At 38.7% G+C, this 254,432-nt stretch overlaps 1 protein-coding gene and 1 long non-coding RNA gene across 8 annotated transcripts; one reads left to right on the top strand and one right to left on the bottom strand.

Moving 5' to 3' along the window:
• The first annotated feature begins 23,497 nt into the window (after nt 1-23,497).
• Nucleotides 23,498-89,197, top strand: SLC26A7 (solute carrier family 26 member 7). Its single transcript, XM_065831997.2, has 18 exons — nt 23,498-24,009; nt 40,570-40,680; nt 44,748-44,920; nt 50,781-50,945; nt 57,819-57,971; nt 58,673-58,755; nt 59,696-59,843; nt 61,909-62,022; nt 65,112-65,189; nt 66,589-66,684; nt 73,756-73,862; nt 75,059-75,125; nt 78,366-78,503; nt 80,250-80,298; nt 83,000-83,100; nt 84,840-84,894; nt 84,984-85,087; nt 87,175-89,197. Exons 1-18 carry the CDS (start codon nt 23,817-23,819, stop codon nt 87,208-87,210), a joined length of 1,971 nt encoding a protein of 656 aa, XP_065688069.2. The 5' UTR covers nt 23,498-23,816; the 3' UTR covers nt 87,211-89,197.
• A 16,049-nt stretch (nt 89,198-105,246) lies between these two features.
• On the bottom strand, nt 105,247-234,119 carry LOC139827136 (uncharacterized). 7 transcript variants are annotated; one of them, XR_011737374.1, is made up of 8 exons: nt 233,996-234,119; nt 233,710-233,884; nt 232,418-232,898; nt 178,654-178,755; nt 130,801-130,956; nt 129,725-129,895; nt 128,858-128,912; nt 105,247-106,674 (listed from the first exon to the last, which is right to left on the bottom strand). It is a non-coding gene; the product is annotated as an uncharacterized lncRNA (long non-coding RNA). The 7 variants fall into 7 exon arrangements; XR_011737369.1 differs by having other exon boundaries at nt 128,858-128,931; nt 233,996-234,118; XR_011737373.1 differs by lacking the exon at nt 105,247-106,674 and adding an exon at nt 110,925-111,401.
• Between the last annotated feature and the right edge of the window lie 20,313 nt (nt 234,120-254,432).

Below are 254,432 nucleotides of genomic sequence, written 5' to 3'. Positions count from 1 at the left end.
TGGAATTGTGTCAAGTAAAACTTATTTTCAGTCCTCAAGACACTACCTGCCCTCCTCCATCTTTCAATTGATCTCCCGGGATGTATTCAGAAATGACAAGCAGCCCGTCTTGATTCATTAATCTATGTAAGTAGTTGAGCAGATTTAAAAATAGGATCTGAAGGCACAGAAGGCATTTTCTGTGCTTTCGTTGTCTCCAATGAGAACACTAACCCACCAATTCCTTTGTTTTGAGAGACTAATAAAAGCAGCAGGTGGGTTATGACTAATCACTAGAGTCATATATACATACTTTTGAATACAACTAAAATCCTTAGCAATTGCCTCTGTGTGTTATAAACAGGTATATCATAAATATAACTGCTCACACACACAAGTTTGGCAAAATTAAAAATAAACTGATGTAGTCTCTATGTTCAAGATTCAATAAATACATCAAGGTGTCAATTGAAAAGCTTTATCCTCTTCAAAAACTAGAAAAATTTGAGTGTATGAGCTTAAATAGTAAGAAGGTAAAAAATATTTCTGGGGAGCTACATTTTCTAGAAAGGCTCCCTGATCCTCCTCAGTCCTGCAAATATTTTGTCATATCTGAAGTGATTAGATACACAAAGAGTCTGAAAATGTTGTGTTTGTCCAGGAACAAACTTAACACCTCCCAGAGGTAATCCTGGTCTATTTTTTTAAAGATTTTTAAAATTTTCTTTTTCCTTTTGAAGACTAATGCTCTCTTATGAAAATATTTTAGTAAGATATCTTTTTAAAAAAAAGTTATTACGTAGGCCATGAAGATGCACTTTAATAATTGCACTCTGGAATGTATTTGAATACTCTTTTAAGGAAGCTAAGGACGTGGAAACTTAAATAGTTCTTCCTACATATGTATCCTATAAAACTCAAAATATGAATAAAACCTCAGCAGTATAAATAGGTAATAGTTCATTGTTAAATCCTAATAAGGCTCCGTTGAGCTGGGAAAGAGCAAGGAACAAAAGATGGCATATCTAATGATGAACAATTTAGTGTTGGAACACTAAAATCCAAAAGCAAAATAGGGAACATTGTTGCTAACTGGGGATACCTGAATAAAATGCACTAAAATATCCAGGCTAAGAACAGTGAGTCGAGAGAGAATACAAGTGTGAGGGCTGGAATAGCTATAGCAGCAGCCAAGCAGAGAGATGGCAAACTAAGCTAATAGCCTGTTTTCCAGAGACAAAACACAGCTGGGTTGTGTGTGACTCCCTGGGGTCTGTTGTGATGCTAAAATATGTTTCTGAAAGGGGAAAGAAAGGAAGGCAGGTATTTGCTACTTTTTCTAGCTCAGAATTTACTTAGCAATATGAAAAATATCCATATATGCATCTTTGTCTTATTTCTGTGTGTCTTTACACCTCATGTGCTTTTGAAGTATTATGCTGTATAACAAACAGCCTCAAATGTCTGGGGTTTGGTGAGCTCCTGGGAAGAGAGAGACACTTTGTAGTTTCACTGGCAGCCTTCGTTGCACCTTCATCACTCATTGGTAGAACTGCAGATTGCATCAATGGATTTTAAAAGCTTTTTTAACTCTCTGATACATTTATCAGTATTTGACACTGTGTTTTATGCTACTGGTTTAGTTACAGTATTTGCTGTCTACTTGATCTGCTGCTTGAGTAGGTCATCCATCTACTTCTGAACATTTTACCACAATTTTTGCAGGCAACTGCAGACTGGAAGTCAACATGGGGATCTCTGAGAAACCTTACATGGGACAAGAAGCTAGAGAACATAATGAAAGAATACTTTAAATCCAACTTAAACTGTGTAAAAAAAAATGATGAAATTATTCTTAAGGAAAATTACTGCGCTGATATTCCAAACCTTTATATTTTAGTTTTTATGTTTTAGTTATGACAATCACGTAAACATTTCACTTATTTGTTTGTTTCTAGTAGAGAAGAAACTGGATTTCACATTTCTGATAGTTCACTCAGGTTTTGCAGATTCTGTTATTTCTAAAAGAACAGTAGCTTTCCCCCACATAACAAGTGATATTCCCCTCTAGTGCAAGGACACACTACAAAAATTAGGATAAAGGTATTTTTCTAGTTTTATCATTCTGGGTTTCTAATATACTTTGTGAAATATCCTTGATGCTGTGTGTAGTAGTAGAGCTGTTCAGTTTATTTAATTTTTAAAAGTGCCTTTAATGATTGGGCTCTTGAGGGAGGATAGGAAGCATACAGATTGCTTTCCTGAATTAGATAAAAATTGAACTGAGATATCTGGGCACTATGTGGGCATATTCAAAAAACCTGTGGGTTTAAAATCTGTATATGAATATGCCTTCTGTGTTGTAGGGTATGTGCTGATTTGACCCTCATGATAGCCCATTTGAAAAAAAACTACTTAGCTACAGAGTTTCTGAACTGGAGCTGAAAGTCTATGGAGTGTTGCAGATCTAAGACATCACTGGACATAAAAAGAAATGTGGAACAGCTTGTGTCACTGGAGCAATGCACTGGTTGGATAGAGGCTCTTTAAGAAGGACAGGCTGGGAGGGTGAGGAGGAGAGGTTTAGCTTGGCTGTGGTACAGGTGACAGAGCTGTCACCTGTGGGTCACACTTGATGGGTCAGGATCAAAGGGGTGGGCTATGTGGGGCACACTGTGGTGGGTGCCTGCCCCACCAACCGACATATTTTTACTGATTTTGATCATAGTTGAGTTTTTGCATAGTTTGAGTTCCATGGCCAACTCCAGAGACTTAATCTAAAAGTAAGACAAATCAGGCTAAATTTGAAAACTGTTTCTTAGTTAGCACATTTGATTATGTAGTCTCCATTAAAACCTATGTATTGAACTTAGCATCTTTTCCATGTAAGGTTTGTTTATGTATTTTAAGGACACACGAGGTAGACTATTTGTACAACATGTTTACTGGAGAGCTAGAAATTGTCAAACTCAGCCCATTTAAGACCCAAAAGACAATCAGAATATCTGAGGTTAACATGCATCACCGTGATATGTATCATATCACAAAGCAAAGATGTTTAATGCTTTATTTGCCTCTGTCTTCAACACTGGAGATGGGCTCTGGGACCTTCACAGCCCTGGGTTGGAGAACCACGGCTGTCAGAATGATAAAATCCCAATCAACCCTGAACTTGTGTGGGATTTGCTAATCCAGCTAGATCCCAATAAACTGATGTGGCCTGATGGGATTTATTGAAGGGTACTGTCTGATGTCATAGCAAGACCACTTTCTGTGATTTTTCAATGCTCTTGAGAATCTGGAGAGGTCCCAGTTGATTCGAAGCTGGTAAATGTTGTCCCAATCTTCAAGAAGAGCAACAGGGATGACCCTGATAACAACAGGCCTGTCAACCTCACTTCTGTGCCTGGCAAAATTATGGAGAAGATTATTCTGGGAGTTATTGAAAAACACCTGAATGACAATGCTGTCATTGGTCCCAGCCAGCTCGAGTTCATGAGGGGAAAGTCCTGCTTAACAAACTTAACTTTTTTCTATGACAAGGTTCCCCACCTAGCTGACCAAGGGAAGCCTGTTGATGTGATCTTTTTGGATTTCAGTAAAGCTTTTGAGACTGTCTCCCACAGTATCCTCCTGGACAAGATGTCCAGCACATAGCTGAGTAAACACACAGTGCAGTGGGTGAGCAAACGGCTGACGGGCCAGGCTCAAAGGGTTCTAGTAAAAGGGCGAATGTTGGACTGGCGACCAGGCACTAGTGGGTTCTACAGGGATCTATCTTAGGGCCAGCGCTCTTCAATGTCTTCATTGGACACAGAACTTGAGGTAATACTAAATAAGTTCGCCAATGACACAAAACTGGGGGGAGCTGTCGACACTCTTGAGGGCAGAGAGGCCCTGCAGAGGGATCTGGACAAATTGGAGAACTGAACAATCACCAACCTCATGAAGTCCAACAAGGGCAAGTGCCGGATTTTGCACCTGGAACACAGCAACACTGGCTGTACATACAGACTGTGGAAAGAGATGCTAGAAAGCAGTTCTGCGGAGAGGGATCTGGAGGTTCTGGTTGACGGCAAGTTGCACATGAGCCAACAGTGTGTCCTGGCAGCCAAGAGGGCAACCATGTCCTGGGTGCATCCAGCACAACAATGCCAGCCGGGCAGGGAGGTGATTGTCCCGCTCTGCTCTGCACTGGTGCAGCCTCACCTGGAGCACTGGGTGCAGTTTTGGCTTCCACAGGATAAAAAAGATATAAAGGTACTGGAGAGTGTCCAGAAGAGGGCTATGAAGTTGGTGAAGGGTTTAGAGGAGAAGCCGTATGAGGAGTGGCTAAAGTCACTTTGTTCAGCCTGGAGGAGACTGAGAGGAGACCTCATCATGGTCTACAGCTTCCTCACAAGGGGAGGAGCGGGGGCAGGCGCTGAACTCTTCAGTGACCAATGACTGAACCCGAGAAAATGGCAGGAAGATGTGCCAGGGGAGGTTCAGGTTGGACTTTAGGAAAAGGTTCTTCACCCAGAGGGTGGTGGAGCACTGGAGGTGTCACGGCCCCAAGCCTGACAGTGTTCAAGAAGAGACTGGATGACGCCCTCAGACGCATGGTGTGAACTGTGGGGTTGTCACATGCAGGGACAGGAGTTGGACTTGATGTTCCTTGTGGGTCCCTTCCAACTCAGGGCATTCTATGGTTCCTATGAAACTATGATTCTGTATGTCACTCATCTGCTCAGGGGTATATTAAAAAAATATATGTATTCCACATATTTTGTACTTCTTTTTTTTTTTTTTTTCCAGTTTATTTTCTAAAATAAAACAGTAGTTAATAAAATTTCTGGAGTCAGTGCTGAACATACTGCTAGCACACAAAGCACATGACATTCTGTTTGTTCAATTAATGGCTTCAAAGGTAGTTTAACCAAGTGTTTGAAGTACAGTATATTGTACACCAAGATTAGATATATGTATTAAATATACTTTACTTTTTATCTCTTAAGTATAATAACCTGTTTTTAAAATAGCACAAGGTGGTGTAATGTGGGGTTGGAATGTGAGTCTGCAAGTTGGGCAAAAAATCTTGACAAGGTTATCAGTGGCCTTAAAAACATGCATTATTATAAAACTGACCAGGTACCTTCCAACAGTTGGTTTGCAAAATGTCAAAATTTGATCACACTTTTCTAAAATTCAGTGCAAAACAGATGAGTAAATACAAAGCATCTTTTTCTTAAAATATTTTAGTTTTGAAGTTATCTCTGATGGTCTTCATGACTGACATCCAGCTCAAAGTGGCATTAACTTCAGATCAGATTATTTCGTCTTTCACTTTACGTGTATTGTCCTTCTTTATCTGAAAAACAGGAGAAAAGGCTACAGAGAACTCTGTAGATGTGGACAAGAGAGAAATGCTTGTTGTGTCTGTTTACTTCCAGCTGCAGTTCCCTTGTTCCTGTGACCTGACTGATCAAAGGGGCCACACTTCTCAAAAGTCCTTTAGCTGAGGATTTCCTCAAGTTGAGCTGGGTTTTGCAGCTTCTTCAGATTCAGCCTCCTAGGTCATAGCGACAGAGATGTTTGTTTGGGGTATTTTGCCAGCTGACAGATGAGAACAGTGTTAAAAGTGTTGCTGGTTATTCAGCCTATTTACAGTTCTGGTGTGTTGTATTCAATATGATTAACTTACTTTATGTTTATTCCATTAGATAAGTCTTCCATTCTTATCCTTAGCTATGCATTTCTCATATGAGCTATCATACTTAGAGCTTTTCAGACAGATTGTCTTATTGGAAAATAGTTCAGTATTGCTGTGCTCAACTGCAGTCTCTTTCTGCTGAGGCTGGGAACTGTTGGAGTTGTCACTGAAGAACTTCACCTGTTTGTCCTGAGTTCTTGCTGGAGAGTCCTGGAGCTCTCACCTGTATACCACAGAAGTTCTGAACACAGCCCATGCAAAGAGATCTTCTTAACATATTTGGGCAGATGGTGAGCCAGACACGTTTTGTTTTCCACTTGAAGTTCAGTTTGTTATTTTTTGTTTGTGTTTCCAATGATCTTTTTATGACTGCACCTTCCTCCAATTTAGCAGCAACCACACATCTCATTAAAGCATTTTTTTACTTCTTGCACCTCATTGAATGAATGTTGTATAAGACTGGCCTGGACAGCAGTAATGGGCTGTGTCACACAGCATTAGCTGTCTCACTCAGCAGATGCCTTGTCCTTTTGTAATTCACCCTGAGTCCATCTATGCCACGGAACACCAGTCCCAACAAGTATGGAGCGTTTCTGGTGGACTGTGTTACATGGCGTCAAATACTTTGTTGATTAGACATAAACTACCCCAATTATTACACAGAAGTAAATAATTTCATAAAGACTTTCACCTCTTTCAAAAGTACTTTTCCATCTCAGAGTAGGTAATGTTTTCTCTGCATGTGCAGTTCTTACTGCCCCTGCTGTGACTGCCAGTAAGAGTCCCAAGCATGTGATGATTTCTTTCAAAATCTGGAATCCATCCATGAGTATCTGGACTCAGGCCAGGGAGCTAATGTCAAATGGTTTGCAGTAACAACTCTCAATTATTACTCACAGAATACATAATGAAAAGAGTGACTTGGAAATGGAAGGTCCTAAATTCCGTTGCCATCTCTCTCAGCCATCCAGTCGTCAAGCCACACTTTTCATTTATATTTGCTTTCTGTAGTGCTGATAATCCTAGCTTTTCCCTAGATCCTCTTAAAGTTATAGAGTTTTGGGAGTAAACGATTCGTGTGTTGGATAATGAACTTTCAACCCTATATTAAATGATGTAATGCAGTTAAAAATTGCTCTTGAAAGGGACTGCAGTGGATATGCCTCATTCCAAATGTGTGTGACTTAAAGGATCCCATTATGAAAAAATAAATGCAGCTTCATAGCCATAATTACTTTAGCTGACGTGTTTAGCTGAGCGGCAATAAAACGTACATCATCTTAATATGTATTGTTAATCTTGACGATGATTTATACCATGCAAGCTAAAATTACCTCACCAGGTTAGATAGAATGAAGTCAGTGAAAAGCAGCTAAGCTTGATAATTAAGCAAAACAAAGTGGCAAGTAGGTTTTTTACTGCTTAATATATGTTACTGTGATTTTTTAAGTACTAAAAGACAACATGAAATTCCTTTCTTTTAGCTATTATTTGTCCTCATCCTGCAGATGTGTTCAAAAAACACAGATATTTCAGATATTTCATAACAGTAAATATACAAGGTTTTATTTCATTTGTAAAGCTGCATTGGAATGTACTAAGATTTTAGGTTAAGAAATACTTCCAGCCTTGAAATTATTCTGATAGCTCATGGAAGCAAAGCAGCAAACAAGAGAACTTCACTGTTTGTCAGGAGGATTTTTTAATACGTTTCTATCTGTACTGCTTGGAAGATGACATTTTTGTTTAGGCGTATTTCTTGCTACCTTTTCTCATCTGAGGAAAGTCAGTGTGATGGTGACAGGAACTATGGATCTTTGTAACAACAGAAAAATAAAATTGTGTGTTCATCTATCTTTTCTATTTGAAAATTATTATTTAGATAAAACGTACAGCACTTGTACTTATATATTTTCAGTCACTTTAACATAAAATGAGATAATTATATTTCATTAGCCAACAATAGCTTTCTTTACAATTTGGCTTTCAAGATATTTTTTGTAGCATCATTGTGCAAGATGGGCTTGTCAGTTAGTTAATTTTTTTAAAGCATTCCATAATGGAAATCAGATGAGCAATTTAATTTAAAAAACAGCAGCAGCAATTCAAATCTAAAATTTGGAGAAAAAATAAATCTACATGCTTTTAAATTTTTTGTCATTGTTGTTTGACTTTCTGTAGCAACTTGGAGCAATATCTTAGTCCAAGATTCCGAACAGAACACTGATTTTTAGTCATGGCTATGCATTCACTTAAGGGCACTAGCACATAAGTTTGGTATGCCAGTGAATACAGGAAAAGACAAATGTCTTCAAAATAAAGGCCTGATTTGATAATCTATTTGAAATTACTCTTGATTTTTGTTTATGACTGAGTTGTAAAGGATGTGCTCTTATGCAAGCCCAATTTTTATGAGGTGTTGTGAATTAGTGGTTGCTCTTTCTATGCTGTTAGTTGAACACAGGTGCACCTTTGTGTTATACAGGCCACTGATTTGCTACAGTAGATGAGGTCATAGAGGTTAAATGTTTTGCCTGTAATACTATAAATCCTACAACAGAAAAGAGGATTGTGTTACATGTGGATGTGGGATGAGAAATTGAGTGGAACTGTAAATCTCCAGGAAGCATTTGGATGTGCAATACCGAGAAACAGCAAATCCTGGACACGTACTGTTCAGCATGAATGTACATTTCTATGGAAGTAAATGACTTTTAAAGTGGCCAAAGTGGACTTAAGCTCTTTTATTCTTCTAGTTCTGGATGATCCTAGATAAGAGCACTTACAGTACTTTTTATTGAAGAACTTAATATTTGGTTGCTTTCTTACACAGTTGCCTAATCAAAGGCCTTGTTCTGGTTTATAACTCATACATTCATAAAGCATTTTAAAGACACTAGATATGATTTAAGTCTCAATGTAGGTGATGGAAATGAATGCTGGACATGGTCAACACTTTGGAAAACCAAATCTCTTAAGAGGAATTTGAAGTGGAACCGTTCCCAGCCAACAGTCATAGTTGGATTTCGCAACAGCTTAAACAAAGTCCCAGCTGGATGTTGCTTCTGCTCCTATTTCTGTAGGCACAGTTAACATTACAAACAAAGAGTGAGAAACTTGAGGATCAGTTTACTTCACCTCTATAGTGCTTACCTCATTGTTGCCTGCAAGTAATCAATTTCATGGAGCTGGAGAATCACAGGATCAGCTCGGTTGGGAGTGATGTCCTATGATGATCCAGTGTGACCCCCTCCACAGGCAATTGAAATCTCTTGATATGTTAGCTATAGATAGAAATCGAATTAGGTTTTTAAAGATGTCAAACTGAATGCTGAATTGGGAGTAGTACTGAATTTTGAAGTGAGGAGTTACTAGTCTGCTGGATGCATTGCACAGCTGGACCTTGGTGAGGAAAGTAGGCTGCCCACTGCCAGGAGTCAGGGTCATCTTTTTCTGTTCCCACTCCATCTGTTTCTCTGTCTGTCCTGTCTCTACAGCCTTAGACTGTTCAGGACTGAAACTGCATCTAGTTATGGGGGCAGTCAGCCCCTGACCGCGAGGCTGGCTGGTGTCTGTGTTGCTTTTCACAGCAGCCTGTCTGACATGGTGTGGCACAGAGTTGGCTTTGGCTCTTTGCTGGACCCTGCATGGTGTGCCCAAGGCTCTAAGAAGCAGCCATTATTTTTCATGTACACCTCCCTTTTTAAAGCCTCTGAAATAAACTGAGGGCAGTTTGTCCAGCTCAGTAGGGCAACGTTTTTATAGAATGGAAGTGAGGGTATGTATGCACGTTAGAGGGCAGCATGAGGATTTTTAGGGGTTTGTGAAGATGGAATATGGTATTGAAGGACTAGGTATGCAGAAAAAGACAGAACTGATGTAATCTTACCCATAATGCATTTTGGATGTGTGTTTTTTTGAGCAAACCCTCCTCTGAACTTTGCTCAGTTACTTGGAGCAACCCAAAAGATCCAAGGAGGATGCAAAAAATGAAACAGAGTGGACACTGAAGAGTCCAATGCATATGTTGGGTTTCTGTCCCTCAGTTACTTATTGGTGTGGATGTCTTCAGTGAAGTCCAATCTTAGTACTCTAGTGCTGTACTAATAATAAACGAATTCTTTCTTCCTAAATTGAAAATAATGTAAGTTGCTTTTGTTGTCTCAGAAAACGTCTGTTTTCTGCAACAGTATTACTGTCTTCTCTCTATGTTTTGCATATGACACAGAAGATAACAGTGGTGCCCTTTAAATCTAAATCTTATTCTTGAAGACAAAATTGGAGTTTGAATTGTGCCCTTGGAAGCCTTTGTGCCTTTTAAACCAGGTCTTTACAAGATGTCTGACAAAAGAGGAGTTCACCAGTATTTGTGGTACAGATTTGTGGAAAGTGATTTTGAAATATTTGTGTTACAGCTTCAATAAAGTATGTACGAGAAGTATGCACAGCATCTCTTATTTTCAGAAGAAAATGAAAATAATGTACATTTGCTGCCTGTAGGGATGTTGCTGAGCTGCTGTGCAGGGTAGTGATGGACTGGTTGCTGTTGCTGTGCCATAGAGCGAGCAAGGAATGCACTCGGTAGATCAATCAGATTGCTCTCTTTGGTATTGTTTACAATAATTGTTAACTAGTTTCCTAGCATAGTACCTCATTTGTGGTCAAAATAAAATGTACACCAGATGGAGAGAAAATTAATTCCAAAGTAGTAATCTGTTCATATGCATATTCCTAGTAACTCTGTAATGGTGGTGTTTTTGGCTGTTTAAACTCCAGCAAGACATAGACCAAGCAGATGACATCGCTTAAACATTATTCATGCTTTTATTGGGTAAACCATAAACAACTGATATTGTGATTAATTTTTGAATGGCTTCTTCCACGTGTTGTAATTTGATATTGTGACTAACATTTTTTTTTTGTTTAGAGACTTTGAGTTCAAATTTTAAAGTTGCGGAAAATATTTGGATGTGCATAAACTGTTACTTCTAATATGTTTCAGCATTTTCATTCTAAGTCCTATTTTTCCTCAGTTTTGAAATTGGCTTTTAATATTTGGTGTATAGATATTGTAATATAGAAATATAAATATCTTAAAAATGAAAATATCAGATTTGAAGTGTTTGGAGTTATGGTTTGTTGTTGTTGTTTTCTTAGAACAACTTTAAACTTAAAGATGTTCTTATACCTCATGGAAAGCATTGAGAAAGCATGACTTTATCTTTAGAAATTCTGTATTTATACTCTGCCTTTGTTTTTATTCCTATGGATGATTTCATGTGGAAGCAAGATTATTGTTACTTTATTTTATGCTAAGAACCTGATTATTCATGTCATTCCTCTCTCTCCTGAAATTACAGCTGTTTGTTATTTCTCACCTTTTTGAAATGATCATGATGTTACAAAGACAAAGCTGATTCAGGAAACATATTCCTAAGCATAAGTACAGTATTAGTCAGTAATTTCGGTGGGATTCTCGATGTGCTTAGTAAGATTCTTCCAGTGATCCGAAGTTACTTGTTTTGAAATAATTCTATGAAATCTGCTACTCCTATAGTAGCTACTTGTAAAGCTTAAGAATAAGTAAATAAAAGCTCCTCAAAGAGGTGCACATTTTTTCTCCAGGTTTTCTGTTTAGAATAAAGAATCATTGGAATGCAGATATTTCTGGAGACTTCCAGCTTTGTGACGGAGTCGATGGTGACTTTTGGCATGATCTTTTCACTTTGGAAAATTAAAATGGCTGAGATGATGAACAACTTCTATGGTGCTGTGCAAAATGTGAGGGGTATTTCGGTGGTAGTCCAAATATTCTGACACCTTCCTGAATTGAACGTTTCTGCAAGAGGATGGTTTAAAAGCACTTTGTTCTTTTCTGATTTTGAGGTAGAATAAAAGTGTACACAGGGCATACTAAATTAATAGCCTTATTACATTAAAAGGATGTTAAGAAGGCTATGGGAGATGAGTAAAGGTATGGAAATGGCAGAACCAAAGTGGGTCATGGGACACCTTAGTTGTGCTTTCCCCTCAAGGTTTTTAGAGAGCAATGTTTTATGCGCAATCAGATCACATTTCCAAAAACAAGAAGACCACAGTCAGACTATTTTGATATCTTACTAGTCTAAGAGAAAACTTTATCCATTATATAAAAATAAATTATTTCAAAAGTTTAAAGAAAAACTACAGAGTTTTTTTTTGTTGTTTTTGTTTTTGTTTTCCAACTACATTATAGAATGTATGCAGTGCCTTTTCTTTGGGTAGGGAATAAATCAAAATCCAGTTATGATGAGGAGAAAAATATATTACTGAAGTTTACACAAGTGCTGTCACAGAGCAAATGTCTGTGTGGGCACTTGCACAATGTGTCTTCATTTAGGAAGACATCCATACACACAGAAACCTTGGGAAAAAATATATATACATAGAGACTTTTGTAGAACTTTTAGAATTCTGTGTTGTTTTTATAAAAAAAAAAAAAAAAGTCCTATCTTGTACAGGTTTTATTGTTAAATGTAGATTTCTAATTCACACAGAAATGTTTGTCCCATTTTCTTTTCCAAAACCAGCTTCGTGATAGCATCAAGTTTCACCTGTGTAAAGGAAGGTTGTTGGATTTCTCTCTGCTTTCCCTTCTCAGCAGCTTCTCTGTACCTGGTAACTAGGTTTTCTGTAGAAATTTTCCCTAAATGTGTTTTAAAGAGAGATATTTTTTATAATCATTATGTCTTGAAGAAAGCTTCCCCTCTCTTCCCCTCTCTTCCCCTCTCTTCCCCTCTCTTCCCCTATTCCAATTTCAGCTTTGGCAAAATTAACTCAAAGTCATTACAGCTTGAAAAAAACAAATCTGTGCCGTATATGCCTTATTTTATACACTGTTCTGCCTAACATCTAACTTACAAATATAGCAAATTATTGAATGAAAACTTCATTTGAGGGAAGTAATTCTAAACTAGGAAAGTGCAAAACTGATCTGTGATAGAAAAAAATCAGTAAATAATCGCATCAATGCATTTAAGCACACGGGACAAATTTTAATGGGATAAAAGTAAAATGCCTGCATGGAATATGAGAGTCAGAACATAAAAATCTTGCATCTGAGGAGGAAAATGAATTGTAAACAAGGGGAAAGAAGGCAAAATCAACACTAAAAACTCCAAATTTCAAAAGTAACAAGAGAAAAGGAATTATGAGTGGAAAAGGCAAAAGAAAACAGTTTGTGTCATTTGCAAAAATAAGGAACTAAACAAAAGCAACTGCTAAACACCTGAATCAGCAAACTATTCAGCCATATGCTCAAGTGCATTTTTATTTAACAAAGCACTCCACAGTCAATTAAGCAATCAGTGGGGTCAGGAGAAATCCATAACTGCTGTGAGAATTAAATTAATCTCTTAGACTTAAAAAAAAAAAAAATTCAGTGAAACATAGGTTTTGTGTTTCCATTGTTTATGGGATTACAGAAAAAGATAAAAAAGTATGTTTATATGCAAAATTTTAAATGCATATACAATGAAAAGCACAGTTCGAACAATTTGCATATAAAAATCAATGGTTTATTGTTTTGGCAATACATCTTAAAAATACAGGTTTAAAATTATTTGGGAGGGAGAACTGGCACGGGACGATCTCTATCGTCTGTGCTCCCTCAGCATGACAAAGGAGAGTGACCATTTCGTTTGAGCTGCAGCTGTCTAGGGCAGATAGTGATTATTTTGGAAAACAACTGAAGTTCTGCAATGGTTGTCCAGAAACAGTGATGTATTTCTCTTACCCTGATAAGCATGTTTCAAACAAACTTTTCAACCGTCTTCAAAGCGTGATTTAATTAAAGTTTGCACAATTCAGTCATGATAATGAAATAACCATTTATTTTTAGTGGAGTATGGCTGAAGGTCTTCTCCTTTCTCCTGACTCACTCAAGCAGGACAGAACCTTGTACACCTCAGCAATGCCGAGCACATTTTCTCATCTTTATCAGTAGTTCTCCACCCTCTGGTTGGTGCCATTATCATATTCCTAGGAAAAATGACAGATACTGTTTTATGTGATGTAGGTAATTTCCCTAGAATTCCGGAAAGGAATCATATTTCAAAGCCATTATGCGTTAGTGAAGACTACCTAATTTACTACTATCTAATTTTAAATTTTCTAATCTGAGTAATAGACAATACTTAAGAAAGTATCAAAACTACAACCTTTTCTTAACCAATGAGGTCAATAGCAATCACATCGGAAGAGAACATGAGTATATCTCAATAAGCATGTGAAGCAGATATACAAAGACAAAATGCATTGTTCAAGACCACTTAAACCAGATTTTTCTGCAGTAATTATTGGTGCAAAAATGTCCAGATGATGGATTTCAGGCCATGAAAGTCTCATTATACATGGAATTACTTTCCTACATAATCTGCTGTATAAAAAGTATATGGTTGCATAAAATGCGCAAGTAGCTGCATTTGGCTGGGTTGTTACCTCACTTATTCTGCATTTTTAATGCAAATTAAAAAGGACTGTGCCTTGGGAATCAGGGAACATGCACCTGTGTAGTGGGAGCTTCGAATAAAATATATGGACTTGACTGGCTGGTGCGTCTAAACGACCAATCTCTTTTTTTAAAAAAAATACATATTGTCATGGCTACTTAAGGACCTGGCATGCTGCGTCACTGTGTTCTGAGTTACTGTACACAGACTGGATTGGTTTTGTTCCTGACACTTTGGAAGAAAGTGCTGTAGAGGTAACAGCAAGGTTCCTGATTTCAGAGCAGTTGGCAAGTATACCCAGAAGTTTAGCTTGACTAATTTCTAAACTGTTAGAATTTGTATTTATTTTTTTTTTTTTTTTTAATAAGCTGTGGATGCATGTGTGGGGTAGTTTAAAACACTTTCTTTCAAACTTAAGTATTTTGTGTGTGTCTATTTCACTAAGTCCTAAGGAAGGCTGAGATTTTTAATTGTAGTAAGCAAGATAGTTCAGTACAACTCTTCGTTGTGTTGGATTTCTGAGGTTACTGTACTTTTTTGGTGGTAAAGTTGCTTAGAAAAGTAATGTTCTTGTACCTCTATAGACCTTTCAGGCTTATTTCTGGAACCAGTAAAAATCGATGTTACAATTCAGACAACTATACACACAGAAGCTTTTGTCTTCTCTCTAGCTTCTTAGCTAGGAGGGTAGCATTGTGTGCGATACATTGGATTTTCATGGTTACTTTCCGATGATTACTGAGTCAGTTTGGCAAACAACTATTTTGGGGAGGGCAAGTATTTAAGTCTTTTTGGACTCATGTTTGAAAAGTAACTCCTTTCATTTAGTACGCAGTGTACATTCTTCATGCAAAACTTTCTGTAAAGTATGCGCACAACAAGGTAGTAGTCTCGTGAAATATCTTTTCAGATATTTTAAATTAAAATGAAGGAACAAAGGACCATGTGAATTTGTTAATGTGTTTAGGTGGGATTTTTTCAAGAACTGTTTCAGCTCTCCCACAGACTTCATGGAATTTGCTTGGCTATGGCCCTGGAATTCCATTGATTAGCTGTCTCTGAGGGCAGCAAGATACTAACTATTTAAATACTAAATTGTAATTACTACTTTTCGTAGCCTTTCCTTTTTGAATGACCGTATTTTCTGTCATGTGTAATAAAATCTGTTACCCCTGTAATTTATATTATGACAGCCTACAGATCTGGATAAATTTGTTGGCTTATAAATACACTGTTAACTTAGTTTCCTCAGTAAGGTGATTAAGTATCTGTTTCAGCTGTTTGAAATTAAGCCGATGAGTAAAGTACACAGACACTCTAAAATTGTAGGTTTTTCTAACCAACACTTGTGCTGAATGATGTGTGTCTATAAAAGAGCAGCAGCACAGTGCACAGTAAGAGTGGGTAGAAACAAGAAGCGAGAGGCTTTCACACAGAGCAAAAGGAGTGTGATTACATTATCAAGGGATTTTATCTGCTGAAGGATCTGGAGGCAAGGTTTTGCTGATTATTCAGATAGCGGTATCTTTTCTCTGTAAGAGTGTCAGAGCAGAAAGTTATTATTGAAGGAAGACTATGTAAATTTGGATAATCTTCAATTTAGCATACATTCTTCTGCCATAAGATGATGTAACACTCAAGACATAGAATGTGAAAAACTTTCTGCATTGCACACAGTGTCTAATGTAGTATATATTTTGGAAAGAAATGGTAACCCAGAAGATGCTGCAAGAATGTGATTCTTTCTGCACCACTTTCAAAGCAAAATAATAGTGATATCACACTTCAGCATCCTCTTCCTCCTACTTGAAATTTGTTTTATTGATCTATTATATGACTATTAAAACTATTCTTTTTCATGATCCTGATGGTAGCTAAAGTTTTCCTGTTTTCAACATACAGGCAGTAGAGTTACTGAGGCACAGGGGTGGCTTTCTTTTTCATTACACATTGCTACTGCTCTAATAAATTGAAGTTTGTTTCACTTACCTTTAATATACATTCTGTGCCTGAAGGCTTGGAATCAATTTATGTTGTCTATCAAGAAAATTTTCGAATAAGACTGCCTTATTTTATCAGTCCACTTGAAAGTGCAGTTAACTGAAGCATGGGACACTTGTGGCTGCGGAAGAATAGGAAGGAAGGTAATAGAGAAAACTGAACCAGCCTGTTGTCAGAGCTGTGTAGAAGAATGAGGCAATGCTCACGAGCAGTAGAAGGGACATTCTAATTGAATACATAGCGGGGGGAAAACGCAATGAGGGGAAGTAAGCACAAGAAAGTTTGTCCCCAGGGCTTGTGGGATCTCCATCCTTGGAGATTTGCAAAATGTCCCTGTGCAAGGTCCTGAGCAACATGATCTGGCTTTGAAGTTATCCCTTCTTTGAGGAACTGTTTGGATGAGCTGACCTTTAGAGATTCCTCCACTCTTAAATTATTCTATGATTCTAAGGTTATCTGGAGATAAAATTACACAGGAATGCTTGTTTCATGACAGTTGTTCCAAAATATTTCTCTCATTAGATAAACTGTAATCAGTGAGCACCTAAATGTTCTGTAGTCAATGAGAACATTGTGTTTATTCAGGTAAAAAGTAACTTGACGTATGAACACTTTGGTGGCTTGGGAACAGCGGGTTGCACTTTTTAAACATAGTTACGTTTTAGACCTATCTGCTGTTTGTCTCACTTGCCAAACAGTTGCACCCAAATTCCAGAAAAAATGAGGCTCTGTCATGGGAGCTGAGGTTTGGTCTTTGTAGCTGCATCAAGGCCTCAGTGTCCCACAGCCTTTGGTGGGCCAGGTCTCAGCACCATCGTTCACAGATTAGGTCTCAGATGCAAGGATGAATGCTTATTCCAGGTGTGTTTAAAAGCTCAGCGCCCACTGATTTGAAATGATGGAGATTTGGAGTGAGCAGATGCTCTGAACCTCATTCTCTGGTGGTCAAGGCTAGAATCAAAACTAGTCTACAGTTGCTTCTGCTGTGCAGCTGCTCCACATGTGCTGAACGCCCACCAGCCCACAGGAATGCAAGAGAAGGGGGTCACTTGAGCTTGGGTCTGTTGGTTTCTGAAGTTAAAATGGTCTCCTTTCATTGAATGGCTTATAGGCTGGTTTGCGCACTCAGTAGTCAGAAAATCTGGTTTATGCACTCTGCCCTAACATTTGGATAACCAAAATAATAAAAAGAAACAGATGCTTATTGTTTAGGTTTAGATGCTTTTTCAACATGTGTTTTTGATGTTGGGACCTTAAACAGCATCTCTCTTGAACAGATGAATCTGTGTCAAGGCTAAGGTTTATCATGAAATATTTCTGCATTTAATGTCAGTGTATATGCATTTATGTATTTTGTCTATGAAGATGTGTTCTGAAGTGTACAAATTCATTAATCTGAGTTTCCAGCCCATTCTGTGACACATATCTCTGGTTTATTAAAAAAAAAAAAAACAACATTTTTTTTACTAATTTGAAGGTAAACTGACCTTCAAACAGCTGTTAGAAACAATCTTAAAAGAGAATGAAAATACGAGATTTTCATTACACATTTTCCCTAAGAAATAGACACTGTTAGGTTTCTTATGGTCATTTTTGGTGTGTTGAAATAGTATTATATGATTTCCCAATAATTTTAACTTTTTTTGGTGTTTATTAATTACCAACTGCATGATGATTTATTAGCAGGCACCTGTAAGTATCATAACAGGAACGGAATTTGAGAGGATAGTTGCATGATCAGATATTTTTGTCTGTTCTGCACTTCTATTTCGTATTCATCAGATGAACTGAAAGCACACTGTACTGGAGTGTTAGCCTCCTATGGTTTAGTACATTGTTAATCTATCAATCAATCTCCTGTCTTGACTTTCTGATCTCTAAATACATTTGAAATGTAGCAAATAAACCTTTTCTCTGATTTTTTAACATACTGTGTTATTAAACGATGTAGTTAACATTACCCAGTTCAAAACCCATCATGTCATTGGGCAGTGGCAGACCCAGAAAGTGCTCTCGGACCCTGCAACAGCAGAAGAAAAATACCAAGCGAAGCCACTGGATGCCAGTGTTGCCTCACACAGTTTGGTGCAGCTCAGCATCAGCGACGGTGCTGAAACCCCCATTTGAGGAGAAGATGTTAAAGATGAGCCCAAGCAATTTGAGTCAGGGTCCCACTTCTGTGTTGCCTGGATTTTCACCTTTATCTTGTGATAATTCTGGTTACTCTGTGGTAAAAGAGGTATTAGTATCAAGCCATAGTGGCTTCTGAACATCCTGTATGATGAGTAGATTGAGATTTTAGCTTAATCTGTTTTGTGAAGTGCAAGAATCACATATTTTTCAATTTAGATCCACATTTAAGTATTTTATGACTGAAATTGGGAACACTTTTGAAGTTAGGTGTTACTGAAAATAAATACATTGCATCCAGTTTTGAAAGATGTATTGGGAAGCTTCAGAGTTTGAGAGTTATATTTGGTTGTGATGTACCAGAATTTCAGAGGTGAAAGTTCCTTCAATTTCAGTAATAAATATTTTGCATACATAAATGTATGTGGCTTCCGTGGCCTAGTTTAATATTTTATGTAAGATATGTGATAAATAACTTAGTTTTATACAAATTCTCAAAATCCAGTAATGTTTTGTGGAGAGTGTGGATTTCTGTCACTGTTTTTGTGTTGTTCTATTTTTAGTCACCCTCTTATCAATTCAGTACCTTGTACAATATTCTCATGTGCTGTGATGTGTGAACCACACAGATTGGTCTGTTTCTAGTAGTACCTTTCAATCTGACTTTTATTCCCATCCAACTGCATTTTGTCAAACATACATGGAATTTTTCTTATGATTTCTCTTGGAACTTTAACCATCTTTATAAAGACACAATCTTTGTGTGACCAAGGTTTTTGCCTGTCTTTTTTCTCAGGTCTTTCATCTAGTATCCTCTGAATCCTTTAGCCATTTTTATCTGCATTTGGAAGAAAAATAGCAGTAACAAAACTGAGTTCATAGAAATCATTGGTCAGGACAGCGGACAAGGATGAATGGAAATTTGTTGCACCAACAGAGAAAGGCTTAGGAGAGCTCAGTCATTATAATACATTCAGTTGGACAGCCACCAGCCAGCCAGGAATATTCATGTAACTTTGAATTAGTAACAGCATGTACTTTCATTTGCCCCATCAGGGTTTATGAGGGAACATGAAGAAGTGACTTGGATGAACTGGATGTTCTTCTGGAACAAATGATATAAATCTGTAGGAATACAGCAGCATGACGCCAAGCTGTGTGGTGCAGTCATCGCACTGGAGGGAAGAGATACCATTCAGAGGGACATTGACAGGCTTGAGACATGGGCCTATGTGAACATCATGAAGTTCAACAAGGCCAAGTGCAATGTCCTGCACACGAGTCGGGGCAATCCCAAACATTGATACAGGCTGAGCGATGATTGGATTGAGAGCAGCCCTGAGGAGAGGGACTTGGGGGCACTGGTGGATGAAAATCTGGGCATGAGCTGGCAATGTGCTCTTGCAACCCAGATAGCCAACCATATCCTGGACTACATCAAAAGAAGCATGACCAGCAGGCTAAGGGAGATTATTCTCCTGCTCTGTTCTGTGTTGCTGAGGCCCTACTGGGAGTACTGCATCCAGCTCTGGAGCCCTCAGTACAGGGAAGACATGGACCTGTTGGAGAGGGTCCAGAGGAGGCCATAAAATGATCAGGGGCTGTAGCAACTCTCCTATGAGGAAAGCATGAAGGAGGTTGTGGTGTTTAGCTAAGAGAGGAGAAAGATCTGGCGAGACCTTATAGTGGCCTTCCAGTACCTAAAATGGGCCTACAAGAAAGCTGGAGAGGGGCTTTTTACAAGGGCATGCAGTGACAGGAGAAGGGGTAACAGCTTTAAATTGAAAGAGGGTAGATTTAGATTACATATAAGGAAAATATTTTTCACCATGAGGGTAGTGAGACACTGGAAGAACCTGCCCAGAGATGTGGATATTCCATCCCTGGAAGAGTTCCAAATCAGGCTGAATGGGGCTTTGGGCAATCTGGTCTAATGAAAGGTGTTCCTGCCCATGGCAGAGGGGTTGGAACTAGATGACCTTCCAACCCAAACTATTCTGTGGCTGTATGGTTCTATAAATGCAGATTTAGTTAGTCCAAATTGGTTTAGTATTGGATGTTTGCAGATATTTAATAAGTGATCCGTTTTCCTGAGAAAAATTGCAAAGAAAATGTTATATTACTTCCATCATGGCATCTATGTCTGCCTAAGGTATGAATAACTTGAATTAACTGTAACTGTGAACATATGTAAACATAATTATTGTTCTTGAAGTCTAGTGAAGTAGGCATTAGGACTTCTATCACAGAGTTTGCCAGAAATTTTTCTTTTTGAGGACTAGGTTGGATTAATGTTTTTGTTTTGTTTTGTTTTGTTTAAAATTTTAATCCTTTGAGGCTAGAGAAGACAATCAAACCTCCTAACTCTATGTAACCTCCATGTATACAAATATTCAATGTATGTAAATATTAGAGGAGCTGAAGAGGTTACCTCATTTTTCGGTGAACATATTATAAACCAAGTCTGAAAAGCGCACCAGATCTGATCTATGGTGCAATAATTCTTTCCTTTGATGTACTTTCTGTATTCTAAATTTTGACTTATGGCAGTTACCTTTTTAGCATCGTACTTATGTACACTTTTAGAGCCATACTATTGCGTAATTTCCAGGAAAAAGAAACAACACATAGGCTGTACTTATATAAGTGCATCAAAAGAGCTAATTGTAAACTATCTACCTTACAACTGTTTGTGTGTGAATACACTGACTTAAATGCATAAAACCAGAGGTTCCTCATGCTTATCCCATGCTGTTCCAGAAAGTTAAGTTTCATACACCTGTTTCATAAACCTGCACATCATGATACAGTTTGAAGTGTGACAAGCTTGCATAGTTTAGGGAGTTTATAAATTATAGGTTTATAGGTTAATTAAAACCACCTGATGGGAGAGTGTTTAAACATCCTGTGTATGATATGGTACATGTTTCAGTTAGGATACTGTGTTTTAGGAAAGTGTTTTCTGATTTATTTTTAAGATTCAAATTGTTGGACTACTATGTATTGAGATGTAGGTTTCCCTTAAAAATGTTTATTTCTTTGTCTGGAGGATTGTAAATGATATGGTGTTTGTGTCATTGTTAACTAAGAGTACTTTATTATTTTCAAAGTTACAACAAGCAACAATGTTTTTCAAGACTAGTAACGATGTTTATCAACTCCAGATTTAAGGATGATGCAATTTTTTTACTCATCAAAGGAACTGTTGGAGCAAAACAAAATTTCCACGCAAATCCCACATCAGCACAGACATCTCAAACACTCTGCATGTGTAGTTCTGTCTGTGTCTAACTAGTAGGGCTTATTTTCAAGTATTAGTTGTAGGTTGGTTGCACTCATGCATGCACACACCCATAGAGAGAAACCATCTGTTGTTACTGGTGATAGACAAAAGTATGTTGATATTGCTAATCCTAGGAGTTCAGATACTAATCTAGGATTGATGAACACTGTCCAAATCTACTGACTCTGCAAATATAAGGTAGGAAAATCTCAATTACAGACTATTTCAAACAGCTCCAGCATTTCTATGTGAGAAGTTTGAAGAATCCAGAGTATGTCCTTGTGTGTTTACTGGTGGTTCTTTGGTTTCATAGTTTTTTGACTGTTTCAGAATATCCAGAGCTTCTAGTGAATTGGATTAGTCTCTATTACACATGTACCTGAATTTGGGTACATTTATACATACATATTTATGTGTAGAAATGTATTTTGACTTTTTCCCCCCGTAAATGCTATTTAAGTTAGATGCACTTAACATTTTTATCAAAACTAAGCAACCCCTAAGAGCTGAGTAGTTCTCACTGTAGCTTGAAGGATTCCTGTCCACTTCTGACCACTGGAAGTCGGGAAAGGTCTGTGTTGTGAAGCACTTGGCAGCCTTAAAAGCCTTGATGATGAAGTCCTTGAACTGTACTTTCAAGCTAAAAGCAGGGACACATACACAAAAAAAACCCAAACACAAAAATAAAAACCAAATCAAACCAACCAACCAACCAGAAAAATCGTTGCTAGAAGGTTTATTCTTGTGAACAGAAATAAGGTAAACATGCCTTGTGCATTTTCTCTGTTCTTTAAAAGTTGTACATGGTTAAAGGATGGGCAGGACAAAGAATACGAATGCTTGGAATAGTTAAAAATGAAGATCTGTTTGAAGCAGTCTTTTCCTGCTATTTCTTTTTTTTTTTTTTTCTTTTTTCCCTTTGTACTTCTAAGGGACACAGCAGTAGACACCACCTGAATGTCACTCACTAGAATGAACTGTGGTGCATTTGCCCTTGTGCTTTTCTTCCTATTGCATTTGGAAAGAAAGTTTCATTTTCCTAAAGCTGTTTTGAGAGGACAATGCTTCAGTTTTATTCATCTTAATCTAAACAATAAAATGCAAATTGATTTATATAAATGAAATTGAAATATTTTAAAATACGTTTATTTTTATTGCCTACTGCATAGTGATTGGGAATACTCTTCACCCATGTGATGGATCTCACACTTTAACTTCAATTTCTTTGCCATCCAGGGATATAAAAAACTTAAAGAAGTCCCATCATGTCCTTTTTCCATATTGGGCAACGCATTTAAATATTTCCTCTTCTATGGTCTTGTCACTATTCTATCTGAGTACTTTGCATCATGCACAAGGTGCATGAAGTTATTGCAAGATCAGAAGTTACTTGGTGAACTGTTTTCACGGAGAGAGCCTTTGCTGGGCAGACTACGAAGAGCAGAAAGGGGTAGCTTTGGAGAAGAATAATCATCACAAGCATTTTCAGCACATCCCACATGGATCCGATAGCTTGCAGTCCTTCACTGCACTTTGAGCTTTCAACACTTTAGTCTGAGACTTCAGCCTCCAGAGAGAAGCTGTACATATTTTCAGCAGGACTTATTGCTACCTGATGTTCTGAACTTTCTACATAAATTAGCTTTTTAGTGTCATTTAGAAGACAAAACAGTGATGCAGCAAAAACTAGTTCGCTGGCACCAAGGTTACTGAGGACTTCATGCCCTGTGACCGCAGCCAGCAAAGCTCCCCCGGCAGAGCCAAGGTTGCTCTCCAGGGCTTGGCAGGGAGATGTCGGCTCTGCCGGGCACGTCCTGCTCAGATTAGCATAGCCCAGCCCGAGTCACTCACACACCCACTAATACCTCATTTTGCCATGGGACTGAGGCCAAAAGCACAAGCATTACAGGGAATATAAAGCAGGAGCTTACTGGAAAGAATCACAAACTAATGTGAGCCTAGACCAAATTTTTGCTAAGAGTAGAAAATGTAATCATTGGTATAAACAGTTCTTGCATTTCGTGTAGCTGTTTATATAATTGAAGCATTTAATAAGTGGTTTTATTTAGTATCGTTAGAGACCAGCTGCAGAAATCTTAATTGCTTCTGTTCATTTTCTTTTTTTTCTGTCTGTTATTTTGGAACTGCAAAATCTCAGAAGAAAACTGGAGACTGACACAGACCAGGGTGATTCCTCAACTGTTCGCTTTTCTGAAAGAGGAACTGCTTTTGGGAAGTGGGAATGATGACAGGAGCAAAAAGGAAAAGAAGTGCAGTCTGGAGGAAGATCCAGGCTGTTCGCTCTGAAGATATCAAAATCTGGTGTATGAGAAGGCTACCCATCTTGAAATGGGCACCCGTCTACAACTGGAAGGAGAATTTGATTCCTGACACAGTTTCTGGGATGATGCTAGCCATTCAACAGGTGACTCAAGGTACAGTTAACTCATTTCAGATTCATATTTTGAAACCTAGTTGTGCTGAATTGGTCTATTGGTCTTCCCTCCCCCCCCCCCCCCCCCCTTTTTTTTAGTGTTATCTTAACGCTTTGCTAAAAAATATACATCCTTATATATCTCGTGTTGATTTAATCTAAATAAAAATATAAGGAAAAAGTGTATAGTCTTAACTCATATATATATATAGTTAGTCTTACCTCATATGTATATAGTGGATGTGCAAATGTGGATAGAAATGTAGCTAATTTCTGTGAGCTGGAAATTTACTATATACTCCATGCCTTTGACAATTTTTCAAAGGTTTAGTATATAAGATAAGAAAGCAGTAGCCCTATTCACACTGCATTTCATTATATGCAATGTTTTCTTAGTTGAATGACCACTTTTTCTTGTTTCACAAGGAAAACAATATATATCTACGTGATAATTGTATTGTAAGACATATTGTTCTGGAATAAACATTGGCATTATACTGTTACCTGTGGAAGTCCAGAGTGCAGCAGGAAGAATTAAAACTTTTTGTACTTAAAGGGTGCTTCTGCCAGAGACATTACCCATGGAGAGTATCTGCCTGCGTCCATGGCTTGCGTACTCCAGCTTCTGTGCTGATTTAACGCTGTGTTAAATTACCTACCATGTCTCTTTTCAAGCAGTAATACATAGAAGGGTGCAGCTGGACTCTGTTTGGCAGCTTAAAAAAAAAAAAAAAAAAAAGGAGAAAAACAAGGAGAAAAAGAAAAAGTAAAAATTGTCAAAACCAAAAGCCTTCACAATGATGTGAGGAAACCTGAAGTCACAGTAATCCAGGTTTATAGCATGATTGCTACTGAGAAATAAATGCTTTTGTCAGTTTTTGATGTGTCTTTGATAGTACCACCTTCTTTTGGCAATATTTTATATTTGTCTCAGGCAAATCACAGCTTCTTATCTGCCTCAGATGGACTTTAACTCCTTCCCTTCTGTGAATTATATATACTCCTCAACAATTTTCCATATTAGCTATGCTTAACTATCATTCATGTTGTTAAATTATAAGCACTCCTTTAACTGAATTATGCTGGAGCTGGAAACTACCAGTTCATATAAGTATTTGTTTTTTTAAAGTAATTAGGAACATCTGCATTGGCATGATTTAACTTTAAGAACCTTAATACCATAACACTGTAAAGTATCTAATTTCATTGGTATGTGTGTATACAACAATCGTAATTAAAATGCTGCTAGCAACACTATGTTGAAATTCATCAGAAATATTAAGGTAAACAGCAGGTCAGCACTGCTGCAAGTTTTAGCCAGGACTTTCTTATTTTCTTGTTTGAGTCTTGCAGCAAGAAGTAATTTAATGAAACAGATAAATCTAAGAAGAACCAATAAAGACAGAAAATATTTCTTTGTGTGTTTGTTTTTTCACAGGTTATTTTTATGTAATTTAGAAATCATTTTTTCATTATTTTATGCTGTTTAAAAACTGATCACTGTTTTTCCTTTCACTCTCTTCACTGCTTCTCAAAATTTCAAAATGATTTTAGGGGATGGAAAAGGAGGAAAGTTAGATACCAAAGCATTTAATCCCATTTGTGGTGCTTTAAGTTGAACACAATGCATTTCTTTAGACCCTGCTTGCATTAGCTCTTTTCCTAGTGTTGTAAGCCTTTCAGTTATCTGGACTATCCTTCAAACTTTTTTAGAGAGGGTGATGTAAGAAAATTTGAAGTCCTATTTGTTATGTGGCATGGAGAAAAAGACCCAAAATTTTGAGAGGTCTTACTGTGTCTGTTGCCTTCTACCCACAAAATAAAACAAGAAGTTTTTTAATAAAATGAAAGACAGAATCACATAATAACAAAATGTTAGGGATTGGAAGGGACCTCAAAAGATCATCTAGTCCAATCCCCCTGACAGAGCAGGAACGCCTAGGTGAGGTTACACAGGAAGGCGTACAGGCGGGTTTTGAATGTCTTCAGAGAAGGAGACTACACAACCTCTGTTCTGTTACCCTCACTGAGAAGAAGTTTCTTCTCAAATTTAAGTGGAACCTCTTGTGTTCCACTTTGAACCTATTACCCCTTGTCCTATCACTGGCTGTCACCGAGAAGAGCCTGGCTCCATCTTTGTGACACTCACCCTTCATATATTTGTAAACATTAATGAGGTCACCCCTCAGTCTCCTCTGCCACCATCCATCCATCTTGTTATGTCCCCATAAAAGCCAACGAGGTTGGTCAAGCATGACTTCCCCTTGGTGAAGCCATGCTGACTGTGCCTAATGACCCTCTTATCCTTGATATGGCTTGAGATGGCACCAAGTATAAGTCGTTCCATCAGTTTCCCAGGGATGGAGGTGAGACTGACCGGTCTATAGTTACCCGGGTCCTCCTTCTTGCCCCTTTTGAAGACTGGAGGGACATTTGCTTTCTGCCAGTCCTCAGGCACCTCTCCAGTTTCCCAAGACTTGCAAAGATGATGGAGAGCGGTCCAGTAATGATCTCAGCCAGCTCCCTCAGCACCTGTGGGTGCATCCCATCCGGACCCATGGATTTATGGATGTCCAGATTGCCTAACTGCTCCCTAACCCAGTCCTCATCAACCGATGCAAGCTCCTCCATTGTCCTGCCTTCCTCTGGGGCCTCAGCGGTACGGGGCTCCTCAGGACAGCCTCCGGCAGAGTAGACAAAGAAGGCGCTCAGTAACTCTGCCTTCTCTGTATCTTCTGTCACCAGCGCACCCACCTCATTCATCAGTGGGTCCTTTGTGTTGGGATGCTCTGATCTTGTGCCCAGTAGAAACAGTCCCTGGACACTAACCAACTATCTTGGGCCACTTGGCCTTCAAGCAGCCTTGCCCATGGGATTTCCCCTAGCGATTGCCTGAAAAGCCCAAAGTTTGCCCTGCTGAAGTCCAGGGTTGCAATTCTGCTTGCTATCCTGTTCCTGCCACATGAGATCCTGAACTCCACCATCTCATGGTTGCTGCAACCAAGGCAGCCCTTAACCTTTACCACTTCAACCAGAACCTTCTTGTTAGTGAGGATGAGGTCCAGCAGTGCACCTCTTCTAGTTGGCTGCTCCACCCTTTGCATCAGAAAGTTATCGTCAAGGCACTGGAGGAACCTCCTAGATTGTGGCTGGCTTGCTGAATAGTCCTTCCAGCAAACACCAGGGAAGCTAAAATCCCCCACCACAACCAGAGCCTGTGATTGTGATGGCAGGAAAAAACTAGTAACCAGTGATAAGTGATGTGCATTTGGTGTTACAGTGTCATCTGGTGTTACAGCAACATGTTTAGGTAAATTCAAGCATATGGAAATAAACTTGAGTTGTTAAAGTATATGGGAAAATATGAAGTTGTATTTGTGTGCAACAGTTTTTTGAGTGATGAAAGCGGTGTACTCCAGGGTAGAGTGCAGTCCAGTAGCTTCAGAATAATTAAGAAGGACGTTTCAACTGAGCTGTGTTTTTTTATAATTTCCTACTGTGGGATTTCTCCCTCATCGGGCATTGGCCATATTCAAACTATTCAGGTTGGCAGATGCTCTGATCTGGGAAAATGTGTCCATGTTCCAACTTCTAACCTAAATTTTAGATGATACAGCTGGTTTTCCTTTGTAAAGGAAGGAAGGAAAGAGGAAAGTCTCTGTCAGTGTGTCATAGTGAATGCAACAAAGATAATGCTCATAACTGCTCCTCGCAGAATTTTCAGAATTTTTTTCTGGAGAATTCCTATGGAATACCAGGTTTTGGTGTTTGCCTCGTAAGTAAGAAAAAAAAAAAGAGCAAATTATTAGAAATGTCAGCAATTAATAGGTAATGTTTGCTCCCATAAGGTCTTTTATAAAGGTATAGGATATTTCAGAATAGCTGTTCTTATGCCATGTTTTATTTTGGATAAAGTTTTAAAGCGCTACTATTCTTCATCTTCTGATTTTCAGGGTCCAAATTATTAGTTACTAAATGTGACTCATGCCTTCAAACTCCTGTAAGATACCTTCAACTCAGCTACTGGAAAACTGGAACACATGAGCTCATCTATCTGTTTAGGTTTAAATTTCTTCCCCCATGACACTCGTAAACTAGAAGCTATGTCCTGTGGTGGCAGAGTCCAGAAATGATGTATAAGAAAGGCATGCTACCTGAGTATTTAATAGTCTTTACTTGTATGTACAATGTGGATGAAATGGATCTTTAGAAGGTAATGTGTCACCTTGCCCAACACTGAGCTAAGGTAAAACCATATGCCACTGTGCCCAAGGTGTTATCCTTACTTTCTCATAGTGTTAATCAATAAAGCATATAATAATTATAAAATAATCCATAAGAAATTATGTAATAATTTCCTGCAGAAAGTATATCTTCTGACATTGATTTTCAAATACTTTTGAAATCTGTTTAAAACATGCCCAAGTCATATTTGACTATTCAGAGGGAACCCATTGATCAGTAGTATTCAGTACAATTAACGGATCCAATACTGGGGTGGGGGAGAGGACACTGAGGAGTGCAGGGAGATGGGAAGGAGAGGCCGGGGATTATCATGGTGTGCTGCTTGGCGTTTATGATGAAAAGAGTCATTGCTGAAACCAAGCAGGTATTCTCAAAGTGTTTCTATAGTTGTTTCATTGTCTGCTTAAAACCAGCAAGTTAATCTGAATGGGTGCCAAGATTCCCTGCTGAACTCTTCTGTCCTATTTACCTATTGAGACAACACGTGGATGGTGTCTGTGTATGTCCTGTAATTTTAGAGTCCATTAGCTAATTCTACAGAAGATGGAAAAAGAAGTGTCAAAGATAATTATATTTCTGCAAATCTTATGAGAATAGCCAGTGGAAACAGATCCTACAGGTTCTAAAATGTGATAATAGAAGCTCATACCTTGTTAGGCACTAGATTATGTATTTAAAAAAAACAAACCCAAAACATCACTTTCAAATGCACCAATTGCTGGAAAGATTCACTTGGAGCTTGCACTGTCTCAGACTGCAAACTCAGTCAACCATGAGCCAAAACCAGTAAAAGAAACTAGACTTCATTAGTTCCAGCTATCATTTAATATTAGTTCCAGCTATCATTTAGTATTAGTTCCAACTATCATTTAATAATACAAAGGCCAACACCTTATTTTTCAGACACAGAATCCTTATTCTTACTCTGATGCCTAAGGTCAATAAATAACTTTGGAGTCTAAAATGAACTTCGTCATCCAGTCTTGAAGTTTGCTGTATGCTTGCACAGACAGTTAAGAAATTTGAGCTTTCATCTTTCAGTAAATGCTACCTAATTTGTCCATGTTTCTCAAAAACATTTGTTATTGATAGACTAGAGCAAGATGTCTGTAATTTAACAAATAAATCCTTAATTTGCTTCTTGGACTAGGACTTCATTGTTCTCTTCTCTTTTCCTTTCCCTTTCAAACTTCTTAATACTCCATCAGCAGTCTTCATATGAAGATATTTCTTTCTGTTTCATTCTCTGTTACTTACCCATACACACAAATTTAATTACTGGGTCCATGTAGATGTTTCGTAAGTGCCTAATCTGTTTTTTTCTCTCTACATTGAAACAGTACTATTAAAACAAAGGTATCTATTGTACTTCTCAGCAAGCCACTCTTGCATTCTTTACTAGTCAATGGAGATCTATTATAGTTGATGAGAGTTAGTGAAATTTATGGTGTTCATTCTGCTTGTGGGGGGTGGTGAATGACTACCTTTACATCATTTTTTTTCATTTTCTTTTGTTCACTTACTGAACTGTCTCTACCTTGACCCATGAGTTTTCTCACTTTTGGTTTTCTGATTCTGTCCCACATCCTTTCAGGGGGAGTGAGGGAGTGACTGGGTGGGTTCTTAGCTGCTGGCCAGGATCAACTTATCACAGGTGTGATTCATCTGAATAAACCTAATCATCTACGTTTTTAAAGTTGATTGATTATATTGGTAATATTTCCACTGAGTGTAACAGGAGACTGGCTCAGGTGTAAACACTGATGATGTAGACATCAAAATGTAGGTGAGATGTATCTCAGCCATTCTATCTGTGGCACTGTGGGTAATAAATGTCTCATGTGCAATATGGTTAAAGGTAGATCTTACTGTCTTTCCTGTAACTCATCCATTTACCTGTCCATAATACCAGAATTTTTTTTATGTCGGTTTCATGTGACCCGAACACCACATACTTGTATGAAAAGCATACTTCGATCAAGCTGCATCTGACTTTTTCTGTTTCCTTGCATGATACTATTAAGATGCATTATGATGTAATATTTCTGTGTAGCTATATCTCATAAAGCTGTCATAATGCTTTGTTTGTTTGCTTGTTTTTTTTTTTTTTTTTCTCTGTAGCCTGCTGAACATGTGTTATAGCACCTTCATTTCTCTTCAGAATGTAGCTCCTTAGCTCATTTTTACAGTCTGTGGTAACTTTTTACTGCACCAAGTGTATTGTTCATCTTTACTTTCAAGGCCTTTCATAGTTGATCTTTCCTGGCAGCATTTATCCATTACCTCTCATTAATTGATTTTGGTAACCTTCTTCATCCAATCTTGTCTTTTCAAACAAATAGCTTTGTGCTTTCTCTCAGGATTTAAATTACACAACATATACTGGTCAGTACACCATGTCTCAGTATTTGCTTTTTGATTGTTATTTAGAATGTGTTTCTTTGTTGTTTGTTTGTTTTGGTGTTTTTTTCTGGGTAGAACTGTGCATACTGCCCACAAAGACTAGCATCTAGAAGCCAGCTAGTTAATTCTGCAACCCATCAGTAAGCTTCTTTGATTGACTGTAAAAAAAGTAAGTCTCACTTTGTTTGAAAAAGTCTATAGAAATATACACTCTGTTGTGCCGCTGAGTTCTTCTCCAAAGAAATTATCCATAAAGTTGGTCTGCTTGAATGTGTATGTTACTGTACCTAGTTTATTTATGTACATCAGTTCTCTATATAGTTATGTAACACAGATGTACCTGAAATATTTTAGTTAGGGCATTCTATAATGGGAAAATTAAGTGCTCTGCTTAACATCCGAAGTTGCTTTACTCTTTCTGGATGTAAATTCCTAATGTAGGTACCTAACTTTAGACAATGTCAACCCTCCCATTCAAGCTTCTTCTAAGACCTTGCTTAAAGTTTTGATAGTTATAATCCTCTTCTGCAACCCGTTAATGACCAGAGAGGCTACTTCTTAGACAAATACATGATTTAATTTCTGTTTTGTGATTCACTAAGTAACAATAATACTTGCACCATGCACTTTTCATTATAGCATCTTAGAGCTATTTACACTGTCCAGTAACAGGAAAGTATATGGGGATGGAAATCAGAAACAAGGAAGTGGTTTTGCTTGAAGCACAGAAACGACTCATGAAATACTGTATTGACAGTTTATGGTGCAAAGAATACAGGTTTCAATTGTTTGAGACTAATATGAATGTCCAACATCACAATTGAGTTAGACCCTTCAAAAAAACCCAAACCTACATGGTTTTTTTCAGCCTTAGAAAAAAACGACAAAACAAAAGACATGGTACTTCCTGCCTGAGTATTTGATCTAAACTGAAACCTCAGGACAAAATTAGTACTTTGTTTCAGTTTTCCTGAAGGATAATGACTCTGCCCGTGTGGGAAATGGTCAAGTGCATGGTTATGTAACTGACATTAAAGGCAAAAAATAAAACAGTCTCAGATCAAGGTCTGAGATGGGTAATCACCATCTCAGAAGTGTGAAAGAATAGGTAAGTGATGTTGAAGATCCAATAACAAGTACCTTTGATGTTTCTCTCAAATTTGGAATGATATTCTATGATGGGAGCATAGTGAGTGTAGTGTTGTATCCAAGATACAAGTCTGCATTGCAGGCGAAAGACTGGACCAGATGTAAGCAATGGAAGTGTATTTTGCTTTAATGATAATAAAATAATATTTGCATGTATAGCAATAAAGGATACCAGGAAGACTGATTCTGAAGCAAGGCTCTAGGTCAGCTAGTAGGTTTTGCTTCAGGGTTATATATGCATTCTAAAGATAAATCTGCTGATGCTCTCAGTTAGGGGTAGTTTTAATGGTCTACTGAAAAATAATTAGCTAATTTGAAAAAAATGGATTGTTAGGTGAGTCAGGAGCGGCAATGAAGCTGACGATCACAGGTAATGCTGACTGTTGATGCGTTGTCTGGAATATAGTGTGTCATCTTGGTTGCCTCAGTTCATGGAAGATTATTTCAAACTTCAGTAGGAGAAGAAAAGGCTAGGAGAAGGATCAGAAAAACAAAGATTCTATTTGGGAGAAGACTTAAATGGCTTGGACAGGTTAATTAAAACCTGAGAAGGTTTTTCCTTCTCAGGAAAGACATTAAGTAAAAGACAGTTGCAGCACATGAACAAATTAGTATAGAGTAGCATGATTCTGTTTAGACTTAAAATTGGAAGTAGTTCTAAAAATATTCCATTAAAATATTGGGCTGAAAAGATGTAACTCCTCACATAATTCCATTCATGGATATACTAAATTACATGTTTGCCTGTCATAAGAGGGAACGGAATACAGGGCACAAGTGGTTTCCTTCACAAGTTGAGGTTTCCTTTCAATATCTGCTGCTGCTCAAAAGAAAATGGGAAGTTTTGAGCTAAGGTGTATCTGTTAATAAGTTAAGACAAATACATGGGTTTTTTAAAAACTAAAATACTGTCATTGTATTTCTGGATTCAATCTTTATCTTGCAAAGTTCCTGATATTTGGCTGGATTCATTAACATTATGCTGTTTGTTTTGAAATAAATATCTGTTCCTGTGCTATACTGCATATACTCCGAAGTTGCCCATCGTGGTATAAGATTTGGACTTTCAAATTTGTCAGATTTGGGACTATGGTAGTGTTTTTTTTTTTTTTTGTTCTAATATTTTTTTTTTTGTAGTCAGCTAGCACATGGATATACTTCATGTAGAATTTATATGTAGTGTTATATATTTGGTGCCTTTCCTATGACCTATCATGAACAAGAAATGTTTTGGCTAAAGCAGGTTTTGGTGGGCTGATTTTTGGGGGGTGGAGGGCCCTTGAAATGTAGATGGCATCTGATGAAATCAGTATTGTTATTCCTGCCAACTTCTTTTTCATTCTGCAAGTCAAATAATAACTCATTGAGAATTGGTCTGTTTTGTATGTTTTAATTAAAGTTAATTTAATATTGAGCTGGATTTATTATTGAACAACTAATTCCTTAATACTGACTGGAGACCTTACTATTAAAAAAATGAACTATACTGCCTTTATGCATTCCAGAACTGGTGCCCAGTGTTTCAGAAGGCATGATGCCAAGAACGTATATATATATGTATATATATTTAGCTTTTCATGGAGGAACTCCAGCTGTATCTTCTCAAGAGTGATGGTTGCCAGGGATTTTTTTCGGGCTCTGACCATAAATGTAGACATAAATATACTCTCAGCAGTCTTACCGGAGCTAATAATTTTATTAAGGGGTAGAGCTGTCTTGTAAATATACATCTGGCATACAAATAGCATGTGTAGATGAAATTGAATAAGCATATTCAGAAACAGAGCCAGAAAAATCTCTTAGAGAATGCATTGGAGAATCCATGTAATTCATAAATGGTTTGTAGAAGAGTGTGTCCAGCTGAGCTCTGTTATAGTTCTCCCATATAAGAATAATGACGTAAGCTGATTATGAAAGGTAACATGTTAGTGAGTAAATGTAGGGCAATATTTAATATTTATACAGCTTTGCATCAGAGGAGAAAGGCACTGATGCTGCTGTGCATGCAATATTTCATTTCTAATATCTATTGAAATTCTTCCAAGTTGCACATATTCTAATACAGACCTGTCTGACAGACTGCTAGAAATGTGAATTCAGCTTCTGGACCACCTCTGGATCCTTTGGAGCCTCATGTCTGGGTACGCTTGTCTTAGCGTGACCAGATGAGCTTCACAGATGTGTGACCCCGTGCCTGGGGCTACCTGAGCACCATGGACAGAGACCAGCAAGCCTGGGAAATCTGGATTCCCTCAAGATGAAGAAATGATTTCACCGATAGTCTTACAGGTTCAGAGAGATCAGCAAAACTCTCAGTGCTGAGATTCTTAGCCAGTGGTCTGTCAAAATGGGTGCCCTTTTCATGGATTTCAAAAAGTCTATTTCATCTTGGTTGAGGGCTGTCATCAGTGCATCCAGTTCTGGGCTCCCCAGTTCAAGGAAGACAAGAAACTATTGGAGAGTTCAGCAGAGGGCTACAAAGAAGATGAGGGGACCGGAGCATCTTTCTTATGAGGCTGAGAGACCTGAGTCTGTTTTGCCTCGAGAAGAGAAGATTGAGAGGGGGTATTATCAATGTTTACAAATATCTTAAGGATGGGTGTCAGCAAGGATGTGGTCAGACTCTTTTCGGTGGTGCCCAATGACAGGACAAGGGTAAAAGGGCACAAACTGAACACAAGAAGTTCCATCTGAATATGAGGAGAAACTTATTCACTTTGAGGGTGACAGAGCAATGGAACAGGCTGCACAGAGAGATTGTGGAGTCTCCTTCCCCGGAGATATTAAAAACTGATCTGGATGTGCTCCTCTGCAACCTGTTCTAGGTGAATCTGCTTTACCAAAGGGGCTGGACTAGATGATCTCCAGAAGTGCCTTCCAACCCCAATCATTTCGTGATTCTGAGATTCTGTGATCAGTCATGACTGGTCTTTGTTTCTCCACAGAGCTGGTGCTTCTCAAAAGACTATCTCACAATTACCTGCTTGCCAGAGACCATTATGGCTTTCATTCTCTGTTCATTCTTACTGACATGCAGAGGAATTTCCCTATAATCCACTTTCTAAATGCCTCTTTAATTTTATTGTGAAGACGGTCAGATTCTTCATAGAATTCTCTGTATAATATTTTATAAAATTTCAGTTGTGTTCAGAAATGGTGTAAAATTCATCCTAAAGAGATCTAAATATTTAATCTCTAATTGTCTGTCAGGAGTCATAGCTTTTTTTGAAGGAGCTCCATTAAAAGAAAAGAAAGTACCAATTTTGTGGGGTTTTTTTGTCTGTTTTTGCGTGCATCTAAGTTTGTTTTTATATACGGATGGCACACTGGAAGAGCTGCATTTCAGATACTGTGAAATACTGTGAATTCAGGTACTATGACTGGTACAGCTGAGGTGCTTAATTCTCACCAAACTGAAGGAGACAGTTGCATGGGAAAGAACTGTACAGAAGCATCCTTCAAAAAAGAGAGAATGGTTGCTAACTCAACATCGTGTGGGATCTGAAAGATTTATGGTACATTTTTCAGAATCTCCCATCTTGCATTTACATTCTTTGTTTCTCTCAGGCTTTGAATGACAGAAGAATTAAGGTCTTGGTGCTTTGTCTTTAAATAAGTCAGAAAGTACAATCCAAATGTGTAGCCCCAGCAAATGGTGCCATTAGGAAAGAGAAATCTTGCAAGCATAAGGTGTATGTGTGTACCATTGAGAGAAACTGTACTGTGCTTTCCAGTTTTTGGAGGTGAATGACAATATTTCCAAAGGATCTTTTTGTGTTAATAGTTTTTAACAAATTGGTGTCAAAGAATCTGACAGAACTGTAGGTTTGTATAGGAAAATTGTTATGATATATAACATTAAAAATGTTTTCCATGTTTTTTTTTTTTTTTTCCTTCAGTAAAATTTACCTATCCTGAAGTTAGAAATTAAAACCTGCGAAATGAATCATTTAGTGTTTGATTTGTTGTTTTTCCAAGGGGGATTGATATGTGTTAACTCTATATTTTAGGGCATCTACAGGGAACATCTTCCTACATAATTCCATTTGTGAACAAAGGGTGAAATTGTCTTACTGAAGCATCAGAGAGTGACCACAACTGCAGGTAGCATTTTGAGTGAGATAAGATATATTAGTGTCAGTTTGAGTTCCCTAAACTTGAGGTCTCACCATCTTAATATAGTCACATTTAAGACTAAAAGGTTAAAATAACAAAAAGTTATTTGAATACATGCACTACCAGAAAAACTTTGAAATGTATAGCTTTTCACTAAGTAGTAAATGATACAAATTTTGAAACTCCTCAGATTAATTATAGTCTTACTACTTTTCCTGCTTCTTCAAATAAATTTTTGATTTTCATGTCATATTTCCAAAAGACATTGCGTAGCTTTCCTCAGAACATGTGTATGCATCATGAGAATATTTCCAGATGCAGAAAGCTGTTAACTAGATGACCACACTCTGACAATTCATAGCTCTTTCTATGGAAAATATTTTTTTATTGCCATAGTTTTGGTACTAACCTAATTAGCAGAAACTATAAATTTAAACTAAGACCTTTCTCCTGTGGTAGGACATGGGCTTGTTTCTATTAGTATCAAGCCTGTTATTTTGTACGTATCTGCATTTGACATTTACCAACAGTGGTGCAACATCTCTTTCTTTTCAATGTGGTGTGCAAGAGGGTTGTTATGCATCTGGTGCTAGTCAGGGAGCAGAGTTTTCAGTGAAACTGTGTCGCACAATGTTGTCTTATGATAAGGAGTTAGTTAAAACAAATAACAATATTAATGTACTGTATCTGAACTTACTGTTCATTCTTTGTTTGCATTTCTTTCCATGGAATTTTTATTCTCATTTGAAAACTTTAATGTCACTGCCACGGAGGCTTCTGTGTATTACTAGTGAAGATAACGGGGGATCTTTGTTTTATGATGTATTTGAGCAGTATTACTGTTTGGAATTAAAAAAAAAAAAAAAAATCCTGCCTTATGACTAGTTCTTGGGCATATGGAATGCATTGTAGTAAAGTTTAATATGAAAATTAATGAAGTGAGCTGAGACCTATTACTGTTTGTGTCTTTAAAAGTCTTGGGATCTTTGAACACTGTATGCCTAATCAGAAAGCCTGAAGCCCTTACTCGTTCTGTTTTATAATACCCCTCTGCTCTTGCACACAATTGACACGCTTCAGTCATGGGGGCAAAAAGCTAACAAACAGAGCCAGGACTAGACTCCAACGCTGGTAATTTTAGTTCTGTCCTAACTGCCGTGACCTCATCATGAAAATAATGAGACACTGCTTCCAGAAACTTAATGAAGAAAGATTTTGAAAGGGGAAAAAAAAACAAGGGCTGGATTCACATTTAGATTATCTGCCCGTAAACAACAGATATTTCTCAGTGACAAGTCTGTAAGTAAAGCAAAATTTGTGTTTGATGCTGGGGGTTTGCTAGGCAAGGTAGCACCTTTTCCACAGTTTAACAAGACTCATACCAGATTTCTGTCAGCCAATTCTTTCAACCATAAAGGTTCACTCAGGTTGTGCCTCTCTGTTCCCCTCAGTCCTGCTCAGAGCGCTGAATTGAAATCTTGACACGGTTTCTGTTTGTGTGATCTAGGGACTGGGTTGAGCTTTTTGTGCTGTGCCCACAACATGTACAGTTTATGCTGGATCAAACAGAGTTTTGCCATAATTGTTAAATGTTTCAGATTGGGAAGGTTTTAGGAAACATAATAAACGAAAGTAAACACATGTGGAGACTAGAGAACTGGCTTTTACAGCTAGATGGTGACAGATTATTTTGCGGTAGCTAAACCATTGTTTTCCTTGTAAATGCTGAGAAGAAAGAACAACGTATACTGTTCTTAATCCTGGATTTATTGGACATATTGAATAGTAAAAGAGTTAGTAGCCTCTCTTCTGGAAACATTTTAGCTTATCCTGCAGTGTATTACTGTACTCTTAAGATTTGTTTTGTTCAACTTCTAAACTACCCTCCTCTTGAACTAAGTGATAAAGTTGCTCAGGGTGAAAAACCTATTCAAAGTGAACCATGTAGATTTTAGTAGGAAAACATCCAGATCCAAAATCAACACTATTGAAGCACAGACTTAAAAATTATATTAACATAATCTGTTTTCTGCAAAATGAGCTTGATATTTCAAAATATATCTTTCAAGTTTGTTAGCCTTTCCTAGCAAAAAGGGAGTTTTTGTATTTCCCATGTTATAACTAATGGAGTCCAGATATTTGGAAAAAAAATGAGAGAGAGAGAGCATGCAAAGGAACTCACTGAGGCGAGTTCTCTATGCATAATGAAGCTGTTCTGCAGTGTTTGAATATGAATTTTTTGAAATAAGAATGTTTTCAGGTGAAAATGTTCTTTATTTGTAATTCTTTGTTTCAACATTAAAGAATTCCTTTCATTTAATGAGTGAGTGACTTAAACATAGAGTATTTTGTATATCATATGAAGCAGGATTTATAGACCTCTTCCTAAGAGTACTTGTGAAGTACATACCTGGCTCAGCATTCAGTATAAAGTGTTGTGTATTTCTCTTATGGTTGTCTACACAGAGAGGTCACTTCATGTCAGTTATGTTGCTATAATTGAAGTGTGGCTCAAGTTATGCTGATTTTTCTGATTCCTTTACTTTTTTGGAGAGTAAAATAAATTAGCCTTGCATAATGCTTTTTTTTGCAAACTTGGAATATCTGTGTGAGTGGTATTCTACTAGCAAGTTAGTTCAAAAATTTTTGGTTTTGTTCGTAAAATGGTTATAATGGAAGAGTTTTCCAGTGTCAAACAACCATTTAAAATATCTTTCTCCTTTTCTCTATTTTTTTCCCTCATGCTCCCTTTTATCTGTAATAGGGTCATGCAGTTCTGCCTTGTAGTGTTGCTATTCTGCCCGGGCACACCCTTCTGTGTTGCTCTGGGCCAGAATCTTCTTCCCCATCTATTGATCATGTGAACATGGATGTAGAACTATAATTTCAATGATCTTTCTGGTTCATGATTATGGTGTCCTAAGAGAAAAAAGCAGAAGTGATGACTGGTAGATATGCTAATTAAAAGGCAAAAGAGCTATGAAATCCTTTTCTGTTTAAAAGGCGGCATGAAAATTTTACAACAGGCATGTTTTAACATATCTCCAAGTTTTAACTGATAGTGCTACTTGGCTGAGCACAGTGTGTATGAAGGTGATCCCTGTAAGATCCATCTTAGCAAAATCTTCACCATGATGTTTTTCTAAGAACAGGTGAACTGCTAGGCTGCATGTGCTTCATGAGAAACTTGACACTTCTGGTATTTTGGCATTTTATAGTCTCCCCACACTGTGTGTTCTTTGTTACAGACTCAAATGCAAATTCAAGAAGGGAGCTCTTGATTCAAAATATTATGAATTCCCACTGAAAGCCTGTAAACAAAGGTACTCTTTGGTACTCTCTATGTTATTTAAAAAAGCTACAACAATGTTTCAGGTAAAAATGCTTTCTGGAAGAGCCAGGAAAGCTAGGTGAGAACAATTAAGCCTAAACATTTAATTTTCTTTGGAGTTTTCAAAAGTACACAGAAGGCAACCCTATTTCATAGGTCTGAATCACCTCTGTCACAGATCATGCACGGTCATTCTGGCAATACGAACACATATACACAAGCTTAGACTGGTCACTCATGTCAAAAGTGGACTTCAGAAAGGCACCTTGTGTTTTACACAAGCCATTCCCATCTTCCCTACTGCACAACAAGGTATTCACCAAGATTTACAGAGTAACTCTGCCAGGCAATTTCTCCTATTCTTAGTTTCTAGGAGTAAAAACTGTGAAATGGCGGTAGAGGCTGATGATCAGAAGCATCATCTGGGGAGTCTCTCTTTTTGCTGACTTGCAAGAAGTCAATGCAGAGTTGCTTGCTCTCTTAGGTATCTAAAGACGAACATCAACCAAGGCTGCTGCCTTGCAGGAATATCTGTTAAGAGATGATTTCTTGATATATTCTGAGTCTTTCTAAGAAAAAGATGGATGCTATCCTCTATAGCTAAGCAAATAAGTTAACTAGTAATCCTGTAAAGTTAAATCCTAACCAATTCAGTTCATTCTCCACCTCAACATAAAAGTCCAACACTTTCTGTTTCTGGACTGACAGATTTATATAATGAAAAATAAGTGTTTACATCTAAATGACTAAAATACCCAGGCACCCAAAGACAATGAACTCTGGAATATATATATATATATTTAAAGAAATTAGAAGAAAGCAGACTGAAGGGGCTCTATCCAAACCAAAATTACAGGTTTTGAGCTGTTTCTAAGAAATAATCATCTGACTGCCTCGAGCCTTGGCAGTCTCAAACCCACATTTATGAGGCTGGGGGTGAGACAGTACTGCCTCCTCCTGAGAGGATTGTCTATTAAAAAAATGTTTGGAGCCACTGATGGAGATAACCTGGAAAGATGGTAGCTGGGGCCATAGATTGTATCTGTAAGCCATTTGTTTCTGCTGGTGACCAAGACTCAGAAGAAAGTGTGAGGATTCTGATGACAGGCAATAGATGAAAGACCTTCCACAGTTCTTCGTGATTCTCATTGTGCCCTGACTGGCTTATGGTCTAGGTTTTTGTAAATGAAAGTGTGTTTTTTCCTGCTCTTAATAAAAACGTAGATGTTTCCTCATTAAAAAAAAAAAAATTAAAAAAAAAAATTGCAGAACGGTTTTATCTTCATATAGTGAAGTAATTCCTTTTAACTTTTATAGGTTTGGCCTTTGCAGTTCTGTCTTCAGTCCATCCAGTTTTTGGTTTATATGGCTCTTTCTTCCCTGTCATTATTTATGCCATATTTGGAATGGGACGTCATGTTGTGACAGGTAAGTGTCTATTTGTAAAAACATTTTCAGAAATAGAGAATTGGAAACTGAACTTTGTTGTTGTTGTTGTAAGATCAATGGAAGAAAAATTATCCAAGACTAAACAGAAAAAAGATGTTTTTGTGCTTCTTTTTACAACTATTTTTTTTTCCAGATTGAGTACTTTTAAGAGCCTCATTAAGAATATATTTGAGTTACTCCTGCCATTATAATTTAATATTGTATTGACACTTCCTTTATAAATGTAGTTTAGGGCTTTTGTAATTTAACTCTACTTTAGAAATCTGCTTCAGGCTAAGATTTTAGCAAACGGTTCAGCTAATAAGATATATGTAAACAGGAATGAAAAAGGCTCTACTGCTTCTTAAATGATGGAAAGCACACATTACTTCCCACCTCTCTAAAACATAAACCCTGCATTTCTCGGAAAAAAAAAAAACTTTCTGTGCCTATTACCTGATATTGTATCAAAGCTAGAGATTCTCTGAATAAGTTCAGTATGACTCCTGTCCATTTGCAGAGTAATTAGGTAGGCAGCAAAAGGTGCTCCCTGGCTACTCTGCTAGTAGTTATGAGTTACTTGTTTACCCTCAGCAGAGCCAACAACGGCTGCAGGAATTGAAGGTCTTTAATCTCCTAATAGGTTGGTGAATACTCTGTTTCTAACTCCAAAGATACCAAATTATGGTTTCTGGAAATACTACTCATGAGATTGAACCACAAATTCTTTGGTGTGCAGAAGTGGGAAGTTGGTGGCCTCTGAAGTTTGCAGGAAGGATGAGACAGGTGCATTGGTAAAGCACAGTAGGGCTGAGTAGAGGGAAGCAGCCTCTGTGGTTGTCAGAGATTTTAAGCAGGGAGGAATATGTTTTCCTTGTAGAGGAGAAAAACTCCTGAAAGGAGGAAAGATGGTTCTGGACAATCACACAGAAAATGAACTCTGAAGAATCTAATTGTGCACATATATCTACTCGAGCGTGTGCAATCTTTTAGTTAGAAGTTAGCTACGTATTTTAAGCACCTTTTTTTTGTTCAAAAATAGTCAGTTAAATTATTAAAAATTGCTGAAGAGTTGCAAATTATATTAGAACTAAAGCAAAGCTGAAAGAAGGATCTGGGATGCTGTTAGTGACCTTATGCCGTAATAAGTGATAGAATGTAATCAGCTCACATTAAAACACAGAAGATTTGAAAAACGCGAAAATTTAGAATTAAGAAAATAATTTTGAATCTTAAGTATAGATAGATACTTATTAAAACATTAATCTATATTAAAAAGTTGTTTCAAAATGGAGTAATTTAGCAGTGTATTGTCAGCAGTTTATTGATGTAAGATTATTATAAAGACAAGAATCTATCATATGATCATGTGTAGGAAAGTAGATAAATAAGTATCTGCCTGACATAAATTCCAGTAAGGAAAACAGATGATAAAATAAGTAAGTATAAGCTGTTAAATCTGATGTTATATCCTTGGTAGGTATACTGTATGATTTACTGGTTTATTGAATGATTTACTGAGTCTCACAGCTCCATGGCTGTAGCTTCAAGCACAGTCCTTGGCACGGAAACCTATTCCTTTCACAGGTGTCTGTTCCAGAACTTAATCTTGAGAAAAAAAGGCAACAAAGCAGTGCTTTTGCAGTCATGAAGATTTTTGTTTCAATAAATGTGTGTGACATATGTTGTTGATCCTTTCAGTAGAAATGTCTCATGTACTCATCCCACCAGCCTGGGTTAAGACATTATGGCGTGCAGCCTGAACTGGAGCTGTACTGCCTGCCTCGTGTCCCCAAATGCTCTGTAATTCCTCACGTACGTTAGTGACAACCTCTTCACCTACCAGCATATTCTGTAAGGTCAGCAGGGCTCTCCATACATATACGGGTTATAGAAGTGTCCTTTGTTAGTGATGTCAGTCATGTCATCATTAAATGGAAAATTCATCAATGGCCAGTTCTGTCAACTTTTACTCATTTTAAAATGTCTCTTCCGTGAGACAGTTGATTTACTTTAAAAGATTACTCACCTGATCAACTAAATGCTATACTTTTTCTTGTCTGTTTTTGGTATATTTTACCTTGGAGAATCCCCTGAGACAGCTTCATCTGTCATAATACCACATATAAATCTTTCATTTCAGATAAAATTTTACATAAACTGTTTTCAAATTCAATTTTATGTGGTTTTTTTTGGTTTTGTTTTGTTTTTATTTTGATTTTTAAACAAAAATGAGAGAACAGATTTGAAAGAAAAAAGAACAACTTGAAAAGCAAAATGCCTACAACTATCCTGAGCATTGCTTGAAAAAAAAGGTATTACAGGCCCAGATAAAAGGAGTACCATGTTTCAAAAAACAAAATGTGATTAAAAAAACCCTTCATGACTCAACAGGACAATGGACTGTCATAGGTAAGAGTTTGCACTTGTAAAATAGGAAACTTGACAAAATAAGGTGAGCAGGAATGCTATGAAGTGTGGCAGGTCAAACGTGCAGAAAGTTTAGAAGGGTAAAAGAAGGAATTTGAAGAATGCCATGGAGAGGATAATCAATCTGGTAGTTAAAGGTTCTTTAAACACATCAAAATCAGGATGCTAGGAAGGAAACTGGTGGGACACCGTTCTGACAAAGATGTAACAGGACATTTTGTGACAAGGCCACAGGATTGTCAAGTTACTAATGTGAGCAATTTCACTGTCAGAAAGGCTCTGGAGGGAATCCTAGGAAATGCAGACCTGTCTATAATAAAAATAAGGATACTGAAAAATATGTATAATCAGAGTTTGTTGGACAGGAATTAATATGACTCCTGCAAAGGAAAATCCTACCTCACTAACCTCCTAGAGTACTGTGTGTTAGTAAGCACATGGAAAAAGGAAACTCTTTGAATATGAGATATCAGAGTGGTCAAACAGCTACTGATAAGGTTCCACACCGAAGAGTACTAAAGAAACTAGGTTGCCCTTGTGATAGAAGAAAAGGCCTTCTATTAATTATTAGCAGGTTAAAGGATAAGAAGCAAAAGGTAGGACTTAGTGGCCATTTTTCAAGGTAGAAGTGTCCCTGGTAAGTTCCTAAAGAATTGAAGTTGCGAGGTTTAATTTATGAAGGCCAAGATGAAGGTAGAACTGTGTTCACCAGGTCCTACAACAGTAGAAATAAAGAGACATCAGTGAAACTGGTGAGAGATCAATTTACAATAAATAAAAAATATCGATTAAAGAAAATACTACAGCAAATGGCGAAGTTCTGGAACCTGCTCCCAGAGGATATTGTGGAGGCAGAAAATACAAACAGGTACAAACAAAACTTTGACAAATTCATCAATAGTAGTCCATAAACAAAATCTAGAAGGGCCAGATGAAAATGTACTTCCCTAACACAACAGGTATGGATGTTGGCAGATTGTGAGAGGAATGGCCTGCAGAAAATGGCCAGGCTTGTGTGCTTTCCCTGGGTAACACTGTAAATTGCCACAGCTGGAAAGAAAGTACTATGCAAGATTAGAGCATCTCTTATGCTCTTAGAGCTCTGCATGAATGTGCATGTGGATTTAAAACTGGATTATCATCCTTATTTGTGTGTCATTAAAATTGTTTTACTTCTCAGCAAATAAATATTTATCTCTTAATCTGCCTGCGTTTATTAGAGCATAAATTCTTGAGTTTTTGCATCTACACATCTGGTAACTGCAACGGGCTAGGAACTGTATACATAGCTTGAATTAATTGCCCTAGGAATTCAAATGGTGAACATTTGGGATTCCCAAATGAAAAGTTGTTTCATCACATCTAGGGTGACTTAAAAGCATTTTTGATAACTTGAAATCATTGTGAATTGTTGTGTTTGAACCTCTTTTGTTAACATGTCTAAATGTATTCACACAAAAATTACATTTAATCTGTCTGTACAAATGGTATTTTACTTAAAAATTGTTCTTATCATGACAGGAATGCACAGAATGGCATTTTTACTCCTAATGGATGAATTTTGAAAAAGAGACTATGAGTGATGAGTACAGTCAGATATAGAATTATTGGTGACTAATATGTGGCTCTTCTTCTAGGAACTTTTGCCTTAACTTCTTTAATATCTGCCAATGCAGTCGAGCGTCTTGTTCCTTCAGCCAGTGCTAATTTCACTACAAACAATAATTCTGGAATTTTGAGCCTGTCAGAATTTGAAATGCAGCGGATTGGAGTTGCAGCAGCAGTTTCATTTCTAGGTGGAATCATTCAGGTCAGTGGTGAACACATATTCTGTATGCTACTAATGCATTGCATTTGCGATAGCTATGACTTTTGTAATACATTTTTTTTTTCACTTCTCTGAAAAAAACTGACCATGTGTCTGATCTGATGTTCATGAATGATGAAATTTATGTGTTTTAAGAATTTGCTGCTCCTTTGCTGAGATGTAATAATTGTCTACACATGCTCCTAGGGTCTTGAAATATGAAAACCACATTCAGTCAACTCTAATGTAATATTCAGCTGCTGCTGGTGCTCTCTTTCCTTCTCTTTCAGAAAAAACAAACAAACAAAACCAAAACTAATGAAAACACCCCCCCCAAAACAAAAACAAAACCCCAAACAAACAAAGTTGTATTTTCTTCAGAACCACAGTACTACAGGCTTTAGCTGTGCTGCTCTTCTCTAAATGAGAAATGACTGTTTATTGCATTCCACTCTTCTACATTTTTACTGATAAGTTTTTCAGCTACTATATTTTAAATACTTATATGTAAGTAGCTGTTGATGTATAGTATTGGAAAGAAAAAATGTTTCTCATTATCTGGAGAACAAATTTACATGGTCTATTATTAGTTTGCTTAATAATGAAGGAGCACATTTGAATACAAAGTGTATTTTTGTAAGGTTAGTACTCTTGTCCAAAGCTTTGTTTCCCTGTGGGGAAAATTGTGGTGCATTATTCTATGCTATACATAGCTATTAACGAAGTATAAACATGAGTCTTTATTACACAGTGACAATTGGGAAAATAGTTCTTTTTTCTTTCGCAGTAGAAATAACTTCTGCAGGATCATGTTCTACATCTTGAAAAGGAAAACTAGGCTGGGTGGGAGTCCTGGTTCCCACATTTACAGTACAGCATGCTATATGTTAGTCCAGAAGGATCCCAGAAAGATGTATTTCGCAGGTCCTGGAGTGAGTAAAGCTCACTCCACACACCATCAGAAGCTACAAAACACTCTCAAAACACCCACTATGAACTTAAGAGCTGTAATTCAGAGGACCAAAATCTACCCATTATAATGTCCATTGAAATAGGCCAAGAAGAATTTTGAGTTGGTGACTCAGTCAGTCTGAACTGTCCGTGTCTGTTTTCTCCAGATGGTCCATAGATGCCTTCACTTTTGCAGCCTCTGATTTTGAGATAACCAACACAACATACTAAACGAGAGGCTCACAGTCCGTACTGTTTCCTTCCAAGAGATATTTCCTGTGGCTGACCTTGTCTTCTTAGCTCATGCCACAAATGATCAGAAAGAGCATCACCACTTCTTGTTTGGTTTAATGGTGAAAAAAAACTGCACTTTCCAGAACATGGAGTTTTGAGTGGTTTAAAATTCGTTCTCAGAAACTGAATTCATGCAGCAGGTAACATGATTTTGATTACTGTGGAGAGAAATATTGAGAGTAATGATTTCCAAAGTTCTCGTTACGTGATAAAAATTTTTACTGGCCATAAAGTTAGATTGACTACACAGTGAGAGTGGAATTTTGACAATAATACACTGAGCACATTGTCATGGGAAGAAAGTATTGAAAGTGGACAAGAACCAAAAAGGCTTGAATTAATGAAATTGAGAGCTTTGCTTTTTGCAGTTACGCATTTCTCTTCTTTTGGCTAAATCCCCATTCTCCTGTACTACATGTCAGGGTAAAACTGTGGAGCAGTAAAGACAGCTGCAAGGTAAGGTTCCCTTTGCATTATCATTCTTGTATCCTCAATTTTAGTTTTTTTCTATATTTTTTTTTCAGAAGTCCCACCTTCCATATCTTCCATCTCATCACTTGTTTTTATATTTTGTTTCTGTGATCTCTTCTCCTTTACTGTGCATTAGCTCAGTAAAGCAGCCGCTTTCCCCCACTTTCCCCTGTGTTTTTTTTTCCTTTCTCTGACAGCTCCTGGTTTCATTCACATGAATTTAACCAAGACTGTATAACTGGTGAAAGCAAAATTTATTTCAAGAAAGTTACTCCTTAATGAACCTTTTAACATAGTATGGTGTACTGAAAAAGCTGCACAAAGTAACTATAGTCATGTACCTCTTAAACCACTTTTTCTAGTGTGATTGTTCTCTCTCTAAAATATTCTTCAAGCCCTAAAATACGTGAAAATTCTGTTGCTTTTACAGTGTAGGAAAAACCTGGTATTAGTACAAATAATCAAAAGTTATTTACCTTTGGCATTTTTTTGTACTTTATGTTTTTTGCTGTTCTGACTTCAGTTTTCCCTGCAGTTTTTCTGCATCAAGAAGGAAGAAAAATACTACAATATACCAAAAAATAATATAAGAAATCTATATCATGACCACAGCAAGAATAAAATAGATGGTAGAAATTTCTTTAAGAATATTGAACTTTCTACAGGTTATTGCTTAGCGGGTAAAAGGTTTTATGATGTAATACAATGTGATGCAATCGTGCTGTCAGCTCAGCTTACTTTCAAATGGTGTTTATGCTGAAAAGCAGTGGCTGCCAAGCTGTGAACTGTGTGTCTGTTCCCAAGCATGGTGGATTTAATTGGAGAGTTGACCTGGGCCTGTATAAATGCTGCAAATATTAAATATATCTGTCAAAGAAACTCACACACTAATAGATTTGGGAAGCTTACTTCAAAGCAACTTTTTGCCCCATTTTTATCTAAGCAGTTTATGTACATTGCTCATGTTGCAAGGACAGCAGGAATTTCCCATACCAGCTTATGCTGAAAATTACACCCGCCTTCCTGATGTTTTCTGTTCTGGTTACTTCATTGTTAGAACTTCACCATGGAAGACATATAGATGCACATTATATTTATTTAACTACAATGTCAATAAAGAGTAGGATGTACATGCTGATGTAGCATTGCCATTGTTTCTGGAAGTCCTGAGCTCCCTTCTGCAGCGACAGATGGGGGACCAGCACAGGCTGCTGCTTGTTTACCTGAGTGACTGCAGAAGTTGTCTACCCCAAACCATACTCATGGTTTGGATATATTTTACATAAGCAGTAAAAAGTATGTTTGAAATGTGACCTTTTAGTTACTACCTGTGGAGCAAGGTCACGACCTCCACAAACACTGAAGATTTAAAGTAAAAAATTACAGTTAAAAAAAAAGCAAATATGAGAGTGATGCTGAAGTTGCTAAGTTCTGTAGTCATGACACCATCTCCCCCTAATTCACCGTAATAACTTTCTTTGAAATGCTAATATTAACTGGTGTTTCTCTGTGATATTATGTACTTCAAAGTATTGTCTCTGTGGTTTTGAATCCACAGCTAAATAAACGCTCATCTCATTCTCTGGAAACTCAGCCGTTACACAGTTAGAAATGTCATATCCATACAATAGAAACTGATCTTAGAAGACAAACCAGAATTCTCCAGGGAATGGAGAATTTGTTTCCTATTGAACTTCACTACCATGAACATTGTTTAAGTACATGAATAGGCACACTGTTAGAACAAACAGCTAAACAAAATATCTGAAGTTAGTAATTATTGATTTTAGGCCTGACTAAATAAATTACTGCTCACTGAGGGTATAATGGTAATTATCATTACTGGGGTCTAATATTGAATGGCAATCAATATGCTGATTGTAGTGCAGAGCCATTCACATGCTATTAGTGGGAAATTGAGAAAAAAATCTCAGATTTAATCTCTCAAATGGAAGAGGGAATTGCTCACTAGAGGTTTCTGTGGTAAATTAAAAGCCACTCACTTGGGTATTTTTGTTTCTTTTGTGCTATTGAACCTGTAGCTTGCTGAATACAGGTCAGATTTATGCTGAAAAAGTAAATGGCGTTTAGGCATAAACGTTGATAGCGTTTGAAAATTATTCTTTTAGCCTCAGAACAAAACAAAATAAAGCAAAAGAGACTGTGAGATATTCAGGATGGATGATATTCAGTATGGTAAACACAAAATAGTCCTCTTAGAAAGCATTGTAACAAACAACACCGTGCCAAGAGCATGTAACTTTTTCAGGCAGGAGAATAGTAAATGCAAGAGATTATAGAAGTAAGAAACTGCTTTTTTATCTATTGAATCTTCAGAACTCATCGTAATGGGATATGATTTAAATGTAACTTAATATCTTAATACGGATCAGAAAAGAATTAAGTGTTATGCTAACCACAATAGTATCTACAGGTGCATAACAACCTTGCTCAAAGAACTAAAGGCTGTCAAATCTCTTTCTTCAGAGGAAAAGTGTGATTGCAGTCTGGCATAAGGGGAGAAAGCACAGTAGTACAGAATAATACTTTGGATACTTGTCCTATATTCCTATAATGTATCTACAGTATTGGTAGATTCAGATGTAGTCTAGATTCCTTAATTAGAGAGAAATATTATTTTTTCATTATATGTCCATAGACTGAAATAAGTTCTGTAAAAGTTGCAAAAATGCTGAAATAGTCTTCAAGGTCAAATATAGCTGAGCCAAAGTCTACTTTTTCTTCTAACAGAGAAATCCAGTTTGTATATGGAATTGTGTTTATGAAATTGGGTGTTGAATTTCTCTTCCTGTGTTAGAATTTCTGATTATATACTCATATTCTACTTTAAGTTAGTTCAAGTATTTCTCAGATATACAGAATGCAGATTTTAAATGTCTTTAAAAGAGTTTCCTTTTAATATAAGTTTATAAATTTTGTTCAAACAGAACACATAACTGCAGAAACATCCTTGTTTCTCTGTAAAGAACATCAGTATTTTTATATCCTCCATCATCTGAGGCAACCTCTGGAGCTCCCTTACTGGAATACCTGCAAACCAGAGACCTCAGTGTATGAAGCTGATGTACTATAACTAGAGGTAGTGGACTGGCAATACTCGATGAATTTGCTGTTACAATAATGTAGCATGAAAGCACCAAGTGTCATGGTATATTTAAACATATGCATGGGGTCACTGAGATATCAGGAGGCAAAGGGTCCACGGGAGGAGCAAAGCAGTTGTGTGACTGGGTGGGAAGGGAAAACTGATGGCACAGAAACCTGGGGCAGGACAGGGCTGAGCTCCACAGGAGGATGGGGCTTTCACCATGAGACTCATATCCTTGTAGCTTAGCACCTAATAAATTTGGTAACTGTTGAAATCACTAAGGTTGGAATCCTGATATAATCAAATTGGCAATCGGTAAACTGGACCAAGATACAGCCCTTTTACTCAGGGCAAATATCAGTGGAATAGGAAGGAGTATGGTGTTTATTGTGCTCATGTATTTGAACAGGAGAGAATAATAAGCATTGCATGCAGACAGTTTCCCTGAGCCTGCTTCAGGGCTTCAGTGGGTTCCACTTTCAGCTAGACGCATCCTTCATAGAATCATAGAATCATTTCAGTTGGAAGAGACCCTCAGGATCATCAAGTCCAACGATAACCTAACCTAAATCTAGCACCAAACCATGTCCCTAAGAACCTCATCTAAATGCCTTTTAAACACATCCAGGGATGGTGACTCCACCACTGCCCTGGGCAGCCTGTTCCAATGCCTGACAACCCTTTCCGTGAAAAATTTCTTCTTAATATCCAATCTAAACCTCCCCTGGCACAACTTAAAGCAATTTCTTCTTGACCTATCACTTGCTACTTGGAATAAGAGACCAACACCCTCCATCCTACAACCTCCTTTCAGGTAGTTGTAGACAGCGATAAGGTCTCCTCTCAGACTCCTTTTCTCCAGGCTAAACAACCCCAGCTCCCTCAGCCGCTCCTCATCAGACTTGTGCTCCAGGCCCAAAGGACTTCTGCTTTTCATCTTTATCTCACTTATCTTACAGTTTATTAAAAGGACCCTCACTCATTGTCCTGTCACCAGGAACCTGCATAATTGCTGATACACATACCTTTGTCTTTTAGGTAGCGATGTTTATGCTGCAATTGGGTAGTGCCACCTTCTTGTTAACAGAACCAGTGATAAGCGCGATGACAACAGGAGCAGCTACACACGTTGTGACTTCCCAAGTGAAGTATCTGCTGGGAATGAAAATGCCATATATATCGGGACCACTGGGCTTTTTTCATGTGAGTTCAGTAAAAGAGATGATTTATTCCATTACCCAACATTTTCTTAAATAATTGCACTATTTGGCTATATATAAGTGTAAGAAATTTCTTATGGATGTGTGTAAGTGAACCAAAGATGTACTACCAAAATCTTCATCTCACTCTGTCTGTTTGTAAGAAGAGGCTAGGAAAACCTGATGAAGATTCAGCAGGAATGGGTCTTATTTTGAAAGGATACAGTAATCAATTTAAGATATGTGCATTACACCATCAGTAATTCCATTCCTTAACCTAAGCAATTACACACTTGTACAGGGAGGGTTAACTCTTTCTGTACCAGCATGTGAGAAGGATATAGCATTATATATTCCAAATCTCATTCTCAACATATTTTCTTCATATTTTGCTGAACAAAACCTGATGATCATTGTGGTAAAAGGAACATGACCCATGGTTTGTGGATCTGCCGTGTCAAAACTACCCTACTGCTTTATGATGTGGTCTTACTTTGCTATAAACACAGCAAGTATATAGCTTTAAGGTAATTTTTATAAAATTCACACAGCTTTTTCATATAGCGTCGTGGTCGCTCCCTTTGGAAAGTAGATATTGTTGGCTGAAACCTTAAAGGGCAAAGTTGTATAATCTTATTGCATATAAGAGAGAACATATTCTTTAAGGTAACTTATTCCAGCAAACCCTTAGTTTAGGTGCTTTGAGCATAATCTCTTGGCAGAAGCATTAGTAGTATTACAACAGTATCTGTCAAAATGATATTTTGCTCAAAATAAAGCTTAATTTACTTGCTGAGGTGATATTTACATTGCACTGATAGCAATTAATGATGAAGTTAGGCTTCATCTGGTTAGCCACTGTATTTTCTTGCACTGCTCTGCTCTCTATTTTTTCTTATTATTTTGGGAAATGTGTTATTGTGAACTTTGTGATAAGATGATGTCGCTTTAGAATGTTATTTTATGTTATTTTATAAATTTGACCGAATTTCATATGGATAATCCATTGGTAAGTTTTTTTACAGGACCAATTTATTAATGAGAATTAGGGGCATGTAATAAACATGAGTAGTTTGCCTTGTAAATATGTAACTAAAAGTGTCATAGACAGTTGTGAGACTGTTACAAATGATTCATCATATATTAAAATATTTTTTAATTCTTTAAAAATCTTTTCATAAATACCACTTAATATAAAATGTGACTAGCCTCTTTTCCATGGTGTTTCCATGGAGACTATACTTACACATAGGAATACTGTCAACTTGTAGAGACGACTGGTCTTAAATACCAGAGCCAAGACATAATCAGAACATACATTATGAGCAATAATAAAGAACAGCAGTGACACGAAGAAGTGTTTCCATGGTGGTGTGCTGATGATATCATAAATGAGGTCATTCAAATGCTTTGAAAGAAATCTATTCCCTTATCCCTTGTATTTTTTAATGTATCTGAAATAAGTTCCTTGCCCTTCATTTCACTTTTGAAATCAACTCCCTTTGAACATCTTCCAAATGAAATTTTTTTTTTTGAGGTTCAGAATTGCTCTGTAGAATTGTGTGAAAACAAATGAACAAACAAAAAAATTCTCTGTACAACTTAATAGAAAAATAAAATGTCTTTATATTTAGAATGGACAATTTTACAATACAAGTAAGTTTCTGATAGCTGACCAGACTTATGGATTACTTTAAGAAGGTCCAGTATCTCAGTCATGATCACAAATTTTAACTTCTTTTTTTTTTTTAATGTGGTGGTAGTTTTATAGGAAAATTATACTAATCAGATACATGTTAGTGTGCACAGGTAACCAGAGAGTGAAAGGCAAATTTGTCATGTGTCTCCGAACGTGTGCTCTTTATTGCAAATGCTTGAGACCTAACAACTGGTATATTTGCTTTTATTCTTTTTCCACTCCAAAACACCTCCCACTCACAAAGCCAATTGCTTTGCTTCAGGCAGCCTTTGGGTTGGCAAAACAAGAATAAGAATGTTTAATAAAGTGTGATAGGAGGATTGAAAGTATAGAAGGCCAATGAAATGGATTCTTTATAGCAAGTGAGATCATGATTAAATGTGTAAAAATAAAGTTTGCATATGGAGAACAAATCTGCTACAGTGGTGTTGAGCCTATGGGAGTTTTGTGTTTACACATAGTTTATGTAATTTATTAAATTTCATTTTCCCTGTACATGGTTTGTAACACTTCGCTTGAGCTGCACATTGGAACATTGATCAGAATTGTATAAATGGAAATGGTAAGATGAAAGTGAAGAAGAACAACAGTGAGGAAGGACTACCTGTAAAGAACTAATTTTTACAAGGGACAAAGAAAGTGTCATCAAGTTTTATGTAGTATCTGAAAACATAAAAACATATATATATATTTGCCCTTTATCCATATGTAGATATATTTATCCATATGTAGATATATTTATCCTTCCACAAGTTTCTGAGAAAATGCAGCACTACAAAAGATACTCCTGCGACAGAACAATACCACTTTGCAAAATGGGGTCTTTTGTGGTTGTGTTGCAAGTCTGTTGCAAAATCCTTGCAGTGCTGCTGCACCTAGCTGAAGAAAACATACATGTTCCCACTATCAGACCTTTATTTCTTTCCCCCAGTTTGTTCCCTATACCATCCATGATAGTTGCCTGTACGTTTTTCCTACAATGTATTGTATTTGTCTAGCAAAAATCAGAATGAAACATTTTTGAAAATGTAATGAGGTCATCTATTGTTAAGCTGTATTAAGTGTTATAACTAATAAGGTCTTTTAAATGTTTTGTTTGCTTCAGCCTCTATACTAATTTTATAATGAATCTTTGGGGTTTTCATACGTACCTTAAAAAAAAAAAAAGAGAACTCAGAGGATTTCATTATTATATCAGAATACAAATTCTTTCTAGAAGATAAACCATTACAATGTTCATTATTACTCTATGGAAGTATGTGAAAATATAGTGGAAATCAAAGCCATTCATTTCCCATGAGAACAGGGACATTCAGTGTCTATTTATATGTATGTGAAACGTTAGAATATCGTTTTTTCACTTATGTGCAAATTTACATTGCCAAAATATTCATTGATTCCTCATAATATTATCAGATCATTTACATTAAAAATATTTATACAAAACAATAAAAATAAAAAACAAGAGACAAACAGCTCAATTAATATATTATTGCTGTATTTAAAAATTTTGTTAAATATATACCAACACAAAAAATTTCTTCATACGCTCCAATATCAATCTAAATTGTGCTACAGAATTTTAAAATTATTTCAGTAAGCGTAGCATCAAACTACGTAAAATACTGGATTCATAATTATGTTTGTGATGAAAATATTTATGAATATTTCTTTTGAATCAAACGTCAGTGTTATTACAAGCTTGAGCTTTAGGTGCTTACACTTAGGATTTACACTTTCACCTCAGATGAGTACAGTGACTGACTGGACAGTATAACTTGTGTACTATATAGTGTAGAGAGATAGTTATAGTATATGTTAAGCACATTTTTGTTAGGAGCCACATGCTCTTTTTTTTTCTCTGAAGAGCCTGTGAGTGCTTTGTGAAACGGTCTCCTGGCTTTGTTAGTCTATGAAATGGGTGTTTTTAGGTTTTCAGAGAAAGAATGAGTATCCGGGAACAGACTGGTCAATGGAAGCTCTTTAGTTTGATGTAGTAATTGATTTAATATTTATGTATTACTGTGTAGTTATTTCAGTGTATTACAGACACTTTTAACACAAGACTGTCAGTGCTATCGAACCACTACAAATTATGAAGCATTTGTAATCCTTTTCTTTTTCATTTATTGGCTGATATAGACAACATACTGAAGGCTACAATTTGAAGAAAAACAGCAAAGAATACACTGAGTGGTTCATACAAACTGTTTGTTGCAAAATCTGAAAAAGTTGTGACAAAGGTCTACAAGATTTGGCTATGTATTTTAAAGATTAAATGAAAGCTTCTTTTTTAGCCAATTTGTAAAGACAGAAAATCTAAAAGCTTATGTATATTTATTTGTAATCCTTCATTAAAATTATATTTATTCACCCAATCTTACGTCTCACTTTGCCTAGGGAAATGAAATTAAACACCATTAACACAAGTAGCTAATGCCGACTCTTCAATAGACACTTCAGAACAATCCCATACCTCTTTGCCTTTGACAGTTAGGAATCAATCAATTTCTTCCCTTCTCAGCCTTTGCTGAGTTTGTGGGCACAGTTTGCAAGAGAGTTTTCCAGATTGCCTCCTTTTGTCCTAATTAATCACAGGTTGTGCTTAGGCACTGAACCAAGTCCAGTGCTCTCTTGAAAACACGTTCTAGGAAAATTCTGGGTACAGAGACTAGTCCCAAGCCACACAAGACACAATCCACATATTGTCTGATTACTGTGGGGCAATAAGTGGTTAAAAACTGTGGTTTGATTAACATTCTTTAGATTTATGACATATATAGATCATATTATTTAACAAGTTGATTTTAAAATGTTTTCCTGACTTCTGACAAACACTTGTGTTGAGTTATGCTGTGCATCCTTAACCAAAAGACCAAGGGCTAAATTTCAAAGGACTGGACTAATTTTTCCTCTTTGTGAGGAAAATTACATTTTGTCTCTTTTTCTGTAACTATTTTTTTCCCCTTATAGATTATGAAAATATTATTAGAAAAGATGAGAGAGGAAAAATTGGGAAGTTATTTTAATTTACTCATTCTTCAAAATGAGTATCATCTCTTCAAGGAGTGACAGAATCAGAACAGTGGCAAAAAATGTTATCATCCTCTTGACCACCTTTCTGCTGGAACAGGGTTCTTTCCTAAGATAATTTTTTCTAGTACTTTTTCCTGTCCAATATAAATATATGTATTTAAGCTCCAAATTGTCAAACCTTGTTAGCATTATACATGTATTTGAGAATAGGTTCTCTGAGGCAGAAAATTCTTAATCTTTTTTTGATAAAACTACAAAACTACAAGTGTAACTTTTCATTTATTTTAGTGGTCTTCTTAGATGTTGCCAGAGAAAGTTATTTACTTACTTTGCTTGATTTTATTATTCTTAATGTTATGGTTTAAAAAGAAGTTGTGATGCAGTCTAAATCTGCATCCTGGATTTTAACTTTTTGTTCTCTCTGTGGTTTACATGTCAGCTACACAATAGTTCACAGAATATAAATGCAGAATTCGAGGGACTGAACCAAACCTGTTTTTCTGCCCCTCCCTGCAGCTGTAATAAGCATGTGTATTATATTCATTTGCATTCATCTTGTTGATCCAGGCAATAGACTATTGCTTTTATTTATGAGGCCTGAAAATAACTTGCGATAAGGATCGGATTATTTCTTTGTTCATTGGGACAGAAGTTCCCTCTAACTTTCTGAAGCCCTTCTAACCATTCCAGTAAACTTGTAAAATTTTTCACTACTTTCTGTTAATCTGTTATCATGCTGTTTTATGTCTCATTTTCTGGACCCTTAAATTCAGAGTGGAACTGACATTACAGTTCACTGTGCCATCTGTGCTGTATGAAGTCAAGAGCGTTCACCTGAGTCTGTTACTTACAACATTGTATTCATCATCAGAGATCCCTGCTGCTCATCACCACTGGTCATTCTATGCCTATTCCATATTTCTGTTCTATTTGTTCCTTATATTTAGCACCATATTGCCTTTCTTCATCATAGTCCCAACTATAATTTTCTAACCATGTTTTACAGCATGTTGCACACCTTAACTTTTGAAAAGTCGAGTGCCTCCCATTTGCAGCTCCATAGCACTGCTCTGGTCTTCTTTTTAACACTGCAGTCTGACTCTCACTTGCAGTGATATAGCCAGAGTCTGCCACAGCAGGACTTTGAACCTTGTGGTCCAGTGCGCCCATCCCTTACAGCCTTGCACCAGCAATTTCTGTACCTAGCCATGCAGAGTTTTCCCTGGAAAACACTTGACACTGATGTGTGAATCACCTGTCTTGCCCTTCACTCTTTTTACATCTTGCTTTGCAGCTTTTAACTTGTAAGTTTATGCTAGGGAAAGAAACAGGACTTAGGAGGTTATTTAAATAGCCAATAACACGTGTACATGAAGCCTGACAGCTAATGAGTGTTTGCAGTGTTTGGGCCTGATCAAATCGTGTTCCATGAAGCACTCTGTAATGGGAAAGAGCAACCAACAGCAAGACTGAGTGCGCCCTGCTGGGGAGATGCAGTTACTCTGGAAAAAATATTTGGATGGGTCACCTTGTGCACTGGAGAGGATGCCCTGAAGAACATGTGCAGCTAGGAAGATTCCTGTTGCTTCTCTTCTCATCCAGCCACTACTGCATTTTCTTTCCCTTTTTGTTCTTCCTCTGTCTCCTTCTCCTTCCCCCTTTCTGATTTTTAAAATTCTTCCTCAGAAATAACTTTTACTATTAGAATTGATGGATGTTATGTACTGAGGACACTGAAGATAAATCTTTGTACATGTAAGCATCTCTCAACATTTTTGTGCAACACTCATTTATCTCACTGAATTTAATGAGACTGAATATGAAAAACATACACATTGTATTTACTGGAATTTTCTTGTTTGCTTCTAAAAAAAGAAATGTGTGAATACATCTATATAAATATTTTCCACATATTTTTGAGTTTTCAAATGCCCATTATGTTTTAGCAATCATAAATTGATGATTTTCTTCCTTGCAAAAGCTTAAATTAAGGCCAGCTTGTCAGGTGGCTCATCTCCTGCAGTATTGATTCAGCTCTCATGGATACTTTGAATCGTTTGAAGCTGCAGAGAATATGTCACAGACTGTGACCCAGAATGACATATTTTTTAATCTGTGATTTTTATTTGTTGCTCACTGTAGATTTATGCCTACATATTTGAGAATATTGGATCAGTTCAGCTGGAGACTTTACTCCTCTCCTTGCTGAGCATTGTGGTGCTTGTTCTTGTTAAAGAACTGAATGAGAAATTTCAGAGAAACATTAAAGTTGTTCTTCCCATTGATCTACTTTTGGTAAGTACAAAATCAGACTTTTTGCTTCACAAAGCTTTCAGTGGTACAACTAATCTGTTACAGTTTACTGTGTTGTCTATAGTTACCCACAGCCACACCTGCCACCTATTATATGAATAGCTACTTTTCATGGCTGTATGTTAAATGTAAGAACAGGAAACAGTTTGGCTAAACAATTAAGAAAGAAGTGGCATATGCTCCCAATTTGTATAGTATTTTTCATGTGTTTACAAGTTTTTACACAATAACAAGAAAATGAACTCTAGAATGTTAAAGTGTAAGAAGTTTGATATGGAAAATGAAAAGTAGCTCGCACATTGAAACTCCGAGCAAGGCTTATGCTACTGAGTTGTGGCTCAGATGTTGCTTGTTATTTATGTGCTACGAAGTTAAATATCTATGCTATTGCTTTCTGTGATTTTCCTTACAGTTTTCCTTTCACATGGCACGGACTAAATTGCAATTAGCTATTCATTGTAAATCCCTACTTTAAGGATTAAGCAAATAAGCAGATCTTAGTTTATTTTGTCGGTACTTCACATTTGCAAAAATTTGTGGAATATACTTCCCTGTCTTAATGGATTGACGTAAGAAGAAATTGTATGAACACTGTCATGTGTTTATGTATGGCAATAATAGAGACCATGTGAGAAGCTAAAAGCAATAGAAATATAACATTTTATTCTGTATTGAATCAACAGATAATTGCTACATCCGTTGCCTGCTACTATGCTGACATGGAATACGTCTATGGGCTAGAAGTTGTGGGACATATTCCTGATGGGTAATGTGTTTTTTATTAGCTTGTGGCTTTTAAATATGTTTACTTCTGAGAACAGTCTCTGAAGAGGTCAAAGTAGTTTTCTGAAATAAGAAATGGCAAAAATCTATTATGTTAATTTCCAGCCTCCTCAAATACTCTCTCATAATTCAGCCCCATGTTCACAAGGTATACCTGTATGCAGATTTTCTTGTACATTTTCATAGCTTTTTTTTACTTTATGGAATAAAAAGCAGGTACTAAGTACGTGATGATGGCTCATGGATGTATAGCAGGAGGGCAGAGAATTCTCTACAAGATTGTTGCAACCTGCTTTTTGAGGGTTGCCAGGGGTTATTGTAGCAGAAAGGACTTGCCATGAGATAAGGTTTGTAGATTACTACACTTCGTTCTTCTCCACTCACTTATGTAGTAATTTTAGAAAGTGTGATTTCTGAGGAAAAGTGAAGGATTTAGATATGCTTACTCTAGAACAGAACACACTGACTGCAGATAGAGATACCTTTTCTCCATGACCTTGGAGACAAGGAAAAAAATGTATTCACTATAATAGGATGGAAAGAGAAATTAGATTAGATATTGGAAGGTATGTTGAAACTCTAAGGGTTGGTAAGGAATATCATGTATAAGAAAATTAGAGAATGCTTGCTAATTTTATCTTTCAGTGGGAGAGTTATTTTGCAAGGATCCCTTCATAATTTCTCAAATCAAAGTTTTCAAATGGAAGGCTCCATGTGAATTAGTTTTATATTCCCATACAAATTCTCCCCTGCACACAAACTGAGATTTTATTAATCTAAATTATTGAAAAAATGTCACTTCACAAGTATTTAAAAAATTACGAGTACTCGGAAATATTGTTTCTCTATTATTTTCATAAATCGAAGGTATATCAAGGCTATGTACCAGGCTTTGCAAAAAGGACTGTCTTTATTTTTTGTAGGTTACCGTCACCAAAAGCACCACCCATGAATGTCCTGCCTGAAGTAGTCACTGAAGCTTTTGGAGTAGCACTGGTGGGTTATGTAGCGTCACTAGCTCTAGCCCAAGGCTCTGCTAAAAAGTTCAAATACACTGTGGATGACAACCAGGTAAAATTCTTTCTCCTTAGCCTCAGTAATCCTTGAAATTGCTTCGCCATTCTGGAAATATATTATAGATGGATATCCAGTAGGAAAGGGTAAGTTCCATATGCATCCTGAGACCTTCCAGTGATTACAGTAAAACCCGAATCTAGTTCGCATCAGCTCTGCAGAATGCCCTACTTGGTTGAGCTGCTCCTTTTGGGGAAGCACGTCCTTCAGGATAATCTTATACTTTGGTGCACTTGGGTGTTAATGTGTTTTCCAGTGCTCTAAGATGGGACAGCTTCTCCTCTGGCAGCTGAGCTCTTAGAGACCAGTTAAGATGTTAAATCAACCATTGACTAAAGAAACAAAGTAGTTCTAAAAATAAGCCAGATACTTATAGCATCAGGACATACCTGATTTTATAAAATGAAGTTATGCAAAGTAGAAATCTCATTTGAAATAAAGGTTTATTTGTATAAAAGGAGCAGGGTGAGTTCAGAAAGTGCTGCCAAATTTGCAGCCATAGGAGAGTACAGAGTTCCACATTACAGTGGCCACGCTGAAACAAAAGTGGTACGTTACTTTCTGTACTACCCCACCACTGGTCGTGGTGGGTGGGTAACACCAAGCTAACTGGAAATCTATTGAGTCAATAATTCAAGCACTGTTGTAAGGAATGCTCAATTTTAGATAACTGGCAATAGTGCTGTGTGATGAAAATGCTGCCCCCGCCTTTGTCTTAAGTGATTTGGGATAAATGATGTAAGGTTGAAAGAAGAACAGTTAGTTTTGCAGCTGGAGGTCTCTGAACACCCTAGCTAGACAGGTCAGTCTTGCTACATCAGTTTACAACTCTTATGTCATTGGAAAATATGGTGGTAATGTTCTTGTCTACTCATGTTTCTCAGATACTTTTCAGACTGAATATATTTGGTCATGAATTTCTGTTGATGCTTCAGAGTCATGTTTTCTATGTAGTAGAGGGAAAATGTTTTGAGCTTAATACAGACCAGGCTTTGGGGCAAAATGTTGCATTGTCTCAAGGGTGCTAAATGCAGTACTGCGATCTGCATGTCTTTCTGCACCTTTGGAAAACTTATAGCCTGCACAGCTTAATTACCAAGGTGTTGGAAACTACATGTATACCTGCATCAAATAATGGAGCAAAAGAGCAAAACCTCCATGAGAACAGAGATTACTAATGGCAGCGGGCTGGTGCAGCTGTGTTGCATTCAGGGGCCAGGCACGGGAGTCTGCCTGGTGGCATGTGGATGTGCAGGGATATCTGGGGAACTTTAAGGTGCTCTCCTGTGCTCTGAAGCCAATGTTATGATGAGGTGTTGCCCTGGCTGGATACAATACCATTTGTGTCCTAAGCACTTCTAGCAGTACTGACGTCTTGTCTTGGACATTGACCTCAGGAGATGAATGAGCTGCTTATATTCTGGGCAACCAGGCTAGGGCCCTTGCTTAGAAAACGTTGTTCAGCTCAGGTTGCAGATACAAGGTGGCTTCCCCACTTTTTCTTTTTTTTTCTTTCTGTTCAGATGTGTCTGCGTTTTGACTCTGAATAAACACCAAATATATTTGTAAAGAAAGACAGCATACGGATAGTATTGCCACCATACTTCACTTTCACTAAAGCATGCTCAAAAGAAAAAAAAAAATCACTGGCTGTCTTCTTCGAATAGAGTTATAAGCCAGAAACAACCTGGGCACAGTCCAGATCCCACTATTTGAGACTCTGGCCTGTTAAAAAGCAGATGTGGATCAAGATGTAAATATTTTGGCTGAATTTCATCTTCCAAACTTAGCAATACCATTTATTCTTTGAACAAAATGTGCCTCTTCCTTTTGATGAATCTGGTTCAGCAGCTCTATCATTCAACTTGGTTCCGATATGTTAGAAGATATATTATGTTAGGACATCTTTTATCATGTATATATGTGATTTTTTTTTCCCTGAAAACTATGGCCATCCATTGTCATTGTTAATATTTACATTGGGGACTCCTTTGTTGGCAAGAAGGGTTGAAATGACCGAACAATAGGAAAAAAACCCATATTTTATTTAAAAACTTTGCAGGAATTTTTGGCTCATGGCCTCAGCAACGTGATTCCTTCATTTTTCTTTTGCATACCAAGTGCTGCAGCGATGGGACGGACGGCACTTTTATACAGTACTGGTGCCAAAACACAGGTAATGGGTTAGAGTGAAGTATGTAGGGGAATTAAGGCTAACATACTGTTCACTGGAACTTCTACTGACTTATCCATTGTATTTTCCTATTCTCCCTTTTTCTCTGTCCTGGGAAACGACTCTGACCTGTCATTTTTAACAATCTGCGTGGAATTGCATTTGACAAGCAACTGCCTTACGAGAACAGCTAATGGTTCCACTTGTTCATTTTTGCCTGTTTAATACAATATAAACTCTAAAGTCTGTGGCAGTTAGGAGATTAGGAATTGTGTTTTCAGCCTGCAGGAAACTACACATATGACCCTTCAGATTTATGTGAATTTGTCAGCACTGTAACAAAACTGCCATCTAATGGTGTTTAATAGATTTAATGGTACAGGCGAAATGGAAGTTTTAGCAAAACTCAGATTTAATTTAGTGCTTCTATCTGATTTTCAAAGTAAAGTGAAAGTAACCTTAAGAGCTGCTTTTCAGGAAAACAAACAAAAAAAGCAAAACAAAATTGAAAACAGTCTCCCAACTTCTGCCTTGTGACATGGCGTACTTGTCCTGTCCCTCAGTATACCTTGAGCCCATAGAGATGACACTGTGTTTTTTTAAGGAGTTTTTGGGCTGTTTCCTACTTTTGGAAATCAAACCCACAAGTTCTGCTTGCAGTAGGTCAGAAAAGAGAGAACTGCAATTGATGAAAATGATAATTGGGACCTTGTGACTCTGTTACTTGTCAAAATCATGCCCATGAACAAGAGATGTAGCAAACTGCTCTTCTGTGACCCTTGTGGCACCTCATGGGATCATGGAAACAGGGACATTAGTGGGGTACCCCCTAAGCACTGCATCTCCCTCCTTCCTCTGAAACTCATGTGTCCATTGGTGGCATCCTGCCATATAAATGTTATGTCCTTTGGAGTTTGTTGTTTGTTTGTCTTTTTATAACTGTTGCTCTTGCCTCTATAAAGGTCATTAATTATGAGGAAAAGTGTAATGAGGTACAACTGACATGCCTAAGAACAGCTAAGAGGTGCTGTTTCTTCTTGACCATGTCCTGCAATTATTTCTCATGAGGACACCACGATAATTAGAAATGATACAGGGCTTTGTTTCAAAACTTCACATATTAATTACCTGCTAATTAGCCAACACAGTACTCTGAACTTGATTAATCATACTGAATAATTTATCCAATAATAATCTTTAAAAAACATTTATATGCAAATATCTTAGCTACCAGTTTGCTATTAGCTATTTCGTATCTTTGACTTGGATTCAATGTCATACCAGGTGTCCTCATCCTCACAGACATCCTCTTCTGTTGCCTGTTTACATATTGTCTGTACAATTGGCAGTTATACTGCATCATGGCTTTTCCAAGGAAGATTTAAAGTAACCTCAAGACCTATACTTGAAGGCCTATAACCTGAAGGCATGTAGGATATCTGAGCACTTTGGCTCTGGCACATGTAGGTAAAGGCCCCAGTAGAAGGTTATTAAATACATGAAATGAAAAAAGAAACCACCATAGTTTGATTTCAAGTTAGGAAGTACGTGTTAGAAATAACAAGGCTCTGCTTGATTTTATCCATTGGTTTTACAGTGTAGCAGAACCTTAATTCGAAAGAATGTATCCACATGTTATCACTATGAGAGTATTTTAATAAACATAAAACGCTCTCTCCTACCTTTTTGTGGAAAGTAACTCATACACTCAATCATATACTTTTGGGGCTGTCTGGGCAGATGAGATGAGAAGAGATGAGAAGAACACCACTAATAAATGTTGGTCAGACCGTAGACAAGAAGAAGAGCAAGGGGTTGCTTTGACTACGTAAAGAGAAGTCAGTTTACTCTGGCACATGTAATGAAAGAAATGTAAGGAGCCTTTCAGGGGCTCAGAGCAGCCCCTTTTTCTCCAACAGCCATACCTGGGGTTCAGTGATGTCATTTATTCTTCAGTGTTATCTTGTCCTGGGAGAAAACAGAAGTGAGGGACTGTATCAGGAGCTAGAAGTGTCCCTGTGTCCTTCAAGTATAATCAACAACTTTTTCACCCCCCCCTTTTTTTTTTTTTTTCCTTTTTGGGAAGGCAGAAAGAGGGAAAAGTTCCCTGTGGCTTTACCAGCAGATTTTGTGTCTCTTTTCCTGTAAACACTCTGTCTATCCTTCTTCATGGTATTTTTAAGTACACCATGGCTTTAATTTTCTAGTGTTTTAACAACTTGTCTGGTTTTGTTTTTAACAACTTGTCTCTTAAAATGATACCGCATTATTTTAGAAACATATTATCAATATAAAAATAAAGTGAGCATCTGTCTACTTATTGTCAAAAACCTTCAGTGAATCTGGACTGTATCTTAATGAGAGCAGAAGTACTGTGTTTTTTGAGCAGCCAGAGTAGAGTAGGAGGCTGCAATTTTATTGTAGTTTTCCATCAGATTAATACTATCTAATACTAATTTTTAGACCATATATTTGTCTGGATTCATGTCACCTGCATTAATTATAATTTTTAATATACTAAAAAAAATGTTCCTACATTTTCTAAAGTAAAACTCACTGATATTAACATTAAATAATTGGTGGTTTCTGACTTAACATAATAATTTCCTTTTAGTGTTGATACCAATAAAAGAAGTTAGAAATCTTCTCTTGCACAAAAATGGTGACACAGTTCTCTGTATGTAATTTTGGTCAGTGCTATGGCAGATCTGTTATTTAGTACAACATAGGGTGCATGACTATAAATATGTCACAGAATGACAGTGGGTGCTGTGAAACTTCTGGGATGAGATATTGCACACACGCTCCATTGAACAGCCGAGTGTGTAAGCGATGCTGTGGTCGGTGTCTGTGTGTGTCAGCAGGGTCCAACATGGGTGTTGAGATCTCTTACTGTGTTTCCACTGCAGTTGACCAAAGGTAATCACCAGAGTTTAAAACTGAAATTATATGCATCTGTAATACATAGATATATTAACAGCTAACAATCTCATCTTCTTGATTTTTGTCTACAATATTTGATGAGTAAGCCTTTCCATAGGTTTTAATATTGTTTTATTGTTATTGAATGATCTGCTTTTTTATTGTTTTAGGTGGCTTGCCTTATCTCTTGTGTATTAATTCTTGTGGTGATCTATGCAATTGGACCTATGCTGTACTGGCTGCCTATGGTACGGTACTTATCTTATTTTTTAAAGATTACATGAAACATTTTCTAATTACTTAATTTTTTTTCAGTGAGAAACAGTTCTACTTCTAAATGAGTTCTGTTTGATTTCAATGGGAGAAAGAATAGTAAGGGCATAGCAAGTCTCAAAATCATAAAATACAGAGGTGACAATATAATATATGTAGATTTTACACATATGTAGTTGCATATATAGGCTATCACATAAGTATATGAGAAAGCATTTCTCTTCTACCTGATTTTGGCATGTAGTCTATGAAAAGAATACATGTAGATTGCTGTGGATTTGTAAATTGACAAAATGCAGTAGAAATTAACAAAGATCCACAATTTATCTCTAGTTATGTGTATGATGTATGACTTTGTTTTTCAAATAATTTGACACAAATTTTTGTAGATAGTGATCTAAACTGAATTGCAGAAAGATTATGAGATATTCTTTTATCTCTCTCATGGAATACATCTTCTATACTAAGACTCTGTAAAGCAACATGATGTGTTATCACTTAAGCTATATCTAGCTTTTGGTATTACAAATTAATATTTAATTTTAATTAGAGGTGTGCCAAAGTTATCCATAATTCTTCCATGTTTGTATATGAAATTTTTGCTCAGCTGTATTTTACATTTACTTTGTGCTATTGTTTACAATATCAAATGAAGTTTTTCACTTTTCAAACACAGATCCTTTTATAGCTCATTTTAACCATGCAAAGTAAGGGCACTTGAAGAGTGATGAACGATATGTCATATTTTTCATTATACTGCTTTCTTCCCTTCATTTTTTTTTATATGGATTATATGTAAATTTTGACTGGTTTCCTATAGACTTTTTTGCTTACATAAAAAAAAAAATCGTATGTTTCTTGATATTTTATTTCTTTTCTATGACTTTTTTTCAGCCTCCCTTGCCACCTGTGCACTGCAAGTCCTTCGCTTTGTACTCCATCCTTTTTGGCTTCAAATGATTTCTTCAACCATTTCCTCCCGCTTTCTGATTTAGAGAACAATAAATTATTTTGTTTGCCTCAAAGTTAATGGATTTTTTGCTCTAGAGACCTTGTCTAGGTGATGAAGAAAGGGAATTGAAATTCTTTACTATGTAGAAGTTGAGTACTGATTTGCTTCCGAGTTCTCCAGACTCATTGGTCTGGTGACACATAGAGAGTCTAGGGACATCCTGAAGTCAGGTGGCCTATAGATTGCCTGCAGGACAGAAAAAACAGGTTTGATACTGTTAGATTTGTGCTTATCCTGTTTTTGAAACACAAACTTCATTTTTTTTTATAATTTGGTAATGATATTGACTGCTAAAATGAAGAACGAACATTTGTTTTCATTACGAATTCTGCAAAAGTCTTCTGTTTTTTATTTCATTGCAGTGTGTACTAGCAAGCATTATTGTTGTGGGCTTGAAGGGGATGCTAGTGCAGTTCCGTGACTTAAAAAAATATTGGAATGTCGATAAAATAGACTGGGTAAGTGAAACAATCTAAGTAGGTTCTCCTGAGAACCTTTAACAAATACCTAACCAAACTTTAATAGTTCTGTTACCCTAGAAGAGACAAGTGCATGCTATTATTATTAGGGTTTTTGTGTGCTGTTGGTGTATTTTCTATCTCAGAATCACAGTATCTGTAACGGTAATTGTATTTAAAAAAATCAGAATTTTACTAAATGATAAAGAATCATACCTAATTTAATGCTAAAGATTAGTATACAGACAGATCAGGTTAATCTGAGCAGAAGCATGTCTAATTTTCTGTGCCCTCTCAAGCTGGTTACCTTGCTTTTGTTATTGTAGTATTATCAAAGAGATCCCAGTATCTTTGTCCTCCGAGGGTATGAAATGACTGTACAGGACAAACAGAACAGGAAACACTAGAGATGCAGAAAGATATATGTCCTAGTGTTCTGTAGGTAAATTGCCTTAACTCTTTCAGATTTTGCAAAGAGGATATCTATTGTTTGATCATAATGAAAGACTCAGAAACACATTATAAAAAGCAGATAGATGGAAAGAGACATAGTATGAAAATCCAGTTTAATGTGAAGTCTGAATAGTCTGACTTATATTTGCACAGAATTCCTAACAAATACTAATTATGAGTCCCTGTTTAGGAAGACTCCTGGTTTTCTCTTCTGTGGAAATTTTTGAATGTATTGGGCAATTAGTGGAACCAAGACCACCAACCACATATTGACATCCCATAGAGCTTTTGGAACTTCTGTTTATGCAGTTTCAGTTAACAAATATTCAGAAAGGTATTTTGGTCATATCGTCCTCTGCTGTGGTGGGAGATATAGGTTACTGGAGGTAATATCTGATTTAATATTCTATAGCAGTAATGGTAAGTCTAGACTGAATAAAATGTATTTTATAGAATACTAGGTTTCAGTATGGAAAGCAGAACTGAGTAAATAACATCAAGTTTGGCTATGTGAGATTCTTCACATTTTGCCACAAAAGTCTTGGATTTTGATTTTATTTAATCATTCAAAAGAAGAACTCTATCTTTCATGACATCTTATGTTCCTCAAGTAGCTAAATTCTGAAAATATTTTCTACCACCTGTAGTGTATATGGTTTTCATCATAACCTAGATTTCCAGGGTCCCAAGGGGTAGATGATGTGAATCAAGAATTATTTTGGAGACAGCCAGCTTAAGAAAATTTGTAGTTATGGGAGAGAGATATGGCTTCTCTATCAGTGCATTGAGGTAGAAAGTAGTTAAGTTTTCCAGTAGGATATTCTGGAAGCTCTTTAAAGTTGATGAATTTTGATAGATAGACTAGCCTGACTGATTTTTGCTTTAGTGATTTTGGCAGAAAGGATGGGTAAGTAGTTGGTTATTATACCTCTGACATCTGTCATTATTTCTAAGGATGGTTATAGAGAAGAAGAAAGGTTGTAGAGAGAGAGAGCTTGCTGGGCTTATCTGTTTAACTGGACGTACTTGAATGATGATTTATTTTAAAATAGCTGTACCATCAGTCCTTAGCCTGACAGGATAAATCATCTTGCTTTAAATGCCACAATCTGAAGTAAGGCTATAAACGTTCATCTTACATTGCTGCCTGGTCTGAGGAGCCTCACCAAGCCCAGTGATTTGAATAAACACAATAGTGTTGATTTTGACCTGAAAAGATTCACCCCAGCAACTGACGACACATTAGAAATGAATCAGTCCCATTACCCAGGTTATCCAAAGTGTTTTGAAGATAGAAACTCTTAAAAAAAAAACATTTGGAAATAACTAGCAGCTGTCCTTTCTGGAACTGATTCTTTGAAGGGCGTGTGTCATGTAACATAGAAGTCAGGTTTGTTATGCTCACAGGTCTGGCAAAACTTTTTGTGCATAGAAACAGGATATTATGGCTTTTGTTACCTTGTTCCTTTGCATTTCTTTAAGATTCTCATTGAACACAAATAAGAAGAGTAATATTTATCTGTTGATTAGTTCTTTATAAAACATAATTCTGTTAAATGTAAAAGGTACAGCTTGAAAGGTACAGCTCAGGAGTTTAACTCCTCATGGGTCCCTTCCAACTGAAGGTATTCTATGAGTCCATGAAATCTCTAGTTTCAGCCATGGATTGCTTTTTCTTGAAGATTTAATGTTTAGGAACAGCTGTGTCCAAAGGAACAGCTAGGCTGACAGACCTAAGTAGCTAATACTCAATATTATTAGCTGAATATTATTATGTATATTTGTTTCCATTTTCTTTCAACTTGTTCTTTAGCAGCCCTCAGGAATATCTTGTTTTTACATCCCACCTCTCAAATTTCTTTCCAGCAAGAACATCACTGCCCTTGCTCCAAAGAGCCCTCTCCTGCCATTCACAATACTTGCATGAAATTCAAAGGTCTCTTGCTTCAGTCAAGGTCTTCTGACAGTCCCTGTACCTTCTTGCATGATTTCAATAATTTCAGATTAATAATTGCTCTTTTCCACTAGATATGTTAAATACGTAACTGTATAAATAACAGTATTTGTCCTCTCTTTGCTGTCTTCATCTTTTGGCTGTTTCTAGGGTGTTGATTCCTGTGTTATCTGTGTTTTGTACATTAATTTGAGAATGACTTGTCTTGAATGTTTGCCTGTTTTGGGGAACTACGACAAAGATGGTCTGGAATTCTTCTGTGAGTGTGTATCACTTTTCAGGTCCTCAGATGAAAAGCTGATTTCCATATCTTTCCTGCAAGTGTTATGCCAGCCTACTTCTTGACTAACTTCCCTTTTTATTCTACTGCTTGACAGTGCATTTTCCTAGTGTCAACAAAAAGGCCCGTGAAGTTCTTGTTAACTCTTGTATTTAAGGCTGAGCATCCCAGATGAGCTGCAGCCATTTAAAGTAGGCAAAGGCTACTGCCTGGTAATGGACTGCTGAAGAAAAATGTTTTGTTTGCTGTTAACAGTTGGACTTGAAAGTGACCAAAGATGGAGAAAAAATATTTGAGAATGTGACCCTCTAAGTGAAAAATGACAATAGAGTAAGAATTATTTTTCATACATGAATTATACAACGGGGATTTAATGTGTTCAACACAAAAACACTATGGTATTTAAAGAGAAAATAATGTTAAAAAACATATAAATGACTTAAACAGGAGGTGACTACAGCTGAAGCAGAGCTAAGTTGTACGCCTGACTTGTAAAATAGAAAGAATGGCAACAATTTATAGTAAAAAATGCACATTCCCTGCATGGTGCCATGATGGGAGAGGTAGTTATGGATGAATTAATTGTAAGTAATATAAGAATTTAAAGAATGCTACCAATCCAGCAAGTAGATCCAACCAGGAGGGTCTCACTTTAGACAAGTGTCCTCCAAGATCTTGCCAGTGTGAGTTTCTAAGTCATCGAACCATCAGCCTGTCAATCCATTTTGTCAAAATAAGCTGGCGTAGGGGGCCCAGAGAGGGCCTTCCATGGAATTTTGGAGCTCACTGGTGCAATTTAATCTATTTTTAGAACTTCTTAACATACTATCATCAGGAGGGAGATAAACTTCTAGATTTGTTCGGGTATTCATCAAATAGGTGCCCTGATTCATGAAAGAGCACTGAGGGCTTTGCTATATAAAACATTTTCCAAAAAGTAGCAAGCTGTCTCTTCTAATTATTATCTAATTTTACACAAATGGTTCCAGCTTATGACATCCTAGGGAGATTTTCTATCCTTCCCACATTAGTGAATGTGCTACCCTGATTTATATTAGTTTTGCTGTAGTTAGTCCCAGTGGGGTGGGAAGGAATTTGCAAATGCTTAATCTGTTGAAAGTGTGATTGTCATATAAACTCTTTATAAAGAATAATATTTATATCAGTCCATCTGTCTCCAGAGAAGTCTGTGCAAACAAACACCTTCTCAAGCATTGGGTGTGGAACGCTTGTGAAAAATTATATTAAAGAACTACCATACCACTTTACTGTTAAACAGTTCCTGATTTATGGCCATAGTGGTTTTCACTTCAGTATTTGAATTGTAAAGTTTGATGAAGAGTGGTGCCATGAGGACACAGGCATGCATCAGTAGTGTCGGCAGAAGGATGTGGGTGAATGGGCATGCTGTGCAGCCTCCCCAGAGCCAGAGCTTCCTCCTGGGCTCCACATTCTTCTCTGCCAAGGCATCCCCTGAACAAACAGGATTTTTATAGGATTCTCCCTCTGGCTATGTGCTGGTGACTGCAGCAAGGGCTCTTCATCTGAACAAGTCATCACAGCCTTGCATTATAGACAGTACAGAGCTGATCAGTCAAGTCCAGTGGGCATGATTTATTTCTTCCTGAAGTACACGGCAGTGTAATCAGGCAGGAGTCAGGTGAAATACCTCCTAAACTCCCCCCACTCTGATAACCAGATCTCCATTGATTATGGTGGGAATCTTGACAGCTCCTCCAGGTGTAGACATCTGTGCAGTACGTAGTAAATGCCAAGTGAAATGAACTCTAACAACACAGGCAATAGCTGATCATCTCAGTTTGCAACAGAAAGGATTATTTATAATCCGGTTCCAAAGTGGTACAGAAACATTTAGTATCACAGTATGTTAGTATTTAATTGTTTAGTCATTGCCTCAAAGAGTATGCTGTCACTTCTCTTACTTATATGCTCTTTATTCCCACCAAGTTTCCATTTCACACTCCCCTCAGTGGTGGACGAGTAGACCTCATGAAATTAAAAGGTCTACATGGAAACGCTGTCCACAGAGTTTCAGAGGCAGCTTCTGCATATGCAGTCACAGTACCTCTCAGTGCTTCCGATACCTTCTGATATATGCAGAATTCAACAGAAATCCATATTCCTGATTATTTTCTCACTCTTTAGGATTTTTTTTTTTTTGTAATTAATACAGTACAAGCATGTTTTGAAGTTGGATTTTGTTTTGACTTTTAAGAAAAATGTGCCTACAAAACATTATGGCTAAGATTTGAAGAATGATTAGATCCTATCTGTCCTGGAATATACTATAACCATGTTGCATAAGTGGCCAAAGAAAACTTTGATGTTTTTATGACTTCTTTGTTGAACCCTGTGACAACCCATTAATTAAAAAAAGTCTATCAGATCAACATAACTTCTTTCTACAAGTTCGATACTACCCTACGTAAAAATAACTGACTCCAGGCCAATAAAAAGCACTGAAAGGGTGATTGACAAATGAGAATATGATTGTTTTGGCTCATTCTCTCAAAAATAGCAGTCTCTGGTTACAGTTCAGATGTAAGATAGTAGGCTGCTAAAGAGGCACTCAACTAGCTTTCTCAGTGCTCAGCAGCACTTGAACATTTTACTTTCATTCTACCTATGTAGAGTTCGTGTTGGGTTTTCACGCTTACTGTTTTCTTCTGAGAGAAAATAATTTTGCAAGCCTTGAAGCAGTGATTTGATTAGATGACTCTGGTCTGCAGCTGAGGTGGATTACTTGATCTCAGGTGTTGTCAAGGGTTCAGCCTTATGAGGATGGGCCAATTCTTGATCCTCCCTGACTTTCACGTGTGTACTACTTCTGTTAGTCCATTCACATCCAGCAACCTTCTTTATAAATTCATGTTGGATTTGTAAATGTTACAATTACTTTCTCTCTGATTAATCAGAACTAAATATTTGTTGCTCATAAAGGTATTCTTTGCAAATATATACACAACAATTTGTATAAGATCCAATTTTAAAGTATAACTGGAGACTGAGCATGATTTCAGTGAATGAACTACCTCTTTACCTAGCAGCTGCACCACTGAAGAGACTGCAAAACCTTCTGCAGTCATTTAGAACTTTGAAGATGAGGGAGGAAAAGGTTTCTCTGTAGAGTCACAGAACACTCTGTCCTCTGTGAAGTATAAATCATTATGGCATGACTTACATTTTATAATTCATAAAATAACAGCTCTGAAATCTACTCAAGGAAAACTCCTGTGGTTAGTCTGAAAGTATTCTGTTGTCTCTGGCTTTCCTGAGCTAAGTGAAAGCATCAGAAAGAATAATTTTAACACTGATTGTGACATTGTAATGTGATCTGTTCCTCTGCAAACATTGACAAGAACCGCTATAATTGTTGAAACAGGCACATGTGAAGATCAATACATTCAGAGGACTGAAAATACTTTCCATTTTTCTTTAACATTTTTTATACAAAGATTAGGTGGCAGTCTTTGCTTAAGGCTCCCTCCAGTAAAGAAATATGTGCTGATATTAGGTTGCTGTGAGAAATCAAGTAATTTGTACTTGTGCCCTTTTAATTGTGAAATCTGAATATCTCTCTGTGGTATAAATTGTTGTAGTATGGAAATATGAAGGATCATTCCTGTTCAGAAAATAATCAAAGAAAAAAATTGAAACATAAAAATCTTTTGGGTTTTTAATATTTTTAGTTCATTTTCAAAATGACTTTTTTATTTTTCCGATATGCTTTTATTTTTTTCCTTTTTAATTTGTATTTAAATTGCATCCAAAGTTTTATTAATCAGATATTGACAGATGGGGAAGTAATCTGAAATCTCACCATTCCCATGTGAAGAAATTAATTCCCCAACAATTTTTTTGTTATAGAGTTGGTTTAGTCAGTCGTACTCTGATAAATGCCACTTTTAATTAAACTCTTCACAAATTATAATTCCCACATATTAGTGGGAGGAGAGCTCCCTGTATGTGACCTTTAGGGTACCTTGTTGTGTAAAAGGAAAGGAGGATTTTAAATGTGTACAGTGAAGGAGGTGACAAAAACTTGCAATGTGAAAAATAAGTTACAGGTTTTGCAAAACAACTGAGTTAATTCTGAATTATGCTGTTAGCATAACTACATGTGCTATTTCAAGTAAGTCTGTAAGGAACCTCTGTGAGCATTGAGATAAGTAGTGCTATGTCATACGAGTTCTCCCATGGGTAGACATTATTTTAATCACTAACAGAGACTTCAATATCCCATTCAAAGTACCAAATGTTTACTCCTGAGAAAGTATCTTAATTTTAAAAATCTTTGAGTCATAGAAGCCACATTGTTACAAAAACTTAAATTAACAATCTCTTTCTGTTTCCCTCCTTAAAGAGCATATGGATTAGTACCTACATGTTTACAATATGCTTTGCTGCTAATGTGGGACTGTTGTATGGCGTTGTCTGCACTATAGTGATTGTGATTTTCCGCTTTCCCAGGTGAGAAATAAGCTATCGAAATTTTCTGGTAGCACATCTTTATGTGTTCTTTCTGGCACATTTCTCTACTGTCAGTGCTGACATACAGTACACTAAATTTCACAATGAAACTTCAGTTTTCTACTTGCAGAAATTTACAAGATAAGACGATGCAAAAGTCAGACCTGTGCATTTACTGTAGGCTAAGGATCTCTAAACCATTTCACGCTATGGCAGTATTTTATAATTTCTGTTAGTATTGTACATCTCAATGGCTCATTAGGTGAAGGTAGCGCAAGATCAACAGAAAAATCAATAAAAAGTTCTTTGACAGTATTGCACATGATACATGTTATGTATCAGAGTGTATTAAAACCAACAGCAGCTACAGCTCAATTTATACCAACAGGAGAGAACAGCTGACTTTTGCAAGCCTCATTTAGCTAACACCAGTACCTGCAAACACTCCCTGTACACTGATGCATCTATTAAATGTTGTATTCTGGGAATATTTCCATTGCCTATCTTTAGGCACAGAGCTCAGATGACAGCTAGTTTCATAGTCTTCTTGTTCTGCAGGTAAAGGCATTTCTGCAAGTGAAGTGTTGAAGCAAAAGGTTGTGCACTGAGCTGCCTTGTCAAGGAAACTTTATCCTCCCAATGACCATGTAGAGAGCACAGGGATTCTGGCTTTTCCAGTTAAGTTTCCCACTTTGATAGCGGGAGTGCAGCATTCTGCTTCATCATACAGAGATACATCAAATTTGATAAATAAAACATCCTTAGTTTCCATGACCCATAGCTATTCAGTATATTTTTTTTTTTTCCTTTCCTTACACTATAATTTTGCAGGTAAAAAATACTAATTAAATCTCTGTACTTTTGAAGTTGTAGATTCTATATTAACTGCCTTTGCTTGAGAATAGCTCTCTGGCCAGCTATAAAACAGTAACGAAACTTAAAATTAATAATTTATTTACCAGAAATTTCCATTATACTTATTGGAATAAAAAATAATTATATCAATTTTTCAAAGTGATATACTATAATTTTAATACATACTTTTTACTCTTTTAACTGGATCTTTATCACAAAAAATAAGACTTATTTGCATAAAGATATGTATGGATTTAAACTTCTACGCTGCAGTTTTGGGGTATGCCTCTTCCTGTTTCTGATGCCATGCCTTACAGATTTTCCCTGTGTATTGATTACAGAACAAAGACACTGAATTTGAAAAATGTGAAAGAAGAGGAATATAAATACAAAGCAGAAGATAATTGTGTAAGTAAATTATCTTCCGTGAGCGTGTGTGTTCCACCAATTCAGATTTGTTTATTTTCTCTAGTTGGTTACCAGATTGTAATCAGTGAGTCAAGAGAACATTTTTATAAAATGACATCTTGAAATCTAAAACCAGTATGACATAGTAAATTAAAAAAATAGTCTAGGCATCGGAAATTGGAATATGTTCTTGGTTCTGCTGCTGGTCTGCAAGGTTAGGCAAGTCCTGTTAGATTAATCTGTCTTAGCTTATTTGTTACTTTTAAGTTTGCTCTTTGTAAAATTTTCCTAATTCTTAAGTCTAAGGAAACATCTTGGCAGCAAGGGCAGGGGCCATCTGAGCAGACAAGAGCTGTCTCTGTATTTCTATCAGATTTCCTCATTTCCCGAAAGTCCTTTGATAACTCTCATCCTCCGCAATCTCTTTTCTCTCCCCATTTCTGTCACCAGCACTTTGTGACTGGACTGTCCCAGAGGACACCGAGTGTCGCTGGGGAAGGAGGGACAACAGCATGAAGTTGTCACAGACTAGGGTACCCTTGCATGAAAAATGGATGGAAGAGCCTCTGAAAGACTGTGTTTTTAAATTTTGGCTTCTTACAAACTTAAAGCTACCAGTCAGAGATTTAAAATGCTTTTGTTTATTTTCACTGCAATTATAATCAAAGTTGTTTGTAGTCAGGCCTGTGGTAAGAAGAGAGGGGTAATGGCCCAGAGAGGTGAGCTCCTTTCTCTGAGATGAAATGGTAGGTCAGCAGCCAAGAAAGAAGTAGAATCGTGTGTCCTTTCAGCACAGAGTTCCATCACTAGGACATCCTGCCTTCTTCCACTGTGGCAGTTTCTACCACACCTTCTTTCCTTATGCTTTTGAAAGGTCTTAAGCACCAGTAAGCAACATGCTCAGCAGGTATTACCTCAGCATTGAGAAGCTCTCCCCTAAAGCATTTGTCTTTTCAGACAAATATTTTCCATTATAGCTATCTTGGGCTCAAAATTTGAGCTTGGCTCAGGGGGATTTACTGTTTTGGCATGCTGAACAATGCTGGAATGTGAAAGGTACATGAGAATAGGGAGGACTCTGAAGTGTAAATTAAAAACACTGTTGTTGAGCCCAGCTGTCAATTATTATATCAGTTTTCATTCTTAATAAAAATGTTGGTGTAAACTTTGTCAGAGATGGGTAACCAGAATTTGATTTGCCTACTATTTTTTTGTATCAATTCATAAGACATTTTGTACAAATCCCTATGAGTCTTTATTTATTTTTTTTAAAGTTAACTGCTCCCCTGCTTTTTTCCTTAATCATTAAGATTAATGCCATCAACCAAGTAATAACAAACTAGTGTCTGCAGACAGTGTGGAAAACAACATTTTGTTAAGAAAGCAAATTGCTCAAGAGTTTATTGCACAAAACACAGAAGGAAAATATTTTTAAGATTTAGAAAATGCCCTTAACTGAATTAGAGTCACTGGGTTACAGCAGGCATTTAGGGCAATTTTTAATGTATGAATGTTAGGCTGATCCAAGTTCCCCTGGTAAATAACAGCTTAGACATAAACAACAGGACTTTTAAACATAAAAATATGCAAGCTTAATTATCTACCCTGCCATTAAGGTCTGTGGATTTATAGGGGTTAGTTCATCAACAAGAGAAAAAACATTCTAATGTGGAAAAAATCAACAGGGTATTTAGAACCTTATGTGAAACACTTTGCATCACCGGCATTCACTGAACTGAACTCTTATCCAGTCATAGACATGACTATGCAGAGAACACAGGGCAATTGATGGTATCTGACAGCAGGAATAGGCCACCTGAGATAATTTTCCTTCTTTCTTAGCAAGGTCATGATAACAGGAAGTCCATTTTTCTCAGAACAGTTCGCATTAAGAAAGCAGATAGAACAAAACAGAGCCAGGAATAACTAAGCCAAGTTTGGCACAGTTGTCCTCACCCATCCTAGACGAAAGACTATACCTAAGTCTGCCATCTGCTTGGTTCTGCCTTAGGGTTTGAACCTTTTGAGTTTTCTACCTTGTATTTTTGAAAGCTAATTAGCTTCTTGATATCACAGGCTTTGATTTTTGCACATCAGTCTTCCTTTTTTCTCGGTTTTCATCTTCCACTTTGCCAGTTCTGGTATGGCACCACACTCCCCACTTATCTCCCCACCAAGCTGTCTATAGCACCTTTTTTTTATGGGAATTTGTTTGCTGTTGGAGTATTCATCCATTCAAGCATATATTGCCCTCTGTTTTGCCCTTGTTTTAGAGCTTTCTTTCATAAGATCTTAGCCATTTTAACTTCCAGTTAGGCTTTGCCACTTGATTGACCGAGGCATGTTGGTGATGTGATATGTACCACAATCACATTCGTTAGGTAAATTGCGCAAAGTCCCTATACATAATCTGGGGTTCATTGCCTCTATTTTGTGTGTTTGAAATGTTTCCCTAGTCAGTACAATGGTCGCTGTGGTGGTGTCTGAGAGATTGTCTGGTTCCCAGAAGTCTGAACAGCAGTCTAGAATAAGGAGGTAGTTTCTGTGGTTTGTGGTGAAGATTTCCATTCCTGTTTTACTAGAAGTCTGTTGGTAAAATTGTGTATCTTAAATTCAATCCTACATTTTTTTGAACTACTTAAAAAGTGGTCTGTCAGCTCCTCTTGTCTTCGAGTGTGACCTTGTTGCATCTCTGAGTTTTGTTAGTAAGAACAGAGGCTTTTTGAACGTGTATTGTGAGTTCTTGGGTTTTGCTTCCTGTTACCCATTGCCATAAGTAATTCAATTCTGAGAGCTGATATTCACATAAATCAAGTATTTGGTTTCAGTAGTAAATGGAAATTTTCGGTATCCAGACCCCTTTTTACACTTAGTTATAGTATATTTTATTGTGTATAGCACTCTTGTGGACTGAAGTCCTTTTGGAGAACTTCTTGGAATCAGATCTGTTCGTGATCTGCTGCTGACCTGCTGAGGTGTTGTCAGCAGCAGTGTTTGTACATTAGAATCAGCAGAACGGTGTCTCTCATCCTGTTCTCATTCTTCCAAAGTGGGCAAAGTTTTTTATGAGTTGTGCATGAAGACTGACCAAGACAGTTATCTGTTAAGTCATTCTCACAATCCAAAGCTGCTTTTAGATTGATTTAGTAGAATCTTCAGTATTTTAAAAGAAATTAGATTGGTTTTCAGTCTCCAAACCCAAGATAATCTTTTCAGCATTATTTTTATTTCATTCCACAGGAATCATTAAACCAGGTAAAGATAGTTTCAGTCAACAACCCATTAGTCTTTCTGAATGCCAGGAAATTTCATGCTGACCTGATAAAGATAATCCAAAAGGACAGCACAAACAGCCAGGCATATGAAGATGCAAACAAGGTAGGATGTGCTATACACTTCAGTAAACACAATGACAGTGTTGAAGATCATGACTGCTTTCCTTGCATTTCTTAGGGAATGTAATCAGATACTGAAATAGTTATAAAAAGGTAATATTACAAATGGTTTATTTAGAACAGAATAAAATTAATCCTTATCTTAACCAGATTCAGTAAGGATTACTTCCTTATTATTGCTTGAAAAGAATATCTACTATTTCTATATATGATCCTGTAAGAGAAATTAAAGCATTGATCCAAAGCTCTTCAAAATTTCTGGCAGAACTTACGTAACCTCAGGTAATATAAGGTTGTGATTATATACAGACAACAAGTAGCTACAAATCTACTTGAACAAAGTGCAATTTTTTTTTCTGGAGGTGAGTCCAGGAGAGATAGACACTTTATTTCTGTTTCTAACTGTAAATAATTCCAGGAGAATTAGGAAGAAGGTACAAATTTGCTAAAGTTTTTCTTGAAGGTAGTGTTTCTTTTTGGTTTTCTGCACTGATTGTCTTGGAAAAATAAACAGTATACAAATTATGTATAACTCGGTTTTGCAGAAGATCTTAATAAGTATTGTATTTTTCAAGTTTATATGTACATAACTACTGCAAATTCCTATAAAAGACCCTAAAAGGGAATAAAACCCCATTTATTTTTCTGTCATTGCAATTAAGATATTCTAATACCATACTGTAAGAAATTTCATCTAGTTTGGAAAAATGGGCTGAGCAAATCACAGTCATTTCTTAGATAGGTCGTTAAGACAGTGTTCAGCAATGTGTATCTACCACCTCTTCTGTCTTATGCCAAAGAGTTGCGCTACCCATACTTATTTTGATGGTTGGCTTTTCCTCGTTGTTCAGAAATTCAACTCAGAAATTATGCTGCTTTTTCCCTTGGTTCTGCTAGGCTGACTGAAATTAGTATGATAACAACCCCCAAACAAGAAACATATTACTTAGGATTTGCATGGCATTAATTGATGAGTTAATTTAATAAGTGCAACAAGTTAATAAGTTAATTTAATAAATTAATTCATAAGTTACTTAGGAGGGAGATTTTATCCTGCGTCTCTTCTGTAAGGTACTTGGCAGAACAGCTGCCTGAAATATTGTGCATTTTTTTTTTTATGGAATAACCATATTTCTGTAGCACATAATACACATGAAAAAAATTGCACTTTGGATTTTGTTTCTGTGCTGTATTTTGGGGTTTAACTCATATTTCTACCGAGATATTAGCATTCATATTGAAATAGTTGTAATTTTTTTTTCTCAAGATAAAAATAATTATTTAATAAATTTACATATCAAAAATGTTCTCACTAAAATATTAACATAGCAGGTGAGATTGCAGCAAGTCAAAAACTGATCTTATAAAATCACTGACTAGAATTGATCTTTTCAAGAACATCTTCCCCATATTTTGACCTCTTCTTAGCCAACCCCTGCTTCCTCAAAAGCATCATGATCATAATATGCTTCCTAGTGGATCCAAACATGTTGTTTGAGTCATCTAAGAAGAAAAGCAAAATATCAGTTTGGTATAACTTTAGAGGAATACAGAAAGACATAGTAAGTATTATCTATCCAATAGGCTGTTGCATACATGATTTTGGAGAGAAGGAGTTAGCTTCAATACTGGGAAGCACAATTCTTATGTATTGCATTGATTTTCTCTGGTTACTATGCATTGGACTAGTTTTCTTTGGTATGTTAATGGTTTATTGCTTTTATTTCAGTGTGAGCAGAACACATTGCTCTGTTCATTTTCCAATGGAAGCTGTCGTGGTGAGTTTATTATCAGTAAATGATATTAAAACCAAGATGGATATGTATGCAAAATGGCTCCTAAATTTTCTATTTATTTCTAGGTAAACTCAAAGTGCCTGGAGACTCATATTTGTAGTCAGATCAATCATTCAATTAAGCATGAGTGCTAAACAATATTAAAATCTGTTAGCCTTTGCCTAACAGGTCTTATTTTTCTTCTGTTCTTGGCTGATTGTTTAAGATTTCAAAAGCAGGGATCTGATGAAAATACTGGTTCTGCAGGAGTTCCTGCTTATTTCACAGGCATTGCTGTGTTCATATGGAGACAAGGATGCAGTGTAGGCAACCACTTCCCACGTTGTAGCCTGGATGTGTTTTCAGGCAAAGGCCTAAGAGGCTGTTTTGCTGTGTTCTGGTCTTGTTTTTTTTTTTTTTTTTTTTGGTATTCACAGTGGGACTTAAATATTAGTATGCAAAAGTAAAAAAAAGGAAAAAATTAGAGCCATGTTAAACCTTTGTGATCTTTAAAGCCACATAGGCGAAAATCTCAGAAAACCTCAACTGAATCACAATTAACACTCTGGCCACCAATATTGTTCTGTATATCAACAGAGGACAGAATAAAGAAAAAAACCTAAGGGTTTGCTTTCAGTTAAGGATTAAGCTGGATAATTCCACTCTTCCCACATTTTATAGCACTTAAATCAAACCAGAGCACATGCATTCCCATGGGAGAGCTACAGCAATCTTTTGCAGAAGATACTTTATACAGATGACTTCATTGTGGATGGAATTAAAATACTGTGTTTATTTAAAACACTTAGAAGCATTAAGGCCACAGCAAATAATCCGATTTGGGGGCTGTTGTCTGAATGTTTACATTTATTAACTAGACTCATGACATTTTATGATATCACAGTGTTCAGTTTACTTGGGAGTGATAGAGTGCTTTGCTCTAAGACAGTGATGCAATTATAATGGCTACTGAAGATTATACAGGGTTATATTGTAAAATACTCCAAGAGTGCAAAGTACTTCATATGTTGGAAGGTCTTGGCAGTACATATTTTAATCTTCTTCTGGATGAGCTGGTTTCTCATGTTACTGAAGTGATGGAGAGCACAAGACTTCTTTTCTGATTGCTTAAATCCTGCCTTGAAAACTTCAATGCTCTGTTGTTCCTTTTACCAACCAGTCTATGATGATTTTTCATGGGAGCTTTGAAATAAAAGACAGAGAGAAAAAAAAAATAAAAACCCTTATAAAAAGGAAAACAAAATGTGGGGCTTAAATTTTTAGGAAGGAGGAGAACAGGAAGACATAATCCTCAACCCTTATGGCAGTTGTCCTGGAAGGCACAGTGATGTACATCTTTGTCAAAATCTTTATCTTCTCTCTCTTGGGGATCCCAATTTGCCATTGGTCTGTATCAGCATCAAATTAAACAACTGCTTTTAGTGTTGACACTGATTCAGAGAGGGCACAGGTCTGCACCTACCCCCAGTTCAGAAGCCAGGCAGCATCTATTGCAGCTGGGGGAAAGATAACATGAGTCAGTAACAGGGAGAAAGACTAAGTTCTTTTGTTTCAGAGACAGAGGAGGTGCATAGAAAAGATTACAGCGAGCAGCCTATCAGATCTCATAAATCCTTCCTGGGTTTCTACCACTGTAATGTCAGACAGGAGGTTTCCTTTGAAATTTTGTATTTTTGTTTGAAATGTATCTGTTAATGTACATTGGATAGTACAAGACAGTAAATCTCTGGAGGTTCAAGTCCAAAAGGCTCTGGCTCTCAGACTACTGTCAGAAGTGAATTAGCACCAATACAAATTTACACCATGGAGAAATTCTAAGTCCTCTCGAGTTTAAAATCTTTTCTTCTGCTCTGTCACAACCATTTAGCTTAACCCATCTTACATTCAGAATTGTTTTCCTTCATATTTTTTTTTGAGTTTTGTGCATTATGGTAACTGACATTTGTTCACAGAGCACCGTTAAGTAAGATGGGCATTATTTTCTAGTTTTCCCTTGGTCAAAGCCAGGAATCATTATCTATGTGCTAGTTCAGGATGCGTTTAATACAGATTGTGCTTAGTTTAAGCACAAGATGACCTGAGGTTGAAGAATGACTGTAAGACCTGTGTAAATCTTACCAAAATATCTTTTTTTTTTTTTTTTTTTTTCCGCCAGCATCAATACAAGATAGTATATGAAAAATTAACCAAAGAAAAACAACATAGTAAACCCTTAGGAAAATGAAACACTGCACTTTACATGCTTTTATTCCTTATGGGATGATACTAGTTAAGCCATAAACAGGTATTTAGGTACTACAAAAGGGAGCATCTTATCAGAACTTAAAAGAGAGATATATTCTCATTGTAACCCATGCAAAATCTTCCACACAAGTCGAGAATTATCCTGACTAATTCAGAAGTTCAAATCTGAAGAAGCAATTCTTTAATTCTTGAGATGATTCCTGTCTAAAATGTCTTACTAATAATATGTTCTGCCTGTCATCACTTCACCCCATTGCTCTGAAGGTCCTTCATTTGTGCTTCGATAATATGCCATTTGCTTAACTGATGTCCCAGTACACAATAGTAAAATATCTATTGTGATATTTTGGACTTATTTTGTTGAACTATCATAATTCTTATATTAATTTCTTGACCATTCTCATTTTTAATTAAAGTTTTTCATTTTCCAAATGTGCAGGTGAGTCGTTGCAGTCATGTAACAGCGAGCGACATGTTTTGATATTAGACTGCAGTGGACTGAATTTGTTTGACTACACTGGAGTCTCGGTGCTGCTTCAGGTATTCGTGACATCACACAAATCCTGTACATAGAAATAGAATTACACAGTTCATCAGGACCCACTACTCATAACCTCATCTTTATAAGTATATAAACATGTCACTTGTGGAAAAGATAAACACAGATTTGATATTCAACTGTGTTTTGTTTATATATAAAATTATATAAAAAATAATTCTAAAGATGAATGACATTCAGTGCAAATGTAAGTATCTGTATGAAATGGCGATGAGTTTCTGAACTTTTTTTTTTTTAAGTTGTTTTAGGTCATATTGGACCCTGTCATAGCAGTTGTGTCAGTTGCAGTGGAACTATGTGTGGATTTGCTCCTTTAAAATTTCAGCTTTTAGTTCTGCGACTTTATCTGTATGCCCTGCTTTCCACTAAACCAGAGGTCTTAATGATCTCCCTTTTTTCTCCTGTGGGTTACATGCCTGACAGGCTGGGTTCCTCAGGCATTGCAGGAGCTCCAGAAAGCTCCCAGGAGACCAAAACCAGTAACCACAAAATAAGCAGTTCTGTATGGTGGATGAAAAGTTATATTCAAAAGCTATTTCTTATGTTTGATTTGGTCTGGCATTTAATAGCTGTGTAGTGGGTACAGATTTAAATGAGTATCCAAGGTTTGGTTCATATAAGTTTTCTGAGTAAGACAGAAGACCAAATTTGAACTTGGGTCTCAGCCCAGGCCTTTTCTTATCCAAATCGTTTTCTCCATTTACTATAAGGATTAAGCAGTGAAGTGTTGCCTTAAAAATGTTAAATTAAAACTATCTACAGGTGGGGATATAGTAAAAAATAAAACCAGAAAAATTAAATGAGGGGAGTAGGAGTTATTCTTTATTACGTCTCACCTCAAAATGTAGAATATTTAATAAAATTAGTAGATAAAGCATTAATTAAAAAAAAAAAAAAGGTGAAACTGATGTTCTGAAGTTTTTAAAGACCTCAGAACCTCAGAACTGCAAATTATATCAAAGAAGTGTTAGACAAATTTGGGAGAGGTAAGTCCATCATGGGTTGTAAAATGTGCAGGTTGGGAGTGCAACCTCTGACTGAATGACCAGTCCATACCTGGGTTACCCCAAGGATGAGCACACTCAAAGTGTCTGCTTCATTACACTCCCTCCCAAAATACCCTCACAGCTGTTTGAGTTAGAGGGGTTTTTAGTCGAGTCAGGTTTCTGGTTTATTTTTAAAAATGGGATGTTCTGATGTTGTGGTTATTAATGAATCTCTTCGCTTGGAATTGTTCCACTTTACACGAGTTATTTAAACATTTTTTGAAGCAAGGACTGCTTTGGATCCTCATCTGCCAGAAAAGGCCCTACTCTGGTTCTAGAGCCATTTTTGCCTTTTTTTTTTTTTTTTTTTTTTTTTTTGACTTTTTAGCTAATTCAATAATTAGTCTCTGTGAATCTGAATGTGGAGAAGAGACAGGGAAACTTGCTAAAAAAGGAGAACTGGAAAAAAACAAAACTACAAAATACAATAAAAAACTGTTAATCAAATTCGCGTTTAATTCTCAGCAAAGCCGCAGAGTACTTCGAAGGAAGCAAATTAGTGTGGTTTTGTGGTGTTTACGTTATAGAAGGGCTCACCCTGGTGGCTGCTGGCAGCGTAGCCTCAATAGCAGCATTCCTGCTCCATGCTTGCTTTGAATACGTTCTTTTCATGTATTTTATTATCTGTTGGTATTTTAAATATTTTTTTAAATTTCATGTTTTCACACATATAGATTTACATGGACTGTAAAAACAGACACATCGATGTGTTGCTAGCACACTGCAAAGGCAAGTATCAGCTTACAGCAAAACTTCTAACACGATGGTGTATACACCCACACTACCTTATCAGTGCTAATGTGTTTGTTTCATTACAGATTCCTTGATAAAAGCAATGCAGTACGGTGGAAATCTTGAGTCTGAAAACCCTGTCTTCTTTGAATCTATTTCTTCAGCAATTGATGCCATTCAAATTCACAGGGTGAGACTTGCAGAAGGGGTGGGTGAAGTCTGTAGGGTTTCTTGGATGCTCACAGCAATTTGTTGAAGTCTGAGGAAATCTTATTTACTCAGTGAAACTTTTGTACAGAAATCTTTTATCTACCTATTCTCTGCAACTAGTCCTCAGCCTCTGGACTGCAGTCATGATGTTTTTCCTGCTAGCATTCTTGGTCTTCTATGCTAGATCCAGAGTTGCTATGCTGTGGTTCATTGATCTGGGTGCATTCTCCATGGGAAAGCATAACGTCATTTACAAACACCTAACGTAGCTTCTCGGTGAGGCAAATTAACTCACACCCTGTCCTGTTTTACTGAACATACACACCCCCAATCCTCAACCTGGATTGCTTGAAGTTACTTCACACAGCACTGCTCTGTTCTGACCAAAATGCTTCTGGATCCTTAGCAGGCTTGTTTCGCGCTAATAAACTTGACTCTCCCCTGCACTGTGATGTCCGTGTTGGCTCGCTGGGTGGGCAGAGGGGAGAGGAATTGAACAAGTTAGAAGAGAGAGATAGAGGGAGAGTGAAGAAAAAGGATTGGCTCAGAAATTGAGGTTTGAGGCTTCAATATGCATCTGCTTGAACATGTATTTACTTGCTCAATAACGATTCTTACATTCCTTGTTAAGAGACTGTAAACCTGAGCTTTCCTCATAAACCCTGTGAGCATTTTCCAGTGTAATCCCAGCGTAAATGAGCTTCCATTACAAGTAGCATGCTTTCCCATGGTTTTAGTTATGATTCCAAAGATGGCTTGAGCTTGGCTCAGAGCCTTCTCCAAGAGACATTAAACTCATTGTGGTCTGTGGTTTGATTTTTTTTCCTTCACTTTGTATTTTACTAATTAAATCAGAGTTGCCTATGGACAAAATCACCTTCCATTGATTTATTCAGATAAGGTGGGTTGGCACTGTTGATCTAGTGGATTGACCAGAAAAATATGTTCTCTTCAGAGCTTTACTATATTTTGATCTTGCTGCAAAAAATATTTTACTGAAATGGTAACTGCAGGGCAAAAATAATGGGGATGAGTACTGTATATATCTTGTCTGGATCTGATTAGATGAATTCAAATTATTGTTCTGATATAAAATATCTGCATTCTTTATAGAAATTAATTAATCTTCGTAACATTCTTTTAAGATAGTTATGTACTAGCATTCCCATTTTATGGAAATGGGACATGGAAAAACCAGGACAAATGTCCGAAGTCACCAGGATAAGTTAGAGCTCAGAAGCCCACTTTCCTAGGAACTAATCCCATGTTTCCACCAGAGCTGCTAGACAAATCAAAACTCTGAATAGTGGCTTAGCAGATTAGTCTGAAAGGCTTACACACAGCCCTAAATTTTAAATGTAATTATGAACGGTGTATATATGTTGCTGGTGCCACTTCAGAGTACTCCAAGTATGTGACTTGGTGGTTTTTATGTGTTCACTGCGTTTAACATCTGAAGATAAGAGAAGATGAACAGGAGTAAAAAGGCAGTGTGACAGCAATAGCAGCAGCACACTGTAAACAACACAGTCCATGTTCTCTCACTGTGCCTTTTTAAAATGCTAGATCAGGAAGAATTTTAAGTGTTTACATGAAGGAAAAATTATGGGATGGGATGGGATGGGATGGGATGGGATGGGATGGGATGGGATGGGATGGGATGGGATAGAAAAGAATAGGAGGAAGTAGCTGGAGACTTATGGAGAGTGATTTGTTCCGATTTACATTTCCGCTTCCCCCTCAGCAAGTGGTAGTCATTCACTGACAGAAAGGTAAAGGCAAGAGGGCATCATGGTTTCTTTTCCTCTCCACTGCTGTTTGGAAAGGCAAAGGTGCTCTTACCTAAATCCTCCAAGGATAATGCATTGTAATTCTAATTTTATGTTAATAACTTGATGAGAGACTCACTTGTTGCTTTATGAAGCTCATTCTCATCATAAATAACTTTTTGATTTATTAGTCTTTATAATGAGGGTATTTTCAAGCTGGCATTGCTTCATCTGCTAATTTTACATTATATTCTAGGAAATCATTATAATACATTTTTTTCTGCTTCTCACAATTCAGAATTACAGCAAGTTCAGTGACCAGAGTGAAGTGTGATGTCAACCCACTGAATATGGCTAGTCTGGTCTGCCCATATGCAGAAAGAGAGCTCCACCACAGTTTCTCCTTAGTGTTCTCCAGGGAATCTCACAGATGATCTTTTGTATGCCATATATATTTACTACATTTAGTAATGACAAATCTGCCATTCATTAAAAAAAATTTTCAGCTGCCATTATTCAGAGAATGATCATACAATTGTTCTGTACTGGTTTTATATAATATTTTTATACACATTTAGACACAAATTATTAGAAAGCAGACATGAGGTATGTTTACCAGTAAGTTATATTCTTGTAGATATCTTCTATTGTAACGTTAGTTGTAATACACATCTGTAATTTTGTGCATGGAATAATGAGACATTATGAATTCTTAAAACCAGTTTGTTATAATTGATACTGTATATGCAGGAAGCCATACAGCAGTGCATATTCTGTTTCTAATGGCTTTATTTTCTTTCTTCTGCTCAAAACAACCATTTGCAATAACAGCATCGTATCACAGCAAATGTATTCTTCCATTTCTTGTAGATGGTTTTGTATGCTTTTTAAGGTCTGCCAAGGTCAGTGGGGGCAGTATATATTCAGACAAGGCAGATGTTATGTTGACTAAGTGCACTGGATTTTCTCCCCTCTAGTAATTGCCACGAGTTATTATTATGGTTTGTTACATTTTCAAAGTCACAGGTATTCTTTATCTCATATCAAAGAGGAAAAACTGGTAGTAATTTTCCAAAACCTGTTCTTGTTTCCAGCATAGAGTAGTCAACATTGCCAGGTTGAACTGTGATTTTTTTGGTGCTGGAAATTTCAGCTTGTGGCAGCTGAGAGATGACAGTGGGGAGACACTTAAGGTGCGTACCACAATTCAGCCCTGATTCTGATGTGTAGTACTGTGTGCAAGCACACAAATGGGATGGAGGAATTAATGGGTTGATTATTTGGCTTGTAGTTATGGATTCCCTTCAATCATATCAGATTATGCTGTCATATCAGTATCATGTTATGTGGCAACATGTATTCCTTTTTTCCTCTTGTCTTTGTTGCCATACATGAACACTAGCGGGAAAATGTGAGGTGAGTAAAAAGCAATCAAAAAAAGATGAAGACAAGCAAGTAACTCAACAACTTAAAAAAAAATACGAAAGCTAGAAGGTGAATTAATATGGCATAACCATAATGGCCATTGTAGTACTCCAGAGAGGAATATTAAAACAAGGCTGCTTTGTGCAGCCCTAGTGTATAGACAAAACCTAATGCTAAGCATCCTCTTTCCAGCATTGGTTACATACATATTTTTGTCTGGACTCTTTTTGCTCTCTGTGCCCAAAGCAGCTGCCTGCAGTTGATGAGGTGCCTCATGAGGTGGTTTTCATGTCTCTGCATACTTATGTTAACACATCGATAGGTTTTTCTTCTGGTCTTGGTGATTCTGCACTACTAAAAGACGATAGGAGAGAGTCATGGGGTTTTTTACCCTTTCAGTTATAGGTGACTCCTGAAGTTATTCCCCGTTTTGTCCCACAAATGACGAGAAGTGTTCTGTACATGTTTTTCTGAGACTGCTTTCATAAATACTTTGTAAAGGGTTGATTAGTAACTGTGAGAAGCTTGTTATACACAGGAGAAATAAGTTCTGTACATTGTCCCAAGCGCATTCATTTCAGATGCTGTAATTGAATGCAAATGACTCATTACACCCTTGGACTCAATAACAGGCTATAACATTTGACTAATAATTTCCTCAAACACCTTTAGTAATTTATGAACAGTTTAGAAACTATTTACATTGTACTTTAAATGTAGAAGTATCAATTTTATGTCACAGCTGAATGGAAATCTCTACTTAACTGTAAACTTAATAAATGAATAAATCTTATCTTTTCCACTAAGTTCAGTATTTATTCTTTGATTGATAAATTCTTTTTCTGAAAATTTACAGGTAAGTTCACTAATGAAATTGTCAAAAATAGGGTCTTTAGCAAAGATAGCATCTAACGGGAGATGTTCGGTTTTGTTCTGAATGATCTTGTAAATGGAACAACTCAGATGGTTTTAAAGTTGTTTATAGTGTTAACCCTTGTGAAATCCTCTGCATCTCTGCACCAAATTAACCATTTGTAGTGCTAATTAAAATGGTTTCCAATTTCCACTGCTTTCAATGGGAATAATTTTTCCACAGCTACATGGCTGATTTGACATGGACATTTATCTCTTGTTAGCTCAAAGACCTTCAGTGTCATATTTAAAAGTGCTTTATCAGTGTAAGACTTCAAATTCAAAATGCCTTAATGCTGTGATTGCTGTTTGATTGTCTCTTGGGTCAGAATCAGGGATGAAATACATTTCTTCCCTTAAATATTTAACCATAACTCTAAATTTCCTAACCTTCTGACACTGGACTTTGGGATACTTGTAATACTCCTGTAATGTATTTTACCTTATAAAATTCACCTAAATTTCTTCCTCTTTCTGAGAATATACATTGTTAATTAGATTCCCATTCTGGTAAGTGGTACCACTGAGGATAGTTTTTCCTCAGCAGAATGGAGTGTTCAAAGGACTCATGAGAACAGCTGCCCTTTCAACCGCTTCTAAAACACCTGTACTGAGTTTAAGCTGTGTCAGGCCAGAACTGCTTTACAGAACCACGGTGAGTGGGAGAGGGAAGGTAATTTCTTTCTTACTATTGGCCTAGAAGGGCAAAATCCTCCATTGCCAGTGTAATTTCTGTTTCTGCACCACCACCCCTGTGAGCTATTGAATGTTTACTTAAACTAGTGATTGCATGTTGTGTATCTTCAAGTGACCAGGATGACATGCCATCAGATTTCATCCGCCACTTTTGGACCACCAGGATATCACTGGTTGCTCTGCTGGTGGGCTGTGAATTGCTTAACATCTTGCCTGAGTTGGTCTCTACAATTCTCTGGTGGGGGTGGGTTTGCTTCTCTTGCAGAGACAACTGACAAACAACTGTTCGCTTATTTGGTTAAGATTGAATGAAATATCCTAAACCTTCTAGATTGAGTTTTGAAGTTTACTATTAATTTCAACCCTTTACTCAGTGATTCTTCGTATAGACTGTCCACTGACTTCCCTCTGGCTCTCAGGAAGAATTCCTATGTAAATATATACATTCCAATTAGCTTCACCAGAATTAATAGAATAGAATAGAATAGAATAGAATAGAATAAACTTAGTTCAGTTGAAAGGGACTGACAATGATAATCTTGTTCAACTACAATTATTATAAATTAATAGACTGTTATAGAATAGAATAAACAATATTTATTCTTCTGATTCAGAAGGACAATGTGAGCCAAACACCCTGTAGCAAAGAGACTGCACAAAATCTGTGTCTCCTTACAAGGGCGCAGGCTCTGGTCTCACTATCTAACAGAGGTGAATTACAGCCAGTAAGAAAAAGTGTTTTAGTTATGGTGCCTCCTGGGACAGACATTCATCTCAATACCTTCCTGCCTTATTTACCTGAGCGTCCCTAGGGAGTTTTCAGCATAATGCAAAGTTTTATTAACTGTGCCTGCATAGGTCAGCAACAAGGACAGAGTCCTGCAAAATGCTGAGGCCTCTCCGTTCCTATTGATGTTCAAGGGTGTGAGAAAAAGACTGCACCCTCCTGCAGAGGCTTGAGGAAGTGTCTCGTTTACTAATAGTTTTCAGCTAATGAAACCAAGGAGCCACCAATCTAGCCACTCACTTTGATTCCAATGCGTACACTTAGATGCTCAGATTTTACATTCCTAAATTCAAATCATCTACCATATGAAAACCAAAGCTTCAATTTTGTACACTTTGGTGTATTCTGCACTTCACAGGAAAACAATACAAGGCTGTTTTCAAGAGATGGCCCAATATTTTCAGAGATGTTGCATTTGCCTGATGGGTTTAGGAATTTTTAGCTATTCCTAGGAATTTATTCTAAATGTCAGATAATACATTATGTTAGAATTTTCTGAAAAATTTAAGATGTTCTAATCACAGTATGTTGAAATGGGGATCTGATCATATGCTCCCTAGAGAATTTGTGTTTCACACATTTCAAAACAAAGTGAGCAATAAGAAAAAAGATGGATTGCAAACTGGTGTTAAGAAATGAATATAGTGACAATTATAAATTAGGCATAAAATATGTAATAAGGAAAAGACTGTTAACATTATATTTATGCAAATTAAATGTTTCTAATTCTCATCATATGTCTTTCATTTTAAAGGTTATTTGCCCTGATTCTATGATTCAAGTGTCACAAGGTCTGACTTTAGCTGCTTTGACATAATTTATTTGACAGCTCTGTGTGTCATAAATATATAATGTAACAAGGAAAGGTATCTTCACTGTTGAATGAACACATTAATGCATCAGTATTGTGTATGAATACTGCTTGACATTTACTAGTTACAAAAATAAAGTATACAATATGCCTTGAAAATATGGCACTCCTATTTTTGGAAAATTCTTTCTTTGTCTACAGAAAGTAGTGTCTCATAAATAAATGAAGGAGTGCAGTTCCAGAGCGGGTGCTAAATGGTACTTTCATCATTAAGATGGATTTTTAGTAAAGATCACATAATCTGTGTGTTTCCATATGTTTTGCAATGCATTTAATAATTTTTTCTTGTTTCAATTCTGTATATTAGCATATGTAACGATAAATTTATATGAAAATAAATTGGAATATAAGACAATTTACATGTTGAAGGAGGAAAATGCCCTCATTATTTCAATACTTAGCGGCTTTTTTTTTTTTCACATTCTGTGCTACCCAGTTTGTAATAAGATATGTTGCCTTCTTCAACCTCAAAATGTATTAAATCTTAATAATGAAAGACGAGAAATTGCTTTACATTCAGATATTTGACTTCCCCACAGTTCTTAGGGGAGTGTGGCATCTAACAGATGTTTTTACCTTTGTGAGAGTTATAGAAATCTTGGGCAAGTTTTTCCAATGTTACCTCTATGGACTCACAGTCATATGAAAATATCTTTTTAAATTTTCGTTTGCATCTACAGGTGCCGCACCTCACACCCAATATTGCTGGTCTGCTTATATAAAGTCTGTGGCTTACCCCAATAGAAAGAAAATAATGGGTAAAGCTTCCCACTAACCCAATAACTGTGATGGCATTAATGGAAAACAGATTGACATATCTTTAAAAACTTGGCCTTGAAAGCAGCAGCTTAATTTTTCAAGCTCAATAGTTTATGAAAGCATTTGCCTCTACCAAAATTAATGCAATCCCTACACTTTTTATTTTAAACTGTTTTGCAAAAGTATAAACAGCTTGCAGTGCCATAAACACCCAGTTGCCATGCAGCTAAATATTCTTAATGATTAAGGCTAAGTTTAAAGCTATGCTTCTCAATTTTACTCACACAATGCCAAGGAAAGGACTTTGGAGTGAGATGGCTGAGCAACCTCATTCTTTTCATTCCCAGAAGTGGAGCATAGAAGTCCAATATCAGCTTTCACCAGGGACTTGAAAGGTAGCTTGGGGTGCAAATTCTTCACTAAGGGGAATGCCTCGACTTCACAGCACTTCAGGAGAGCATGACATGCAGAAGCAGAGAAATGGTTGTTCAGTTAACTTTCTTCTTATGTGCTTTCCCATGATAAAGAGATATTTTGTGCTGAATAAATTCAGGTGATCAAGGATTGAGAAGAACTGAGGGAGTGGCTCATAGTGCTGCACAGGCTGTCATAAATGTTCTTTATCCCCAGTGTGTCTTGAGTGTGTTGCTGTCACAGTTTAAAAATATAGTCAAATCTTGGGTATTCTTAAATCCCCTCTAATTGGATACACTGTTGTATTCCATTTGAGAGACAAAATTATTTTATCGCTTAACTGTTACTTACAATTAATAGATGTAAGCTTTTGATCAAGGTATGTTTTGCACATTTTTTGCTTTGTTGAGTAAATCGCGGACTTTTATACAAACAAATCAATCAGCAAATATGAAACTTTAGGCTGTCATTTGTAGACCCAGGTAGTATAGTTAAAAGTGATTGCTGCTTGTCAGTTCAGGAAAAAAGGTCTCTGTTAGTCCACAGCCAAAGTGGCAGAGCATCACAGAGTGATACATAACATCCTTTAGATGGCTTCATATTTGTACAACTTGCAGCTTCTATGGTGACTCAACCAGTAAACTGATAGAAAAAGTATATGATTTTAGAAACAGAGGACTGGAAAGGACCTGTTCCATCATGAATTGTATTTTCTATGTGATCTGGTAATCATGTTTTATAATCTCAAAGAATGATCTTTAAACCAAACTCATGATTGTTTGGGACTTGACTTGCTATTTCAAACTTTGAAAGCCTGAACAGGCTATAGTAATCATAGAAACAATTCACTTGTGGTAGTTTGCAGATAGAGAGCATTTTCAGAAATGGAAAGTGGTGTTACCCAAGGTGCAATTGTACAGCCCACCCTGACGTACTTCACACAACTCCACTGGTGATTACCTACCCTATTCCTGACTGACTTTCATACATGGTGGTTCTTTACGCAGCCTTGTCAGTCTCTAAACTGCTGGTATAGACTGTTCTACCTATGATCTGGGAGAACAAGATCCCTGTCCTTTGTTCTCCTGAATAGATGCAGGAAGGAGCAGACAATATTTGCTAATTCAGTCTTGAGAACAAGGTCGTTAACAGATAATACCGATCCTGCATGCTCTCTTTGAAAAAGAGAGAAGTGAAGTGTTGTTAGTCCTCTGGTTTTGAGGAGGACTGTCTGTTTCTATACATCACGCATCTGACACTGAGCATCACAACTGCCTTTGGATCCAGCTCATCTGTGCTGTCAGTGGTATTAGAGTGTTTTGCTGGTAATGTCAATAGCTGATTTTCCATTCTGCCTCTGTGGACTTGCTGTGTTTACATCTCTATTAGTAAAGTCCTTCTAAAATATATTTTAAAATAACATCATGGCATTTTCTGTCTAAGAGAATTTAGTAATCACAGAATTGGGATTGTCAGTTGATACCCCAGTACAAATGAATAATTTCAAACACTCTTTACTTCAAGTTCCTTTTTCTCTTTGCTCCCTCTGTGATTGGTTTTAAATCTCTGGAACTCCATTCCTTTCTGTTTTAGCTTGGTTCCTATAGCCAAGTTCTTTATTCAGAGTACCTCCATAAAGGCAGACATGTTTTGAAAGAATGAGAGCAATCGTAACTGATAAGAAAAAAAAAGTACTTTTTTGGTCTTGAAGTGTTTCCAGATTTGAAGCAGGTTTTAGAATACTACATTTGCAATCTGCAATTTGTGATCATCTTCATTTTATTTTCAGTAGTAAAATTGTGTTAAAATCTGCCAGTCACAGCTCAGGTTCAGTGCTGGCCTGGCTCCACTGTTGCCCCTGTTTCACATATCCCCAGTGTGTCTCTTCAGTTCCCATCCCTGTGAAACAGAGATGGTGACCTGTAGGGGACCTGTGATGCTCTGCAGATCAGGCGATGATTGCTTGCTTTGCTCCTTCCTGTCTCTCCTATTAGGAGACAGTCTGCTCCACAGTCTGCATAACACAGGTGCTCATGGGTGCAGTAAGTAACTCAACTACATGTCAAATGGTGCAGGTGTGAAGCTGGAGACCACTGTTAAGATGCTGGTGGGCTGTGAGGCTGTGGTGCATAGGACTGGGAGCAGAAAGGCACTGGGGTGGGCAGTGGAGTGTGAGAAGAGAGTGTATGCGGGGAAGAAATCTCAAGAGAATGAGACTATGTGATATTGTGCATGGATGAAAAAGCTGAAGAGCACAGGGTGCAGCCAGGATCTGAGGCTGCATAGGGGTGCTGGATGGAGGAGAGGTAGACCACGAAAACTTGAAACAATAGCTATTGTCAGGCCCTTGATCAGCATGTGAGGTCATTTTCTTCAGAAGTGCGGTTTGCCTTATACAAGGATATTTTTCCCACACTGCCATTGATTCTGCTAATATGGTTTCAACAGCATTTCAATTACTTCAGAGCAATAAAAAGAAGTGTGGTTTTTTTTTTTTTCCTAGATTAAGACTTTATTGGACAAAATGGAGCATTTATAGGTGTTCCATCCATATAAGCATGAATTACATGTATAAGCAAATTCACATCTGCCTCTTTTCAGCCTCACAGACTACACCTTTTCAGAGAGACAGGTGGTCCATAAGGAGGAACAGGTGTATCCTGAGCATTACCACCTTCATGTTATGGACAGTCATTGCAAACAGTAGGCTCAAAGCACTTCAATCATTTCTCCATCAATGTCACCACTTAGATACATCAACAGGAACCAGCAGGGGTAGTGGCAGCTCTGTTCATGACATGCATCCAAGAAAATTTAGGATAAGCCTGGAAGTGTGTTAACCAAAAGAGAGAAAGAAAAAGAGGAAGTACTTTCAGTCAAAAGATTCATTCAAAGCTAGGATAATAGTTTTAGAATAGCCAGTCAGTTAGGACTAGTCAACAGTTAGCTATGAATGATGTTTCTTGGGGATATGGCACCCAGTCCTTGAAGTGTGCTGCCACGCGGCCCACACAGGGTAGCGCTGAACCAGGCAGTGCAGTAGAGAGATGTCTTGATTACCCTCCCTGCACCCTCACAGCTGTGCTGCGGTACCCCCAGAGATATACAGGCACTACACAGAGGACTAGTGTGATCCACTTAGCACAGGGCAACCAAGCGTTCATGTAGCCAGAGGCATTATTGCACCGTTTATCGGGAGATATCTGTGTGGGTTTGGACAGCTGCTGAACCTGCCTTCTACGTGATCTTCAGCTTAGAAAGGCAACATCCTGCCTGCTTGGGCTGTGTGAACCAAGATGTGGTCTGAGAACTTAAGTGGACCAATGCCAGATCAAAGAAATCTACTGTGGCCAAGTCTGAGCTTCCCAGTAGAAGATATATGGCCATACTAAAGTGAGTCCAGCAAAAGACATGAAGCTTGAGATAGGAGGAGGACTGATAGAGCTGGGGCAGTTCAACCCAGAGAACAAAAGGCACAGGATGATCTTATCCATGTGTATAAACACCTGATGGCAGGAGTAAAGGAAACAGAATCAGATCCTTCTCAGTGGTGCCCAGGAACAGGACAAGAAATAATAGGAACAAACTGAAGTACAGGAAATTCCACTCAAACTTACTTTTACTGTGAGGCTGGTCAAATACTGGAGCAGGTTGCTCAGAGACTGTGGAATCTCCAGCCTTGGAGATATTCAAAACCCAGTGGAACATGGCCCTGAACAACCTGCTTAGCAAGCTTGGACTAGAGATCTCCAGAGGTACCTTCCAATCCCAGCAACTCTCTGACTCTGTGTGCTTGGGGGACCACAACAAATATGGCCAATTAAAGTGCACCTTTTTGCTACGTGTGCTGACCTTTCTGATATGTGTGCTGGCCTTTCTGCTCTGTGTGCTGGCTGCCACCCTGTCTCTCACGAGCTCTCATACATGGACCTGCATGGCAACGCTCTCCCTCTCCAGAGAAGCACCAGAGGCTGATGCATCTGATACTGCTGGTCTTAAACATTGGCTTCTAGCCAGAATGGAAACAAGCACATAGGCATATGGGGTCTGGACAGTCTTACACGAATATTGCTCCGTTATAAAACACATCCTGGGTTGCAGAAACCACAGTGGAGTAGCTCCCATCTCCCAGCCCCAACTTCATGAAGGTAGGTATTGAGGACTTTTCTTCTAATAGAGTAAAAAGGCCTCTCTCTTTCCTTTTTCAAAGGACAGGTGGAGAAAGGTTTAGGTTTTCTGTGCCCCTTTACACGTTATCATGGTTCAAACAACCTCCTGAGAGCTGAGGTGTCCAGATTTAATCAGTGTTTCTGGCTGCATATTCTTAGCCATACATTTCATGTTCCTCCCTCAGAAAGATGCCTTAACTTTTCTGTGATCTCTCCTTCCTATAAATGTTACCCTACTGCACAGAAAAGAAGGCAACAAGATTCATTGGAGCCAAGGGCAAATGCAACAGAGGGCATAAGACTATGATCTAAGGTAAGTTCCTGAGATCTGGTCTTCATAATGGTGCTTTGACATTAACTACATAAATTGTGCTGGGAAGAGGGATCAGTGCCCAGGATCTCCACACTCATTTGACATTCCCAGACACTAAAACTGAGTTGATCTTTTGCCCAGACTGCCCATTTTGGGCTCGAACTCTTTGTAGTATAGCTTCAATGGAAGATACCCTCACCCATTGGTGGGCAGAGTCTTTCCCTGATGGTAAAACGTTAGATTTGAATCTTAGCTGCCTGAGAAGCAGGTAGTTTCTAGATTTCCCATCTTGTATGGTGAAACTGGACTATTGTAATGAAGGAACTGCCCTACCTTATGTCTGAAATGAGTGTCACAACTATGTTGTGTTAGCTCTATACTGTCAAAATGGTAGAAACACTGAATGATTGAGAGGGAGCATCTTCACATTTCTGCAAGGAGCAAGGGAAGTGCTTGGCCACTTGGCCTGGTCAGTGATGTGACAACTATGGTGACACCAAAGCCAGCTGAAAACACATAAAGTGTTCTAATACTGCAGCACCATCCAAAGTCAGGAGCAGCTGCCAAAACCTTTACCAGGCATCAGAGGTGCTACCTCTGTCTGTGCAGTTGTCAAAAAGGATCTTTCCATAGAAATACTATTTCCTTTAGCAAGTACCGGGGGAAAAAAAAAAAAAAAGGAAAAAAAAGTCATGTTTAATTCTGTGGTATGTAAGGCATGTCTGCATCAGTGGTCTCTTCCCCATGGAAAACAGCAGGTAAGTTTTGTTGGGAGTCAAGCTTAGGTTTGTTGTTTTGGTTTTTTTTGTTTTATTCCACTCCATTTTCCTGGCATTTGTAAATTTAAAATAGGTCCTTAATGTTATATTAACATAGATTTTTATGTGTCAATTAACAGATAAATTCATTATGAAAACTCATTTAGGAAAGGGCTGACACCAGACAAAGCCTTAAGGCAGCTGTGGAGTGCTGGGATGCAACATCTGCTCCATCAAATTGCACTCAGATGCTTCCATTCCTCAGCTGTTCGCCGCTGTTCTGCTGCATCTCAAGCAGATACTTCCGCAGGACATACAAGTTTGAACACAGACTCACAAAGGCCAAATGTCTCCATTAATTCTCTCAGGCGTGACCAGCTAAAGCAAGTTGTCAAGATACACAACACTCTGACATGGTGAAAGAAAGAAGACTTTACAAGCTGCATGCTATGTTTATTTGTCATGTGAGATTTACTTTTGTTGATTTATTTATTCAATATTGAATTTGATATCCATCTGAAATATTGAATCCATCTTTGGAGCCCACCTATTTGCTATGTTATGAACCTCATTTGGTAATCTAGCTAATGTAAAAATGTCTTCCATTACTAGCAGTGGTGCTTCTCATGACATAACAGATACTGACTCAGAAAGCAGCATATGCTGTTATCACCCATAATAGACCAGCCACATCGCAAAGATTGGAAGCCAAAATTACCATTTGGCATGTCTGTAAATTCAAATATACCATCTGTCCCAAGTTGAAAATTAAAGAAATTTTATCTATTTTATATATATATCAAAGGCTTTGCTTTCACTACTGCCATAAAAGATTTTTCATTTAGTATTTGTATTATAGTATCTCTCCATGGGTGTTTAATGTTGTTGCAGAGCTCATCAGGCTGCCATTTGTAAAACACATCCCCTTCTGCTTCTCTGCAGATTGTCTCCTCTGCATCAAGGTTCAGTGCTTCCAGAAACACAGAGCTGGGAGAAGGACCCTGAGAGACTGTTTGATCATCTCTCTGTCTCGAGGCAGGACCCTCTAAACCATTCCCAAGGGGTACTTGCTAGCAAAGTCAGAATCATAAAATGGTTTGGGTCGGAAAGGACCTTAGAGATCATATAGTCCCATCCCCCCTGCCATGGGCAGGGACACCTTCTACTAGATAAGGTTCCTCAAAGCCCCATCCAATCTGGTCTTAAACACTTCCAGGAATGGTCATCCACAACTTTCCTGGGCAGCCTGTTCCAGTGCCTCACCACCCTTCTGGTGAAGACTTTCTTCCTTATATCTAGTCTAGATCTATCCTCTTTCACTTTAAAGCCATTACCCCTGTCCTATCACTACATGGCCTTGTCAAAAGTCCCTCTCCAGCTTTCTTGTAGACACCCTTCAGGCACTTGAAGGTTGCTAAAAGGTCTTCCCAGAGTCTTCTTTTCTCCAGGATGAACAATTCCAGCTTTCTCAGATGTCGTCATAGGAGAGGTGCTCTGGCTGATTGAACGTCTTCATGGCCTTCCTCTGGACTTGTTCCAACTGGTCCATGCCCTTCTTATGTTGAGGGCCCTAGAGCTGAATGAAGTACTCCAGGTGGTGTCTCATCAGAGCAGAGTAGAGGGGAAGAATCACCTCCTGCAACCTACTGGCCACGTTCCTCTTGACGCAGGCTTGGATTCAGTTGGCTTTCTGGGCTGCAAGTGAACATTGCTGGGTTGTGTTGAACTTCTCAGCAACCACCACCCCCAAGTCCTTCTTCTCAGGGCTGCTCTCAATGCATTCTCTGCCCAGCTTGTATTTTTGCTTGACCTTGCCCCAGCCCATGTGCAAGACCTTGCACTTGGCCTTGTTCAACTTCATCAGATTCGCACAGGCCCGTCTCTCAAGCCTGTCAACGTCCCTCTGGATGGCATCCCTTCCCTTTAGTGTGTTGATTGCGCCACACAGCTTGGTGTTATTGGCAAACTTTCTGAGGGTGCACTCAGTCCTACTGTTGCTGACAAAGGCATTAAACAGTGCTGATCCCAATGCCAAATCCTAAGGAATGTCACTTTCTCTGGTCTCCAATTTAGAGACAAGGATTTTGTGTGGGACAGTGTCAAATACTTTGCATAAGTCCAGGTAGATGATATCAGTTGTTCTTCCCTTATCCACCAGTGGTGTAACACCATCCTGGAAGGACGCCAAATTTGTCAGGCATGTTTCCCTCTTAGTGAAGCCATATTGGCTGTCACCACTAACTTCCTTATTTTCCATGTGCCTTAGCATCGTTTCCAGGAGGAAATGAAAGGAAATATAAAACATTATACAGATATACGTGTACACATCTCTCCATACATGTGTAATGTATGTCAAAAATTTCTCCACTTGGTCTGGCATTATTTACCTTTTGCTTTGAAGAACCTATAATTCAGAAATGGAGAATTACTGAGGAGAAACCTTATCTGTACACTCTCTGAACAGAAAACTCCTTGAGAGCAGGCAGTTTTCCATGCATACACATGGCAGGTTCAGATCTTTCATGGGTAGCTCATTTCTATACCTGTAGTTGTGGTTCATTTTCAGCCAGCACACAAACTCCTTTTGAGGGTATATGATGGGTGTTTTTGCCCAATTGAATTCACAGACATTTTTCAGGCAGCCTCTGCCACTCAAATGTTTTTGATGAAGGCTTCTTTTCGACAGCTACAGTTTCTGAAAGGGACAAATTATGCGTCCAGTCCTGCAAGCCTGCCTGCGATGTACGCCTTTAGAAATCAGTGGAGCTTTCACATGGCAGATGGCTCCCTAGGATTGAGCTCTACATAATTTTGTGATATTTTAGCTGGGGATATTTTAGTGGCTTTTTCCCTATGCATGACAGCATGATTTGCTGGCTGCTATAAAATGTCATCAGACCCTTTTGCATTCTGCAGTCAAACCTTTGAATTTTCTTTGAACAAGCAAAAATGTTTTCTTTTCCTCTTGTCTGGGACACTCCTATCTGATGAAACATATTTCCAGATAAAAACAGGGACAATAGAAGGACTGAAGGGCAAAATAACCATGTTGTGATTCAAAACAGATGTAAAGCCAAAAGAAGGAGGGAAAGGTTTTTCTAAAAACCTTTAATCAGATGTCCTACTATTGAAAATACTTCTGTCCCTTAAAATACTTGTGGAGGAGTGTCTCATGTTTGTATTTGTGATGTCATCTGATTTCTGCTACAATGTAATAAATGCAAAAATGTGATAAATTCACTGGGTTGAGGTGTTTTGCATTCCCTCTAAATAAGTAGTTGCTTAAGTTAAATTCAATGGTTACTTCAGATCAGCCCACAGCCAGCCTGCTGCCTACAAAAACACAGCAAAAGAAAAAGAATCAGTGCAAATCTCTCTCTGTTTTGCCAGTATTTGTCTCAGTCCTGGAAAGAATTAGTTCATTATCCCTGGTCAGACCTATATCTGCATGTAGAGGTTGGAACAGATTACTTTGCACTGTTTTTGCCGATAGACTTCTCAGTGCAGATATTTCTCCTTGAAGTCGGTCACACAACTGGTTAGTCGTAACAAGACATATTCTGACCAATTACTCTGGTGCTTCAAATGGACTTGCATGACCATCAGGTGTTCAAGTTCAAGACACCTGTCAGTGAGCGAAGCAAAGGCTGTCTGGCTCGTTGGGCAATCTATAGAATGACGTAGGAGCCCTATTCAGACAGTTTACATTTCCCAATGTGTCATTACTGTAGAATGTATGTAGAACTATGACTTAGCATCTCTGCCTTGCGAGATTGATTCTGTCACCAGTTTTCTTGAAGGCAGGTATAATTCTAAGCGTCTATGTCTGTACTATAGACCAGAATAGGTAGTCTGAATACATTTCACTCCTCCCTAGTCTTAGTAGTCTGTAATATCACTTGCAGCACACACAGATACATAATCCCTTTTGTAATTCTTTTTTCATTTTGATCTTGTGAATATTTTTCCTTTCCAATGTTTCCATTTGCATTCATTCTTCTTTGACCCTTCTCTATGATGGGTATTAGACAAAACTAAAACTAATGTGACTTCCTAATTTCCTTCTTTGTACAACAACGTAATGAGTAACATCAATTAGTCTCTGGAGACAGGAACTGCTAGTCAACCTTCCTTGCCATCTACAAAAAAGTAGTAACTATCCTTAAAAATATGGTCCTACAACAGTGATTTTAACAGCAGGATGTTTTGATTCATTGTTCACATTGATTGTTCACAGAATAAACTCTTCAGGATTTGTGTCTGGGCTAATGAAGAGGATTTTTTTGTTTAAAATACTTCTTAACAATTGGACCCATGATACTCTGAGACAGACACTAGATCACAGAAAGGTCTGGAGGCTTAAGGGAGTATTCAGAATTCTACCTGAGATCTCCATGAAAATGTACTGCCATGCTTGAGCCTGGAAATACAGATGGGAAAAAAACTCCTGAAAAATACAGTACTAGGCATGATATGGGATCAGTCTTTCCTTTGCAGGGTGATACTGTATCAAACAAACAAGAGAATGTTATAAGAAAGGAGAGTGCATTACCATGTTTGGGTTGTTTTTTTTTTTTTTTTGTGTCTGGTAACAACACAGCCAGGGAGGGAGAGTGCTCATTACTGCACCAGTGGCAAGAAATCAGCATGAGAAGAGTTAGCAAGCCCACATTTAGAAAATTAGGGAAATGGGACCTTGAGGAAGCACTCTAAGGCATAACATGCAAAGCCATTTTTGCTAATCAAAGAGGCATTGCAAACTTGGCTGACTTGGCTTTAATGAAAGACTTTCACTGCTGTCCAGCTCCTCCACAGAGTTCAAAACTATGTAGCTGAACTCTGAATTGTCTAATATTTTGTGTTGAAGGACTGGACTTATTTGCCAACAGAGAAATCAATGGATTATGAGCTTCCATTTTTCAGACTCTGTCCAGCCAGTGTGAGTGACTTCTTGCTTACATTTGTGGACTTGTAGATCTAACTTAGTTCATGAGGATGAAAAGTGAATTTATTTTGTTATAGGATTAATACATCAGAATTAGCATTCTTTGCACAAACTTACTGAACTGGACTAGTAAGTTCCTGAATACATTTCAGTTCAAAATGCCCACCATTTCCTAAATACACAAGCACTACCCTCAATATTTTGGAAGAGGCTGTTTTTTGACATCTTAACATGTTGTTGTCTAAATAGTAACTTTCACATACACATGTGCTAAGCAATTCTCCAGAAAACAGGCAGTCTCTTAATCTCTTTTTATATTCCAAAAACTGAGTTCCATATTGGATCATAACACCAAAACTGAAATAACCAGTAAAGATACTCTCTGCCAGGGGTCCTTAAAAAGTTTAACTCTGGAATAAAGGCAGTGGTACTGTCTTTTCCAGTCTGGGATTTGAGGGGAATGAGTCCTTGCAGTGGTAGAAAAGACAGAGCATCCCTGAGACACGAGGAATCAGTTTGTTGGCCATCAAAAATATAGTAGAAGAAGCGCCAGATTCATGGATTGACCCTTGAAGGAGAGTTGATGCGCCTGAGATATTCCCTGCCCTGACCAGAGGGTGAATTCTGACACTATCCAGAAGCATTATAAAACAGAGATGGTTAAAGAGAGCATAAGTATGCCAGAATAAGTTAATTCTTATATTTTATTCTGAAAACAATGTTTTCATTCTTTTAGGATGATTTGGGGAGGGGAAATAAGATGTTTTGGTGAAACAAAACAAAACAAAACAAAACAAAACAAAACAAAACAAAACAGAACAGAACAAAACAAAAGCCAGCTTCTTCCACCAGTTATATTGATTTGGTGACTAAAACATGAAAGTAGAATGCTTTCTGTACACCTGTAGGCAGAAAATATATTTAGATTTTCCGTCTGAATTTTTGTAATATTAATTAAAAATATGAACATTTCTGAAGTATTTTAGTAAAATTTTGATGTTAATTGCAAAATCATTTTTCATGGGGGAAAACATTTTGAAAGAAAATTGTCAGTTTACCCTGATGTAAATGAGAATGACATCCTTCCATTTTGGCAGAGAATAACAATGATGTAAATGAAATTACAATCCACTGGGGAAAAGCACGTTTAATTTATGGGAGGCAAGAGCCTCGGTGGCTGTTCAGCTGAAAATCTTTAACTTCCTTCCAAAGGCTCAGTCTTAGTTGCATCTGACGTTTTAGCTGCTTACAAGATCCAGACTTTAATTCAGAAGGCTGAGCTGTTTTGACCAAAACTTTTGAGGTGTCATGTTTCCAAGTTGTTACCCATTCCAGGAGATGGTAACACAGGCAGACTGCGAAGGGTTAATATCTTCCAATACTTTGGTGATGCTCCAGGAACTTTAACTGAGCTGGGATGAACATTTATTTTTTCATCTTCTAACCACGATAAACAGAAAACCCAGTTAATCAGTCTATGTATTTCATGGATTGTCAGTATTTAAAAAAGATGAGTTTTGGTCAATATTTTGTATCTAATTCTTGCTAACATTTGAACAACAGACCTCTACAGATGCTCTGCTTCATTCCTAGTGAGTTTGAGGTACGCACAGCTGTGCTTGCACACTATTTCTAAGAATTAAATTAAAAATACTCAATCTAAGCACAGAAACAGATTCTTATAACAATAACATTGATTATACAATTCATGTATTATTATACTGTTGTAGTTAATATTATTGATTCAATTAATTTGTTGGTATTAAGTAGACTTCTGCTGAAAACTATTTGCACTTGATTTGTGTTTGAAAATGTTTAAAAAAACTGAACTAGAACTGAATAACAAACTCTCTTGGAATTTCACTGACTAACCAGTTTTGTGACTTGCTATCTAAGAGTAACACTGCCTGAAAACAATTTTACAGAACAGCCTCCTGATAAAAGTACAGTTTCATTATTTTAAAAATATTTGATCTATTGACTTTGAGAAAATGTACCATTAAAAAAGTTAAAACAAGATTTATTGCTTCTTTAATTGGTTTAATTTACTATCCTATTCACATGTCTTGAATATTGTATTACATCTAATCAACATTTTATTATAAAGTCTAAACAAAACCTCAAAAAATGATAACTGGAAACTCAAAATTCTTACAATTTTAAGTTAAAGGATTTTTATGTTGTTAGAATGATGCTATTGCGGTCAGAATAAAATAATACTAGATAGATTGCTGAAATAGATTGCTTCAATGAATGTGTCCTAAAATTTTCTGGAATTTTTATTCCATGAGAAACCTTGGAATTTCAGCACAAAATTTCATTTAATTCAGAGAAGAGAAAAAGGAAAAAAATACTTAAAATTGAATGGCGCTTCACAATAAATGAAATTAAAAACTATAAAAAAAGAAGATGGAAAATCTTGGTCTGTGAGGTTGCACTTATATGTATAAGGACTAACATTAGTTAATATAATAACTAATATGCATATGACAAAATATTCAGAGGTTCATCCTCTGTATTGCCTTCCTTGTACAGTATACTTATCACTTTTATGAGGACACATAATTTCTTCTTACTCTTCGCTTGACCCAAGCCACTGAAGTAAATGGATTATTGTCAGTTCATGTCAGTTTATACAAAGACTCCTTTCACTGACAATGCTCTGCTCCAGCACAATAACCTAACAAAGGCCCCACATAAAAGACTTTGTAGTGTATTTTTAGGATATTTTGTATAATTTTGATCCACTTCAGTATACTTTGCATACCTTCTCTGGGTTTATATTGTTTGAGTTTTAACTACAATGGACTTTGTATGAAACTACAGAGGAACCAAAGAGGGAATTAAAGAAACATAAAGAAAAATCCCTTCTATGCTTTCATTTTGTGGTCAGTCACCACTGTATTCCCTCTCATTTCTTTGGAGATTTGTAGCCAAGAGCAGATCTATGGCCATCTGTTTTTAATCTGCTATTCAGGATGATAGTCTGTGGATCAATGAACTCTATCCATAGTCTATAGAGAAACTGCAAATCTTTTTGCAATAATTTCCAGAGGATAGTAAGATTCACAAGAGACTTCTTTGCCTTCCTTATCTCCAACTACAGTTTTTCATAAAAGAATGGCATCATAGCTGCCTGTTCCAACAATTGCTTCTGTCATGATGCATTATTGCCAGCGAGCTAAACAATTGAAGTCATAAATCTTTGAGCTTTTAACTATGCTACCGCTGCCCAAAGGAGATTTTGTGAGACGGCAGTGAGCTAAAGAGAGTCAAGTGACTAAATGCAAGAGGGTAAAATGGAACAGACAAGTTTTCCTTCTAAAATATGGTTTGAATTTTCTTACAAGATGAATGTAGCATGAAATAAGGTTCCTTGGCAAGACTGAAATTAAGCAGGGTACACTTGCTTCAGTTAATACTCAAAAGACACTAACAATACTGACATAAATGAGTAATTCTACTGACCGTACATTACGCTGAGAAAAGCATTTCAGCAGGAAATAAAAACTACTGCTTGCTGTCCTGGTGCCCACTGACTTGGCATCTGCTTAGGATAAAATGCACAAATGCTTACGGTAAGAAGTGCTAATCTCCCTGGCTATCACACAGTTCACCTGATTAGCACCCCCCTACACACACACTTCTGTGCACAATCTGCAGCCACCTTGCCAAAGCCAAAAAATACGTGGCTTAGCAAACCAGTGAGAGAGGCCTGAGGTGCTGCTGCTTCTTCTGTCTTCACTGTCCTGAAGAAAAAAAAAAAAAAAGTGAGAAGAATATTTTGAACTAAAGGAGATGCAGATTCTCTGTTCCCAAATTGAATTCAGTACAATACTGCTGGACAACACAGTGCTCTTCCCAGAGCTGGCTGAAATACTTTGGCCCTAAAGGATGCTTATTACTGCACATACATGGCCATTCCTTGCAGAGGGCATGAAGGCAAGACACATCAGGCTACTAAGCTGCTCCAAATAAATAGGCAGCAGTCCTTAACCCTTAATTCTCCCAACACGTTTTGTTACTTCTTTCAGAAATCTGTCCAAAATGAAAGCCGCCTAAACTCAGGAACATTTTCTTATCTGAAATGCAGGCCTTCTATCCAAATTGTGTCACTGCACTTAAAAATCTCTGTTCATGTGAATACCCATCTTTTCAGATCTTATTGTTGCATACCTTATGTAAGCTGCAGCATCCTCGTGTCTCTTGAGAAAAACCTAAGCTGACCATTCTTTCAGATTCTTGCATTATTTAAGTATATTGAAATTCTGCATTTTAAATATGAACAGCTCAATTCTCCCCTTAGATACATAAATGCAATTCCCACTGAAATCAATTAAAGCTGTCTTGAAACCTCACAGAGTACACTAAGCTTTGTATCCATTTATATCTTGGAAATAATTGAAGATATATCATGTGAATTGTCTAATGGAATGATGAATGGCCCCCATTTCACTATCTGGAAGGAGAATTTGGAGAATTTGGATACTTGATCCACAGCTTTTCACTTGCTGTAAATTTTCAGAACCACAGCTTCTCTGTACTCCTCTATTTTTACAAATAATTTCAACTTCATGGTGCTAATTGTCTTAAGAATTTTTTTTTTTTTTAGCCTTATATGGATTTCCTGCCAAGAAAAAAAAACCTGTATTTTAAGTTTGAACTGAAACAACTCATATATAAAATATTTCTACTCTATAATGTTATGGAGGCCTTCTTACAGCAAAACAGATTTTATCCAGAAATCAGAAAGTTTATGGTTTTAACCTGGAAAGTATTTGCCAGGGAAATAACTACAATAAAGGAAATTCAAATTGTTGGACACTGTACTTGCACCATTCAAATTGACAGAGGTTTTGACACTGATTTTTGTGCCCGGGTAGGATTTTACTTTGCTCAAGGGGTGACATTTCCCACTTGCCAGTGGAATCTTTAGAGCACCTGAGAAGAAATAGAATGGAAATATCTTCCAAAATATTATTTCAAGAAACACTAATAAGCTTGTTGCTTATCCTAAAAAATATTTCTTTACTTCCAAGATGTCTCTGTTTTCTATTAAAAATAGAAAGTATTTTAAGCTTATAAAAATATTCCAAAGTAATTACAAAATATTTTGTCCAAACTAATTTCTGAGCTGATACTTGCATTGTCTTTGTAGATTTTTCTGTTGTTGTTGTTTAGTAATTTTAATTTAAATTGAAGTAAAGTTAGGTGAGGGTGAAAAATCCATTTTAAAAGACAAACCTTCTAGATAAACTGCAAAGCATCTTTGTTGAGAATGGGAATGTGAGGAGTTGCATAAGCAGGAGGTAGCATCCAGGGACAGGGGAAAGAAACTCTTCCACCTTCCTTTCTTTTCTATCACAGAGTACCTTTCATTTCTGCCACTAGTTAGCTTCAGCTTTACATAAGAAATTGTCTTCCCAGACATGCTTTTACTAAAACAGCTATAAACTTTAAATAAAGAGATAAATTGAATGAAACAGAATATTTTCGTAGGGTAATAGTCTCCTGCTGTCAGACAGTCAAGGGATTTACTGAAATGAGATTTATCTTCAGAGCAGAAGATATTGATCATGTGCTGTTACAGTAACAGTATTATTTCTTTTACCAGGTGATTGATGGTGATAGAATGATTTTGATTAATGGACGTCAGTACACAGTGCTTTAATGTGAAGTTACTCAATAGCAAATCTCTGGATAGTTTCAATCTTAATTGTACCTTCTGGGGGTCAGAAAAGTAGGAAATTTTCAGAAAACAATGGGTATTTCTTCCATAGAACAGATTTTCCATTAAAAATATGACATGATTAGGATACTTCTTAATCAATGGGCTCATAAGTACTTAATTACAATAATTTTAAATTCTTTCAATAAATGTTTCCTAGCAATGAAACAATGTTACTAATAGAGTATAATAAACAATAAAGAATATTTTTTTACATTAATCCTCAGACTTTCATCCAAGATTCATGAAGTGTTTCTATGAACACAGAATGCACCTGCTGCAGTCACGCAGTTGTATATTTTGGGGTGAGACTTCATCTGTCTCTGAATTTCCTACTGGGGTTTCTGGTGCCCCTCTTCTGGGGGTATGAGAATCTCAATTATCTCTTAATATCAGTGAGGAATTGTTCCTGTGTCTCTGAGGTGCGGGGAGACACTCTCCCTCCTGGTCACCACTCAGGGCATAGCCCTGCCTAATCTTACTTGTGTCGTCCATTTCCCTCTTAAAAAAACATTCACAGTTCATTCATGGTTTCTTGACATCATATACAGAAAATATAAGAAAATATACTCCTTTTTTAGACAAGTAGGAAGAACATATCGCCTCTCATGCTCTCCAGTTTGTGCTGGAAGCTATAAGTAGGATATCCTTTTCAAGAAAAATTGTAAGAACTCCAGTTATGGTTTCCTTTCTTTTTTTCTATTTATTTTATATCTTGTTCCTGAGCACTTGGTATATCTCATGGACCACTGAATCTACCCTAAGTATTGTGATTTATTGGTTTTCCAAAGTTTTGGGGCCTTTCTGCCTTGAAACAAAACAATACTATGATACCAGGTAAAAGTTCTTAAGCATTTTTATCTTTATTTCTACTTCTTTAATTAATTTGCTGGGGATTTAGCAGCTTTGGAAAACTGTTCATTTCCTATAGCTTGTTAGATATTATGGGGTTACAGGAAAAATAAGAAATGGTACTCATCTTTATTTTCACAGCTTTATTTTATTGACTCCAAGTCCTCTGTACTTTCAAAGAAAAATAGATATAAACATGAATAAAGCATTTTTAAGTTTAAAAACAATCTTTTGCAAAAGATGGAGCATGACAGATCTGGCACTGCCTGCCAAATGTAGAACCATGGTGTGGGTACCTAATGAAACAGTCCTGCTAAACTCAGTGCTTGTATTCCCTAAACAAGTGACCAAGAGAGGTAAGGGGCTTTGAAGATCTCCAGAGGCAGACTTTTTCTGGCAAGTTGAGATATCTAATGAGCAACTGCTTCCCCTCTTGGGACCTTAAAAAGAATCTAGGGTTTCCTATTCATTATTCAGGATATTGCTTAAATCAGACAGAGTATGGCAAAGTTTGGGTAGCCATCTTTAGGGACCCTCGTGAACAAATATTGTATCCCTCCTTCTCCTGCTGTGAGGAGGGAAGGACAGGGTGCATGAACTCAAGTTCTGGTTTTCACCAAGTGTTTTCTTGGCACGCATCTTCTTGCTCTCTCTGTCTGCTCTGGTATTGACCCCAGTGAGTGTGGGCTTGTGTTCTCACATGATAGCTGTGCTGTAGAGAGCTATAGGGATGTACTGCAGTTTAGACATGAAATGAAGAACTAGGATGCAATTGAGAATGAATACAGGGCTTCCCTTCTATTTTTAAACCTATGTTTGTTCTCTTGCTGGGTAGGACTGAACAATCTTGGTGTTTCAGAACCTCAAAGAGCTGCATGTTTTACCTCCCCCCTGCCTGGCTCCCTGGCCTCTCCCCCACAGCATCAATGATAATGTTGCTGACCTGGGCTGGAGTTTGGGTAGCTGCCTGTCCCTGGAGTCCCACAGCCACCAACCCCGTCCTGCTCCTTTCATCCATAGGGGAAAACCAAAACAGGCAGCTCCATGTCCTTGGTAGGTGATGAAGGCAAGCCCCCTCCCCCCTTCTGTTCAGGCAGGGGCCCTCACCGCTCCTACCATACTGCTGTCTGGGAGCAGCAAGGGCCTGTGGAGGCCATGGTCTGGCTGCCTGGGCCACTGGCCTCTATGTGGGGCACAAATGCTTCCTGGTACCCCGTTGTTCCTGTCTCCATCGGCGCCTTCACCTCCCCAGCCTCTCCACCGCTCACGCTGCAGGCGCAGCCTGCCCTTCATTTGAATAAAACCATCATCAAAACCATTCAGTTGAGTCAGCTATTAAACCACTTAATTCCAAAATCCATACCATGGGTGATTTAGAAAGGACAATTAAAAAGCCAGAGAACAGTCTCTATGGTTTTTTTATTGTGAACTTCATCAGCCTGGAGTGCCGCTTGCCATCCGCTCTGCTAATAAAAGTCTTGATACACAAATTGAAATAGTGTTTTATAGGTGCCTGCTTTGCTTCCCCTCCTCTACCCCAGTCTGTCAGAAAATGCTTTCTTGTATATAAATCACTCTTTTATTTTATTTTATTTTGTTCTGAGTGCAGATTTAGGACTAGATTAAGAGTGCCCACGACACAGTCAACAGAGAGAGAAAGGCAATGAATCAACCAGCGGGAGCTACGCAGGTCTTTGTAGCTGAGTGCAAGACCAGCCATGGCTGTGTTGGAAGCTTAACACTCTTCTCCTGGTCAAAGTGAAGCTGCAGCAGGGCTTAGGAGTGAGCCAGTTCCATCAAAGTTCTCCTATTGCAACAGCAACACCTGAACACAATACCTCCTCAGGGTTCAATCTCACCCTTGCCAGTCAAAGGCAAAGAAGATAGGACTTATATCTGCAATTAAAGTGGGAAAAATTATACTTTAATATCTATTAATTCCAGAGCAACAAAGCTGAGAAGAGAATGATTAAAACAAGAGAGTCACAGAAGGATTAATCTGAAGTTAATTTTTTATTCTCATATTGTCCTGCTGGCTGCTCAAGAAAAAGCTAATATCATGCTAATGTTCCTTTTCATAGACACTGCATGAAGCTTGCCTGTTCACATCATGCAGTGTCTGAACAAGAACCTGGCCCAGATCATATGTTCTGTGTCTCCATCTGTGCGGGTGGGTCAAACTGATCTGTGAAAAGAGCTCTCCTATCACTCCTCATATTCAGCTAAACCATCGAGAATCTGAAGTGCCAGGAATTTGAACTGAACTTGGCTTTCCTTTTGATTAAAAAAATCCAGACAAATGCACATCTAAAACCTTTACCCTCTTTTCTCAGGCAAAAAGGAGGGTGAGTTGGAGCAGTAAATGGGAAGGGCTTTGCCCTCTGCTGGAGCAGAACAGTGGGATGATGCTGGAGCAGAATGGTGGGATGGTGCTGGTAGCTGCCTCTCCTGCCAGGAGTGAAACATAGCAGACAGAAATCCCCAAAAAGAGCTAATCTAGCCCAAAACAGAGATATCTGACTGTGCTGTGTCCAGTGCGTGGGCCTTTGTGGGACACTTTCTCTCATGTTCTTCTCTGACAATTTGCCACCCCAGACAATTGCTGAGGCAATGCTCCTCTCTGGATAGCATTAGTGGAGGTGTATTTCCTTGCAGTTTCTGCAACAGTCTGGTTTTCTACTTTTCTCCCCCTTTCCGTTTCCTGTTGGCACTGCATCCTAAACTCCTAACCTCTTACACACATGCACATTGCTTTTTCACTTGCTGGGAGGTGCTGCACAATGAGATCCATGTAGTGAGAGTTCAGTTGTTATATGTCGCAGCACCACATATGCTAGCCAGTTTTCTCACCCACACCCCTCTCCGTGGGATTTCTCAGCACACTTGCTTCCCAGCTCCTGCTCTCAACATGTGGTGCAAAGTGTAGTGGAATATCCGGGTCTGAGGCCCTGCAGTGTACAGGAGGACTCTTCCTGACTTGTATTAATATTGCTGCCAGTGAAATCTGTGGCATTTTGATTGCTTTGGAGCTCCGGTGCCGAAACATGTTTCTTTCTGCTTACCCATATGACTCTCCTTTCAGCTTTTTGTCTTCACATGAAAGAGAGGGCAAAAAAATTCTTTTGATGTTTTTGAGAATATTGCAAGATAGTCTGAAGAAAACACCGTTTCATTTGCTCAGGCTCTTGTTCATACAGGCTTTCATGACTTCCAGGATTGACTATTTTAATTTGTTCCTGGTGGTGTTCCAGATTGTTTGCTAAACTGGCTGCAGATGGTTTTGAATGTTGCTGCTGCCAGAATTGTTACTAGGACTTGATCTACAGATCATATTTCTCCAGTCTCATGTTTCCTCTACCCTGGTGCCTGTTAAGCAGCATATGGCTTTAAAATTCTTTTACTGACTTATAAAGCTTGCAGTGGCCCTGATTCTCTTTACCTTCCTGACCTTTTAACTCTTTAGGCTTTGGGTTAGGCTCATGGCTTATCTGGTGTAATGTTCACTGACAGTTCAGAACCAGTATCCAGAAACTGGTGTCGAGAACAGCTTTGGTATTTGCTCCTTGTCGTGCTTTTCTGTAACCTCAGTGAAGGGAGTGGATTGTCTTTTTGCTTTTGTTGCCTAGTATTCGAACAGTTATCCTAAGCTTTTCTACATAGATTTACACACAGACACAGGCACACACAAAGTCAACAATTAAATGGCACACTTCTCCTTTAAAATTAAAAAATGCAAACAAAAGCAGTTTGATTCCCAGATGATGTACAAGAGAACTGATCTAATAAATTCTGAAGAGTCACTTCCTAGCTACACCAGGTGAACAAGAAGAGGTCCTTATGTGTGTATGGCATGAAAAAAGTGGAAACGCCACCTTCTTTCACTTGTGTGCCCTTCAAATACTGTGATTATGGAAAGCTCAGGAGTGTAACTCAGCTTTCTGTCAACATCGTGTTGCCTCTGCTGAAAAGCAGGTATGCAAAAACACTATCTTGCCTGGGTATATTTCATCACACAGTATTTGGTTCCCTCTTCACTAGATAGACAGTGCCGCTGGTTTTCATACCTGCCAAATGCAGAACAAAAGGCAACAGAAGGGAACTGGGTTATTTTCACCTGTAACTGACTGTGTGTATAGAACTTTTATTAACAATAGTACAGCATAAATGTTTAGAGGCTGAAAGTTTGTATTTACTGAAATATATGGGAATTTTGATTTCTTTGTTATAGTCGAGGCTTTAAGGAATGAGGTTTAGTAGCAGCTTGGATTGCTAAGGTTGGCAACTCCATGGAAAGAGTTCTTGCTGTTTGTGACCTAAGTCAGGTTTGCTCAGGGAGGCACTGAGATGTAATCAGAGGTTGTCACAGCTTCAGAGTTCCTTTCTGGAGAACAGCCGATCTGCAACCCTAATTGCTGGCATTTAGTATTCAAGGGTTAGTTTAGGGTACATTCCTCTCCTCATGCTAGCCTTGAGCCCCTCTTCAGCACTGGGATTTTTGTCTCTATCTGGAAAGAATTCCAAGGAATTCTGCTCCCACCTCAATCTGCAAAACCAGATCAGCAGCCCCAAAGCCTTCCACTCCTCTGCCTTCACTGTTAGCAATTCAGCTATTTCTGAGAAGATACATAAGAGTTTCTTTCTTGTGAGTAGCTCTGATGTGACAGATCTCTTCTACTTCTTATCTTCTCAGTCTGATTCTCTTGGCAATCTCCTATATCTTTCATGCTTATTCCTTGTTATTCTGCACTTCTACAAGTTCTCTTCTTCTATTTTCTATTTTCCTTATGGAAAACCATCCCCACCTTTTTGCTTCTCTCAGAGTTGATCATATATACATTTATTATACATATAATATACATATTATATTATCATGTAGACATTTTTTGAAAATGGAAAAATAAAACTAGGAAAAAAAAAGAGACAAAAGGAGAAAAAAGGAAAAAACTGAAAACATCAAAAACTTCTCTCCACTGTCCTGTAATCTGGATTGATTCTGGCTGTTGCATTCTGACTGTTTTGCTTTTGTATTGTCCTGTCAAAAAATGGGTAGAAGAGGGAAGAAAGAATGGAGACATCAACATTTCTTCATAAAATTCCTCTCTCAAGAGCATTGTATATGTTATGGAGAAGTCACTTTCAGATTGCTTTTTGGAGCATAGAATATATTAAGTTTATTCCTGTACAGTAAATTCATCAAGAGAGAATTGTAGTATTCTATAAAAAGTTAGAATGCCCTAGTAGAGTTTATGAAGTATGTGGAAAGGAACTGTAGACACAAGGCAGAGAACATAAGACATAGGACATGGAAACTCATTACAGCTCATGAAAATTGACTGTGTTGATGTTGAGGCCAGATGACTTATAAAGTCCCCAGGTACACAAACAGGTCAGTGATAAGTAGAAAATAGTAGTTCCCTCCTGTGTGTACACTGTAAGACTAATAAGAGAACATGGCACATGGATCTATGGTCAGGTTCTTAAATAAGATGTTGAGCTGCTGGAAAAAAAAAAGTAAAGGAAAATGAGGATAAAGAGTAAACAAATTTATCTGAGAGCTAGAGAAGTTATTCTACCTTCACAAACTTGAAACTCAATGTGTTTATTCGAGTGAAAAGATGGATGTTGAAATAATCTTTAATCAAACAAGTATGACCAACAAGAAGAGTTATGGCTGGAAGCTCTGGACAGATGAAATCAAAAGAAAACATAATATATACTCTGAGCATTAAGGGCAAGTAATCGCTTGTCATGGTTTAACTCAAGATGGCAACTAAGCACCATGCAGCTGCTTGCTCACTCCCTCACAGTGGGTTGGGGAAGAGAAAACTCATGGGTTGAGATAAAGACAGTTTAATAAGTAAAGCAAAAGCCACACACAAGCAAAGCAAAACAAGGAATTAATCCACTGCTTCCCATGGGCAGGCAGGTGTTCAGCCATCTCCAGAAAAGCTGGGCTCCATCACGCATAATGGTTACTTGGGAAGAAAAATGCCATCACTCCAAACATCCCTCCTTTCCTTCTTCTTCCCACCTGTTGTATATGTTGAGCATGATGTCATACAGTATGGAATAACCCTGTGGTCAGCTGAGGTCAGCTGTCCCAACTGTGCCCCCTCCCAACTCCTTGCCCACCCCAGCCCACTCACTGGTGGGGTGGTGTGAGAAGCAGAGAAGGCCTTGACGCTGTGCAAGCCCTGCTCAGCAATAATTAAAACATCCCTGTGTTATCAACACTGTTTCCAGTACAATCTAAAACACAGCCCCATACTGTCTACTATGAAGAAAATTAACTCTATCCCAGCCAAAACCAGCGCACTGCTGCAACACAATACCAAAAAAAAAACCAAACTCATACAACAGTAGCATTGCCTAAACAGGTCTGAATGCTTTTCTGGAAGACTCATGTTTACCCAACACAAGGTTTACTTTAGTCATATATATTACTGTGCTTACTCATTATATGAAAACTGAATAAAATGTTATATTCTAGAATGTGCAGGAGAAAAGACTGACGAGATATTGGTTCTTCCTGGTCTTAAGCTTTAGCGACCTGGGAGATGACTGACTGGGTCAGGCCAGGTTTTTTCATCCCTTGCTTTATGTGTAAAGATGTAACAGCAACCCTGAGGGATGGTATTTCTTTACTTTTAAAAGTGGAAAATAGTAAATATAAACTTTTTAATGTAACTAGTTAAGAAGCATTTCAACAGATCCTTTCAGTTCTTTTGCTTAAATGCCTTAGCATTCAAAACCAAAAATGTGTAATTTTGCTTTGGTGGCTTGAACATTTTAGTTCAGGAGTCAGAGGGACTTCGATTATTCATGAGAACTGTAGTTCAAATGCATTGTTCCCATTTTTCACCTGTGATTTGGGGTCTCCAGCTGAACTGGATCTTGTCTGATGTTTCAGCTTCAGGAATGTCTATGCCATAGTGTAGTCAAGGAAGCTTTTGCAAAAAGAGCAACTGAAGTATGCATTGCCTGAACCAAACTCCCATGAGGCATTGCTATGACTTTTGTGACCATGAAGTAGAGTCTAACAGATCTGGTCTGAAGTGTTTCAACTAACCAAAATGTTTCCCTTGGAATCAGTGTTGCCTGGTGAAGATTCAGAAAGTTCAAGGACTATTAATAATATTTCCTCATGGTAAAGTTCAGTTTTGCAGAAAATGAGAAAGCATTCATGGAAATTTCCTGACTAGTTTTATTTAAGAACTAGAGAACCAGTTCTTAATTGAAAGAGGGAGAGTGCCAAATAGTAACACCTCCAGGGACAGCAAAACTGATTAAATACGTGTCTAATGTTCTGGTTTTGATCCAAGGGAAACTGCATCAGAGCTATACATGTTGTTTTAAGTTTTTTCATTTTTATGAAAAAAATGTATAAGTAAAAAAGCATGTTCTTTACGCTGGGGTCCCATTCCCTTGGGTTACTCTCATTGTGCTCACACCACACAAGTGCTGTTCTTTTCTCTGAGTGAGCAGACGTGCCGGCAGCGTGAGGGTTGGAAGCAACAATGAAGAAAACACTGAAGTGGTCCTTGTGTGTGCCTGCCTGACTGCTAGGTCATGAGCTGTGCTGATTCAGAAACCTGAGCTCTCTGACACAGGCATGGTTATTTTTTCCATTGCCTTCCCACGCACTGCTCACTTTTACCCTCTTGCAGTGCTGGCTGTGGCAGTGAAATGTTCAGGGCATGCCGAGGCCACAAAAAGACAATTGTCTTCAGTGACTTGTCCCTTCCTGAAGCTACAGCTGTTATGAACTCCCCCACTTGATGACTAAAATGGATGGTGTGGGATGCTAAAAATGGTAATGTTTTGCTGCTGAAAAATCCAGATTTTCTCAGAATCACAGATTGGCTGATATTGGAAGGGACCTCTGGAGGTCACTTGGCCCAACCCCTCTGCTCAAGTAGGGCCACATAGAACCAGATTTCCAGCACCATGTGCAGGCGGCTTTTGACTATCTCCAAGGACACAGATTTCACAGCCTTTTTGGGCAACTTGTGCCAGTGCTTGTTCATCCTCACAGTAAAGAATTTTTTCCAGATGTTTGGAGGGAAGCACATCCTGTGTTTGCATTTGTGCCCATTGCCTCTTGCCCTGTCACTTGGCACCACTAGAAAGAACCTGGTTCTCTCTTCTTCACACTCTCCTTTCAGATATTTGGACACTTTCATAAGATCTTCCTGGGTGCTCTCTTCTCCAGACTAAACAGTTCCAGTTCTCTCAGCCTTTCCTCATAGAAGAGATGCTCCAGTGACTTAATCATCTTCGTGGCCCATCGTTGGATCTCTCCCATTATGTCTATGTCTCTCCTGCACTGGAGAGCCCAAAACTGAATGCAGAACTCCAGATGTGGCCTGACCAGTGCTAAATTGAGGGGAATCATTCTGATCTTCTGTCAACACTTACTGCTTACTTATTCACCAACAGCACTATCAGATCATTAAAATATCCTACCTCCTGCTGTACCAGATCCACTTTTTCCAGAAGATGTGCATACCATTGATCAATATACTCTAGCAGTGATGAAAATCTAAAAATATGGAGCTAATGAGACTACCCTTAACACTGAAATAACATTACCAAAGCTTTCAAATCTCTGTTGACAAAAGGAGAAAGCAAACATCTTTATCTCTTGACTCACTACCATTGCTGCACATGCTGAGAGACACAATGTACCATCTCTGAAAGCAAATCCACATCTCTCTAGTACAGATCTTTAACTTACTGACAGTGATCAGATGGTCTAGTGCAATACAGCCAGGTGACTTGAAGAGATACAGATCACACTCAGGATTGCCTTAGTAGCTCTAGTTTCTCAATGCTTTTAAATTTGTAAGATGGCTTATAGCAATGTTATTGTAATAACTGTAATATCAGCTGTCTTAGAGCTCAATAAACTACATCAAACCGCATGATTTTTTCTTGAAATATATTGCATATTTCTATGTGTGTGTGCATATGCAGTTTTTTAAAATTAAATTTGTAAAATGGCCAGCTGACATAAATCTATGTACAGCACCACACTCTTCACTGGTTCTTATTTCCTGGAAAGGCTTATGGATTATTGTAACTCTGGCAAATATATTTTCTTGGGTAACTCTAAGGCTGAAAGCCATCTTCTTTATGATGTTAAACGTTAAATACCTTTCAAGAAAAAATTGTCTCATCTAAAATTCACATATATTGCTAGTTGCAGGCAAAGGTTAAATCTGAGCCACTTTTACAGCACGGAAATACAGAGCTGAAGTCACATTAAAACCACAATGCAATTCTGTAGACAACAGAAAAAGCAGAAATTCTGAGAAAAACTCATCCATCCATAAAAAACAGGTTCTTCTCCTCAGTGAGCACAAAACCAGAGAAGCAGAAAGCACTGGCAAAGCATTAGTTTACTTTTATCACTAATTTGTGGATGACTATTGGAGGGCACACTGTGCCAGCATGCAAGAAATGCTCACTGTTTATATCAAGTAGTCCAGTGAAATGGTCAAAGACAAGCCAAATAATTTACAAGAGTCTTTCAATGTGGCAAAGGGTTTCAGAGCAGCTTTGCCAATACACAGCTAAGCTCTATTGGAGACTTTGAGCAGAACTGATTCTCAGCACCTGATCCTGGTCTCCACATACAACAGTAGTGACCATGTCTGTCTGCATAAAAGCATTATGTTTCTGGCTGCTGTTGTCTCTCAAATGATCAAGAATATGGAGTTGGAAACCCCCCTGGGAATGCCAAATACATTCTCTAGCAATTAGATGCATTAAGTATCTCCTTTCATAAAGTCACTTTTAAAATATGATATAAAGCTAATAAATCTCAAAGTCACTATAAATTAAAAATAGGAAAAGGAAAGAAATGTCTTGAATGGCAACATTAGAAGAAAGAAAAACATAACAATTCAGTGTGATGTGGACAGGTAGGACTCCTCTGATCTGCAATGCCAAGTTGTGCCTCAGGGAGGAAGCGGAAGAGCTGCAGTGATTGGCATTTGTTTCCAGATCTGCTCCTGGATTAGTTTAGGACTGCCATATCTGTGACAAGGGTTTCCTGGCCAGAAATATGTGTGCAGGCACCACCCAGATGGCCTACACATGCGCTGGAAGTGCATCCCAACCTCAGCATGTCTGATGTACTGTGCATGTGCTGTGCAGCTGTGCATGCAACGTCAGTCAGATGGACCCAGCGCACATGGCATTTACACTGTTATCTGTACAGTCTATAAACTACCAGGGGAGTCAGACACACGGCACATGTACACAGTATAGGATTTCTGGTTGCTTTTGGACTTCCTACATCCTAAGATTCAGCACGGGAGTGAAAAAAGGACATGCCTGAGACAACCCTGACAAACAGGGAGCATTCTTTCTTATATATAATTTATCTGAAGGGTGATTTTGTAGAAGTTGGAAGATATCTGATGTGTATTTATGGACTGTGACACAGTCAGCATGAGCAAAACCAATGCTTTGTTCATCCAATGAAAGAAAGTGTTTAATACATGACTCCTGGACCAAGCTGAGAATGAAATCATATCAAAGCAAAAATGCACTGTTCAAGCAACGCAACATAGCTCCCAGATGCATAAACCTTTGGAGTAAAATAAAACCACATGATCCCTATTCATAAAAGCAGCCTTTGGTGGCATTTACTCTGCCTTTGACTTGCAAACATTCAAGTGTGAAAGCTTTTGTTCATGAGGATATCTGCAGGACTGTGAACACTCCTACATGTACACCAATGGTATTAAAAAGTATACGTGTGCAAACTGCTGTGTAAATAGGCATCTAGTGTAGTGACTATCTTGAATGCTTCTCTTCATTTTGGGAGTCAGTAAGCAAGAGGTATATGGCTTTGATGAGTAAATACAGGGCTGGAAAAACAGAGCAGATAAGCAATTCATATAAACTACTATTATGCAGAATTATTTGAAGAAAAGAGTGAAAATAAATTCTGGACTTTGGTAAAGCACTCTGTAGGAGAGGGAATATCATGGAGATGATACATTGCTCATAGTGATAGGTGTGTAGTTTTCAGCTGTGTGTAAGTTAAAATTTTATTGTGCACAGGGAGAGATGCTTGAAAGATTTATAGAAAGGAAATTCACAATAAAAATGCAGTGAGCATTTTTTTGCCAATAACAGAACCTCTTGCAGTATGCTTCTTTCCCTTGTCATTTCAATTCCAGCCCTAAATGTTATTCACTGACACGCAAACGAACAATGACATTTTAAAGCTTGCACAGTGCACGTGCATCCAGCTCCCCTAGGAAAAGTCAGGAAAACACCTGACGCCTGCTGGGAATTTAGCTGTGGGTGCCAGACAGCTGCTGCCCATCAGTGTTTCCAGGTGTGCTTGTTCGGCTGGGAGGTCGCTCCAGCTGCAACCACAGTCATAGCAGGGACACAGGCAGGCTGGAGAGGCAGAGGACATGCTCAGATTTTGCTGCTTGGGCTGCCTTGGTTTTGCCCTGATTTAGAGCACCTGGCGTGTTGCAGGATGCAGATGTTTGCTCTGTTGCCCAAGAACCAGCACTTCATTCCCTTTACAATGAGCACTGTGACCTGGGGGAGTTATTAAATCTCTGGTTCAAAAGAGTCTAGCTTTCCTCTGTTTTTGTTTCTCAGCTGACAGTCTAAAGTTCACAAACAGATTAGTGGAAGGAGTATGTAGAAATTAAAAACTTAATTTTCAAACTCCTCTGAGTCAAATATAATTGACAATTTGAATTATAGCCTGCGTTGTTCTTAATTTCATTTTTCTTTTGGGAAATCCCTAGTTATAATTTTGCTTTGTCCTTTACTATAAATTTACAAGCCTATATTTAAAAATTATTCTGAAGCAACTTCTAGAGTCTGAAGCAATTTTAGGACAACTGCAGTGCTGGTGTGAGACCAGGCAATATTCAAAATTGAAGAGATTATACCTTACTCAGGAGAATAGGTACCTTTTTTAAGACCATCAATTTAATTAAAAAATACAGGCACTATATTAACAGCAAGCTTATGTATCACCATATGCCAGTCAAACATAATGAAATTGATGCAAATGTTAGATGGTATATTCTTTTGTCTCTGAAATTAACAATTCCAGTGAGCACTCTCCATGTCGGGGGAAGAGGCGATTTACTTATTTATTTGGGTTTATATTAAAAAAAAAATGCCTATCCAAGTGTGTACCTTCTGAATGATAAGAAAGGTTATAAATAATTGGCAACATTGGCAGCAATGTTTTCTTTATAGTTTATAGTTTGGCATTCGCACCTCCGTCATGTTTCCATCCTGCACAGCACTAACATCAAGTCAAGATGCCCCCTTTTCTATGAACATGTTTTTTGCCTTTGGAGTTTATTTGCATTGATGGGGGGAAAAAGTCATGAAATCACTTATGTTCAAGAAACACATTTCAACCTTTCTGTCTGATCAGGTTTGTTTTCTTTTCCAGCTTCACTCTTCATCATTGTCACCCATCCAGTTGACCACTTGTATCAGGGAAGTCAGGGGACTGGAGAACATTCACTCTTTGTATTGCTCCTACCATCAAACACTGCAGTGAAACCTGGAGAGCCATGATGTAACAGATCCCGTGACTATATGTCTGTGAGAATTTTAATAGAAGTGAACTAAATTAAAGGGGCAATCTCACAATTGAAGAATATGCAAATAGCACAACACGGATGGAGAAAAAAATCCAGAGTGTGAATCTGATATGAGGAAAACTACAGACATAATCTTTCTGATTTATACAGCTGAAAAAAAAAGTAGGGTCTTCAGACAAGTTCTTAAGGACGACACCAGTTTATGACATTAAGTTTATGCCAAGAGAAAGGAAGTCTGCAGTTATTTTCTCCTATGGAAATATGATTTTGATTCTCTTGCAACGTTTTTGTGGAGGTCTGTTGGCCTAATTTTTGTTACATTATCTTAAATGGTTACAAGTCTGTCTGAAGATACTATTTCTATCAGTACAGGATCATCAGAAGTTTCATAATGATGAAAGTAATACAGTTTAAAAGGGTCTCATATGAGGAAATTACCTTTTAAATCGATATATCAGATTTATTTTTTTTTAATGAATATGACCGTTCCCCACTTAATTATTACAATTGCTAGTGCTCTCATCTGGAGACATCATCATATTCTGATTAAGGTCTATTCCTTCAAGTACATTCTGTTAACAATGGCAATCAAAGTATTTCTTAAGATGGCAAGTCCTAAAGGTGTTTATGAAAAAAAGGGTTAGATTCTAGGCCTGATGTGACTGTTTTTCAAAAAACACTTATCACATCTGTTTTAAGATTATTATTATTATTATATAAATTATTTTATATTATTCTTATCTATTTTAAAATAGAATTATTCTATTTTGATTAGCATGAAACTAAAAATAAAACGGTACATTTAGTAAATATCTCCAATCTTAAATATCTGTAATCCTAAATGTACAGAAAGCTTATTGCACTTGTTAAGTACTGTTTGGGGCTATGTAAGCAATAATTTTTTCATAGCAAAAATTTGAATTGTTCTTGTTAAGTTATTCAGATAAGCAGAAATTACATCCAAGAAAGGGTAATGATAAAATATACACTTTTCCTACAGCTGAACCACAGGATGTCACTGTTTCTCTTTGACAAGAAACAAGCCTCAGATGTAAAAGTAGACCAGATTCTTTTTAAAATGACAGAAATGACTTAAAAAGCACAGAAATTAAGTCAGACGTTTGCTTTTGTATGTGTGAGTCAACCTAGGCAATGTGTTGCCTATGTAGAATAACAATTTAATATTCAATTCAGTTTCATAATGTACCAAGATTGATATATTTTTGGTACATCCCTCCAGACAGAACTGACACATATCAATATGTCCCATATTGCATAAAGAGTCAGGCAGAGCTGAATAGAGTTCAAGAGAAAGTTAATGTAAGACATTAAAACTTCTTGTAACCTTCCCTCTTTAGCACTGAATTTCTAAAATTTAGCACTCTTCACTACCACAAAGCTGGATCTTGACAAACACATGCTACTTCGGGAGATTTAATAAGATCCCTCTACAAGTCTTTTGTTTGCCTTCATAGCTAGGGTTGCCCCATCCTAGATGCCCCGGTGGGATGTTGGAAACTAACTTAGAGAGGCTTTAAGACATCAGTGTGCTTCAGCCAGTATTTTTCAGGAGTCTCCAAGGGCACTGTAGAATAAAGTCCTTTTCACATGGTCATCTTGATGCATCCTTTTACACATGGAATTCTTCCCTCATTGCAGTACATGAAGGAATTCCCTCACCCTTTCCAGATCTCCTTCCAAAGTGCCTTGTCCACAACTCCAGTAATATCAATCTGCCACTTCACACAAACCAAAATGCTGTTTATTTATTTACTGTTGGCCATTGATTTCACTTTTAGATTTCTTGGGGTGTCTTGGGCAGTGGTCTTGTTTTTCTGAATTTCTTCTCTGGCCTGAGCATACTGCTCACACATGACAAATAATAAAAGTATTGCACTAGTGTCACGGATTTTTCTCATACTGTAAGGTCTAGTGGCACAGGCTTTAAGAAATATTGTGTGTGAGAAACTGCTGCTCCCTGAATTTTCTGGAATGTCTTGTGTAAAACGGAGGCTTTCTGGCACACTTTACTCACCTTTCTGTTTTCTATCTTTTCCTCACAGATTCAGTAAAAAAGATTCATCTATTTTCATCCCTTTTGTGGGATGACATGTGGAATATGTGGAAAACGTGTAGGAAGATTTTTCACAATCACCAATTTCATCCCTGCAACCCGCTGAGATCTTGAACTGAATCACACCCCATCTTCCACATGTCTGAAATAATTCCCATGCTATTCTTTAAAATTGCCTCCAGGAGCCAGTGAGAGGTGGGTGCAGTGACATGAAACAGAAGAGACAGCGTTACCTGCAGAAACCTTTTTTCTGAAGTCAAGGACTATGTCATCTGGCATCCCTCTCTGAAGTCTAAAATTTTTTATCACCGAGGAGCTCCTAAAAATAGTAATGCTTTTAATCTTAATTAGAAAAAATTTAGAGTACTTTGCATGAATCAGTCTCACTAGTTCTCTTCCAAAAAAGAGATGAGTTAGCAGTTTAGGGTGAGGGATTGTGTGGCGGTTAGCGAGACATATGGTATGCAGCATAAGGACCATACTGGATGCAACTGAAGGCAGTAGCAAAATTCCTACCCACATCAGCACATCCGACCTGGCCCATAAACACTTTCTTAATTTGACAAACCATAGTATAAACGGCTTTCCATTTTATAAATGGAATTTAAAGAGGAATTATGAATGCCATCAAGCTCTCCCATGCCAATGGCATCCTCGTTGCCATAGGAACACGTGCATTTAAAAGGTGAGACAACTACATGGAGATTAAGGAGGGCTTGTAGGACAGGTACGTAAACAAAAGATGTGATGACAAGCTGTTCCTACAAAAATTTTCACGGTTCTGGGGAATATTTAGCTTAATTAGGCAGAGGCATCCGTAGGCTGGAAGATAGGGTTGTGGTACTTTGCTAATATACGTTTTCTGGGTGACACATTTGTTTCTTGAATCAGCCAGTTTCTATGAACTGCAATGAAAACTGCCTCCAAACATTAAATCTGTGCTCCCACTGCATCAACTGGTGCTGCTGTCACAGGGTAACTGGGGATCTGACAGCTGTGTGGACAGACACATCTTCAACAGCCTCAGCCAGGCAATGACATGAAGCGGCAGAAAGGAAGGTGCAGCAGTGTGGATATCTACACAGGCCACCAGCTAAGCGGTCCTCTTGTAGGACAACATGTAACTCATGGTCTTTACTACAAGATTACTGGGGCTGGTCAAAACATGGTACCTTTGCTGCAGTCAAACCTCTGGGTGCAGCGGTAAGTTGCTCTGTGACGGCACTTTTATTGAAGGTTCTCTCTACAATGTACTCATCTGAACAATGTACTGTACAATGTACTGTACAATGGAAGCTGATGCACTGCTGGTAGAGTATGCAAACAAACACACCAACAACCCTAACTCACGCCAGACAGTGGAGTTATGGTAGTAGTAATTTTTTGTGTCAAATTGTACTTTGCTCTGAACGAAAGGAGAATGTTCTTCAGAATAAAAGATAGAGGAGATCTTATTAGGTAAAAGACCGGACACTGTAGGAAGAGTGAGGGAGTTACAAAGCTCTCTGGTGTCTTCTTTTTAGTTGTATTGATTTTTTTTCTAATTCCTATTTCATTTTAAATGAATAAAAATAATTTGTAGGCCTTAGGACCCTCAGGGATACTGAAGCCTGCAGCAAATTTAAGCATACTTATCTCTTCAAAGGGAACTGGGCTTTCTCTTACAGCAGGTTAGTTAGCATTTCATGGGGAAAAAATCCAGGATATTTCTCACCAGAGAAGAGTTTGAAGGAAATGTACTTGACTTCCAGCAGAAATAAGGTGGTTTTGAAATGTTACCTTTTTATATAGGACTGCTCTCTTTCATATCTTCTCATTCTTCTGTTGTCTAGACAGTCATAGCTTCAGTCAATACTGAGCTGCAACATCCAAAATCTCTCAAATTTGGGCAGATGGATGCTGAGGGCTTTCAGATCTGATGAGTTCTCATTTTGGTAATCTTAGGCATTTGTGGAAAGCTGTTCTGATTTGAATGGACTATTATTATAGGATTTTTTTATGTGTTACGACTGCACTGGCAGATCCCAGCAGAGATCTGTGCCCAACTGTGCCACATATCTGTCTGTGGGGTCAGATGATAGCATATGTGAGGTCTTCATAAGTAAGAGAGTATCTGAAGCCATGTACTTAGTGCTTTCTGCATCGTTTACATATTGTTTTGGTGTTGAAGCAAATTAAGAGCTTGGATTGAAAACCGTAAATTTAACTCGTAGTGTAGCTGAAAGTGATGACTGGAAAAAAAGATTTCATGGGGTTTTAAGTGGCAGAAATTGGAGGGCCAACCCCCGTTTTGTGCAGCTGGAGCAGTGGTATCAGTCCATGGAGGCCACAGATGCTTGATTGCTACCTCCTTGGGAAGTTCTGCCAGTACTTAAGAGACAGAAAATCTATTTGGCACTGACAGCATGTCTACAATTCCCACTGTCAGACACTTAGTAACCTAGGTACTTCAGGCACCTCCAGGATAAAGCAGCAAGTGAGGGGAGTAAGTCTAAAGGAGTAGTGATAACTGACTATAACTATGACTCTGCCTATAACTGAAAATTTCACAATTTTTTTTCCCCAGCTCCTATTTTTCCAGTATCAAGAGTATGTTGGATCGGTAAGTGTTGCCTTAAAAAACCAAAACCACAAACAACAATAACAACAATAACAACTAATTCCTGTTTCAATCTGTCTGAATAGCTGAGCAATGCCATTTCTGTTGTGCTGAATTAGCTAAGTTCTAAACTAGGGACAATTCGCAATGAGAACACAGTGAAGACCTTGGTTCGTTTCAAAAGCCATGGTGAAGCCACATCAAGTTTCTCATATTTCTCTCCACTCAGAAGTACACAGGCTACAGTTCTGAAGATCAGAACTTCACAGGCTTCCTGAAATAAATGGAGTGCAGAAGAGAAGGGGAGAAAATGGGTGGCTGGAGACTAATGTCCTTCTGCTTAAGCTAGCAGGTCTCATTATGATTTTGCATAATTTTCAGCTAACTCTGAGCAAAGTCCTGCACTCAGTGATATTGTGCTCATTTATTTTATGGGCTAGACCCCTATGGACTCATAAAACAAGGACTGGATAATGCTTATTCTTAGATTTATTATATTTCATTTTCTAGTATAAATGTACAAAAAAATACATCTAGTACTCCAGGCTTCTTTGTCATAAATCTTAAATAAAATCAACCTAAAACACAACTGATTTCAAGCATCAGCAAAACATACCTTTCATTCATCCTACCAAGGCCTTCCCTGCAACAACCCCCAAGTCTTTAAAAGCAAACACTGCACTGGGAAGATCATTAACACCTCACCCACCATTTCTTTTTTTTGACCAAGTGGAGGACAAGTTCAAAGGAGAAGGCTTCCCACAGACAACACTGAAGCACCGGAGTCAGATTTTCTACTAATCTGTGTCTTGAGACTCACTTTGGTTTCTGAGAAGGTGCTATTTAGATTGATCTTTGGGGAAAAATTGTTTCCTGTCAACTTCTGTCCCCATCTCTTTTTTTTCCCCTGTAGCAAGAGAATAATGAAATCTCTCTCCAGAGCAGACTCTTTGGTTGCTTGCACTTGTCTTGTAGGGTATCTCTCTCCTTAACTGCTCATATTCTTTAAATATGCCAATTACCTTCGAAACCTCTGTATCTGTGTCAAATTTGATTGAATCTGATCCAGCAGGGTGAAAAACCTTTGCATCTGTGTGGGAAGCTGGACTTGCAAAATACCTGCAGACTCTAATGCAGGAACTGTGGTTCTTTGATAATCTCCTATCATAAGGGATAAGGGCTGACCAGTCTCTGCTGACCATACCTATGGCAGAATCCCACAAGAGTGGGATCCCCGCTGTACAACAAACATGGTATGATTGTGTCGTGGCTTGGATGAACTACCCTGATACAAAATGAGAGGTAAATTGCAAGTAAGATCATTTTACACAGGAAGCCAAGTTTGTCGTCACTCACATCCAATCCTTTTGCCCTGTTGTGGTACCAAATCTAACTTCAAAGGTAGATCTGTCAGGGATCCAATCACCAAAGCTTCCCTGGATTAAATGGTTTCCTTTACCGTGAGGCAAACCACTGAGTGACTGTGCAGCATCCTTCCTTGTCACATACAGATGTTACCTTCCCTGCCTCAAGACCACTTTTTTGAAAAAAACTACTGACTTTCCAAACAGCCAAGGAGAAGTCTTCTTTCCACTTTCCAACCTCCCCTGCCCAAATGTTTGTCTTAGGAATCTAGCAGCAAGGTTGGTCCAGAGACAGGTGCCACCACCTGGCTTACCTGATGGTGTAGCACGAGCTTATGACTGGTGGTTAGAATTTGACATCTTGTGAGATCAGTGGTTTATTTTTGTGTGAGAAACAGGAAAAATTTGAAAAAATGGCAAATGGGCAAACAGAAGGAGGAGGTGAACTCCAGAGGGATCACCTCAGGGCTGAGCATAGCAATGCCCTGCTCTTAAAACCATCCAGCCCAGAGTGACTTGTTTTGAAGCGCTTAAAAATGCAACGGAGTGGAAACTGCCGAACAAAACACGCTATAAAAAGTGTGAGTGTTTCACTGAAGTGAGAGACATGTTGCACTCTATTTTGTCTACTGACTAATGCCACAGTCTAAGGGACAGGCATCACATCAAACAGATTAGAACAAGAAAACCCAGTGGCAACCCCCACTCACCCCAGCTGTGTTCTCTTGGGTCCAAACTGAACATGGTGATAATAAGCTTGCAGAGCTGTTGTAGAAAACAAAGTCTGGAACATTTAAAAACATTTTTGAGTGAATTATGTTTATGAAATACCACTGAGACCTTTTATATTAATTTTCAGTCCTTTCAATAACTTGTTTTCCAACAGCACTAAATCACCCACCTCTTCTTCAGATCTTAATTAGGCTGTCAATTAGGTAAATCACATCTGTTTGTCCTTTTCACCACACTTGCCCGTGTACAGTAGCTCTGGATATTTTAGAGTATATATCCATGTTGGCAAGGAGAGATTGGCATTGCTCCCACTGCTATTGCCACCCACCCTCTGTTTTCACAAGGATACACGCAGATGCAGCAGGGTTGAGGATCACTTCTGCTTCAAATGAGTTGGTTTTTAACAAGGGAGTTACTCTTGGCTGAAAACCCCTTAGTATATGCAAGTATAAACAAAATCAGTAATAAACGTGATCAGTTTGCATGACTGTGTACTTAGACTAATGATGAAATAGTTGCCTGGGCTTAAGCGGCTGCCAACTGCTGTCACTCTGCATATTCCATGTTGTGTACAACTTTTCCATAGCATGGAGGAGCAGGCGCTGTTTCAAAGAGGATGCAGGTGTAGACTCACACCTGGCACATTAGGAAGATTTACCTCCTTCACCCCACAGGCCTAGCATAATTCTGGCAGATGAAGTGTCATGAACAACTCCTTCTGGCTTCTCAGTCACACATTCTGCACAGAGGATGCTCGGGACATCCCTGCAGAGCAGGCACTCGGTCCTGCCCACAGCTCTGCTGCAACTTGCTCTGGATGCTGTTGGGGAATCCCAGCCTCTTACCTCCCTTGTTCACGGTGGAGCTGAGCCAGCCAGGGTCCTTCGTCAGTTTGGTAGTCTGGACCAGGTTTATGTTGTGTGTCTTAAATTCTTGTTGGTGTAGACATATCAAGAAATCCTGTATCCTCCTGGACTGAATCTCTCTTACTCATCAGATGGCTTTCACTTCAGTATCTGCAAATTCAAGTTCCTTATGTTACTGGACACAACTGAGGAAATAACATTTAAGTGAATGGAGGTTGCAAAATATGGCTCTGAGGTTATAGGTCCCGACTCTTCTGAGTTCCTTACAGAGTCATTGCCACTAAGAAAACATAAGTATGGAGTGGATGTAAAATACTACAACTCAGAACTTCCCCCTCAGAAAGAAATACAGTTTTTGAACTTACTACACTTGGAAATTATTCACCTAACACGAAAGGCAATGTATAATTGGTCCTTCATAGTTAATTTATTTGTGGAACATGATAATATTATACATATTACTGAAGAAGGCAGTTTTTACAAGTAGTGCTTTAACAACTTAAAACAGTTGGATGAGACATTCTAAAATTATACTACACTTTTCAAAATAAAAAACTATATTTCAAATTTTATCCTTCAGAAGTTAAAAAGTTACAGTATTAGATTGTAGCTAAGACTACATTGCTGCTATATGTGTGCACTTTGAAGCAGACTACTTATATGAACTTACAAATTTTCTGCTACACTCATTTGATGAACAGGATCAGATACCCCGATGTACAGTTGTGATGTTGTAGTGAAGGAAGGTGTTGTTATCTGGAGGATACCTGCATAATTTGTTAAAGAATTTGGGTATCTGATTCAGTGGGTTGCAGGCAAAGAAATTATTCTATCATTGGTTTAATGAAATGCAAGTTTAGAGGGCTGGATCCCAAATCTATGGCACAGGATTCCTCTGTGATGCTAGCCAAGTCACATAAAACCTTCCTTTCCTCTGAGGCTCACTGACCTGTCTGCCTCTTGTTTTCAGGAGCCTAAGTGAAAGTTTCTGAAGGCCAGGTTAACAGAAATAGCAAGTGCTCACGAAGGTAGGACTGGTGAATGAAAGAACTTACTATGGCCTAAAAATTGTTGAGTCATACGGAATATCAGAACTTCATAATCTCTGGTGTTCATCCAAAGGAAGGAGCTTGAACTCATCTGTGATTCAGTTTCTTAAGGGTTAAATGGTTTGTGTGGCAGGAATATCATATAACTGAGACTGGTAATGTCTGCAGAAGAACCAGAAAGAAGAGTCCTTTGAGAATTCAAACTGCATCAGTATCTAATTTGAATGATATCTGCTAAAATAGTCCTGGGAGTGCCTGGCTAGGTGTGGGATGGGAAATGCTGAAGGTACTTAATGGTATCCTCCAGAGTAAAACCCATGTGGCTGCTTCATGAAAGTGCTAAACCTGTGCAGTTGGTCTGCAGAGAGGAACATCACACCTTCACGGGCAAGACAGACACCCCTGGTGTTCCCCTGGGCAAGATCCACACCCCAAATTCATCTGACAATAAGTTAGGGAATATCTAAGTCTCTACCCAGTTTCTCTTTCTGAAGTAAAAGACTGACAAACATACAACATACGCTAATCACATTACCCCATCATCTTCTGGAAAGCAGCAGGAGATACTACAATGAGAGAATGAGCTCCACTGGGTGCTCCAGTACACTAATGATCCCAGGGCTCCTGGTAGCATAATTTTACCAATTAATTCCTCTCTGATTTTCTTCCATGTTTTCTGCCTTATTGATCACCACCATCCAGTCTTCCTACTCTTCTTTTGTGATGGAATGGATCACAGGAGCAAAAATCACACACAATGGGCAAGCTACCACCCTACGACATCAAAAGTACTCCTATCCCCAGATCAGGCCTCCCTTGGTGCCATTTAACACCTCATTTTTAAGGAAGCACTAATGGTTTCAAAGCTTTGCACCTTCTTCCCACCAGCTTCTCATCCTCCTCTCTGTCCCATTGCCCTCACTTGTGCTGATACAATGGACTGTGGAAGTGTGATGTCAAACACATCAAGAGAATGATTCAGGACAAAGCACACACACACAAAACTTCCCTAAAGGACTTTTTAAACTCAAATTATTCCTGTGTACCCCAAGCTGGGAACAGTGACTTCAGCATCAGTGTCACAACCACAGAGATGTTGCCTTCTGTATTTCCATTAAATAAACTCTGCCATCCTCAACCATTAATTGTCTTCTTGTGCTCATGTATGCCTACAAGCTCCTCCAAGAATTATCACTTCCATCTAGTATTAAAAAACTCTACAGTAATAATGGGAAAAATCAGGGCTATACACAATATGCACAAAGTGCTGCAGTCTGTTGTAACACCTTTTCTTCACTAACTAATTGTATGCCCAAGTCTTTTTCACCCCGTGCCTTAGTATTCACTGTACTTTCCAAATACTAGAAGTTACGAGTTGCACAAAACCAAAATGTTTCTCCAGCCCAGCTGCTTGAATTCTCCAGAGGTTTTTTCCTGGTGTTTCTCAGCTGCAGAAGGGAAGGCTGCCTCTTCTTTAAATTCCCAGATGAGTCATGGTAAAAACAGTGTGGCGCTTGTATTCGTACTAATGCACCTGCAGGATCATCTGTCTCCCAGCTATGAGGCTGAAAATTTCTGCACATATCTGTGCATAAGTTAAAATGCTTCTAACTCTCTACCAGCATAAAACATGCTTGCAACTCTGCAAGCTCTGCAGAAACTGTGCAAAAAACAGGAGAAAGTGTATGTGCTGAACAGTCCTGAGCGATGGGAAATACATACAACATTATACAAGTTGTTTAGATTCACATGATTAGATTTATATTTAAAATCATCATGTAATTTAAAACTTTTTAGGCCCATCTCAAAAATATTTTTATACTCACACAATATTTCTTCCACAGTAATGAATTAATTTCAGTTTATTTTTCTTTGTTTGCAACTACTTTGTTCTAGATCTTATTTGTCAGTGCTAGTTTTATTTTCATTTCTGATAAAAATATTTAAGTATAATTTTTATAACATTTAAAATGAATTTTCAGTTCACTGTACCACAGTAAGACATCAACATTGAATATGTTTATTTAAAATTAATAAACACATAATTTTTGAATTTTGTATTTGGTTTGATTCAGTCTACTCAGTGATACCACCGAACATCATCCTTGTTGTCCTCCCGTCCCTGCAGGGCTCAGCCTGATGCTTGTGGTTCTGTTTTGGTTCTGACAGCTCAGTGCAGCTCCTTCGCTGGGACCATTAGCAAACTGTATAACAGCTTTGGTTTCTAACACAGAGCTTTTGTTTCTGATGCCACTTCTTCCTAACTTAAATGACCTACTGGTTCTGAGACATATTCTGAGGACATTTGCAAAACCACTTGTCATGGTTTAAGCCCAGCCAGCAACTAAGGTGCTCGCTTGCTCTCCCCTGATGGGATGGAGGAGAGAAACAGAAAAGTGAGAAAACTCATGGGTTGAGACAAAGACAGTTTAATAGATAAAGCAAAAGCCACACACACAAGCAAAGCAAAACAAGGAATTCATTCACCACTCCCCATGGGCAGGCAGGTGTTCAGCCATATTCAGGAAAGCTGGGCTCCATCATGCATAACTGTTACAAACACCATCACTCTGAATGTCCTCCCCTTCTTTCTTCTTCCCCCAGCTTTCATACTAAGCACGATGTCATATGGTATGGAATATATGGAATATCATATACTTCGGCCAGTTTGGGTCAGCTGTCCTGGCCGTGCCCCCTCCCAGTTTCTTGTGCATCTGGCATAACTGAAAAGCTGAAAAGTCCTTGACTACTTAGCAACAACTAAAATATCAGTATGTTATTAACATTATTCTCATTCTAGATAAAAACCAACATTCTAGATCAAGAACACAGCACTATACCCTCTACTAGGAAGAAAATTAACTCTACCCCAGCCAGAGTCAGTTACTTTGGAGACTAAATCTAGTGGAAAAAGTAAAAGAGTTGGACAAATTAGAAAAGTAATTTCCTCCTTTATCTTCTCAGTAATCTTACTGTGTACTTCAATTTCTCATGTTCAGTTACTGAATCTTGATAAATGCAGCATAAGTGGAAGCGGAGAAACTCAACTGGTAGATTGGGCAAGTGGAGATCCTGCTTACATGTACAAAAGCTCAGGGGGAAACAAACAAGTAAACAAACAAAAACAGAGCAAAGAAACAAAAAAGGAAACCACAACCAAAAGCAGTCTTAAGGGTTCTTTAAATGTATGTCACAATCTCACAATTTCCTCCAAGTTAACAAATTACGTTTTAGAACTGTTTGGTAATTATTGCATTCATACCTCAGAAGTAAGACCTACGCATTATGGTTGGTTGGAATTCATCTGAATAAATAGCAGTTTGCCACATTCTTAACAAAAACATTATTCATTAGAACTATTACGTATTAGCAGCACTGAATAACATTTGGCAATTGCTTTGGGTATACATTACTAAAAGGTCCATAGACACATACAAATTGGTTGGTACGCTAATATAAAACAGGGCCAGTAATGAAATAGTAGAGTGAGTATTAAGCTCCAGGACTGCAGTTTTATTCTGCAAAATGTTCCTCTTGTAATTTGTAAACATCTTAGAAACTTGAATGTTTTTAAGCTATTTAATGGCTGTTAGTCGTAAGACTTGATTTGTATTTGCTGCAGGATCTGCCTGCCTCTTTCCTTCTGCAAAGGGCATTAGTCGCAGGCTGAATTGGTCAAATGATTTTCAGGCATGACAGCAATAACCCCTAAAGTCTTCAGAGTTTTTGAACACGGATTCCTGCAGGCGGTTGTCATAAAAAGATGCTTTGAAGAAAGTAGCCAAATGGGTGCTATGGCTAGTAGTGCTGACTGGTAGGGTAGTAGGAAGTGCATAGATATGATGGGAGACTTGGCAGCTCCTTAAAAAGAAATGGCATCTCTTCAAATCATGTATGACCTGCCTCTGCCCCTGTGCGTGGCCCTGGATAGCAGGAAAATGAGAAGACACTTCTAATGAGCCAGTAAATGACTTCACTTACAAGAAGCTTGCATTTTTCCCTGCTCAGAAGAGGTGTAGCCAGGAAGAAAGCAGTTTTCTGTACTGGCAAAATTTCTTTTATCATACACAAACATAATGACACAAGAAAGAAGGCTCTAACAAAAGAATTCCTGGGATCTCATTGTAGTATCTGAATACTTCTGGACCTCTAAAGAATCTAATTATGAATGGTAAGATGGTTCTACTGTCCCAAAGAAGAGAAAAAGCTAGACACACCTCCTCAAAAGCACTGGAAATGCTTCCATATCCATATAACTTCCATATCACTCTAAATTGCTTGCTCAAGGTCTTGCAGAAAGACTCTGAACAAGCAAGAAGCTGAATTTTGTTATCTCAAGTTCTATTTTTATGGCTTATGACTCCAGTCCAACCACTGAAATCTGCACATAATCTATTAACCAAATAAAGCCTCCTTCCTTTATTGAAGTACAAATGGTTTCCAAAGCATCTGCTTCCAGTTCTGTCAGCAATCTGGAAGATATGTCGCAGCTACTTTAAGGTAGACATAAGGTTCAAGAGTCATAGATTTGTATACATGTTACCCATCGCCGCGACAATGTATAGGAAATGAATCTGAAATGGAGCCAACTTTAGAAGTTGAAAGGAACAATATATTTTCTATAAGGGTGAAAACTAGAGCTCTTCTTCTTGTGATATCCATTTAGAAATATTTTACGAAAAGTTAAGACAACAACAAGCCTTAACCTGGTCTCTGAGTCATTGGTATGAGATGATACTTTGAGTGGAGGTGAGGACTAAAAGAGGGAATGTGGAAGGAAAGTGTAACCACAGCCAACAATTTATTGTGTTCTGGGCGATAGTGGTCTACTGGCATGGACTTCTGGAAATACATTTGGAATAACAAAAATGCCAAGAAAGAAATCTAAACAGAGTGCTTTTTCTCTGGTGTTTGCAACAGTTTTTCCAATATGTTAGGAAGCTTTCAGGACAGCCAGGATTTCTCTGGTCTTAGAAACAATGTCCCACTGGGGCTTCAGTGTCTCCAGGCCAGTTCAGAAGCAGTCAGGCATCAGAAAAATTACATTTATCACTAAGACTTCCATCTTTATATTGGAAGTTGTGCTTTAACTAGCAGTAGAATACATGGCAAATAAAATGTGTCCGTGTGCATTGCTGTAATTCCATGATGCAACTGTCTTGCTTACTTGCTGTCAGCATTTTAGCAGAGTGTTTAACAGAATCAAAAAAATCACATTTCATAGCCAACACTTGATTTCTGTCAGGCCTAAGAAAGATTTTTACAAGGTTGTGGTAACAGAAGACACTTACTTAGCCTTGAGAGAAAACACATTAGTTCTGTAGCAGAGCAGTAATCATAAAAGGGATGAGGGTGTGATAGAGAGTTGTAATTTATTGTTGTTGAGCATCTACTGTGAACTGAAATTAGCACATTCTTATTATAGTTTCCAGTGATGAAGTATTTAATTACTTGGAATAGCATCACCTAACTATATTTTAGAAATGGATGTAAACTTGCCTTCTGTGTTTAAATTATTTGAAAGGCTTTTTACTTTCTAGCAGCCAATTTAAATAGGAAGAATCTACAGTTAAAGGCTGGCCAACTCATTGCTTCACAGGAAACCAGTAGCTTCACTGAACTTTTGTACTAACATAATTCAGAACTAATTCACATGTACAATATTATTCACTTTTTTATAGTTAGGCCGTAGAATCAACAAAACATGCCGTGAACAGAATAACCTCACTGCTTCTTGAAAAGGGGAGAGAAAGAGGGTAGCTGCTTGATCAGATGAGATCACCCTTCACTTCGAGGTGCTCTTTGAAATTGGGTATGCAAGGCAAGTATGTGACACACAGAGCTCAACTCTCGTTCCCTATAGTCTTGGGTAAGTAGACTGGGAGAATCACAGAATCATAGAATCACAGAAAGTTAGGGATTGGAAGGGACCTCAAAAGATCATCTAGTCCAATCCCCCCTGCTGGAGCAGGAACAATTAGATGAGGTGACACAGGTAGGTGTCCAGGCAGGTTTTGAATGTCTCCAGAGTAGGAGACTCCACAACCCTCCTGGGCAGCCTGTTCCAGTGTTCTGTTACCCTCACTGAGAAGAAGCTTCTTCTCAAATTTAAGTGGAACCTCTTGTGTTCCAGTTTGAACCCATTACCCCTTGTCCTACCATTGGTTGTCACCGAGAAGAGCCTGGCTCCATCCTCATGACACTCACTCTTTATATATTTGTAAACATTAATAAGGTCCCCCCTCAGTTTCCTCTTCTCCAAGCTAAAGAGACCCAGTTCCCTCAGCCTTTCCTCATAAGGGAGATGCTCCACTCCCTTAATCATCTTTGTTGCTCTGCTCTGGACTCTCTCCAGCAGTTCCCTGTCCTTCTTGAACTGAGGGGCCTAGAACTGGACACAATATTCCAGGTGTAAGAAGCCCAGGTCAGAGCTGCTCCCAACAACAGCTGGTAAAGTAATGGCCAATCTTTTCTTAGCAGGGGCTAAGAGGCTACTCTGAGCAGGAGTTCATCCCTCCAAGCTTCTGTCTCTGCTCATTCGGTAGCACAAGGCCTGGGAAAATGGGAGCCCTCCCTTCCTCTCCTTGATGGATGCAAAAGTACAGTTGGGAAGGGGGGACCTTGAGCAGTAGAAATGGCAACAGGAGCATGTAGTTTTTCTGTCTGGTGAACATTGTCTGGGATCACTTCTTATTTAAGGGATAAAAAAGTACCAAGGATATATGTTATTTATTATTAAAATACTAGATATTATTCCTTTATTACACAACATTGTTAAAATGTTGGCATTGGAATTCATTTAACTCAAGTGTGGTCATTTACAGAATGCTGAGAGACCTGTGGTTCCGCTTAAATATGTGCATCCGTATATAGTAAAGTTGCTGGTAAGCATATTCATAACATATACAGCATATCGATCACTGAAAGACTGGCACCCACGTAGAGATTATGAACAAGCCCATCAGTATATTTTCTCTCACTGTACTGTGAAGCCAAACAAAGAGCATTGTGCTGCATTGACTAATGCTTGAAAAGGCTCTGGGTTATATAATAAAAGCTATATTTACTGAGTTTCAGGTTAACATGTGGCACCTGAAGAAAAGGATGATCACAGGCTTGCCTGTCTTTTATCTGTAGGTAAGAGGGCAGTGAAGAGAAGAAACTGTTTATGCTTTTAGCTTGAGTATCATTGAACTTAATGAGAGATGAGTGGCTAAAATCTCGCACACCACTTTGAAGATACAGGTGTCAGTTTGTCTTCTAGTCTGTTGGAATGACTGATAAACTAGTCAGGGACTATATACAGATTTTGAAAGAAGTAAATAAGTGAGCATGACAGTAACACTGGTATGTTTGGCCAAGTAAATCAAAACATTAGGGGAAATCAATTGCGCAAAAATAGGGTGAGTTATAACTGACTAGATGACAGCTGAATTGAGCTACAATGGAACACTTTTGAAGACATCTCCATCAATTTACAAGATGACAATAGATAAAATGGCATAATTTAGCAAGATAGAAAAGCTGGCCTTTAATTAATTTCATGTAATGTATTTGTTTAGGTATAAATATATTAGAAAGTATCTATCTGAAGTGCCCTTTGATATTCAACTCACGGCACACAAACGATTACAAAGCTACAACAGGGATTAACTCAGCACTTGGCAACAACATAATGGTGCTAACCAACGAATAATTTCAGAACAAAATGTTCTGCCCACAGATTAGAGCTACCCATTTATCAGAGTCTACCCTTATCTTTTCACCTCCCATCTTCAGCACTCTTCAGATGGTTATTTAACCTTCTTGGCTTTGCCTGGAAGCATTCCCAGAGGTCAAGAGACTCAAGATACTCAGCAGTTTGTAGACAAGGACAGTGTCAGCTGCTGTATTTAGCCTGGTTTTGCCTGGAGGAGGAACTTGGGGCAGGAAAAGTGAGTGAACAGACTCTAAATAGATATTTCCTGTGAAAATGATCTTCAGAACACACTGGTAAAGTGAATGAAAAGTTGAGAAGGTTGATGGGCACTCTTATCTGGAAGAAGTTATTTGTTTTGTGATTTTATCCTATGAACAGTGTTGTAAGCATTACTGTCACCTAGAACAGCCACCCAGTCTTGAACTCCTGGTGGGTTGGCACAATTCACTGTCCTTCACCTCAAATCAGGGATTTGTATGGCCACTGCCCCCTGAGGCTTTATTAGAACTTGACTCTCTAGATGAGTCCTTCAGCAAGAGAGTAGAAGTGTCACTGCAGCCATGACAGTTCAAGGGAAGATAAGATTTCTAAGGAGGCAGTTTTCTTCAGACAAACTGATAGACTTGGAAAGATTGGACACTTTTGCTGTACAAAAGGTCTTCCACTCTGAAGAAAACACATCTGGCCATTTGTGTGTATTGAGCTTGACAATTTTTACTCAATGCTTCTTTGAGTCTTGTCATTAACTACTATCCTAGTTTTGCAGAAGTAGCCATCAACATCTTAGACCTGCATTATTTTTCATATGAGCATATTCTTGACCATAAAAAGGGTGGAGAGGGATCCACATTTATTGTGCCTGAGTGACTTGAATGATATTTTCTTAGATTAGAAGTGTCTCTACTTGCATACTCAGCTTGGGATCTGAAAGTCAAGCTGTGCATTTTCTGTCTCATATAGCTTTGCCATTAAAACTTAATTACATCAAATTCTGTTCACAATTAAACATTTGCAAATAAATTGTCCTCCAAATTTCCAAAGGAATAGTTGGGGAGGCAGCATTTGATCCTGGAGTTGGAAATCATTTTGCAAATCTTTCGGTGATACAACAGCTAAAGCAAAAGTAAGCTTTTTCTCTCATACCTTTGTCAACACTAAGAGGTGAAAGAAAAAAAAATGTTGTAAAAATTTATTTTAGTACTAAATATGTTGGATAAAAATGCAGACAGAGAATAGATCAACTGAACGAAAGGATGCATTTTTTGATACTTGCTTTTCACAATAAAGGCACTTTTTAAGAAAGATAAAGGTGTGTGTTGGAATAAAGAATTTTCTTTTATATATGAAGGGACGAGTCAGACTGTCTTGGGACTTGATTTGCTTAACTCACTGGCAGAAAACAGGATTCTGACTAGTACTGCAGCTTCTTTAGCTTCATATGGGAGTTGAAAGTAATAATAAACTGTAATGTTAATCACCCCTTTATTAGAGCAGGGACTGAGGACCAAGGGGCCTAACTTCTTTCTTTGTCTCTTTCATTGTAGCTGATCTGAAAAATATCCTCTTAAATATCAATTTGATATTCACAGATCGGTACTACTTGGTCCTGACCCACAGTCTCAGGGACAGGCAGTTTCAACTCCTGGGCTAGCAGCCCAACATAGCCAGCAAAACTGGTATGTATACCCATACACAAACAGGGCACCTCTTCATGTTAGTGCTCACATAAGCACAATTCCAAGACATAAAGCTACTGTACAGAAAATGCAAAACACTATTTCAAAGCACCTCCTGGTGTCTGGGAAAAACAACAGCCTCAGCCAGTCCCAACATTTTTTCCTACGGTAGCATCTCTGTTTCCTCAAGAATTGTTTTCTTGATCAAATATATTAGCCAGGACAAATTGCTGTACCATGCAGGGCACATGTCCCACATCGCAAAGGTGGTCTAACTTTCTTAGAAAGGCAAGGACTTTGTTCTCCTGGGATCCTAGAGACTGCAAGGCAACCCACATCACTGGGGACAGTGGTGAGCAACAGCAGGCTGAGAAAAAGTTTCTCTATTGCCGTTGTTTCCTGAGGCTGCAACAGCAGACACCACACATTATGACTGCTTTCAGAACAAATCTTTTAGCTCAGCAAGAGTCCTAGTGTTGTTCATCCCCCTCAAAACTGCTTCCTAGCACTGACAGCTAAATTGGATACCCTATACCTGGGTCTCTGAAGAAGAAACAGTCGGACTATCCAGTACGGCTGCATTGCAGCTCCTGGAAAGTTGAGTGTGGTAGTATTGCCCTCTGCAAAATATATTGGCTCGTGCATTTTTTCCAGATTGTGCAATGGTTAGGGTGACCTACATGATAACGAGATTTATAATGAAAGGAAAGAAAACAAAAACATTTCAGAGAAACAACTTAATTCTTTGTGTACCCAGCACTTATAAGCAATCTTTACTTATTCAAGCCTGCAAATGGGACCCTAAAATGTTCTTCAGGCATGATCCGAACTGAGACTTCAGAGGATGCCCATGTTTAAACTCACTTCCAATCACATGTCAGCCACCTGTGTTCCTTGAGTCTCTATTAACCCAGCTGGATTTTTTTTTTTTTTTAAACAGAGGATTTCAATGAAAAACAGATCTTCCATCTGATCCAAACTTTCTTGGGTAAATAAATGCTCACTCTGTTCCATCCACTTAGTTATAATATACCAAACCATCTCTAATGGAAATGATTTCATGGGCCATTTAGTAAAAATAAGGCCCCAGTTCTCCTAGAGAGACACTGATTCTGTGTGCTAATGCAGGACATAGTGGTAAGAGTCACTCTGCCCCAGTCAGTGCCTGTCCCTTCTCTGTGCTTTGGTGAGGTCTTCTTAGATGAGAAAAGAGCTTGGCAGAGATACTGAAAGCCAGAGAAAAGCCTTGGACTTTTGGACTCTGCTGTCCAAAATGCAGTGTAAATGTGAGGATCATGGAAGGAGATTGTACGTGGAGATATTTGGAAGGGAACATGAAGCACTATGGATCAACCATGCCAAAGAGTGGGGCCAGGGTAGCAAACAATAACAACAGGAATATTTAGAGACAAAATGTACTGAAGAACAACATTTTCCTACCTTGTTGGCGGACCACTCTTCCCCACCTCAGGCAGGGGAGCCAGATGTCCCCAAAAAACAATTCATTAAACCGATGGAAGAATTTGCAGTGCCAACTGCAACCGTGCCAACACTTGATACTGTCATTGGTTTTGTTCACATTCCAGACACCCTGTTCCATGGCAGCAGAGGAATTGCTGGAATCTCATAGATGACCAGTCAGGTGAAGAAGTAAATGCAGAGTCCCCAACACACTGTTCACAAAATTATATGTTCAGGTGAATCCACTCTTATCTTTTGTCCCTCTAGCTCTCATAGTCACCTCAAGCAAGGGGTGATGATATGCTGCTTCTGGCCAGGACCCAGGAATCAGGAAATTAACAAAACTGTGGTAATTGGGGGCTGTCTCTCTGGTCTTTGACTAGTTGACAATTATTGGGATGCTTTCACTGGCACCTAGCCAAAATTATTTGGATATTAATAAAGAAATGTTCATTTTTTTAGGAAGAACATGACAGTACTTTGTGGAAAAAAAAAAAAAAAAATTATTCCAGTCCCCCTTGGCTGAGGAGACACCACGACTTTTACGGCTGTCCCTGACGTCAATGCTCTTTGGTTTGAGACAGAGCTGACCATGACATTTTTTCAGTAGGTCTGTGAAAATATCGTTTATTCTCTTAGGCTTCCAACATAAACAGATTCTGCTTAACCATGTTTATATCACTCCATACGATGCAGAACTGAGAATCTTAGAAGAGGATAGTAGACTCTTCTAGGCATCAAATGAAAATAATTTTATATAAAAAGAAAGGAGGAGGACATAGACCTTTCAATGTATTTCAAGTGTAGACAACTATAGACCACTTGCTCTTGCTGGCAACTTATTTATTTTCAATATTTTAAAGGGCTTTTTAAGAAGTTTTGCAGACTTGTTGACTTATGCCAACAGCAGGAGTCAGAAAGGTAGTTGGAGCTGGAAATCCATGAACTTACACTCCAGGGAGGTAAAATACACCTGCTCAACTTCAGTGGGAAGGGACTGGGTGAACCTAAATAGATCCAGAAGACATTACTCTTTTTTGTAGCTCTTCACATTGCTCCCTCCCCACATATATATTTTAGAGCCCCACATGGACCTGATATGTACAAGAGCTTATCCTGGTTAGTATGTATCTGATCCGAGGAATGGAAAATGGGATGGCAGTTAGCTGGTCATGCATAATTCTGAGTGACAGTCAAGACACAAGGTGCCTGTGGTGGGTCACAGGAGAATTTTACAGCAGAGAATCTTGACAAGAACAAGGTGAGGTAACAAGGGAAAAATAAGCTAGACTGTATGCAGGTTCTCAAGGAAGAAGTCTTGGAGGCACACAGGTGGTGGGGACCTCTTAGAGCATCTAGGAATGGAGAAAAAAGCAGAGAACAGCTTTATACAGTAATATCCATCCTTGGAAGTAGCTCTTCCCCTCAACCCCTAGCTTCATCTTTGTCCCCTGCCTCCAGTGGGACACAGTAAAGCTCAGGGGCCAGCAATGAGAGAGGGCACAGGCTCCGTACACTGCTCTGAAGGTCCTGAGCCCTGACATTTGCAATTTGTCCTCATGGACAGGCTGTCCTGCCCTGTCCCCACTCCCAGAACTGCTCCATTAAAAGAAGCATTTGCTGTCTGCTGAAAGCACGTGAATTGATCTCTCTGCATGATACGCCTTAAGGCCAGTAAAAATGAGTTTTCCCATTCTGCAAAGAAGGAAATGAAATGAAAATTGCTTAGTGACTTGTCAAGATCGAAGAGGGAACCCATGCTGAAGCTTGGAAAAAACAGTGGAAATCACGCAGTGCGTTTCCCAGATTGAATCCTTTCTGAAGGGCCTACACATCTTGGATGCACTTCTGGTCAGAAAGGAATAATGACAGTTTCCGCCAAAGAAGCAGAAGTGTTCAGTGACGATTCTCTTAGTACTGAGGCCTCAAACCTCTTCAGGTTGTCTGAAAAATATCTAGACTTGACTCAAAAACAAAGGGAGTTCTGCTTCTCACAGAAAATCCAGCTCCAGACAACCCCAGAGAGGCCATGAACTAAATGCGGTTTCGAGGGGAAACAACAACAGTTTTTAATCTAAGGCTTTTCTTTTACCAGACCCAAAATGCTGGTTTAAGGTTGATAAATTAGAGATTAGAACATATACAGTTTTCAACAAATTATTCAGTCACGGTGTATTGAAGGATTTTTTAAATAGAGAATTAAATGCATTTTTAGAAAATATGTAATGTCTTAGAGCCACTCTGGAGTTGGAACAAAACATGTTTTCTTTATTTAAAATGTAATTTTTATGGATGCATTAGACTTGGAGCCAGAGAAAACATTTTTAACTGCTGAGGTTTTACAGTCACTCCAGGGTTAGGAAAGAAAGCTGAAAAAATATTCTGCCTGGCAGATTTTTTAACGCCTCATTTAAAAGTAAAATGAAAAATAAAAAACACTGTAACCCTCCCACCTGTACCATAGTTCATCCAAGTGGAAGAGACCTTTCATTTCATGCCTCCTTGCTGCAATGAGCCCAAATACAGGAGAACTTGTCTTGTGTGAAAAGAAAGGGCCATTGCCGGGCTGAGTACCATAGCAAAAGCCTTGGGGCCAGCCCTTGGTCCACAACAGTGGTGACCCTCTTTGTTTAACTGTAAACCTCAGTTTCTTGCATGTAAAATGGAAATAAAATATCCGTCCTTCTACCTGATTCATGTAGGTGCACCAGGAAGAAATTAAGGCTGTCACTATATCTTGTATTTTTAACGCTTTTTGCATAGAAACCTTCAGAGATACTTGATACCTGCTTTTTGACATAACTCAAGGCAATTGGTCGCAGTCTGAAAATATGCTTCTGAAGATTAAAATGTGATTGTTCATTTGCTTAATCAGGTAAATAAAAAGTCAAAATATCTTGATTTGTTGAAAATAAAGAGTTCCCCTCTCCAAGTCAAGTGTTACCCGCAGGAAAGAACCTAAAGAAAGTCCTAAGCAGAGAGGATCTCCTAAACATCATCATGTTGGGAAAACATGGGGCCTGACACAGTGCTTCATGCATTGCTAAGAGAGAAACACATGCCAGACTCATGTCTGTTGAGTCAGATTTAAAAGAGGCTTTCTATCCACGTCTATCCACGTTTTTTTCATGTTCAATTTTTTGCACATGGAACCTGCAGATCCATGGGTGAGAGCAGATCCTACTGATGACCATACCCAATATGAAAAGGCAGAGGAACAGACATACATTTGTTTACATTCACAAATAGACTAATCTACTCAGATGAATAATGGTGTGCTGTTCTTCCTTGTTCATATGAGGACTTAATCCAGAAGTACTTGATTTTCTTATGCAGTAAATCAGAATTCTGGCATCTGCCTCTGCCCTGTGTTCAATATGGGGTGGCTGAGGTTTGATTTGAGCATAAATATCTTAGTGACACTTTCTTTGAAATGTGAGTGTTCCTGGACTGGATGGTTTTATCAGTAACACAAGGCAAAAGCCTTACTCACAGCATGATTGTATAGACCACAGAAGCAAAGAAAATAGGTCTAAAAAAGAGCAGGAAAGGCCATCTAATCTACTCCTGTGCTTCATGGGAAGATCAATGTTCTCAAATTAACACATCACCTAACTCTATTATTCTGTGATTTTATCTGAAAACAAAAAAAATAGTTATGTGTGAGTATGGTCAAAATTTTTCTCTTTCAACTCTAGAAATGGCATCTGGAGCTGGTACAGCTCACCAGGCCTCAGATTTGAGTTCCACAACATGACATGAATTAGGTCTTTTGTATTTCCGTGTTTCCAAGTTGCACTTTCTACGTTGTGGACAATGTTGATCTCCTAGTCTTATCCAAGGTCACATGTATGTAATTCTTAAAATTTAATGAATATGTGTTTCATTTTGTTTTCAGTCCTTAGTTTGGAATTATAGATCATCAGATCAACTCATATTGCAGAATTTTGTAAAGTACCTGGCACGATGGGGTGCCGAACTAGTTTGGTGTGATATTGCTAAATGTGTAGAAGTTCTCAGTCTGCACACATTTGTGAAGAGGACGTTTATTTGCAGACATCAGTTCATTAAGTGAAAGTTTGCCATTTTGGAAAAAACAAACAAACAAACAAAACAAAAACCACAAACAAAAAAACCAAAACCAACCAAACAAAAAAAAAACACCAAAAAAACCCAAACACAAAACCAACCAAAAACTAAGAGGAAGCAATAGGTTATCACTCACATTTTCATTCACATGAAATGTGTTCTTGTTAATCCTAACTGTGCCAGTGGAATCAATTACTCCAATTTCTTTTGCATGATCAAAAATGACTCCAAATTTAGAGGAAAATGAAAAACACTAACAACTACCACTGCACTGTGGTGGGAAGGAAAGCAAGTGATGAAAAAAATGCTCTGATGATATCAACGTTAAGTACCTGAATCCAGGATTTCATGTCAAAGATTAGCTCTGCAGGGGTGCTTTAGGAGATTAATGCAACGATTAGTTCGGCTGGGGTGTTTTACAAGACAACTGTCAAACAAATGCTCATTGAGATACCTAGGAGCCCACGTGGCTAATGGGTCAAGACAGACCAGGGAAAGAGAGGAAGCAGCTACACATATAGTTTGGGAGAGACAGATAATTTAAGGAAAGAGAGAAAGGTGAAGGTGGGGAGAGGTCCAGATACGTAACAGTCTTTAAAACCATGGAAAAGGATGGAATACAGAAAGGCAAGTTACTGGAAACCTTTGCTGAGAAACTGATGACAGAGCAACCAAATGTGTATGCTTTTCCCAGCAGAATTTTTAGAGAATGGTGAGAAGAGGATGAGGTTCATCATGGGAGCACCAGGGAAAATGGGAGACACATGGGTTTCAATTACAGTGTGGCTGCTGCCCTGACTGAAGAGCTGCTGCAAAATCTGAACCCAGGGCATAGAGGAAATGGCAGCCTGGATCATGGATATGCAGTAAGTAGTTCTTAGGAAAAAAAATTTAGGCAATACATGGAAAAAGTGAAGGGAAAGAGGGATTTAAAATCAGTGGCAGTGAGGGGACAAGGGCAGTGTACTTTTGGGGCTACATATGAATGTTGTCTCCTTTGCAGTTTAAGTGCCAGAACTACTCAGTTTTGCTTCATGGTTCTCACACCTATTCTTCTCATGAGACAACACTTTAATATCACCAGATGTAACACAGATGGTGCATATTAGTATATATATGGATGCTGGAAAATACATATATACTTTCCATTTGAAGCCTTTTAAGTATGATTTTTATATTCATTTGAAAATTGTTCATTTTTATTTGAGCCATAAGGAAGTCAAAATACAGCTCCCAGGTGAATGAACATTTATCTCTTCCACCCTGAATGATTCCAGGTTTCTGTGAGACTACTTTTGAAGGTGTGTGCTCATTTCATTTCAGAAATTATTCTCACTGGCTCAACAACAATGTGTTACTGTCAGACGTCCATTATTATGCTGAATGGAAATGCTGGGGAGATAAATTTAGATCATCTTTCATCTCATTTTCAATATTAACAACTGTTCCATAAACTTGCCAGCAGACCCAAGTGTGTGACAAAGTAGAATGCCTTGATTTAAGCATTTAATTATTTTTCTGTGTCAAACTTGATTTAATAAGTAATGATAATTGGAGTCGGACATGATCTTTATATAATCAAGCAATGGAGCTCACTCATCTGACACAGCAGGAAGAAGTGGTGGTGGTGTTTGTCATAATAATCTATGCAATGTAAACACCAGTATTTCCCCAGTGTTTGGAATCACTGAGAAAAGGTGATGAAAAAAATAAAATATGCAAAAGCTACAGGTAGAACATCAAAACGGTATTAAAGATAAATTATGTTTCTCAGTTGGTAGCTCCCAGTTCTTTTCATCCCTCCACCTCATGTCTTGTCATCTGCTTCCACCCTCTTGTGGTTTAACCTGAGCTTGTAATATAACCACAATAGCCACTCATTAACTCTCCCTCCCACCACAAACACACAAGAGAATCGAAAAGGAAGGGAGAAACTCGTGGACTGAGATAAGCACAGTTTAATAAAATAACAAAATAACACTAATATGCTACTACTGCTAATATAAACGTATATATAAATGGAAATGGAGTGTAAAATAAGAGATACTCAATGCAGTTTCTCACAATCTCCATCTGCATCAAGCAACCAGTCCCAGGAAGGAGCACCTGGTCCCAATAGCTGATCCCAGAGAGAGAAGAGAAAAAAGGCAGAAAGGTCCGGAGGCCTCTACAAAATGGCAGGATGGCAAAGGCTGAACTAAAGAAGCTCCCAAACAGAACTCCTCCCAGCAGGTCTCCAACCCGGCTCCAAGCTGCTCCAAAACTTAACCAGAAGATCCTGACTCTCCTTAAATATGAAGCATGATGTTAATGGCATGGAATATTCTTATTGTTTAGTCTGGATGTCAGTCAAGGTCTGCCCCATCTATGCCCCACTTACCAGCTGCCTCAGAAGCCTTAGCTCTCAGGCCAGAGCAATTAAAAACATTAACTCTGTCCTAGGGTGTTATCTTCTTTTTCTCAAACTAAATCCAAACAATGATTGTCCTAACTATGAAAAATAAAGGTTTCTAACTGCATGAAGAAAATTAACTAGTTTTCAGTCAAACCAGCACGCAACCCAAAGTAGACACAATTTCAGTAATTGCATTTTCTAGGCTCAAAACTGGAATCCTAAGTTCTGATTTTCTGCCTCAGAGGCCAACAAGGAGTAGGTAAGCACTTAAAAATATTAGTAAGAAAATAAATATATTAGTTTTTAAGCACTGTCTCACAGAGGAGTCTACTATTATTTCTGTTCTATAAAAGCAAGTATACAGAAAGCAGGATAAACCCCAAACATGAGCTTTATACCTTTAAGAACAACTAGAAAAGGTATTTTCAGGCCATTTGGTCAAATTTTACTGTAATATGCATTATGCCAGAAGACTAGAGAAAATCTTTTCCTGGGAGGACCACATCTCCATCAAAAGAGCAAACAGTGAGGGTAGTGCAAAGGTGTAAATTAGTCTTCAGTGTGTGTCCAAAATGCTCAATGTGGGATGCTTGTCCCACCTGCTCTAAACTGCTTCTCTCCCAGTGTCCCTCAAACCTCAGCCCTACCCTCTTCCTTCCCACCAGCCCATTCAAAGTTGCTTCACTCCTACCAGCTTCTCTCCTGTAGCCAGTCCATGCTTACCAAAGCTGGTTGATTCTCTTTTCATAGCTAGTAGGTGCAAATTTCCACTCTTATTGGAAGCAAGTTGGAGAGAAACTTCTTGGACAGAAACTTCTCCTACAGACATACTGGTCCATTCTTATCTGGTATAAAGATATTAGACACCTTGAACAATTTGCTCTTGAGTGCTGTCAGAGAACAGTCACTGGACTAGATAAATTGTTGGTCTGATGAGAGAGGACAGTGCCTTTACTCCATCCCACCCATCCCCTAAGTAATCTACTGAAATTACATTTAGATACTTACCAGAAGACCACTGCTAATTCTAGTTGTTATTCTCTGAGTTCTTTCTGGTTTGTGGCATTCAGTATTTACAAAATTTTTTGAGTGATGCCAAACTCCAGCACAATATTTCAGGTATATACATAAAGTACATCCATATCTGGAGAAAGTACCAATGGACTTCTCAGCAGTAGACGATAAATGACTATGATGAGAACTATAAGGCATCCTACAGTAGCAATGGCACACATTCTCCAGCAATCACTGCCCAGTGCTTTGGAAATAAACACTCTCATGTTATGCTGCTGCCTGTTAAATATCTTGGCATTTATCTCACAGCAGAGACCATTCACTTGTGCCAGGGTTCTGTTCCATTGACAATGTCTCTTAATTACCTTGTTGTTTAAATAAACAAGACAAGATAATTAAGAGATAATGACAAAGAAATAGGATGTTAGTGATAATGGGTGGTAGATCCCTCTGCCACTCCAACTTCACTATCTAGAGCAGGCCAGACTCTCTGCCTGCACTAAATCTTACAATGATATTTTGAGTTTTTAAAGGGGCCTTTTGTCCTTGCTCTTTGTCTGAATTAATCAATAAAAATGAAAAAGTCTAGAGGAAGAACTCTGAACTGGGAATCTGAGAGGATCCAGTGATGGAAAGATTTTGGAAATGTAGAGGGACAGACCTGTGGCACAAAGTGGTTCTGCGTGGAGAATGACCTGGCAGAAGGAGCTGCCTGTTTGGGGGTTCAGTAGTCCTGGTAGTCCAGTGTTGGCCGACCTGAGTGGTCGTGTTTCTACTCTGGTCCAAAGCTGTTGAGTCATGCAGCCCCTATAAGGGCTGGACAGCAGGAATGTCCCCCTGCTGATGCCAGCTCCCTAGGCTGCTATTGCACACAAGCCTTTTCAGTGGCTCTGCTCACACTTTCTCTTGCTGTTCCCCCATACTGGGGGCTAATAAAAAAGGCTACAGTCATCCTTTGAACAACCCACTAAGCAAAAATTAACTGAAGCGGGATATTCAGCTATTTAGAGTTAGGAACAAAACAATTTTAAAGTGTATTCATATGCTTGAGACACTAATAAATTGGAACAGTGATCCTTTCCATTTGTTACCTTGTTTCCTCAACTGGGGCTAAAGATTTGATATATAGAAGCCTGGGAGTATTTTTTTCTGACTCAGTCTAATAAGAAGCCATGAAGAGTGCAGAATGATAGATCTTACAGCTTGTCTGAGACTTTTGATTTATTTTAGTACTTAATTGTGTCTGTAGTTGACAGTGACCACTTCTGCATATGAAGATACCATTGTACATTTCACAGTATCAGAACAGATAATTCTGGCAGAAACATACAGCTAAAAGCCAAGTGTATGAACTTCTGCTGAGCAAAGACTGGTAGTGAAAGAAAAGAGAAGTTCCTTTGAACTTCTTTGAAGTTTCTGTTCTCTCTCCTGGCTTCCAGCTTGGCTGTACACTTTTCTTCAAAGACTAAAGCAGTATCATAACAGATTTGTTTCCAATTGTCTCAGTCCAAACATCTTTCCTGCTGGTTATTGATATGGATCTGACAACCTGCATGAGAGGTTTTCAGGGCATTCTTAAAGCACTTGTGTTGGCCTCAAACTGTTCAAGCCAACTGAATATAAAAGAAACCACCATGCAGCCTTTGAGCCTGATTTTGTGTCTGTCCTAGAACAGATTGCACCTCACCAAGCAAGATTTAATACTGGGAATACAAAGTGAATTTTTTAGGCAGAGGTGCAATGTTAACTACACAGTTTTATCTGCCTGTATCCTGAATCAGGAGCCACAGCAGAACTGAAGAACTGGATATGTAGTCTTGTTAGATACTCCAACATTGAAGATGAGAACAGAAATGCACAGGAATCTTTCTGAGTGCTGGTTTCTTCAGTTATTACATATTGCTAAACAGTCAATCAAAGGAGGGGTAAATTTGGGAAACTGTGGAAATATGAGAAAGATAGTGTGTTTAGATTGTTCTTTAAAGAATAATGATTAAGATCCCTATTTCAGGCACTTTGGTCACAGAAAATGAGGAAATATAGCATGTGGATCACTGGTACATATATGACACTTACATGTTTGCATGAGCTGGAAATAACAGGCAAAGAGCTTTTACAAAGATACAGCATTAGTGTGTTAAAATGCTGCCCACGCCAGCACTGCTTTCATGAAGAAGCTCTGAGAGACAAATACTTGCTTTTGTGATTTTTTTTTTTTGTAATAGGAATAATATTTTTGTCATTTCATATTAATATATTTGATTCTGTCTTGCATTTTGAAGTCATTCATAGGCAATGTCATGGGTTCATTTTATTCCTGATAAAAGGAACTTGCTATGTCCCTATCCCCCAGGAAATCTCCTGCAATAATAGAGGCATTGAGTTTTAAAATAAGTGTTCAGCATCTGATCAATTAACTATGCCACTATTAGAAAGAAACAAAGAAAAGACAAATAAAATGGAAGCTTATTTGCATCTGATTTACATTATCCTTGTAAGTATTGATTCCATTTTTATTTAATTCCTCCTAATACTATTCAGATTGCAGACTGTAACCTTGCTGCACATTTACAGCTGAGTTTCATTGTTCATTTAATCATCTCAGGTGTTACTGAAATAGGGAACACTGCTGCTTGAAAGATTTCCCCTGGGGTTCATGGGAGCTGCTTGTATCCCGAGGCTGGAGGAGGGGGCCCTTCAAATACATTCTGCAGCTCTGCATTTTGATGTTCATCTGTTGAAAACTCACATGGGCCATCCTGCGTCAAGACCATCATTGCTGTCTCCTCCTTTTAGTCAGCAATTTGTCTTCAAGCTTGCTACTTAAGTTATGTCTTTTTCTTCTCCCTCCCTAAACCCTTCCTTAATCTTAAATATTTGCAATAAAACACATTCACCTCTCCCTCATTCCTCTTGTAGGCAGGAACAAACACTCAGTGTCAACACTGTGCAGATTTGCTTTAAAGCAGCAAAATATTTCAGTGAGTTTGATGGTGAGTTATGAAATCTATGTGGTAAGCTCACAACACATGAGGATTCTTTGATAATTGTAAGTAACTGGAATTTACCACACAGGCATCTTCATCAGGGACTGTTTTTCTTTCTGTTCCCTACAGTATTGCTTGTCCTGGTTCAGAGATCCAAAAAGTTAACAGTCTCAGGCAACAGAAAATAGTACCCATTATTTGAAATTCTGTTATAACTAGTATTTTATAATGTTTGCTTAAAATCTGCTGTCTGGAAGCAAACTCACCTGTAAAATTATTTACCATTGAATATTTGCTGAAAGCAAACACAGAAAGCATTATCATGTTATAAGCTAATTTGTTTAAAAATTCAAATAAATAGCAGTGAAAAAGGTTTTGAAATATCTGTTTAACTGTAGTGTGCTTCTGTTGACATAGACCTAGAAGAATCTCATGGCTGGGAGATCTGATCTGATGTTTCTATTTGAATACTTCAAGATTTTTCCCCATTTTTGACAGGCAAAATTTTGCTCCGTGGCTTACGTGTTGGCATCATAATGAACAAATGAATGAATAAATAAAAATGTAAAAATTTTCCCTCAGGCAACATGTTTGCTGATTTTAATGCTGGAAGCGAGGGTTAAGTGTTATGTGACAGAAACTGTACTAGCTGTTGCAAAAGGAGCTGCTCATTTAGATCAACAGCAAAACATTTGCCTTTGAATCTTGAGTCTCCAGTCCCAGTTGGAGCAGCAACCTTTCCCCTATAATTAATTTCTGTGTGCTGTAGTCTGTTAGAGAAGAGAGTGACGGCCTCTGTACACAGATTACTGTCTTATGTATGGCCCAAAGGAACATTATGGTCTTAATTAAAGGTGGCTCAGTATGTCAGCCGTTCCAATAGTTTGAGCATTTTTAATACCGTGTCAGTATCTAACCACCTTAAAAGAATTCTGGTAGCAAGCAAACTAAGTCATTTAAAGGCAGCTCATATTCTCTGTAAGTTTTGCAAGACTGCTATTGGGAATACTTGATAATTTATGAAAGCTTACACCACCAAATTAATTACATTTTCCTGATGCCTCATGTCTTTTTCACACAAGCTAGCTCTGAGTTATAAGTAACAATATTGTCCTTGTTCATTCCTTCAGTACAGGAGACAGCTTACTAATAACATAGGCAGAATTCAGTTGCAGTATTTTACAAGTGTCATTTATTATAGCATGGCTACAGTTAAGGTGGGGTGTGCTTCTCTAATATTAATCCTGATTTCTGCTGTACATATTACTGAATCTTGGTTCTGAGCTTTTGGTATAAATTTGATTTGGGAGCACTTTTTAACATGGTTTGCAAAATATAAGTTTGCAGGAAGTGGCAAATGCAGAGAGTTGCTGTCACATAGAGGAGGTACAAAGCCACATGCCCTTCTGTTTCGTGTGGAAAATAGATTACAAGCCTCTGTTCTGACAAACAAAAACTCCTAGGGGTCCTTACCATAGATAACTCATTGTTTTCTGTTGTCAATGAGCTTCCTCTCAGGCCCTGCAATCCTGAATTGCGCTTCGGCTTCGTACTTCTTGGAAAATCCGGCTACTATCCTAACGAGGTTGGCTTAGAAAGAATGATCATTTTTATATTATTTTTTAATTGAAATAAATTTGAATAGATGGCAAATAAACATGACTGACCTCTGAACTTTGAATTAGTAAGGAGAAAAATAAATGGAAGATCTGTTTTCTTGAATGAAATTTTAGAATATTGAAACTTTCTTTTGTGCCTCTTCCTAGAGGGGAGTGAAAATGTTATTGGACACTGACACTACAGGATAGGTGCAGGAGAAATAGTCTTGGAAATAGCAGCTCTCCAACATTTAGACTTAACACTCTTCCCAGCGAAGTGTTCTGCTCTGAAATTTTCCTTTCTGCTGCATTATAGAGCCATGCTCCACTTTTCAGCTATATCGGTGGCACATGTGATAAAGATCAGGCTCCAAATATTATTGATCCTGTAGAGAAGACCATGCTGAACTAATGGTCTATTACACTTTCTGCTACATTTAGTCTTCAGCTCTGAATAATGTTTGGTCATCTTCATATAATGTTAAGTACAATGGATGCTGAAGTCCTTCCAGGTAGTGACATCTGGTTGTGCTACATTACAGTACAAAAAATGCCTCAAGGAACTAAGCCTCAAGTAGTTCAGCATCTGTTTCAGGTTGTTTCAAGAGATGGTATACTCCTTGTAAGCTTGCCCATGAAGAATTCTTACATGAGCTTTGACAGCAGCAACATTTTTCTGCAGCATGCAGTTAGAAGTTTATTTTTAATAGGAATTTGTTTGTGCTCTTAAATTTAAATCCATCTGAAAGTGACTGGTAAAAACTATGTTAATTGAGCATCAATACTGCTGTCAATACTTGCAAGGGCGAAGGTATATTCAACAGCCCTTCACAGAGTCAGGACTTTTTAACTGGAATGCTGCTGAACAAGTTTTATCTTCATCTCTGCTTAAAACTGAAGGAAATACAGGTCTTTGTCTGCTCATTCCGGAGTTTGCAATCCATTCTCCCCCTGTCTTCTTATAGCAACAGTGTCCTTTAATTTCTCTTTGTCACTAATAGCAAAATTCTCTGTAACAATTGGGCAGCAAGGCGATAACTCGAATCAAAATCCTTCCTTGATGACAAAAGAGATTTGATTTCTGACAAGAAAATGAGTTTCTTCATCTTTTGTTTTGTCTTGAGCCAATGACTTATAAGTTTACACAGTCCAGGTTGTTTTTTTTGAACTAAACCTGAAGCTTAATGAATTGGAAAGAACACTAGTTACACAGTATTGTAACTTTTTAGTGATACAAATATAAATTGACACCAAATGGCTGCCCTAAACCAGGGTAAATTAATTGGGAACCACAAGATGGTGCTGTTATAATTGACCTGGTTTTAGTTTAGTTTGGCTCAATAAACAAGAAAATACTTTACCCTGTCTCCTAAAGAGGCAACAAGAAATGACTCAACATGAATCAGTTACTCTGTTGTTCCCCAACACATTTACAGCAATGTGAAATCTGTTTCCAAAGTGTCAGGATAACAGACAGAACTATATCCTCTTGTTTTCTCTCCTTCAGCACCTCCGACGGTTGGGCAACTCTGCTCCCACTCTCTGTGGGAGCTTCTTTATAAAATACAGTTATGTTGTAAGCCATTGTCCACTGTAGAATGTGTTAAGGAAGGAGTAATGTGAGATCCCTGATGACAGCATACCCAGACAGAACACTGCAGTCGGATCTGTGCATCTCCCAGGAGCTGTTGCCATAATTTTAATAGGTGAAACATCCTCTGCTTGCAATCATTTGAAAGCAAAGGCCAGAATGGCTGGATATTTGCCAGCCACATTAGGGTGGGAGTAATTCTCTCAGCTCTATACATATTCATTGCAGTCCTCCTTAAAGCCACATAGCATTTGGGATCCAGAGCTGATCCCTAAGAAAATAAACAGTCACAGACTTTATAGCAAAAGTCTCCAAGGATTATCATAAAGGTCTTCTGATGCATCTTGCTGGGAAGCCTAGGAGGTAATTACCTTCACCCGTTCCCCCGCTGAGTTTATGTTTCTCCAGCCGCTGTCCCTATCCCCTGGGTGCACCGATGGATATGTGGAGATCCACACAAGCAGGAGGCTGCTGTGCTGATTTAAAAATTCCCCCTGTTTCCTCCCACCAGTTTGTCTCTATCAGAGCTGCTGTGCTGCAGTGGGAGAGAGCACATGCCTGTGCCTCAGGGCCACCAGTCCCCACAGTCGCACGCTGAAATGCCCAGCAAAGGTGACTTTGCGCTGTGGCTGAGGGCGGTGCTTGGGGGTGTTCACTGGCACATGTTCCCTTCGCCATCTCTGCTGCAGGGCGATAACTGCTGGCAGATGACTGTGAGCAGCTAGGAGCTTTAAAATGTCCCAGAAAATTCCCCATGGACTTTCCGTCAGAGTCTTTCATTGTGCTGCCCTTGTTAGTTTCCCTGTATTGCCTGTCCTAGTCCAAGCAAAACTACTGAATGAAAGTGACATCTTTTGCGGTAATAACAACATTAATATCTGCTGGATTATGACTCCATTTATCTATTAGTGAAAAATGACAGCAAAAAGGTGTATGCAGGAGGACCTTGAATAGACCCATCATAAGTATGTTATTGCTACAGTGAACTCAATAAATAGCCTCTTGGCTGCAATGAAAGAGGAGCTTAGGATAAACTTTACTGAGAAATAGTGTGAATATATCCATATCAACCACAAAGGAATCAGCTGGGACAAATAAGGAGAGTCAAATCTTTTTCTGGAACTAAAATGTAGCTGTTTGGAGCACACACACACGCACACACACACACACACAAACACATACACTCACACACCATGTAGTGCATTCATTCATTCTTTATTGCATTTTCACCAAGGAGTACTGCTAAAATGTTATCAAAGCCAGTTCTTGAAATATTGTATGATGTATCTGGAAGTAGAATGAACTTGATGTGTTGTTACATAGTCTGGTTTTATGTGAATATGTTACTGTTTTAACGCACTGAAGACTGATGTTGAGTTGGTACACACACACAGAGGTTTCTTCACAGCTTTTTAAACTGTGCCCTCCTGGTGTACTCTGCAGAGTTCCATGAACGTTTAGATTTATATTGCCTCCTTTATCATACTGGTGCTGTTGTTTGGGCTTGTGATGTGAAGGAAATGGTTTGATTTTGCTGTTTCTGCATGCGTAGTGTTTTAGGAGACCTCCTTCAAGTGGGAACAAGTTCTTTTTAAAGTCTCACATGTGATCTGAGCCTTAGGCAAATGCTGGAATGGACATGGAGATATTAAGCAATTTGGTAATGCCTTCATGATAAAACAAAAGGAGATCTTTTGGTCTCCTAGATTCTGGGGTTGCTTTTCAGTTGAATTGATATGACGTAGATTACTGCTAACTACCCTTCACACCATGTACTACTCCCACAGATTATACACAAGGATTTTAAGAAGGAAGAGCAGGGATTTCCTCAAGCCTCTGTTTTGTGGTAAAAAAAATGTACTTCATTACCTTTAAACTATTTGCATTGAAGCTGGGTTGACCATGTAGCTGATAGCTTCAAAACTTGTTACAATTCCTTGCTAAAACAAAAACCTACCATTACATTAATTGTTTTCTCTAGCTGCGTTATTGCTTATTGCTCTTTCCTGTAACATTTTGCCCACAATCTGTATTCAGTTTATCTAGAAGGCCACTGGCAACCTGCAGCACAAATAATTCAAGTCCGTATATAGTTCTGCTGTCATCGGGAGTAAAGAAGTATTTAAGAAAAAAAAAGATGAATGCTAGTACCAGTGGTTTTTTACCTATAAATGTCCAGTATGAGAAGTTCAGATCACAGCAGCTTTGCTTAGAACTCCCTGACAGGCTTTAAGAAGATTTGTCCTGTATTATCATTTCTGGTTACTGGCTTGTGGGCAGTTCCGAAGAAGTCATTGACTTCCACACCATTGAACAGGCAGTTGATCTCTTGGGTTCAGGATGAGCAGTTAGGTTTGCCTCCTTGAAAAGATGGGTGAAGAGGAAAGAAAGAAAGAAAGACGGAAAGAAAGATGGAAAGAAAGAAAGACGGAAAGAAAGACAGAAAGAGAAAGAGAGAGAGAAAGAGAGAGAGAAAGAGAGAGAGAAAGAGAAAGAGAAAGAGAGAGAGAGAGCAAGAGAGGAAGGAAGGGAGGAAGGGAGGGAGGGAGGGAGGGAGGGAGGGAGGAAGGGAGGTAGGAAGGAAGGAAGGGAGGGAGGAAGGGAGGAAGGAAGGGAGGAAGGGAGGAAGGGAGGAAGGGAGGAAGGGAGGGAGGAAGGGAGGAAGGAAGGGAGGAAGGGAGGAAGGGAGGAAGGGAGGAAGGGAGGAAGGAAGGGAGGGAGGAAGGGAGGGAGGGAGGGAGGGAGGGAGGGAGGGAGGGAGGGAGGAAGGAAGGAAGGAAGGAAGGAAGGAAGGAAGGAAGGAAGGAAGGAAGGAAGGAAGGAAGGAAGGAAGGAAGGAAGGAAGGAAAGTCTGGTCCTGCAGATTAGTCTGTGAGGCAATCCCGGTGGCAAGAGCACAAAGGTGGTGTAGTCTCACATAATTGCTCTTGGAGCCACAAGAGCCCACTCTCTGTTGGGTGCACAGTCTGCTGACATACCTCAGTATCCTCTCTACTGGAGCACCATCACTCAGGATACCCTGATTTCTATTTATTCAATATGTCCCTTTCATAAAGTAACTGTGTTTTCAAATGTGCTGGCATAATCAGTTGTATTCTCTGACAGTGCCAGCATCCCTTGGGTTGAGGTTAGGAACATGGCTTGTGGCATTTCGGCATTCTTGGGGACTGGTGCTTGGGTCAGTGACCTCCCCTACCTTTCCACATCCTGCCTTCCCTGTCTTATGTTTTTCTGCTTCTCAGCTGGGCATCACACGTGTGCTGGAACAAGCATGTGAGAAGTGAAAAGTTCATGTGTTGGAGATAATCCACCTCCAGCTTTAACCATTGACCATTTAACCACTGACCATTCATTTCAGAATTAGTCTTTATACATTGATCTCTGGTGGGTTCAACACCATACAAAGCCTCCTTTCTGAGTGGCCCTCACCTTTGCTTCTCATCTGCACTTGGACAGAGAAGGATTTCTTTCTCTTGCTGGCTAGAGGAGGTGAAATCAGAAGGAGAAAGAGCTTGGGTGGCCAAGTCACAGGTGGTGAAAGAGTTGGGAAGGGTCTCCTGATGGCTGACGTAAGGGTTCATAAAACGATGAAGGCCCAACCCTCATCATTCCTTTAAACCTAAATGTTTGTATGTGTTAGCAAACCAGAATGTAAAACTATATAAACGTTTTCACATGTTGAACTACAGATTAACTGTGGTGCTTATGATGATAATTAAAACCACAAACACAACATATTGTGAAAAATACCACATGCACATTTAATTATGATTCAAATTTCCAGGCGTGCAGTCAGGGAAAGGAATTACTGGGTTCCTCTTGAAAGTTGTTCTTTGTATTCAGCAAATACTAGGCAACACTGAATAACTTGCAGGATTGGACCTCATTATTTGTAGAATTTGGAGAAGATATTTCATTATTTCTGGAGTCGTTTAGATATGACTTTTTTAATGTACTTTTTGAAGAAGTGACCGAAACAGATATATAGGGGTTTTATGTGATTGATATTTAATATTTCAGATCAAATACCTAGGGAAAAAAAAAAAACACTTCAATATTTGACTGTGTTTTCTTTTGGGCTTGTAATTCTTTTTATTTAATGCTTGCAACATCAAACAAATGTTTCTGAATGTTTCTTTAAGTATCTGATTTTTGGCATAGTTTGTCTTGTTTGTTTCCTGTCCCACAAACTTTGCTGTGCAGCAACTGGGTCTGCAGCTCGGTGTCAGAGCTGAGTGAACCAGGACGTTTACTTGGGGTAGTGCCCTTCCATAAAGAAACACCAGTTCCTCTGAAACGCAATAGCCAGATCAGCAGCGAAAGTAAATAAAAAAATGGACCTTGAATAATTTTTATTCTATCTATTTTTTTTTAACCAGTCTCATAATTTTTTTAAAGTTTGAGGTGTGTTTTTGAATGCTGGTGGCAATGGAGACTAGAAAAGAGGCAAGCAGCTGCACCCTCTCCAAGGCAATCTAGAAGCCAAGACACTGAGGTCATTACTTTTATCAGCAGAATGGAGATGGGAGAGTAACTGCCTGATGTAGGCAAAAATATAACCTGCTTTGCACAAACTGCAACTCCAAATCGGAGAGTTTGGTCTTTTGACTTCTCCAACCTCATTGAAGTACCTACATTCTAACATGATCCTGTGCTGAGATTTCTATTCACCTATAATTTTGGGTCGAATTCTCCACCCAAGTTGTGTCTGCACAGTGCAAAGAGGCACTGCAGGAGAGAGACCGCGACCATCTCTGAGCAGACAGGAGTGTCTCCATTGCACACCACATGCACAAAACTTGTTGAGCAAAGTGGGACCCTCGTGATGCTAGCACTGTGTGGATGGGGCTGAGGGGTTTTTACACTAGGTTGTGCTAAGCAGTAGAGATGCGCCCAAAGTACATATGTGAAAGTCATAGCAAAAGCTTAATGACCCAAGAAAACCACTAAAATATAAAAGAAATAATGACAAAGTGTGACAAGTCATGTATAAAATTCAAACAGATAAAGAACCTGGAGTATTTCAAAAGGTGACCTCTTAAAAATATTTTTTGTTTGTTTTAAAAAAGAAGCAATTTTTTCTACTTTAAAATGTTTTGTCAAAATTGTTGAGCCTTTTTTTGTTCGTTTTGTTTTATGCAGTGTTTCCTTCTCCTTTGGGTTTCTGAAAATTTTCTAATTAATTTTTTATCAATTTAAGTTATTTGCAAACTATCACCAAAAATGAGTAAAGCCATATTTATTTTCATTAAAATATGTTTTTCCCCACAAAAGGTAATATTTTAAGAAATCAACAACAGGTTTTGTGCAATATTACAGTTCAGAAAAAAGAAAAGGGGGGGGGTACAAAAAGAGAAGTGATACTTCTGGAGAAAAAAAGACATGATGTTAAATTCTGAACAGCTGCAATCCAAAACAACACCTCGCAGAGTGTCGAGAAATCATTGCTACAGAGTCAGCAAAACACAGGTGTAAAGGGCTCCCTCTGTGGAGCACAACTAGCTGCGATGTTTGCTGCATATTTGAGTTTATTGGGACAGTGTCTTGGGAAATCTGGCTGGCAGTCTTCTCTGGGAATCTGAATGCAGTGTGAGAGAAACATCACACTGGGCTGTTCAGCTTGAACCTTGCACTATGCCTGCTGTGACGCATACCATTATTATTACTATTATTTTTAGGGTTGATTGTTTGGCTTTTTGTGTTTTTTGTTTTTTTTTTTCTCTCTGCATTAATGTAACTGAGATCATAACAGCAGCATATGCACAACAAAGCTGCTAACCGAGGAAATATCAAGCTTACAGCATTTCTTTGCACCACAGTTGCTTATCAATGAAGCGTATATATAGCCTAATTAACATAACTGGAACGACTATAATTATGCTATCATTTTGTTTACTTTAGCACATTCTGTTGAGGTATATGGGTAGCAATATTTGTTATTGAAATATTCCCCCTTGCTACATTCAGGCTGTTTAATTATCCTGTTAGTCTATTTTATTTATGGTGTGATTTAGTTGCTTAAAAGTGAGGAAAGTGTTAAAGTCCACAAACTCTTGGCTTACATATTTTTCTCTATTTTGGATCTTGGACACAATCAGATAAAGCTTTGAGTAGTTCTTACTCATGCAAGTAAGGCAGTCCTGTTATAATTAATGTCACTATTGGATTAAATAAGACTTTAGAGGATTGAATTCTAAAAATAAAAATAATCAAGAACATACATAGCAAAAAGCCTTTCAGGCTTCCCATCTGAGAAAGTACAATGCAAAAGCAAAGCTGCTAGTTTGGGATAGCACTGCTAGACAAAGGCAACGAAGCAAAATCATATCAGACATTGTTTTCTTCCCTTGCTTAGACTACCTTACTGAAATGAAATGGCAACTGTTTTTGGAAAAAGCAAGATATCTCTCCTGCAAATGCTTCTAAAGAAGGCAGGATGATGCTTGGCGGAGCTTTCGTACAGTCTTCATGAACATCTGCATCACCATGGCTTCCGCAGTGGTGTCACCCGTGCTCTCTAGGTCCATGAAAGCCTCAGCATCTGCAGTGTGTTGCAGTGTGACCACAGCTCAGGAAAAGCAACCACAGCACATTCTTATCTTTAGTTTTAGGGTAGAATGGGAAGGAAAAGACATGTGGGGCATCAACCCCTGCTGGTAGGCATTTCTGGAGGTATGCGGTGGCAGAAATCCTTGTGGTGCTGTTGCCTTGAACTTCTCCTTGTGCACTCACAGCACAAGTGCACAAAGCCCTTCAGGCTTGCCCCAGCAGAAGCTGAGTACAACCAGCTCGTCCAGCAGAGACCTGGATCCTCTCCTCCCTTCATTTCACCCGTGTTAATGCCTCTCTCTTTATGATGTTGTGCAGAACATTAATAAAACAAACCATGTTTGTATAGCTATATGATTTCCATAATTAGGAATGTCAAGAGTATATTTTAAGGTAAGGATATATAAATTCACACAGACAAACTGAGAGCATTGGCAGTTTACCACACCTTTGGGTGTAGTCCAGAGCCCTTCTTCACATTAAAGGAATAACAAAGGTTCTCTCAGGTCTCTTGCTGAGTTTGCTGGTTGGCTGGAAATGTGTTTTTGAGGGGGAGCTTTTGATGGAGCTCATGGTAGTGTTTTCGTTGGGAAAGTATCTCTTATGTGCAAGCTGTCATATTACAGTCACTTCTAATTGGGAACAAGTTTACTTCTCAAGCTGACACATACCAGAGATGAAATGCCTTCAGCATGTGGCAGGTTGGAGATGTCCAAATCTTCCCAAGAATCTTCTGATGAAAACCGGATGGCCTGAAATCTTCCCTCTTCTCTCCCTATGAGCTCATTTACATAAAGACAATGTAGATGTCTAAGTTAAAGATACATTAAAATACATTAAGTATTTACCTATCTTTTAAGAGTGGGGGGCATTTACTGTTTTGTCTTTTTTTCTTTTTCCTGCACATTGCAATCACACCACAATCAAAAGAAGAGGAATAAATGAAGAGGCAGCACCTTTCAAGCCCAATGTTAAAGAAGACTCACAGTGGCTTTGCTGCCTGCCTGCATTTCTTTACCACTCTTGGTCAGGCACCATACATAAATGAACACTGCTTACATGCAAGCTCTCCCTTAGAGTTACATCAGCTATTCCTAATAAAGGCTCAATATGTGGAACTTAATCATCTACCAGATGTTTTTATTTACCAGTTCTTATTTTTTATTTAAAATTGCTCATGGGGTTTTCTAGTCACTTGGATCTAATTTAAACGAGTAGACCAAAATTCATCTCTGACAATACATCATTAAAGTGACATAGTTTTACATGAGATTAATTTTGTCCAGAGACAGTATGTTTTTGAAAATAAAGTAATCTATTACTGGAACACAACCACATATACACTTCTCCTAACCCCTGGCCACCCCCATGAATATGAAGATTTGAGAACATAACCTGTGGAGACAAATGCACACGTGTGTCTCTTTCCATCTCTCTTGCTGCTATCCCAAGGTCCTTAGTGTTGAAATGATAGCTGATTCTCTCTCCTTTTCTTATAAAAGCACAAAGAAAGAGAGAGGACTGAAGCTCAGAGCCAAGGATTTCAATGTCCAGTGAAAGCAGTAAAAATTGTGCCTTGAGAAGAACTGCAGGATTGAACTGACATTGCAGGAAGTGAGACTAATGATAATTTTTATCCATCTCCTGCTCTCTTCCTCTGACATGCTTGCGGCATTTGCTGTCTCACTGTAGCCCATTAGCTGATAACAGGGAGCACAGACATGTTTTGTGGCCTGTAAAGAGCAGAAACCAAATGTTGTGACATGTCTGACAATGACCATAGCTGGACTTGCTGATCCTTGTCTTTCACTTTTGTGCTCCTGTTTCAGGCAGTACATATGCAAATGTCTTTCTGCTGCTTGCTAAATTGTCCTTGAAGTCTAACCCTTTCTATTCTCAGCTTGGTTTCTCTTAAATATGCTGTCAATCATGTTTTCTAGATGTGTGATGGTTTAGTGAGTTTTATACAAATAGACACTGGTTTCACTTGCTAAAAATATATGCTTTAATTTTCCACTGTGATTTCTTAAATTCAGAAAGAGGAAGAGAAATCCCTTCTGGTTTAAACAGTTTTCTAGCGCTCTGCAGTTGTGTGCAGGAACAGTAACTTCACTCTAAAGCATGTGATGGATAGCACAGTCACTTCATTGAGGTGGCACAGCATGACAACGTCTTCCTGCTCTGAAAACTTTTGCAGTGACTGCAACCACAAATGTGAGCAAAACCAGACTGTAAATACAGGTTGTTGAAGGGTAGTTGTTGAAGAGCAGCCGTTGAAGACCAGGAACTCCTAAGGCCTCTTTCCTTGCTGCACTTCAACCATGGGTGCCCATCCATAGGTGGCTGCAGACAATTACTCTCTTTTCTTCCTCTCACAGCCTGATACAGCCTTGCTGAGCTTACTGGTGTGAGTATGTGTGTGCATTGACTGCACAGCATCCGAACATGGTGCCCTGCCTCCTTGGAGAGGTGACATGAGACCCTTACTCCTTGCACAAAGAGAGTCTTGCGCTATCTGCTGAGGCTCTCAGCAAAACCATGCTGTGAGTCATTTTGTCATCATCTGGGAAAGCAAGCAGGATTTTGCCCTTTATGTTGGTGTTATTTGTACTTGCTGCTTGAACTCTTGCCCCCCCATTCCTTTTCCTACCATAAACGCTGTTTCTGCTCCCCTTCCCCTCCCATGCCGTCCGTTTGTCTTTGCCCTTTCTTCTCCTCTCGTACAGCTCATGTTTCCCCTGTACTGGGTTATCTCAACAATTTACATTAAACTCCTCTGCTAACCACATGGCATTTGTGCAGCTGTACTCCCCACTCAGGCTTAGTCCATGCCTTTTTTGTTTACTCTAGGTGCAGGTGACAGCAGCGCAGGCTGGAGCAACCAGCTGGTGCTGTCAGGAAGAGCAATAGGTAAAACTTTTCTTGAACAAGCCTAAACTCCTGTGGTCACTGACAACTTGTACCTTGTCTGCGTGTTCAGCCTTAGCCTGGTGAGACCTACTAGTTTATGCAACTGGGCAACAAGTAACATCTTCCTTCGAAGAAGAAGATTTTTTAAAAGTAGCAGAATGAACAAGAAATGAAACCCTCATTAAAAGGAGCCTGGCATACCCCATGCACAGCTGACGGTGCATGTAGTTTTGTGAGGATCCCTGAGTCCCATCCATTGCTGTGATCCACAGGGAAATTCCTACATCAGGCAAGTCAAGAGCAACAAGCAAGGAAAATAACTGCAGACAACCAAAATCGCTGTGAGAATGTCCACTGTCTGACACATCTTCCTAAACCAGGTTACAGCAGGGCACTGGGACTCTTGAACAAAGAGCCTTGAGGTATCTAATAATCACAGGTGGAAATGGTTTATACACTTACACTCTCCAACCATTGCTTTTCTAATAAGACCACGCTGGGCACTGCAGTGGTTGAAGTATTCATTCATGTGCACCTCAAAGCACATCAAAGCACTGCCTTACAGAGGACAGTTGCTATGTAAAGTGCTTCTTTACCTACCTTAGTCATTTCCCAGCAGACAATAAACTAATCCTTTTCTCAGACCAAAGTGTCTCTCATAACCTCAAACTGAGACATATCACAAAAATATTGCATTTTTATTCAAACCAGCCATTGTTTAATTGTGTTGTTTTCATCAGCAAATCGCTTTCTTTTAAAATTTCCCACATGTGACAAGTCACATTGTAATGAATTACTTCAGGCTATATCTTTCATGTTGCATTAGAGTGAGACAAACTTAACATGATTTGACGCTTGCAACCTGCTTCAAACATGGTACGTGAAAGATTTGAAAGGGATGCATTTTTCAGGGGAAACAAAGAGTTTATATATTTATTTTCTCTTTATTACATTTTCCTCTCTTTTTGGTTTCTTGCTGAAGTTAAATAGGGGGTCTGTTACAGAAAAAGTCAATCAATGCGTTTATTTTCCTTACTTGTAAAAATTCTGTCAGCTTCCAATTTTTAATATTTTGTTAAATTTTTTTTAAATTTATATTTTATCTTTTCCCAGCTTTCTAACTGAGAGGAAACCTACCCGGTGACTATTAGGAAAAAGTTTTTTAACAAAGGAGCAATTAGATTGGTGAAAGAATGGGTATAGGTTCTTTTAATAGGTGGTGACAACAGAAGAAACAATTCTGCTTTTGAGAGGTGAAGGTTTATATGGCTAAATCCTGCATGGTCAGCCTCTTATATTCTAAGATACTTTTAATTCTCTGATTCAAAGGTGAACATAGCAACACAATCACACAAATGAACATACTTGCCTCACAACAACAGTGAGGAAAAACAAAATAAAAATAATTGGAGTTGTTAGAGTAGCTTAAATATTTTAATTTAGCAATTTGCTGCAATCAATTTACACCTAAACATAGTAAAAATGTTTACTTATGTTAGGAAAGTAGCAAAAGGAATATTTTAATGTTTGAAGCTTTGTTGTTGTTTTTTTCTCCTAGAAAACTGTTTTGTCAAGACGTGTTTTCCTGAAACATTCCTGAGCACATGCTAGTTTCTCCAGTACCCTGTATACACGTAACAGTGCAAGCATGTTGATGCTTATTAATTAAATCTGCCTGAAGAGTTTTCTGCTTTCCTCACTGCTTGTATTTTATTTTCTCTGGGACAATTCAGATGTTGCACACACTTGCAGCAAGAAGCAGATTCATGATTCACAGTGGACTAGACACTGATGTTTTATTCCTTCTAAACCATCCTATTTTGGCCCCTGAGATCATAATAATTTCAGTGGGATGACATGAGCTGTGAACGCAGTTCATTATATGCATAGGGAATGCATTCTGAGTTTATGGACTTGTTCAGTGTAAGGGTCTTTATTTTAACTGCAGATTTCATCTGTTATAAATGCTAATATAATTGCAGCAACCTAATTCTCCATCATTTCAGGTCTTATAATTATGATTTTAAAAGACATGCTAAGGACCAGCCAAGAAGCAGAATCCTACAGCAGGAAACACAGGGTAACGTATTCCTGTGAACAAAATTAGAATACTCAATGAAAACGGTTTTTTCTAGTGTCAAAATCTATTAAACTGTAACTTTACCTTCTGTCCCAGTGGCACAGATCTGATCAAGAATAACCTGAGTCAAAACGGGCATGAATTGTTTTATCTGTGTTTGCTTTTAACCTGCTATAGACTAGACAGAGGTTATAAGAATCCCATAACTGTCTTTCCAATACCTTGGTTTAGCAGTTTTTCCTAATTGACTTAATAAATTACAACAATTAGATTTTGAAGTAGCTCTCCAGTACATGAAGCAAAAGGAAAGAAAGAAAGCCACCTTCAAGCCCCAAATCTGCTACTTAAACAGAAATCTCGCTTCAAAATGTCCCTCTTTCCATTTCTAAAGAGTTTATTATAATACAACAGTTGGACTAACCTCAGTACAAGGGTCAGCACCCAATGCTTCTTTCTAAACCAAAGAGTATATTTTTGTTCAGACTCCCTGAAGGTGCCCAAATGGCATGTCAAACCAAGCAACGATGTTACGAACAGAGGATGTGGTCTGTATCTCATGGCTGATTGTAAATGGTTAGGGATAAATTAGAACTTATATCAATAAAAATATTTTTGTTTCCAAAATGGAAATAGTTTACATGGTTTTCTGGTTTCACAAAGAGTAAGTACTTGGTGCACTCTTCCACTGGCCTGAGAAGTGTTGGGGAGAGAGTTAACAGTGCTTTCTAGCTCATCATTACCAACATGTCTGCATTTAAACAGAAAGCAAAGGTAAATGTAATGCTCTTTGGCTATGGTTAGCCACTCCTGCTTCTAAATGAGGTTTTCACAAGCTGACAGGATACTGAGTTTCACTGCCAACTATTTAATTTAGTAATATAACTCAAGTAGTAATGGCTAGCCCAACCCATTGATGTGAAATAAGGCAGTATGTCAAGAACTTACTTCAATGGATGCCACGATGCTGCCGCATGCAGTAGGTCAGACTGTGGTAACATCTGAATCCCTGAGCAATAGTTAAATCTCTTTACAGTAAGCCAACATAAATCGAGAAAGTCAGCCAGAATCTCGTACTAAATTTTTCCAGAGCATGTGCCAGACAGTGTCTGTTGTGCTAAGCACCTAACTAGGTATCCTGATTCTCAGTGCTGCTGAACGCTTTCAGTGCCAGCTCTCTTCATCCAGATAGCTGCATGAGCAGCAGGGGAAATTACTTATTATAGGTAGATTTGCCACAAAGCCCGGAGGGGGTCTCTGGGAACTTTCCACTTCTTCCTCGCTGCGCACTGATGGGTCCTCCTGGTTGTTGCTGATCACCAAAAGGTGCTTCCCTTTATGACTCCAAAAATATCAACTCTTAAATGGTCTGTGCACATCTGTAGGGCCACAGCTCAACAGCAGTGTAGGTACAGCATGCTTCTTCCCTTAGTTCCCTATTTTTCTGATTTGCCAGCCTTTCAAAGAAAAAATGTCTTAGTGTAAAGCAGTTATCTTCAACTCACCCTTAACACAAGTCAGGTTAAGGTAAAAGGCAGATGAAAGTATTAATTCACAACATCCAAAGCAGACTATGAAAACAAAGGTTTATGGAAGGTATGGGCAGAATGAAAGAAAGAAAAAAAACCCCCACAATCTGTACACATGAAGCTGAAATCAAAGTTATTTCTCACTACAGTCGAATGCCTCAGTGCAAACCTCATCAGCGACTCTGGCCTCTGTCACGCCTGCAGTTTCAGCTTGTGTCCCTTGGAGAGGAGCTGGCCTGGGCAAAGCTGCCAGCTCTAAATGGCCTCTCTGGGGACCCTGGGGATTGCCACTCACATCAGCCTTCCCACGCAGGTACCACAGGTTGCTCCTTGGAAATTCAAACTGACTGCTCCCTTTCAGCCCTCTCATAAGGGGCATGATGAAGTTTGACTCTATGTGAACATTAACCACTTTTCATTTGTTATGTATGCAAATTTTCCTTCAACAAAATAATGGGAAGTTCTAATCTTTTAAGAGACAGTCACACAGTGTGCAAAAACCCTTAATAAAATATCTAAATAAATACTTCGTGGAAAACAAATAAATCCTGGTGATGATAAAAGGCTAATCCAATAAACTAATCTGATCAAAAGATCAGTCTTGTAAAATCAATTACATTTCTCTTCAAACACAAAAACATTGACAAGGTTCTTAGAAGAAACACGTTCTCTGTAGGGATTAAACCACAAATTGATTTATGAATATGCTCCCCTAAGAGAAACTAGAATATAATTCCTAAAGTATCTCTATCAAGAACCAACAGGAATTTGGTCTCTTTTGTACTAGTTCAGCAGCTCACTTGAAAACATGTAAACAATGTTGGTATACAGCATGTGATTTATAGCATACACTGTTTTGTCTCAATACTTTCAAGGACAACAACAGCAAGCTGTAAAACCTTCTGCTCCAGATCATTCCTTCAAAATAAATCCAGTTCAGATGCTCTGCGAGGACTGGTATTTCAAAGTGATAACTGACAATTTATAAATCACCCACTTTGCAATGAGACAGCACATCTGTAATCCATATTTACTTCCCATTAATAACTGTGAGGGTGCTGATGCATCGATCGGTTTATATCACATACATTTCACCTTACTAACTATCCTTGAAGACCAAAGAGGAGCACCTTTCCCCCTTTTTTTTCACATTCATGGAATATTCTAAGATAAACTGTTTAAAAAATATTCAAATAAGATATTGAATGAACAGAAGCTCAACATTTTCATGAGTTTTTAAATGAAATCCATATTGGCATCACTTATGTTTCATTTTCTTTTCAGACATACACATGAAATATGAAAGCTGAGCAACACAAAGAAGAAATACTTTATTTCATTAAAAAAAACAGTTGAGATATTTAGTCATTTCAGGGTTGACATTGGTAACTGTGTGACTTTGCATGCCTCCAGCATTTGTAAAATTGCCAAAATAGATTTTGGGAAACTGGTGGGACTAGACTACCAGGAGGGATGTTTAACAGAGAGAAGATTGATTACAGCCAGCTCTACTGAGGGACAGTTATAACAGGCCAAGGTGCATTCCCTGCCTGCCCTCAGGCTGTGCTGCCTGCAGAAATCCATGAAAAATGTGTAATCTGGACTGTTCCTGTTTGTTATTCTGGCCTCCCTGCCTTGGGAAACAATTGCACAAATCACAGCTGGGTTTGTCCCAAAGCCCTGCCGGAAGTGAATCAAGGACAAGGCTCCAGTCATGCCACCTGCGGAAGTTTCTTCTCCTGCATGTAGCCAGAAGCTCATGGCTAGCTACCAAGAAGACTCTTTTATTGAGTAGAACACATCTTTTCCACTTTGCTGATGTTTTCTTTTCCTTTTGCCCTGTTCTATGTTTCATGCAAAGATTTCTGAGTTAAAAGGTGTCCATTTTGACATCTTGTAAACTTATGTTAAGGTTTATATTGAGCCTTTGATTACTGAAGCATAAAAATCTCCATTAATAAATCCTATATATGTAAGCAGAAAAATTAACCTCTCAGGAAAAAAAGAGATGTGGAAGTGGATAGGAAATCTTGGATGTGTACACCACCTACTTTGTAATGCAGATCCTAATCACTGCTAATGGCTCTTGAGTCTGTCATTTCCTTCCACTGTGTAAAACTGGCATATTTTAAAATACCTTTATAATAGGGTTCCCTCTCTGCTTCTGCCTAATATTGCTCATAAATCAAAAATACTGAAGATGTAATCATTGGCTTCATGTCACACTAAACATTGAAAATCATTATCTCAAAATCCTTTGGGGAAGCAGACGAGACGCTCTCAGTTCAGCTCCCTGTAGATTGTAGGTCAGTAGCACAAAGACATAGCATATAATTGGACTCAAGTGGTAGTCTGAGCTCATAAGAGGCCAAGGACAAATTAGTCCAAATCGTCTCCTACTTTAAAAAGAGACATTTCAACATGTGCACAGTTCAGATTTGCAGCTGCCTGACGTACAGATAAATACAAGGTTTTAATGCTTCCAGAAACTGAACAGTGAACAATTTGGGTGTCTGAATATGTCAGGAAACATCAGCCTTTTTGATCCAGGGCATTTCTATGAGCATTTTGGCTTCAGGATGATGAACTCTGAATTCTTGAATTTATATTGAAGAGCACAAAACTCAACTTTAAACTCCAGATTATACAGGGAAATGAAGACCAAAATGAAAGCAGCATCCAAATAGTAACTGTAAAATGTTTCCAATAAATACCAGATATCTTTTTAATGTTATATGACATTTTACAGATGCAGAGAATAATCAAACATTTATTGTCAGGCAATTAGTACATTAAAATAAATGTAAATGCAAAAGTCACTGACCTGATATCAGTTTTGATGTCATGTAAATTGTACGTGTTTATTTTACCAAGGAAGTTTTAAAATTGCTAAGCACTTGTGCTGAAAAATGGCAGAATAAATCATGAAACAATCTTATATTCTCCAACTATCCAATATCAGCTGCAGCAGAAGATTAAGGTTATGACTCTCTCATCTGACTTGAAGTGTTAAATCAGTTCCTAAAATGCAGGAGACAAAGAAGCTGTCTGGTTTGCAACTTAGGTTCCTATTCACATCTGACTGTTAGTTAATACATGGTAATGCTGAGCACATTTCACATTTGGGGTAGAATAGTCAAATATTTGTTTCCTGAAAACACGTTTCTAATCCATCAACAGTAGTATTCATAATACAGTCAGGCTGGAAGGTGAGTGAAGTGGATAAGTTATGAGCCCAGGACACCAAGGACTCTGCTCTCAAGCTTCACCTCAGGCTTTCTTGGTGATGTTGGGCCGGTCACGTGGCCTCCTGTGTGCCTCAGTTTCCAGAGCTTATAGCATAACTCTCCACCAAAAAGGAAGACAGTCCTGTAGGTTTGTGATTCAGCCTAGCGAGCCTGGCAGGAGGAAACAACACACTGTGATTCTCAGTCTCTGGGGTTATTTTTGGACCTTTACAAGGAGGAAAAAGAGAGATGAAAGCACCATCTGAATTGTGCTTTCTGCTGCTGGAACAAAAGTAATGGCATCTATCAGATTTAATCAAGCTGTTTGCCTGCTTTTACTCTCCTGTACTTGAAACATTGCAGCACTTTATTTGCTTTGTAGTGTTTTGATACAACCTTTCCTCATTCTTTCAGTTTATGCTCAAAGAGATTTAGAATTGGACATAACTTTTAAGTGGTACTTTTATTATTTGTCTCAAGGGCCTGACTCAGAATCTGTTGCATTCCCCCAGCACACTAACATTTCAGCTGCAGCATTGCAGTCACCATTGGAAAGCAGTGGCCATACTTCTATGTTTCGTAACAAGTAAATGGTTCCTGTTGAAAAGGAGCTGGTAGAGCAGGAGGTGGCAGGTTCCAGTTTTCCTTCAGAATGACATTGCAGCTGCAGCTGGCTGGGGGTATGAGGCCAGCCAAAGACCCTTCAGGCAGATCTCCTTTCTCACAGCCATATGAGTTAGGAGAGGAGACACGTATTTACTACTGCAGCACAACACGAGGTTAAGACAGCAGGATGCAATTTGTGTTGACTTTTGCTGCAGGAGAACTGAACCCTCAAGAATTTAGCATTTCCCAGCAGCAGGTCTCAGACATGCCTGCTCTTCAGTGGTACCACCCCATCATTCATACAGCAACACTGCGTACTGGCTGTGTTCTGCAAGGTGCCCACCTCACCATGCTCTCTCAGCTGAAAAGGAATGGACATGCACACGCATTTGGTATTTTTGAAACTGGTATTTCTGCTCATTTCTACCCTTCCCAATCTTTCCTATCTCTTTTTTTTTTTTTTTCTTTCCCTCTTCACACACTTTCTCTTCTCTCTAATATTTTCCAACACAGCTTTGAAGTCATTGACCTTGAAAACATAAAAAAAAAAAAAACCAAAACAAAAGAGCAATTCACTTGCCAAGTGCAAATACCTTGACAGATGCAGCATATAAACCAAGCTGTGAAGTCAAACAAGCCTGTAACATCTCACATCAGAAGCCCTCTATCTCCCTCTGTCTGAGTTTCTATACTGTATTATTTTTCTGTTGATTGCATCATTCCTTTCTGAAGACTTAAACTCTTGAGACGGTAGCTGCCTTAGTTTCTATAATAAATATATCATAGTAATGGTGTGATTTATGGATTTTGGTAGTGTTTTTAACAATCCTGTTAGATGTCAGCAGGGATTTATGGCACGGATCCCTCAATCTTATAAAAACAGCCACAACAACCAAAAGCACCTCAAGAGCCTCTAACTCGTAGCAATCCCTAATGCTGTGGTGTCAATAGGCAGGATTAAGAGAACACAATGTATTAGTATGGGATTCACACTAAGGCTGCCCAGGAGATCTGGGGTCCCTTAAGGGCCACAGTTGTTCAGCTCCACACTGCGAGAACCTCTTGTAATGGTGAGACTCACAATAGGTATTTAACTCCAGACATGTACTTTAAAAATGCAAAATTGAACCTGGAAATACTTGAACCTCTGGGTCAAGTCCTTTAGCACAGAGACTGCAGTAGATTTACAACAATTTCTAAGTGTAGGCGAGCCACTAGAGGGAGGGAGAGGTCCACAGTGCCTCTGCAGCCCTTCCAGAGACAGCTTCTCCATCTCCTCCATCACCAAACACGGGCTGGACCCTGCCTTTTAATAGAGGCTGGGGAATTCGGTTTTGACCCTAATTGTAGACCAAATGAAGGTGGTAGAAGTTCCCCAAGGTCTTCAGTGTTTGGCCCTCCAAAAACTGCCTCACAGCTTTTCTTCATCCCCAGCCGCCGCTCCACATGGATGCAATTTCTCAGCACCAAGGCTGCAGGCCAGATGCACATGTCCCATGGACTGAATGTGGCCCAGGAGCCATCAGCTCCAGCACCATATGTAAGTGGTGTTTTACATACATATCAAATGTCAGGCCTCAGCTAAGTCACAGATGAAGTATAATGCTACTGCTGTAGCACAGTGCCCTTAATATTATCCTGCAATGTGGAAGAGCCCTTCCTCCAAATCATTAGCAACAGATGAGCTCTGTGCTTATTATAGGTCCCTGAGTACTTTGTAGCAAAAAAAACATATGCAGAAAAAAGTGTGTCTCCATTCCACCTCAAATGACTTTTAACAAAGAATTTAATAAAGATTTATAGGTTTTCAGAGATTGTTTTGAGCTTGGCCAAGGTCTCTTTTTTTAATCAGGCTTTTCCATGAGGGGCAGGGGAGGAAGTGTTTCCAAGGTTATAGAAATTGAAGCAATATCTCAGGTATCTCCAGCCTCACTCAATGTGCTGCTAGCCTTTTAACTTATGAGAGAGCAGACTTTGTTTTTACAAGTCTCATTGATAAAAGCTTTGTGTGAGTAATAAAATATTAGACCCTATAAGCTTATGCTAATACTCATGTACCTGGGCTTTATTAGGTTTGGAAATAAAAAAATAATCCCCTAAAATTTCAAAAAAATAAAAAGAAAATGTGCTGAGGGCAAAGAGGTGAAAACTATCCTTTGTCATTATTAATTAATTAAACTACTGAAGGCTGGTCAGATCATTGGAGATGGACAAATGTCAGAAGAAAGGTTTCAATCCTGCAAGGAGTTTGAAATGTCCTTAAGAAAAATTACAATTTGGGGTTATGATGGACATCATTCTAGTGTGAGTAAAGTAAAAGCCTTCCTTCCTGATAAATTGATGTTCGAAGCATTCTGAAATGCTTTTTAGAGAAGTTGTACAAGATTTTCTGGTAACTTGGATAAAGGCATTGAATTCAGGGAGGAATGGCTTGGAGTTAACATTTAAGCCTGAAGAGATTCAGCTGTTAATTAGAGGGAATAATGCAGTAAGAATTGAGGAAACACTAGTTTGGTGGACCTTGGAGATAATGATCCCTGTCAACTTAGAAGAAACATCCCAGGTCTGTTCATTTTTTTCTACATGGGTTGTGCTCCCTCAGCTACTGAGCATTCAGGTTGGCTTCCTGGAGACTCTTTTCAGCTAGACCACACTTTTCCTGAGATGCAGCATCCAAAACAGGACACAATACTCAAGATGAGTCATCAGAAATAGAGAAAATAACAAAAAAAAATTGCTTCAGATGTCTAGCATACTTTCTTTTGTTTGTATTTGCTCTGGCTGGGATTCGCTGTGTTTTTCTGCAGACCTGCAGTTCAGCTTGCATTTTTTGTGCTTTAAGCACACATCTGATTATGCCCACATGTGTTTTATTTACCCTATTGAACTGTATTCTGGTTATGCCAGGACATTTTTTTTTTAATTTACCAAAGCCATTTGGACCTTGGAGACTTCACTATATGAACTCCTCATGTTACCATCTAAGTATTTAACAAAAATGTTTGTTATAATACCTAATGTCAGACCTAGATCCCTATTGCAAAATCCTGCTTACTATATCAGTCCAGTTGCCAAATGTTAGGGATTTCGGTGTGAACAAGAATCCAGATCTCTTGGAGAGGGAATCAACAAGTTGCTGTGCTGTTAGAAGAGGGGGCAGAGTTTTCGTCCTCTACAATAGATAGTCCAACAGTCTATCCCTAATATCAGCCAGTTTCAAGGGAAGATTGAAGAAACTGCAGAATGGGCAGCTGTGGAACTAGGAAGATTATGCTGTAACCAGAAAATTACAAGTGACAGTAGCATAGCACATACTGAATTTCTGCCAGACAATATTATCTGGGAGTCTGAAAAAGGGAGAGTGACTGAACGAAGAGGTCTTAGGGAAGATAAATCTCATACCCAGTGAGAGAGGGTGGTTTTGTTTTTAAGTCCCTACCTGCTCTGCTTTGCAGGGGTTCTGACAACTGTTTCTATTACAGACTCTTCTTATGGATCTTGAACAGATCAGTTAATCTCTTTGAGTATCAAATTTCTTCCTGATTCTGAGCAATACAGACAGTTGAGGTGTTTGAGTGACTCCCTGATAATGCAAATGTCTCTCCCTAGCTACTGCCCCTGCCAAAAACAAACAAAGAAACAAACAAACAAACAAACAAACAAACAAACAAAACCATACACACAAAAAACCCCAAACAACAACAACAGAACAAAAACAAAAACAAAACAAAAACAGCTCTGGAAGCAAAGGATGAAGACAGAAAGCATCACAGATTAATAAATGCCTTGACTGGAACATAGTTTGTGTCTAATGAGACACCCATGTGAAGGGAGAAGATACATTAACAGCTCAGATAAGAGAAGTGAGGGAAGACAAGAGTTATCTGTGATAAAATAGATCGGATTAAAGTTGGTATAATGAGGAGGAAAAGGATTTTGTTGTTTTATTCAAAGCATTTGGATCCCATATAGGAAGTCTATGCAAAGCGAGAATTGCCAGTCTTCAGCAATGAAAAGTCAAGTAAGACACTATGGCATATGAGTTCCCTTAAGATCAAAGTCAAAATAGATTTATGACCTAGATTAGGACTCTGGTGCAATTTCATAGAATCATAGAATCATTTCAGTTGGAAGAGACCCTCAGGATCATTGAGTCCAACCACAACTCAACCTAACTCTAGCACTAAACCATGTACCTAAGAACCTCGTCTAAATACCTTTTAAACACCTCCATGGATGGTGACTCCACCACTTCCCTGGGCAGCCTGTTCCAGTGCCTGACAACCCTTTCAATGAAGAATTTTTTCCTAATATCCAACCTAAACCTTTACTGGCACAATGTGAGGCCATTTCCTCTTGTCTTTTCACTTGCTGCTTGGGAGAAGAAATCAACACCCTCCGTGCTACAACCTCTTTTCAGGTAGTTGTAGACAGCGAGAAGGTCCCCTCTCAGTCTCCTTTTCTCCAGGCTAAGCAGCCCCAGTTCCCTCAACCACTCCTCATCAGACTTGTGCTCCAGGCCCCTCACCAGCTTCGTCGCCTTTCTCTGCACTCTCTTTAGCACTTTGATGTCTTTCTTATGATGAGAGGTCCAAAATTTAACACAGTATTCAAGGCGGGGCCTCACCAGTGCCAAGTAGAGTGGCACAATCACTTCTCTAGTCTTGCTGGCCACACTATTTCTGATACAATCCAGGATGCTGTTGGTCTTTTAGGCCACCTGGGCACACTGCTGGCTCACGTTCAGCCAGTTGTCAACCAACATTTCCAGACCCCTCTCTGCCAGGCAGGTTTCCAGTCACTCTTCCCTGAGCCTGGAGTTGTTGTGACCCAAGTGCAGGACCCGACACTTAGCCTTGTTAAACCTCATACAATTGGCCTCATCCCAATGATCCAGCCAGCCCAGATCCCTCTCTATGGCCTTCCTACCCTCCAGTAGATCAACACTCCCACCCAACTTAGGCAGCAAAGTCTGATGCTAAGATGCTGAGAACTCATTACACATTACTTTGGGGCTGTATAAACCCAGGGGAAGCTGAAGGTCTGCTTTGTGCTTAGCCAAAGTGGCTGAAGAAACAACACAGCTCAGGACTTACTTCTGTCTGCATAGAAGAAGACAAAAACAGTTTATCAGATCATCTCCTCACTAACTTCCTTGCTATCTAGGTGATTTGATTTGACACGAGGAGACACCGTCTCCTAGAGTGCATGTGAACAACTCTCCCAGAATAAAATTTTTCCTTGGTGACCCTCACTGACCTCATTATATAACATCTCACCCTGCTCTCCAACCCAAATGCTGGAGGAGAAAGTGGGTGCAGAAACAGCCAAAACATAATTTGACCCTAACGGGGGGGAAGGCACAAGATGACTCTGTGAGGGTCATGGAGGCAGATATGCACAATGTGACCAACCACTGCGAATCAGAGCTAGGACAGCATGGAGTGGGCACTAGTACCACAGTTGTATGATGTTACTAGCATCTAATAATTCTGAAATTTTATGTACTGCAAATTGTATTTCTACCATATGCTAATACCAACCCTCACTATGCTTAAGGCTGAAAGAATCTATGAGCCTGGATTCCTTATGGTAAGTCACTCTGAGAGGGTAGATTCTATAGGATTTCTCAGTGTCATGCATGCACACATACATGCACACGTATGCACATGTGTGTATGAGCCATGTCAGATTCTTCACAAAATGAAGTCATAGCTTCTGTTTTCTTTGGAGATGGATGAGTGAAGACAGGTTAGCATTTATATAAGAGCCCAGCAAGTATTTCATTCACAGCAGGTATGGAAGGTACAGTGTCATTTTCTCTCTTCCCGTTCAGGTCCTTTCTTCACTCCAGAGAATCCAAGTTGAATCTCACTTGTGAGTAGACAGTTTTCTGATGGAGAATTGTTAGAGGAGAATGGATGTGATGAGGTAGAGTAACAGAAATCACTTCCTTATGAGTTTAAAAGGAAAGACTTAATTTCCTTGCTTCTTCGGAAGGAGAGTCAGCTCACTCTTTTACAAGACCTTTTTAAGCAGTTCAAGTCTGCATCTCAGCCTTGCAATACCCATGTCCCTTGCATAGCTCTGAATACCCTCGTACAAGTCCAGGTGACTCATATTCCTCAACAGGTTTTGTGCAAATGTACAGAACTCCTTCATCCATATGTGCCAAACCACTGAGCTTATGAAGTCAGAAACTGGAAGTAATTTATAAATCTAATTTCAGATCTCAGAACAATAATGCAAGACAGAATGGAGAGCTTATGTATCTCCTCTTCATGTACATTTACTGGGTACGATGTGGCCTACTTTTAAGTAAAAGTCATCATTTAACATAGTGTGTGTTTTGTTTAAAAGAGCTTTTAAAGGAACCCATTTGTCTCATTTTCCTTCCTGTTTTTTCTTTGCTCCTCACCTTTGAATACCACAGGTATTATTTCTGACTTACAGGGATGGTCATCTGTTGTCTCACTCTCATGTGGTCTCCCTGGATAGAAGAGAAAAGATGAACCTTGCATTCCTTCACTATCTTGGTCCCCAGGGAAATAACCTGTAGCCACAGATATGGAGCAGAAAAAATGAGTGAGCTGGGCTTTTCCACCATCCTTTATTTACACTTTTCATGGTTTCTTTTCTTTCAATATTGCTTATGTATTTACATTCAGCTAGCAGGCCAGCGGGGATCAAGGTCTTTACTCTGACTAGTGGAGTTTCTTATCGCAGCAAGGAAAGGTTATAAGAATCCAGATTAAAACAAACAAACAAATATATTGTAACTTGCAGCACTGTTTGGAACTGCTAAAATTATGACACCAAATATTGTTTTCTGGATCAATCTAGAGTAATGCAATCAGTGTCAAAGTAACTGTGAATGCACAGAACTATTGGTGCCCGTTAGTAGTAAAACTCCCTTTGTAAAGTAGCACACCCAAAATGAGGATATGATACAGTGCATTAGAAGTTTTATACTTGCCATAAATAGAGCTCTTGGGAGTGGGGGAGGGGAGTGGGAAGAGAGAGAGAGAGAGAATTGGTGTGCAGCAATTATGTAGCATAAACTGTGATAAAAATATTGGCAGAGATTAGTAACTTTTGCTTGGTTTCAGGTTTCATTATAAACTCCGATATCAGATGAGATTTAGTAAGAACTTTTTACCCAAAGGCAAATGAATTTTTTAATAACTCTTGTGAGCAACGGGGAAAACAGACCTTTTTCTGATTTTTATTTGCCATTTATGATTATTTTTGATTGCCTGAGACAACATGATGCACCAAGAAACACGAAACTTCTAGGAAGTCCATTGGGCAAATGTGGAAGGAAAGGAAGAAATGTTTCAGATGGCCTCACAGAGTCAGTCACCAGCCAGCCCACTGTGGGTGTCACAAAAACACAGCTATGATGCAGCAGGTGAAACAGGGAACTACTGCAAAGTAACATTGTGTAGGATTCAAGAAGGATGGAAAAATTACAATGTAGATTCTAGAATAAGGAGGCTATTTCTCTTCTATTTTACAAATAGTATTTTTCAAAAGAGTTTTATTTATACCGAAGATCTTGGACTGATAAGCCTAGCAGAGGCTGAGCTGGAATATCATTACCACACACTGTTTTTACAGGTAGGTAAATGCAGGGGAGGAAGAAGAGCCCATGGGCAGGTTAGGCATTATGCCAGCACAAAGAGTAGCAAGAGGACTCAACCCACTTCTCACCTTTCACTCAGTAGCTTGGGGTTTGTGCTTTCACTTGGCACCAGGAAAGAATATTTTCAAATTTCCTCTCTGTTGGAGGGAACTTGAACCCACATTATCTCCTTCACCGATCTGTCCTTACGTTTTCACTCACTTCCAGTTTGGATCCATTCCAGAGAACATAAAATACCAATATCTCTCCTCAGGTGAGTATTATGCTTCCAGTCAGAGAGCTCTCAGAGGGTAGGATCTTATGGCAAAATATCAGTTTGTGGGTCCTGACACCACAAGTTTCAGATCAGCATACAGTTATGTGATGATGTCCATGGCACTCTAGTTGGTGGCTTCTTCTTGCAGGAAGGAATGTCTGAAACTGTGCCTCCTTCATGCACCATTCATTCACTGAACTCAGCGAATGAAGGAGTTTCAGTTAGACTCTTTGATGAAAAATTTCATTGAGGCAAAGTCTTTCATGAGACAGTTACCTCACCTCCTACAGAAATTGGTGGACACTTTCTACAAAAAAGAGAAAACTTCTCAGCAACCACTTATGGGGGTACTCAGAGGAGCCTGCAGCCAGTTTCTTCAAGAGGAGTCCGTGGAGCTATGGGAACACAACCAAGCACAGGTGTGCCTGTGGGTTTATATTATCTTTAACTGGTCCTGCAAAGAGATTAAAGTGTTGGGGTAACTTCAAAGGCACTTGTTTAAATCTAGTCGAGGTTTCACTTAGTTTCTCTTTTTAATAAGAAACAAAAATACTAAAGTAGTTGCACAGAGACAAAAAAAAATCAGGGGCACCATAATGGACTTCAGTGCCGTGAGAACTAGCGCCTAATGTGACAGACTGCAATGAGGACATGTATTGTGGGAAATTACTGCATATGCAAGTCATTATTTCCTATAAAAATAACATGGAGTACCAAAAGCCACTGATGTATCTCATGAGGAATTTGCAGGAGATCTCCTTTAATTAACTTGAGTCACTAGTGAGTATAAGTAAATAAATCAATGCAATCTTGATCTTCTTAGAACTGAATGAGTAGAAGGTTCCTTCATTGCCTCAGGAGTCTGTCTCATGTATTGTTTCTTGATTATTCAGACTGACTGGGCTACCCAATGTGGAGGTGCAAGTTTCCCTCCTCATGCCTGAGTACCTTGTTAGCAAGCAGAAGAAAGCAGGACATGGACATCCTTGGAGCTAGTGCTGGCTTTCAGTGCTTACCTGAATTGACAGTACAGTTACCACAGGTTCATGACACCTCCTGTTCCTAAAAGCCTGTTCTTTTTCACTCTCTGCATACATGAATTAACACACTGAAGGAAAGTTAATACCAGGATCTCTAGGAACTTTGTTTTAGGAAGTCAGCAAGATCTACTGAGGCAAATGAATGTCAGAACAAGAGTTTCTAATTGTGCTCCTGTTCCCAAAATGGATTTTCAGTTAGAGTAATGGCATTAGCTGACCATGGCCGGAGAGAGGAAAGGGGATCAGGAGGAACTAGTAGCAAACACTGAGTGTATGTAGGCCTATACTTACCAGTTGTCTGTTTGTGACTCAGCATGTAAATCCCATTTCATGCAATTGTTTGGAGTTCCATGACTGAGCAAACTGTCTGATCCAAAGCCCACCCAAAATTTCAGGCAGAAGACTGACACTGGCTCTTTTCCAATCTTTTTCCAATTTATGACTCAGCTGGATTTGGAGCCCTTTGCATACCTTGCACAGCCAAAAGAAATGCAAGGACTGAAAAGCTTTGTGCTTCAAATTGACATTCTCTGCTGAGGTCAAACATTTGCTGGCTAGCAACACCAAAATCATCTTATATTACATGTCAAGTGTTAGCATAGCTTAAAAGACATACTAATTTCAAACATCAGAGAACAGAATAAAGTTTAAACCATAGGAGCAGTAATTTCTTACTCTGGAAATCAATAACATTGCACTGAGGAGAGCTGCAAAAGCTCTCCAGTTTCTATTGCCATAAGCCAAGGCTCTGATTCCCAGTCTAAGTGTTACTCAGCAGACTTTGATCCTCACTGGGAGGAAACAAGGATCTGACCTCTGCCTGAACTTGGGTCCTGTGGAGAAAAAGATTCCCCTGTTAGAAAAACAGAGGTTTCCAAGCTTCTTATACATCTGTTAGCTTCCTACCAGGCAGTGTATGCATGTGCCTGGGTAGTGTTCCTTTGTAGTCTCCTCTAATTAACCTCCCATAGAAGGTTGCCAGCTGATTGGCTGACCAACCTCAAAGAACTAAAAAAAAAAAAAAAGGAAATATAAAAAAATGCCAGGCAGTGGTTTTAAGCATGATTCTTGAATTAGCTCTGCCAGCTAGAGCAAACAAACAGCCCTGGCTGCTGTGCAGTAACCTTATTCCTCAGTCTGAGCCTAACATCAGTCCTTCCTCACCCCAACCTTTCTCACTTGGAAATTTCCTGATGTGATTAAGTCATTATTAGTTTCCTTGGGTAGATATAATGGAAATCTCCCAAGTGGAAGGAACTGTAAACATAGACCAAAACTCACCTCACTGCAGCTCTTAAAAAACATACAGAAAAAGTACCAGCTGGAGTTACTTTTCTGGTTTTGGCTGGGGTAGAGTTCAATTTCTTCATAGTAGGTGGTATTGGACTGTGATATGGATTTGGGCTGAAAACAGTGTTGATACCACAGGGATGTTTTAGCTGTTGCTGAGCAGAGCATCAAGGCCTCTCCTGCTCCTCACACCCCCCCACCAATGAGCAGGCTGGGAGGGGACACAGCTGGGACAGCTGACCTCAGTTGACCGAAGGGATACTCCATACCATGATCAGTAGTGAAACTGGGTGGAGGAGGCATGTTGTTCAGGGCTGCCATTGCTCATGGACTGGCTGGGCATTGGTCAGTTGGTGGTGACTAACTGGGGTTTATCTGCATCGCTTTTTTGGGGGGGGTTTGAGGTGGTTTTCTTTCTCTTAGTTGTTTTGCTTTTTCTCTATTTATTTTTGTTTGTTTGTTTGTTTTTCAATTATTAAACTCTATCTCAGTCCATGAGTTTTTGAATTTCTGTGTTTCTGATTCTTTCCCCCATTCCACTGGTTGTGGAGCAAGCCAGTGGCCGTGTGGTACTTACATGCCTACCAGGATTAAATCATGACAGTGAGGCTTGGAAGTTTTCCAGGGATTTGCTGAAACCCACACATTAGGATGCACAAGTTTCTTCCAACTTCCATAAAGTGGTAAACAAGTACGCACCATCCCATCTGCCATAATTTTTCATCTCTGATTCCTCCCAGCTCCTAAGGTTTGGAGTTATACACCTCCACTTTTTCTCACTGGATTTGGGTTTCCTTCTCTTTCTGCTGATGCTTTGTCTGGACATGTCCTCACTCCCACCAGCCATAAACCAAACTTCAACCTCCTATCTCCTACCTCTACCCACACCCATTTTCTTTCCTCTGCTTGCTTTTCTCCCTCCTTACTGATCCTGTAGCAAATGTCGACGTGGGATCAAGGGCTTAAAGCACATCAAGCCTGCCAGTGCTCTCACCCTGCTGCAATGCCATGGCTCCCTGCAAGCCTGATCACAGCATGATTTGCTGTGGCACAGCTGTGTGGGACACACTGGGAAGACACCTCCCTCTTCCCAGCACACTCTGCTGATCTCAGGCTGAGGTTTGATTCTTTCTTGCCTCTATCCTGCTTTCTTCCACTCTTCCTCACTTTTCCCTTCTTGTTAGTCACTTGGGGAACAGTTCTTTCCCATACAAAAGAAAGAGGGTAAAAGACCTTCAGATAAGTACAGCCATAAGTGAACTGGCTGTTCTGCTTGCTCTCCATGTAGTGACACACAGCAGGAGATTACCAGGCACATAGGATGGAGTGAAGGGGATGCAAAAGTGAGGGGTCTCCCCTGGCATATTGGGGATTTCTCTTCATGGACTTGAATGCTGCTCACTGTGGGACTTGGAGCAGGTTTGAATTGATCAGCTCATGAAGACAATCACATGACATGGATCGCTTGTGATGGTTAGAGGGTTTTTTCACTGACCTAGTTCTTTCCATGTTTCTGTTGCTCTAGTCAGTATCCTGGAGAAAGGGACAGGATAAAGGTATAACAGCTGTTTTAGGTAAGTAGTTTTTCACTGTTTAACATAGCCTGGCATCCTAAGCGCTATGAAATTAGTTATTGTTGACACTAATATGTTGGACTGCAAGTTTCATCATTCAACAATGCTTATATATACCCTTCAGGTTACCTACCTCTTTTCTGTTAAAGTGGATCAAAAAGCCGGTAGGATTTCTTAAAGTGTCTTGATGGTGACCTGAACATTGTGCCGCAGCAGCAACAAATAGTTAGTGGCTGTATAACAGTTCAAGTCATGCATGTTAATAATACATAGGATGGGAGAGCAGCCAGGATGGGACATTGGGCTGGATCACATCCACAGCACCCCAGAAGAGACTCTCCATCCTCACCATGCTTTGTTCACGACCGAAGGAGTAAAGTCTCTGCCTTAACCAGCAAGTTGTTGCTAAGGACACTGCACCTTTCTGTCTTTTTGATGGGTTTCCTCAATGTTTCTACCAGGCCAGTTTACAGTATGGGAAAAAGATTTAAGAACCCACTGTTCACCAAAAGTAGTGAGCCCCTGAATAAATGGTGCAATATTGAACATCTCAGAGCAAACACAGCAGCTGGGAAGCTGAGGACTGGCTCTTTCTTGGACTGCTAGGAGATGGAGTACATACCACAGAAAGTAATCCCCTTGATTTTCAAGACAGTAGGATGTGATATAAAGCTCCTGTCCTTAGAACAGCAATCTGGCAGGAATCACTTAGCAGACAATAAATTTTCGCTGGTCTTGTTAGATCCAAGACCTGGTTACTCTTAATCCAGTTGTGGATACTGGTCCATCTTTCCCCAGAGATGACTGTTAAAATTATACACCCATATCTTCACAAGACAGAGTAGTTTTCATAGCGTAATGGCCTTCTCTCTTCCTGAGATAAATCAGATTATATCAGAGGAGATTACTATGTATTCTGATTACTTGCTTAGAGCCCCAAGTCATAATCAAGTTCATTTATCTGCCTTCTTGCTTGAGGGCAGATTTTCTTTTGTGCCTCAAAAATACTATGTTTCGGTTATTTATAAATGTTCATCAGATCATTTGCCTGTATAAATTACAGCCTGAGTATTATCTGTAAACTGTGTATTTCCATTATTCATCCTGGTCCCTCCTCCTGATTGGATGCCTGAAACTTTTGAATGGAGAAAAAAGTGAATGATGAATAGTGAATCATGAATAATAAACAGAAGATGAGTACACTTTTTCAAACTCCTATTCCTCCATGAATATGTGTAGCCCTCTATATCAGTTGCCTTCACCAACATTCATATGCAGAGAAAATAGATTGAAACAAGACTAACAGAAAAAGGGCAGGAATGCAGCTGAATCAAATCAGGAACTGTGTTTTTTGTGCAGAGTTGCGAATGCACTACTCAGCAGTTATTCAGCTCTGGTAAAACCCAACTGCTCTGGGGACAGATTTATCTGGAGAGGCAAGAGCAGGTTTTTTCTCCACACATCCCACACTAACTTCCCCAGGAAGGGGGACATGTCACAGTGCTTCTGCTTTCTTCTACTTCCTCCTTAGCTGCAAAAGAGAAATAATTACACCTTTCCTTCTTCCTACAGCACCCTCAGACCTCTGAATAAATCGTTCTAAGTGAGAAAGAAGCATTTTAAAAGAATCATCAGTAACTGGCATAAATCATGTCAGCCTTTAGATTCTTAGCTTTTTAAGTAACTTACAGTTATGTTCAATGCAGATGTTGCTTAGAGATTATTCATAAATTATATTTTTCCCATGACAGATAATTGCTAGTGTCTGTGTGCCTGCCTTGTCAAATCATGTTATACTTCAAAAAAACCTTTTGGTCATTTAAACAAAACTTTATTTGCTTGTGTAATATCCAAAACTTAATGATTATTGTTTTCCTAAACAGCAACAATTTGCTCTCTTAAGCCTGTAAAAAAATATTCTGATTTAAACCTGTAGAGACAACTTGGCAGTGAATGTGGGCAATTACAATCATTCTTGCTCTAATTTATACAATTATAGGAATGTATTTTTCTTAGCTGTGGGCTCCAGCTGTCTAAAGTTGCTGACCAGAATGGAAACTGTGAATGTATTTTTCTGAAAGGAAGATGATTTTGTTTAGATTGTGAGATTTGCACTTCTCTTTTTCATGTTTTTAAGAGTGGTTCTGTATTAATTACATGTGCTTTTCACTCTTCTTTCTAATTAGGGAATCTATATAACTCTTCTAGTTTTGTACAAAAAGGCAACAGGATATTTTCATCTTTAGAAGGTAAAAAACCAAATCCCTGGGGTCTTACCTGTAAATGAAAAAATAACCCTGGACCTTCTGTATGTGATCTAACTGTTAGTAGCTAGTTACTATTAAGCTGTTTTGAACATTTTGAAATTTGGAAAAGAAATGTTCCTAACTTGAATAAAACTAGCCAAGGCTTTCAGGAACTGCTGGAGGGTACTCAGCCAAAATCATCCATTAGTCACCCACTAGTCACCCCTCTAAATTAGACTGAAGAGGGACTTACATCTGCTTTTCTCACAGAGTGAGTGTCTCAACCTGTTTCCAAAGAGCCTTTTGCCAGCTGGGACCCAAGATGGTTATGCTGACACCAACACTCTTAAAATACTTTTGGTTTTGATTTTGTCTTTCCTAGTGAAAAAAGTCAATTGCATTAAAAATTCCCAGTATGTTTTAGCCACTCTAATCAATATTGCAAAGGGTGAAATACCTTGCAGATACGCATTAAACAGACCTGTATAGCTCTGCTCTTTAACACTTTACTGAAGTGAAATGCCAGAAATTTCTGCAATTATGGGATGTCAGGATGTGAAGATTTTTCTGGAAGAGCTTTTAAAATAGAAAATGTTTTTAACAACATTTTATGCTATTAAAGTACATAAACGTTTTTATAAGTACTGGATATACTTTCTTCAATCACAGAAATAAGTGGTGTGTCTGTTCAGATTTTAGCTCTGAGCCTCTAAAAAACTATAATCAGGAAGTTCAAAGTACCAGCTTAGACTAAAATTCAGTTAATGGAAGTTTTGTTACCGTATTTTTTGCCACTTTAAAAAATAATAATACAACTTTGCTCATGTTTCCTTTGATGCTCCAATGAACTGCAGATTAGGTTCACCCTTTTAGTGTCCTTTTGAATCATCAAATTATAAATGCATTTCATCCGTCTCAAGGTATCACAGCAAAAATTACAAGATGACCTTTAGAAATGGCTAGTAAAGCACTGCTGCTTATTTTGTTCTAGATCTTACTGTAGACAATCTTTTGTCTCTGTCACTCTCAGAGATAAATTACTATTTCCACTGTGACTACACCTGTAATAGCAGCTGCCTTTTCAGCACCTGTCACTCTCTTTTCTAACCCCTCCTCATTCCTGCTTTTATTTCTTTCTGCCTGCACTGCAATTCTCTCAAGGAAAAAGTATGTATTTAACATATAAATACAAAATATACCCTGACCTTCCTTTCCTTTTCCCCTTGCCTGTCCTAATGGAGGCAGTTGCTGAAGGCTTTTTCCTCTTACTTCCCCAGTTGTTCCATCTCATCTCATCTCATTCCATTCCTTATTCTCATTAGCTTCTCAGTATACTCTGGCTCTTTTTCTATCACCAAACAAGCAGGTTTACTCTTGCTCAGCTCTTGCACACCAGCCTGCCCCTCCAGCCCCTGCACATTCTCCCTCCGTCCCCCTCCAAGTTCCAGCTGGGGTATGAAGTTTCCCTTCTTCCTCCTGCCAGACTGCCTGCCTTGGACTTGCACACAAATGAGCACATAATTTTGAAAAACTCATGTTTCTTCTGCTTCAGTAAGTTTTTTTTTTTCTTGCCACTTTCTTCCTGCCTCCCTAATTTCTTGTTTAGATAGTCTTCTGGAGGATTTTCTCGTTCTCCTCCCCAGTTACTGGGGGGAAAAAAAAAAAAAAAGTTGTACTCAGTAAGGCGGTATTTTTGGGATTTTATTTGATCCTTCTCACTTTCTGCTATGTCTCATCTGTCAACACAGGACAAGCCAGCGTGTCTGCATCAAAAAGATATGTCTTTCATACATGTCTTTACTCCAAACATATTTCTTTATATCCAAGTGAAAACCTTTTTGTGTTTCTTAAAATCCAACAACCAGGCTCAGCTGAATTCAGTGAAAACAAAATTCATAGCCCCTCTTCCTCATAAGCTTGTTTCTCTAGCTTTTCACAGCCTCATGACTGCTTTTCATTGTCACAATATTGTCATGCTGCTCCTAACTAGATGTGATCTTTCATTGAGATCTCTCTAGTTCTCCACTCCATGACATACCTTGGTGTTGCAGAGTCTTTCTAGCTTCTCTAAGATATATTTCCTACTCACCCTGATACCTGAGACTCTTGGTATGGATCCCATAATCTTATATCTCTTATATTACTGACTTCTCATGCTAATGAACGGAGAGAGCCATTTGAAGCTGCCTTGTTTTTTCATTTCATTTTGTTTTGTTTGTTTGTTTTTGTTGTGGTGTTGTTGTTCTTTTTGAGGAGGGGAGGGTATTTGTTTATTTGGTTGATTGTTGGTTTTTTTTCTGTAAAACCTACTTGAGTAGCACCATGCTGAGACCATCATCATCACACTGATCAGTCTGCTTGTTTGTATGGGTTATATCTGACCAGATGCAGACATCTTTAGATACAGGTGTATGTGAGGGAGCTCATTTTGACTTACTCTTTGGTGGACAGAAAGAAACAAGGTATTGCAAGATCAGATCTGATGTGTCAGTATCTCAAAGTGCCTGTTTTCCCTTCACTGGCTGTAAAAGAAGCTGGGGGTGACTAGCTCAGATGGTATCTGCAGCTGAGATATCTGAAACTATTGAGAAGAATCCCACTTTTTTTATGTTTTGAAATCTTCTTTCTTACTTTTAAAATTATATGTGGTTGGGAGCAATTCTGTATCCATGCCTCCTGGATCTGTGCAGAGCCTAATGCAACAGGGTTCGAGACCATGATTATGTTCTTGTGGTGCCACTATAATGCGTAGACTTCAAGTTATCAACAACATCAAAATGCTGTTCAAGGAAAAAAAAAAAAGACTGAAGAAAACAGCTTGCAAAGGTTAGAGGAGCCACAGTGATGTATAGCAAGAATATGGAGGCATTCAGAAACAGTTAATTGATGGCTTGTGTGGCTGGTATTCACAGTGTTGCAGTCCCAGTGACTCTAAACATATGGCAGCAATGATAATGCTGGAAAAGAACAATGGCATTTAGTCAACTGCAGTATATGGCACATATTTATTTATTTATTTATCTATTACTAGCAGTGATATGTAAAACTTTTCTTGTCTTCCTTTGGAGGAATTTTTAAAATTAAGATCTAAGCCACTTGGAGAAAACATTATGTCCTCAGACTTCCATAACTATAGGTAATGTTTAGTGAGAATTTTGCCTCTGTTTTACTGTGTGATTGCCTTTTAGAAATAAGTGAAATTCTAGGACTTGTTCTAATTCTTTTCTATTCTTCTCATGTCTTTGATTTTGCAGACCACAATGACCTTGTTTGGGCAAAAGGCAACAGGGATATGACTGAGATACATAAAATTACAAGTAATATGGTGATGATGAATGAAGAATGTTTATTCAGTATTTCCCACTATATTCGTATTATTTTCAAAGAGCATGAAATGAAATTGCCAGATAGCTGATTTAAAGCAAATAAATTAAATACTTTCCCCAGTATGCTGCAGAGTTAACCTGTGGCATTTGTTACCAGATTGGAAGAAAAATACCAGACATACAGACAAACAATATAGTTTTCCCATGGAAAGCTTGTTGTTTAGTTCAGCATACAAATCCAGAGTTGCAGTAGTATTTTTCTGCTTATGCAAATGAAATGTGACTTTTTGTTTCACCTAACTCTTGATATGTATGTGTTAGATGGAAAAGTAGGATACCAGGGAAGAAGGCTACTGATTTACTTTTCTTGGCTCCTTCTCTCTGGGTTAAATGCAATCTCTGGAGCAAGAAGGAGACTTTTCCTTTCTGTAGAGCAACCTAAATACTGCCCTAACAGGAAGATTTTGAAATATGACATGAGACTGACAAAAAGAACCCGGACTGCGAAACTGCTCCAAAGGTCAGGGAACTAATACACAGGCAGATTTCAAAGGTGGTGCAAAGGAAGAGACTTTTCCAAAGGACCCATAGAAATTTTTCAGGAATTTGTTGTAACTTGGAAAATCACATAAAAATTGCTGAATTAAGAGAAACTTGGGAGGAAAACACTTGGCATGCAAGGAACAAGGGGCAAGACAGAGACTGTTGGTTCCAAATCAGTTTGTTTTAATTCAGTTTTACCAAGCACATCTCGAATTCTGCCTGTTTAAAAAATGTGAACTCTAAAAGATCTTCACTTTCCAGATACAAATTCATTATGGTGTTTTTGTAATGTTCCTTAAAGGAAACAATATTAGCAGTTGTACTTCAGAGTTTTGTCTTTTGGGATTATGTCTCAGTTCAGTCACAGAAGGTATCACTACTTTCTATAGCCAATGCAGAGTGACAACCATCATCAGAAAGTGACTCATAGCTAACTTAGGAGAAGACAAGTGACACTTTGAAGACAGCTGTTTCTCCAATGACTACACTAGGAACCTGATGTTTAGACTAGGCACTTGACTTTCAGATGTCTGTATTTATGGGAGAAAAATATTGACATTGCAACCCTCCAACATATACTGACACAAGTAAGCTGGTGGACACAATATCATATGTACTGACCAGAGTGGTATGCAGAGCATATGCAAGATGTCAGCTCACCAATAACAGCAATAAGCCTTGCAAGAGTCATATCTCTAAAGAATCACTATGGTTTGGTTCAAAATGCCCTGCCTACATTCAGCTACATGAAGAAACTAGTCCAATTTTTTATGTCAGTCACTCTTCCAAAAGTGACATTGGCTCTTCTGACAGGAGAGAGTACTTTCATCATCTCTAAGATCATCATTTGATAATAGGCTAACAGGCTCAGAATTTGATCTGATGTTGTGAAACAATTGCTTTGATGGCTTTCCTCAGCTCAGTTACAAGAAACCTTGCTTGACAATTTATTTTGAACATCTGGCCTACTATTATTGAGCATCTATTTATAAAGCTGGCCTCAACAAAACTCTCACAGAAGTGTCTGTCTTCAATCAGTTTGTGTGTGTCTTGTGGTAACAGAATATTTTACAGACATTAGTTCCTAATTGTTCAGGGTTTTCTTATACAAATCAACATTCCTTTCTGGAGCTACTTTATTTATATATGTTTTTTATTAACAAAGCTGTTTCTGCATACAACATAAATGAAAACAACTCTATTAGAGAAGCTGTGAGTCATTGCCATCATTTTATCAAATAAATTATTTCAAGATCTCAGACAAAGCATGAAAAAGCTTTAACAAACAACTAGCAATCCCTTAAAATATATAAAAAATATTTTTTTTCTGCATTTGTACTAAGTACATTTAAAAATCTTCTGGTTTTGCCAAACACGGAGAATTAATTGCAAGCACATTTGGAGATGGTATAGGATATCAAGGGGGAGAAGAGAAAGAGAAAGCATGATTCTCATTCAAGAACAATGATATAGCATGGAAAGGTTGGATATACTACTGTTATTACATGGGTATGTCACATATCAAGTGGAGGCACATTGGGAAGCGATGACAGTTCTGTGTCTGTCGTGTATTTCACTCATCGTACAGTTCTGCTCTCACAAAGATCCTCCTATTACTTTTCTGGAGATTACTGAAGTTTTATGCTGTTGAGTCAAAAAGGTGCCCCTCTTTAGGAGCATTTTCTTGCTCTGCTACATATGACAAAACTCTTTGGCCCCTCATCTTCATTCAGGCTGTTTATCTGTATTTCACCAAATCCATGCAATACATTCATCCTTGCACTAACTAGAGTATGTAAACTAGAAAAAACGATTTTGTTAATGGGAAATAATTTAGAAAGAGATTGTTGTCCCATTGAAGTCAAGGAAAATCTTTCATTTGATGAGAGGAGAATCAGATTTTCTTCTCTAAGATCCGACTACAAGTTTAATTGAGTCATTTTGAATTTGTTTGAATGCTATATTCCTCTGTTGGTGATCAATGCCGTGACTGGGAGAAAAACAAAAGAGGGGATTACTTTTTTATATTTTAGTCTGCTTGTGTCTTTCATTACCATAAGTATGAATTTCATTAAATGATGTTGCCTGACCAACATAGGAGCCTTCTATGGTGGAGTGACTGTATCAGTGGACAAGGGAAGAACTACGGATATCGGGACTTCTGTAAGGCCTTTGACATGGTGCCCCACAAAATCCTTCTCTCTACGTTGGCAGATGTGAATTTGGTGGATAGACGATTCAGTGGATGAGGAATTGGTTGGATGGCCACATCCAGAGGGTGGTGGTCACTGGCTCAGTGTCCAGATGGAGATCAGTGGTGAGTGGTGTCCTGCAGCGGTCTGTACTAGGACCAGTACTGTTTAATATTTTCACCAATGACATAGACAGTGGGACCAAGCTGAGTGGTGCAGTTGACATGCCTGAGGGATGGGATGCCATCCAGAGAGACCCGGACAAGCTTGAGAACTGAGTCTATGCGAACATCATAAGATTCAATAGTCCAAGTATCAGTGCAGGCTGGGGGATGAACAGACAGAGCAGCCCTGAGAAGAAGGACTTGGGGGTACTGGTGGCTGAAAAGCTGCACATGATATGGCAACATATGTTCGCAGCCCAGAAAGCCAACCATACTACATACTACATACATACTACATAAATACTACATACATACTACATACATACTACATACATACTACTACATACTACATACATACTACATACTACATACATACTACATCAAAAGAAACATGACCAGCAGGTCAAGGGTGGTGATTCTCCCTTTCTACTCCACTCTGGCGAGACCACACCTGAAGTATTGCATTCAACTCTGGAGCCCTCACCGTAAGAAGAACATGGACCTGTTGGAGCAGGTAGGTCCAGAGCAGGACCATAAAAATGATAAAAGGAATGGAGCACCTCTCCTATGAAGACAGGCTGAAAGAGTTGGGATTGTTCAGCTGGGAGAAGAGAAGACTGTGGGGAGACCTTAGAGCAGCCTTCCAGCACCTAAAGGGGACTTCTAAGAAATGTAGGGATAGGCTTTTTAGTAGGGCCTGTAGCAAGAGGACAAGGGGTAATGGTTTTAAACTGAAAGAGGGGAGATTCAGGCTAGACATGAGGAAGAATTTTTTTATTATGATGGTGGTGAAACACTGGCACAGGTTGCCCAGAGAGGTGGTAAATACCCCGTCTCTGGAAACGTTCAAGGCCAGGCTGGGCAGGGCTCTGAGCAACCTGGTCTGGTTGAAGATGTCCCTGCTCATTGCAAGGGCTTGGACTAGATGATCTTTGAAGGTCCCTTCGAACTCAATCTGTTCTATTGTTCTAGGTGGCATAAAATTATATATATATGTAATCATTTGGGTGCCGTTCTTTTGGATGATCCCTGGAAGTGTCTTAAAACTGAGAGTGTTAAATGATCCATAGGAGATTCAGCATACCCTGCATTGTGAGTAATTTTTCACATGCTTTAACAAATGTTTAGTTAGGACTTACTTTCCCTTTCATTAGACTGTAATAATTTATAAATAAATATATAAATAGAGAGAGAAATAAAAACAAAACTACAAATGCTACTCCTATAGGAGCAAAACTCTACTATTGGTATAACATAGCTTTAAGACACTGGATTGTGTGGAAAGCTTTTTGGTAGCAAAGTGTGGTGTTTCTGCAAGAAACTCATTGTCTGCAAGTGGTTGTCTATAATTATACTACCTATTGCTGTCTGTCATTAGTCCCATAAGGAACAAGAAAGATAAATTTAAGGAGAATATTCTGGTATTCCACTTCCAGGTGTTTAACAGCTGGTCAAGGCTGAGGGACATCGGCACTAAAAGCTATAAATTCTACTGAAACCTGGGCCACTTTCCATCATTCTGGTTTTCTCACATTAATAATCACTACAATTGAAACCACAGGAGCTCAGGTGTGCGCTGTCACTCTCCTTCCGATTATCCCCACACATTGACCTGTCCTGGACTCTCACTGGGGCCTTGAGTGGTGACAGGCAGAAAGCTGTGATTTATACAGTGCTGTCATAATCAGGGCAAAGCTCACAAGTGCTGCTAGAGTTTGGGTTTTGTCGGTCTTTCCAGTAGAAACCCTTGTGTTTAACCGTTTTTAGATGTGGCCGTTAAATGTCACTCCAGGCTGCAATTTGGCATACAAGTTGTCAGCGCCAGGGGGAATCTTACAATAAAATGCAAAATCTGTTTGGCACTTTTAAAGTAGTTTGGGTACATACTCATGTGCGTGCACACAAGCATCTCTGCCCATCACCACAGCTCCAGAACAGGAGATGCATAGCATAAGTTACACACGTTATTTAACCCGTATGTTTCAAAAAGGCAACTCCCTACCCCTGGTTGTTGCTCACACCAGGGATGAGAGCAGAACTCCTCTCCCTTGTGTAGTATTCAGGGGCTGCAATGGGAGGGTCTCCTCACTTGTTGATGCCCACTCAGCCTTTAGACACACTCTGAGACTTGGAAATATCTGGGGGTCTGGAGTGAGCTCCTCACCTTCAGCTGACCTGGTCACAACAGCACTGGTCTCAACCGTCTCTTCCTGGTCCATACCCTGTATGTCTCCCATTCCTGGGCTACAGCTATGGTCAACCCCAGTCCCATAGTCCTCCTCCCTGATCACATCTGAGACTGGGCAGGGACCAGGGTTGCTAGAGAAATTTCTGTCACATGGTGGTTGGTTGTGATTAAGGGTGAAGTACCTAATCTCCCCATTGCAAAGGTTGTCTTTTGCTCAGCAGAAGGATGAATGCATTACTTCCTCTCAGGGCTGCTGAAATACCACTGACAAGTGCCACAGATGTGCCTGCAAATAAGTGCCTTGATCTAAGAGCATGCCCATGAATGAAAAATCATTCATTGAGTATTTCCAGAAAGTGAGCAGAAAGAATAAGGAAGGAGGAAGCAAATTCATGACTTTGAATTACACACCACTTTTTGATAACATTCGCTATGTTCCTAGTACATTGTATGTTACAAACCCACCTGAAAGTCACTAGCACAGAATAATAAATGATGCGTATGCAACACTTGAGAGTAGTAACCTCCAGACATCAGGCAGCTTGCATACCAATAACGTTTAGAAAACTTACTTTCTTCTGTTAGCTTTCCTGCCTAAGCAGAGGGGGAAATATCCAGTCAATGTAACTGTAAAGGAAAAAGTACAGGAACTAAGAGATCACAAAATATAAGGTATGAAGATGTGCCCATTTCAATCAGTCAGCATGAGCATTCCTATTTATGATATGCTACAAAAAGTTTATTGCCCATTTTACAACTATAGCTGCCCAAGGTTTGATTTAACCAGAAAACATGTCAGTAGTGTGCATTGCCACCATGCTTAACTTTTCATGTCCTGGAAGTCATGGCAGCTTAGCCCAGATTTTTTCCAAGCTGTTGTGAGTGAACATTAATCCCTCCGGTATCCAAGAGAAAGTCTGCACCATGACCTGTAAATCTCTCAGGAGCTGAGGAGAAAATCTGCACCCTGAACATCTCCTGGTCAATAGAAGCACCACTTGTGTTATTACTAACTGGATACATTCCTATTTTTACTGCTCCATACTAGAACTCATAATCTAAAATGCTGGGTAATTTTTAAACCATTGCTGATGTGTTTTGCCATTAGAAGCACTAAAGTCTCACCTGAGGCAGTGAGGGAGCTCAGTTAGCCTTACTGGCCATAGGGAAGGTTGTCTGTTTCACTGGGATAGACCAGGTGTTGCTGGAGGGCTTTTCTTTCACTTTCCCCTTGCCTCAAGCTAGGGGTAGAAATATTCATGAAAAAGGGAAGGAGGAGGAAAACAGGTCTCTCCTCCTCCTACAGAAAGGCTGAGGAGTGAACTTGCTTTCCCTATCTTTCTTCACCTTTTGTAGTTGTCCTTGCATGGAGGGAAGCTGGTGGGCATTCGCTGCCTGCCTTCTGTTCCTGGAACTGTGGGGTATTACAGGGAGTGTTTTCAGTCAGCTGTGGTTGTCCTGCACTGATGTGAGGCACATTGCTTCACATTTGGGTCCAAGCATGTGTGCAGCTGGGAGGCTTCACTGACTTACTGGGTGGGGTTGCCCTGATCTGAAATAAAATGAGCAAAGGGCATTTTTTACATTGGGACATTAAATCTATTTTTAAAAATGAGCCCTTGTGACTTGGTCAGTGAAAGAAAACAAGAGTAAGAAATGTACCATTGCACTGACAGATGCAGAGACCTCTCATGTCTCTCTGTTTTGTATCCTCAAAGGAGACAGAGAACACATAGAATCATAGAATCATTTTGCTTGGAAACACCTTTAAGATCATCAAGCCCTATCATTAAATGAACAATGTCAGGTCCATCACTAAAGCATGTCCCTAAGAACTTTGTCTACACGTCTTTTAAATACCTCCAGTGATAGTGACACAATTACCTCCCTGAGCAGCTTGTTCCAATGGCTGACAGCCCTTTCAATGAAGAAATTGTTCCTAATATCCAATCTAATCCTGCACTGCTCCTCATCAGACTTGTGCTCTGGACCCTTCACCAGCTTTGTTGCCCTTCTGTGAGCTTGCTTCAGTAAGCTGAAGGCAGCCAGCTTTGTTTTATTGACTATATCGAATTAGGTCATATAGAGCCTCACTAAGTTTCTTCAAATGCACAGTTGTGGGAAGGTAGGATGTGGGGGAAGTCTAGAGAGGCTGCTAGTACTCCCTGCTAATCAAATTTAACTTACTTTCTTCAGCTACTTAAAATTCCATCGATACGCATGTGTGTCCTAATCACCCTTCTGATCCTAGGAACATGGTCCTCCCATGCACGATGATGCATCATCTCGTCTTGCAGACATCAAAGCTTCACGCCAATCTTAGAGGAGGACGCCAGCGAATGATGCATCAGAGATGGAACACTCCCTGCATCGCATCTGCTTTACCCTGGATTCAAAGCTCCTGCTGAGCCAGAGCAATGTGGAGACACAGCAGCAAAACAAACACATGCGATCGAACAGCAGCCAGCGTAGAGGCCCTGGCCAGCAACCAGCTGTCCCGAGTTCCAGGAAAACTTACCAGGAGATTGACTACTGCAGAAGTGTCAGTACACAAAAGTGCCTTTCATAGGCTAATTATTTTACAGTATACAATGAGATATCTTGTGTTAGTAAGCTATTTGTTTACTGAGCATCAAAAGCTGCTGACTGCAGAAAAGCCATGCTAGCATATTGTGTATGGATTTTAAGCCAAGGTGCCTTATGGTACTGAACTGCTAAATTAAATCAGTTTTCTGCATTCAATGGTGTTACATGAGCAGATAAGATCTCCAACTTTGGTCCTGTATTTTCTAGTGTATGGATTTATGTTCAATGTTAAAGAAAAAAAAAAAAAAGTAATGTAATGAAAAAAATATAACGCAGCACATTTATTGCTGTGTTCTTTCCTTTGTTTTTCAAAATAATCAGGAACAAAGAGCTGTGAAAAGAATGGGCCTAATCTTGAAAGTAGAACAGGAATATGCTTAACTTCACCTGCCTGGTTTATAAAGGTTTTAGCACTCCAAAAATCTTTCAGACTGCTAGGAGGGAAATGATGGGAAAATATAAAACCTTTTTGGAATAAACAAGAATGTAAATCATTCTGAGTTCAGACGGTGCTCAGCTCAAGAATGCATCAGCTTCAGAAAAGATTAATAAACCAATATTTCTTTCTTGAGCTCTTCTTTGGAGAAAACAGCTGGCTTTGATTAAGTAAATGAAGATCAAAAGAACAGAGATAGAAGCATATTGAATACCTGACGCAGGGTAGGTATAACTCTTAAAGAGAAAGCTGCATACTCTATGTCTTTAGTTGAGGGAAGGACTTTTTTTTTTTTAATACATAACATTATTTATAGTGATTCTGTATGGTAGGGATCCAAAGTACCTTTAAATAATGTTTCCCTTATTGTAACTGACTTAATATCTGGTCTAGAAAGACCATCTGTGTATAACAGAAATTGCAATTGTATAAGGCGAATAATTAATCGAATGGCAGAGTACCAGTTTCACATCTAGCTATCCTGGCTATATTGTTGCATGTTGAATTAGCCAAGGGAAATATAGAGGCAGATAACAGCCTTTGTCTTGACAACATATTTTAAATCCTAAGAGTGAAAAATTGGGTGGAGCTACAGGACAAGAAATGTAGCTTGTCATTGATGCTGTGGTCAATGAGGTTTGAAACACAAACAGAGACACCGTAGGTGAGAAGCGGGACAGAAAGATTGACTTTAACAATCCAGAAAAAAGAATTATGATGACAGAAATTATCAACCTCAGAAAAGCCAGGCAATTCCCTTGTAGTATGCTTGGAAAGTTTATTTGTATTTAATACAGATATTCCTTTTAAGATACAGTCTTACATGGTAATGAAAGAGTGCCTGTTCATTCTTATATTAATTATGGTCTAAATGCATTTTAGATTATTTTTCATGAACAGCTGTTGACATTTTTTTTTATCTCAGTAACCTCACTCACTTGCAAGTACTGTTGCTGGTGACTTCTTTGTCACCCTGATTTTGGATAACGAGCCTTAATAGGAGACACACTGTTCTCTGGATGACACAAAATGTTCTCACATCTTAACAGATATTTCCATTGTAAGCTTGGCTCACATAATCAGAGGTGAACAAGATACTTGTGACTCACCTGCCACATTTTGTTTTTAAAATAATGTGGAATAAATTAGGGAACAAATGAAACAGAACAGACATCTCAGATTTTGAGCTGCAGGGGAGAAAAAGAAGCCTGAAGCACACCAGCATTTTATCTTTAGTTTCATTTAGTTCTTATTTCCCAAGTCTAAAATGAATCCTGTAAATTTTTCTGTGCCTCTGCAGTTTAAGTACAGGGATAGTTCCAGTAAATTAAAAGGAACTAATCATATGATTAACTTTAAGCACAAGATTAAATATTAATAAGGTGAGGACCTCTGTAGGGATCATCAAAAGAAGAATGACATTGCTACAAAAAACTTGTCAGTTTGAGATTTATTTTCCTGTTAACGGAAGATATGAAATAAATTTTTGAAGCAACTGAAGTTTTCTGTTCCCTAACAGGAAATATGGGGACTGTATTGAATTGCTGGTTTACTTCAGGAAAACATGGAAAGTGTAATTGGTGGGGATGGGAGGTCTGTAAGATTATAATCTGATTAATTTTTGCCAGATCCAGACTTAACCCCAAACCAAAATTTCCTCAGAACTCAGATGCTTGGATTCACCAATGTTCCTAGAAATCCACTTAAAAAAACTAGTACATCATATTTGCTATAAGAGGGGGAAACTGTGCGACTCTAGACCTCATAATGTAATGTCTAGCTTGAAAAACTTCACAAATATACAACAAGAGTGGAACCACAAGACTGGGAATATGGTTAAAAGGAAGGGATGAGGTCTCAGGTGCACTGTCTGCCATTGCTGGCAGAGTTGAGCTAATGCATGTGTGATACGCGAGAAAAAATGTCTTTTTTTCTAATTTGTATTGCCTAAAGACTACAAGAATCATGCTGATGGTCCAATATCCCATTGAATTAGAAAATTTAGGAAAAAAAAAAGTGAATCTCAGGCTTTGCAACAAATTCTGAAAAAACAGCCTGCTTTGGAGAATGGGGGGATTTTAGGCAGCCCTGAGCTTGGTGAGGGATGATTCACTCACTTTAAATGTGTCCTTAAACCAAACAAATTTTTAAACTAAGCAAAGAATTACTAAGATAAGTATTAGATGAATACCATTAAAGACAACACCAGAATGTGGTTGATTCTGCCTTGCAATTCCAATTCAAATTGGAGATCAGTTTTCTTTTAAATTAATGATGAAGTCTCTTTTAACTTTAATGGATGGGGAACCTTTTAAAAAGGAAGAACTGGACATAACATGCTTGGTTAATATTTTAAATAGACTTGGTTTCTTCTGTGTGATCAATATTGATCAATATTAGGAATAAAAACAGTTCTCATTTGCAATATTACCAACACAGCTGTGTAATCTGGCATAAGAGTTATGATTTGTTTGCTTTCATGTTGTTTTCATATCTCATATGGTTTCAAATTATGCTTGTATAATTAAAATCCAAGGGTGCATTTTTTTCTGCAAGAAGAAAAGGATAGCAATTTGAATTATCACTGGTTGCAGCAGCAGTTGCCCAGATTAAATAAAGTTCAGAGATTGATGGACGCAGTGAAAACCTCAGATTAGCTTTAAGAATAGGGTTTTGGTGAGCAAAACCCAGCAGCAGCCACTATATGTTTGTGTGTAAGGGATTTGTAATGTTAGTTTCTGATTTCCAAAATTTTTAATATTCAAAAGTTTGTCTCCTTTAGAATTAGGTGTAGAAATTTGGGGACAAAATAAACAGGCACAACATAATGACACTCATGGTAAAACATCCTCAGAGATACCCTAGTTGATGTGAGAAGCTTCCCAGTTCCTTCAGCAGCTTAGAACACAGGCAGCATAAAGCTACTGTTGTTTTTCCTCTTGCGTGGTTCTTCCTGAAGGATAAGATCGAATCATTTCTATACGTAGTTAATCAATATGTCTGCATGTATTAAAATAACTTTACAAAGTCATCCTGAAGTTCACTGACAAAATGTATTATCTGCCACAGAGGTTAATATGTGATTATTTCTCTGTGTACAAAACTTCCTTCAGTTCCTGGATTTATTTTCAGAGATCTCTATCTAGAAACTAACCCATGTTGACCTGTGTGAGCCCATCCTGAGGTGGTACAGCTGCAGACAAAAAGTAACATTTGTCCCGCAGTACAGTAGCATTTGCAGTTTTTTTGACGGACCCAAAAAGGATTTCTTTATTGATCTGTGTGGGTGCTATGGATTTAACAGAAGGTAGCTACTGAGCGACATTAGCAGCAAACAAATCTCCAGTGGGTACATTCAAATTGATGGTATTACAGGGGGTATTAGGGAAATGGGTGTCTGAGGACTATTTCTATTAGAAATCTTTTGTTTGCTTTAGTCCATTTTATATGGGCATTTTTGAAGAGTTTTTGTCAAGAACTGTACATTGTGACTGGACTACAGATGTCAAAAGTACATTAGGTGTTGCGTGTAAAGAGAGTGCAAGAGTAGGTAGCCCTATGAAGGCTGAATCCGACACTCTGTCTTCAGTTCTAGCTATCGTACTTATCACCACACATGGAACAGGTAAATCCAAAATCCTCATCAAACAAAATCAGGGACAGTCAGTAGAGATTTGCTATGGTTAGTGCTCTGTCAGAAAAGGTCTTTATTAACTGACCAAAAAACTGTAAACGGTTGTCCATCTTCCTCTAACACAAATTAGATAATGTAATAGATCACAGAATCACAGAATGTTAGGGATTGGAAGGGACCTCGAAAGATCATCTAGTCCAATCCCCCCTGCCGGAGCAGGAACACCTAGATGAGGTTACACAGGAAGGTGTCCAGGTGGGTTTTGAATGTCTCCAGAGAAGGAGACTCCACAACCCCCCTGGGCAGCCTGTTCCAGTGTTCTGTTACCCTCACTGAAAAGAAGTTTCTTCTCAAATTTAAGTGGAACCTCTTGTGTTCCAGTTTGAATCCATTACTCCTTGTCCTACCATAGTTTGTCACCGAGAAGACCCTGGCTCCATCCTTGTGACACTCTTTATATATTTGTGAATGTTAATAAAGTCACCCCTCAGTTTCCTCTTCTCCAAGCTAAAGAGACCCAACTCCCTCAGCCTTTTCTCATCAGGAAGATGCTCCACTCCCTTAATCATCTTTGTTGCCCTGTGCTGGACTCTTTCCAGCAGTTCCCTGTCCTTCTTGAACTGACGGGCCCAGAACTGGACACAATATTCCAGATGTGGTCTCACCAGGGCAGAGTAGAGGGGAAGGAGAACCTCTCTTGACCTGCTAACCACCCCCCTTCTAATATACCCCAGGATGCCATTGGCCTTTCTGGCCACAAGGGCACAGTGCTGGCTCATGGTCATCCTGCTGTTCACCAGGACCCTCAGGTCCCCAGGTTGGCTGTAGGAATGTAAATGTTCTGTGTGTTTGCCTGTTCCTTCTATGGAAACTTCCTTGGGTGATTACTACGGTCTTAGTTTTCTGCTAATGATTTTATGGAAGAAGCTGGCACACCAAGTCAGAAGTAAAAGTACCACAGATATTTTCCATTTCCCATTCCTCTCTCTCCAAGTAGTCTTGATGCAGAGGTGGCCAATGGGTAGCTTTCTGCAGTCACTGGGCAGTGTGCTACACTATTTCAGTGATTATCTCTGCTCAGCTACTGCTGCAGCATCCTTAAGTGACTGCTATAGTAATACAATGCTTCATGTGCATAGCGACCAGTGCAGGGAAATACTGCTTGGTGAGGCTGCCTCTTGAACATTTGCACACAGTCCCCACTGGACCAGCACGTCTCTGAGCCTCTGAGGCCAAGGAAGGCCTCGTCATGGTTCAAGTTGTCTTTCAGCCCCAGCTATGCCCCAGCATGGAGATTATGCCATCTCACCTAACCTACGAGTACAAAAAACCATACATTTCTGATGCTGTCATTGCAGGAGATTTTGACATAATTAATCCTAAGGGGTTTTTGTTGATTTTGTGTGTGTGTGTGTATGTAAACAAATATATTTAGATGTGCATTTGTTCCTTCCTATACAGTCTTCTCTGAAGATACTGGGTGGGATCGACTCATTCTTCCCATTCCTCAGTGCTCTTTCGAAGATTTATTCAGGACTGTGTCTTGTCACCTTCAAACACAGTGCTTGTCTCCTGGATATGTGCCACAGAAGCTAAGAAGAGTGCTACATCACAGGGATGTTTAAAACCAGAGAGCTTGACAGCATGTAGATCCAGACATGGACACAGGGCGCAGACAAAGCAGCCTGGCAACTTTCTGGTGGTCATCAGTAAAATAGTGAGACACATGGTTCTATCACAAATCCAAAACACATTATGCTCAGGAGAAATGCTTGATTTCAAACAGTTGGTATAAAATAAAACAGTGTGCTGCAACACAGGCTGGCTTACACAGCACACATGAGCCGTGCTCCCTGAAGGAGTGGGTGGTGATCATATAGGTTGGGAGAAGATTAATAAAACAAGAAGACAGGTAATAATTTTTTTTTTTTTTTTTTTTTTTTACTTTTAGAATTAGTCTCTATGTGTACGAGTGTAAAGATTAATGTGGTCTCCTGTCCAAAAAGGACAACCTATTTATTCAATCACATGCTTCAAATTTAGAGCAAGGCTCTCACAGCAAGGTGGTATCAAGAAGCTCCTGTTGTTAACTCTGCAGGCAGCACCTCTAAAAATCTCCCTAGTTCACAAAAATGCTAGAATGACAGCTAAGATTGCCTGAAAGTCCATCCCCAGTCACTGATGCTGTGAACCTGGACCTCCCATCCAGAACCATTAAAGAACCTGAAAATTTCAAATCCAGACAAATTCTACCACCGTCCTGGCAAATCTCTCCAGTGGAAGTATCCCATTAGTAAGGCTTTATATTTTAGAAACTTTCTGGTTAGCCATTGAAAAAATCTGTCATTTGATGTCATTCTTCATAAGGTACAATTACTTCCATTAATAATAAGATTTTTTACACAGTGATTTGAGTAGCCGTAGTATTCGAGAGAAGCTGGGTTACATGTATGTTTGCCTGGGTAAAGAAGGAGAAAATGGTAGGAGTCCCCCCAGGATTCTGGCACAGTAACAGAGCAAAACAAATGAGAAGAGAGAACTGAGGGAAAAACCCCAAAAAGCAACATGATAGATCTGGTAACAGTTGGTTCAGGAGCTCAGAAGGTGCCACTCAGGGTCAGCTTTTCAAAAACTAAGCAAAACGTTCAACGTTCCTTTCTGCAAACGTGGATTTCTTCAGGAATATGCCAGAATTTTTTTCTAACACATGAGTAAAATAGTACTATAATGAAAGGTTTTTGATTTCTATAGAAACTTGATCTTTTCTATAACTCTCCTTTCCTAATTGCATTTTGAGACAAGTCGGGTAGCAAACTTTTAAACTACCTAGACAGTGACAACTTTTTTTTTTCTGTGTTCTTATTTGAAAATAGGTACAGTAACAGTAAAAAGACAAATGCACTATAAAAGTGAGTTCATGTGATATGTTTAGAGCAGTTGGGTAGTCTTATTTTAAAATAGGAGATGACTTAGCTAAGACTGTAAGTTTTTTAGTCTACACTGAGTGGTTTTAGTAATATCCTTTATTAACCATCATATGCATCAAATGTGTCATTTTTGTTTGAAACTGACATCAGACTAAGAAAGCATAGTTATCTGTCTCTTTATGTTCTCTTTTTATTTGGGCCCATCAGTTTTCTGTCATTGCTTGAGGTCTTTCCCATATTCCAAACATACCGAAAAACATGCCAAATAATTCAGGCTGCTCCTAGACTAACTCACCTAAACCATAGTTTGCAGATGGATTGGGTTTGTCACTGTTGAAAAATCTACCATTAATAGCTGCTGTTTAGCATTGGAACATAAGTCACTTCACTGGCAGCATGTAACTACAGGACAGAAGCATGTCCAATGTGCTTCAATATCAAGATTTTCACCAGTTCCGGCACTTCTTGAGCACTTCTTCTGATCCCAATATATTTAAAATTCTCCTTTGTATCGTCATATCAGACAACTGTTTATGTTCTTTTACCTCTCTTATTTGTTTTCTATTGTTCATAGCTTCAAATTTACATTAATCACTCTATGCACATTCTTTTTCTTTTTCTTCCCCCACCCCCCGCCGCCCCGTGAACTGTTTTATATTATCCCGTAATTAATTTTGTTGTTGTTTTTTTTTTTCATTACCTCTAAATGAAGTTTGGAATTTGTTTGTTTGTTTGTTTGTTTCCCTATGTGGCTCTCTTCTCAGATAGCAAGGTTGTGACCAGACAATATTTTAAAACCAGTTTCTAATTCTTGTTTGCTGTTTTTTGTCTAAGTCCTTTTATTCTAGTTAATCTGAGTAATCTGCTTTTGAGATGCCAGTAACTTAGAAGCAAGTATTGTCATACAGAGCCTTTCTCTTCCTCATTCGTCCATTCTGCCTAAATAGTTTACAAGCAATGAGAGCAATCAGCAATTGGAATAATCTCCCCAGGTAAATGGTGGATTCCCCAACACTGGAGACTTTGAAGATTCAGCTTGACAGTGTGCTGGGCTATCTTGTCTAGATGGTGCTTTTACCGAGAAAGGTTGGATGAGGTGATTCTTGTGGTCCCTTCCAACCTGGTATTCTATTATTCTATGATTCTGGGATTTGAATATGCCCCTGCCAATGTTAGAATATCAGTTATTATTTCTGCAAGTATTGCTACTAACTTCAACAGCCAGCTGTTAACTACTAGTAGGTTTACATCATCTGTATAAGGGTATGCATACCTATCAGAAAGTGCTTAAGGACTTGAAAATCAAAGGCAACTGAAAATTACAGCTGTGGCGAATGCCTCCAGAGTGTTTTGAAATAGCTGTTCCTATCTATTCCTTTCTTGTGGGCTGTATAAAATAAACAACTTGATTAGCTTTAGTTTGTCTGTGTGAAGCATATATTTATTATTGAAAAAGAATTCCTTTTGAAGAAGTGAATTTTAACTTTTATTTTAAAAGGTCATTTTAAATGGTCAATGTCATTGTACTGCGTTCACCAGAGACTAGTGCTTGGGAGATATTCACATGCAGTTATGGTAGGTGTTTCAAAAGTCCTTAGCACAATAGAAATTCGGATAATGACAGCTGAACATTGAGCATTTGTCATCCTAACGACAAAAATAACTCCTGCTTCCCACTCAAGCAATTTATTCTGAGCTGGCAACAATCTTCACAGAGCATCCCCCATCCTGGCTCTGGGGTCTGCTCCACTGCACCCATTCACTCCTCTCTTGCACTTGAGCCAGTCACACAATCCTCTCACTTTTCTTTATTTGGTCAGTAGTTGTTCCTTTTCTTAGCCACTGAAATTTCTTACCAGCTGCGTAGCATTTTCCAGAAAAAGTTTGATGCTTCAGTTTATTTTCTTCCTTCTTATAAAGGAATAGCATAATATTGCTCTTCTTAAATTGGAAATGGCATTTCTTTCTTTTGTTTATCCTGACATCCCCTCATTTGGAGCTTTAATAAACAGGGTCTCTTTCCATTTTTGTTGGTCTCTTAGCATTTTCTTTATTATTAAAATTTTCTAAAATTGACTTTTGTTTTTAAAAGGGAACTTGTTGAGTGACATTTTGTCATGCAACCGTGCGCTGATCATCAATGTTTAATTAAAACCTGTCATTGAAAGGTGATGTCCTTCCTAAGGAACGAATTTACTTTAGCAGTGGAAGTCTAGAGGGGCAGTTCTCTCCCTGTCACAGATCGACTTAAAAGACCAGAGAGACGCGCAGGAAGGCAACTAACAGTTCTGTGCATATTTATGGACTTGTTGTGCATGTGGTAAGTACTCTCCTGACAGCTAGTGTTAAATCCAATCAATCATCACTTAAATACATCACTGTGTATATTCACCTCACTCCTTCATTAGCATTCATTAGCAATTAATCAACACAGCAGTAGTCTCTGGGAAGTTCAACAATCCATAAGGTACATTTACATTAAAGATGAGCAAGTGAACATTTGTTCCACTTCAGCTCAGTCTTGTGTATTGTCATTTCTTCAAGGAGTGAAAGACATTGATCAGGCAAATGATTGATTGATTGATTGATTGATTGATTGATTGATATAGCATTCCATCTATTTCCTCGGAAGAACATTTTTCTTCAAACCAGAGGGCAGTAGTTTTACTCAGAAAAAAAATGTCAGTCTCCAGTTTCACAATACATGAAAATGTGCTGGTTGAAAATATCTTCCTGCCTTAAATCCACTGATTTTTCAGAAAAAACTGTGTTGCTACACATCTTTCAGTTTGTAGAATAAGACCATGTTCTAGGGTATGGAGGTCCAGACATACCTATTTTGCATCAGACATTAAATCAGACTTGTTTCACTGATTCACTTCTTCAGCCAAAACAATAAATTAGTGGTATTTCCAAGGTAAAGTGGGAGAAAAAAAAATATATTAAGCCTTACTTTTTTGTTCTATTACATTTAAGAACTAATAAATCTTAGCACTTTCAGAGACCTTTACAATCGTGTGGAAAATTAATTAAACTAAGTTTAATTGAAGTACTTGTTCAGCTTTCCTTATGACATAAATATATACTGATAATGATATCTTTAGTGTTTATCTTAAGTACTCTTCAGACTTTACAGCAGTGAAATGATATAATCAGGTTTTAATTTGATTGTTTGCCTTCCTTTGTAGATACAAAATATATATTTTGAAATAAGGATTTTTTAGCCTTATATGCACAAATTTACAGAAAAAAAAAAGAATTCATTACCTTATACTCAATGAAATTGAAAGATTTCCTTTAATGAAAATATGAAGTTGTTGAGACACTAAGTAGACATATTTCTTTGTAATTATTTTGCTTTCATGGAGCTACATTTAGCAGCTATTACTGTGTTGTTAACGGGATGAAATATCTAGTATCTAATATATATGCAACGCTATGTGAATATTGAAAGCTTTATTTTTAGTGCACTGATTATGGATTTGGGTTGTTACCTTATCTGCTTCAATATATCTCATTAATTTGTAGGGGACTTTGGTGGATCTCTGGATTCGCTGACAGAGGGCATGGGAACAGAAATTATCCTTGAAGATATTAAGGTCTACCCATGAGAAAGATGGGACTGAAGGAGTACCTGGAGATACTAAGATGTACTCATGAGAGAGAAGGGATTAAAAGGGTAACATTGACGACAGCAAAATTAGCCAATGAGATGTTACTACTGCAACTTGTAACCAATAGCAAAAGGACACTTGAGCTGGTAAAGACTATATAAAAAGGCATTTGTGGCAATAAATGGATACTGCTCCTTGTACTTAAGAACTTGGCCTATGTCATTCGCCCGTCTCAACCGCTACATTAATTGTTTCATTATTTCTTTCTAATTAACTTCACATACAAAGGTTATCTCTTTCCTAGCTAGGACTTGATATATTTAACATTTTACTCAATTATCTCAGAAGTTTTTTCCAACCTAAATGATTATCTGATTGTATGACTTTTGGACAGAAATGACAGAGTCTATAACACTGATCTTGCTGTTGCATATCTCAGACTTATTAAGCCTTTTCATAGTACAATTCATGTCTGCTTCTCTCTGTGGCAGCTCTCTTACACACATTTTTGTTTGCTTGTTTGTTTGCTTGTGTGTTTGTTTTAACATTCATCCTTGTTTCATTAAATATATTTTCTTTGTTTTAGCAGTATTTCAAGGCAGAAGTTTATTAAGGTTGGAATAACTTTGAAGCAAAGTATTGTGAATATGCTTTAATAGTGATTTATATGTCTTACATGTGTAGTGCAGGAGTGGGAAGAGGAGGATTTGTTTTCTGTATTGCAGAAATAGAAAGAGCTGCACAGTCGTTCTGTTTAATCAAAGATTTTTTCATTGTGTTTCAGTATGATTTCAAATGAACACTTCCCTCTTTGAAAGTCTTAATTTCCTTGGTAGGGCTATTTAGACCCATAGACCCTGAAAGCTCACATCAGGAAAAAAAACATGCTATGGGAAACAAGGTAGGTTGTGCCTGGTACCTGGATACCTGCAGAACCCGACTGGAAATAAAGCCTTCCCTACAAAAATATGTTCTGATCAGTCAAATTCTTCAATGTTTAAACACAAGAAAATATGAAGCGTAATTGTTCCAAATATTTTTAATTATAGATAAGACAACTTGCTCACATGGTTCCTTTCTACTCAATTAGTTTCTCAGAGATGACTTGGCTGGATTCACAGGGCTAGAGGTACCAGTGACCTTTTGCTAGAGAGATAGTAAACAGAATAGTGTGGATTCCATTATGGGTTTATCTGCCCACTCCTATACTACTGCCTTTACCAAAAGGCTCTGACCTGGCACAAAGATAAGCATCGTTCCTCTCTTTCCCCAGGCAGCCTGTCTTCTGTGCAGGAGAGGTAACATTTTACCATTACATTCACAAAATGGTTCTTTAAACTTCGTTTTCCATATGACTTTGATTCAAAATTTTCTCTCACTTAAACACAATGCCTCAAACACACACATTTTATTTTACACATAAGCACTGAAATTTGTTAAATTAAATCTTTATTTTGCAGAGGGAAATCCAGCAGTGATTTTTACTTTTTAAACTGCTTTTCTATTTCTAGGAAACTTCAATGAACCATTTTATGGCATGATGATAGTGCAATGGGAAGAACTTGTATTCAAGAAGATTAGACAACCACTAACATAAGGCGCTACTGAATTTCTCAACCCTACGGGCAACAGAAATGGCAGAGCAGATTTTAGGGAAATTTTACACATTAGTACATAAACAGTCTGTCAAGAAATCGCACCCTTCAGATGTCTGCCTCTGACAGTCTTCAAGACATTAAAAAAATCATAAATGTGATTTGCAATAGAGACATTTACTAGCCTTAATATACAGAGACTGTCATCACTAGGCAAATCTAGGAATGTCAAGTGAAGATTATTAGAATCTGAAATGCCGGTGCAGCAGAATGGCATGTGTGGATGTATGTTACCCAAAAGATCATGAACCTCTCTACTTGGTGACTGGTTTGATCTTTAGCCCACAACCCCTTGTAGTGTGGCCCTACACACTTTGACAATGTGTAGACATAACTGTAAAAAGGAAAAGCAGGGGTCTATGAAAAGGGTCAGTAAAATAAGAAAACTGGAGCTTTGTGGAATTTACCATGAATTATTAAAAGGAAGGAAACACTGGCACAGAGAAGGAACAGAATTGAAAGCAGGACTGAGGGAAGGAGATAAACAGCACCAAAAGATGTACAGAGGTTGCAGTGAGCTGACGGTCTCAGTCCAAACATCTGTAGACAGGTGTTTAAATGACAAGGGTTCCAGGGGGAAACGTGAATCACCATGGAGATGAAGCCTAAATCACATACCCAGATGCAGAGACACTGTCTCTTGGCTGTGCGGTTGCACTAGTTGCCTTGGAATCAGCATATCTTGGTCTGACTCTGAGGTCTCAGGAGCCAATGTTATCAAACTGGTACCTTTCAGGTCATTACAGTCAATAATTCCCTTTTAAGTATCAAAAATAAAAGAAAACAAAGTGAGATGATTAAAAAGCCAATTAGCAGATCAAAGTATGAGAAGCCAAGTCCTGGAGGGGAAAAAGAATGCATGGATGGTAATTTAGGCAGTGAGGAAGATAATTAGAACAGGATAGTGATAATGGGATAAGCTGGGGATCAAAAACTGTAGAGTTGATTGAAAATAAAGGAGAGGAAAATTAAGGGAAATTTTAATGACTCTTTGCAGAAAACAATTAACCGTATAAATATTAGAAAGAAAACCTGTCTAGAAACCACCCTGACCTCTTCGTAAGGAGACTAGTGATCCGCAGTTGTTAAAAAAACTTTGTTTTGACTCTTCCCTGAAAAGTATTTCAGTCTCTCTGATGCAAATAGCTTTCGTGATGAGGAAATGGCTATGGAAGACATAAACGAAGCAGGCAATAGAGACTAAAGACGTAAAGGCAGATTTTCCCATCTCACCATTCCTCATCTTTTTTGGAATTTTATCTCTCTTTTTCAGCAAAGGTCTCGCAGTTTTGGTGTTAAACTTTGAGTCCTGATTCACTTTCTAAACTTTGTTTCCCTTGGCTTCCTTCCAAATTCTTTCTTCCTCTCCATTTCTCACAGCTCTAGTTTTCTCTGATGAGGTTTGATCTTGGCTGAAATTTCTGTTGGCCTTTACTCCTCATGTTGTGAGCAACACATCCCCTCCCCCAGGCCTGTGCCTGCCTGAACTCCTGATCTGATCCCTGCTGTTGTCCATTTGATCAAAATATGCTATTCAGGGACTTACTGCAGATGGGGCAAGAATGAGGGGAAACAGAAAACTTTCTTTTTTTGTGAGGTTTCCAAAAAAAGACCACCCTCGAGCATTGGCTCCCAACGCCTCACAGCATTGTGAGTCCACAGATTTCTGTGTTCTCCTTCACAAAGTCCTGTGAGCCTTTAAACAGAAAGGCCCCTAACAGTTCGCTCCCCATGGCTCTGTCAAAGCAACAACATGCTTACATAAATATTGTTCGGCTCTAACCCTTTCCATGTGGCTCATACCACAGGAAGTTCACTTTCTTCTAAAGAGACTGACGTGAGTGGGGGTAAGGATGAGTCTCAGGCTGTGAAGTATGAATTATCCTTTTAGAGACAGCTGGGACTTGAGAGAGAATGAAGGGTTTGCAATTTAACAAGAAAGAACAACAAGGAACAGAGTGGTGTAGAAAAATAAATAAATCAGAGGCACAACTAGAAGAATAAACACCTCCAGTCTGTTACCTAAGTAGCTTCCTAAATAATTTCAGCAAAAGAATATTACAGTCACAGGATAAAGAACATGGTCATTAATGCCAGCACTGCATCTTATCAACAATACAGAAAAAGAAAGGACCTTCTCTGAAGAGCAAGTGGTAAAGATGAAATAACATTCAACATGAGAGTCCCTTGAATGAATAACATTGAACAACACCTCTCCTGAGCATTCACCCATTGCTTTAGTGATGAATGGAGGTGTTAGGTGAAGATGCTATCCCTCTGTGATCTTAAGAAGGTCTAGGTGGCAATTCTGCATTTACTTGCAAGTAGAGAGTGTGAAGAATAGGAGCTTGGAAGTTATACTCCCTATTTTATTTAGAGTATCTCTTACCTCCCTGATCGGTTACTCACTTTGGAGAATGGAAATCTGGAGTTGGACCAGAAGAAGGACATAAATACCTAGTTTCAGCTCAAATTCTTCCTGTCCTCTCAAAGCACTGTAGCTGTGCTTGACAAAAGTGTGTCACTGACCCTTGTCTTTCATTTCTCTCTGAAGACAACTCTCTTGTTAGCTCTTCTCCTTGTGGGGAGGAGAAGAGGAGGCATATTTGTGATTGCTAGCAGGGTAGGAAAGAAAAGAAATTATCATGTCTAGTCTCTCACAACCTTCCCATTTACTCCAGTTTCCAAAAACACTGTAATGCTCTCAAATAGTGATTCATGACAATTCTGAGTCAGTCAATTGCTATGATGAGTCTGGAACATAAGATCAAATGACCCAATAAATGTAAGAGGCGGGAGTTTTGGAGGTGGAAAGTGATGAGAGAAGGAAGGAGGGAGACAGCTATTCCAGGCCTCTGAAAGCCCCTCTCCCCTATTCAGTGGAAAAAACACAATGCGTACTGATAACATGACCCATACACTCATAAAACTCTACACCATTTTCTAAAATCACATGTTTGTCAGAAGCATACAGTAGGATGCTTCAGGGCTTCATGTTGCTCTGTTTAAGCATTTCTGGAGAAGACACTTGGTTTCAGATCTTGGAGGCCTATGTCTTGTTTTTCACTCCAAGAAACGTCAGACATTCTGCCATTACATGATATGATTCTAGTTCATGTGCCCCATAACAGATTTGCTTAACATATACTAGGGTTGCTTATAAGACTTAAAAATAGTTGTATTATTTTCCAAGTAGTTTGGATTTATCTCAATTTTAGCTATTTTTAAGCTAGACATTTAGTCCAACCCACTTACGTAGAGTTCTGTTATAATGAGAGACCAAGGCATGTCCAAGGGGGATTAATCCTGCCTATTTTATATATCTATCTTAACGAAAATAGTTTTTGTGTGGAAGATCATGTACTTGGTAGTTGCATTGTGTAATAACACTGTTGCTGGGGAATTGGAAAATATACAGAAACAACATGACAGCTTTCTACTTCATGCAAACAACTCCTTGCTAGAACTTGGCATGGACATCTACTTTTCTTGGGCAAATATACACGTGGAACATCAAACCCTGGTCTTTGACCTTTTCTGTGTTCTGTTTTTTTTGACAAGTGACCAAATCTCAATATTATTCTCTGTGATATTCATGCTTTGCTCTTTGGTTTTTTTTTCCTCTTTATCCTTAGTTCTGCTTTCTCTTTATCTAATTTTTTATCTTATATTAACATGGGCTTCTACTGTATTCTCAAAACTCTTTTAATTATAGTTAGTATCCTATGTGTTTCCAGTCCTTGAAAAAAAATTTTTCTTTTCTGGAACATTTATCACCTTTGTTTCACCGTTACATTGGTTTATGTACATTTAACTCCTCCTTCTCCTGGGGATGTTACTCCATAGTGGAGTTTGCTCCTTAGAGATCAACATGATCAGAATTTCTCTAGTTTTCTCAATATGGTCCATGAAGAAAAATGGGGATCTTTCTCTCACAGCTGCGCCTAATCAAATATAGCTTCTTTTTGGAAATTTGCAATGCTAACTTTATTGCTTTAAATTTTCTTTTGGAAAATCTTTATATTTACCAGTAATGCATGAAAGCTACCCGTTTTTTCCAGAAAAATCTGATCATTTGACTCATCTTCTCCATAGGATTATATTTCTCTCATGCAGATTCTGTGATTGTGAGACATTCTCTCTGAGAAACTTAGAGAAAATGGGTTGTGGGGGATGTTGATCTACACACAACTTTGTTTGTCTAACATGGGGTTTTTGTATGTGTTCAGTACAAAGCTGAGAACTCAAGCACTCAGAAAACAGGAGATGCAGAGTTAAGCTGAAAGCCTGACTTTGAGATTTTTGCCTGCTGTGAGAGCGTTTTATTTGATTACTCTGTTTGTTTGTGCATTTATTTTTGGAGAAGGACGAGCTGTCCATTGTTTTACTCCATTATGAAAACTGAACTATTGTTGGGGAGCCCCAGAGTATGGGATGGGCTCTTATTTGAGTTTCTAAAAGAGAACAAAATTAAGTAAACTATAACTCTTTCTCCTTGGGTTATAACTTAAAAGATAGTGCCTTCTTATTGTTATGCATTCTTTAGTAATTATTACCACTTGTAGCATAGTGGAGACTAGAAACTGTGCCTTCAATAGAGCAGAGAAGTTCAGTTCACATCCCTCACTTATTATATATTTTTATTGTAGCAAGGCTGTGATCTAAGTGCCCCTGGCATAACTCATGAACACATCACAATACCTTAGAAGTGGAACAGAATAATTCAGCATTGCTTAACAGCAACAGGACACATAAACATTTTACTTCATTTTGCAGACCTATATGCATTAGGCTGTGTTAAAATCCACATTGTTCAAATGAACCCAGGTCACCAACTGATCTGAATTAGTCTGTACATCTGATTACTGCATTGGAAGACCCTGCAGAAGCCGTACTAGAGGCTCAGAAAAAGTGTTAATTTTTCTTTAAGGGACGTGATAGCATAGAAAATGATTGATTTTTCAAGACCTTTTGGGCTGTGGTACCGAAAATCACAGCTGCCAGGGCTGGCCCTGGCTCTGCCCACCAGTATGGTTCAGCGAAATGTACTGCGGTTTTCTCTCTTTGTCTTCTGGAGTCCTTAGTGTTAACCTGGTTTAGGTTTTCATCTAAACTTAGTGTAATACTGTTTTTCTGTGCAGTTGTTATTTGTTCTTAAGCCTTAAAACATCTTGAAAACAACTCCTTGGTTTTGCAAAGTGCTTGAATTCATACTCGAAAATCTGATCAAGCAGATTTAGCACCAAAAGGCAAAACCAGTAACACTTAAAAGTGCACAGGTCTAAATTTAACCCCAAAGCAAGGAATTGCCAACTGGGTTTTGTATGACTTGAAGCTACATATTTGTTCAGAGCATCCTGGGCCTCAGGAGAGTGATGGTGCAATGCAGAATGGGCTTCTCACACGTTAAGACGATTCAGCTATAGAGATTAGTTCTCTTTATTCTGCCCACTGCCAACACCACAGAACAAAAGAAAAAGGTTTTGGATCAAAGAACAGCTGGAAACACACTGCTTTTCAAAAATAGATTTGTCATAACTTCAAGGTATAAATTCATAAATAATTAGCCAAATAATTTGCAATTATAATGTTAAAACTACATGTGGATTTGAAAGTAATCGCAGGTGAAAGTGGAATAGTCTGATTCAATGCAGTCAAACACCAAGAGAGACTCAAAACTTTAAAATATTTGATCCAGGCCCTGAACTCACTATGAAATGACTAAAATTTATGTGAGGTCAAATTCACTGCTTCTACGTCCCATATTACTCCTGTGAGTTTTAATATTGAATTGCAGGCCACTCTTGTAAAATCAGTGCTTAGGAAAGATTTCATATATTTATTATTTAAATATTTTAAATAAAGCAAGAATATTGCACTGAAATATGCTAAATTTTACTATTATTAAAATGTCTTCGTAAATGGAAGATTTTTTTTAAGAATTAGTATTACCCTACCATATTTTTATAATTAAAGTCCTAGTTTATTAAGACATTTTCCTTATTTTTTACCAGATGATAAATATCTGTTGTGTTTCTTTATTTTCCTTTAGTATATTGTTTTTGTCTCCCTGGTCTTTTGCAGTGTAGTAACAATTGGAATTTCAGATATGAAATAGATGCTTAAAATGTCATGTAAGATTTGCTAACACTTTTCAAATTGCTCTTAAAAAGACTAGTGATTACAAGATAATGTAAGAAGCAAATTATTACAGATAAGCATGCTAATAAATTATTATTTGGGACGTATATTCAGAAAATATTCAGAAAATAACCCAGTAGACCTATCCTAGCAAGTCTGTATTTAAGAAAGCTATATAAATGGTTGAATTGTTCTGGTCAAGACAGCAGGTTATAGATCACCTAAGAAAGCTGCAAATCTTTTAAATGAAAATATAAATGCATTTTAAAATGTAACAATTCATCTAAAGATGTATATACCTGAATTTTTCTCTGAATAGAAAGCATAGGCACCACCCCTGACGTAGCAAACAGGGCTTCATAGTAATTATTAATGGAACTTTACCCTTGGATGGGAAAGGATAGTATTTCCTTCATACTGGGCTGTGACTGCAGAGTGTCCATGGTGCATTGTGAAACCCTTTCGTAATGTGTTTTGACTGGGACAAGACTTTAAAGGCTTGGGTATCTGCAGTTATTTCTTAATGTACTGATGCTTCAGTTAACTCATTCTGTTAATTTTAGTGGGACCTGCAGTGGAACCCTCATAACCAGCAACTTCTGAAAAGGCTGGTACAAGGCATCACCCATAGAAAAATATTCTGTATTTCACTGAAATAATTTGTTAAAAAGGAGGGTTTGTTTCATGAAGATGTTTAATTTGCTGAAGTCTTAAGGGATCTGAAATGCCTGAAATTTTTAAAAATTGCTTAATGTTATGCCCTGCCCTTCTGTGCAGTTAGGGATGATCTCTGTATTTTTAAGAAATTTCTTAGCGCAATTAATTTGCTCTACTTTATGGCGTTTTTACAAGTTATTGCAACTTAATTTCTAAAAAAATCAGTTATAAATTACACCTGATTCATGCTGTCTAGACTTCCAGTCTTTTGATATTTTTAGTTTATTATCAAAACACTACCCATTTCATGTAGTCTCACTCTTACGATCTTTGAATGCTTTCTCAGGTAAAGTCAAAGCTAAACCCCCTCCTTTTACAGAATGGTATTTGCATTTAGAAAACACTTGGCCTTCCTGCTAATTTTATGGGTTGCTTCTTTAAGAAGAGAATTGAGATGTTTTTATTGATATTTTCTTCTTTATTTTTTTCCCTCTCTGAAAAATTGATTTTCATGTGGAGTCCTACTTAAAAATCAATGACACAACCTGACTCAGGGTTTGACACTGAAAATCTATACTATTCTCAGTGGACATGAATTTCCTAAGCTTAGAATCTGAAGACACATTATACAAAAGGCAAAAATTCTCTCCTGGGGTAAAATGTCAGCTAAGTTATAGTGCATCTTAACAAATCATTCTAATTGCCACTGTTCCAATACAGAAGTTGCTCATATCCAGATAAAATAAATACACATATACAAGTGTGTGTGTATTTGCACATAATACCTATCAAATCCCTCAAAAATTTGGGTTATGAGTGATTTCTATACTTTATACTTCTAGACTCAATTTATCTCTCACATATCACTCCCCAGCATTGTCTAATGATACTAGAAATATTTTGAAGTTCACAATAAAGGGTGATAAGCAACAATTAATTAAAAATAGGATCTAATTAAGAAGACTGAATAAGTAGCCTGATATGGAAATGACAAGAAGGCAGGTTTTCAGGTCCCTAGGATCATGCAGCCATCTTCACAAAGGGGTATTTGGGGCAGGAAAGAAAGGAGAAAACAGGCTAGTAAGTCTTATACTGAACTTTTGCCACTTTATGGAAAATATCCCATCATGACTCCAAAAGTTCTTTTCTGTTTTATATTGATATATCTTCTACATCTTCCCTTGGCTGTGCACAAGACCAATGACATTTAAATGGCATTTAAAGGTATCTCAGTGATATTTAGAAGTATGAAATTCAAAAGCAATAAAAGCTAATGTTTTTCTATCTTGTGTGTAGTTGGCTTCAACAAACTATTGCCAAAGTTTGGCAAAAAAAGTTTTTTTGCTAACAACATAATTGCTCTGAAACATGAGTTGACTCTCAGGATGTATTGTAAAATATATTTTTCTTACATATTGGAGCAGATACTATCTCTTACTTGCCTGAATTTACATTGGATTTTAGTTTTTTACACTTTCATTGAAGTATCTTCTCTAAGGCCATCACAAAATAAAGTATTTGACTAGAAAAATTTTAGCTCTTATCTACTGTGGTCCAGCTTTCTTCTTTACTAAGAAACAGTTGTTTGCAGTCATGTATTATTGTTGGAAGATTCACAGGTCTGTGAGTAGTACTGGTATTCCATTAAATCATCAATAAAAACTGTTGTTCAAAGACAATAGTAATAAAAATGTTTTCTGCATGTCGAGAATTGAGAATACTAATGTAGGCTCCGTACAAGAGGAAAGAGTTTGAACTGACAGCTGTGATCTAAATGGCACATTTCATCCAGAAAATGGGTATCTTTCTGTAATTTGCAAGCATTAGAACTTGATTTGGTCCCCTATGATAAAATGGGCTTCTATGTTGGATCTTTGAGGTTCTGCTTTTTTTAAAGAAGGTTTTCAAAGGCAGATTAAGAAGGTACAATACTTTCAAGGTTCCCATGCCTTATTTTGAAAACAACTGCATTGTTAGGAAGACAAAATTAATGAGCAGAAAGAGAAACATCCAGCTAATACCGTCTATACTCAATGCAGGGAGTGGAGAGTCCAGGTTCTTGTGTCCTCTCCCTGAACCAGGTTGCTGGCCAGGTCACTTCAGGATGACATTTACAGTTTGTTCCTTTTATGAAATAGAGATGTTTTATTTTTTTCCTTCAATGAGCATTTTGAGATTCAGTCAAATAATGCTTCAGAAGTGATTTGTAATATTCAAGTGAAAGAACAGGAAAACAAGCGATGTGTTTAAGCAGAAGGTGAATAATAGCTATTGAGTCAAAAACAGAACTCTGCTAATATTTTATTGTTACTATTCACATAAGTGTTTGAAAATGTTGTTTAAAATATTTATAGGGCATAGGAAATAAAATTCTCCAGACCAAAAAAAAAAAAAAAAAAGACAAAAAAGAGAATAAGAAGTTAGAATGAATGACAGAGTCATAATGACGAATGAGGAGAAATACAAGTAACTACAGAAAAGCATCATTTATGAGTTAAAAGAAGACTGAATGAGTGTTGTGTGTACAAATATGATGCAACAATGATTTTGATGACTCTTTATCACAACTCTGTGATACGAAGTATGAAATAAAATAGGACATCAAGCCAAAGATAAGTCAGTTTATATTATGCTATTAATGAAGAATAAGGAACAGCATGGAAACAGACAAATCTTGCAGGATAGGAAAATGACAACTTTGGGCTCATCTTTAATAACTTGAAAGATTTATCACTCCCTTTGCCTGCTGAAGCTGCAGGCAATTTTTCTGTTGTCTGTCTGATACCTGAAGTTATTATATAAAGAAAATGCAGCAGATATGCAGCACAGATGGAACTGAGGAGGAGACTGAAGAAATAATATCCCAGAGATGACTACTGTGACCACATTAGTTCAAATATACCAGTCCTTACTTGGTGGCATCTCTTTACTCAAAGCTTATTTGGAGTTGTCTAAAATAGGCATATGGATTTTCAAACATTGATAATATGTATGTTCTCTCAATAGAAGCTCATCCTCAAGAGGCGGTCTGTTAATGCATTCTTCCAATAAGTAATAAACAGTGTATTCCTTGTTACTGTACAAGGCAGTACCCATTTTCATCAATATTCCTGTCTTGACAGTGATTTCAGATGATAACAGGCACTAATGCTGGATGTGCAGACATAAATCACTGTCATGAGAGTATTTCTCCAAAGTCTGTCTATTGGAGGGTCTTCCTTGTATTCTTCTCATGATCTTTTTTTTTTTTTTCACTTGTGACGATGACCTGAATGTGATCAGGAAACGGGTACCATGCAGGACAATATTTATTCAAGACGGGAATACTATTTCTTCCTAGCTTCTTCTGTCTTGTCAAATGGTACAGGTGTGGTGGTTTACCATCAGCCTCAGCACAGCTTTTCACTCTGTTTATCCAGCAGAAAAAGAGTCATGTATTTTTCCAAATTTCTGTTTCACAAGTTTAATCAACCCTCTTTAGCAATGCCACTGCTTTATTCAGCCAGTGGTTCCAAATTCATGCCTTGTTGGGTCTTTTAGGCTAGCTAAGAGCATGAGACATCACCAGGTCAACAATAGGCTCTCACTTGTACCATTCAGGTCATCTTGCTTAACTGTGAACTTCCTAGAGATCTCTGCTCACCTATGGACTATGGACGCTGTGCTCACAGCTACAACCATCTTCTGTCATGGCTTGTTTCTTTTTGCCTTGGAGCCAGTTGCACCGTCTATGCCCACGCATGAGTGCATATGCAATGTCCATGGAAGTCCAGTCACCACATGCTCAAAATTAGTCCTCAAACTCCAGTCTACAATTTCTGAGGTAGATGCACAATTAGGATACAAAAAAAAAGATTAGAACATCTAAAGTGCTGAATTATCCTGACTCCACAGCAGCCTCCACATGACCGCAAATTTGGAAGACACCACATGTTGCATAAAATAACAAGGTCCCAAATCCCTGGTCTAACCATCCAAAAGTTTAGCCAGCATAATGCTGAGGAAATGGGATAGCATGTGGTCAGAGGATCACAAATAGTATCTATCACTTGGTGATAAATACCTGTGGAAATAAAAACTTTTAAAAGCAGGCTCCTGGATGGATTGGTGTGTCCTTATTAGAAAAAGAGCTACATGTCCCAAGGATGGTATAGTACTGAGGGTCCTTTTACTGTCTCTGAATTGGGAAGTTTTTCAATTACTTCGAACACAGGCTTACAGAGAAGATGAAGTTGGACAGTTCACAGGGAGCCTGTGAAATCTTTGTTACTGGTGAACTTCAAAATATGACTAGACAAGGCTCTAGGCAACCAAACCCAGCTGTGATGCTAACTCTGCTATGGGCAGGAGGTAAGACATGGTGACCTCCAGAGGCAACCACAGGTCTCTGCCCAACTCTAACACCACAAACCGCCTTTTGAATACTGGCAAACAGCTGCTCCCATTCCTACCTCTGTGTTCAGCTTGTGATGGTCCTGCAAATGCAGTGGCACTGCTTTGTGTCATGTTAGCAGGGCCCCACCCTGTCTCCTTGCAGAGATCAGTCACTGATCCTTCCATCCTACCCAAGAGGCAGAGAAGCATGAAGTTGTACAGAACTACATTGCCAGAAGAGAAAACCACACGGAACCACTATTTTTGTCTTCCACTGGAAAAGAATCTGAGCTGTTCTGCTGAATGCATTTTTGATGGGAACTCAAACTGAGCTGGAACAATTTTGGCCCCAGCTAAATGGAGAAACATCTGGTTCCAGTCCTTGTCTGCAGGGCTGGAGAGACCTAAAGACTTCCAGAACAGTTAGAAACAAGAGGTTATTAAATGGATCCTTTCTGATATGCTTCCTCAGTAATCCGTGCATGGATGAAGGCAGGTTTGTGGGGGTCACTACAAGTGTAATTTGATTGACTGTCTGTGATGGGTGTAGCACATAAAAAATCTTTTCTCAGTTAAAAAACTCCCTTATGCTACTTTTTGAAAATCTGCCTTTGTACTTCTTACCTACTGCAATTTATGTTTTCACAGACAGCACAGAGGTGCTCATATTCAATGTATCCTTTCATTCACATCTGTCCCTCCCCTTGCTCCCTGTCCCCCTTTTTTAAAACTGCAAGTAGAATCATTTCCTTTTTTTCCAAGATAAAATGATTTATAATCAATTAATAAGCATAGCGGGGGTTTTTGTTGGCCTGAAGCATCATTTCCTATTCAGTTTTTGCATCTGAACTATTCAGCATTGCCTTTTGGTTTTCACTGAAAATACTCTTGAGAAACCATGCTTATCAACCAAGAAGCATCAAACAGCAAAGCATGTGCATTTATAAAAAGACTATCACTTTTGTGCTAACTTTGATTGCCAGTTTCTACACTTAAAATGAAAATGAAGCTGGTGGTAAAGCCACACTGCTAGATATCTGAATTCATTACACTGAATTATGTGAACTTCCTTTCTTTCCTTCAATTCCCTCAAGTGGCATAGATTAATTTATAAAGTGTATATGTTTTTAACATCTGCGAAGTTGTCATGTGGATTGATGTACTGAGAATAAAACTTAAAGCAGCCATTACGAGGGTAGTGCAAACATTATTCCCCTTAATGATTTTTGCACACCTGTATTTTTGAATGTCATTTTGGGAAGTGAGAGTGGAATAGGGGTAATTAGAGAAGTTACTTTACTGACACAGTAGGAGATGTATAATTGCACAGGCCACAAAGCATAAAAAGCCATGTTGAATGTGAGGACTGATTTTCCAAAGAGATTTGTATGGAGCCATTTTGAATCTACGAAATTTGCCCTCCACAGTAAGTGACCCAGAATACTTGTTCCTCTGAGCACCTGATTTACATTAGCGATTCATTACTTAGAGGCACAAGCACTGTCATTTATGTCCAAAAGCTGGTTTTTTACACAGATTTTCCTCATTAAAATGGGAGTTACTTGTTTTGAAATTTTTGTCCTGAAATGGCTACCACCAAAATCCAGTGTTTTTGAAAACATATTTAATACATCCCACTCTCTTCACCCTATCCTTTCTTGGTGTCTTTAAACAAACTGGGAGTGAGGTAATAGTTTATTCCTTTCATCCTTTGATCTCCTGTCAAAATGACAGCAACACCAACCTGTGTAATGATTTCTGGCTATCACCAACTTAACCAGAAGCAAACACCATGTTCTGTAGATCACGTTGTGATTTAACTTCACATTCTTCAAATTCCCCAATCTATTTTTCAGATGGTTAAAATTAGGGAGAAAGAGCTTGTTCTCCATAGAAGATGTTTCTGTAGAGTTCAAAGAGACGCCTTTGAAAAATTGGTAGTGAATCACAGAATAATTCAGGTCGGAAGGGACCTCTAGAGGTCAGTTTGTCCCATGTCCTCAAAGCAGAGCTAACATCAAAGCTGGCTCAGGTTACTTGGGACACTGTCTAGTCAAGTTTTGAAAATCTCCAAGGACATCTCCACCACCTCTCTGGGCAGCCTGTCCCTTTGCTTAACCACTATTGTTATGGAAAGCATATATATATATATATATATATGTATGTATATATGTACACACATGTATATGTCGAGACAGCATTTTCCCTGCCAAAAAGTGTAACTGTTGCTTCTTGCCTTTTGTTGTGTGCTTCTGGGTAAAGTCTGACTTCATCTCTCTGTAAACACCTGTTAGGTAGTGGGATATGATAATTAGATCCATCCTTTGCCTTGTCTTCCCTAGACCAAACAAATCCTTAGTCCTTCGTCATACAACACATGTTTCAGCCCCCAGCCACCTTAGTGACTCTACTTGACTTGCTTCAGCTTATTGATGTTTTTTTGTCCTAAAAGGTTCAAAACTGGACACAGTGCTTCTTACAAGTGCTGAACAGAGAGAGATGATCATTTCCCTCGATCTTCTGGCACCAGAAAGGTCCACTAAGGCAGACCAGGATGTGGTAAGGCTCCAAAGCCTCAAGGGCTCATTGTTGATTTATATGTGACCTGTTGTCCACCAAGACCAGCAGATCTTTCTCTGCAGACCTGTTGTCTAACCATGCAGCCCCCAACATGGAATGTTTTATGGGGCTATTCCATCCCAGGAGGATGACTTTGCCTTTGGCTTTGTTGAAGCTGGGCTGCTCATCACCCACTGCCTTAGCATACTGTAAACTCTCTCCCAGTCTGAGGTCATCCATAAATGTGATGGTTGTCACCCAAGGCACTGAAAAAGGTGTTGGAGCAATATCAGCCCCAGTATCAAATCCCATTGCAAGTGTCTTGCATGTTAGGCTCTGAACTGTTGGCAAATATATTCTTGTCTCAATTTTTCAGGTGGATCCTGTGTCTCCACAGCAATCTTTGTTCCTTGAAGAGAGTCTGTTGGAAAGACAAATCAAAGCCCTACTTGCAACACCAGCAGCACAGCCAGGTGCTGGTCCATAGGTTGCCTTTTCTCCTGCCCAAGTATTTCACTTTGAGTGACATGGCTTTTCAGGTCCTTGTTCCTGTCCCCTTCGCTCCTCTAGAGATCTGTAGTCAACAAGAGTGTCTGCCTTGTCAGTATTCTTTAGTTCTAGATCCCTGAGATCCTGTAATTTTGATCTCACTGAAAGGTCAGACACTTTAGCTCATATCAGTTTTTGTCAATGACAGTAAAAGAAGTATAATCTGTAATTTTTCTCCCATTAACAACAGACTTTTTAATACACTAACATACTATCTTACAGGAAAGTAGTTAGTGTAATATTTGCATTTGCCTATGCAGCTCAATAACATGCAAATGAATATTATTTTATTAAGGCTCAAATGTCTTTTCTGTTAGCTCTAACTTCTCTGTATTTTACCCACAGTTCAATAACATTAGTAGTACCTTAAATAAGTAATTAGACAGAAGAATGTTTCATTATAAGCATAAATGAAGCAAATTCCTTTTCAGGATCAGAAGTCTTATGTGAAAAAGAAATCACTGGGTTGTGGGGTAAACTCCTTTGTTCAAAACCAGGCAAGCACTGACTGATCTGCTCGGCACAGCCCTGAGGAGCATAATGAAAGGACCAGAATTGTCCTGGCAGAAGAAATGGACATTTGCTTTTCTGTATGTTTCTCTTTGTTACTATGGTGTTATTTGTGGATAGATTAGACCCCTCAGCTGCATTCTACATCTAAATTCCCAAAGTCACAAAACAGGCATTTAGTTTTGAGAACAATACTTTAGTCTGCATATCACTAAATTTGCCAAGCTGCAAATATTGCTTCCATTTCTGCTCTTTCTGAAAGAGTAGGGAGCAAACACTACCAGTAAGTCGGCTGACACCCATTCAGGCTGCGGTGGCTTGGAAGAGCTCCTCATCACATCTCCCCATCCTTCCTGTGATGCCAGACACACAGGCACCCTGGCCTGCACATGGTCATCTGACATCCCACCATATACCTCGTCACCCCAGGGCACACAGGAGAAGCCTGAGTCGATCAGCTAGTGGGGGGGTTGCACTGGCTGTGAAACAACCGGGAAAATTGCTTTTTCTGAAACTCTTTTTTACCAACTTGTTAGAGGGACCCTCAGCCACCTACACTTGTGCCAAGGCAGATGAGAAAGATACCATTCTAATCTAACGGCATTTTTCAATTACTTTCTGTAGCAGTAAATGACAGTTGGACTACAGTATGTTCCTCTCAAGAGATCTGACTTAAATTACATTCATATATCATATATTGGTTCCTCAGTTTAGCCTGAGATTTAAAAACTACATCAGCAATCATATCATTTAACTGAATCAAATTATCTTTTTAGATTTGTAGCGAGAGTTTTAAATTCATGCAAAATGAAAAACAAAACAAAACAAAACTCAGACTGTAAATTTGGTTTTCTGTGGTTAAAATAAATTCCCTATATGACTTCAATAAATAAATACTATGTAACTAACAATCTGAATGGATATACAAGAAGCTATGCTCCCATGTTGAACTCAAGAGCTTCATTTATTTCATCATTCCGAATCCAGGCATTTTTAATGAGTTTTTGGAGGTTCCTTTAGACAGTTGCCTTACAAATACTTTTTGTTCTTTCCAAGTCATCTGTGCTCCCCTTTTTTCTCTGTTCTATCTTGATTTAATATACCATAATAATTCCTTTTCAATCTTTCAAGTGACAGTATGTATCAACTAATATGTCTGAGAGTCTTCATGCTTGCTTTAAAAATATTCATCCTTCCCATCTGTTATGAAGTGCTTTACTCACCTTCTTCCCTTGTTTGTGGCTGTTGCAACCCTGCCAGTGTGCTTCATGTTCATGGATATGATTTGGAGTGGGGTAATCCGATGATGAGTGGGGATTGATAGAATTACTTCTGTTATTTCTTTTAAAAATATAAGCAGTGAAGCAAAAGAAAACTTATATACACATATTGATCCTGTGTGTGGAGATACCTGGTCTAACTGATGCAGGTTGCTGGGGTACCGGCAAGAGATGTTGCTACAGATGCAGTGAACAGGGAGTAAATGGTACTCAGCAGGCTGAATTTTTCTGTGCAGTCATATTGCACTGCTGTGAAACCATAGAAAACTTATCTAAGTCTGTACAAGACCAGCTTAGACTTGCTGCTTTTGGCTTGGCCCTCGTGGAGACCCTACTTAAAAAACAAACAAACAAACAAACAAACAAAAAAACCCCAACCAACCAAACAAAAAAACCCCTCTACTTAAAAAACTCTACTTAAATTGAAGAAATATACATTAATGGCAAACGGATCCTGATACTAGGGCTGGATTCCCAAGGCTTGCTTGTCTTTTCCTTCAGATGGCAGAATGAAGACAGCTCATGTCAGTAGTCCATCACATTATCTTGCCACTATCTTCCGTTTCAGCAGAAACTGCAGCTTTGAACTGGTTGTGCTACTTTAGGAGAAGATAGGTGTCACAGCTGAGTGCAAAACAGGAATATAGAGGCCTCTTTTCAAGAAAATATGTTCTTCCTAAAGTATACGGACTGAAGTCCCTTGCTCCCTTCATTGTACAGATTCTACTTTTCTCACTCCAGCCATGCTTTTCCTAAATGTTAGCCCACATTATTCATATGTGTCATTTCACCATAGATGGGTGGAAGTGGGAGCACAAAAAAAGCTAAAATACACGGGTTTTGCCATAGGGAGTGAAACTTTGGTTTCTCCATCCCTTTCACACAAGTGCTTAACTCACAGACCTAGAAATATCACACCTCTTCCCTTTGCTTTTTTCCCATTCCGTTGAACTTTTCTTTATTCTCTACAAAGCTGAATAGCCACAGTGGAAGCATGGTGCGTGCTGCCATCCATCACTGAGCAGCATCAATGATGCTCATGCTGGGGCTGACCCCTCTCCTCTGCGCTCTCCACTGAAGCCTTGGACAAATCAGAAGAGACACCTCTTCCACTGAGGTAGCTGAGAGCCAAATCTACTGAACACACCTTAAGAATTACTCATTTCTAAAAACAGTGGAGGAAGAACAGGGATATGTACGCCTACTCAGTGCCATCAGGGGTCAAGAGCTCTAACTTCTCTTGGGGCAATTTCAAATTAATTCAGTGACAAACCAAAGACTTCATAAAGGCAGTAGTCTTCCCAAGAATGAGCAAAAACTGGGCATAGGGTTTGAGGACCACATTTGCCCTATTTAGGGGGTTAAGTGTGATGTGAGCACTGTGATCTTCATGGATTTGACTCCAGGTCCTTCTGGACAGAATCTGGACCAACAGTGAATCCATACAGTCAAAGAAATTATTTTTAAAAGAGGGAAAACTACCCTCTAAGTTCCTACAGATAAAAGGGCTCCTAACACTCTGATTTGGCTCTTCTCTTTGCCATAATAAAAGCTTTCCTTATAACCCAACAGGGAGCAGCTTCAGTCTCACGTATCATGAGACGGTGCTGAACAAATCTGAACCAGTGTACTTAGGTAGCTGCTCTTAAGTAGAAGCTGTTTAATATACTCCACTTTTTTCAGAAACATCTGCAATGAAGAACAGATACTAAAAAGCAGTGATTCATTCAAGGTAGACCAGGGATACACATCTTTTGTGTTTCCTCATCTACACTACTTTATGGGCCATACATTCTCTGCCTTTCTCTTTCCATATTTGGTCTCCCACCATTTACATAGCACTGTAGGCAAAATGCCAGACTGGCACTTAAAACGTGAAAAATCAGAAAGGGGAAAAGAGAGAGACAAATAAAAGGTAGGCCTGCAGCACTCGCATCTATGTGTCCTTTCCTGACAAGAAGCACTTCCATTTGTGTTGGGGTGCCAGTTCTATCAAACTTCTGTCTTGTATCAATTTTTAGCAGCATGGATAATTTATTGCATCTAGGATGATCGAAAACCAGCTTTATACATCATTCAGCTTGCAAAAGATGTGTAGCTTCAGTTTCTTAATGGTGTCATTTTGGCTGAATGCTATTAACAGATTACCCCTGCCTAGGGCAGTGGAGCATGTGCAGCAGGAAGATAACCTTGTGTTCGTAATTTAATATTAACTGTTTTCTCCATAGTACCTCTTTCCAGTACATTAACAACAAACCAATATGGCCTTGTCCCCTGCGGTCGTATTCTTCAGCAAAAAATGGATTACATGATAGCAAGTTCCTGAAGATTTCCAATGAAGTATTACAAATCACTCAACGCCTGCTCTGCAGAAATGAAAAATAAACAGGCTTAGATTCAATCAAATTTAATTCCTCCAATTTAGCTTTACCGCACTTCAAAGGGTGCTCTTATTAATGTCTTGGTGAAAAAAATGTAACAGTAATTTTTCCCCCTTCTTATACTGAAAGCCTCCAGTTGTGTTTAACATATAGTGAGATCAAGAAATTTTTTTTTTTTTTGTGAATACTCTGACACAGTTTGATATAAAAGTGTAAGCCATTTACAGAAAACTCTTTATGGAATTTTTATCCTATTCCATTCCCGGGAGCTAAATTTATATCCTGCATTAGCTATCATAGCACTAGAGTATTAGTCTTCTTGCAAGCAGTTCAGGGCAGTCTGAGGGCCCTATCACTCTCTACCACTCACATACACAGGCATTATGGGTTTATCTCATCTTCTGCAGCAAGTGCTAGGCCCAATTCATTCCTTTAGGCTACTTTACTAATAACCTATTCCTTATCAGGGCCTCTCCACCTCAGCTTGTGATCAAAGACCCAATTAATGGAATGGAGAAAGGTGAAGCATTCAAATAATGGAGACAGCTGTTTTCCTCTGTTAGAGAAAATCCATTTGTATTGTTATCGCAAGCTCCAAGTTCTGCAGCTCCTGTTTAATTCAGTCTCCCTCCATTTCTGCTGATGATAAAAAAGTCACAATGAACTCAGAAGAGAATGGCAGAAATATCACCGTGTTTCAACTCAGCCTGGGTGTTATCAACTTGAAAGTGAAAATACAAGCAGATAAGGAGAGGAAATGTCCAACAAAGACCATATCAAATTTTCAAAAAATGTACTTTCATGCTGCATTCTTTAGTCACCTTTCTGAATGTTCCCCAGATCCTGATATACACTCCCTATGTTGGCTGCCTGAATCAGAGGAGCAGAGAGTGATAATATCATGGGTTCCACCTCAGTTGAAAAGTAATTAAAGAGGGAAAGTAATCATAATTGGCTGGCATGAACATTGTTAGTGAACTGCAGCTTCTTCTGAGCCTCGATGTCCAGAAGCCCACACCTAAGATGGGTGTTTTGCATGGCCACTGCTGGTGGATCAGGTTAGTTTCTACATCTGATAGCAAAGGGGTTGTGCCATGCTAAGTCTGGTGTTAAACCTTTTCCTTCACAGGCTCCTGGGTGCAAATCTGCCCAGACTATTGCCAATGAAATCCTATCCACTCTACATGACAGCAGTTCATTTCACAGATGTGTAAAGGCCACATCACCATTCTCTTCCTCAAACGTTTGTAATCGTGTTGTTACACTGTTACGTACAGGAATAAACACGGGTAGAACTCTGTGATTACACTTAATTGAACTACATAAGACTTGCAAGGTTAAAGTACAATGGTGAAAACCAATTATACATTCTTAAAATTATGTTATGCAAAATGGAGGATGCATCTACCAGATATTGTCCGTGTGTGTGAGCATGCGAGAGTGCAAGGCAAAACACTGTTCCATTTTGCAGAAGTTGTTATTGTTTTTCTTATGCACGAAGCAAGAGTTATTTAGAGATTGTGAGACTATTCACACACTGGGGGGTGGCTTGGGGTTTTTTGATCAGTTGGGACACCTTTGGATCTGGTGCTTCAGAAATAAGGACTAAAAAACCCCACATTTCAATTCTCCAGTGAGTGTGGACAATGAGCACAATAAACAGACACAAAGCTACAGTGTATGAAATCAGTTAAGACAGCAAAGCCTTCCCCATGCTGATTGTTCACAGGGGATCACAGATTCTGTGTTAGGATGAATAAGGAGAAATGCATTATGCATTTGCATCTATGATGAACACTTAAATGAGGACTGTGTGGAAACAAAGAATAATTCATAATAAACACGGAATGGTGAACATTTCAGACCCAGCTGTAGTTTTTGAATCTTCAGAGACACCAAACATTAACATTTAACAGAGAAGCTTTACATTTGATATCAAGTAGGCCAGCTGAATAATATTATTTGTTTGTACATGAGGAGTATCCTTATCCTCCCACTCAGTTATTAAACCCATATCCAACAAATAAAGAAAATAAAAAGCTGCACTCAAAAAAATATCATGTACAGAATCTATGACTATCAATAATTTCCCATTGGACTAGCAAAATGTACAGATAAAAACATAATCTTATGTATGTCTGTGAAAAGGAAAACACAGAGAATGATGAAAACTATCATTAGAGTATTTCATCAGCAATAAATTTGTAATTCTACTCCACCTGTAGACATCACTGATATAATGCACCAAAAGGGAATGCAGCTGTGAACTCTTTTTTCCACACCTCAGCAGTTTCTGTACAATGTAACCAGTCTTGAGGAATTATTCAAGGGTCTGAGAAAAATCTTAATGAAGGTATACTTCTCATAAAAGCAAATGAGAATCATATTTAATATGTATTGGGCAACCTTAGGGTGGTCTTATAAGATGTGAAGTGGTCTCTTGCATTGGTCTCTCTAGATAATAAAACAGTAATGACAACCTGTGGTGCTGAATGGTGCAATTGTAAATGAAAATTATGTAACCTGACTGTACCAATAAGTCTGGTAAAGGGACAGTCTTAGCAGAAAAGGTTGAGAGGAGCAAAAGACCTGAATAATTTTCCAGTAGTCAAATGCACTGGATTCTGTTTGGGGTGAGCGGATCGGGGGAGGTGATCTTATTCTTACTGAAGATTAGAAGAAAAGTGAATAAATGCTCCTCCAGTCAGATACAGCAAGGCACCTTTAGGTTTCTGAAACAATGTATCTCACGACATTATATGAGCTTCCAAGGTGAAATTTTCTATCTTGCATATGTACAAATACTTCAGTATTATTAATACATTTTTTCTAGTTCCGTCAAAGGATTGTACTATCTTTAAAGAACTCTTGTACTTTCTTTAAAGAGCTCTTAACATAGAATAATAATCAAATTTTATGCTAGCTATTCAGTCTTCGTATAGCCATCTTTACTCTGTGAAGCACAGTCTTCTTTTTCTCTATGCTGCTATGGCATAGCATGACACTGAGCTGTGGCTTGAGCAGTGAGGTGGCCTGTCTGCTTGCCCAGTTCAGGAGGAGCTTCAATCTCCTCCTCTGGCAGCACTCAGAGAGGCTGAGCTGAAGGATTGCTATGCTCAGATGTACCAGATAAATAAAAATGTTCTCTTTCCTCCAAGGGAGTCTGGAAATAATGCAGCTGACTTAATGGAGTTACACTAATATATAACTAACAGCAAGGAAAGCCGTAAGCCTAGGGTTATATTCTTGAATTGGGCAGCCTATCAGTTGAAGTAAAACCTTCATGAAAACTTCTGATGGGAATTTATTTTCCAAATGCCCATTTGCAGTTTTATAGCAACAACTTTGGCTGGCTTCTTTCTGCTCCCATTTTCATGCCTGCAGCTGCAGCAGCCTCTATGTATTTACAGCAGAGAGCACAATGTGACCTTTGTCTTTCCAAGAATTTGACCAAGAGGGCTGTGCAGCTGCAAATGGGTCCAGGTGCTGGGGCCAGTGGCCAGAAGCAGCTTGGACATCGATGGAAGTGGCAGCCTCCATACCTGGTAAACTGAGCTCTTGAGGTCTCTGACACCACCCTGCCATAACCCCCTTTCAAGCTCCATGTTTGAGCACTCTCTGAACTTGGGACATTTTTTTTCTAGAGTTGCCCTTGTCTTTAATATGAAGTATTACTTTCAATGATTTTTATAGGGAGAGTTAAGACATGAAGAGCTATAGCAGAGCTTATGTTACAGAATATTCTCATGTAGGCAGCTTTGATGTTTTAAGCTGCTGTTGTTCTCAAACCCACTTAACTGTACCATTAGGAGAATACCAGTCTGCGAATCGTGAAAGACATTAGCTGCCACAATAAAATCCTAATATTTTATAAACATTGCAATTTATCATTGGCTGGCTGATACCACTGTATTCGCTCTTCTGCAAGCAGAAAATTATTCAGGTGTTCAATACTGTACTTGGGTAAGATTCTGAACTTTCAAGCCCCCTTGTAATTGAAAAACAAACAAAAGAACCCCAAACCAAAACAAAAAAAAAATCATATCTCAAAATCTACCTATGAAAAACTAGAATAGTCACAATTTATTAACTTCTTTATGAACTTATAGACTATGCACAAACACAGCTTTTCTTTTCTATTTCAATAAGCTGTAATAAACAAGCCAATACTGAACAAAACGGTTCTGTTATTGGTAATCTATAGGTGTACTGAGACTTCGTAATAGGAACTTTGGGCCTACCATAAGAATTATAGGGGTGAGCCTGATAAATAAAGAGTGTTCAGATGTTTATAGTTGGATTATTTCCCTTTTCTTTGCATTCCTGCTTACACCTAGTCTGTGAGGAAAAAAAGTAAGACAGATTAAAAATATAAACATCATCTTAAAATATCAAGTCTTGCAATAATATTTAGTTCTGTTCTAGGTCTTCATAGCTTAATTCCTTACCTTAAAAATGCTGAAAGCGTTTATAGTTGAATGGACGTTTATGGCAATTTTGATGCTTGTTTGCTAGTTTCTATAATCAAATATTATATCATCCATCTTTCTTGACTTTGCATAAAGACTCACCCCTGAAAAGCAGAAATCATCCTGGGGGAAGCAAGTGGTCTTATTCCCTATTTACTCAGAGCAGAAGGCTGGATGGTCTCACACCCATCTCCATTAAGTCCTTCGACAAAGTCTTTAGAAATGTCATACTTCTTTCAGTGCCACCGTTCTCCTTACGGTTGTAATCACAGTCTAAGAGCTGGCTTGATCCTTAAGAACCTGGTTTTATGCTCAATAGAGCACCTTTACGTTGAGCTCAAAGTGACAGAAGCTTTCAAGGTTTTTTCTTCCTGTCCACTATGTCATGACAGACAAATGAGGTTAAACAGGAGCAAGCCTTTGCCAGTGCGAAGTGCTACTTTCATACTCTTTCTTCCCCCTAATGGATTGAAAAGATGGAGTTTAAGGACAGGAAAAGGCAATACCTGAGACAAGGGCTATACAGTGGGAATTCTGTAGCCTTTATCAAACACCTGGCATGCAAAATTGCTAATGTTTCAGTCTGACACTTAAATCCATCCCTATGCCTGTCTTCATTCATCCGCACCTCCTCATCAAGAAGTTTTATGAAATATTCCATTTTTTCCTTCTTTGGGTAATCTTTTTGACTTGTGCTTTTAATATTTAATAATTACCCACACATGATTTAACCCTGCTACAAATGAGATTTCTAGTCAGCATCTGCTCTAACTTCATGTTACTCAGAGACTTCAAGTTACTGATGACATACATATGTGACTTGTTTTGCCAAGTCTGCAAACTCCACCAGTACAGCTTCAGAAGTAGCTTCCACTCCCTCCTTCCTCTTTCCCTCTCACACACGTTTGTTCACAGTGTACTCAGTCCTTTCCCTCGATTTTTCTTTTTTGGGCATCATAAACAACTATTTTACTTGATAAGAACCTTTATATCCAACCTGGCAGTTTTGAGATGGATGAAGTTTTTTATTTGTTATTATTGCTATTGTCTGAACACCTGAAGATGAGACAGATACCTCACTCACACAAAACACTGGATAAAATTCTGATCTGTTGAAATCACTGGGGGTTTCAGCACTGACTTCACTTCAGACAGTCTTTCCTCACCATCTTTGTCACAGACTGTACAATGTTGGGTCCTGTTTTACCAAAAATAACCTTGTTTGTTTCCCTATTTTGTCTTAATCAAAGCAAGCTATTAAAATGACTCACCAGGAAGCCCCCAGTCAGAGGGACAATGAAAGGTGAATTTATCTTCCTCGATGAGAGGAATTTCCCTGGTGTGTCCCATTCACTGCAGTCTAAAGACAAGACTTAGGAGCATCAGCCCCTCCTGTGCTTTGTTCAGCTGATGATATGGGCTATAAAATCAATAAACCAAGATAAACTGAAAAAAAAAAAAAAAAACCAAAACAAAATCAAAAACCAACAAAAATCCTCTTTCTGTCTTCCACGGAAAGGAAAAGCAGACTTGAGTATAAAAGTTATTATCACTCACCAGTCATTCAAAAATATCGTGCAAAACAGAAGATGTGTCAAGTGGCTCATACCTTCTGAACTTTGAGCTCTCCTCTGCAGTCAGGGTCCTCTGAGCCTGCAGTGTAGCGGCTGACAGAGATTAACTTTCTGTATGCACACACAGTTCAAACTGCACTTAGAAAAGCCACATTTGGTCATTGTTTACTTAAGTTTGCAGCAACAAATACAGATGCATGGATTTTAGTGTACACCTGGCATTAATCAGCTGCTGCTGCTGCTATTTCACAGCTGCCTCTAAGCAAGACAAAATGCTGGCATGGAAATGAGATTTCAGAATAACCAGAAATCTTTAAGGGACCCACACGAAGGAGGGAGACCTCCCTAACAACGCTTGCTTCCAGATTGTTTTAGCCTTCAGAGATTTTTTTGGTGTGTGTGTTAAATCCCTCCTTTTATAAAGAGATCTGCAGTTTCTCAGCTGAAGTGTGTGTGTGTGTATATAAGGATGTATGTATGTATGTGTATATACACATTTCAAGAATCTGCACAGATATTGCCTAAAACTGGAAAGGACCCCCACTTGCTACAACCAGGGAGACATGGAGACGCAGGACCAGTAGTATTGCAGCGACATCCACCATTTCTAACCCCTTTTAGGAGATTTCCAGTGCTGGACATGCAACACTGACTTCAGAAATCAGCTCCAAATGTAATGGTCCTGAGAGGTTAGGAAAAAAAGAAAAAAAAGTCCTAATTCTTAACATATCATTGAATCATAGAATAGTTTGGAATAGTTTGGGTTGGAAGGGACCTTCAAATGCCATCTAATCCACACCCCCATGCCATGAGCAGTGACATCTTCAACTAGATCAGGTTGCTAAGAGCCCCGTCCAGCCTGGCCTTGAATATCCTCAGGGATGGGACAACTACCACATCTCTGGGCAACCTGTGCCAGTGTTTCACCACCCTCATTGTAAAAAATTTCTTCCTGATGTCCAGCCTGAATCTTCCTTCCTTCATTTTAAAACCATTACTCCTTGTCCTATTGCAACAGGCCCTGCTAAAACATCTGCCCCAATCTTTCTCATTTGATTTAATTTCATTTCATTTCTTCCTATTGCTGCTAGGCACAGAGGGAACAGATTCGGATGCCAGGAAGACAGAGGAGAGCCAGCCCCAGGTGCCATAGGAAGAGGAGTAGGTGCCCCAGCACAAGACCATCCATCGTGTTTTGCACCCCTGTGGTACCACTGCAAATGCCAACACAGCCAGCTGCCACCTAAGTGGGTCAGTTTTTGCAGGGGTGTGCGACCTGGGCTCCCAGCATCTTCACAGCCTGCCCACCACTGCCAGATGGAGTTGAGGGTGTTTGACTTTCAGCTGTGAGCCCCAGTGGGGATTTCCCATCTTTGCAATGTCTTTCAGACGTGAAATATTCCTGCACTGTGTTCAGCAGAAGTACTCAGGATGAGAAGGTCCTTCCTCCAGGACAGACTCTTCCTTCTAGAAAATCCTTTCCCTCTGGTATAAAGTAGCCAGTTTGTTTGCTTAAGTTTTCAAAGGTGTCGCAACAGAAGTCATATCTGAGGGGGCAGTGCTGAAGATTCAGGCTCATTAAGCAGCAGCAGTCATTGATCATCAGCTGCATGAGATGTGGTAGGATATAAGGGGAGGGAAAACAGATATTCGCCAGTGACAGTTTTGCTAACAAGGCCTGACATATGTATTTATCTGTTCTCTGGTTAGATGGTGAACAATGTGTGAGTTGTGTTGCATTTAGAATATTCCTGACAACAGCTAGGAAATGAAAACCGAATTTAAAAAAACAGCGAAAGGAAGAAACACAAGACAGCTCCTGAAGGTCTTCAGTTTGAGGTTGAAGAGGATGCATTCAAGTCAAGCTAGTTATTTGTATCTCATCTAGTGAGCATACTTACCTTGTCCAGGAATAAGGGATATTTATCTAATTCTTCATCTAGGTTATAGCTGGGATAGTAGATTTTATCTTCTTGATACAGAAAGATACATGCTATTGGTTGTTTTTTTGTTTTATGATCATTCTGTGCTTTCATTTTTGTGTGTGTGTGCTAGAAAAACTTGCAACTTCCAGAAGTGAGACCAACATCTCGATTACTCTATAGATAATTTAATGCAAGTGAAAATTGTTCATTCCTTTTTGCCTCTCAGAATGCTCAGACTGCAGGCACCAAACATACTGTGTTGAAGATAAGATAAATGCAAGATCGGTGCCTGCCTGCCTTTCGTTGCACCAGGGGTTACTCATCTTTTGCCACTTGCACCTGGCTCAAGGAGGGCTGCTGAGCTTGTTAAAGCACAGCCTGATGGCAGCCGGACACTCTGGAGTCACTGCCCAGGAACTGCATCCTCTGGGCTGGACATCTTCCCTGTGGAAGGAGACAGGATTGACAGCAGAGACACCATTTACTCTCTTTAGTGTCTTCTTCCCTCTTTGTCTTCAAAGTCAGGATAACTTCTTGAATCAAGAAGCAGCAGAAACTTCAGTGTAACAACAACAGTGAATTCATGGAGTACAATGGAAACCCTAGATGGCTGTGAATGTAGCCATTTAGTACAGAATAACTTGTATATTTTTAAGTAGCAGATGAATGAGCCATTTCTCTGCCATTTTCCAATTATCAGCATGAAGAGAAATGCGTAAGTGTGCACACATATGAACTCTTTATGCCAGACTTGAGACATAGGGATGACAAACATAGTCTACTAGAGACTAATTGGTATGGGGAGAGTCCAGTTCCACAATGATGCTTTGGGACACTTCTTGTCCTACGACCTACACTTTGGAAAGATAAGTATACAACAGACATGTGACTATTTATCTTCACAAAGATCTCTCTTCTGCAGGATCTTTTCTGCTTCCGTACATGTGGGATTTTTCGTTGACTCAAAAAAATCCTTTAAATCTGAAGCTGAGACATGCAGATTCTCAGTTAAGGACTGATTTATTTTAAAATTACCCTTTTCTTACCAACAGACATCTTCTTTGCTTCATGGAGATGGAGGGTGTCCCTTGGAAAGAGGCCAAATTTCTGTTTAAGGGTCAGTGAAATATTTGTGCTTTACAGCTGAGAAAAGCCCTTTTTATTCTGCATATCTTTATAAATAATTATCTGTGCTCATCCATGTGTTGAAAAGCTAGTCAGGATTTAAAGCTCCATCAATGTGTTAAGGTTCAATTGCAATTCACTGATACCAACAGTCTATTACTGATTAGTATTTTTGACATTGAAACTTACAGACAAAACCAGGTTAATAATTTTCCAATTCTTTGTAAGCACCAGGGAAACTAAATGTTCATCTTAGTTATGTGGATACCTATTGATCTAAGTATCTCTTTATTTTTATCCAGCTAGGAAATTTATCTCAATATTCAGATGTTTTACCACAATGGAAACAAAGTTTGAAAAAATAGATTGTTTCAAGCATGGGCTTAAAAGATTTTATCAGTTACGCATAAATTGCGGAACAAGTTTTAGTCTCACATTGAAAAAAAAAATGGTTGGAAATGATAGCAGAAGAAAAATTTATCATCTCAGTTAACGTCACATATCTGGAATGTAGGTACCTCCATCCGAGCCAGTCACACCAAGAGCCCTTTATAGTCAATGGAGGGAAAGTAGGCCTTTCAAGTTTACCAAATCTTCTGTTTTTCTTTAGACATTTTTTAATCTGTCTTAGAAATGCATATTTCTCTCTGCTGGCTATAAAAGTAAGTCTAGACAGCCAACCCAAATATAGGCTTTTGCACTGCAAATGTCTCCTCTAAGCCAGAGTAATATTACCCTCAGAGTTTACATTAACTGGTGATCTAAAATGGTTCAAAGTATAACAGATAAGAAAGCATCTCTGCATTCCCTGACCATTTAGCTCTCTGTGCAGAAGCAAACATATTAACAATAGCTTTATTGCTGTTGATGTTTTCATAAGTGACCCTTCCTGTATAACTGTTAACAGCACTTGGAGTAGAATATACCTTTGCCATAATTTTGAACTTTTTCTTAATGCTTAGTGTTTATGCTCCATCTAAAGAATTTCAGGCTTGTAAGAGGGTCAGGTTCTTGGCTAGGGTCAGTGAATGCCGTGCATTTTTAAACACACATACTCTGATCAGTTCACTTAAGAGCTTCAGTACATCATTTTGCAATCACATATCTCAGAAATAATTTATACAATCAATTAAAGAGCATTATCAAGGGATGATTTGACAACTGTTGCCATGCCAACCAATGAAGCAGAAAGCTCCTCAGCGTTTAAAGGCTGCACCTGGTGATAGATATAGCAGATTTTGAGGACTCAGACAGAATCGCAGATGTCCAAAGGTGTGGAGGGAACATGATTTAAAGCTTGATGTTTTTCCATTTTTACTGGCGAAAGGGTGTTGATGGCATGTTGTTCACTTCCTCATTAAAATTCTGTCATTTTTCACAAAGTGTTCTGCATTCAGGGCTGAAAATTGAAGTGAGAATGCACTTTACAGACTGATAAAATATGATAGCAAAATGGATGATGTTCATTTGCAGGCTGAATTAATTAAAAAAAAAAAAAAAAGAGTTTGTGTCAGTGGATTTATGAAAAGCCCGTTAATCAAACACAACTTTACCAGCCTTAATGGACACATCTTAAACACTCTTGTATTAATATTTAAAATTCCAGTTAGCAAATGGCTCTTAGTACATTGAGCTAAAAAGTAATTAGAATAGGTCATTACAGGAATAAAACAGTACAAGCTGAAACTACATTTTCTGTTGGCAACAACAGGTTGGGCATCGGCTACTCAGGCTTAACTTTTGTGTTTACATCTTTACCTATACAGTAGCTCCATTCTTAATGAGAGAATAGATTCTTCAAAAGGATCATTTCCTTCTGTCCTCCTGTGCCGTCTTATACATTCTCATAGCCACAGGAATTAGGGCTAAAACTGCTGGTCCATCTTAGCTAGGAGGCTGGAACACCTTCTCTTTCAGACTTACATTATGTTTATACCTGTGAATCCCAAAATAGCAGTTTGAGGTGTGCAGTAGGTTACTGCAGCTCAGGTTACTGTAGTTTCTTTGAGACAATCTCTCATGATGAACTTCCTGTGGGCTTGAAACTCTGGGGCACTTATCTTGGTTGAGGTCCTTCGTAATGCAAATAAAATTGTTTGTGTGACGAGACATGAAGGAATAGTTTGTCATACAAGTGGAAAACTTGCATCATACCAAATTCTCACTGCAAATGACTTCTTATAGAATGTCCAGAAATATCACTGTGAACTATTTCTGGGATGTTCCTCTTGGCTCTAATCCAATGAAAACTGTTAGAGAAGTTCTATGTGACACAGGCAAACCAATTTCTTCTAATATTTTTGCTATATGAGCTTCTGAAACTCCTGGGCCCCAAGTTGTCCCCTGCTGTCATGCACACTTGCATCACAGCATCCTGCTCCATTTCACAGGGCTATCTCAGCCCTGCTCTCAGGCTATTTAAGAACGAAACTCCCTTTATGACTTTAGGCAACTCCTGATTTTCAATCTTAATTTATTCACAGCTATCTTGTAAGGTAGGCTATTATGTGCATTTTCATGGCCCATCTCCTGCCATCATTGAACCATTCCCTATGGTATTGTTTGATCTTAAGAAACGACCATGAATACAGATTACCTGGTAGAATACAGATTACCTGGTAGAATACACCTGTAAGTTAATCACCTACAAGTAATATCTGGCCTGGTATCAGGGGCTGCAACCATTATGACAGTGAAATTTATCCTTTTCTTCTAGATCTAGTGTTTTTGCAGGTGATTACTTGGCAGACTCCTAACCTTTTTACAAAAGAGTGGAAATCGCTACCTACCATTGGCTAAAAAGAAGACCCAACAATGTAACAAACATGAACAGCTGTTTCAGAATGAGATGTTATTTATGCTGTCTTGCTGATTTGGGGAACCTGTGGCACACCATTACAGGACACCGTTTTACTTTCTCTGCATAAAAAGATTACTGTTAAATGAGAGAGCCTTTGTGTGCTGCATCTTTTGACACTACAATAGCAACAATCTTGGTCATGTCAGGAGACTGCTGTCACAACCTGCTGTCTCTGCAAATGTCACGACTGGGTCTGAAGACAAACAGCAGGACCGAATGACTCAATCATATTTTATTTTTCCTCTGATTAATACAATTCAGTGCCCATTTTTCAAATGCAAAGCTATTTCACATATGAAAACAGACTACCAAGAAGCAAATGCAGTTTTTCTTCATCATGTTCACAGCAGAAGAAATTACGAGGCTGTGACTCTTATCCAACTTTGTGTCATAACAACATCTCAGCTCTTCTTCTCACAGCCAAATGACCTCAGGACTTGGGACAGGTGAAGAAATACATTTGGGTTGATTTGAGAATATTTTAAACAGAAGTTATGAATAAATATTAGATCCTGAGACGACTCATTGTTCTGGGCCTAATTCTGGCTCCTGATTCTGTGAATCACACAAATGCCTGCTTGCCAATGCAAATCCATTGGTGCCTGTAGTGCCTCTTTTAATTCTGTACCAGAACAAGTACAACCTCAGAGACCCCCAAAAAAGTCATTGTTCGTATTTCAATGCATTTTGTGGAGTCTCAGATTCTTACTTGCCTTTGCCACAATGGATCACCCATGTTGATATTAATAGATGTGGTATCTTGCTGCAGTTTGCAGATGTACATTCAAGAGGTGCACCAAAGGACTGGCCCAGCCATAAGTGGATACCCAGTAATCTGGGATGTAGATACAGTCATGTTTTTCATTTTTGTGGAGTTAACTGCAGCTGCTGTTTGTCTTAGTCCAATGGACTGTCCCCTGTGCAAGGACAGGAGGATGCAGGTATAAAGGCAAAAATTGAGGTTTTTTTCCAGGAATAATATTAAAGTTCTCTCCCACCTACAAGGTCCCAAATCTGCCCCATAGGTTTAGGCTTCAGTCCCAGGCTTTCCCCAGGGCTACTCTAACATCAGTGGAACCCTGAAAAAGAAATTTTCCACATGGTCTTTGGGCAGCAGAGCCTTTCTCTTTTCCTTGGGGGAAAATACTCCAAACATCTCAGAGAATAATTCAGCTGCTGTGAGATCTCCTTGGATATTCATTATTTCTGGCTTCCTATGAAGCTTTGAGCCTTAAAAGCAGGTTCTCAGTTTCCCCAGGCCACACAGGTCTGCACGGGGAGGCTGGATGCCCTTTTCCCAGTGCAAGTGGCATGTTTTCCTATCCCCTCTGCAGCCTGCTGAGCCTCCAGGGGCCCGGAGACAACCTTACCAGCACCAGAGGGTGGCTCATCTGACTGCCTGGGGTATATGAGAAGAAAGTAAAGCAGCTGGTGTATTTTAGCATGATTAACTTCGCTAGAAACTATTTCCAGTCTTCAAAGTTTGGTCTGTTACAGGCTCTGTACAAGCCTTATCCCCGTGTTGAGCAGAGGAGCCATCTAAGCCAGCTCTCCAGGATGTAGTGGCTCTCTTGAAGTTGGAAGTATGTATAGGTAGCTATTCATCCTCTTTCAGAGGATCTTTCTGATGTTTCAGAGCTTACACATTTTTTTAAACATCATACCTTTATTCATCCTTGTTGTAAACTCCATTTCTACATCTCAAATTAGCAGTCACTTAAAAATTTCAGGCCACCCCTGCTCCCCGAGACTGGTCTAAGCAGTAGGCTGCAGTCTCACTTTTTGTGCTTTCCTAATCCATCCCACAGAAACAAGGCTTCTCTGCTGCATGGTGGCACAGCTTCAGCATAAGAGTTGGAAAAATTCCTCTTCAACACCCTATGGCTTAATGTTTATGTTGTCTCCTCTCTAAGAGACAGTGTTAAGATTGTCCTCATGCAAGCTGAGGAGGGAAATGAAGTCATGTCTCCCTTTTCATGGAAGACTGTCCTACCTCCTTGGCCGTTCTAGAAAGGTAAAGGGCCACAAAGCCAGAGAACTGTGGTCTTTAAAGTATAGTCAGGGTGTCCCCCATGATTTTTACATCATGAATTTGTTGGTGAACAAGAGACACACTTCAAGAATGCTTAGTTTCCTACTTGCCTCTTCCTCGGTGAGTCACTCGTGACTGGTTTGAGGAGTGAGCAAAGCAGCTAACTGTCCTGACTTAACATTAAGAAAATAGCCTTCATGCAGAATGCCAAGTCCCTATGGAGTATCTGTGTCTATAGGATCAGCGAGCAGCCTAATACTGTGGTTTCTGGGTTCCAACTTTAAATTCTGGGCCTCCAGATCCTACATATGTCCTACTTTACCCATTTACCTCTCCTGCTGGCCCAAACCATGAGTGCAACTTGCTGGCAGAAACAGGTTTGGAGTCAGCTGCAAACATTTTCATGTTTAGTTTCAGGAAAATTGGGCAAACTAAACATCATATTCCTGTTATAAATCAGTACTTGGGTTTAAAAGAAGCACTGACTTCCAGGATAGTTTTCTGAAGTTCTTTCAGCTCATCTGTCTTGTTTTTATATTACAGTAGAGGAAATGGATCCACATGCTCACATCTCAAATCAGAGATGGTAACAGTTTATGCCATTCCACGTCTGTCACCATACACTATATTACTCCTTCCTCATTTTATACACCACACTCCGCCATACAAAATCTTTGTATAGTCCTCAGTTTCAAAAGGATAACACTGTGTTTCCCCATCTATTATTCAAGGGACACAAAATACTTTGAGGAAACTAATGAAACAGTGTTGTCTTGGAATGTACATACAGAGTCTACTGTTATTTATACTATGTGACAAATTAAGCCAAGTGAAATAATAGTTGTTTAGCAAACACCTTCATTTCCACAGTCTAGCATAATATACATAACAGCAAATCTCAGAAAAGTTCCTATCTGGGCTGTTTTTGTATTTAAAAGCATGCATATGAAAGGAATCAATTAATGTACTTCTATCTCATCAGTTTCTGATAATTAATAGGAGCTCTAAGGGCTTTATGGTTTGCTGGTTTGATAATTCGCTAGCAGCTGAAGTAATAGAGGTTATGACAGAAAGGTGGCCTCATAGCTGCCTTGTGAAGTGCACTAAATGACTGGACCCAAAGAACAATAGGGATGGAAATTGCTGTGTTCATTCATGGATAATATATGACAGGAGTAAGGCAAGCAGCAAGTTAGCAGATGACTCAGCCAAGCATCTATGACTGAACAAAGTGTGATTCTAACCTTCTGTCATTGAAAATATATTTAATGGAAACATTATCATTCTGATATATTGCTTGCTAAGATAAGACATAGTACAGTTTCCCTGTGATGCTACTACAGGACTAGATTTTGGCACACTTGCTCTTGCAGAATTGTACTTCACCCCCAAATAAATCTACTCCTCCTGGAGCAAGAGACTATTCAAAATGAGCAAGCGAGCCAGAAACTGGTTCAAAGTTGACTGGAGCAAAATATCATTGAACAGATATAAAGGATCCTATTAATTTTTAATACACAGAGAGGAAGATATCCATAAACACTGAGGACCACATGTAAGGTTATTCCTTTGTTATGACTTTTTTCAGCCTAAAACTGGAGCACTGGACAACATAATGTATTTTTTTAATTAACAAATATGTATGACCACATGGCTCAGATGCAGATCAAAGAGTGGGATGCTGAAGGCATGGATTAAAGTTAGCTGCCTTTTCTCTGTGTCTGGGAGAGCTCAGTTTGTAACATTTTTATTGGTAGGAGCACTCAGGTGTTCAGCAGTGAAACAGAGCACAAGGTCTAGAGTGTTGTATTAAAGTGAAACTTGCTGAAGGGAGGGGAAGGAGGATAAAAATGGAGCAAGGTAATCTCTAGAGCACGTTATACATGTATGCTGGTCAGGGATGGCTTGCAGCAATTCTGCAGTACTGTGCAGCAGGACTCTGCCAACAGAATTCATGCTGAAAACATATGTTCTTCTGCTCAAACCAGCTTTTGCTACATCTGGAAACCAAGAGTTGGAGGGGGAGGGGAAAAAATAAGGCAGCAGCATATGTAAATCTCTTCTAAGAGAAACCATTCATTTGTTCATGAAAGAAATCTTTCTCCTTGTATCACCAGCAAAAATTCTCACCAGGTTCTGGAATGGATATTTAAAAGCTGGGCCACGAAAGAAAAAAAAAAAAAGTAAAAGGAGGGAATGTAGATAATGGCAGACACTTATGACTTTTTTTTTTTCTGAAGTCAAGTCACATCTTGATATCAAGACCAATCTTATTCAGCAAAAGTGGAAAACTTTGGAAAAACATTGTTTAAAATGACTGCAAGAGTTGTAAAAACCCCAAAATAACTCTGTTTTGCTGTCAAAAGCCTGGGAAACACAAAACAGATGTTCCACCCAGCCTCACTTAGCCAGCCAGATCTTTCCTTGCTATGCAGGCAGCTGTACCACATGTCTTTTCTGAGAAAGAAATAGTGCTTTTCTTTGGCACTTCTGCATCACTCTGACTGACCAGCCGGACACTGTCATCAGATCAAGACAACTTCTGTCATCCTACCCACTACCTAAGTCTGCAGAAGCTCCCCAGAACTGAGCAACTCTGTGCTTTAAAAAATACAAACATTCAATACAAATTTTGGCAAGCTGTGGTTCCTCAGGCTGTCGATGGGACCACTGAAGTCAGAAAGCACTACTTGCTGTAATGGGTGATGGCAGCAGAGGTCTCGATTTGCACCCTGAACAATGCACACATTATTAGAGCTAATGGCAGCTATGTGTACATGTAATAATATAGCCTTGAGACTGCAGCCTTGGAATGCCACATGAGCAGATTGTTTTATTTTTGTTCATGGGAGAGAGTATGTTTGAGTAACGGGAAAATCACTTGAGCAGAAGCTGAACTCTCCCTGTTGAGTTGCTTAAGGAGGGAGGGGTGAGATCCAGGACTGCTGTCTCTAAATGGCATTATGGGGCATTTTAAGACATAATGTTGACCTCTGGATCCTCCCATTTAGCTGCTCACTCACCCTAGAGGCATGTGATGCCCCTAACTCAGTGTTTCAGCATGTTCAGCTCACTGGCCAGGCAATGGGGACACAAGTTTGCATAGGCAGAGGTTGATGTTTCACCAGTTACTGATGGGGGGGCTCCCCATCCATATCCTCCATGTGAAAGAGCTGGTTTAAGCATTTCGCTCTTGACAAGTTGTGTCTGTGAATCCTCAGTACTCTTCAACATCTGGGATTCAGCATCCACTCTCTCCAGGGATACTTCCTTGGAAAAACACATGGTTACTTCATGTAGGCAGATCACTGCCTTGCACCTGGACATCTGTGAGTCCGTTTCCTGGACATGAAGTTCAATCTGGGAGGGAAGTCTCAGAATCTGGCCCTAAAAATCTAGAGTGAAATACTAAGTGAGGCTGTGGCTCTAGCCTGAGGTTACTGTTTTAATGTTTCATTTCTATCATGAAGCTTCCTGTGCTGGATAACTAATGGTTGCATTTCAGTTGATCAAGTATAACATTATTATTTTGAAACTGAGATGGAAATCTTAATATATAATCAAGAAAATGGTACTGTCACCACAACAAAAAAGAAGCTGATTATCTAAAAAGATCTGAATATTAACATAATTTATAAATCATTCTGGAAACACAGTCATGGGAAAGAGAGAAGCTATTGATTTACATACCCTTGGCTCCTAAATTAACTATGAAGTAGAGGGAGTTAGACCTCTGGCAGTCTCTTAAAATGATTAAGGAAGAAAAGAAGGGGGCTTGCCACCTTGCAATGAAAAGGGAGACCTCTAGAGCTGATCAGATTAACGAGACACTCTTATAAGCTTTTATTAACAGAATCACACTAAGTAAGGTTTGGGAATAGTGAGGGATTTTAACTACACAAAAGGGAAATAATATAGCAAAACCCAGACTGTTCAGCCACTCCTTAGAAGACAATTTTTGATAAGGAAGATGAGACAGTAAAATCTTTTTCTAGTTTTGATTCTAACCAATAGAGAAGGAGGGTTTGAGGATATAAAGGTAAAAAGCAATTTGTGTGAGGGTGAACATGAAATCACGAAGCTTATGATCTTCATAAAGAGAATTGAAAAAAAAGAAATGCAAGAAAGCAAACATCAGTAACCACAAAGGACTGATAGGAAAAGTCTTGTGGAAGGCAATTTAAGGAAAAGATGAAACAAGTTAGCTGTACTCAAAGAAACAGAGGAAGAAATCAGCTATAAAGAGAGACAAAATTAGCAAAGTCATGAGCGCTTCATTGATCTCAAACCCAAGAGGAAATATAGGAAGTAAATAGCAGGTGAGATTACTAAAGGTGGGTATAAAATAATAACACAAGCATGTAAGACCATGAATAAGATCAAGGACAAGAAAAAAATCACTCTACAAGTACATTTCTAAGGAAAAGACTGGTGAAGAGGGAAACATTACAGATAAAGGTCAAAGTATGTAAAGTCTACTTTTTTTTTATCTATTGTCCCTATAGCAGTGATCAGGTGGTTAACAGTGTTGATTCCAAGGATAAAAGACCGTAATAGGAAAAGAATAAGCCAGAGAGGAATCAGGCTTGCATTTTCAGCTGGCTGAGCTTCCTCCTCTGACAGAAGGGGAGCGAGCAGAGGATACCTCTACCTTGTCAGCGGTGATTGCTGAGGCCTTGCAGGGAGCAGCTGGGGTACCAGGAGTCTGGAAAAGATCAGGGGAAAGGAAGGGGCAATAAAAAAAATCGAGGAAGCAAAGTCAGAGGATCACAGAGCTGTCAGCTGAAATTCAGTCTCTGGAAAAATCTTCACAAATAAGCAAACAAACTTCTTGGGAGGAACTGGAAGGTGAAAAGGTTAGCATCCAGCTTGGATCTACCAAGTGCAAATCATTCGAAATAAGGGGAGAAGTAGTGGGTAGCAGCTATCTTTGCTTTAATCAGGTTTTGACAGCTGCACACAGCTCACAATCCCATAAGCAAGCAGTACAGTCTATAGTCCATTTGCAAGCTGTTCTGGTACCTGTATCCACTGAGTGGTTGGCAAAGGTTTCCCCTCAAAATGAAAGGGTGCCTTGGATGGGGTAGTGTGGAGTGCTAGAGGCAGTTTTGCCCAATGCTATCACTAATAGTCTGGACAATGGAGAAGGAGACATGCTAGATAAACTAGCAGATGATATTTTTGGGAGGAGCTGCAAATATATTTCAGGAGTGCATTAGAATTCAAAGCACCCTTGGGAAACTAGTGAAATGGCCTGGAAAACACACAGGATAAATTTCTGTGGTGAAAATGCAAGGTGTCACACTTTGACAGGATTGATCACGAACTGAAGTTTGTGAAACCAAAATTAAGTTGCAAATTTGTGTCATGAACAAGGCAAACATTTTGCGGGGTGTCTAAAAAGCAGTGTCACAGAGAGATACTTGGAGAAATACTATTTATTTGTTCTTTGGCATAGATATGGCTGTAATTTGAGATGTATGTGGACAAATTTGAGAATGTCCAAAGGAAAGCAACAAGAGGTCTAAAAAAGCATGACCTTGGAGGAAATAATGAAGGAATTAGCTTGGTGTGGTCTCAAGAAAAGTAAATGGGGGAAGGGATGGTAACAGTCCTCTTAGTACATAAAGGCTGCTGTGAAGAGGAAAGGCATAACCTGCCCTTTGCATACACAGGGGATAGGTCACAAAGCAGTGGAGTTCAACTGCCGCAAAGGAAGTGTATAAAAATTTTCTGAGGCATTAGGGAAAACTTTCTAATAGTACAATTAGAGAAGTACTAGAATAGATTGCCTGGGGAAGTTGTGGAGTCTCCATCATTGGCGGTCTCAACAATTTAGGCTAACATCTGTCGGGAACAACATGCATATAACCAACCTGGCTGCAGGTCAGGGAAGTGACTACATGACCTTCTGAAGTCCCTTCGAGGCCTGTTTTTCTCTGGTTCTAATTATTCAAGAGTCTCCCTCCCTGAAAATGCTGTGTACTTTTGGTTTGAACCATTTGACACACAGTTTGATTACTATCCTGATTTCTTTGCAATCTTATATATTACACTGAAAAAGGAGTAAAGCTCCACTTAGAGTTCCTCTGGCACACATTAGGGTTGCATCTGCAGTCATCTTGTATCTCTGTGTTTTCAGAAGTTTAAATTTAGGTGCTTTTCAGGGCAGCCCTGGATTCTAAACCCAGTGGTATGAGAGGGGCTGGAACTTAAACCATATGAAGGAGCAAGAAGCAGGGCAACAGGCTGGCAAGTTGCTGTGCGCCACATGGGAGAAAGTGCAGGCTGAGCTCTTACGACCTTTCTCCCCCTTCCCTGAAAGACAGAAATCTCTAATTTCCCACTGACAAAGAGGAACTGGAGGATCAAGACACAGATCTGTCTTCCCTCCCTAGTCCACCCCAAGGCCAAGGCTCAGACATGCCACGCAGAGCAGGCAGAGGTCACCTGGCAGTGACCTGAGCACAGCCCGAGTCACTGAGATCTCCAGGGCTGGACCCACACCCTGTTTGATTCCCTGGACCCAGGAAAACAGCACAAATCTGTCAAACCAAAGCCAGAGTGGGGGAATAGGTAAAGAAGGAATCTTTATGTTGACCCCTTGATGTGTATGATTCCAAATTTGGATTAATGGACTTTCCCAGTATCCTTATGAGACATATCAAACAGAAACGATGTTGTCAGAAATGATCTGCTTTTAAAGTGCTTAGGAAATACCTGACCTTTAAACAGAAAAGAGAAGAGTTAAGTAGAGCATTTACCTTAATGTGTTTTTTTTTCAGCTGAGATGGAAGTACTCTGCCAATGTGGATAGGGTCAGAAACCTGTCTCCATCAGCATTCCTCTCCTGTGATCTGGAGCAAGCATGACAGTCCTCAGCTCTTCCCCAGAAACCTCAGCATTGGGCTTGACTCCAGCTTCATCTGGTTTTGGTTGGTGGTACTGACACCCCTGCAGTCAGAGGTGGCATAGAGAAGGACTTGAGATGTGCTGTTCAAATAGCTGATTTTCTAGTTTGCATATAAAGGGGAGGACAGGAGTTGTTCACATAATTATGGAGAAAGTATAGCTCAGACATCTTTGGAGAGCCAAGGGCTCTGCAAAGCCCATAAACCCAGGGAGAAAGAGAATGGGTAGCTGACAATGACCCCCCCCAGCTGTTGTTAAACTGATCACCTCTCCCAGGATTTTACTTTTCCACTCTGTGTCTGTCCTCCTCCGACATCAGCTGACCCAGTCTGCCCTCAACGAGCTCTTGTGTTAGCTCCAAACTCCTCATTCTTTATTCCTCATTCGTCTTTCCCCCAACAGCCTCTGCTCACAGCAAGCATTCACATTTGCCAGCTCACCGAAGGAAAAACTTGAGATTTCTGAATTTCATGCTGTCCTCGGAACACAAAACTCCAAAATAACTCTGTCTGCCTCCTTTGGCACACACTCTTGCTTGAGAGAGACTGTGATAAATTACATTTAGACTGTGATAAATTATGTTTATATGCAAGAAGAAATAGCTGTTCATGGTTGACTCTGAACTGGTCTGGAGGTCAGTGGTGTATGACTCCTATTCCAGCAGAGATTTAATTTGTTTAATAGTTGAGTGAGTCTGTCTGGACATGGTCCTGGGCAACTGGCTTTAGGTGGCCCTGCTTGGGCAGGGTGGTTGGACAAGATCACCACCAGAGAACCCTTCCAACCTCAGCCATTCTGTGATTCTGCATGATTCTGTGACTTCTTTAATTCCAAAGCCTGCATCTCCTGAAACAGCCTGTTTCTTTCTCGACTGGTGTTCCAGGTTTTACTCTCCAATCCTGTGCATTAGACAGGGCAAATAACAGTTGACTGCAAACCTCCAGTAAAACTGTGCAGCCCCCAAACCAGGTTTGCTTGGTTCTCCTGTAGAGGTTGCTACACGGAACGGCTCACTCAAACCTCCCCAAATGCTGAACACTACCCCGATCCCTACCCCTGCTAGGCACACCCAATTTCAGGACAAACAAACTAGTTTTAGGGATTTTAGAGCATTTGGAAGAGTAGACCCTTAAATTGCAGAGTTTTTTCAGACTTGGTGACAGTGGAGCTGCTGGTCATGCTACAATCCCACATATGCAGCTCTGCCTTACAGATGAGGGACAGTCAAACCGAAAATGGTGTCTGAGCCTTATTCGAAACCTGCTGTTCTGGTGGCATCAATGCTGTATTTAGGTCACTTTTTAAAAAGGACAAATTAGGCTTCAGGGAAGAATTGGATCCTTTGACTCTGTAGCCAGATTCTGTTCTCACTCTGGAGTAAATAGATGGCGATGGCTTTAGGTTGTTGAAGATAACAGGAAAGCACATGCAGCATTCGAGTGTATTACAATGGAAAGCAGAATTTGATCTTTTAATACAAAATATAATGAAGTTTCCTCAAACTTCATTAACAGGAAAAACCATCAGCAAGAGTAACAACTTATTTTTCTTTTTTTCTTTTTTTTTCTCATTTCACTGAAAATAAAGTCTGCCCCCAAAGCTCTCTACCAGGTTACATTCATTTCTCAGTAAAGACAGAATTTCATTTTCACTGAGGTATTTCTGTTACAATTAGAAGGAATCTGTTGCAGAATTCAGTCTAACAGCACAAAACGGTTCCAGTGAAAAACTTTCGCAGGGAGGGGAGTTTGTTAGAAACTTGAGTAGACAATATATAACTTATTATAACTTATTGTTACACCAAATTCTATCTGTATAATACCAGTTACTGGTAGTATACAAACACAGCTATCCTTTTTTTTTTTTTTATCCCTGATTTTGTTGCTTTCCTTATCTCTGTGGTTTAATCACAGTTTTAAGGAGCTTTATGTCCCTTTCTTTTTCTCGGTTCTTTCAAATGTATAACTTTATCTGCCAGAATAATGATATATCACACCCCATGCAACTGAAATAGTTGTCCTGGTCCTGTAAGAGAAGGTCTGTGTAACTTTGCATTCCTCAAAATACAGTCAGGAAATTCTGCAATAAAATTAGCTGGGGGGGAGGTTTTAAAACAGTATGTCTTGAAGGCGGTATTTCTTAAACAGCCCTTGCATGAGCTTAAGGTAAATCTTAGTGATGCTGGTAAAACAACTATTAAGCAAGCTTGAAACCCTTTTGAATTGACTGATTATTTAGACACAAGCCTATTATGAGGCACTCCTGCAACAGCAGCACATTTCCATGGGTTGACTGTATCATCTGTGCCCTTGTCCAGTGCCTGCTTGACACCTCTTCCCTTTGTCCTCCCCCTCCAATTTGTCTGGGGTCATCAGCGGTACCAACTTTCCATCAGCAAATGTGAACAATATGAACAACTTCTTTCATAGGTTAGGTACTGCTCAAAAGCATGGCTTGTTTTCCCAGAAAAGCAAGAAAGGAACTTTTTATTTAGGTTTCACTGTTAAATCTATGGAAAAGTCAGCTACATGATCAGATTTTGTGGCAGTGCTGCTGCCCTTGCCCAAGAGTAAAAGTGAGAAATTTTGGAACCATCTTCTTCTCAGGTGACATTTGCAGGCATACCCTTGCACTCATATGGCAGTAAAGAACAATATTTGTTACAAAATACAAGTTAATGGTACTACCTAAGACAGCTAAAGGGAATTGTCGAATAAAACATCTGTGACTTTTTTCTTCATGGATAGTAGGTCACCAGACCTAGAATCTACCTGCAGGAAAAAGTCAGTTTTGTTGAATCTCATTTCCGCAATGGCTTTAAGCAACAGTAAGCAACAGCAAGCAACAGCTCACACCACATCTGTTCAAAACAAAATGGCTTGAGAATTTGAGATGAACCCCTGATTTCAAAAGGCCAGTTAATTTATATTCTTAACTGAGTTTAAAATATAAATATTTAAGACAGAATTAATAAGTTCTGAAATTGTTAAAATGAAACTTTTTAATGAGGATGGCCAGAAATTTGGTTCGGTCAATTAATTTGCAGTAAACATTTGAGATTTGAAATACTTGTGGTTTGGCTTCAAATAGGACAAAAAAGCTTATAGATGACATGTGCATGAAGATGAAAGATAAAATGAGCAAGAAGATGTTGATAGGTGCTTGTTTCAGTATTTGCTGTTATCCCAGTGTGAAGTGACAAGAAAAATGGGATAACTTATCCTTAGAGGCATGTATAAGAGACAGACAAAAACGCTATTGATTTTTAGTATGCATTGTGTCTGTCACTCACAAAGTGCTTTCTTTTTAAGGACACAATGCATTTTAATGAGCTTCCCTCAGTGAACTCTAGTTAGATACCACCTCTTAATCACTCTAAGTTATTTACAGGTTGTATTTTTCTTAAACTTGGAATGAAGTAAGTGACTTGCCTTTGGGAAATGTACCCTGGAACACTTTGACTTTTCACAGTAACAACTCTCTTTTTCACTCAGTCTGGATCTGTGTCCTATGAGTGGGCCTCAGCAAGTTTGAGAGCAGATAGCTGCTCTTCTAACATGTCAGCAGCATATGTACATGTCAATTCATGTTACACAAGAAATAAGGTAACACCATCATTTCAGTTAGGAGTTCCTGTAATTTTCCATTTCCATATTAACATGAAAAATGAGACTCCTTGGGAAGTTTATTGTCTGAAGAGTGACAAATATGTACAATGCACTTAGACATGGTTCCCATGGTCTCTGCAGCAGTACAGCTCTCCAGCCCACATGGCTTACACAAGGCAAAGCCGGTTGGGGGCTAGCGCTTGGTACCAGGATGGAGAAATGACTGAAAAAAAAGAAAGGGATGAAAGCCTTCCTGAGCAGTCTGCTGAGTGGAAACCTCTGCCTTCTGCTGAGGAAGAGTTTCCAAGTGGATGTCATCCAGGAATGATTTGCTTCCCCAGCAAGTTCTGTACCCCAGTTTCAAGGTGCAAGCAGTGCCCATGCCTGCTACCAGCTGTCCCTTCACCTGGATCCATCTGTGAGCCCTCTGGAGCCAAGTCCTCCGCTCCTGCTGGCTTGGCAGCTCCTGGCTCACTTCGGCACAGCACAGCGGATGGTGGTGCCTCGTCCCACCTGATCACAAGCTCATCTAGAACATATCTGCAAGACACCATCTCTACACCAGTTTGCAGTGCAGGAGAGTGCTCTCCCCCTTCAGCCACCGCTGAGCTGCAAAGAATTATCAAAGTAACATTCAGGAGATCAGCCAGTATAGGGTTGGCTCTGTCAGCCATGCACATGAGTGAACTGTGCTCCCAGGCAGTGCTTTGGAAAAGCAAGGACCCATTCCTCTGAATGCTTTTATGCTAGTCCTGTCAAATCAGAAGGTTCCTCCAAAAATAACGGGGCAGAGACATTTTGTCTTGAACACATGAAAACTGAAATTTAGCTGTTGGAAAGAAACTCTCTTGTCTTCCACAGCACATATAGCCAAAATGAAGACAGCTAGGTGTAAATGGAGGTAGCCCATCTGACAACTCATCTTGTATTAAGCTGTGCAGGGTAATATGCATGGCTGAAAAACACTGAGTGACCTATATGGAGTTTCAGCACATAATAATATTGGTTTAGCTGTTCACAGAGAGGAGAGAGCAGCAAGTGACTACATTTATGCAAATGCCAAGGTATACCTGACATTTTCACATCTCTTTCTGGGTCCTTGAAGCTTTTCAGGAGAGCTTTCCTGGAGGTCTGTCATTCATCATATGAAATTACCAAAAGCCTAGTTCATGTAAAAGAGGATTCTGCTGAGTTGGTGATATTCTCCCTCGCTGTTCCCTGGGACTGGCTGGCTGCTCGCAGAGCTGTAATGACGGTGTTTATCTCCAGGGGTTGAATGGCCACTAAGAACATACTATATATTCTCTGGCTTATATTAAAGCACATATGTATTGTCAGTTTATATTTATGTATTTCATAACATAAGTGCATGTGTTTCATTACAGTGTGAAGTGTAGTATCAAGATATTAAGGATGTGGAAGGACTCCCAGCATGAGACGTGACCCTGCAGGCACACCACAACAGTGTACAGCTTCATCTCCCCAGCCTGGGAGACCTGCAGGTATGGGTGAGCAGGAGCGAGGGACAGGTGTCCCAGCCAGGAGAAAGTCACCATCACTCCCTGAACCTGGTAGGGGAAACACTGCCAAGGCATCCAGAGTACTGCACAGTCTTCACTTACTGTCCTATTCCTATATTTCAAAGAGTAATTATATTTACAAAATAACAGCTTTTTTTTTTTTTTTTCTCTGCATTTCTCCAAAACTTCTTAGCTGTGTTCTGTTTCTGCCTCATATTTTAAATGTGCTTTGGCAGCAAGAAGAGCCTCAGCTTGTTTAATTTATTACCTCTGTTTATGGAATATGGATATGGGGCCAACTTTACTTCTTACACTAAGTGAATCAGTGCAAATGCAATCACTTTTGGACATACACTGTATAAAATAAGCATATTTAGATGATCAAATAAGTGTTCCCATATGCGTGTTGGCTGGTATTTCGTGCTGGTATAGCATTCT

This window comes from Patagioenas fasciata, chromosome 2, assembly GCF_037038585.1.
Source record: "Patagioenas fasciata isolate bPatFas1 chromosome 2, bPatFas1.hap1, whole genome shotgun sequence".
NCBI classification, from domain to species: Eukaryota; Metazoa; Chordata; class Aves; order Columbiformes; family Columbidae; genus Patagioenas; species Patagioenas fasciata.
This window is presented reverse-complemented; position numbering and strand designations above follow the sequence as displayed.

What these genes read in the sequence shown, in the direction of transcription:
- SLC26A7 (XM_065831997.2), top strand. Translation starts at nt 23,817, where the DNA reads ATGATGACAGGAGCAAAAAGGAAAAGAAGTGCAGTCTGGAGGAAGATC. An exon ending in TTCTAGGTGGAATCATTCAG is followed by an intron (nt 44,921 to 50,780) that starts GTCAGTGGTGAA and finishes TTTGTCTTTTAG; the next exon opens with GTAGCGATGTTTATGCTGCA. An exon ending in TGCTGTACTGGCTGCCTATG is followed by an intron (nt 65,190 to 66,588) that starts GTACGGTACTTA and finishes ATTTCATTGCAG; the next exon opens with TGTGTACTAGCAAGCATTAT.